This window comes from Camelus dromedarius, chromosome 12 (genome assembly GCF_036321535.1).
Source record: "Camelus dromedarius isolate mCamDro1 chromosome 12, mCamDro1.pat, whole genome shotgun sequence".
NCBI lineage: Eukaryota > Metazoa > Chordata > Mammalia > Artiodactyla > Camelidae > Camelus > Camelus dromedarius.
Window position 1 is genome coordinate 63530959 of NC_087447.1, and position 206228 is coordinate 63737186.

A 206228-nucleotide genomic window follows, 5' to 3' on the forward strand; every position below is an offset into this window, starting at 1 on the left:
TTTTCTTTGTCCTTATAGCCAAGCCATCTGGATCTGAAGCCCAAACTCCAGTACCATTCTGTAAATGTGGACCATCATTTATGGCTACAACTTAGGGAAGCGTCTGGCTCAAAGCAGATGTTCCTCCATCTCAGACTCTCAATTTTCCTATGTGGTTTTGCTTTTCTGTTTTGTTTGCTTTTAAAACACAGCAAAAAATTCAAGAGTAAAGACTCTGAAATCTAAGGGATGAAAATTTATTATAGCCAGTAACTGGTGGGACATTAAGCACCCCAACTATAGCACATAGACCAGAAGGTACCTGCAGCAAAGGAAAAACAGACAGTAAATTATCCTGGAACAAATGAATAGATGTAACCACAGGAAAAAGTAGCTTTAGATTTGGAATTAAATCAAGCTGAGTGCTCTGGGTTTACTGCTTTCTGTACGAAGTACCATTGTTACATATTATTGGTATTTGCTTGACAAAGGCAGGAGGATACAAATCCTGAGTTCTCTGTAAAATCCATAACCCTCGAGGCTGTCATCTCAGCCCTGGCGCCTCCTCATTCCTCTTGGAGTGTCCTGAGAGGCTGGTTTTAGGTGGTAGGTTTTATCTGTCTTCCTGATGCGCTTTGTTTGTTTATTTTGGTGGGGAGGTAATTAGGTTTATTTATTTTCAGTGGAGGCACTGAGAATTGAACCCAGGACTTTGTGCATGCTAGGCACATGCTCTACCACTGAGCTATACCCTTCCCCTGATGAGTTCTGAAGTTTGCTTCCTATCTGGGCATAAAATGGTATTTTAAATACACTTCTCCCCTCAACAATCTGAGCTGATCCTGTTCCAGTTCTTGAAAAAACAAAACAAAACCCAAATGGCTACAGGATATTCAGAACTTGCTGTGCTTCATGTCTGAGCCAACCAAGTCTTCCTACCTTTGGCTTCCCCATCTCTGCTCTACCCAGAGTGTTCCTCGCACATCTCTGCCAGGGTGACTGGGGCATGGAGGGAGTGGGATCGTGGCCATGACCCCCTGGGTTGTGACACTGTGATCCATTCCATGTACTGTGGTGGTTACCAGAGTGGGATCTGACTCAGTCACACCTCCACAGAGTCTGGGCTCTGTCACTTATAGTTGGTGACCCTGGTAAATGACTTTATCTCTGAATCTTTGCTTCAGCATCTATGAAAAGGGACTAATGATCTCGAATGCTTGCTTCATGGGCTTGTGGTGAGCTTTAATTCTGTTTAATGTTTACTGAGCATTTAAATTGTGCTGGGCATATGTTAAGTGCTTCACGTGAGTTTACTCATCTCATTTTCACAACAGCTCTATGGGGTTGATACTATTATTATCATTTGCACTTTACAGATGAGGAAACTGAAGCTCCAAGGGTAATTAATCTTGTTCAAGGTCACATAGCTATTTTGTGACTAAGTGCATCAGTACCCACATCTTTCTGATTCCAGAGGTAACTTCTTAGCCAGATGATGGGATGACATGTGTAAAGCACTGAAACACAGTAGGCACTCAAAATAAGCTTCTTAATATGATAAATAGAATTTACGGAGCGTGGTGATACTTCTTTAGCTTTGGGGGATAATCTGATGCCCTGAGGATAAAAGCCAGAGACTCACCTCAATCCCTGCCACTTTTCTTTTTTTCTTTTTTTTTTTTTTTCCTGAGGGAGGTAATTAGGTTTACTCATTTACTTATTTTTTGGAGGAGGTACTGGGGATTCAACCCAGGACCTCATGCATGCTAAGCATGCCCTCTACCACTTGAGCTATGCTCTCCCCCGAGCTACACCATCCCCTACCTGCCACTTTTCTTGTTATATCTGCTCTCTTAGTGATCATCCTACCCGACTTGGAAAAGGAGAAGTCCGCCCTGCAGGAACATGGCTGCTTCCTCATAAAGATCACACTTAGCTAGCTCCCCTGAGGGCTGAATACAAGAAGTAAATGAGTAGAGCAAAATGGTTAATCAGACCCTACTGGAGAGAGCTGATGGTGTGATTGGGCTGGAAGAGATGGAGTTCAGTTTTTGGCTAGTGTTGGGTTTTCCACTCGCTGCCTCGGAATGGGGCTGGACCTAATGAATGTTTGCAGAGGTTCTTGGAAATTTCCGAGATGAAAGGCCATGCCCCATTTTCCAAGGCGCTTTGCTAGTTCTCATTGATCTGTTTGTCTGCCATTGAGGATGGAGGGCAATTAAATAATCTGTGAACATCAAAGATGTGTTACATCATACAAAGATGTGTTATCTCCTGTGCCCAGCTGGGTGTCCCATGTGTACAGTGGGGGCTGTAGAAATGTGTGCTTTCATTAATGACAAAGGGGGTCATCTGGCTTTCCTCACTGGCTCTGGTTTTCATCGTTCAGCCAATCCCCACTTCTGTTAATTGAGTACGCAGGTATGAGGTGCCATGCATGTTCATGTGGAGCGTGGTGCAGGGGTAGAGATGGTGAAAGGGAGAGGAATGGAGCGTTTTTCTTCTTCCTATTTCGCATGCCAGTCAGAGTGTATAATAGCCAGTGCATGGGAGTTCCTAGCACTGGAGGCATGTGTGTGCTGGTGTTGGGATATGTAATGAAAACCAAAGACAGGGCAACAGGAAAGTTCCCAACTCTAAAGAAATAAAAATTCAGTGCTACAGTGGACACTCTCCTGAAGGGCTTGTGAACCTGAGCTAGGCATTTGGGCCAAAGCTGAAATCTCAAGAAACACATCTGGGAATGAGTCTGCACTTCTGAGGCACCTCTCAGAAGCCATGGCACTCACTTACCCAAGGTAGACCTCGGGTTAGATTAAGTACAGTTTTTTGTTTGTTTGTTTATTTGTTTTTTACTGTTTTCCACTGGCTGAGCAATGTCAGTGTTGATAGAAAGAACCCTGGGTGTTCCAGGCCTTCGTTTCTGGCAGTTGTCAGATTTTCTTCATCACGGACATTGGTGAGGCTGTCCGTTGTCCTTAGTGTGCCTTTTGAATTGCCAGGCCGCCCAGTATTTCCTCTTGCAAGATTTCAAATGAGGTGCTACCTGTGTTCAGTCCAGTGAGGTGGCTGGGCTGGTGGGGTGTGATGATGCGGGGCTCCGGTGCTCTGGGCCTGCTTGGGGAGGGTATGGAAGACTTTCTCAATTTTCCCCAGAAAGCTGACACCATCAGCCAACCTGATACACTCATTTGTGCACAGGACATCTGGTGTGGTGGGCAGAGCCCTGATTTCTAAGTCAGAAAACTTGGGTGTAGATGATGGTTTAGCTTCTCGCACAGCTGCATGTGAACTGGCCGTGTCTCAGAACCTTGCTTTCTTCACTCAGTGACATGGGTGCCTTTATCTCTCTCTCTAGCGCAGGCTGTCTTGCAGATCAGTGGGGTAATGAATGCGAATAGAAGGGGCTGTCTGGAGGAAGGGGTTTGTGAATAGTTTTGGGAGAGAGTTAGAGGACTAACCAACATGTCAGTGCAAGTTGATACTTTAATTATGTTTTCTGGAGAAAATACGCTTTCCTTCATCATCCAACTCAGAGGAACTCCACTTCATGTGACTCTCAAATCACATAGCCAAGAATCAGGTGCCTAGAATAACAGGTGACATATGAAAAGCACTCAAACAGGTGACCAGGTGACAGAATAATTGAGTGTATAATGAAATGTCATAAGTAGATATGTTCTGGGTAATTTGGTGAGCATTTATTTACTGGACTTAAAAGCATACTTTTGGGGGATGGTAATTAGGCTTATTCATTTCTTAAAAAAAATTTTTTTAATGGAGGTACTGGGGATTGAACCCAGGACCTTGTGCATGCTAAGCATTAGCTCTACCACTGAACTATACCCTCCCCACCTCTTATTAAAATAAAAAAAAATTTAATGGAGGTATTGGGGAATGAATCCAGGACCTCTTGCATGCTAAGCACACATGCTACCACTGAGTTATACCATCCCCACTAAAAGCATAATTTTAAGTATAGGAACTCAGATCCATTAAAGGCAAAGGAAGCTCTAGGTTGCTCAATAGATAATTTTTTTTAAATGCTACATTATGTATTACAGATCACAAACCCAGTATTGTTTGAGTGTGTCAATTATTAAACTACTGTCTCCTACCTTCAAATCCTCTCTTTTATACTTGGCTCTGGCTCTGGGGCTCTGCAATCTTTGTAGTGCCAGTAGGGGGCGCTAGAGGGGGGCTGGAAGAGGAAAAAGGGACGTGGACATGGCCCTGTCTGCTTCCGGGGCCTCTCAGCATCACCTCAGCAATACTTCTTCATCTTGGCAGGGCCAGTTTGTTCCAGGAGCAACACGTGAATCCAGTTTGCAGAATCAAACTGCAACATCTGCAGAATCAGCCTCAGGTCAACACTCCTCCCCGTCTGACCTGGGCCATCAGCTCTGGTTGGTCATTGCCCCCTCCTCAGAGGTTTGGATCCCAACCCCATGGCACTTCTTCTCCAAGCTCCCAGGTTTTAATCATTCCATCCTCTTCTGTTTCCCCACCCTGGGGGTTGAAACTGCATCCTGCACTTGTTACCTCTGTGATACTTTAGAATTCTCTTTTTGCCTTTTCAATCTTTCAAACCCAGCTAACCGTTATGTTAGATTATCTCTGTCCAATTAACTGGTATGGTAGTTGATGTGGTGTGGACTGCACTCTGACAGATACCGAGTCCTAGAAAACCCTGAGAGGTCTAATAAGAAGCCTCTTCCTTTGTAGGGGTTAGTGGGTAGCCATCTTTCTGGAAGGGAGGCACAGGGTGCAAGGAGCAGTTAGATACATGAAGAGGCGCTGCTTGTTCTTGAAGATTTGGAGAGAATATTTTGCAGATCTTTCAGTGGGGGATGTAATTATAAATATCTCTCTCCTTGTCTTTAGAAATTTTTGTCTAGGATTTTTAAAATAAAAAGCTGGAAGAGTCTTGAAGGACCACTTAGTTCAATCTATTCACTTTATAGGTAAGAGAGTTTGGTATGTGCTTGAGTTCAGTTATTTAAAGCCATGTCCTGGACTGGTACTCATGTCTCTTGATGCTTATTCCTGTGTATTTGCCACCATAGCATGCTGTCCTTTAGTTATAAACTTATGTTGGCCCAGCGTGGGCTGATTCCAAAATAGATCTCAGACACATGTGGGTCATAGTGGCTAGTTGTACCTTCGGGGGTCGTTAAGCAAAAGATATGACTCTTTAGGGCTGCATTGTGATATGTGTCTTGCATTTTTTTCTGGAAAACTCACATCTTAGATACCACTGGGAAATAATGTTGTGACTATATGGAGGATGTGCAAGTTTGCTTTGCTGGCTTCTAAATATTGAAGCCCCCCAAGCCTCAGGCTTTGAACCTGTTCTTTAGCTAAATTCAGTTTCTAGGTGAGCTCATCTAGTTCTGAATTTAAGTTCATTCTTCACCCTGTAATCCAGATTTATGTCTTCAATCTTGACCTTTCTCTTACCTTCCAGACACATATAATCAACTGCCTATATGTCATCTCACCAGGAATCCCAACAGGAAACTCAGACTTGACATGCCTGAAACCAAACTATTCATCTTTCCCTAATTCTTAAGCCTGCTTCTCCCTCAGTGTTCTCTATCTCTATAAATGATGCCACAATTCACCTAGCTGCTCATGTCCAAAACTTTTTAATCATCCTTGAATTTTTCTCTTTCCTTCACCTCTACATGTAATTTATCTGCAAACCCTGTAGATTCTACCTTCAAAATATATTCAGAATCTAACTTCTCACTTTCTCCATCGCTCCACCCTACTCTTACCCAGACCACTTCAGTAATCTCCTACTTGATCTCATGTTTCCACTCTTGCTATCTTTCCTTCTATTCGCATAACAGCCAGGTTGAACTTTTAAAAATGCAAATCAGGAAACTAGAAACAAACATAATAAGCCTCATAATCACTCCAGCTTGCTGCTTGGAAGTACTTTACAGACTAAAGATATCAAAAGGCTAATACTGTATCTATAGAACTAAGCTAGCCCTAGAGTAAAGACTACTTTAGACCTGTACTAACAAAACTTAAAAACAAGGCTCAAAAGGATCAAGTTGAAATTTAAGTAACTTGCTTACACGGCCAGGAAAAAAGTCAACATTTTTTAATGGAACAAAGTTCAGCGCTCAATAATGTAAAATTCATAATGTCTAGCTTCCAAACAAAAATGGCTAGACATGCCAAGAAATAGAAAAATGTTACCTACAGCTCCTACTGTTTTAGGACTTTCACATTTGCTGTTCTCTCAGCTTAGAACTCTCTTTCCCCGGATATCAGCTTAACATCTCAATTCATTTGTGTCTGTTCAAATATTATCTCCTTGGAGAAGCCTTCCCTGATATACAAAATTGTCCTCATCAATCAATCTCATCCTTTCACTTTTTCTTATTCATAGCATTTTGTCATTAGATTGTCTTTTTGATGTGTATTTGTCTTGATATGTCCTATACAAAGTGTATACTCAATAGATACAATGAACAATTGAATAAATGAATATGATAAAATATTTTAGTTTTCTCTAGGTAAGGCTAAACATGATTACTTAAATTTCCAGTAAATTCCACCAGGATTTTTCCATGTGTAGACTACCCTGGCTTTACCTAGTTATCTCACAAATGTATACAACTTTAAGAACCTGGTGTTATTATATTCATTTATAGATGCCATTGACTTATTTATCCAACAAATACTTATTGAGTTCCCATATATAATACATATATGTGTATATCTATGTGTCTAAATAGATATAGTTTCTATCAGCAGAGTATTATAGTATGACAAGCCATTTACTTAAACAAAACTTAAACACAAGGTTTGTTTAAGTAAATGGCTTGTGTAACTGTGGGGCAGCAAGATATTGGGAGCCCAATATTCAGACATTAGGACCAGTAATGGGATGTTATATGGCTCTTATCTTGCCCTTAAAATTATATAAAAGGCAGCAAACCCTCACTTCTGGGCTTCCTTGACCTAACAAATTCTTCCCTCCCCACAATCTGCTGAGAATCTTTGCGCATCCTCGGTGAATCAAGGAATGTCACTGTCCGCTTGCATCATTATGTACCGTTGATTTTGTGTGTATTCTTTTTTTTTTAACTGAATTTATCCCCTTCTTACAGACTTCTGCTTTCTGGATGGCTTCAATTAATTGTATCTTCAGTCAACTCCTCCCTCACTCTTGCTTCCAGTCAGTCATCATGTTCTTCTTAAGGTCTTTGAAATCTCTCCATTCCTCTCCAGCCCGTTGCCACAGCCCTAGTTTAGGTTGTTAACTTCTCCTGTCTGGGGACTCACAATCTCTTATTCCTCTAACTCATCTCCTGACTCTGGTCTTGCTCCTTTCAGTCAGTTCTCCACTCTCTAGCGAGGTGTGCAAAACTAATCACTTCACTCCTTGTTTCAACTCTCTTCAGAATAAAATCTAAAGTCCTAAGCATCACAGAGCAGAGGATAGCATTGTGCTGTGTGTATTCTCCGCAGTGTTTGCTAGCTGAAGTGCCGGAAAACCATAAAAAAGCATCCCTCTAGAGTCTGGGTTGCCATTCTCTGAAGTCCTTACACCCGGCCTTACTCCTGTGGTCTGGCTGAACTGTTGGAGGGGAAGAATAGCAGGCAAACAGTGACAGCACAATGCAGAAAGTACCATCATCAACGCTAACACTGAATGTTCTGAAGGAAGCAAAGAAAAAGATCCTTGACGATGCTTGGAGTGGCAGGAGGAGGTCGGAGGAAATGATACTTAAGTTGAATCTTAACGGATAAGTAGGAGTTTTGCAGGAGATCAAGATGAGAAAGGGCGTTCTAGGCTGAGCACACAGCGTGGTGCAGGTGCCAAGGTGGCAGAAGATAAAAGATTTGATAGGTCACGCACGTGAGTCTGATATATCCTGGCAGAGGAATCACTGGGGAGTTTTAGAATCAGATTTGTGTGTTGAAAGGTGACTTTGGCCACAATACGTGGGGCGGGTTTAGGTGGGGGTTGGAGGCAGGAAGCCAGTTAAGAGGCCACTGCAATAGTCCAGGCAAGAGCTGATGAGGGCAGAAATAACACCACTAGCTAACATCAGTTCAGATCTTACTATGTTCCTGACACCTAGTAGGTTCCCATTTTATCTCATCTTATCCTAACATTCCTATGAGTTGGGGAAATTGAGCCACTTTGCTCAGGGGTGGAGATGAGACAGAATCCCAGGTAGTGGCCCAGAGCTTATGTCTCCCAACAGAGGGGATGGATTCTAGAGTCTTTCAGGATATTAAGTAATTAAGGGATAAGTTCCCAGTTTCCTCTAAAAACAGTCCAGCTCAGAGTGCTTGATCTGGCTTATGGGAGGGTCACCAGAGGCCAAACCAACTTCCCCTGGGCATGAGGGACATGCCCTGGCAGCTGGGCCGGTTTCCTCTGAGCTTTGCCTGTTTTGCTGCTGCCTCGTCACCCAGTGCCACTGGATTTGAGCGAAGATGCTTACTGTAGCAGGCTGGTGTCAGCATGATGCAGATAAACACATTCTCCAAATTAGAAGGAACGTTCCCTGTGGGCTAAGTTTAGGGCACACATGGCTCAGCAGAACCTCCAGAAAATGCCAGTATTAGAGATTTATCAGCAGCCTCTGCAAGGCAAAGCAGACGCCTCTGTTTTCTGTGAAGGACTAAATGAGGAGAGGAATCGTCACCGTTTAGCACTCATCAACGAGGTGGATTTTGAAGACCAGAGTGATAAAAAGTGTTTAGGGTTGCATTTCGCAGATTATTTCTACCTAATAGAAATGTGAGTTAATTTTAAGCTTTAAAATCAGACACGCTCGTCGTCTGTTAGTGATGGCTGTATTACCATGCTTCTTTTGCCCAAATCGACCTGATTCTGCTCCACTGGCAGTGGGTTGAGGCAGAGGCAAAGCAAGTAGGAAACGTTGCTCCTAGAGAATCTCTGTAAGTGTGAGAAAACTTCAGAGGATGCCATATGGCTGCTTACAGGTCTTCTTTATTTTGTTTTTTTCATTGAAGGATAGTTGATTTACAATATGATGTCAGTTTCAAGTGTACAGAATGGTGATTCAGTATTTTTTTCATTTTTATTAAGTAGAACTGTTACAATTTGACTGCACGTGTGCAATGTGTTGCATGTAAATACATGTACACAATATACTGCACATATTTTTTAAATTCACATTTATGTACTGATCATTGTTTCTAAGAACGTTTAGAGCTTTAGCTTTTTAAACTTACATAGTTATCAAAGGAATAAAGCCAACCACAAAACAGAATTAATTCAAAAAGATACATACATCCTGCTATTAACAGCAACATTATTTATAATTGCCAATATATGGAAGCATCCTAAGTGCACATCAATAGATGAATTGATAAAGAAGATGCAACATATATATGTAATGAAATACAACTCACCCATAAGAGAGAAGAATATTTTGCCATTTGTAGCCCTTCATTCACTTTTTCTTTTTCACTTCAAAGTCCAGAATTTTATAACTGGCATAAACATTTCCATTGCATCAAAAACAACAACATACCTAGAAATAAACTTCACAAAGGAAGTTACCTACACTCTGAAAACTGTAAAACATTGATGAAGGAAATTGAAGATGGTACAAAGAAATGGAAAGATATCTTGTGCTCTTGGATTGGAAGAATCAGCATTATCAAAATGGCTATACTACCCAAAGCAACCTACAGATCCAGTGCAACCCCTGTCAAAATAGGGTGATTCAGTATTTTTATAAATTGTACTCCATTAAAAGTCATTACAAGATATAATTCCCTGTGCTGTATGATATATTCTTGTTGCTTATCTATTTTACATATAGTAGTTTGTATCTCTTAATCCCACCCTCCTAATTTGCCCCTCCTTCCTTCTGTCTTTCCTTTGGTAACCACTCATTTGTTTTCTAGGTGAGTTTGTTTCTGTTTAACTTATATATTCATTATATTATTTCTTATAGTCCACATGTGAGTGATACAGTATTTGTCTTTCTCTGATTTATTTCGCTAAGCACAATGTATTCCCTAGGTCCATCCTTGTTGCTGCTTACAGATCTTTTTGATGTGAAACATTCCTGGGGGCTCTGCACCTACTGGACTTCTGTGTTCCGCTGCACAAGTCCACTGCCCACCCCCCAACATTAAATTAACAAAAGCTTCAAAAAACTTAAACAAAAATTAAATAGTTGAAATTTCAAATTTCAAAAAGTTTTATTGGCAGCATTTTCGTTGTATTTAAAACTGGATCTCAGAGAATCATTTCTTCAATTTCTTTAGGTCTCTGTTCAAAGCTACCTGTCTCAGAGGCCTTGCTGACCACTGAATGCAAGTACCAGCGGTCCTTTGCTCTGCCCACACCATTACTCCTCGTTATTTTTCACCCAATAAACATTTGTCGTGCTTTTCTCCTTGCTAACAATAAGCTCCATGAGGGCAGGGAGACCTCGTTTGTTCACTGCTCTATCCCAGCATCTAGAACAGTTCTTGGCACATTGTGGAGGCTTAACAGATATTTACAGAATGACTGAATACATAACTCCTAGCCTGCTTCTAATTGTATTAGTCTAATGCGTATTCAGAATTCAAGCTGATCTTTGAGCTTCATGTTGAGAAGTTGTCCATTTCGTTCATCTCTTTTTCCTCATGTCTTGCTGATTACCATACATTTGCAAAGTTATAGCAATCCTCATATGTGGCAGAATTTTCTTTGATTTTGAGAATTATTCTTATTGTCAAAGGCCTCAGCCACTAGAACCTGCAACACTACCCTTTTCATACCATTTTTAACCTCCTTTTCTCTCTCTATTTTTGTTTCCATTGTAGAGATGATCTTCTTAATAATCTTAGTAAATTCGTTAAACTATCCAAGGCCCCAAAATAGGTCAGAGGGCAGAACCACTGCCGAGACCTCATGCTGGTCAAAGGCACTTTGGCTCTGGAGCTCAGCTTTGCTTTTGTGTGAAAGTTCGAACATCCCAAGTTCACAAATAGAAGAGCTTCTCCACTCCGGGGATGCACAGTGGTATGCTACTGTCCCTGTCACCTGGCCTCCTTCACGCGCCTCTTGGAGGCCCTGACAAGTCCTGCTTCCTCCCTTGCTGCTGCTGTTCCCTCTGCCTGGAATGGCCTCACCTTTCCCCTGGTCCAGCTCAGGCTCCTCTCCTCTCAAGGGCCCCTGTCTGCTCCAGCCCACAGCACTGTGCCCTCTGGATCTTATCTCTTCATCCAGACTATGATTCCATGGTAGGAGCTGTGGACTTGGAGTCAGAAGTTCAGCTCTGAGCCTCGTGTCTGCTTCATCTTGGGCAGCCACCTCTGAGCCTCGGTTTCCTCCTGGGTAAAATGGTGAAAGCCATTCATGCCTGGACAGTGTGATGCCACTGCTTTAGAGTCAGATGCAATCATGTAGGAGAAGAGCTTTGGAAATGATTCAGCCTATGCGAAGGTCCCAGGTATTATCATTATAGGATTTTTGTGTGTTGTGCTTGTAGAGGAAAAAAACACTTCTTGTTTTCCTTCACACGACTACACATGATAGTCTGTTTTTGTACTCTGGTCACCAAATGTGTGGTAGTTTTTCCCACACCAAGCAATTTTGTGACACTAGGTGGATGTCCTACAATTTAACTTAATTCTGACACTACCTGGAGACAGCATGAGGTCCCACAGGTTAATGGCTCAGTCCCACGAGACATCCTCTCACCTTGTTACCTGTGCTTCCGACTACTGGCTGTAAATCAGAGGTTCCTGTGGTCCCCTCTTGGGTTTGATTAATTTTTAGATTGGCTTACAGAACTCAGGAAATCAGTTTGCCTGTTTATTATAAAAGGATACAACCCAGGAATACTCAGATGGACAAGATACACCAGGCAAGGTACCTGGAAAATATTATGGAAATTCCATGCTCTCTCTTGGCTGGGCGCACCACCCTCCTGTTGCCCAAAGATCAGCCCCATCTCTGACCAGCCAGATAACCCAGAGACAAGGTCTTGGAGCTTAAAAGAAAAGAGGCAGCTTTATTACTTTGCTGGGCAAAGGGGACCCACAGCAGGCTGGTGCCTTCAAAACTGTGACCCCACCTCGGGGATGGGGTGGGGTGGTTATACAGCCATAGCTCAAACAATAAAGCATCGATAACCATCAACAGAATCATTTTCCAATCAGAAGACTTAGAATGGCGACATGATGCGTCTGGGCGACCAGTTCTATAGAGGCCAGCGGTAAGCACTCAAGGTGTGGTCTTCTTGGTAATTCAGGCTATTTTGTAAGGTTACAGTCCTGTGACCTTCTCCTTGGAGAAGGACTCAGAGACCAAGCATGATTGTTACTTTCGATGACTGGAATGAAGTAGAAACAGTAAGATCAATAGCTTTAGTTTTAACAATGGGCCTGGAACTGTGAGTAGCAACCGGTCAGTCAGGTCAGTTGACTGTTTTAAGGGCAAGCATAAGAATAAGCAATGTTAGCCTAAGTGTGGCTATTTTATTAATCCTTCTTCACTCCCAGCACCTCCGGTTCATCAGCCCAGAAGTGCTCTGAATCCTCTTTTGCTTTTTATATAGATGGTGCATTGCATAGGCACGACTGATTAAATCATCAGCCAGTGGTTACTGGACTCAGTCTCTAGCCGCTCTCTCCTTCCTGGAGGTCAGGGGTTAGGGGTGTGTCTGAGAGTTCCAACCCTGTAATCCTGGTTGGTTCCCCTGGCAACCAGTCCCCCATCCTGAGGGGCTTTCCCAAACTCTCCTCATTAACACAAACACAGCTGTGGTTTGAAAGAGGCTTTTGATGAATAACAAAAGGCATATTTCTCTCTCTTGTCACTTAGGAAATTCCAAGGATTTTGGAAGCTCTGTGCAGGAACAGAGAAAGACCAAAATATATTTTTCTTATTATAAAGCACAGTATCACAGTGCTGCACCCAGAACAGCATGGCCCATACTAAGCACCTCATACAAGTCCCAGCTGATGATGGTGGCTGAGCGACAGAGTGTATTTTAACTACAGCTGCAAAATAAAACTCTGCTCAGAATTAGCTTTACTTCCTTTTAGGACTGTCTGCACCTGGGCCGGGGTGATGAAAGAGGAATAGAAGAAGGAAGGAAGCTGAGTTTTTAAAGAGCTGTGCATTCTGTCTGTATAAACTACTTGGTATAATTACATTTCCTCAACCCCTTCCCTTTGCAGGCTTGTAACATTTACTCATTCATTCTTTTGCTTATTCATTCACTAAACATTAATTGAGAGCCTATTATGATGCATAAGGTACATCCTGCATCACAGGTGGGTTGAGGGATCCTGCATGTGACCCACAAGATGGGTGCAGTGATGGAGATATACATGTCCCAGGGATGGAGGGGGCACCTAGTTCAGAGTTGGCCCCTACGTCCCCTTGGCTTGTTTGTCTTTTTTTTCATGTCCCACTTTTTGTTTTTTAGCACTTCCTTGCTTCCTGGCACCACAGCATCCTTCAGGGGCATCTTTATTCTTCATCCTCATCCCTCAAATCAGTCATTTCTTCAAGGAGCCCTAGTTGCTTTTAGCAGAGAACGGCATTAGAAACCAAGATCTTGGTACTCGGTGTGCTTGTAGCTACTGAGGTGTCACTGCTTTTAGCTCTCTTGGCAGACAGGGCTAGGAAATGTATGTCTGTGTAATAACCCATACATGCACACATATCTATATTTTTGTATCTATCATCTGAACCTATGTTAAGCCAAAATGAGTTTATATTGATTCCTTGACTCTAATCTGGTACTAAGATGGATTATTCCAGCCTTCCCTCTTTGCTTATCTGTGAGAATTATTCCTCCACAGTGAGAAACTTGGCCCCCACCATCCACCGTTCAACCCCATCACAGATGCGTAGCAGTTTCATAATTGTTAACCTATACCCCTGTGAGAAGCTACTTACAGTACGGTGTTTATGTATGACTCGCTTTGTCTTTAACATGATAGTTTCTAGTCAAGATAATGTTTTCCAAATCTTCCAGAGCTATTTCGATTAACTTCATTTTCTTCTGCCCACTTCCTAAAGTGCATCTCCCTTCTTTAAAATTATTTTCTTCCAATTTCACTTAAGAGAAATACTGGATGTTGGTTTGCCAATGGGACTTTGAGCCATGAAGTTTCTCCCAAGTCAGTGTCAGGTCTGTAAGAGCATTTCATCAGACATGGCAAGCAGATGAGTGTCCTAGACGGTTTTCTTAAAATGCTGAAATCAGCTTTTTCATGTATTTTATAAATATAAAAGTCAAAGTGCTTATTCTGGAAAATGTGAAAATTGTTATACTACAGCAAAGTGTATAGAGTGAAATGGAAAGAATCTCTAAACTCATGATGAAGAGCTATTTCTTCATATTTCCAATAACAGGTGTATCATATTATATAAACACTGTAGACATCCAGAATATGTCAGTCAACTCTGATCTGGAAAACATACGGTTTCTCTTGAGAGAGTAAGGAGTTTTAAAAGATGAGATGTGCTTGAAGACACAGAGATTCGAGTGAAATGACCACCTCCCCTGTTTCTGCCTTATGTCTGGGTGTTATGCGCTGAAAATTTCCCCTTCTGCTTAAACCCTTTCTTCCAGAGCTGAGCGCCCGTCCATCCCTCCTTTCTCCAGGCACTTGCTTTGCCCATTGTGGTAACTCAGGAAATAATTGTCCTGTGGCTGGAGTAGACCTAAGTCAGCCTCAAGAATCGACTGTTTCTACTTAATTTCAGAGAGCTCTTTTCCATTTGGCAATAAACATTTTTTTTGTGGATTAATCATAAATCATTTTACGGCTGGCCCAACGTTTAAAATGTTGGTGGTGCTCTTCCCGTCCTCCAAAGCCCTTGATGGAGAGCATTAGCTGAGCTCTGCTGCCTTTACAAGCTGGGGCCACGCCCCAGGGCAGCTCAGTGCCTCCTCCGCCCACTTTATTGGCCACAAAATGTTTGTAGTTCAGTGTCTTTAACTGCAAGTTCCTTTTACTCATCAAAGGAAGAACCACAAGAAGGACTTTTGCCGGAGGCAGAAAACCTTTCTCCTGCCTTGCTTCAAGTCCATCACTTTACACAGAGGGTGTTTTAATGGGGAAAAGCTAATAAAATTTTTTACTTTGGATTTCGTTCTCCCTCCCAGGGAGGTAGTATTTGGGCCATATGGAGCCATTCAATCTGATGCACTGACTGTTCTAAAGACTTCCCCTTCCCCTTGGATTCTCATGGGTTGAGTGAGATAGATTCCAACTCATTTTTGAGTCATGTAGTCTTTTTCAAAGTGGGCACCATGGAATATTAGCCCCATAAAAATTGTTTCAGGAGAAGAGGGTTTTGTGGCCAAATAAGACTCCTGGGGAATTGTGCATTTGCTGTTGTCTTCCTGGAGATTAGCCATGCACACTGGCTTTGTAAAGGTTCTGACAAGTCCTGTAGCAGAGAAGCCTATCACACTTTGTTTAATCCAGTGTATCCAAAATTAAATTGACCTCAGAGTCTCCCCCACCCCTTTTTTGGTAAATGAATAACACCTATTACAATCCATGGAACAAGTCCAGTGGTTTGAGTACCACTGGTGAGTGGTCAAGAATATAAATATTAGAATCAGGCTCAAGTTCAAAACTTCAGTTTATTGACTTTGGACAAGTAACTGAACCTGTCTGAGCCAGAGTTTCCTCACCTGTAAGATGGCATTATAATGCAACTTGTTTTGTAGGATTAACTGAAATGATGCAGACAAAGTGCTTAGCACCAGGCCTGAGATATAGTAACAGCTGAATACATTTAAGTGTCTATTATTGTATTATTATTAAATTTTTTTTTATTATTTACAGTCCTGTGATTTCTTATATGATTCTTACAGATCATCTGGGGGAAACAACAATCTTGATTCTAGGAAAGAAGATTGAAACTGTTGACTTTTATAAAAATTGGGGGCTTTTCCTCAGCTTCTCTGAATGGTGGGGATTGACATTCACCATATCCAGTCCTTCTCAACCTAGGGGACTCTGCCAGTCAGTTGTGACTTCTTGGGCTGGTCACAAGCCAGTTATGGTCACCTGAAAGAAAATTAAGTCCTACATTTCAGAAGGTGTTTTCTGATTACTGGATTACCTCTTGGAGTGTGGGGTCAGGGCAGGAGGGAGATGTGCGGAATAGGTCAGGGGGAATGACTTGAAAACGCCAGGGTTCTGGAAGCACCGACCTGTCCTTTTCGGATGCATGTGCCACAGAAGATGTCACAGAGTCCGCTGACAGCTTGGCTGAGGCAAAGGGCAGCTTCCACTGCGCCGATCCCCAGGAGGATGGAGAACAAGACCACGTGCCAGAGGACGATGTGCTCAGGCTCTTGGCAGGTGGTCCAGCTGGGACGGTTGAATAAGTAGCTGTTCCTGTCAGGACAAGGGAGACAGTTAGCCTGGCTTGGAGGGACAGGAAAGGGAGAGAGCCGCTGCTTAGAAGCATGTGAGAAGCACCAGTCTAATACATTGCTCTCATCTTCATTCTTCCCATTGGTGGGGGGGTGGGTAGAACACACGTCTCTCCGTCTCACAGCAGGGCATCTCAGCAAAGCATTGTGGGTGCAGACATGGCCGCGCCAGAGAACACAGGAGTAAGCGGGAAATCATGTGATTCAAGGTTGGAACTGCTCTAAGGCTCTCTGAGGCAGTAAGGAGTGACTCAGAGCTTGGACTGTGAAGTCCCACAGATCCAGGGCCAAATCCCTGCTCCCTCACTAAGAAGTTTTAGATAAGCTGCGTCGGGGACAGGCAAATTTCCCCCTCTACCCCTCTCGAGCTCTTGTGGCTGGGCTAATAATAAAACTGACACATGCAAATAAACCAGAGAAAAAGAAACAAATTTTAATTCATGCCCAGGGAGGTCTCATAGAAATGGGACCTAAGAAGTGGCCACGCAGGCAGCTTTCATACTTTTTAGACAAACAATACATTTGTGAGAAATTGACAGGACAAAGAAATTTAGCGCTGGGTGCTTAATAAGTAAAGCATCAAAACAGTTTGGGATTTGTATTAAATTAAAGAAGTAGAAAGGTTTGGTTACACAGACTTCTCGGCCCCGAATGCTCTATCTCTGGTGATGAGGGTGTCCTGCCCCCAAATGCAGGGAGTGTGGCTTTCACAGGAGAGATTTATTTTCTGCTTTCAGAGAAACAAGAGAGAAGGGTCAGAGTGTCTCTCTTGTATCAGCTCTTTCTTAAGTAGCTTTAATTCAAAATAATCGACGTGCCGTTGACTGATATATGCATGCAGTCTGCCCTGGCCCCAATAGTTCCCCAAGCGTTCCTGTATGTCAGATTCCTTATATGTAAAATGGGGCTAAAATAGCATCAGTAGCATCGCGTAGTGGAGGGGATTAGCCCAGTGCCTGCCATGCAGCTGGCAGTCTCTTTATCATTATTATCATAGGATGGGGAGGTCTAGAGGTCTAGAGTAGCTGGAGAAGATTTTCTGGGGAAAGATGGAGTCACCTGGCCTTGAAGCGGGCAGCAGCCCAGAGGAGAAGTGTGCACTATAAGAGGAAGCAGCATGTAAGCCCAAACGGTAAGAGGAATTTGGAATCAGAAGGTATAGTTGGACAAACAGAAAATGGAATATGTTTTCAGGCCCCATTTAATCTATGTATTATTTGGTATCTGCCTTAATTAATCTCTGCCTTCCACCATATCCATATTGGTCTGTTGAGTTCTCAGCAAGATCACACGTTCCTTAAATGTAAAGATTTCTTGGGCTTCATCAGCACTTTTACTTTTTACAAAAATCCCTTGTGAAAAAAAGGCGAAAGGATTGAAGGGCAAAATGGAACTGCTGGAGGGCTGGTGTAGGCACGGAGGCCAAGGGGTTCAGATTTGGAATTGGGTGGTGACGGACCAGGCGAAGAGCAGCGGCCAGGCTCAAGGTGTATTGTCCAGGTAGAACTGACAGGCTTTGGTGGTGGATTGAACGTGAAACGTGAGAAGGGAGAAGAATCAATGACTCAGCAGGTTTTAGGTGCCATCTAAGGGGCTGGGGGTGGCAGAGAGATTTGCCAGGGGACGTCAAGGGCTTGGTCGTATTAATACTGAAGTGATGTGAGATTTTCAAGAGGAAATTTCAAAGAGGAAGTTACTGGTATTTGGGTCAGGGATTCAGAAGAGAGATCTGAGCTAGAGATAGACATTTGGGGATTATTTATGTAGAGATGGAGGGCTGTGAAAGCCATGGGGATGGATGAGCTTTACCAGGGAGAGAACGTGAAATGGGAGCGAAGCAGCATCTTTCTCAGTCAGTGGTGCAGGGTTTTCTTTCCTGTTCCTTTAGGAAAATCAGTGGGCATCACGGGGTCCGCCATGTCAGGGTATTTGTGCAACTCTGCAGTGTAAACCCTGACAGTTCGTTTTTCTTAAGTGCCTAACTTAAGCTTTGATTGCCTGCCAAGGCATCCACTTCAAAGAGGTCTATCTGGAGTAAACACATTTCCAGCCTCACAACTAGATAAAGAGCTGTGCCTCCTTGCCTGACTGAGGCTCCTTTGTTTTAGAGATCTTGGTTGATTTCAGTAAACGACCTTCTGGGCCACTTGCTTTTTCTATTCCTGTGCTTAAATTTCCTGCTCTTATGTTTTAAATTCATCAATAGTGAGCCCACAAAACCCTAGACCTCCACCCTCAACCCCAATAAAGGCAGAACCCCAGGCCTGCTCTCTCTCTCTGTCTCTTTCTTTTTCTCTCCTGGCAACCTCGCTGAGTGGCCGCAGGTATGCTGTGTCGTTTCCGGGTTGTATATGTAAGAAACCTTTATTTTTTTCGAAGTTTCTTGATAGTTACGCTAAAGAGCATCCCGCAATCAAAATAAGAACCACAAGGGCTGGTCTAACCACAACATTGCTTATTGATAGGCTGTCATCACAAAAAAAATCTGCAAATTTGGTTATGAAGTCTCCCCGGTTACATTGTGAATGAGCAAGTTGCAAATATACAGTTTTCCATATCCTTCCTCCGTCCTCGTTTCTCTTATCACAGTGCCTAGTCAGTACTAAGCAGGCCCTCAGCACATACCAGTTGAGTTTAAAAACTGATGCTAATGAAGTCAAGGTATTATGCTGAACTGCTTAATTCATGGGCACTCCTTGCCTTGGCCAGTCACCTCCTAGAGTTAGGTGATCTGAGAGCAGAATTGTTGGTTTGGTGCAGAGAGAGGACCAAGATACCACGTATGATTGGAAGCAACTGGCCCCATTACTGGACAGTCAGTCTGAGAGCACACGCTCTGTGATCATCACCGTATCGTCTTTAGATGCTGGACACTGATCTAAGGCTGTAAAGGCTACTCACTCCAGGGTGTCGTTCCTGAAAGGGTAGGTGTAGTTTCCACTGCCTGTGTCACAGAAGGGGCCACTGAGCAGACCCAACGAAGAAATGACCACACAATACACGGCCCCCATAGTGCCCAGTATGGCCAAGAGCACAGGAAACAGCATCTGCAATGGAACAGAACCAGAAAGTCAGAGCGGCTGAAAGGGTAAATCTTCTCTTACAGATGCCAGACCAGGTAGGCATCCTTGTTTTGCTTCCTAAATGCACAAAAAATGGGGTACTAGAGCTGAGAAGACCTCTGTCCATTTATCTGCTCCATTTGCAATTCTAAAGAATGAAATCACCCACTACAAGACTGTGAGCGGGAAATGTGACTTATTCACCGTTGGGCTCCCAGTGCCTAACCGCTGCCTGGCACGTGATGTAAGTGTGCTCCCAGCCCCCTGTCTGCACTCACAGCAGACATCAATAATTGATCTCAGCACTCTTGCCCTGAAAGAGAAAGCCTCACAGTCCTTCTCAAAACAGAGCAACCGATCAGCTGGGGTTGGCTCTGTTTGAAACCTAAATGAAACTCATTCGGCATCCTGGTGGTATTTGTTGTATGATTGGGTGAGTAAATGAATAATCATTTTTCTAATGCCTGAGTCAGTGACCAACACAGGGCCCTCCCTGTACTGTGTACAAACTTCATAAATGTGTGCACTGGATGGGTGAGTGAGCATCACAGCAAGGCAAGTGTCAGGGAAAGGTGACCTTCTGGCATATAGCATATTCAGTTGGGGCAAAGCTGAGGGACTTGTTTGCTTCAAAGCATGAGCTTTTATTCCTGACACGTCCATGTTGTGTCTTTCTTACCACAGGAAGTGAGGGAGGGGAACGGCCGGGGCTGGGTGGAATGACTCAGGGAGCTCCTTGGAGATGGTCCTCAGATGACGTTGGGGGCTAAGGTCTCCCTGGAGGGTCTGATTGGGGGCTGCAAGGGTTGGGAGAGGGGACTTTGGGAGCAGAAAAGAGAAGTGAGACGGTGATGAACTAGAAGTATAAGAGCAGTGAACAGCTTGCTGTGAGCAGGGACATTGGGAAGCAGTTGTGTATGTGGGAAAGAGCACGATCGTGGGGGTCGGGAGACCAAGACGAGCCTGGGCTCGGTCAGCCTTCATTGGGTGTCTCCTGACACCCAACTGTGTGTCAGGCATCTGGGCGGGGCATGGAGGCGGGTACATAGATGATAACATGTGAACCTCACCTTGAAGAAAGGAGCTTACACTGTATCTGGGTTGGGTAAGTAATCCCAAATGTGCTTCCCAGATCTAAAATCACAGCCATGCGAATCTGGCCAGGCCACTCAGCCTCTCTGGTCTTTTCCTTTCCCGTTGGTCAAATGGGGACACGTTTATAAAATTGTGGCGACATTTCCGCTGGCTTCAACCAGCCGTGTTGCTTCTGAGAGAGCAGCGGTGTAAGAGGGGCCATGGGTCAGGAAGCAGACGCACATAATGGATGCACTTAGAGAGGGTCAGCCTTCTGTTCTTCACGGGGCCGTTGTAAGAGAGCATCTGTGAAAGTGGGTTTTTTAATTTAAAATTTTTTAAATTAAAGTATAGGTGACTTAAAATGTTGTTTTAGTTTCAGGTGTACATCTAAGTGATTCAATTATATATATATGTGTGCATGTATGTATATATACACATATACATATATGTTCTTTTTTAATATTCTTTTCTGTTATGGTTTATTATAGGATATTGAATGTAGTTCCCTGTGCTATACAGTAGGACCTTGTTGCTTATCTATTTTATATATAGGAGTTTGTATCTGCTAATCCCAAACTCCCAATTTATCCCTCCCTCATCCACTTTTCCCTTTGGTAACCATAAGGTTGTTTTCTATGTCCATGAGTCTGGTTTTATTTCTTAAATAAGTTCATTTGTCTTACTTTTTTTTTTAGATTCCACATATAAGTGATATCATATGGTATTTTTCTTTCTCTTTCTGCCTTACTTCACTTAGAATGACCATCTCCAGGTCCATCCATGTTGCTGCAGATGGCAGGCACTATTTCATTCTTTTTTATGGCTGAGTAGAATACAATTGTGTAAATATATCACAACTTCTTTATCCAGTCATCTGTTGATGGACATTTAGGTTGTTTCCATGTCTTCACTGTTATAAATAGTGCTGCTATGAACATTGGGGTACATGTGTCTTTTCAAATTAGAATTTTTGTCTCTTCTAGATATATGTCCAGGAATAGGATTGCTAAATCATATGGTAATTTTATTTTTAGTTTTTTAAGGAACCTCCATACTGTTCTTCATAGTGGCTGCACCAATTTACATTCCCACCAACAGTGTAGGAGGGCTCCCTTTTCTGTGAAAGTGTTTTTGAGAATACAAACTCCCTTCAGTGTCCCTTCTCACTCAAATCCCAGTTCCGTGATGTGTTATTCCACGGGCTACTAGGGGAATAAGAAACTCAAAGGATGGAGGGTCCTAGACTCCCCACAGACAGACAGACAGAAATAACCAACCAAACCCCACAGGCTGGTCTACCAGAGCTCACAGGCTATGTGTATACATGGCTCCCTTCACACCCTCTCCAGGGTCAATTTTCCTGGGATCTTGTGCAACAGTCCCCATCACTGTTGACAAGAGCCCTGCATGATATTGCTGTGCTTTAGAAGGAAGGTATTAGCCACCTAGATGTGCAGTCTACAAAAATAATGCAAATGAATGTATATGCAAAACAGAAGTAGCCTCACAGATACAGAAAACAAACTTGTGGTTCTCAAATGGAAGAAGGGATGGGGAGGGACAAATTAGAGGTATGGGATTGACAGAAACAAACTGCTCTACATAAAATAGACAAACAAGAAGAGTATACTGTATAACATGGGGAATTACGCCCGTTATCTTGTCATAACCTGTAGTGGAATATAATGTGCAGAAATGCTGAATCACTGTGCTCTGACCTGAACTAGCACAGTGTTGTAAATCAACTATACTTCAATAAAAATAACTAGATAAAAGGAGGGTATTAGAAGTCCTGAACTATAGTCAGTGGGTTAACAGTCTAGCCTTTAGAAGAGAGAAAGCTCACAGCCTAGGAAATAAGCCCTTCTGGGTTGTGGGTGGAAAGCTAAACATTTCTGTAGACCCCACGGTACTTACCCCACGTCTGTGAGCCCAGCAGCCCTCTCCACCCGCTCTCAGCAGCATTACTGCCGGCACCATAACCTGTGGCAAAGGAAATGCTCTTGAAATGAAGGGAATGTTACCTTTTTGGAACAAAGTTCCAAAACTAGCTATTTTAAAATGTCTAAGGATTCCTCATTGCTTGTAGGATTCAACACAAGCCTCGGACATCATACCTGCTCCTGACCTGCCACCAGAGCCTCCTCTCTCCTCCGTCGAGACTCCTGACACACCCGCTGGTGGGCTCCCACGAGACACCGGGACTTCCCTGCCTCTGCACCTTTGAATATGCCTTTCACCCTTCGCCATCAGGTAAACTCCTATTCACCCTCAAATGGCCAGTTCAGATGTTACGTTCTGTGGGAGGCTGAACAAGAGGATCCCCAAAGATACATTCACTTCCTAATCCCAGTACTGGTTAGTATGACCTTATATGACAAAAGATGTGATTGAGTTGGAATCTTAACAGGAGGAGTTATCTTGGACTATCCAGGTGGACCCTAAAGGCAATTACATGTATCCTTGTAAGAGAGAAGCAGGAGTTCTGAGAGACACAGGGGAGAAGGCGATGTGGAGACAGAGGCAGAGATTGGAGTTATGTCTTTATAAGCCAAAGAATGCCAACAGCCACCAGAAGCTGGAAGAGGCAAGGAATGATTTTCCCCTACAGCCTAGAACAGAGAGCCCTGCCAGCACATTCAGTGAGAGCTTCTGGCCTCCAGAGCTATAAGAGAATACGTTTCTCATGTTTTAAGCCGTCAGATTTGTGGTAATTTGTTATAGCAGCTACAGGAGACCAGTACATCTCCTCTTTGTAGTGTTCAGTGACCCCTGCCCCAGCAAAACAAATGGTTCCTTCCTTCCTGCCTGCCCATCCTGCTACACCAAGCATACCCATTCTCCTCCCACTGCTGGGTTCTGAGCTCTGGGTCAGCAGCTCTTACCACAGTGTCCAATGAGGAATCAGGACCCAGGGACATGGTGGTGCAACTTGTGATGACATTTCCCCGTGCTGCTTCTGGCACTGTGGGGTGGCAGGAAGATGAGGGGCATGATAGGGCCATGGGTCAAGAACAAGAAATAAATACAGAATGGATGAACTTTATGAAAAAAAAATCATCTCACCCTGAGCAATGATTGGTAAATGTATTTGCTGATGCAAGCATCTGGGGCATCCTTGCTTCTCACCAAGGCAACCGCGACATACCCCGGGGGATGTATGGTTGGTATGTGGTTGACGTTAAAGGTGCTCGTTGCCTACCCAAATGTACTCTTCCACCTGGCTGTCTAAGGTAGGGGTGGGGATTGCCAACGTACATGCCTTTAGAGGCCAGGCAGGTAATTTTAAGTAAGAAAACGTGTCCTGGTATAACGCCACAGAGAGTGTGGTGGGACCCGGAGAACTGGAAGATGTATACCCCCCCAAAGGCATCCAATTCACTGTAAAGCAAAACAGACATGGTGCAAAGCAAACTTCAGCCAGCTCCCAGCTGGTTTGCAGACTTTACACAGCCTTGATGGGAGCTGGGGTGGTGACATGGCACCTAGTAAAAGGAGAACTCAGTTTTAGGATTTGGCGGTGGGTGTCCAGCGTGCTGGGGAAGAGTGTGCTGGGCATGCCTTATTATCAGCTCTCTCTCTTTAGCGGGAATGGGTCGATTCCATCACACTAGGTTCCAAGGTGCTTAGGCATCCCTTGCTCCAGCTCTCTTACGACCCATTGAAAGCTTCATTTGCTTCCTAGCACTTACCAGCTGACATCATGTCCCACAGTTGACTATTTACGATTTTTCTCTTCTCCACTGGAATGTAAGCCTTAGGAGAGTAGGAGCTTGGTTTGTTTTTTCACTGCTGGGTCCCTGATGATGCCCAGAACAGTGCTAGCTCATAGCAGGTGCTCACTGAGTATTTGTGGGTGAATTACTCAGGGGTGAGGAGCTGGCTCATCAGCGTGGTCCACAAGGTCCTACACAGGGTAGCCTCCATCTGCAGGTCAGCACTGTTTCCTATCATTTCTTCCCTTAAGCAGCCCTTGCTCCAGCCACACCATGCTGCAGTTTCTGGGAAGGCATCTTACTCTGTGATGTTCCTCTGCCTTTACACAAGCCGCATTCTTTGCCTGGAACAGCCTCCTCCCTTCTCTGCCTGGCAAATGTCTACTAATTCTGTACAGGACAGCTCAGATAGCTGCTTCTCTGGGATGCCTCTCTTGGTTCCCAAGGGTAGAGTTAGTTGTTTCCTCTTCTGCAGACCCTAGGCCACCCCTGCAGCGGGGACTCACTCCATTGAGCTGAATTATTTGTGTGTGTGTGTGTGTATCTCCCTTGGTCTGAAGGAGCATAGGAACTAGGAACCACTGGCTCGGGCAGATCTCTACCTAATGCAGCCCTCCAGTCAGGTCCCTGAGTGACTCCAGACCACACCTCTGACTAGTCCTAAGCTGTCCCTCCTAATGGTCTTAATAATAATACTGTAAATAATATTGCTGGAAAACAACCATTAGCTACACATGGAAAGAAACTGGGGCTCTGTCTCTCAGTCCCTAGAGTCCCCAGTTCATTTTATGTCATGCTTGTCCCAGATGCCCCATTTTAACCTCAGAAGCCTGCCAGGAGTTCTGGGGGAGCCCATGGCTCCCTGAAAATAGCCATTATTCTTGGCATTGGCTTTCCTGAGACAGCAACCTTGCTGAGGTTACGAGCTGGCTTCCAGCAAGAATGTGGGGAGGCTGCCCGGGACTGCCCTGCCTAGGAGACGGCATGCTGCTGGGACCTCACAGAGTCCTCACGCACTGTGGTCATGGCCACTGTCTGTGTGATGGCTGTCTACCTGGCAGGGAGGGTGGGGAGGTGGGGACTCGCGTGGCCCGGTTTTCTTGGCTCTTCCGAAAAGCAGCACTTTCTGGAGATGCTCCAGCCCCACTCCAGGCACCTCCGTGTCTTGTTTCATCAGGGCATGTGCAGAGCAGGGCCTCTGCTGGCGTAGCTCTGTGTCCTGTGTTGCATGTGCACGTGTGTGTCAGATGGTGGCGAAATGGAGAGAGAACAGGTTTACGGCTCAGACAGATGTTTGAGTCCCAGTTCTGCCAGGTGCCTGCTGTGTGTGGCTGCAGTCAGATGACTTAATCTGCCCGGACTCCATTTCCTTACCTATAGGATGGAGGTAACGACCGCACCTCACAGAGACATGGAAGCAAATGAAATAATATACGTGCAAGCATTTGATGCACTTGAAACCTTTGTGCAAATGCCTGTTACAATTACTATTAAAGGGCAGGAGCTGTGAATTCGGGTTTTATCCCTTGTGGATCCTTACACAGTGCTGGGCATGGAGCGGATGCTACACTGGTGGTTGTACTTGCTGTGGCCTGTGGTGTCCCTTGTGGCTTTTGAGAGCTTGTTCTGGCCTTTTGTGTGTCAGGAGGGTAGCTCTGCCATTCATCCTTCATTCAGAGCCCAGCTCCTCGCCTCCACTCCTTCCTCAGCCCTCTGCAGTCTGGGGTCCCCACCACCCCCACCCAGGCAGTGCTCCCACCAAGGTCCACCCTCACCTTCCTGGGTGTCAGATGCCCTTCAGGCCCCAGTTATATCACTGCCACTGCAGTTGACACTGAGATTCCTCTCTCCTTCTTGAGACTTTCTCCTTCTTGGCTTTTCTCACTTTCCTCTTTTCTGCTTTGCCTCAGACTTTCTAGCCATTCGTTCTCAGTCTCCTTCCCACTTTTCCCTCCCTCTGCCTACCTCTCAATTTGCAGGATCCCCTGGGGTTTTGACCTGAGCTCAATCTGTTCAAACCCACTGCCTCCGGGGTTCTCTGTCACCTCTTCCCGTTGGTCCTCAAGGTTGCCTCTCTCCTGGTCTCTGATCCCTGTCCACCCATTCTCTGCTCCCTCAGCGGGGACGTGGAACAGAGCTTAGCCTCTGCCCGCCTCCTGAGGTCCCTGCCCCAAGGAACACCACTACCATCTTCTGGTGCCTGGGTCTGAATGCTGCAGCCAACCTGATGCCTCCTCCCACCCCCACCCCCAACCCCTGAGATCAGTCTTCAGGTCCTGCCAACTCCACCTTTTAATATGAGTCAAATGCTCTGTTCTCTCTCCAACCCCATAGCCACTGCCTTAGTTTTCCTTAGCCAGGCATGAGTGAAGGCATAGAGTGAACTCTAAAGTGGACTGAACAGAGAGAGAAAGAAAAAAGGAGGAAAAAAAAAGAAAAGGAAAGATAGAAAAGGGGAAGGCCCATTGGTTTTCATTTTATCCAACTTCATGGACCGATTCTGTCCTGTTTATTTTATCCCCATTTCATTGTGAATATACAAGTGTAACCCTCCTTCTAGGAGATCCTGGGAGGTTGTGTTGGAAAGCTGGAGTGCGGGTTGGACAAGCAGTATTAAGGGATGCTATGCAGATGGGGTGTCTGGTCCCTGACTGAGCTGGGCTCCACTCTGCTTTCCCCAGGACCAGGGAATGTCTTCCCTCTGGTTCACTCTCTTTCAATGAACCTGAGATTCCGCAAATAGGAAACCTACATTTCCTTGAGCTGCTTGATGCCTTTCAATAGTTACTGTTTGCTCATCTGTATCTTGAGAGAAGTTGGGTGCTGGTGTAGCTATATATACTGCAGATGGGGAGAGTGAGGCTAAGGGGAGTTTCAAGACTTGCCTGGCGGTGGAGCTGAGAAATGCAAACCTATCCTGCAGAAATAAGGAGGGTGGGTAAGGGCAGGAGATGGCGCTTGGCTGGATCTGCAAAGAAGGTAACGGAGCTGTTAATCTGAGCCAGGAAGGAGGACAGATTGCATTTTACTGGCTGCCAGATACATGCGGGGTGCTCTATGTAGGTTATTCCATTGAATGTTCCCCACCTCCTGGTGAGATGGGTTTGATTCTCCTTTTACTGAATCTCAGGGAGGATGCCCAGCAGGTCAGGGGCAGACTCATGAGCTGAGCACAGTCTGTTAGACAACTAGGTCTGCACTGCCCCTTAGGTAGGGCTCCGAGCTGAGCCACAGTCAGCCTTTGCTGAGACATTGCTGATTTAGAGGTTCTCTTGTGCAGGAAGAGAAGGACCAGCCCTGCCAGGATGGGAGGGGGAGGTGGTCACTGGATGCAACTTGAGACATTATTATGTCTACTATGGTGCCCGGGGGAGAAACAGGAAGGGAGATGGTCACCTTTTCCTGAGAGTTCTTTATCTTTCATATATTCATTTACCTATTTGCTGGACACCTGCTCAGTGCCTGGCACTGGAGTCTCACATAAACACACGATCTTTTCATAAGAGACCCTGGTTGCCTGGGAGAGGAGAGCCAACTGAAAACAAAGGTGGAAAAGAAGGCAAAACACTCAATATCTATCTCAGGGGGCAACGAATTACAATTTGTGGGCTAAATCCAGCAGGTTGCCAGTTTTTATAAATTTTATTGGAACATAGCAATGCCCGTTTGTTTCCATACTATCAATGGCTGCTTTTTGCCCTATGATGGCAGAGTTGAGTAATTGAAGCAAGAGACCCCGTGGCCCACAAGGCTGGAAATATTCACTATCTGGCATTTTACAGAAAGAGTTTGCCAACCCCATGATTTAGCCTAGGGAAGCCTTGATGGGAGCTACTCAATTTATTTTTCGAGATGGTCATCTTGAGACCCGATGAACCTGGCAGATGCTCTGTCATTGGGCTTTTTATAAAGCGTATGGTTTCCTAACAACCACATATTAAGCTCTAGTCTAAGCCGGCACTTTGCTAGGTAGGAACTGTAGAGGGCCTGAGACTTGGTGAATGAGACTTGGACCGTGCTCTTAACGAGCTCACAGCCTAATGGGGGAGGCAGGTGTATAAGAGATGGTTGCAGCATGATGTGCCAGTGCGGAGAGGGTCTGTGTATCACGTGCTGTGAGTACAGAGGAGGAGCAGCTGGCCATGCTCTGGGGGCCCAGGGAAGGTGGCCCCAGATGAGATGCATTGCTCTGTGACTTGAAGGTTGTTCAGTGGCACCCTTCACTTGGAGGAGGTAAGGTAGCTCAACCTCGTTCTTACCAAGAGTCCAGCTCCAAGAAAGCCGTGGAAAAACCAGACCAAATTTGTGACCTTGGCAGGCGCCAGCACCTGCCCGTTGGGAAAGTACAGCAGGAGGTTGGCGATGATGGCTGTCGTGGCCAAGGTCAGGAGCAGCATGCCAGTGCACCTGGAGCCTGTCTCAGAGCACATGGTGAATCCGCCCTGGAAGGGAGAGAGAAACAGCTAACACCAGGAAGCTGCCTGCTCCAGCCTCCAGCCACTGCAGAATCGGGAGGAGTGCCCCAGCCTCAGAGCTCCAAGAGCAAGGTGCCAAGCCCAGCTCCTCCATTGGTAGGCAGTGTGAACTGGGCAGCCACATTACCTCTCTGGCTCTCAGTTTCCTCTGTAAAGCAGAGAAAATACTGATCTCACAGTGGTCTAAAGGAAGCAAAAAAAATGTGAAAGCATCTGGCTCATAGTAAATGTTCAATAAGCTTTCTTTAAAGTATTGGGGCAAATTGAGATAATGTTTAAGAAATCGCTGTTACCCTCTGGTTCTTTCAGCTACACCCAGAGTGATTATGATCAAATCTAGTGATTATGAACTAGATCCTGGTCCAAATCCTGACTCGGTCACTTAGCAGCTGTGTGGCTTTGGGCAAGTTCGTTTACATCTCTCATCTCAATTTCTTCATCTGTAAAATGGGGTTGACAGTAGCACTCACCTTGTGGGATTGTTGAGATAAATATAAAATCATATATTCAGAATGTTCTCAGACAAAGCTCTCAATGCGTGGTAGCTGGAGAATAAGGAACTAAGCAGGTCTGAATCATCTTGACCTCTTATTTTATTTATGTGGAAGATTTCCTTTCTCACTTTCTTTGTCAGTTGAGTTTATTGAGCCTGGAGATTTCTGAGAAGCTGGGACGGAGGCACATGGAAAGAGGGAAAGAGGGAAAGGTTTTGCATCTAATTTTTTTTTTCTCTGCAAAATGATGCATTTTTTCTCCCGAGCATAAATGGGATTGGAGTAAACGCAGCATCTTGTTTGCTGAGTGAAGTCTGCTGGAGAAGCATGGGCCCCGTGCTCTGCGACGAGACCTGGGGGCTCCAGACGTGTGTCCGCGACCCAGGGAGGGGTTCCTGTTTCACGTTAGATGGTGCTCTTCTAACACCCCTTTGTGCCTGTTCTCAACCCAGATCCATGCCGAGATTGTTAACTGGCTCGTGAATAGCAGCTCATTCACTACCAGAGGCCTGGTGCCTTGAATGGCCCTTCCCACGGAAGAGGGTGGGGGGGGACCTGGAGCAATTTGCAGAGCCAGGGACCTCTCTTTGGGGACACAAGTGAGAAATGTCCAGCCTTAGCTTTCTGTTCCCCTAGAAGAGTCGCAGTTACTGATGAACAGTGGCTTACGTGGGATGATAATGCTTGGGGTCTTATTTCTATCTGCTATTCAAGTTCAAGGCTGCAGAAAGCTGATGCCTGCCTGAACGGGGCCCCGCCTCTGGCTCTTTTGTTTGTATGAAGAAGACTGAAACTGCTGACCTCAGTCCCGTTACGGTCACCAACAGCAGTGACAATGAGAAGTTAACGCTTACAGGGAAACCATACTGTACAATGTGCAACAACATCACACAGCTGCCACCACTTGTGCAGACACATCATGAACATCCTTTCATTTAAGTCTCAGAACATCCCTGCGAGATTGAATAGCTCCATAGCTCCGAGAGGAAATGGGCGTATAGAGGTTAAACAAGGTTGCAGGGTCTCCCAGCTAGTAAACATCAAAGCTGGTACTCGTTAGGTTTGTTCTGGTTATTCCCAGTTAGGGCAGATAAATAGGAACTGGGAGCACTGGGAATTCAGGGCTGCTGAGCCTTCTTACATCCTGTAAAAGGATACACAGTCAACAGCCCCCTGAATGAAAACTATTGCCTGCCATATCAGTAAATGAAGGATGCTGTGGCCATCAAGTCATCAGCCACTGCTGCCACCCCCAACAGTGAGCTAGAGGGAAATCAGGTTGGAAACCAGCAGGCAGCCCAGCTTCTGCCACCACCCACAATGGTGCCCCCTGAGGGAACTCAGGATGAGAAAGAACAGGACACTGGCCCTAGACAGCCAGGTGCATATCAAAGAAATGATTTCAATGAGCCCAGACTTTTTTGCAATGAGCACCTTCCCATACATAGAAAAGCACTAAATTCCTTAACTTGAGCTATCTGGTTTTCTTTATCTAACAGTCATCTTTTGATGTTCCGACTACCTGGTCTTTGTTGCAAAAAGTCTTATTTATCCTGGCTCCTCCCCTACCTCTTCGGAGCAGTTTCTCAGAGCGACCTGAGAGGCCATGTCCTGGGCTTAAGTCCTCAGAGATGTCTGCTGAATAAAACATAACTCTCAGCTTTTAGGTTCTGCACTTTTCCAGTCAACACCCCATTGCTCCTTGCCAACTGGTTGTCACAGCTCTTGCAGCAATGAATACAGCTGTGCTCACTCTCCAGGAAAACTGCAGATCTGAGGGAGGAAGGGGCGGGTGGGTGGAAACTGCAGCCACATTTGGGAAGGGGGACCGTGCAGCTCCCAAGGATGGCAGTTAATCAAAACTGCGAGAAGACGATCATTCTCTTGGGCTGAGAATGTCAGTGCTGCGAAGGACTCATGGAAATTTAGTCCCTTCATTTTCTAGGGAGCACAGCCCCAGGGGGTTGAAATGACTTGTTCAAGGTTACACAGCTCGGTATTTGGAAACAACAGCAAAAATAGTCGCTGTCATGTTCACAGGCATGATCTCCCCTGATCCTTCAATAGACCAGTGACAGAGATATCACGATTACACCTATTTTATTTGTTCGCTGCTGGATATTCCGAGGCTCAGAGAAGCCAAGGAACTTGTAACAGAGCAGCTTGTCTTCTGAGTCTGTCCATTTCCCACAACTTGTGGCCTCAACAGGTGGGACAATCACAAGCCCTTGAGTTCCCTGATCAGAGACTTCACAGCAAATAACCTGCCTCCTGTTCCCCATACATATATCCATGTTTGTACTGTCAGGCAATGACACCTGACGTTTAGGTTTGGACAGCATGGTGGCTGCACTGAGGTTTTGGCCAGCTGTGTAGCTCCAGGCTGTGGGGACTGGCCTTCAACACCAATCCTGCCCGTCCCTTCAGCAGAAACACACAGACATACCCGTCCACCCAGTACCTGGTCGGCGGGGCTGGGCACAGGCACAGCGGGCAGCCTCCCCGGGGGCAAGGCACCCCGGCCCTGCCAGGCTGGCAGAATCTTCTAGCTCAGCTGCTGGAAGTTTCTGGGCGGGCTCTGGATCCTTGCACCTTCAGGAGGCACGACGTGAACACTTAGTAGATGTGGGACAGTAGGGGATCCCAGGTACCAGGACAATTTATGTATCTAATCGCAGCCGTTGTCTCCTCTTCCCTCAGGACCCGCAGTGAGGAAGTGCCTTGTCTCTGTAGAGTCTGAAGTCCGAGGCCTTTCCAGGTCCTCCTCAGGCCCCTCAGCGAAACGGCACGCTGAACTCTTGAGAGGCAGAGGGCTCTCCTCTTCCTGCCTGGCCCCACCCTTCTCCTCCTCCCCCACCCCCCCAGTCTGGACAAAGTGGCTCAAATTCCTGGCCCCCTCCCTGCCGCCCGGTAAGAGCCAGCGCTGCCTCTCCCGCCAGGCGGCCCCAGGGGAAGGGCCCAGCCACTCAGCCACAAAGGCATCTGCGCTCACTGTACTGGCTCCTCTCTCTGGGTCACTCCTGATAACCTCTGGAAAGTCTCCCTGGCAGGTGTCTTTCCACCCCACTGAGATGGAATGGGGGGGAGTGACAGCCCTGGATGTGGGCAGGCAGGGAGGGCCCGCCAGCCCCGTGTGAATGTGTGGGAAAGGCCCAGCCTACTGATTAGGGGCTTTGGAGCATCACCGCTCTGCCTCTTCATCCTGCAACTCCCTTGCTCCAAACCCCAGGCTGTTGACTAATTGCTTCTCACATAGGTGGACAATGGGGCCTCCTGGCTTCGTTTTCCAGCCAGACTTGGTCTCTCAGCCAGCCAGGCAAAGGAAATGGATTGTCAAGGGGGCCCTCTCCCCCTTCTCACCCATCCCTCTGGCCCCTGAAGCTGTGATACTGATGCAGCCAGAGATGGGTGACGTGTAACCAGTTGGGGCTCGATGCCAGGGATCTGGTTACCCAATCGCCCAGTGGGATGAGCCCCAAATGGCTTTGCCCCACGTCCATCTCGGTTTTCCCAGTCAGTGACCAGTGTGGCTGCTGGATAAAGCCCTCTTTGTCTTTGGTCTTGCTGCCACCCCTTCCTTCCCATAAGAGCACCTTTCCCTTTGGTCATCTACCAAGTTTTATTTTTCGTACACAGTGACCCCCAGTGTGCTGTGAAACCTCTGAGAAAGTGAGGACATTACTCCAAAAGAGGAAGGGAAAAGACCCCAGCTCTTGTCTTACCTAAAAGATAAGAATTCAGACAGGAGATGGTGTGTCGTATAGTGAAAGATTTTAAACGATTTGTTTAGCAAAGGGAAAGTATACCTTCAAGAACAGGAGGTGGGCTGATCCAGGGGAGGATAGCGGTGGTCTTTGTTTGCCTTCTCTTCTACCCTCGCTTAGAGGTGGTCTTTTGATTGATTGATGGCCCTTGCCCCGGAGTGCCTAGTCATGCTTGTCCTTTGTGCGCGTGTCCTTACCCATGAAGCACCCATGGTGGGGGGCCTAAACCGCAATGTTAATTATATTACAGTGGGCATTGGGCCATGTCCGGTTAGGTCCTTCTCACTACTGCACAGTTGTTGCGGTCAGGTTCTCACCGGTTTCTTGCTGGCACTCATCTAGAGGAAGAAAAGTCCCTTTATGCCGGGGGCGGGCATACCATCACCTTCCAGACCATCCTCTCTCTCCCCCACCTATCTGCCGAGTGCCTCCGCTTATCCAACTACCTAACAGAACCAAGTGATTCTCTGATCAGGTACCTGGCCTCCCAGGCCTAACTGTCTTGCAATTCATAGCCTTTCTTGGCAGCAAAGTGATTTGCTATGCTGTGCTTAGACTGCCCTCTGAGCAACCCCCAGGAGCTGTCAGGACGATATTACTTTTGCCTCATTATTCGGATGGGGAAACAGGATCCGAGAAGGTCCGACCTGCCCAAGGTCAAGAGAACCAAGAGAGAATTCATGGTTCTCATTTTTGTGCTCTTCCTGTAGTACTGAGATGAGCTTCTGATCTTGGGCTGTCCCACCAGAGTAGATTCGGGGCCTTCAGGCCTCCCCAACAATGCTTGTCACCTACAGAAGGTACTTGGACATGCTGCCCTCCACAGGGGGTAGCCCTCAAGCCTAAAGGGGCCAACTTTTGATAATGATGCAACTTACCTGGTCCCCGAGTCAGTCTGGCAGAGGTGGCATTTGGGAAATCTCCTCATCAGTTCTGCAAATGTCTATACTATTTGAAGTCTTTTCATAAGAGCACATCATCCCCAAGGATCCAAAATGATGCTAACACCCTCCAAGGCATAGCATTAACCTCATTCCTGAAGGTGTAACTGAAATTAAATGGGCAAAGCTCTTTGCTTGAATTGTATGACGTGCTCTGTCATTTCTTAGAAGAGTTTTAGCCTGTGGCAGGAACTGCTGTATGATCACCGAAATCATTCCCCCCTGGACAGAGCTAGCCTTGCAGGAAGGTGTGGCCGTGTGATTGCATTCTGGCTGGTGGAATACCGGCCACCGTGATGCATGCTGCTTCCAGGCCTGGCCCAGGAGAAGTTCTCGTGTGTGATTCTCCATCCTCTTTTTTCTTGTCTGTTGACTGGGTGCAGAGACCCAAGGGGATGCTTGAGCCACCAGAGTTTTTCAGCTTATCTTCCACCTCCACCTCCCAAACCACATAACTCTGGTTCCTGAGCCTTTCCAGACTGTAAGGCTGGATTCCCCCAGATTCGTGTCGGTGTCCTCCTCTGCAGGCATTTAGAGTTCAGTTTTCTCCCTTCCGACTAAGTTAGATACCACACTTGCATTTCCTTTCCATCTTCCCAGAATACATCAACCTTTCCTACTCTGTGGTCTCATCTCGTATCTGTTCTTTTCAGTGACTTTACTGTGTCTTGGGAGGGACTTTTCAGGAGAGGGCAGAGACAAACAGGTACAATCCTTCCTGATTCCACATCAGTCTTGTATGATCATCTTCAGAATCAACTCTAGAGATAACAATATTGAAAATAACTTCAGAAATAGGGATGTTGCTTTTGGGAGTTATTGTGTGGGATTTTTAAGCACAAACTACACATGCATTGTTCCTGTGCCTTTAATAAACTAGATAATTATTAAATAGGAAACTAAGAATATATATAATGTCTTTTCTTTTCTATTTATTTATGTTTAAAAAGAACTTCTTCTCCCATTTAGCCCCATGAGCAGCCAGCTTGTTTACCTTCATCACCGACTTGGACTGGTGCCTGAGTCAGGCCACGGAGGGTTGGCAGGCTGTCTTGGCAGGAGGTGGCAGAGGGAACTGAGATCAAGTGGGCAGTCGAACTGGAGCCATTTCAGGTTCTCCCACACCCCTGAGGGTCCATGGCTCTATCTAACGTCTGATGTCCACTTGTAATTTCGTGGCTCTTTTGATTCAGGCAGGAAATTCTCCTCCCCTCAGCCTCTCCACTGAAGTTACTGAATAGCTTTCATGTGTGTTTTAAAATTTTATTTTGCAGGGGTGGGTATAGCTCAAGTGGTAGAGCGCATGCTTAGCATGTGCAGGGTCCTGGGTTCAAGCCCCAGTACCTCCTCTAAAAATAAATAAATAAGTAACCCTAATTACCCACCTCCTAAAAAATAAAAAATTATTTAAAAAATTATTTTGGCCCTTTTTCCAAAGATCAGTTTAGAGAAATTTGAATTGAACTCCATCTTTTGGGGGCTTTAGTACTAGCAAATATCAGAAGGCACCCCCTGGCTATTATATGTCCCTGGAGAGGACAGATCAGACTAGATTCAGGATGAACTTGAAGGACTCCTCTGCAGCCACATGTGACCATTAGCGATAGCCTAGACCCCGTGAGAGCATAAAGCCCTGGCGAGGAAAGCGCTCTATGAAAAGAGCAGCAAAGCTTATATTCTCTGATTTAGTTTGTAATTTTACTAATTAAGAAACATTATGTCTGGGCAACTGCATGGCTATTCTCTGAGCGCTCATGGGCAAATCCATTAATCCTACAGGGGTTCTTGTGAAGCAAATAGTTAAATTTACTGCTATTAGTAAAGATTATAGTATAAGTATTTATGTTGATTTTGATAACATTAGTTATAATAATAAAATATTTACTGATAAGAATTAAGTTATTATTTGTAAGACTATCGGTCATCTGTTTCTGGGTGAGCAGAGAGACGCGGGTAACAGGCTGTGTCTGGGGACACGAGGAGAATTAGGATGCACTTTGCAGTGGCGGCAAGAGGTGACCCCGAGGAGTCAGCTCAGTGGGGCAGAGGGAGGGCAGGGGCTGGGCCTCAGAAGCTCAGCAAAGGCTCTGCACAGCCTGGGGATCTGCTTGTTTTCAGTTAGTCAGCCTTGCCTTGAGTGAGCAGGAGAGAATGTTCTGGAGTTTAGCTCCTTACCCTAAAATGAGCGGGCAAGACATAAGATGGGAGACGGCAGTAGAGAGAGGGCACTGAAGAGCCGGGGAAGTCGGCTGCTTTTAGGACGGGCCCAGGGCACAGACACCACGGAGTTAGGCTCTGTCATATGCCACCTACTGTTCTCATTCCAGAAAAAGAAAGAATAGGGACCAACTTCCTTTGATGTGTAGAGAAGGTGGGTTGTAGCTGATGACATGCGTTAAGTCCAGGTGACTTGCCTCCATCTGGCCCAGAGTCTCAGTCAAAGACAAGCCAGGGAGAATCACCCCCTGGTTATCAAGCTGATAAACTGAGTTGCTGTCCCAACCTTCTGACTCCTGGCCTCCTTCAGGGGCACGAAGCAGGGATGAGAATGCAGCACACTCCTTCCTTGGCCAAACCCAGCGCTGTATGGACTTTGGCTCCCCCGTGGTCACCTAGGCTGGAATTCCCCCTGGACCCCATCTGTTGACTAGCAAGTAGGTCCTTGATCAGACACTGGTGTCCCTTGTCAGATTCTGGTTGTAACTTTGTGGTGATAGAAGTGGTTTGTGGGCAGTGGGCAGTCAAGTCACACAAACATGAACATATTCTTAATAAGAAATTCCTTTTTTTTTAAACAAATACTTACTGAAAAGTGGAAAGATGAGTTGGCAGGAGATTTTTTTGGGTAATAACTACTCTCCCCATGCCATTGTTAAAGGGAGGCAAGGCAAGAGAAAGAAAGATTTGGAGATGGAGGAGGGGTATTTTCGTAAACTTAATTAGGCAAAATAATATCAGTGGAGGGAAGAGTCCTGACCTCGGAAAAGAGAGCTGAATGACTTCAGGGAAGGATATTCAAATTCGAGCCCAAGCCCTTCTCTCTCCCTCAAGTCACCTTCTTTCTTCCCCTGTCCTCCCCTGGCAGGCAGTCCCCTCCCCCTGCCCAGAGGCTCCCTCTCCACTTTGTAGGTACAACATCCAATCTTTATTTAGGTCTCAATTTTTTAATCTTATTTCCTTGGGGAGGCTTTTTTGACCACCCCTCCCCACTGCACACCTCTGCCATCCATTTCTCCACAGTCTAGCCTATGAGCCCATGAGAGCAGGGACCGTGTACTCAGCCTCTAAGACAGTGCCTGGTCTATGGTGGGTGCTCAGTAAAGAAATACAAGATGAAAAAATGACAGTTCGAGCCCTTGCTCACCTTACTTTCCCCTAAAATCTTATTTCCCTTCCTGTTCTGTTTCTACCTCCCAGTGCGCATATTTCATATGAATCCAGGTGAATTATAGACGATAGATCAATGAGCTCTAGTCTTCCTTGAATTCTCCCTGGCATCAAGCATAGAACCAAAAACCTGACAGGGGGCGCTATAAGTACTTCCTGATCTGTTTAGTGAATGGTAAGACTGCCCACAATTAACTAGACCTTTCTTTCTCCATCCTCATCCACTCTCGGTGACTTATCCCTTCTCCCAAGGGCTCCACTCTTCCTTGGCCCCAGATCACTCAGCCAAAAAAGGAAAAAGATGAAGCCCATAATTAATCCCACTTGCAAGGATCTTCAGAAAGACTTTTCCAGGACTTTAAAAAACAAAGTTAAATCTTGCAGAAACTCTTACAAGGGTCCTGAGGCTCAGCAGTTATCCCCTTAATTCTGAGTGATGGAACCAACCTAGCAGGTTGGTTATGAGAGCTCATTGCCTCAGTTTTCCCATATGTATAATGGGGTTAATAGCCCCTGCCTCCTACCTTTTCCATGGGAACATGGTGAGATAGTGTTGTAACATTCATTGCAGTCCTCAGATGAAAGGTATTGTATAAACACCAAATGCTATTAAAATCCCTTGACTTGTGGAAGATCATGGAGGCTTCATTGATTATGGTGTTCACAGCAAGATGGATGAAAAGTCAGAAAGTTGAGCACAAGGACTTCTTGGCACTGGGATCTGCCCATGAGAATTAGGATCTGTACATGAAGCAAGAGCCTAAAAGCAATTTGGCAGTGATCCCAGGGGAAGCTTTAAAATGCTTTTAAAATTTTAAAATAAATTGACAGAATAACTGATCTTTGTTACTAAATCAAATGGTATACAACTCTGATAATAAAAGCCACTGTGTCTCGTGTCATCCTTTTCTAAGTCCTGTCCTTTTCCCTAAGGCTGCCCCTTGTAATCTTTTTACTTTCTTTTGGTGTTACTTCCCATTTCTCTAAATAAAGTGTTTATAGTTCTGTTTTTTGATTGATCAGTTTTATAAATTAGTTATTGAATTTTTGCCATTGATCTATTAGGATGTTACCATCATCCATCCCCTTCCCTCAGCCTTTTCATTTAGCTATGCCATGATTCCATTTCTTTGATCAGTTTCCTTTGAAACTTCATCATAAACTTACCACTATTTCTTGTTCAGCCTTAGACATTTTTGGACTCTACATCTTATAAAATGGGACATTTTAGGGCATCTCTACCCTTCCTTTCAGCTCTCCTTCCTGCTGTCCACGCCTACCCTCAACTTCTATCATCCGAACTTCTACATTGTCAAGATTTACATTTATACTCTGTGTTGAAACCATAACTGCATTTGGGCTTAGTCTGTGGGTTTAGTTTAAGAGCTGAAGATCATTTTAACTTTTAGTGCAGAGCCCAATTTTATACTGAGATTATATTTTCTCTCTTATAGAACTTTTTAAGTTCTATCTATAGTCTTTACTTTCTTTTTCTGGCACTGTTTGCTTTTATTACACCTCAATATATTCTCAAGTACTTGATCCAAATAGGCATTCTGCAAAATACCGTCCATCCATTTGCCCCAGATGCCCCCCTCCTAGGCCCCCCATCCCTTGACTGACTGCTCTCTAAATGCTGCATGGCCATCACTCTGGGACTTCCTCACTGCTTCGGGCTTTTGGAGCCCACATTTTTCTTATTCTGGCTTTCCTCTTGTTTTGCTGAAGCCTATCCTCAATAGCTTCTTCCCCCAAAAGACATATTAAAAATAAATTCTGAGTTTTGAATACTTAGAAGTGTTTTTATTCCTGCCCTCAACGTAAGTGGTAGTTTGTCTAGGTGGAGAATTCAAGGTTGGAAATAGCTGTTTCCTAGAACTTTGAAGGCATTATTCCATTGTCTTTTAATTCCTAGTGTTGGTGAGGAGAAGACTGATGCCAGTCTCATTCTTGCTCCGTTGTGGCTGACCTGTTTTCTTCACCCTGACATCTTACAGGGTCTACTCTTTTTCATTATCATTGTGAAATTTCACCGTGGAGGGTCTAGATGAGGGTCTGTTTTCATTGTCCTGCAGACTTGGCGGGCCCTTTCAATTTAGAAATATGTATCTTTCATCTCTGGCAAGTCCTTTCATACAGTTTCTTTGATAATTTCTTCCCTTTATATTTCTGAACTTTTTTCCCTTTTTAAAAATTGAAACGTACTTGATTTACAATATTATATTAGTTTCAGGTGTACAACATAGTGATTTGATATTTTTACACATTACAAAATCATCACCACTCTGAACTCTCCTTTTGACTCTTACTGGTGCTTACAGGCAGAATTGAGTCCGGTAAAATTAATATGTTGAAGCCCTAACCCCCAAGTACCTCAGAATGTGACTTTATTAGGGGATAGTGCCTTTCAAAAGGTGATGAAGTTAAAATGAGGCCATTAGGGTGGGCCCTAATCCAGTATGACCAGTGTCCTTATAAGAAGTGGAAATTTGGATACGCAGAGAGAGATGGACACACAGAGGAAAGACTGTGTGAGGACACAGTGGCATCTGTGAGCTAAGAGGCCTCAGAAGAAACCAAACCTGCCACCACTTTGATTTTGGACTTCTGGCCTCCAGAACTGTGAGAAAATAAAAGTCTGCTGTTTAAGTCACCTGATCTGTGTGCTTGTTGCGACAGTCCCAGCAGACTAGTACGCTGGTCACGTTCAAGAGGTAAGTGTACAAATAGACAAACTTGAACTGGCTCCTTTTAAAAAAAAATTTATCAAATTAATTTTTTATTATGGATATTTTTATAGCAGAATATAAAAGCTAAATGATAAAAATTTCTTCTAAGGGTACAACTTAACGTCATCTTTTAAAACTTCATCTATTTTTTAAAAACTATACATACTCAGGTAAAAGAAGGCTCTTTGACTTAAACTTACAACTTCAGAATTAAACTCTAGAAATAAATCCTATGGCCATCTAAAAGTTTATATTGAAAAATTGCATGCATTTTCAAATTATAATGCAATATTTGTACACATAATAACTATATATACACCTCACTTACATTGCTGATATATAATAGTTACCCAAACTGTCTTGAGAAATGAGGCTTAATATAGATTCAAACTAAGTAGAAGATCAGTCTCAATTACAACATTTCTTTCTCAACTAATAAGAGATCATCCAAACATTTGCTGAATAGAAAAAAGTCCCATGCTTCGTGGTGTGTTCTGAGAATTCCAATATATTTTAGATGAGAGATGTTGACCATGAAGGAGTTCACTGCTGTGCTCACTTGTAAAGTTGGAGGAACTCTGGTCCAAAGGAGGGGATTGCCCTCCATGCACTGGCCTCAGTGCAGCTCAGGTGGAGATCTGACAGTGAGTGAATGCAGCGTGGCAGCCTGGGAGGCCTGAGTGGAGGGGAGGGAACAGCACGGCTTTTAATATGAGGGCCCACTCCTGGGAAAGGGACCATCAGGGCTTGGTGCTTGGTCCCCTGGCTGGCTTGTAAAAGTCCCCTGTGATGTGCTGATTCTCATGACCTCCTCCAGGAACTTGAGCACTTTTAGCATCTCTGCCATCTCTTCTTGTATAGACTGTAAGGATCTCTCTTTCTTCAGTTCTTGGATGAGAAAATTTTCTTCCTCGAGCTCAGGTTGACCGTCATCAACTTTCTGTAAGTGTCAGCGAGGCTGAGTATGTTTACTGGCTCCTTCTCTAGCCTGGCATTCTTTAAAGTTGTCTCCATCTTGGCACACTCCTGTTTAGCCACACAAAGCTTGTTGATGAGGTGGCACTTCTCTTTGATCTTTGCAGCCAGTGTTTTTGCCAGTTGCTTTTCATGTCTTTCATTAAGTTGACTTCTAACAGACTCAATAAGTCTGAAAGTAAATAAGACAGCCACCCATAAGGTGAGGACAGGGAGACTCAACACTGCTTCCCGGTGGAGGCTCTGGAACATGAACTGGGAACACAGGCCATTGGGCGGCAGCAACCCCAGGACCACACTCAGCTTCCTAAGGATCTGCCCAAAGCCAAGCTCCACGGAGGACAGCAGCCCCTCCATGGCACTGATCCACCCAGGGCTCTGCACGGTTACCATGGCTCCACCAGCCACAACAAGCCCCAGGGGACACCCCAGCATTCCACCTGGAACCCAACCAGGAACTGACATCCTGGATTGGCCAGTTATCTGGTCAGTGTTGGTGGGGAGGAGGAGGGGTTGAGGAGGAGGGGTTGTCAGAGGAGAGGGTTGTGACTGAATTGTCATTTTCTCCATTATTGTCTAATGGTAATTTTTTTCTTACCTCTTTCTTTTTGTGTTTATATCTGTACACAATAGAAATACAGTGAAATGTGTCAATGTAAAGTTTATGATTTCACAAATCTTTCAAATTCCTAACCCTCGACAGTATTGGAAAAGTCAGTGTATGAACCATATTTTTGTATCACATCCGTTAACACAGAATATATACATTCTGTCACATTTCAGTTGAAATACACACACTCTCACGACATGCATCCATCAGTTTGATGGTGGCTGAACTTGATAAAAATGAAAAAAATCACAGTGTGTAATTTGATGCCTGTCTCTTTTGCTCTAAGTAATGTTTTTAGAGCTATATGTTTTTATTTGAATATGCCATTCATTCTGTTTATAGGGCTGAATAATTTGACCTTGTAAGATTATATCACAAAATATTAATCCATACTCTTAATAATGGACATTTGGGTTAATGGAATACAACTCACCCATAAAAAAGGATATTTTGCCATTTGCGGCCCCTCATTCACTTTTTTTTTTTTCACTTCAAAAACTAGAATTTTATAACTGGCAGAGACATTTCCTTAACATTAAAAACAACAAAACACCTAGAAATAAACTTAACCAAGGAGGTTACCTATACTCCAAAAACTGAAATGACACAAAGAAATGGAAAGATTTCTTGTGCTCTTGGATTGGAAGAATCAACACTATCAAAATGGCCACACTACCCAAAGCAATCCACAGATCCAGCACAACCCCCATCAAAATACTCGTGACATTCCTCACAGAACTAGAACAAACAATTCCACAATTTGTAAGGAACCACAAAGACCCCAAACAGCCAAAGCAATCTTTTGTAGGTCTGTCTTTTTTTTTTTTCCCTTTCTTCTTTTTGTTTTCTTTTCTTATGGTTTGGTGACTAGAGAAGGTCCTTTAATGTTTGTTGTAAAGCTGGTTTGGTGGTGCTGAAATCTTTTGGCTTTTGTTTATCTGTGAAGCTTTTGATTTCTCCATCAAGTCTGAACAAGAGCCTTGCTGGATAGAGTATTCTTGGTTGTAAGTTTCCCCCTTGCTTCACTTTAAATATATCGTGCCACTCCCTTCTGGCCTATAGAGTTTCTGCTGAAAAATCTGCTGATAACCTTATGGGAGCTCCCTTGTAAGTTATTTGTTGCTTTTCTCTTGCTAATTTTAACATTCTCTCCTTATCCTTAATTGTTGTCAATTTGATGACTATGTGCCTTGGTGCGTTCCTCTTTGGGTTGATTCTGTGTGTACTGTCTGCACTTCCTGGACTTGGGTGACTGTTTCCTTCCCAAGTTGGGGAAGTTTTCAGTGGTTATCTCCAAAAATTTTCTCAGGTCCTTTCTCTCTCTCTTCTCCTTCTGGGACCCCTATAATGTGAATATTAGTGCACTTCATGTTGTCCCAGCGTTCTCTTAAACTCTCCTCGTTCCTTTTTATTCTTTTTTCTGTTCTGAAGTAGTGATTTCCACTAATCTGTCTTCTAGCTCATGGATCCATTCTTCTGCCTCATTTAGCCTATTCTTGGTTCCTTCTAGTGTATTGCTCATTTCAGTGATTTTGTTCTTCAACTCCATTTGGGTGTTCTTTATATTTTCCAGCTCTTTGCTAAAAACTTCACTCTGTGCATCTATATTCCTCTTGAGTTCTCTGAACATCTTGGCCATCGTGACTTTAAACTCTTTCTCAGATAAATTACCTATCTCCTCATCACTTATTTCTTCTGGGGTTTTATTTTGTGCCTTGGCCTGGGAGATATTCCTTTGCCGCCTCATATCGTCTATCTTTCTCTGTGTTTGTGGATTCCTTCCACAGGCTTTAGGATTATTGTTTTCTTATTTCTAGTATCTGCCCCTGGTGGATGAGGCTGGACTAGGGGCTTATGCAGGTTTCCTGGCAGGAGGAGCCAGTGCCTGCCCACTGCTGGGTGAGGCTTGGTCCTGGACCTCTGGTGGGTGGGGCTGTGTCTAGAGGCCTTAAAGGCTCAGGAAGTCTGCTGATGGGTGGGGCTGTGTTCCCACCCTGTATGTTGTTTGGCCTTAGGCTTCCTTACAGGCTGTTGGGTGGGGCTCGGTCTTGGTGCTGATGACCCAATCAAGATGTCAGCTTCCAGGAAAGCTCATGTAGATGAACACTCCGGGAATATCCACCACCAGCTTTTATGCCCCCTGGGTGAGCTGCAGCCATCCCTCATGACCCCAGGAGACCCTCCAAATCCAGCAGGCGGGCCTGGCCCAGGATCCTATGAAACCACTGCCTCTGCCCTTGGACCTGGTGCACGTGTTTCCATGTCCGCTTCTCAGACGAATGGAGCCTCCGTTTCCCCCAGTCCCATGAGGCTCCCAGAGTCAAGCCCCACTCACCTTCAAAATCAGATGTCCTGGGGTCTCCTTCTCTTCCCAATGCCAAGACCCGAGCTGGGGAGCCAGACGTGGGGCTTAGAGCTCTCACTCCTGTGGGAGGGCCTCTGTGATTTAACAAATCTTCAGCTTGTAAGTGGCCCACCCGGGGGGTGTGGGGCCCAATTATATCACAAGCATGCCCCTCCTACCGTCCTCTTTGTGTTTCCAGTTGCAGAAGATCTTTTTTCTAGGTTCTTCTTTTTTCGATGGTTATTTAGCACTTAGTTGTGGTTTTGTTGCAGTTGCAAGGAGGGGCAAGCTCATGGTCCTACCACTCCGCCATCTTGACTGGAAATCGAATTGGCTCCTTTTAATAAGGAGAATTTAATGGCCCACATAACTAAATATCCAAGGGTGGTATTTGAGCACTGCTGAACTCAGGGGGCCAAGCAGCCTAATTGAGAAGTGGCTTCTTTCATCTCTCAGCTGTGTTTTCTACTTTTTGCCTTTATTCACAGGCCCTGGGTGTGATTGGGTCACATGCTCCAAGGTTTAAGTCCAGTGGAAAAGAACCTCTACTTTTTTTTCTGTGGCTTCAGAAGAAGTCTCCTAACTCTTGATTGGTCCCTTTTGAGTCATGTGTTCTGAGCCAGTTACTGAGACCAGGATAACGTGATGCTCTGATGATCAAGTCCTGTGTCATATACTTCCCTTTTGAGCTAGGGGTGTGGAGTCATCCTCATTCAAACCCCATGAATGAGAATGGGAGAAGGGTGATGGTCTCATCTGAGGGAATCGATATAGGGGAGCCAAATGACAGCAAAGCTTTAGAAGTGCTCAGTTATACTTTGAATTGTGATTTTCAGTGTGTCTGGTAGCAGGAGCATAGCGGCATTCAATTAATGTAAGTCTAGGGATTTAATAGTGGCATCATGGTGAGAAGCAGTAAGGATGTGATCTAATTAGTACTTAGTGCACATTTACTGAGTATCTTTTTTTTTTCAAGGATTTGTATTTGGTATTTTCATGTATTTATTCTTTAACATTAATTTTTCAGTTTTATTAGAATTGTTACAGTTTGACTGCACATATACAATATATTGCATGTAAATACATATATACAATATACTGCACATATTTTTTTTTAGTTTACATATATGTACTGATCATTGTTTCCAAGAACAGAGTAGAGCTTTAGCTTTTTAAACTTACATAGTTATGAAAGGAATAAAGCCAACCAGAAAATAAGAATCAACAGAACGCAGTAATCCAGTCATAAAGGACAGTCAAATGTGCTTATACATATTTAAGAAATCAGTCATGCAAGTTATAGATAATAAGTAGTTCATTTGTTTCCTTTTTTTTTTAGATTCCACACATAAATGTTATCATATGGCATTTTACTTTCTTTTTCTGGCCCACTTCACTTAGAATGACGATCTCCAGTTCTAACCATGTTGCTGCAAATGGCATTATTTTTTCTTTTTTATGGCTGAGTAGTATTCCTGTGTGTGTGTGTGTGTGTGTGTGTGTGTGTGTGTGTATCCCACATCTTCTTTATCCAGTCATCTGTTGATGGACATTTGGGTTGTTTTCATGTCTTGGCTATTGTGAATAGTGCTGCTATGAACACTGGGGTTCACATGTCTTTTTGAATTATGTATCTTGTCTGGTATATGCCCAGGAGTGGGATTGCTGGATCACATGGTAAATCTATTTTTAGTTTTTTAAGGAACCTCCATACTGTCCTCCATAGTGGCTGCCCCAATCTAGTAAGGACGTGATCGAATTAGTATTTAGTGCACATTTACTGGGTATCTCGAAGGTAAGCGCAGATGAGGACAAAACACATTTTTTTAATCTTCAGTGAGTGTGTATGTGGTCAGTGGTTGATGCAGAGTTCCTATTTGTGGCCAGCTAGGTTGTCCTAGAGCACTTTCCTGTGACCTCTGTCTCTGTAGTGGGATGAAGAGTCATGGCTCATCTTATCAATATCCTGAGACTCCATGAGAGAGCTCTGAGAAGAGAAACTTATTTCAGAGAGTTTAGCATCACTAGTCCCCGTACCTTCATTTTTTTGCTTCATTCCATACCTTCTATCCTCAGTGCATGTGTGCCTGAGCCCTTCTCTGAGTGATGACCCTCAAGCTGATGTTAGGGTGGAGAAAGTGGGACACTTTTCCTGTTAGGAAGTCTCATTAAACTCAGTGAGATTTGAACATGCTTTATAACTATCCTCAGGAAACCCATTTCTGAGCTTGATGCCTGTTTCCATTACTGACTCGCTGGATAGCCTTGGTCTGCAATTCCATAGCTCATTGCCTCTTCTTACTGGAGAGCAAACCCCAGCCAAGACCTGTTTTTTCTCCAAGATACTGTGATATAATTAGAGATTTACTTTTCTTCTTCTAAATTTATCTCTTCCCACAAGGTGTCCTCACTGGCAACTAATCTCAGTTAGATGAGAGGTGGTAATAATAATAATAATAATAATAATAATAATAATAATAATAATAATAATAATAATAATAATAATAATAATAATAATAAAAAATAATAATAGTAATAATAGCAACAACAGTAGTAATAACTTACATCTAATGAGTGCTTTCTACATATCAAGAACTATGCTAAGTGACCATGTTACTTACTTTGTGTACATTGTAGTCAGTGGTCTCATCACATTGTTGCCATTTGACATATGAGGAAACTGAGGCATAGAGGGCTCATCTGGGTTTGCCTCATTCTGGAGTCATTGTTCTCAACTATTGTTGAGAGCTACCTTCCTAAACAGCATGAGGTCAGAGGGCTCATGGCCCAGGACTACTCAAACTCAGTGGCCAGAGGACTCGAACTACTTGGGAGATTCAGAAAGAAACTTTGTTTTGTTTTGTTTTTAAATTTTAACTGCAGGGTCGATTAACCACTGTGACAAAGGACTTTAAAATATAGTAACATTTTATTTTTCACTCATATCATAGTCCAGTGACAGTTGTGAAGAGAGGAACAGGATACTGCTCCCTGTAGTCATCTGGGGACCGATGCAAGCTTCCTCCAGTGAGTCCACCCTCCTGTCTGTCCTCAGAATCCTCTCATGCAGCTGGGGATGGACAATGAGCAGGAGGATTGTCCACGGAAAGTTATTATGGACCAAGCCTGAACGTGGTGCTTATCACTCAGCTCACAGCCCATTGGTGGTAACTTGGTCACCTGGCCACACCTAACTGCAAGGAGGCTAATGGTGTCCCAAGCAAGGAAAATTAGCCCTCTGCCGTGGTCACAGAACAGGAGAAAGAAGCTTTGTGATCATGGAGCCTAACATTGGTGAGGAAATTGAGGTAAAGAGATTGAGTGACTTGCTCAAGTTTATACCTAATAGGACCTCTTTGTCAACAATGATTTCAAAATACCATTTAAGTCAGTATCAGGGCTCACCCATTAATTGTTAATTAACAGAATGTTTTGCTCCTGTAACATTGGCTTTCAGTGATAAAAAGGTTGCAAGCACATCTTTGTGGTACACGTACTTTCTATTTTAAGAACCGGAACACACTCTTCACATCAGTATGTTTCACCCAACTCTTAAGCAAAACTTCTGCTAGTCTTTGGGCTTGTCATTGCTCTTCCAAAGTGTGTGCAGTTGGTGACATCTTATACCAAGAGCATCATCTAATACAGGAATTTTGTCATTAGCTCCTCTGCTTCCTCTTTAAGTATCGTGTTGTTTTTCTGAACGTTGGGGCTGGTTTTAGAAGCTTTTGAAACTGTCTGATTTATTTATTTTTGTCATGAGGACCATAATTTTTAGCCATGCCTCTGTCAATTTTTTTCACTTCTCCAATGACTAGATTAAACAATTTCTTTAGAAACAAGATCCCTAGGCTTTGTTTGCACATGGAACAAGAGCATCAAATGGCTTTGTATTTGAGAAGTTCCGTAACAGACAGTGCTCTGGGCACTACAGACGAGTGTATCGCCTCATCGTTAAATCAACTTTTCAGATATTATCTGATACGGTGCCATTTCACAGAGGTAGCTTTCTTTTTTAGCTGCTAGGGAAAATCATCACATTCAGAGATTCACTTACCCCTGTACAGACTCAGTACAGTCTATGTTTATACTGGCATCCTTTTCATTCTGTATATTTATAATTTTATTTTGAAATATAGTATTGCTGTTACTATTTTAATCATGACTCTTACACTTCAAGGAGTCATATTTGAGGGCTTATCCCATTTTCAAATTGGCAGCATAATATAATGCCAGACATAATTAAAGTAAAAATGCTAATTTAATGACCATGAACAATGACATGCAAATGATGGAAATTAAAATACTTTGTCTGGGACAAACCACTTTTTATTAATTGAGTGCAGGTCAGAATAGTTCCATCCTTGTAGAGCCAATTCCATCCTTAGAGATATAACTGTTATTGGAAATGACATGCGATTTCTGTGACAATAACAATCAATCCTTCATTTCCAAATCTGCATGATAACATAAATGAAAAATTCCACTGCTTTCCCCTGAAATTACCAAACTATCTGTAGCTACTTGACAGATCACTGGGGAGCCTCTGTGGCTGGTGGGACCCACCTAGGGTTTGTATCGATAGGATCTGTTGGTCTTCTGGGAATTCAACCATGAAAGTTAGGTTGACACACCCCAAACATTCTTGTGGTCCTTCATAAAGCCATTTAAATTTGTCTCAGAGAGGTCTTGTTCCCGGACTTAAATCTGTCTCATCAGAGGTACAGGTAGGAGGTTCAAGTAAAATCTAAACTAGCCCCTCTCTCAGCAGGACTGCCTTTGGTACCCACAGGGACATAGGAAGGAGGATTCCATGAGCCATGGGCCTGTTTGCCTTTGGTTATGGGCTGAGTTGTGTCGCTCCAAAATTCGTATGTTGAAGTTCTACCTCTGCCGAATGTATCTGGAGATAGCGGCTTTAAAGAGGAATTAAGATGAGGGCATTAGGGTGGGTCCTAATCAAATTTGATTGGCGTCCTTATAAAAAGAGGAGATTAGGACACAGACACTTTTGAAGACCACGTGAAGGAGATACAGCCAGAAGACAGCCGCCTACAAAGTAGGGAGAGAGGCCTCAGAAGAAGTCAGCCCTGCTGACATCTTGAATTCAGCTTCCAGGCTGCAGAGCTAGGGGGGAATTAATTCCTATTGTTTAAGCCGCCCAGTCTACGGTACTTTGTTACGACAGCCCTAGCAAGCGAATACACAGTAATGTACCCAAACATTTCAGCTGTCAGGGGCCCTGATGCCTGGAGGCAGGAGGCAGTGTCCGGCTGAGGGGCTCCCTGGTGAACCTGGAGGTGGTGATGAGGTACCTTCCTGCAGCTTCTGAGACACCAGGGCCTGGAGGTCAACACCACCAGAGCACAGGCCAGGGCAGAGTAATTTAAAATAGAGGATTTACGTCCTAGCTGGACAGGGTTTGTTCGTGAGTGTGGAGGAGACACAACCTGGGACCCCAGGTGCTGCGTGAGGGCTCTGTGGGAGGCTGAGGCCCTGCATTTGCACGTGAGTACAAGATCCTGTAAAACTCATTGTAAAGTCATGACTAATACGATATGGTAAGAAAAATGATCTCTCATATTTGTTAAAATTTGTGCTGATTTTATGATTGGCTCTCTGGCTTTGTTTCTCTCCAGGTTGCTTCCTAATTATGGTTTGCATTTTAGGGGGCTTTTTGAGTAAGGTAGTATACATTTTAAAAAAAATCTGCTTATCTCATTTTTTTTACCTTTATGTTTCCTGTATTCTTTCTTTAAAACTTGTGTGTATGTGCACACACACACACTTTCTGAAATATGACGAGCACTTACTAAGTTTTGAACACTGCTGAATACTCTCATATATAACATCCTAGAGACTATGCTCTCTCCACTCCTCTCCATAAAGGCAAATTGTATACTTCCTTCAAGATGCATCTCATGTGCCACGTCCTCTATCAAGTATTAGTGATGATGGTTATTTTTGAGCACTTACTGCGCTGAGTAGTTTATATCCTCAAATATAAGATACTTTCCCCCCTTTTACAGATGAGGAAACATGCAGACTGGTTGTAAATTGTTTAGGGTTACATTGCTGCAACCAACTCTCCATTGTTGTATTTTTAGATACTTATAAAATTCTTACCTAGTTACTAAGTGATGGAACTAGAATCTAAGAAAACAACTGTCACGTATGGAGCACTTACTCTGTGCCAGGGGCTGTGCTAAATGCTTTCCAGGGTTTATTTCATCTAATCTCAGAACCCGATGAGGTATTGTGTCCCTGTTACAGATGAGGAGACTAAGGGTCAGAGACCTTAAATAAATCACCTAAGATGACACTAGTGATTGGTGAAATTTAAATCGAAACTCAAGTCTGACACAAAAGCTCAAGTTCCCTAACCCTAACCCAAAATGATATTTTCTTTGCTCTGAATTCCTAAATTATGTGCCTACCTACCATTTGTTTTTGCTCTGTGTATTTTGTTTTTTTTTTTTCATTTTCTCATACAGACTGTAAACTCTTAAAGGCAGCCATTTTGTTCTGTCCCCTCTGGACTGCCTCACAAAGTGCCGGGCCCACACCCATCTCTTGATACGTGTGTGTTGGATGGATGAATGGATGGGGAAGATGCATGGAATGGTGGCTGGAGCACTTTTTGTTAGTAGATCTGGCAGTGGTTGGCAGACATCAGTGCTGACGTCTCCGATGCTCACGGTCCCTCAGATGCTAATGGTTGCTGCAGAAAATTGTGGTCATTCCCAATAGACAGAGCAAGAACCTGGGAGCCATGGGGAAGCTTTAGGCCCAGAATGTCTGTTCTGGTGAATGTTTGGTGTGCGCTTGATGAATGTAGTTGTTGGGTATAGAGTTCTGTAGCTATCAGTTAAGTTTAGTGGGTTGTAAAGTTTGCTCAGATCCTCTGTATTCTTGCTGACTCATCTCCTTGTTCTGTGGTTACCTAGAGAAGGATGAGAAGATCCCCAATTGTGATTATGAATTTGTCTATTTCCCCCTTTAGCTTTGTCAATTTTTACTTTTCTGCATTTTGAAGATTTTTCATTACATGCATATACATTTATGCAATTTGTGATTGATATGTCTTTCTGAGGAATTGACCGCTGCGTTATGAAACATCCCTCTTCATTTCTTGTGTTAATTTTTGCCTTGCAGTCTGTTTTGTCTGATAGTATCACAGCCACAATGGCTTCTTTATGTTGACTGGTTGCATGTTGTGTTTTTTCCATTCTTTTACTTTCAAACTACTTATCCCTTTATGTTTAAAATGAGTTTCTATGTTAAAGTGAGTTTCTATGCAGAATTCATATAATTCAGGTGGGTTGTGTGTGGGATTTCTTAGCCTTGTCTGGCAATCTGTCTCTTTTAATTGGAGTGTTTATTTCATATAAGTTTAATGTCGTTATTGATAGCTTATAGTTGCCCAGCTTGCTAGTTGTTTTCTGTTTGTCCCTTCTGTTTTTTTGTTCTTTTGTCACTCATTTTCTTCCTTCTTCTGGGTTACTTGAATTTTTTTTTTTAGTACAAACATCCCTTGGAGATATTGCAGGTTTGGTTCCAGACCACCGCAATAAAGTGAATGTCACACAAATATTTTGGTTTCCCAGTGCATGTAAGAAAAATACCATATGAGATCGCTTATATGTGGAATCTAAAACAAACAAACAAACAAACAAGGCAGAAATACAAAACAGAAACAGACTCATAGACATAGAATACAAACTTGTGGTTGCCAAGGGGGTGGAGGGTGGGAAGGGATAGACAGGATTTCAAAAATGTAGAATAGATAAACAAGATTATACTGTATAGCACACAGAAATATACACAAGATCTTATGGTAGCTCACAGAGAAAAAATGTGACAATGAATATATATATTTTCATGTATAACTGAAAAATTGTGCTCTACACTGGAATTTGACACAACATTGTAAAATGATTATAAATCAATAAAAATACAGACATGCCAAAAAATAAAATAAAATAAAATAGAACCCTTTATCACTCTTAAAAAAAAGTTAGTTTGCACTATTCTGTAGTCTATGAAGTGTGCAATAGCATTATGTCTAAAGAATCAATGTACATACCCGAGTTAAAAATACTTTATTGCTAAAAAATGCTAATCATCTGACAATTCAGGGTTGCCACAAGCCTTCAGTCTGTGAAAAAACGCAGTATCTGTGAAGTATGCCTGTATTCCATTTAATTTCTTCTGTTGGCTTCTTAGCTGTACTTAATTTGATTTATTTCATTTTTTTTCTGCTCTAGTCATAGCAATGTGTATCCTTAGCTTATCAAAGGCTGTTGAAGTCAATATTATAACCTTTCACATTTTCCTCCTCTCTTTACCCTTCACGTTTCAACTTTCCATTTCATACTTGACACTTTCTACTTTACAAATACAATCATTTTTACAACCATATTATTCCACTTGCCTACTCTCCCTATCCCTTGTTTTATTGTTGTCATGACTTTTAGTTGTATATATGTATATTACAAACTTTTCTTTACAGTGTTGTTATTTTCACTTTAAATAGTCAGTTGGCTTTTAGGGAAATTATAAGGAAAAATGTAATATTTACCCACAATTTCTGGTGTTTTCTTCTTTCTGTAGACTCAAGTTTCCAGCCGGTGGTATTGCCCTCAGCCCAGGAACATCCTTTAGCCTTCTTCGCAGTGTGGGTGTACTGGTGACAAATTCTAAGAGCTAACTTTGATCTTAGAATCCCTTTGTTTCATCCTCATTTTTGAAGGCTGTTTTCGCTGTGTGTGCATCAGAGTTTGGGAGAATGTTTGGAGGCTGAAATTTATAAGGAATTTATAAGGAATTTCTTCAAAGACTGTACTAGCTGAATACTTCCATCAAAAAAGCAAATTACAAGAAGTCCTGGGGATTGAGAGAGAGCCCTAAGACGACCAAGTCTGTCTGGGACAGGGTTGCTTTTGATGTGGAGAAATGCTAAGTAATCTTTTAGATAGAAGGCTAACACTCTGCTTGTACATATGTCTGCTTTAAAGCCAAGGGGCCTTTATTGTAAAACGCCTCGGGCAAATGAAGCCTTTGATGAGGGTGTGTCCCTTCCACAGATGTCATGAGAAGTGACGGGCCAGATGTGGTTTCATACCACATAAAACACATCTGTAGGAAGAAGTATCAACACATGAAAACCCTGTTCTCTGCTATGCACATCTTTCATTAGGGTTTATTATAGTATCGGCTGTTCATGCATAAGCACTTATTAAGGACTGCAGAAGGTGCTGTCGGGGGATATGAAACCGAGCAGGGCTGGCATCTGTTCTGCGGGAACTCGTGGGGAGGAGGGGCATGATCACCGGCCCGGGGCAGCTTGTACAGGAGCGACGGCCCAGCAGTCAGACATGCTGACAGGGGCACCAGGCCACAGCAGGGCGTACAGACCCTCGTCACTTGGGATGAGGAGAAGGGGACGGGGCTGATGTCACTATGGGAAATCTTTCTGGAAGACTTGGATTTTCATACCTATCTTCAGGGAGGTGGAAGCTGGGGATTAGAGAAGAGAAATGATGGAATTTGAGGAAAAGGAAAATAGGGGAAAGGAATAAAAGTATAAAAACACTAAAATAAACTTGGCATGACATTTGTTTAGCTAGAACGTAGGCAGCATGATTAACAAGTAAATATGAGATCGCAGAATTACAGGCTGTGGGGAGGTGTGGACTGTGTGGAGCTGAGATGTGACTGGGCAGACTTGACTACAAGCTGAGATGTTATAATTTGATATGATGGGTAATCAGGAGGGAGGCACTAAATGGAAAACTACAATAGTACAAAAATAGAGCTTGAGAAGGGACTTCACAGCAGGACGAAGGAGCAAAGCTTGGAGTCACTGGAGGCTGGAGATCAACTAGGAAATTGTAGTAGTTTTAGAGCAGTGCTGGCCACTAGAAATATGATGCAAGCCAAATACGGAATTATAACTTTCCTTGTGGTCACACTGGAAAAAGAAAAAAGCAAAAGGTAAAGTTAATTTAAATAAAATTCTTTATTTACCCTGATATATCAAAAATATGACATCAACATGTAATCAATATACAAAATATGAATAAACCACTTAACAGTTTTTTCATACCAAGTCTTTGAATTTCAGTGTGCATTTTTACTTATGGTGCATCTCAATTCAGTTGTTAAATTTTCATTGGAAATCTTTTTTATAAATTGAAATATAGTTGGTTTACAATGTTGTGTTAGTTTCTGGCGTACAGCATAGTGATTCAGTTATGTATTTATATATAGGTATATTCTTTTTCATTATAGGTTGTTACAAGATATTGAATGTAGTTCCCTTTGCTATACAGTAGGACCTTGTTGTTTATCTATTTTATATATAGTAGTTTGTATCAGCAAACCCCTGATTTATCCCTCCTCCCCTTTCCCCTTTGGTAACCAAGGTTGTTTCTATGTCATGAGTCTGGTTTTGTTTTGTAAATAAATTTATGTCATTTCTTTAGATCCCACATATAAGTGATATCATATGATATTTGTCTTTCTCTGTTTGACTTACTTCACATAGTATGATAATCTCGAGATCCATTCATGTCACTACAAATGGCATGATTTCATTCTTTTTTATGGCCGAGTAATATTCCTTGTGTACATATACCACATCTTTATCTAGTCATCTGTTGATGGACACTTAGGTTGCTTCCATGTCTTGGCTATTGTAAATAGTGCTGCTATGAACACTAGGGTGCATGTATCTTTTCAAGTTAGAGTTTTCTGTGGATATATGCCCAGGAGTGGGATTGTTGGATCATATGGTAACTCTATTTTTAGTTTTTTAAGGAATCTCCATACTGTCTTCCATAGTAGCTGAACCAAATTACATTTCATTGGAAATCCTTGATCTGTATTTAGAGTTTATAAAATTTGTGGTTAAACAAGTTGATTCACATAACTCAGCTTCTTCCAAATATATTTAAATGTTTCCTAATAACTGAATTGAGTAACAACTATTAAATTAAAATTAGTTAAAAGTAAGTAAAAGTAAACAATTCAGCTCCTCCATGGTCCAAGCCATATTTTAAGTGCTCAGCAGCCTCATGTGGCTAGTGACTGCCCCACAGACAGCTCAGGTGCAGAGGCTGGTCCTGGGGAGACCACTAGGAGTAGGAGCTTGAGTGGAGGGAGTTTCCATCAGAGTTGTGCTTATCTTGATGCACTAAAGAGCAGAGGGAGCAAATTAAGGAGGACCCAAGAGAGAATAAAAATGGTCTAAAAAGAAAACGACAAAGGAACTTAATTACAAAACAGAAACAGACTCACAGACATAGAAAACAAACTTATGGTTACCAGTTGGGGAAGGGATGGGAAGGGATATACTGGGAGTTCGAGATTTGCAGATACTAACTAATACATAAAAAATAGATAAACAACAAGTTCATACTGTATAGCACAGGGAGATATAATCAATATCTTGTAACTTACGGTAAAAAAGAATATGAAAACGAATATATGTATGTTCATGTATGATTGAAGGAAGCATTATGCTGTATACCAGAAATTGACACAAAATTGTAAACTGACTATACTTCAGTAAGTATGTGTGTGTGTGTGTCTGTATACACACACACACAAAAGAAAGATGGCCTCCTTTGTCTAAAAATCCCTGATGACAGGGACACACGATTCTGCTCATGTTTCTTTTCAGCTTCGCTCAGCGCCAGACCAGATAGGTGTTAAATGCTTGTTAAAGACTCTCTGACCTAAGGAAACCACTTCAGCTTAAGTCTTGAATTGCTTCCAGCCTTCTCAGAGCACAAAGGTTTGTTCACATTTGTCTGAATTTCACCTTCTAGTCATAATCAGCATCTGATCGCAGAGAAGGGACAAAGAAGCTGTTTCTGCCCGCTTCTCAGTGGCCCTGAATTAGAGGACGTTGAGCAAGAGCCAGAAAAGCAGGTAACACAGAGCTTGATCTGGTTATTTTCTCCTTTTTCCTTCTTTTCTACCCCTTCTTCCCCTTCTATCCTTGTCGCTCTTCCCTTGTATTAGGATTAATCTCTGAAGTGAACACAGAAAGGTGTTGCACTGCATTTAAAATATCTGGGGGCTTCTGATCCCCTCCAGTGATTTCTGCAGAAAACCCTGGTCCCTGCTCTGTGAGAGGACAATGGTCAGATCAAGACCCCGGCTCTCAAGTCAGTGGAGACCAGAGTGAGTGGTGGCCCTGTCGCTACCTGCCAGGCCATGCCCATCATTGTTGGGCCCAGTTAAATCACAGCCCTACCTGCAGCTTCACAAAGCAGGCTTCATGTGAGATATTTGTTTCTACACTTTTTTTAGACCTTTTTTTTTTAGTACAGTTTTGGATGTACAGAATAACTGAACAAATAGTACACATAACTCCATGTACTCTCCTCCCCTGCCCTGTCACCCATGGCACACGACTTCCCCTGTTCACATCTTGCCTTGATGTGGTTTATTTCTTAAAATTAATAAACCAATATTAATACATTATTACTCACTAAAGCTCACAGTTTAAGGTTTATTCTTTGTGTTGTACATTCTAAGGGTCTGACAAACACATAGTGACATGGAAACACCAATACTGTGTTGTACAGAACAGTTTCATCTCCCTAAAAGTCCCCTGTGCTTCACTTATTTAAGAAATCAAAAGGGTGATAATATTTCATGATGTCAAAATTACATGAAATCCAAATTGCAATGTCCTTAAATGGTTTTACTGGGAGCAGTCACGCCTGCTTGCTTATAGACTGTCTATGGCTGCTTTTGCTCCACAGACTTGAGCAGTTGCCTGCAAGGCTGAAAATATTTACTCTCTTGCCCTTTGCAGAAAAAGTCTGCTGAGCCCTAGCCTTGACCATAAATTCTAGGAAGTTTGAATTGTTGCCTCTCAGCACTCAGTGAGGGGCTGTGAACTTAGTGAGTTTCTACTCTAACCTGACTGATTTACGATACAAAATGTCCTGCCTGGAATATTAGCAATTATTTCCATAGTCAGCTTTCTCCCAGGGCCCTAGAACCCCTTCTGCCATTATACTGATGGGTCTTTATCACTAACATGTTGATTTTTTAAAAAGTGAATCTCTGGTAAGAGGTGTATGGTTGATATGTTCATAAATCATAAAATTTTGGATCAAATAATTCTTTCATTTGTTCATACAATGTCCCTCCCTCCCTCCAACAGACATTCATTAAGTACAATTGACCCTTGAACAACACGAGTGTGAACTGTGTGGATCTACTTATACACGGATTTTTTTTTTTCAATAGTCAACATTACATAATCCAAGGTTGATTGAATCCCCAGATGCAGACTTGTGGATAAAAAGGAACCACGTATAGGGAGGGCCAACTATAAATTATATATGGATTTTTGGCTGTGTGGATGGTTGGCATCCCTAACCCTTGTGTTGCTGAATGGTCAATTTTGCTTTTTGTTGTGTGCAGTCTTGGTTAGGAGAGATCAAGAAAACAGCCTCCATCTTTAGGGAGATCAGAAATGAGTGTGGATGACAGACAGACAAAATAACAACTACAACACACTGTGGTAAATGCTATAATCAGCTCTAATAATTGAATCATAGGCCCAAGCATTAAAGAGCCTCCAATCATTTATTTAACAAATGTTTACTAGGTACTAGTTAAATGCCAGGTACTATGTTAGGTGTTGGGAATATTACGGTAGGCAAGACAGATTTTAAAGAGCTTTAAGTCTAGCTTATATTTATCATAAATGTAGAAGGGATTTTTGAGGCCATGTGATGTCATCCATTATCCAATGAAAAATTCTTGCTACGGCTCTCTTGGCAAGTGCCATTTACATTAATGTGGTCTATCTCCAAGGATAAGAAACTCATGGATAACTTATATCTAATGTTGAACAATTAGAAATGTTGGTTATGCTTTATTTGAATGAAACTGTGCCTCTGAGTAAAAATTATGTATTACAGGGCTGGAAAATGCCTGCTAGGAAATCTAAATTCTTTTATGTTTTTTTCATGTGATAAAAAAGGTATTTATCGTCATTAACATGTAAGCTCAAGGAGGATAGGGATTTTGTCTTTTCTTTACCACTTTTTTCATAGAATAGAGTCTGGCACATGATAGGCTTTGTGCCTCAGGTATGTGCCTTACGTAGGTATGTATGCAAATGAGTGGATAATAGGAGTTGTCATATACCAAGCATAGAGTATGTATCAAGCACTTTACATGAATTATCTCATTTCTTTCTCACAATAAGATGGAAGTATTTACTAATTCCCATCCTACTGGTGGGTCAACTGATAAAGCGTAGGCTAAAGCTTTCTTTATACCTTCTTGTGGCCAGCTGTCATTCTTGCCTGTACTCTGGAGACTTAGGATGTGAAGGCATTCCACAGGCTTGTTTCTTGGCACAGGAGGATAATTGGACAAGGGCAGGCAAAGGTGCATTGAAGAAATAGTCAAGCAAAGGTTGAATAATCTTTGTGGCACCCCTGAGCCGAGGGGCACTCCATGGGGACCATTTGTAAGCATGCCACGTGTATTAAGGATGGTAATACACAGCTGGCCAATTCCCTAGTTGCTCTCAGATCCATCCTCTGCCTTCCCCCTACCCTTCTATGTACCATAGGGAACCATATTTCACAAACTTTCTTGTTGACTGGCTTCGGGTTGTGAGGCCAATAGGATCTGTTGGCAGAGGAGAGCAGAAGGCAAGATAATTCTGCCTCTCCTAATCTGGCAGTGACCGGCTCCTGTGAGCCCTAGCTCCTGCGAGATCGCCTCTCACTTTGTGGTCCCACCTCTGACTGACAGCTCGCACAGGAGTTCCAGCTCCAGCTAGCCAGTTCCAGCATTGAGTTCTGACAAAGTTACCTTCTCTGGTCATCCAGCTGAGTCTAGGATGGAACAGCATCCTGCTGTCACTAATCACAGGGTTGCTTCCCCATCTCATGTTTGGATTCTAACCTCTTTCATCTTTCCTGTAATCAATACCTTATATTAAATTCCTTCTATTGAAAGACTTAGAGTTGTTTCTCTTCCCTGACTGGATGGACCTGACTGACAGACACAGTCACATCTCCAAGTTTCAAAGCCTTGGAACAATACAGGTTCTTTTTTGTGTGTGTGCTTCAAGTCAAATCGGCGTTTACTGGGCAGCCTTCCATCATTCAGGACCTATGGCCCCTCTCCTTTGTGACTCTGCCGTTCTCTAGGGCCTTGGAGCCCTCTCTCGGATGCTCCCGTTGGCAGAGGGGGGAGTCAGGAATCACAAGTGGGAGGGTTTTATGGGTCAGTCTTGGAAGTGGCATTTAACACTACCACCCACAATCCACTGACCAGGACTCTGAGGGAGACTGATAAATGCATTCTTGCTGTGGGTCCAGGAGGAGAAGGAAATCAGTTGGATAACCAGCTAGTCAGCCTTTAAGTACATTGGGATGCTGAGGATCTGGCTGAGAGGGGCTGCGTGTGCACAGATTTCTCTCCGCTCCTTCTCTCTCCCATTTGCTCTTCTCATCTTGCCTTGTTCATACATAGTTCAATTGAAAGGCCCTTATGGAAACCTACTACGGGATGATGGCTACTCTTTGGGGTAGGGACAAAGTGTAATGTATATGTTCTTAACCAACCAGTTAGATCACAACATGTCCCTTCAGGTCCCAGAAATTGGAACCTGGAAGTAGCCATGGGCAGACTGGGGACAGCTGAACATTTTTTCATACACTCCACCAGTGAGGGTAAGAATTTGCTCCCCTGTGCATCGATGTGGTGTATCCTCTGCTATTCAGATTGTGGACCCCATCCATCCGCAGCAGCAGCAACATCCAGGAGTTTGTTAGAAATGTAGAATTTCAGGCTCCAGCCCAGCGCTACTGAATCAGAACTTGCCATTTAATAAGATCTAACCCCAGGTGACTTGTATGCACATTAAATCTTGGAAGCACTGGTGTAATTCATAAAGTTTATACTTTGCTCAGCTGGTATCACAGGCTTCTATGTGGGACACGCTGTGCTGTTTCCTGGCTTAGGGAGATCTTTAAGCTTTCATGGAGCAAGCTCATCCTGCTTTACTTCTCAGACAAGCTGAGAAATTGGACAGCAGGAACGTGTGGTTGGTGTTTCTAACAACAGCAGAAAGATGAAAGAAGAAAAGGAAGAAAGAAAAAGAAAAAAAGGAAGGAGGGAAGAAAGGAAGGGACTGAGAGGGAGGGGGGAAGGGAAGAAAAAGGGAAAGAAGGAAACGAAGAAAGAAAGGAGCGGCGAGGGAGGGAGGGAGGCAGGCAGGGAAGGAAGAAAGCCTGTTTACCAAGCTGGAGTGCGCTGGAGGCCAGAAGTGCCCAGATTGTCCAGGGCTGGGTCTCGCTGGTAACTCAGCACTGAGACCAACCCTTCCCCTAAAGTCAGTGTGCATCAGTAACTATGCATAACTATGAGTAAGTACTGAGAAACCACTTACTGCTGTTGGACGTTGGGGCATAGGCAATGGGCCAGCTCTTAGCAATCTCTGAACCTGTCAAACTTCGATTTTAATTTCTTCTTCCTTTCTCTGCCTACATGCAAATTCCTATTTATCCTTAAAACTGAGGTTAAACGCCAACTCTTCTGTGATTCCCTGAATCCCAAACTTACCCCAGGCCTCCAGTACCCTTCTAGACTGACCTTCCAGGCCATGAAGCTATGGGCACTATTCCACTGCCAGCCTCCTCTCAGCCTCTTATAATCCAGGCTGGCCTCTTACCCTCTCCCCTCTTCCCAAGGAGTATGGTACCAGCTGGATCTTCAGGTAAATGCATCACACGTAGGTGCTGTGGGGAGAGCATCAGAGTGGTTCAGGTGTTTTAACAGAGGCCTTCTGTAGTCCTTAATGCAGTCCCATAGGCACATGAAGGAAGGCTTCTGTCCAAGTAGAGAGAAGCAGTGAGAAGAGAAACAGAGAATTCTATTCTTGTGCGGCTGGGGCAGCCACGTTCTCTGCTTGTAGACAGGGTCTGTCCCATACAAAATGAACTTGGCAAAGATGGGCCCTTTCTTAGCCTGGGTCTCCCCCAGGCAACACGGGGCAGTAGTGCATTTCTCCTATGGCTGTGTGCATCAAGGACAAGGAGGTCTCTAAAAACTATAGCTCCTAACATAGGTGATAGGTGGCGGTGAGGCAGCTGTATGTGTGTCATGGAGGTGGAGGTGGAGGTGGTGTGTACTCAAACTGTATTCCAAACCTTCTGGGCTGAGCAGAAGGATCAATGGACTTGTATATTTTGAGAAAGTTTCTTTAGTGTCTGTAATTCATTTACCTGTTGATAACTGCCTGAAATGAACTGGTTATGAATCCTTATTAATGGATTCATTCGTTCATTTGGCAAACATGATGTGTTACACACACAGATATGAGTAAAAAATCCCCTACCCTCTAAGTGCCCACAGTCCTGCTTGCTTGGACCTCACCAACTTATGAATTCATCCAATCCTTTCCTGGTTCAACATCTAACCCCACTCCTACCCTAGGAAGACTCTGCAGCCCCCTGCCCTCTTTTTTTTTTTTTTTAATTAGTAGCCTTTATTTTTTATTTTTTGAGCAGTTTTAGGTTTACAGAAAAGTTGAGCAGAAAAGTATATTCTATTCCCCCTCACTCCCCTCCCAGTTTCTCCTATTAATATCTTGCATTAGTGTGTACATTTGTTACAAGTGATGAGCCAATATTGATACATCATTATTTGAATATATGTATGTGTATGCATGACTGGGACATTGTGCTGTACACCAGAAATTGACACATTGTAACTGCATACCAATAAAATAAAAGATACATCATTATTAACTAAAATCCACAGTTTACATTAGGATTCATTTTTGGTGGCTATGCTGTGGGTTTGGACAAATATGTAAGGATGCATATCCACCATTACAGTGTCATAAGAATAGTTTCACTGCCCTAGAAATCCCTTGTCTGTAGTCCCTTTTGCTCATCCATCTTGCTGTTCTCAGGGTCTGCCTCCATTCCTCCCCTGCCCACACCATGATAAAGGTAAGATTACTTGGATTAAGATCAAGGTTACTTTGCCCCACCCCAGGATCTGGGCTGACCACTACCACTTCTCAGTCTCCACCAAACTTGACAGGAAATTCCCCCTGCCTACCCAGGGGAAAGATCCGCAAGGAGATGAGCAGAGGTTGTGTCTCTAGGCTCAGAAAGTTGCAAAAAATCCAGCTTGGCTACCAGGGCAATTTAACTTTCTGCTGAGCAGCCTCAGGGAATTTCTCAAGAAATGCCAAGATTTTAGAAATAGCTTTTCTTTAATCTTGATGACTCAATCCTCCTGAGCCAGCCCTAGTCCTTTAATGGAGTGTTTTGCAAATGTAATTTCAGTGGTGCTACAATGTGTCTAATGAAGCAATAATTTATGGGTGTGCAGGGTATATGAGGCAGCAGGGGGGCCAGTTTAGCCAGCTCTGGCTATGAAGCAAAACCAAGCATTGACCTGATTTAGAAGCTCCCCATTTGCCAGGTCCCACTGTCTGCTGCACGTTGGGTGTTTGGAAACCTGTGGTTGACAAGGATCCTAACGATATTTTTTATATTTTGTCTTTCAAATCAGTGTTCCATGAAGGCAGCAGGGCAGACGGTAGTCATTCTAGTTTGCAAGATTATATCTGAATCTGCTGCCAACAGGTTCTGCTGAGGTTAGGAGCTGTGAAGTTCCTCCTTAGAAGGACACTGATCTTTGGGAGGGCAGTAGTGAACTAAGATTCCTCATGGTCTGCAAGGCCATCCCAGGTGACAGTCCAAGAGGCCAGGATTGTCCCCGGTTCTCTTCCGAGCACCCCTGATGCTGCTGCTCCCCCGTTTCGGATTCCAGTGAGCTGCCGTCTGACCCTGTGTCCTCTGCAACATACCCCCCCATCTTCCCCAACCTGCAGCAAGTACTCCCCCCATCACGGAACTCCTCATAACCTACTGTCACTGTCTCCTCACTTGTCTGTAGACCCCACTGGACTGGAAGCTCCCTGCTTGCTCATTGAGGTCTGGACAGCCCCTACAACAATGTTGGCAAAGTGTACAGGTTAGCTGAATAAATGAACGAGCTGAATGGTTGTGGTGGCTTTTTGCCTCCATTGGTGCCTCTTCTGTGTTATAAAACCGGAAGCCTCAGTGCTTTTCTCAAGCATTCTCTCTTCAGTGCATGCTCATTCCATTTGGTCACCAAGCCCCATAAGATTTAATCCTAAAACAACTCTTGACTCCTCTTTGTTATTTTGTTCCTACCCAAGTTATGACTCTGAGCATCTCTTGTCAGGTTTGCCAGAGAAAATGCAGGATGCCCAATTGCATTTGGATGGCAGGAAAACAACACATAATTTTTTTTTGGTATAAGTATGTCCCAAATATTCCAAGGAGCATACTTATGCTAAAAAGTATTCATAGCTTACGTGAATTTCAAATGTAACTTTGTGATCCTGTATTTTTAAAAAAAAATTTTATGATAAAATATATATAAAATTTACTCTTTTAGCCATTTTAAGGTATACAATTCAGTGGTATTAAGTATATTCACAATGTTGTGCCACCATCACCACTATGCATTTCCAGAACTTTTCCATCATCCCAAATAGAAACTGTACCCCTTATAAAATAACTCTTCACTCCCACCTCCCCATATCCCCTGGTAACATCTGTTACAGTACTTTGTCTCAATGAATTTGCCTATTCTGAGTACCTTACGTAAGTCGAGTCATACAGCGTTTGCCTTTTTGTGTGTCTGGTTTATTTCACTTAGTGTAATGTTTTCCAGGTTCACCCATGCTGTAGCATATATCAGACTTTCATTCCTTTTTAAGTCCAAATAATATTCCGTGGTACGCGTATGCCACCTTTTGTTTATCCATTCATCTGTTGATGAACATTTGGGTTGTCCCACCTTTTGGCTATTGTGTATAATGCTGTGACAAACATTGGTGTACGGGTATCTGTTTGAGTCCTTACTTTTAACTCTTTTGGATGTATGCCTAGAAGTAGAACTATCAGATCATAGGTTAATTCTGTGTTTAACTTTTTGAGGAACAAACTGCTTTTGCAGCAGCCACATCATTTTATATTCCCACCAGCAAAATACACAAGGATTCTAATCATCCCCCAATTTTTTATTTTCTGTGCTTTAAAAAATTTTTTTAAATGATGGCCAATCTAATGAGTAAAGTGATATCTCCTTGATTTTTCTGTTTTATTTTATTATTACTGTTTAAATTATAGTAAGAACATTTAACATGAGATCTACTCAGTACATTTTTAAGTGCACAACATAGTATCATTAATAGGCACAGCGTTGTACAGCAGATCTCTAGAACTTACTCATCTGTATAACTGAAACCTGTGGAACAGCAGCTCCCCATTTCCCCCACCTCCTAAGCCCTGTTCCTATGGGTGTGACTATGGCAGATACCTCATGTAAGTGGAATCATGTGGTATTCGTCCTGGAACTGGCGTATTTCACTTTATGCGATGTTCTCATGGTTCATCCATGTTGTCATACATTAGAGAATTTCCTTCCTTTTTAAAGACTGACTAATACTCCAGTGTACGTGTACTCCATGTTTTCTTTATGCATTCACCCATCGTGAGCTTTTAGGTTTTTCTACCTCTTGGCTGTTGTGAATAATGCTGTAATAAACATGAGAGTACTAATACCTCCTCAAGATCCTGATTTCAGCTCTTTTGGATAAATGCTCACAGGTGGAATTGCTGGATCACAGGGTAGTTCTGTTTGCATTTTTTAAAGAAATATTTATACTGTTTTCCATCACAGCTACACCATTTATATTCCCACCAACTGTGTGCAAGAGTTCTAATTTTTTCACATCTTTGCTAACACTTTTTTTTTTTATAGTATCCATCCTAACCGGTATGGGGTGATAATCTCATTGTGGTTTTGATTTGCATTTCCCTGATGACTAAGATGCTGAGGAGCTACTAAATATCTTACCATGTACAAGATATCCCCCAGTAACAAAAACTATCTAGTTCAAGATGTCAGTGGTGCTGAGGTTGAGAAACTTGGTACGCTGCTGGTTTATTTAGCTCATCACTTTCCAGGATACTTGAAAGTGGCAGTGGCAGCTCCAGTGATGACACTGCTCTTGGAGTTTCTCTTACGGCTCTGTGAGACTCAGTTCTGCTGCTATCAGCAGAGAAGGGGAAGCCGTGGCCACAGAAGGAACCAGATCACAGTGAGGGGTAGTTAGAAAAATACTCTGCTCACCTGTTCCACAGAAATATGATAGCTGTGAACTTACTTTCTCAACTCTCAGGAGCCAGATCAAGTCCTACTTCCAACAGGAAGCATCCCAGACAAACTAAGTATTTATTGAGCACCTACTCTATGCACTAGGTACTGTCCTAGGCACTTTGACAAACATCATCTAATTTTATTCTAACAATGGTCTTGGAAAGTACTTATCATTTCCCTTTTATACATGAATAAATAAGTTTTTTTTTTTAGCATTTTTTAAATTGAGTTATAGTCATTTTACAATGTTGTGTCAAATTCCAGTGTGGAGCACAATTTTTCAGTTATACATGAACATACATATATACATTGTCACGTTTTTTTTTGCTGTGAGCTACCCTAAGATGAATAAATAAGTTTTAGAAAGGTTATAACTTGAAGTGCATCTTAGGTTGGATTGTATTTTTTTTCACTTGTGTGTCCCCCATACCTGGCTCATACATTGAAGAATAGTAGAAACATAAAAACTATTTGTCAAACAGGTGACAATTACACAGTAACCAAGTAGAGAAGGTAGGGTTTGCCTTCCTAGTTCAGCAGTAGGGTCTCTGAGAGCCTGGACTATTTGCTGTAAATTTTAAATTGTCCCTTGAATACCTAGCATCCTGCTGAGAATATAGTGTGTTCCACAAATACTTGGTTCTTTGAACTAAAATGAGCTGAGTACCATTTTTGGAGCAAATATATGTCTTTGGAACCTGAATGTTTATCTCGTATGGGGCTTCCATGGATTTGTAGACTCTCAGAACTGGAACCTACCTTGGAAGTTACCTAGTACCACATCCAGCCCAACGGCGAGAGATCCTCTTTAACAGTGGTTCTCAGAATGTGGCCCTCAGATTAGCCACACCAGCAGCACCTGGGAATTCGTTAGAAAAGCAGATTATCTGGCCACACCCTAGGCATGCTGAATCAGAAGCTTCTGATGAAACTGAGCAATCTGTAGTTTAACAAGCTTTCCAGGTGCTTCTGATGCAGAGAGAGTTTGAGAACTGCTCTCCTGCAATCCTGATGACGTGAGCTGCTGTTTCTTGAACATGCTGACTGATGGGTTTTTACCAGATTCTCAGATGGTCCAATCTCATTTCATATCATCTTTTTTAAAATTTAATAAAGGAATGATTTTATTCCCGTGGTTAATTCTTATTTGTAAAGCCATTGTGTTCAAATTATATAGATCACAGATTAGAAAGAGAAAATATTGTATTAGGCCATGTAAACCATTAAGAAGTATTTTCAAATAATTAAAGGATAATTTAAACAAATGTTTTCAGCAAATCTAAAATCTCTTTCATAATAACAATAGCAAGTGACAACTGCAAGATTTGCTGTTATTTTGAAAGCTGCCCTTTAAATCTGAGGAGTGACGTTTAAGGTTTTAATGGAATCTGTTTTATACCAAATAAGCATTTGGGAAAAAGCCAGTAAATCTTACTTGACTCTAAAAGATGAATAGGTGTTTTGCAATGAATGTGAATTCTGCTGTTTTCATTTTGATTTGGATATTAAAACTTTGGAAGAAAATCTTAGTTGAGATGTTTTTGGCCTGCTTTATCATTTTAAAGGATGAAACATCAGAATAAAAGGTCATCATTTATATTGAAATGATTGAATATACATTGATTTTGAAACAATTTGAAGAAAAAAATTGGAAATGCCACTCTAACACTTCTACCAGCACATCATCTTCTGTGTGTGTGCACTCTGTCCTGGCGTCTTTTCTTGTCTGTCATATAATTAGGGACTAGTTGTCTATCATCTCTGATGGGCCTCTTTGAGCCTATATACTACTGTGTGACTTTGTTTTTTTAATATTTTTATTGAAGTATAGTCAATTTACAATGTTTTCTTAACGTCTGGTGTACAGCACAATGCTTCAGTTATATAGGAACATACATATATTCATTTTCATATTCCTTTTTTACCATAAGTTACTACAAGATGTTGAATATAGTTCCCTGTGCTATCAGTATGAACTTGTTATTTATCTATTTTATATATAGTAGTTAGTATCTGCAAATCTCAAACTCCCAATTAATCCTTTCCCACCTCCTTCTCCCCCTGTAACCATAAGTTTCTTTTCCGTCTGTGAGTCTGTTTCTGTTTTATAAATAAGTTTGTCTTTTTTTTTTTTTAGATTCCACATATAAGTGATATCATAATATTTTTCTTTCTCTTTCTGGCTTACTTCACTTCAAATGACATTCTCCAGGTCTATCCATGTTGCTACAAATGGCATTATTTTATTATTTTTTATGACTGAGTAGTATTCTATTGTATAAATATACCACAACTTTATCCAGTCATCTGTTGATGGACATTTAGGTTGTTTCCATGTCTTGGCTATTGTAAATAGTGCTGCTATGAGCACTGGGATGCATGTGTCTTTTTGAGTTAAGGGTCCCTCTGGATATATGCCCGGGAGTGGGATTGCTGGATCATAGGGTAAGTCTATTTTTAGCCTTTAGAGGAATCTCCAGACTGTTTTCCGTAACAGCTGCACCAAACTACATTTCCACCAACAGTGTAGGAGGGTCCCCTTTTCTTCACACCCTCTCCAGCATTTATCGTTTATGGACTTTTGAATGATGGCCATTGTGACTGATGTGAGTTGATACCTCATTGTAGTTTTGACTTACATTTCTCTGATAATTAGTGATATTGAGCATTTTTTTCATGTGCCTATTGGCCACTTGTATATCTTCATTGGAGAATTGCTTGTTTAGGTCTTCTGCCCATTTTTGGATTGGGTTTTTTCTTATTAAGTTGTATGAACTGTTTATATATTCTGGAAATTATTAAGCCCTCGTCAGTCTTATCTTTTGCAAATATTTTCTCCCATTCCATAGGTCATATCATCTTGTTAGAAAGTGTCTCCTTATTTTGAGCCAAAATCTGGAGCAGTTCCTACACATTGGCTTGCTTCTGTATTCTGGAACCACACAGAACGAGGATTAATATACTAGAATTTTCTATGTATAGAGAAAGATAGGCATTCTTTATGAAATCCAAACCTGGCATTAAAGGGATGGGGGTGTGGTGGACAGCAACAACTTAGGTTCCAGCTCTTCCTGGGTGATTTGGAAATTGGCCCAGTCCCCTGAGGATGACCTGAGACCAGATCAAGGATCTGGCACCACAGCCAGGATTAAATTTACTGGCTTCAGAGCCTTTTCCTTCTCATCTTCCTCCACTTGATTTAGGTCTCTTTCTAACAAAGCAGTTGATAGAGATCTTTCAAGAGAATTTCTCCACCACCTGCCATAAACATGATGCAACTAACACTTGGTCTCTCGTAAATGGGGGTTTCAACTTCAAGCAGCTTTCATGCTCTTCTCCTCTGGTTTTATAGAATCTTGTATTCTTGATGCTGGAAAGAATCTTAGGAGTCATCTGTTACGTCTTACCAGTATGAAAACAGACGTGGAGGGTACCAGGTAGCACTTGATTCTGTGATATCTGCCTCTAATCAATTTTATTTCCCGATGTGAAGACTGTGACTAACAAGATTTCTAAACCTAGCTTTCTTGAGGTATAATTTTCACACCAAACAACTTACTTATTTAATGTGTACTATTTAATGATTTTGACCCATTATTAACTTTTAAAAATTGTGGTAAGCATATGTAATAGAATTTTCCATTTTAGCCACTCTAAAGTGCACACTTTCATAACATTAGTGACATTTACAATGTGTGCAAACGTAACCACTGTCCGTTTCCACGTCCATTGTCATCACCCCCAACAAAAACTCTATAACCATTAAGCATTAACTACCCCCCCAGCCTTGTTAGCCTCTAATCTCACTCTTGTCTAATCTACTGACCATTTTTATAATACTTCGTAGTAGTATTGGTGATGGGTCAATTCAATTTAGTATATTATAATATAAATCTTAAAAATTCTTTCTCCATTAAGTAAAGTGCAGACTCCTCTAAATAAATACTGTTTATTTGGCCTGAAACATTTTAGAAGCATAGTCTCAAGTTATAAGGTAAAATCTTGGCATCGTTTAAAATGACTGTAGATGCGTAGAGCTTAACAACCCTATGTAATTCCAGTGACCTGACTTCACCTGTAACTTAGAGAGCAGAGCATTTTTACAACCAAGATTCTCATTTGGCAGTGAGTTCTTCTGTCTATCTGAATTGGAGAAGCAGCCACTGGAGGTCATGAGGATTAAATACAGGTGAAAATAGGCCGAGCAGCCACCACATAGTGTCTTCATTAATTAAAGCCAAGTTAAAACAGAAAGCAGTTGAGCACAGGCATTGGCATGGTTAACAGTTCAACAGACGCTGCAACTAACAGACCGATGATAAGAGACTTGTCATGGAAATGCGGCCAGGAGTTTGAGAGATGGCAAGCTGGAATGTGCCTGCTTTTAAGGTGTGGCTTGGGGTCCTTATGTCTATAGCATGGCTCCTGGGCATTTGACATATGTATACTTATATTCAATAGATTTCAACCAATATTTAGTGAATCCCTGCTGTGTGGCAGGCACTGTGCAATGGGGTAGGGAGACAAAGATCAAAAAGATCCCTCCCCTGGTCTCAGAGAGACACAAGATTGTCATCACCCCTGAAGATGGACAGAGCTAAAAAAGAGAGGGAGAGGAAGAAAAGAAAGAAAGAAAGAAAGAAAGAAAAAAGAAAGAAAGAAAGAAAGAAAGAAAGAAAGAAAGAAAGAAAGAAAGAAAGAAAGAAAGAAAGAAAGAAAGAAAGAAAGAAAGAAAGAAAGAAAGAAAAAGAAAGGAAGGAAGGAAGGAAGGAAGGAAGAAAAGAAAAGAAAAGAAAGGAAGGGAGAATTTCTGAAATAAAAGACTTGTTCTTAGCGGACAGTGGTTCCATGTCATCTCACGTAATCCTTTTAACAACCTGATGAGATAGATTATTATTTCCATGTTAGAATTATAAAATACTGAGATACGCTTTATGCCTGGTTGCAAGCTCAAAGGACTCCAGGTATCAGCAGGAGACAAAACTGAGATAACCAGACCACGTGTCAGGTGACGGAAATTGGTGGGGATTGTGAAAACTGGGGCCAGTGTGCTTTACCTGAAGACATTCAAGGCCAAGACAAACCAAAATAAAGGCAGCAGATAAGCCAAATAAAACACTGTAGGCAGGTGGGGCAGCCAATGTCTGATGTCTGCCTTGTACCATTACAGTCACCCAAATTTTGAGGATAGGGAGGAAAGCTGCGATTCCCTGACCACTCCAGTCCTCAGTGTACCCACTCTTCCACCCCTGGGAAGTGGGGGTGGGAACATCAAAGCCATTTTAGATCAGTAATAACGCTTCTCCCACTCTAATAGATTGTAAAGCTTGTTACCAGGTAACAATGATTAAAACCCCACAGCTTGGGATTTGAAAGATTCACCAGTGCAATAGAATAGAAATTTCAGAAATTCAAAATTGTACAGAACTTTCTAACATGCAAGAAACAGGATCACAATAAGGAAAAGATTCACTATTCAGTGCTTTGAAGAAACTGGATCTCAATAGCAAAGAGAGTGAACTCAGAACTATACAGTAGGATAGATTCTCATTAAGTCAAAGAATGAAAGATTTAAAACCCACTTGTCACAAAGGAGCTTGAATTAAACAAATTAACATAATCAAATACTATTGAAGACTGTCCTAAGTGAAGTAAGCCAGGAAGAGAAAGAAAAATACCATATGAGATCACTCATATGTGGAATCTAAAAAACTAATTAATTAATTAATTAAAAAGAAAAAAGAAAAAAGAAAAAAAAAGAAAGAAAGAAAAGAAGGCTGTCTTGGGACAGCTTGAATGTCAGTATTGCCTGACTCCTGGGGCACCATTCATGTACAAAATTAATTGGTAGTAGTAGTAGAAAATGCTCTAAAATGCATATCAAAAAGGAAATAAGTAGATTGGGGAAATTTATATCTGAAGACGTTTAAAGAGGATAGGAATGTATAGTGTTGTCATTTGAATTCCACTTTAAGTGCAGTAAAAAAATGAATCGATTTCTTGTTGCTGATGGAAAAAAATACAGTATCTTATCATGTTGTAAAATGTCCATCCCTGGTAGTAATTAAAAACAGGTCAATAAGAACAACTTGGAGGTGCTATTATATCCCCATTAAAATAATAAAAGCAGTGATAAAATCCAATGATGACAAGTCAGGGGGAGAAATAAGTTCATGAGAAATTGTATATTAGCCTGGTCTCTTTGGAGATCAGTGTGATGGTGTCTCTCAAGGGCTATGAAAGTATTTTTATGCTTTGATCAAACAATTCCTTGCTGCCACAATGAAATATTTCTTTTTTAATGCCAAAGATGTTTATAACAAAATCAATTATAAAAAATGTAAATGGAAATAAACAAATACATATATAGCTATTAAAAATGGCAAAAGTATGGATAATATAAAGTGAAAGATCAGAATATGGAACGTTGTTCTGTGCTGACTGCTGTGGTATAAAGCTAGGTATGTACCTTGATAGATAATAGAATTTTGAGTCGCATTAAGAATTTCTTCAGGTTATAGAATACTTGCTAATGACCAGGAGGTCTGCAAGGTTCTTGGAGACAGATCCCCAGACATGTGCACAGATACTTTCAGTGTGGTAAATGCTACCCAAATAAACACAATAGCTGGCATGTAGGGGGTGACTAATTAGAGCTCAGATCCTATTCTAAGCACTTGAAATAAATCTCATAATCATTCCACTAACCCTGTGAGGTTGAAACTACTACTGTTCTGTTTTATAGATGAGGAGACTGAGGTAAGAGGGGTCAGGTCCTGGCCCAAAGTCATACGGCTCTGACAGGTCAGCCAAAGGTTCTGTGAGAGCTTCGAGGTGGAGCAGCTGACCCGCGCTGGGGATGACCAGGCGTGTTGCCAGCGAAGGTGACATCTGCTCCGAGTCTGGCAGGACAGGAGGGGTTAGGTGGGGCCAGGGCATTCCCAGAAGACAAAGTGAGTGAGTGAAAGCAGAGGTGAGGGGCTTGGTGTATCTGGGGACCACTGGCAGGGATATTTCTGTTTACAGTTTGACAGGGCAAGTAGCGGGTTTCAGATGTGGGCTGGGGTCAGATCAGTAGGGCCTTATGTGCTGTGTTGAAAACTCCAGACTTGATTTGTTGAATTCAACTTTAAGGTTAGAAGGGAGAAGAACTAGCATCACTGCCATGTGACAAGCCCACTTTTAGGTGCTTGGCATGGAGTATTTCAACAGATTACCTTCTTTCTAGAAAGTTTCCTCTCTTCATAAGAAATAGGGATCACAGGTTATTCTAATTAGGCCAAAGTCTCCATGACAACCTATTCCATTTCATGTTGACACTTTAAGAAAGATACTACCAGAATTAATGTTATGAAGAAGTACTGTTTTTAATGAGACAGCGGTAAAAATAACATCCAAGCATTATTTATACTAGAAAAATGCTTTGTAAGTATCATATTATTAACCTGAAAGTTACAGGACCAATTAACCAGAAACCAATTTATTGGAACTACAAATTATCTTGATCTCCTCCTGTGATTCCATTTTAAGGAGAAATAAGCAAAAAACCAAGAAAACAGTTCATATTAAAGATATATGAAGAGAAAACCAACTTCTAGGTCAAGTCCTGAGGTCAATGAGCATTCATTCCATCACACAGTCTCTACCCTACAGAGTGTATGGTGAGGCTGGGGCCCCGAGCAAAGACCACTAACCCTTAATTAAGTTCAGATGGGACACTTAATAAGGCAGGAACATTTAACAGACACCATAGGGTGGTTTTTTCAAACAAAGGATTCATTCGTTTATTTTAACGAGTGCTAATTTTGTGCCTGACTTTGTCCTGGGCCTTTCCAGGAGCTGAGGTTTCCTCCAGAAGGGAGTTCTTGAGCTAAGACCTGAGGTGTGGAGTTTGTCAGGTAGACAAGAAGGAAGGAAGTGTGTTCCAGACTGGGAGGACTCCAAACCCCATGTGGAAAGGCCCTGAGGCCCCACTGTGCATCATGGGGTTGGAGACATATAAAGAGTTCCCCACGGTGGGGGATAAAGCTGTAAGACATGTGTGTGGCGGTGGGGCTGGTGGATCCTCAGGAACCTGATTACTGAGGGCCCTTTATGTCACAAAGAAGGTTGAGCAGGGTGGATCGTGATCAGATTCATGTAATAGAATGATTACTCCGTGGGCAGAGAGGAGCCACGATGATGGGGGACAATGGGGGAGTCCAGGGAAGACCTGAGGGCCATCTGCAAGCACAAGGTAAAGACTGCCCGAACTAAGGCTGTTGCAGTGAAACGGAAAGGCACGAGAGCTGTGTAAGGAGATGGCAGTGGTGAGCGTGGCAGAAAGCAAGAAGAGAGAGTGAGAAAGGAGTCCTGGTTTCTAGCGCAGGCCCCTGGGGATGGTGTTGCTAAGACTGAAGCCGGAGGCCCCGGTTTGGGGGTTGAGGTGTAAATCCGGATAACACCAGCCCTAATTTTGTGCTTTGATAACCACTCCTCCTGGATTTACTCCTCCCGCTCTTCGGTGGTTGAAGGCTCAAGTCAGAGCCTCAGCATAACTTGCAAGGTCCCATTTTCCCTCTCTAAGAAGCAGAAAGAGGTTCTCACCTACTTTTTTTCCTTTTTTTTTTTTTTTAATTTACAACTTACATATGACTATATGTTTATTGGAAAAATTCAAGTAATATAATTTAGCTTTGCTAGGTTTATCAGAATAAATCAGCATTTCTCAAACTTTTGAACTCAGGACCTATTTATACTCTTAAAAATTATTGATGATCCCAGAAAGCTATAGTTTATGTTGGTTATATCTGCTGATATGTACCACATTAGAAATTGGAAGTGAGAAATTCAAAAATGATTAATTGATTCATCTTAAAAGAATAATAATAAATGTTAACAGAAGACCCATTAAATGTTAATATAATGCTGTACACCAGAAATTGACACAGCATTGTAACTGACTATACTTCAATACAAATTTAAAATTGAAAAAGTTGATATAAATAACATATCTTTCAAAATAAAAATATATTTTCAAAAAAATATCTGGTGAGAACAGTAGCATAGTTAACCTGTTCAATGACAGGCTTGATGTTCTCATATTTACTACAGCCTTTAATTTGTTGCAAAATCATATGTCATGTACCTCCAGAAAACTTCAATATTCATGAGAGAATGAGGCTGACAAAAGCAAATAATAGTTTTGTATTATTGTGGAATAGTTTTGACCTTACAGATCCCCTGAAAGAGTCTTGGGGACCCCAGAGGCCCTCAGGCTACACTTTGAGAATCATTGAACTATGCACTGGGGAGTGTGTGGCTGTAGTGTAATTGGATTTTAGCAGTCTCAAGACACACACATCTACGGAGCAGCGTGGTGGTGTCACACATGCCATGCGGCTCCCTGGGTCTCGGTTAAATCACCTGTGAAGTGGTAAGACTAGGACATCTCCAAGGACTCCTCCTGCTCTAAAATTCTATGTGTTTATAAGCCAACCTATAGTAGGTACTTAGTACATATTTTTTGAATGAAAATATGAAAAATGAATGAACAATGAATGCATGATGTTGTCAAAGGGACTTTTGCATTGAGTGGAAAATTAGACTAGAATTCAAAGATCAAAGATGCACATACCTTTGGGCCAGGTGTCCTGAATGGAAGTAAATAGATGCGGGCCAGTGAGGAGTAGTGGTGTCTGTGATGACCTGGAGAGTCATACCTTACTTAATGGACATACAACTCAGATTTTGTATCTGACGCCACTCTAGACCAACAACACAGCCTGGATTTGGCCTGTGGGTTGTGAGTTGGGACTTCTGAACCAGGTGGTTACTTCTGACATGAGGAGCCTTATTGAACCTCTTCCTGGAAGGCCAGGTGCCTCATGCTCCCTCTCTTCCTCCTCCCAGTCTAAACCCATTCGTGGGAAATGACCCCAAAAAACTCATTCAGTAAAGACAACTTCAACTAGTGAGACCAACATCATGAGATACTTGCATTTTTGCATGATTTGCCTGAAGCCCGAATCAGGAGGCTCTGACTGTGGAATTTGGGCATTGCTCCAGATCCACACCACTTGTGCCTACGTGCCCAAACCTGGGAGCCGAAGCACCACCTATAACGACCTCCTCTAGAGAGTCATCAGGTGTCTGATGGTCAGAAGGCTTTCTCCTGGGAATCTACGTCTCAAGGAGGTCTCAGCTAAGGTAGGCCCCACCTGGAGCCAGGTTCTTCCTTTCTAACAGGAATTCACTTCCTACCGCCACCCATACCCAGAAATTTGCTACAGTTAATCACCATCTTTGATGCCACATAACAGGGCTTCTGAAGAGCTTTGCTCCTCGGGCAGGGTTTGTAAGAAGTGCTGAGGTGAGCAGCTTGGTATCTTCCCAGAAAACAGGCTGGGAAGTTGATATACCCCTTCCTGAGTGCCCTGCCCTGCTCTGCATTCTGAGGGCCCAGGTCACTGGAGCGGTACTAAGGACAGCCCTGTTGAGCCATTACTGGAAGAACCACAGAAGTGGGGGAGAAGAGAGTGGGGTCTTCCATCTCTTGACAAGTGGGGCATCTAGAGTCCAGATTAACTTTCAACCAGCCGATCCTATATAGTGTCCTGATTTGCTGAATGCCTTCACACGGACATTACTCTGAAATCCTGGGGCCTCAGACAAGAGAACGCTCCCTAAATCTCTAAGACTTCTTCTCAGGTCATTAGTAATGAAGGGACGTGGAGATTTCTTCACTAGCAAAATCAGTGCTATTACACCAAGATCATTGTAACTCAAGCTTCCAGGAGGCCCACCTATTTCAATAGAGTATTGGATACACTCAAGAAATTCTAGGTCCTGCAAAAGAATCCTTGAAAGTTCTGTTGCAATGGAATCTAACTTTTCCTGACCATCCAGAGATTTGTCAGACTGTTACCTTCTTTGTTTCTGAGCTGTGACCATATAGAGTCTTAAGAGCATTTAGTGGTGGATTTAGGAGAAGTTATGACAACATGCCATGCACTCAGGTTACAACACAGCTGGCTGTGAGGTTTGAGCTTGGACAGCCAGGCATAGTTATATGTGACAGAGATTGGGAAGGGTAATCCCTGTCCTGTGGAGGAGTGAGTGAATGCCTGACCCTTTAGAAATGGAAAGAGGCAGGGGGTGGGTCTCTGGGGACTTTCCAGTTCTTTGCTTTGGTTTTTCTCTTTCAGTGAGAAACAGGGTATGACCCTAAAGAGTCTGGAAGTGTCACCAAAGAGATACTGTAGGAAAACTACGTCTGGATCACAGTGGCCAGATTGTTCCCCTCCCCTCCAAACACACACACACACACATGCACACAAACACTCTCACACTGGAGCTGGGAGGAGAGCTGAACCCAAGGCTGTCCTTAGACCTGGGTAATGGGGCCTTGCTTTGAGCCTTGGTCCTTAGGAGGTCCTTCATTCTAGAATGCCTTTCTCAAAGATGGTTCCCTTCTGGTGTCTAGGACCTTCTGGGCTAGCAGTACCATCTGGACGGGGTGCCTTGAGCCCAGACAGGAACCTCCACGGGCCTTGCTCTCAGGTCCCATTTCTCCCCTTTAAGGCACTTTCCAGTCCTCCAGCCTGTGCACGGGGTTGACCAGATGCCTCTGGGGGCTCTAGGCCTCATGCCCACATGGTTGTCCCAGGGCCCTGTGTTCAGCTCCTGTTCTAGGAGGGTGGCCTGGTGAGCGGATTGCTTCTGTTGGCAGGCATCTTTGCTTTGTGGGGTTGTGTAAGGCTGGCTGCCAGAATGGGGCTAAGACTCCGATTGTTTCGATTGTCCTCCTCCCTACCCTGCCACACACACCCAAGGGGCAGTCCTACCTGAACCCTGAAAATCCATACCTCAGAGGGGCACTAGGGGCTTGACTCACACCCCAGCTGTGTTGATCTGTGTGGAAGGGGGGAGAGACAGAGGAGCTTGAGGAGAGAATGAAGGGGAGCCCAATCCCTCTGCTCTCCTTTTTACTACATTTGTGGTTGAAGGCTGGCTCTCTTGAGTCTCCGGCACCAGGGTTTGCCTCGGGCGTGTGGCCCGTGAGGCGTCATCAGACACCTCCCCGGTAGGGGAGCCAATGGATGCCTGAAAGTGGAAGCTCCCACTGGGTAGGGCAGGGATGTGGCCCATTAACTTTCCTCACAGAACTCAACTGCAGTGTCCCTCAGCCCTGACCTTGGGCTTTTTTTTTTTTTTTTTTTTTCATAATGGCTTTAGGGAGGGACGTCAATATGCTGTTTTCCACCCTATAAAATATCAGCGTGCTTCAGAGCAAACTGCCGGGCCACCTCCCCAAACATCTCAGACATTTCCTAGGTGTCCCCTCCCCACCTGCACTGGATTTCACTTGAATGTCACTAAATTCATCATGATATTTAGTTAACATTTTATTTTATTTAAATTTTTTAAACTGAGGTTTAGTTGATTAACAATGTTGTGTTAGTTTCTGGTGTACAGCATAGTGATTCAGTTATATATATTCTTTTTCATTATAGATTATTACAAGATATTGAATATAGTTCCCTGTGCTGTACAGTAGGACCTTGTTTATCTATTTTACATAGAGTAGTTTGCATTTGCTAATCCCAAACTCCTAATTTATCCATCCCCTCCCTTCCCCCTTTGGTAACTGTAAGCTTGTTTTCTATGTCTGTGAGTCTCTTTCTGTTTTATAAATAAGTTCATTTGTATCAACTTTTTTAGATTCCACATATAAGTGATATCATAGGATATTTGTCTTTCTCTGTCTGACTTACTTCACTTAGTATGATAATCTCTAGGTCCATCCATGTTGCTGCAAAAGGCATTATTTCATTCTTTTTTATGGCTGAGTAGTATTCCCACATCTTTTTCATGCAGTCATCTGTCAATGGATAGTGAATATTTTAAATTAATATTTTAAAACTTATTTATTGTTTACCATCTGTTTTCCTCACTAGAACATAAACTTTTTGAGGGCAGGGACCATGTCTGTCTCATTCCGAGTTGACTAGGACAGTTAACAAGGTAGATCCCCTGCAAATATTTTCAGAGTTGAATGAGTGATTTCATCACTGTACTTCCGTTTGGTGGAGTGTTTGTCCACGTGCATTCTTCTTTCTGTTCCTTTTAAAATCTTACATCATGTTTCTGTCTGAAGAAAGTTCTTACATGCTGCTAATGTTTCCTTCTTTGAAATGATCTCCTGACCTGGCCTTGGCTTTCATTTAGTCCCATCCCTACTAATATCGGTTGAGTGTGGAGGTCTGGAGTGTAGTCTTCTGTATCAGACAGACCTGGGTTTGAATCCTGGCTCTGCTATTTTCTCACTGTGTGACCCTGGGCAAGTTATTAATCTCCCCAAACCTTAGTTCTCCCACCTGCAATCCAAGAACAGAAACGTCTACCTTATAGAGTATTAAGGTGGCAAGGAGTAAGAGATGGTGTCTGTAAAACAGCCTGTGCCTTGCCTGACGTATTGTAAATGCTACAGTTGTTAATCTCATTTTCCCTCAGTGCCTACTGCTAACCACTGGTTCTGTGCTTACCACTGAGAACACAGATTAACTGGATGCCTTTCAGATCTCCCAATCCACATCTGAAGTGGCTGAGCACAGACCTGCGTATGGGGGTGAGGCAGGACTGACTCTCAGACCTCAGAGCTTGGAGCAGAGGCGGAAGGTAGGATGCGGGAAAGGAGGAAGGGAGGAGAGGGGAGGCCAAAATCCCAACCCAGGTGGGTGGATGGTCCAAAAAGGATGGGCAGGTGAGAGTCTTGGAAGAGCAAGAGCTTGGAGACAGGAGGCCCAGGGGTGGCAAGTGAAGTCTGGAATGGGCCCTGAGCCACAGGCTCCTTTAGTAAAGCCTTGGGACCTCCAGCGTAGTGGGAGGGAGGTGCTGAGGCTGGTTAGACACTGTTCTCAAGTTCAGAGTCTAGTAAGGGAGACTGATGTATAAGCAAACAAGGATAAGCATGTGTGCAAAATCCAGAGGCAGTGTAGGGGAGGGACACATTGGGGAGGGGGGGAAGCTGTGGTGGGCGTGGCAGGAACCAAGGAAGGCTTCCCAGAGGAAGAGCCTAGGAGGATGAGAAAGAATTTAGTGCAGGTGAGGGATGGGGTGGGTGGAGGATTGGGATATAAAAGGGAGAAATGAAGCAGAATGGTGTGTCTGGGTGCTCTGTAATAATCAGGGCTTTCCCTGGCTGTCAGGGGTGTGTGGCTGGGCTGCAGGGACATTTGGGGATCCTCCTCCAATGGACAGGTCCTTGAACAGTCCTGGCTCCTATTCTGTACAGGGAGTCCGTCCCACTTAGTAATATGAAGCAGGCAACCATCCTCTCTGGCACCCCTGTTCCCCTGGGTCTGGGTGGTCCCGGTAGAAATGCTGGCTTTGGAGTCTCACAGAACTCTACTGCTTACCAGTCTGGGGCACTGAGAAACTTCCGGAGCCTCTCTGAGCATCAGTTTCCTCATCTGTAAAACAGGGATAAAATGGTGCACACCTGATAGGGATGCTGTTATATTTAAATGAGATAATGCATGTAAAGGGCTTAGCAATAGAAACCACTACGTACATAGTAGTAAACATCTAATCATTCATTCTTTCATTCATTCATTTGCACATGCGTTTGTTCACCATTTAACATCAGACACTGGGAACACAGGGATGAACCAGGCTGTCCCTGCCTGTAAGAAGCCTGTGTTGAGTGTTTGTGTGGGAGGCAGACAAATAAACAGATGATTACTGTGCTGTGTGAGTGTGTTCAGTGCTATGGCAGAAGGCACGCGTCAAGTGATGATGAGAGCACAGGTGATGGGCACACTGGTTGCCAGGTTGCCACGATGCTGCTGCTGATGCTGGTGATGTTGATCAGAGCCTGGACTAAATGTGGAGGAGAGGGCTTCAGTCCCTAGAAGCCAGATCAGGATCGGTCTCAAAAGTCAAGTCAAGGCCGTTAGCCCTTATACTGAAGGCCATGGGAAGCTACTGAAAAATCTCAGGCAGCAGAGAGACCTGGTCCCATCTGCATTCAGGAAGGTCACTCTGGCCCCAGCGAGAGCAGCTAGGAAGCTCTCCGGCTCCCAGTGAGGAATAATGAGGTCCCAACAAGAAACCGAGAGTCCCAATGAGGTTGAAAGTCTATGATCCATGGTACCAGGGCAGTGAGAGGGCTGGACTGGTGAGAGTTTTTGGTCAGAGTTTGGGTTATCGAAAATCTCTTAAGGAATATTTAATGTTTCTCTTAAAACATGCAAAAAGTCTAAACAATGGGACAGCCGATTTCATCACTCATATTTATTTATTTAGTTTTGAGGGGAGATAATTAGGTTGGTTTATTTATTTATTTATTTATTTATTTATTTATTTATTTATTTATTTATTATTTTTTAATAGCGGTACTAGGGATTGAACCTAGGGCTTCGTGCATGCTAAGCATGCACTGTACCACTGACCTATACCCTACCCCCTTATTTATTATTTAAAATAATAAGGCTAAGGCTATTAGCCTCAGCTAAGTTGGTTTTTCCCACTAAACGTTTCGAATATCCCATACTGTGTTGCAGAGAAGTATGATTTGATCCAAAACTGTCTTTTCCTCTCCTGATGCATGACATCAGATTTGCCATGTCTGAAACCTGGTGGGTATTATTGAGGAAATCAAGGAGTAAATGTCTGGACGGTCCATTTTACATAGGAAGTGCTTTAGAAATGTTGGGTTTCTCTGCTTTGTCTGAACAGTGTCCAGTGGAGTTTAAAGTGTCTGTTAACTCACAGATTTGCTGATCGCATTCTCGACATTGTCCGTAATATCTTGTATTTGGTGCTGGGTTTTCAGGAATGAGTGTCATGGGAACCCTGCAGTCACTCACCACCTTTCTTTTCTGTTCCTCAGCTCTTATGTCATTCAGATGTTTCTTTATTCTCCTAAAGTAAGGAAGAATCTCAGAGAGCTTTCCAGAACTCTGTTTCATTGCTTTTAGTAGCCTTCGGCACCTCTCTCATTCCCTGGGTCTCTTCTGTGGGCCTCATCTTGTTTCTTTTCAATTAAAAAAAAAAAAAGTGGAGGTACTGGGGATTGAACCCAGTACCTTGCACACACTAAGTACACACTCTACCACTGAGCTACGCCCTCACCCCCTGCCCCCCCCAATGTGGGTCTCATTTTGAATCGGAAGTTAGGTGATGCCTTCCTCAGGGTTTTCATTATATATATTCAGTATCCTGGGTTGAAAAGTTAACTCGTGTGTATTTCTGGTCTGTGCCATGTATACCTCTGTTTCTCCTGTGTAAAAGAATTGTATGAAATATATTTTAATGAAGTTTTTTTGATACCACATCAAGCCTGTTTGACCCAAAATAGTCTGCATCTCTGGGCTATAAATAAACGGCTATTTGTTCTGGGACATCTCCAAATTCCAAGAGCTCCGAAAGCCCTGCTTCTTTTTTTTTTTAATTTTTTAAATTTATTTTTTATTGAGTTATAGTCATTTTACAATGTTGTGCAATTTCCAGTGTAGAGCACAAGTTTTCAGTTATACATGAACATACATATATTCATTGTCACTTTTCTTTCGCTGTGAGCTACCACAAGATCTTATATATGTTTCCTGTGCTATACTGTATAATCTTGTTTATCTGTTCTATATATGCCTGTCAGTATCTACAAATTTTGAAATCCCAGTCTGTCCCTCCCCAGCTCCCACCCCCTTGGCAACCACAAGTTTGTATTCTATGTCTATGAGTCTATTTCTGTTCTGTATTTATGTTCTTTTTTTTTTTTTAATTCCACATATGAGCGATCTCATATGGTATTTTTCTTTCTCTTTCTGGCTTACTTCACTTAGAATGACATTCTCCAGGGACACTCATGTTGCTGCAAATGGTGTTATATTGTCGGTTTTTATGGCTGAGTAGTATTCCATTGTATAAATATACCACCTCTTCTTTATCCAGTCATCTATTGATGGACATTTAGGCTGTTTCCATGTCTTGGCTATTGTAAATAGTACTGCTATGAATATTGGGGTGCAGGTGTCTTTTTGAAGTAGGGTTCCTTCTGGATATATGCCCAGGAGTGGGATTACTGGGCCATATGATAAGTAAAATAGACTTTACTTTCTGAGAGAAGTTTTAGGTTCATAGCAACACTGGGCAGAAGGTACAGAGTTTCCCCACAAACCCCTGCCTCTACACATGCTTAGCTGTCCCCAATATCCACATCTCCACACTTGATGGACCTACAGTGACACATCATTATCACTCAAAGTCCATAGTTCACCTTAGAATTCACTCTTGGGGTTCTGCATTCCATGGGTTTGGACAAATGTATAATGACATGTGTATCTACTATGTATTGTAGTATCATACAGAATAATTTCTCTGCCCTAAAAATCCTCTGTGCTCTGCCTAGTCATCCTTGCATCCCTGCAAATCTCTGCTAGCCCGTGATCTTTCTACAATCTCTGTAGTTTTGTCTCTGCCCACTTGTCATCTAGTTGGAATTATACAATATGTAGATTTCAGATTGGCTTCTTTCACTTAGTAATATGCATTTAAGATTCTTCCATGTCTTTTCATTGCTCAATTGCTAATTTCCTTTTAGTGCTGAGTAATATTCCATTGTCTAGTTGTACCATAGTGTATTTAATCATCGATCTACTGAAAAACATTTTGGTTGCTTCCAGGTTTTGAAAATTATGAATAAGGCTGCTATAAACATCTGAATGCAGGTTTTTGTGTGGATGTGAGTCTTCAAGTCCTTTCCGTAAATACCAAAGAGCATGATTGCTGTATCATATGGTAGTGTTAGTTTGAGTCCTTTTTTCTGTTGGTTTTATTGAGGTATGGTTGACCAAAAAAAATTGTAAGATTCTAAATGTGTACTGTACATTTAGTTTTGTAAGAAACTGCTGACCTATCTTCTAGCATGGCTGTACCATTTTGCATTCTGACCAACAGTGAGTATTCCTGCTGCTCCACATCCTCACCAGTGTTTGGAGTTGTCAGTGTCTCAGATATTGGCCATTCTGATAGGTGTGTAGTAGTATCTCACTGTTGTTTTAATTTGCGTTTCCCTGATGACCTACGGTGTGGAGCATCTTGTCACACGTTTATTTTCCATCCTGTATCTTCTTTGAGGAGGTACCTGTTGAGGTCTTTCCCCATTTTTTAATCAGGTTGTTTGTTTTCTTATTGTTGAGTTTTTAGAGTTATTTGTCTATTTTGGATAACAGTTCTCTATCAGATGTGTCTTTTGCAAGTAGTTTCCCCCATTCTGTGACTTCTCTTCTCATTCTTTGACAGTGTCTTTCACAGAGCAAAAATTTACTTCTAAAGTCCAGTTTCTCAATTGTTTCTTTCGTGGATCGTGTCTTCGGTGTTGTATCTAAAAAGTTATGAAGCCCATGCCCATCTGGATTTGCTCCTATGTCATTTAAATTTTCTTAGCAATCCCTCCCCGTCTGTTTTGCGAACCCAGGGCTTAGAGAAGTCAAGTTACTCTTCAGTGCCACTAAGTTGGTAACTGGTGGGACTAATTCAAACACAGGTCTGCCAACCTCCAAGCCCAGCCAAGAGGCTGTCTCTTTCATTCCACGGCTGCTGCGTCAAGAACGACTCTGCGTGGAGATCAGATTGGCTCTCTTCTAGAGTTGGATGAGGTCTCTTTTAACACTGAGATTCTAGGTCACAGCTTAGAGCACACAGAAGAAAGGGCACTCCCTTCACCTTTTTGACCCTAAGACCTGCTACTGAGTTTTGTCTTCATGTGCCTGAAGGATGTGCCTCCCTTTTCATTTTCATTCATTTTGAGAAAGGCAGCTCACTGTTGGGGGTCCTCTAAATTTTTAGCTGAACTAGACCATTGCCTGCCTCACTTTTTACTGGTGGAATTTGAGAGAATCTGGGGGAGACAGTGCATGAACAAATGGAGAATTAGTGAGGTTTACAATGTTGTTATAAACTTTATGATGTGAGCTGATTGTTTCATGTAGCCTCATAAAACAAACTGGAGATGGTGGACGGTGATTACATCACCCCCTCTGCCTTCTTGACAGAGATGAAGTCTTCTTTAGTGCTTGGGATTATTTCCTGATGTTCCACTCAGACCAGCCCAGTTTTCTGATTTTACTATGTTCCTTTAATGGGTATAGAGAAAAAAAGAGGAGATGGAGGCGGGGAGGAGGAGGGGGGAACTCTTCAGTCCAATGTATAGCCCTGCCATTTGTGGCAAAGATGAATGACTAATGTCAGAGCAGAGCACCAAAACTTACAGATACAAGCCTGTTTGGTTTGGGCAGTAAATAAATAAGCCAGTTACACATTTCTTGGATGGCTGGCAAAAGTTTTGTCATCAGAGCAACTACCATATAGAGCTGGCTCTGCTTATACAAGTTGTCAGCCTCTGTCCCAACCCCCAAACAACCCAAGGAGGAGGAGCTGGGCCTTGTCCATTTCGTATTTGTAACTAGCTCTGAGTGAGGGGGAGGGACAGGCAGGGTTGCCTCCTGCTCAGGCTGCTGGCCTGCGTTAATCCACAAATGCCTCGGAAGCAGCAAGCTGACTGCATCCTCCTCTTCACCTTCCTGGGTCTGTCTGGGCTGGTTGGTGCAGTTACCAGAACATACCACATCGGGATTGTGGAAGAATACTGGAACTATGTACCCCAAGGGAAGAATGTTATTACTGGCAGAAGTTTCGCAGAAGACAAGTGAGTGAAATTGGAGTTCCCGTGGACTCCGCAGCTTTGGCCCCTTTTTGACCCTGCTTGGGGAAGGTGGTGTTCCTTGGGTGGCTATCGTGGTGGTGAGTTGACCTAAACCAGCGGGAAGGGTTTGGTGTTTGCTCTGAGAGCCCCAGCATGGGCAGGTGTGAAATTTGGAAGAGATATTCTTCGCTCCATCTATTCACAGCCTTGTCTGTGAGGAGCCATGTACACAACCAGGTGTTTTGAATAATGGCCAATTTTCACTAGGCATCACTAACAACTTTCAGGGGTTCGAGGTTCGCTTTGTTCAAAAAAAAAACAGTGAACCTTTGAGAGAAAAATTTGGTAATTTCCAAGAATTCTTTATAGCACAGGGAAATATATTCAATATCTTATAATGAAAAAGAATATGAAAAAAGAATATATATGTATAACTGAATCACTATGCTGTACACCAGAAACTAACACAACATTGTAAATTAACTATACTTCCATTAAAAAAATAAAAATGAAGCCATATAACTGGTTTTACTGAAAGAAAAAAGGAATTCTTTACAGTTGACATACACAGTGTTTTCTTTGTTTTTATTTTTGGAATGAAACATCATAATTTGAGATACATATGCTATAGGTTGCTACATTTTGTTTTGTTTTGCAATGTTTAACAGAGAGGGGCAATTGTTGTGGATTTGGCTGGTACTTAGAGAGTTTCCTCGAGTCCACTTAGAAGTGGCTTCTTCGCTGGTAAAAGGTGTGTTCTGGCCCTAACTCATTCAATCTGAGGGCAGTGTTTACCACAGAGCCCATGGTATAGCTGGATGAGATGGTGCTGGAATCTTCTATGCCCCTGATCTTGTATTTTTGCAGGAAATAGCTCTTGCTCCCCCTCTTCCTCTCAAGATGTTGTGTCTTCAGTCTCTTATCTGTTCCCTGGAACCTGGAACACATAAGAGATTTAAGTCACCCTCTGGCTCCAGAAACAGTCGTGCAGATTTTCAACGTTGTAGTTCTTAGAACATCTTTTGAGGTGTTTTGGTAAAACAGTCATATATTCAGATGCTTGTTCCTTTCCTGATAGGCAGAGCCCTGTGCATTCAACATCCGAGTTCCACTCTCTAGAGATGAGATTAGTTGCTAAGATTCATGGAGTCTGCCAACAAGTCTTTAAGAGCCAGGTCGCCCTCTGGGGAAAGATCAAAGATCCAGTTGGCTTGGACACGTGGCTTCCAGGTTTCTGAACAACGCGAAAGGGGCATAGTCATGTTTTGTTTATTCAAAAAGGATGATGCTCATACCAGTCAGGCTACCAAGAAAGAGTTTTCCTTAAGCACCGTACCAGGAAATTGAATGTGCAAGGGGCTATTTCCAGAGAAAGCTCTTGGCTTCTTTCAGTCTCCCATCTGCTGACCATTGGTGGTGGTGGTCTCTGTTGTGACAAACAGATATGGGGTTGAAAGTCTCCCCTAACGACCGGTAGCCTTCCCTAAACATAGAGCTCTGCTGGCCTCAAAAAGAGCTCAATGGAAAACGATCATCGTGAGCAGCTACTGGACGCGAGACTATTCAAGACGTGTACGCTGAGTGTCATGGACATAGTCTGTAAACTCAGTGTGATACTGGATTGCCTTTCCATAAACACAGAGTTCTTTCTCCTAAAATACTCCTGTCAGCATAGCTGTTTGGTAGCACTTATTCTGACCCAGGGACTCCGCCAGAGACCATCGCTGCTCTCAGGTTTTATTAGACCCACCGCACAAACAAGGAACTGAAGCTCTGAGGTGAAGAAATTGGCCAGAGCTCACAGAGTAAAAAGCAGCACCAGACTCACTTTGCTTTGGCTTCAGAGCCAATTATTTTTTCACCACGCAACCTGTTTGTTGGCAAAGGTGATCCTTTCCCACTGAATGGAACTCAGCTTTGAGGGAAGCCAGGATTCCAGTAATAAGAACTTTCTAGAAAGACCCAATTCTGTACCAAAGGCTGGTTTAGTCTCACTTGTCACTCTTTCCAGAGAGACACTGAAAACAATCACTGATGCCAGTAACCAAACTGGTTACCTGGGTTCATTCAAAAACCCAAAGTACTTTAAATTACTGAAATACTAGAACGCCACTTCCCGCAAGGCTGGGTGTGGGAAGAGGTCAGGGGCTCTCTGCTGATGATTCAGCTAGAAGATGGTGCTTCGAAGAAAGTACAATAAAATATATGAAAAGAGTTACGGTGAGAAAGAAAAGGAGAAAAAGAAAGAAAATGGGCATGACTAAAACAGAATTTGGCGTCAGATTAGAGTGGCTCCCTGTGAGAGGACTCCTGCCCCTCAGGAGGAACTGGCACATTCGAGGGCATTCCGGGAGTGCCAAGGTCCCCACGTGTTTCCCTCCAGTGTGTAAAGGGGCAGCGTTTATGCAGGGCCGACTCCTGACTCTCGAAAGGGGAGCCTCCGTGAGGATGCGATGCGTGTTGGCTTTTATCAGCAATCACGGCAGGAAGTGCTGCTGGTGTGGCGGGCGGCTTAGGGCGAGTTCCCAAGGAGGCGTGGGTGTGGCTGGCTGCTGACTCTTGTTCGAAGACCACAGGACACAGGTCTCAGGTGCCACAATTCGCAGGTGTCCTGGGAGCCACAGGTGACACATGCAGCGATGCCACAGTTATGGGACATATATGGAGTTCACTGTGTATGCTGTGTTGTGTCAGCTCCCCAGCAGCAAGGGGGCATCTTGGGTGATGTGACTGCCTCTCACTCAGCTTCTGCAGGATGAGTGGACAGCATTTCTGAGGACACTCTGCCTTTAGGACATTCAGACCCAGACAATTTCCTGATACTTAGAAGTCCATGACCGCTGGGTGCCTCGTATCCCACCATGAGCAGAAAGAGCCTGAAATGGCAATCAGGAGACCTGACTTCTATTCCTTGCTTTGCCCCCAGCTCGCTATGTAACCTTGAAACAGGTCACATAATCTCCCTAATTTCCTTAATTTGTGGGGGAAGAAAAGGGAGTTGAAATATAATCCCTAACATCACCTGAGAAGTATCATTCCAAGGCATCAGAAATAATTTTCGAAACTGAAGAAAAAACATCCTACCTGACTTACCAGTTCTTAGAAAGATTTTTACAATGGTGAAAGAAAGGAGAGAGACGATTTGCAAGTGTTCAGCCTAGGAATCAGACATGGAGAAGGACTGAGAGAGGAGATATGTGACAATTTTTGAAGTATTCTGTATTTTTCTTTACCCATCCAGTTTTTTCCCCTGTTCTTGAACAACTATCTCCAATTCTTCGCTTCACCTGCAAAGTTTTTCCCCACAGCCCTGGCTTATTCTGATCAGTTTCCTTCCCAATCCCTCCTGGCGCTTGGTGTCCTTATCTGGCCTTGGACACAGCGTTCCCTTCTCTCTGCTTTGCTCTCTGGCAGTTTGAGGTACATCAGTCACCTCTGCAGCTGGAGGATGAGGGCCATGGTGGTGGAGGGGCAGGCCCAGCATACTCATAATAACCCCCCTCCCTGCACAGAGCTCTGTCAGTGACAATAACCCACGGACGACGGAGCAGGGCTGGTCACCTGGAATCATTAAAGTAAGAACTAAGCGCTCTGTCAATTTAGTTGTTCTGGTTGCTGTATCTCTGAATGAGCAGAATCGGCAAAAATTAGGGGAAAAGGAAGGTGAGTGCCAAAATTTCAGTGATGGAAAAAAGCTTGGAAACCAAAATTAGGCAGTGCCAAGAGCCTAATAAATCCTGATTCACGAGAAGGAGTTAGGAAAGAAATTGAAATCATTTCACCCAGATGCTGTAGCAGTCAGATGGTGCAATTTAACTTTCTGACCTGTTACCTTTGCTTGATAACAGGGTTCAAAAATACAATTAAGGAGGAAGTTATAGCTCAGTGGTAGAGTGTGCGCTTAGCACACACAGGTCGTAGGTTCAATCCCCAGTACCGCCATTAAAAAAGTAGGTAAACCTAATTATCTCCCCCTTCCAAAAAAAAAAAAAAAAAAAAAAAACAAACTCAAAAGACAAAACAAAACAAAAAACTCAAACCAAAAAATAATTTTAAAAAGGAGTCTAGAGTTGTGGCAAAGACCTCATATTAAAAAAAATAAACAACATAACAAACAACATAACATCATGGAATATGACAATAAACATAAAATAATTTCAAAATGTAATAAATAAATAAATGAATGAGTGAATAAATAAACCTAATTATCTCCCCTGGCCAAAAAAAGAAAAGAAAAGAAAAGAAAATCTATCTATCTATATATATAAAGACTGGAAGCACTAATGTTACCTAGGAAGTATTGGATTTAGGAGTTATATTGTATTTAGAAACATTTTCTCCTGATGAATATATTCCTCCTTTTCCCCTTGGACTTAATGGGGACACAGGGCTCCTTTGATTTGCTTGGGGATGGTGTCAGCATTTGATTCACTCATGCCAGTCTAGCTCATAAAGCACTTAATTAAGGTGTGACTGTGCTTCGGTGGTAAAGCCTGATGTTTAATGGAACCAGAGTGGGTCACTTTATTTAAAGCTACAGTTCTCACCCAGACCTCCTTTAGCCAGCAACACACATGAAGCCTTTTTCTTCTCAGTGAAAGGCAGGGGTTTTCATGGATATGAACTCTCAGGCAGAACTACACTTGGACATGAGTGAAATTGACCACTGCTCAAACCCTATGTTAGGGTCCACTGAGGGAGTTTACCCAGTCACATCACTATGGCAACCCAGTGGGTGGCAAAGGGTTTTGAGCACCCCCTGTGAGCAGTTAAGGACAGCCCTGTATGTTTATCTGAAAGAAGAGCCAACTGAAGGGAAGCAGGTGGGGGAAGTGAAAGGCTTTTGTAAGCTTTGAAATAAAGAGAAGGATACCACCTCATTACAGCTTGATCTTAGAGAGATGATGACTTTCAAATCTCAACTTCTATCTTATCAACAGGAAAAAAATCCTATGTTGGGCATGATGCCTTGACAATCTCTTGGGGTTGCTGTTATTCCCTGTATCAGTTAGTGATTGCTTTGGGCTGCCAGGAGAGACAAGAATCGAGTGGCTTAAACAATTTAGGGTTTTGTATACTCTTATGAAAGAAATCCAGAGGTGGCCAGTCTAAGGCTGGTGGGACAGCTGGCATGATAGAGTTTCAGAGGCTTTCTATGTTTATGACCTACCATCCTTAGCATGTGACTTCCTCCTCGGGGAACTTTATGGTCACAAAGTGGCTGCTAGAACTCCAGCCCTCACATCTCTGATCCAGGAGGGAAGAGAGGAAGGGGAAAGTTAGAAAGGGCATAATTCCTACTTCATCAGTCCTATAAAGGGTTCTCATGGAAACCCCACCCAACTAATTCTATTTACGTCTCATTGAATACTCAAATCCACAAAGGGGGCTTAGAAATACAGTTTTTTAGTTATGTGCTTTTTGGCCTGAACAAAAGCAGGATTTGATTCTGTTACTAAGAAAAAAAAAAAGGGGAGCATGAATACTGTAAGGCAGCTGGCAGTCCCTACCACCCTCCCCTACCTAATTCTCCCCTTTTCCCAACCTTCATGAACACCTTCTTAGTCTTCCTTTTCCCTTTTTACCTCCAGATAGTGGGTCCCCAAGGCCTGGTTAGTGGGCTTTGAGAGAACTCACAGACAACATAATAGCTTACTGTCATCAAGTCCTTTGTATGTTCCAGGCTTTAATTGTCATTAAAGCTTTCAGTGCAGGAGGGTGACAGATCTCCTGCCCTGGTCAGGAGGACCAGGAGGCTCAGGGAAGGTTTCCTCAGTAGTCCAAGTGGTCTAACAGAGATGCCACGGCAGCTTGGACTGCTGGTGAATGTGCTCAGGGGTTGCTCTGGGATCAGCTGAGAAGCTTCGAATTCTTGTTCCACTGACTAGGCAAGTGATTGAATCTTTCTTAGCCTCAATTTTCTCATTGGTAAAATCGGGATAATGACAGTACTTGCTTCTGAGGTGTATTAGTTTCCTGTGGTGGCCATAAGAAATGACCACAAACTGGGAGGCTTAAAACAACAGAAATGTATTCTCTTCCAGTCCTGGAGGTCAGAAGTCTGAAATGAAGGTGTTGGCAGGGCCACACTCCCTCTGCAGGCTCTAGGGGAGAATCCACTCATTGTCTGTCTCCACTTCTGGGGGCTGCTGGCAGCCCTTGGCTTGTGGTGGCCTCACTCCAGTCTCTGCCTCTGTCTTCATATCACCTTCTCCTCTGTGCATGTCTAATTTCCCTCTTAGAAGAGTGCTTTTGGTGGCATTTAGGACTCACCTGAATAATCTGGGATCATCTTATCACAAAATCCTTAATTACATCTGCAAAAACCCTTTCTCCAAATAAGGGGATTAGGATGTGGACTTACCTCTGGGAGCCGTCATCAGCCACAGTGGGTGTCAGGAGGCTCACATGACAGGAGATCTGTAAGTGCTCAGACATGATGCCTGGAACTGGGTTAGCACTCCAGAAATGTCCGTCATCATGGTAGCTCTCCTGTCTCGAGGGGTTCTCTGAAAAGCAGGAGCTCTGTGGGAAAGAGACCTCAAATGTCAGGTTTTCCTTATTTCTAATTAGAGCTTTGCCAGAAACAACCATCAACTCCCATGACCCCCACTGATTGAATGCTCACTCTCCCAGAAGCCGTGCGTAAGGCTCCACATCTCTTCTACCCCTCACAGTGGCTGCGCCATGGTCAGTGGTTGACAGCTGAGGAGACTGGGGTTCAGAGAAGTTAAGTCGCTTCCCCAAGATCTCACAGGGTCAAATTGGGGTGCTGGGATTCAAGCTCATCTCTTTTATTTCCATTTTTTTAAACTGAAGTATAGTTAGTTTGCCATGTTGTGTCAATTTCTGGTGTACGGCAGAATGCTTCAGTTATACACATGCATCCATGTATTTCTTTTCTTGTTCTTTTTCATTAGGTTACTACAAGATACTGAATATAGTTCCCTGTGCTCTACAGAAGAAACTTGTTGTATATCTATTTTATATATAGTAGTACCTGCAAGTCTTGAACTCCCAATTTATCCCTTCCCACCCACTTTGCCCTCTGGTAACCATCAGTTTGTTTTCTATGTCTGTGAGTCTGTTTCTATTTTGTAAATAAGTTAATTTGAGTCATTTTTTTTAAGATTCCACATATGAGCGATATCACATGATAGTTTTCTTTCTCTTTGTGGCTTACTTTACTTAGAATGACAATCTCCAGGTCCATCCATGTTGCTGCAGATGACATTATTTTATTCTTTTTAATGACTGAGTAATATTCCATTATGTATCTATCTATATAGGCCAATATCACTGATGAACATAGATGCAAAAATCCTTGCCAAAATATTAGCAAACAGAATCCAACAACACATAAAAAAGATTATGCATCATGTCCAGGTGGGGTTCATCCCAGGGACACAAGGGTGGTTCAACATACGCAAATCAATCAATGTAATACATCACATCAACAAGAGAAAGGACAAAAACCACATGATCATCTCAATAGATGCAGAAAAAGCATTTGATAAAATTCAACACCCATTTATATATCTATCTATATATATATCTCACAACTTCTCTATCCACTCGTTGTTGATGGACACGCAGGTTGCTCCACTTCTTGGCTATTATAAGTAGTGCTGCTGTGAGCATTGGAGTGCATGTGTCTTTTTGAATTAGAGTTCCCTCTGGATATACAAGCCCATTCTCTTTTCCCTTGACCGTGTGGATTTGTTTTTAACATGCCTGTGTGTGTTCTGGGGAGCTTCTGTGGAAATGAAGTGGGAGAAGGGAGAACTCAAGACTTAGGTGATACCAGGGGAGCACAGAGCAGTGTGTAAAGGAGCCCATCACTGGATGGGATGGCTTTAAAAATGATTATTCTAATTAAGAAGGGTGTGCAGTGTGTAATCACCATCTTCACCTTTCCTTTTGCCCAGTGGCTCTTGTCCCAGTCTAGTCCTATTTTCTCCTTGGTGAACCACATCCCATCTCAAGCTCAGACAACACCTCTGGTCCTTATTGTGACTGTATGATCTCACATGTGTGCTCTGACCACACCTTCTGCTGATATTACTTTGCAGTTCATCTTCAACCCATATGCCCCCAATGTGCATTCAGACATACAGGCTCTATACAGTGTATGTGCCCCTTCATATAGAAAACTGGGTGTTGCTGTTTATTCACCAGTGCGTATGTTCTGTCTTCCCAATCAGCTGGGAAATCTCTGGAATACAGGGACTGAGATTCATATATCTTGACCCCAGTTTCTAGTTTAATGTCCCATATCCAGTAGAGATTCAGCAACAGCTTGATGGTTGAATGAATGGGAAAATCCCACTAAATGATCCAGGTTGTGGGGGACGGTGCAGATGGTGAGGGGCACAGCCCTGTGAGCTTCAAACTGCTCAGGACCTAACCTACAGTCCACCTCTGCCCTGGTGAGATGATTCCCACAGGCAGGTCTGTTCTGACCATGGTTCATCTTGCCTGCATTTGGAAGGTGTCTCCCTTCACAGTATTGCCCCTGGTCTTGGCAAAGTGAACATTTGGTCTTCAAAGCAGTTGACAATGTGAAACTTCCCAGGCCCGTGGCATTCCTTCCCAGCAGGAAATAGACATCTCCTCAGCTTGAGTCAAAGTGTTAGAATGTAGGTTGGGGATGAATCTGAGGGGTAGTGATTACTCAGTTGCTCACAGTGGGCCATCCTGTGGCTACACGAAACAATACACAAGCCACCAGCAAGGCATTCTGATGAGTGCACTCGAGCTGAACCAGGAGCCACTTCCTGTGGATGGCTCCTTGAAGTCACCCACTTGCTTTGTTCCTTTGGGAAGATTTGCATCTTCTAAGGCACCTAGGAGCTGTGGCTTCTGTCCTACTGTTTCAAATGCATAATGTATTCTTAGGGATAATTTGCTGCTTAGACACTGAAAAGACTTTGTCTTACATCTACCACTCCCCTACCTTTGCCACTGTCAGTAGTTCCTCTGGATTTAAATAGTTCCTATGGTTTGAAATAGTTACTATAGTTTTTATGCTAAAGATTTTAGAAATGTGATCTCCAAACTTGCAGGTATATCAGAATTATATTAGTTGGAATAGGTCATGTTGTGCTACAGTAACAAACAACCCCCAAGTCTCAGGGGGATGACCCCACAGAGGTGTATTTCCCACCCTCTTGGGTTCACAGAGGGTCACTTGACTCCAAGACAGCTGTCTTCCCCAGGAAAACTTGCAGCCAGGCAGCTTGGATCTTGAGCCCTCACTATCTTCACTTGAGGCTTCCCCTGCAGCAGAGGAAGTGAGGGTCTTGTAATGGCAATGAAATGCCCTGGCCCAGAAGTGACACATATCACTTCCACTCATAGCCTATTTGTCAAAATCCCATGGCCCCACCTACCTGTAAAGCTCTTTGCTCTCCCCTTCTGCTGAGAGGAAAGAAAAATCAGAATGGGCAAGTGCCGGAAGGCTCTAGGAATTGTTTGGTTATCTGGGGGAGAAAAAAGATGCCACTGGCCCTGCCACCAGAAAGTCTGATTCAGTTGCCCTGAAGTGGAGCCTAGGGATCTAAATATTTAGCAGATGTCCCATGTGGTACACAGGTGGACATTTAGGAACAACCATGTTAGAAAACCTAATTCCCTCTTGGAGTGACCATTGGCTGTTGAGGTGGTAAGACTGACACACATCTAGGAATGTGCAAAACAAGTCGATACATAACTCGGTACTAAAATATGCAGTACATGCAATGTGTTGTAGGAGGGCAGCGAACACTTGCCCTCCCTCTGATCTGATATGCTCGCCTTTTGTTTGGATGGCTCTGCCAGACAACTCATGGTAAGGAACTTTTGCTCAGCATGCATTTGTGCGTGTGTATGTGCATGAGTGCATGCTTGTGCTGGGAGCCCAAAGTAGAGAAGTGAGGAGGGTCAGATGTCCATCTTGCCCTGCAAGGTCTGTTGGAATTATAGGCTTCTATGAATAACCTCATTATAGCTCTTTACCTGTCAGGCTGAGCCTAGAAAAGACACCAGGGATTCTGAATCGACTCCTTGCTCTGTCATTGACTTCCTTGGTGACCAGTATAAAGCCAAGCGACTCTGCTTACTCTGGGGCTAATGAGCCAGCCTGAGGCTGACTCAGTTCTTTGCTCTTCCTCCTCCTCCTTCCGAACAGCCTGTTTAGTTAGGACTTGTATTCAGCTGCTAGTTAAAGAAGCCTGAAGAACACTGGCTTAAATCTATTTATTAGCTTACACAAAAGAAATTCATAAGTTTGCAATCTCAATCTCAGGGTCCTTTCCTTTGGCTTTCCACTCGACCATCACTAGGGCGTGATTCGTCATTCTCTCAAGACGGCTGCTAAAACTCCAGTGATCATGTCTTCATTTTGCGCGTGGATAATGGGAAGGGCAAGGGACAGAGAGGGGCTCTCCCAGTGGACTCCAGAGAAGTACCGCGGACTGACAGATGCTTACCCCTCATTGGCTAGAACTGTGTCCCATGACCATCCAAGCTGCAAATGAGGCTGGAAAACACAAGAGCCTTTACCCTAAAGCCCCGGGTCAGGCGTCCAGACTTTCTATCCTATCCCCTTGCACGGGGAAATGTAGGCGTCTGCCTTGTGGAGCCGAAGAGGTGGACTCTGGCCCCTGGGCAGACACATGTTGGCTAAGTGGATACACAGAGGCAGAAGGCCGGTGTGCACAGACCAGAGTGTGCCCAAGACCTCAGTCCCGAAGCTGAGACAGAACTTGGACTTGTCAGCTTGGACTGAGCAGGGATTCTCTTCCCTCCAAGTCAGGGCACAGGCGCTCAGCACGCCAGTAGGGGACGGAACGCTTGCCCTCATGGCACGCTGTGTGTGGCAGCTGCGTTTTCAGAGGTAGATGGCATCCAGGAAGAGATGGCCCCCTCTGTAGCCAAATTGCCTGGACCCCCTTTTCTAAATAAAATGTGAGCTTGTTTTATTATGACTGTAAATATGATGTTACGGAGGAAAACACTGCCCCGGCACAGAAGAGGGTGAATGAAAGTAAACTTCTTGTCTCATGGCCCAGAGGCTATGGTTTATGGTTCCTCTGGCTGCTTTCCAAATGTTTAATCTGTATATATATACAGACACACACACACACACACAATGTGTATATATATACACATTGTTTAAAAAACACACAAATGGGATCATACTTAACATGCTGCTCTGCAGTTTGCTTTTTCCATTTAGTCTCTTGGTGACCGTGCCACATTGCCACTTGTAGGACCACCTAATTCTTTTGTTTGGCTGAGTGGTCTGAATGTGCCATTATTTTGTTTCCCCAGGCACCAGCCGAAGAATATTTCCGACTTTCCAGGTTTTCGCTACGAAAATCATTGTTGTCATTCTCCAAGCCTTTTGGCAGAATTCCTGGTCCCATGCTCGGGATTGGCAGCTGAACCTGGCATCTGGGGGAGAGAGAGCTTTGCTGCCCCTGGGAAGATGGGCCCTATGACTCTAGAGTGCTGGCCTTTCTCTGGCTCAGCCCATCCCTGGCTCCCTGTGGGCACCTGAACCCATGGCTTCCTCCTTTGTCCCAGGAGCCTGCCCCGATCCTGACTCCACACCAGGGCAAATCCGGGCAAGGCTGACATGTGTGGGTGTGGGTGCCCGGGCAGGCTAGTAATCTGGTGCTCCAGGCAGATAAATAACACGGGGCCCCTTCAACTGATATTTGCCAAAACACTTGTTCGACTCTTATCTGGAGGAGAGGCTGAGCACTGAGAAGAGGAGAAGGTGGCCTGGTGGTGGGAGTTCTCACCTTCCCCTTGGTCACAAGAAGAAAGAGCCCACCCTACCGTTCACTGGGCCAGTCCTCTGGGGAAGGGATTTCAGTGGCCGCCTGTTACTGGTTGAGCCCATCCCCGGGGGTCTCCTCCCTCCATCTCCCCAACTCCGTCTCAAGCAGCTGATTTTGTTCAAACACATTACAGTACTCTCCCCAGAGAAGTTCTGCAAGTGTTCGTTTTCTCTACCTTCCATGTCACTTCCAGTGAATTTTATCCCCACAGTGATGCCTCCAGCTCCCCAGTGATGCTGCAGTGCCCTTTAGGGCTGAGGCCCAGCTGCCCCACCTCTTAATCTGGCTCAGTTGAGGACCCCTGGAAGTTCTCCTGCCTCCAGGGCCAAGGCCAGTCTTGTTAAAAGGAGCTTTACCGCTGACGGTCTGACCGTGGCCATTGATCCTATTAGGTGGTCTGGGGCAGGCCGGATGCTTCAGCTGGTTAGAATGAGGAAGTGGTAAGGTTGCGAAGAAATGGCTTTGTAGCTTGACTTGTAAACTGTGCTGTGTTCTGTTTAAATGCTTTTCTTTTTAATTTTGTGACGCTGTAAGCTTCAGTTTATAAATTACAAAAAAGCAAAGTTGGTGTAAACCCTATTTCTCAGCATCATCCCTGGGAGAGAGAAAACACGTGAAAAGCTGCTTGTGATTCCCTGAACCGACCTCTGACCCACCCCCACTGACCTCTGACCCCTTTGCTCAAGCCATGCCTTCCACTTGGAGAGCCTGTCGTCTCTCCCTCTCTCCCAACTGCCCAGAGCATTTTGTTCTCCTCTTACAATTCTCATCCATCTCTTTTGTGTGGGCATCATTTTGTCCCTTTCTCTTGATCATAGACTGCCCTCTTCTGGGGTTGCGTCTTGTTCATGTTTTTATGCAAAGCAATACCTAGCCCTGCACCTCGCATGCTTTAGGTCCTCAACCTGTACTTGTTGGAAGTCAGCAGAATCATTTTCAAGCTCATCCCAGGACTGAAACAGAAGAGATGTATGTGGGATTCCCTGGGAGAATTCTCAAAGGGGTCACTTGTGCTGATGGGGACAGAGCCCATTGCAGCAACAAGGAGGGTCTTCTGTTTGATCCCCATCTGAGGTGGTCGTGTAAGTTGCAAAGGGCTTGATCCATCATGGGGACACAGTCACACGTGGGTATAAACTTCATACATTCTGGTCCAGGAAATATGTCTACCTCAGGAGGACCACTGTTCCTGGTTGTCTCCGGGCAGTACAAGAATGTGGCTCGGGTCCGGTTACATTCTGAACCCCAAGTATCTACGGGTTTGTAACTCTGACTACTGATGTCTGAGCCAGGGACCTGGGACAGGTCAAGGGTGCTTGAATCAGGGCATCTGCTGAGGGTTCTGACTCAGAGGAGGGAGGCAGGGTGAGGCAGAGGAAGAGTTGGTACAAGGCAGTCTGGAGGAAGCTGGGAGGCTGGAGTTGCCTCACACGACTTTGGGCTGCCATATCACTGAGCAGATCCTCCAAGGTCTTTTACATCCAACTGGTCTAACCCGAGAATAACTCTGACACCCTTTGTGGATCTAGAATGAACAGAACTGCAAGAATTGCTTATTCTGACCCGTAGTGACCTGCCTGGCTGCTCTGCTAAAGACACTGGATCACACCCTTTAGGAAAGGCCAGGATAAGTTTCTGTTGGGAAGAATTTGAAAAGAGAGAGAGAGAAAAAAAAAACAAAACAGAAAAGGGTTGGGGGCAGGGCACAGAAGAGTACAAAAGAGAAGTGCTGAATGACACCTTAATATGTAATGGTTCTTAATACTTTGTTAAAATGAGTGATTGAATTATTAGAAGTAAATGAAAGCAAATAGAAAGTATAATAAGTGGGAAAAATGAAAAGGAATATAATGATGGAACTAAGTAGGAGCTGATTAGAGGGAAGAAAAATTTAAGCAAAATTTAATAAGAGATTAGAGGAACATACAGGTCCCTGGCAGATTCTGCCCTTAGATTAGCCATATGGTTGTCAGAAGTCTAGACTCACAACACCAGTTACAAAAGCACAAGAAAGATCCTTCACCAGTCCCTAGATTCCTTTGGATTGAACCAACCAGCCACTCTGTGCTGTCCCTGAACTCATCACTGTCCAGGGTGTCTTGGTTGGGAGAAGAATTACACCAATTGGCCAGGCCTGGGTCACAGGCCCTTTCCTGGCCAATGTATGAGGGGACCTGGTGTGCTGCTAGGTTAGGCTGGGTCACTTGCTCCATTGCTGGAGCGGGGCGTGGAGCCCCACCCAAAGCATACAGAGTGCGAATGGGGAAGGCGTGCTCTTAGACCAAAGAGTGGACTGTGGGTGCCCGTGCTCTTAGACCAAAGAGTGGACTGTGGGTGCCCAGTGGACAGAACTCCAGAACGTCTGCTGTATCAGCCCTTTCCATCGTCTTTGCTTGGGTAACTCCTCTTTGGTTCTTTGAGACCATATTTAGGCATTACTTCATCTAGGAAATCTCCCCTGATCTGCCTTACACTTCAGATTAAATGCCCCAGAACGTAATCTGTGTTCTCACAATATTACCGAACCAAACTTGGGTCCACTCACTGGATGTGCAGTAAAGCCAGTCTACTGACACCGGGCTGTGGTGAAGGAGAGTACATTTATTGCAGGGCGCTCAGTATGGGGCCAAGCAAGACCGGCAGCTCATGCTCAAAAGACCCGAACTCCCTGATGGCTTTCAGGGAAGGTTTTTAAAGGCGAGGTGAGAGAGAGGGTCATGGGGTGTGTGATAAGCTCATGTACATCCTTCTGATCGGCTGGTGGTGAGGTGATAGCATGGTGTTTCAGGAGTTAATATCATCAACCTTCCGGTTCTAACTGGTCTGGGGTCTACATGCTGGTGTTCAGCACATAGTTAACTTCTTCTGTCTGGTGAGTGTTTTGATATCTGCAAAACAACTTAAGGATATCGCTCAGGATATAATCCACCGCCCTTGAGGAGGAACTCAAGGTCCCTGACCTTCTTTTATGGCCAACCAATTATTTTGTCTTTCTTGCCTTTTTCCTTCATTTCTGCATTTTCTCACTTCTCTGATTAAATTTTCTCTTTGGAGCTTGGGGAAGGCCTAGGAGGCTAAAGCTTTCCTACAAATAAGAGGCTGGGATATAGGGAGTCTGTCCCCAGGGAGGTCTCACAGAGTCCTGCTCGGTTTCAGTAACTCTCCCTTCCAGAATGAGAGCTCCTTCAAGTGTTTCCCTTTTTAACTTTGTATCCCCAGGACTGAATACAGGGCTTGAGATACTGGTTTATTGAATGACTGGGGGGAATGCATGATGCACGTGTGCAGGAGTGTGTGCCACAGTGGGACTTGCCTCTCGCCCCCAGAGAGGCCACAGACAGTGGGACTTGCCTCTCGCCCCCAGAGAGGCCACAGCTACACTGGGATGGCCACCCCCAGGAACTTTTGCTCAAGCAGAAGCCGGTACGTCCGGGTCTGGAGCTAGGGTCGGAGCCCCACACTAAGCACATAGACTGAGAGTGGGGACAGGGGTTCCACCTCTCAGGAGAAGATGGTATGACCACCTCCAAAGCGGTGTCACCAGTGTTGTCATTGTTTTAGGCTCCCAGACCCCAGAACTGAGTCCCCCTTTCACCTTGGGGCCCCAGGAACGCACCTGGTCACATTAAGTCCTAGAAGACTGTTATTTTTTTTTCGCATCCTTTTTTTTTTTTTTTTTAATATTGCACCACACCCTCCTGGTCTCCTGACAGCCTCCCTGCCCCAAAACTTTGCTCTCCCCTTTACCTGACTCCTATAAAACTTGCACATCATTGCCATAAAGCTCATCCTTAAATACCAATGATCATGTCACCTATTTAATGAAAAACCTTAGTGAGTCCTCAGTGCTTCCAAGATAAATTCAACCTGAAATTACAGTTCATTATCAGTCTTCCCCCAGATATTACTTTCATCCATATTTCTCACTCCTCGGCTTCCAGACCTGTGCCCCAGCCTGTTCCCTGCTTCCCCCATCACCTGTATCTCTTCCTCCTCAGTGCTCACACTCTGTACCTGCTTAGTGTCCTCACTCTTCCATTTTGTTATCCAACCCTACTTCTCCTTAATTTCTGCACTTCTTCATGAGCTGTTTTCTGACCTCTTTGACCCCCAGAAATCATTTCCTTCTCTGAACTGATAACATTCCTAGAAAAATAGAGCCTGTATCCATTGCCTCCACCTCTCAGTGGGCATTTACTCAGTCATATACTGCCCTATGCAGTTACATAATTTTTTCATTATTAGATCATAAACTCTTTTACTGAAAATAAAGTTAAGTGCATAGTAGCATTTGTTCAATGAAAAAGTGAAAGGGATTGCATTGAATGAAGAGGGGCAAACGGGCAACGTGACTTTAAAGTATTTTAGTTTTGTTTTGGCTCGGTTGTGAGTACTATTTGTGCTTTTTGGCTTGTCACTTAACTGTCTTAGCCTCTGTTTCCTCATAATAAATTGTGGGTAATCTTACCAACTTTCAGAGGTTACTGGGTTGTGGTGAACACCAAATGAGAAATCATCCTTGCAAGTACTTGATGAACTGTTATGGTAACCTGTGAGGATTTCTCTTTTAATTTCAATGCAAAAATATTTTCCTTCTTATTTTTAGACTTGCAACCTTATTTCTCGAAAGAGGGCCCAACAGGATAGGCGCTCTTTACAAAAAGGCCATTTACAGGCACTACACAGATGAGACCTATTCCACGGAGATCCCCAAACCCCCCTGGCTTGGATTCCTGGGCCCCATCTTGAGGGCTGAAGTGGGTGATGTGATCGTCATTCATTTAAAGAACTTTGCTTCGCGACCCTACTCTCTGCATCCACATGGCGTTTTCTACAACAAGGATTCGGAAGGTAAATATCCGTCTTCTATTCTTGGTGTCTTGTCTCTCTCTCCGAAGGAAGGCTACTGTCAGTTGCAGATAAAGGGATTCTAAGAGCACAATGATTATACACGTTCTTTCATCTGCTCCCCGCCTCCTTCTCACCCTGTCTCCATCTGTGTCTCCCTCTCTCTTCTTCCTTTTTCCTTTCTCTTATTTCCTTCCTCCCTTCTTCATCATGCTTGTTTATGTTGCTACAGAACTAGGTGCTGGGGTCCCTTGGCACGTGCTCCACCATGGCCCCAGAAGCACACGAACTTTCTTCCTTGTCCATCAGTCATGACGGGGTCCCACACTGGATAGAAGACAGCGTGGACGACGGCTCCAGGCTCCTCTCACCAGTAACAGCCTCGGCTGAGAGGAGGGTGTCTCAGTGCAGGCTGACCTCACCTTCCCTGCTTAAGGCGCCAGTCTTTGGTGCTTCCTTGCTGAAGCAGCCCTCTGTCTTCTTGTTTGTACTTCGAGAGCTTCAACAGGGCCACTTCCCGAATTCTCCCGAAAGTTTTTTTTTTAAAAATCTTAAGCAACATCCTGAGACATTTGACATGGAAATATTTCTCAGTCTTCAGAAGTATTTTTTTTGCATCCCTCATTGCGCTCTTGCCCGTGACCAGGTGGAATAGGTCAAATGGTGCTAAACCTGCGACAGCACTGGCTCTGGGGAACGTCCTGGCACAGGACCGTGAACTCTGATGTGGCTCACCTCCTCGGCAAGGAGGAGCTTCTGGGTGTTAAGGAATGTCCCAAGGCAGCCAGACTTGCTTTGGTGGTTGCCACGGCCAGGTCTGTCTAAGCAGCCAGAGGAGCCACCTCTGATGATGAAGACGAGATTGGGAGTGCCCTTCGCTCTTGGCCCTTTTCCTCCACCTGAAGTGTAGTAAAGCTGTCAGTCCCAGATTGGGTTGGTTCAGAGTAGCTGAAAGTGAGCACGTCAAATTCATTACCTTCCTGACCCTTCCGCTGAGTATCTACCAGGTGCCAGAGACTGACTCCGGGTCCTGGAAATAAAAGATAAGTGAATCCTAGGCTAGAGTTGAAAATCAACGACTATAAGTATAAGGGTTCATTTCAGGGCTCTCAGTTCTGTTCCGCTGATCTATATGCTTAACCTTGTACAATGCCAATCTGTCTTGATTACTACGGATTTATAGTAAGTTTTGACAGTGGGTACCATAAATCCTCCAACTTTGCTCTTTTCAAGTCTTTTTGGCTATTCTAGGTCCTTTGCATTTTCATATATCAGATTAGCTTGTTAATTTTTACCAAAAAAAAAAAAAAAAAGTCAGCTGGGACTTTGAGGATTGCATTGAGTTTGATCGGGGGAAGTTGCCATCTACATTTTAAAGATATATATATAAAATAGAAAAACAACAAGTTTATACTGTATAGCACAGGGAACCATATTCAATATCTTATAGTAACTCATGGTAAAAAAGAATATGAGAACGAATGTACGTATGTTCCTATTTGACTGAAGTATTGTGCTGTACACCAGAAATTGACACGACACTGTAAACTGACTGTACTTCAATAAAAATATAGTTAAAAATAAAGATGAGTTGCCATCTTGACAGTATTGAGTCTTCCGATCCATGGACCTGGAATTTAGATCTTTACTTTCTCTAAACAGTGTTTTAGTTTTTAGTGTACAAGATTTGCATTTCTTTGTTAAATTTATTCTAAAGTGTTTTATTCTTTCCAATACTATTATTAATGGAATAGTCTTCTTAATTTCATTTTTGATTGTTGCTGGTGTATAGAAATACAATTGATTTTTGTACAATAGTGCCATTTCCTGAGTTCTCCCTAAAGTTTATAAATATAAACAGATATAAAATTTTATAGATTTTAGCTTGAATATTACTATCATGTTACTTGTTTATTTGGAGATGTTTAAAGGGTTCCTTGGGGTTTTCTAAATACAGAATCATGTCACTGTGAATAAAGACAGTTTTACTTCTTCCCTATCAATCAATGTACCTTTAATTTTTTTCTTTTTCTTACTGCACTGGCTAGAACCTGCAGGACAATATTTAATAGTGGTGAGAGCAGATATTCTTTTTCTTAATTTATTATTTTTTAATTGAAATATAGTCGGTTTACAATGTTGTGTCAATTTCTGGTGTATAGCATAATGTTTCAGTCATACATATACATTCATATTCTTTTTCATTATAGGTTACTACAAGATATTGAATATAGTCCCCTATGCTATACAGAATAAACTTGTTTATATATAGTAGAGGAGACATTCTTGCCTTGTTTCCAGTCTTAGGAAGAAAGCATGCAGTCTCTCTCCCATTAATCATGATGTTAGCTGTGGATTTTTCTTAGATAGCCTTTATCAGGTTGAAGAAGTTCCCGTCTATTCCAACTTTGTTGAGAGTTTTTAATTTGATAAGTATTGAAATTTATTCATTGCTTTCTGCATCTATTGAGATGATCATGTAGTTCTGTCTTTTATTCTATTAATATGTTTCATTACATTAGTTACTTAGCTGGAGCAGGTTTGGGAGAGGACAGCTAATGTCCTTTGGGAAAGAGTGCAGTTGAGGTCTCTTTGAGATTCAAGTGGAGATGCCCCGTAGACAGTAGGATATCAGTGAAGTTCAGAGGCCAGGACCAGGCTGGAGATAGAAGCGGGAGTCATTGGCATGTAGCTCCGGGCATGGGTGCTGTCCACCTGGAAGGGAGCTCTGGTCATGGAAGGAAGGGAGCTAGCATTATACCCTGAGAATTTCTCACATTGAATGGCAGATGGAGGAGACTGAACTGGAAAATCAGACTGAAAAAAAGTTGCCAGAGAGGACAGTGTGATGTCAGAGGAGCCAAGGGAGGAGGATTTTTTAAGAGGGAGGGAAATGACAGTAACGTCGAATGCCTCTGAGAGGTTAGGGAACACAGGAATTTTTTTAAATGCCACTTGGATTTAATGGATGGTGGGTAGCAATCTGGATTTTTCCTATTTCTCTATCAGGTTAGGTCAATTATCATATTAGAAAGCAGTAAACTATATTAGTTTACCTTTGAGTGAAAATGGTTTTGTCAAATACTTTTGAATGTTACAGTTTCACCTCATATTGAGAGATAGTGTAAGAAATTACTTTTAGAAAGAGTATTTTTACGTCTTTTGGAAACCATTCTTGAAAACATCAAAAATACAATTCATCATAGTACTCAATAATTAATATATAGTGATTTTCTTGAAAATATTCTCTTAGAATTTGGTACCAACAAACAGTTCCTCTCTCTTGAGGAACTAGTAAGTTTCATTCTATCCGACAAAGAAACAGTATAACCTAATTATAATAACTAATATATATTATACCTGGATCTAACAATATAACCTAGATACAACCAGGAAATTCAGAGCTACTTTTAAGACTGAAGGGATCTAGCTAGTTAAATTAATCTCCTGCTTCCTTTATATAGGTTTTGCTTTCTGACTTTATCTTTTGAGTATTATATAGCATGTGGGTTTAATTTATAAAAAGATTCATATTTTTTCCAGAATAAAAGTAACTGAAGGTTAGTATGTAAAAAACGTTACATAAACATATACATAAAGTATGTAAAAATAAAGTGGATAAAGATGTAAAAATAGTCCATACGCTATATTCATAATGAATTTATGGGGCAGTATCACGGTGTAGTAAGAAGTCAGATACAACTAGATTCAAATCTGGCCCAGCCACATGCTAGCACTGTTAATGTGCCTTAATGTAAAAGTGGGTATTACTACCTACCATATGGGGTTGCTTTGAAGAGTGAGATGATGTACAGAAAATATCCCCTTTACCTGGCACATAAAACGGTGTAGCTGTTGTTGTTTTCTCCTGGCATCCTTCTCCAAAAATCAAATTATGTTTCATGATGGAATTTGTTCAGAAGGTAATGTTAGATTTTTTAGTTACATCTTTTCTTTGGCTTGCCTTGGATACACTGGCTTTTGCTCTCTTCTTTGAATTTGTATTTCAAATGCATAGCTCATTTGCTGGCGTGTGGTCAATATCCAGTATAAGTTTGTTGAGTGAATTAGTCAATGAATGAAAGAATGGAGTGTGTCATATCCCTCTCCCTCTCTGCCCCTCACCTTCCAGCCTTCTTCTCAGTACCATCCATTTCCTCCCAGTCCTTCAAGGCCCCTCAAATTCCACCCCCACTACAAAGCTTTTGATAATTATAACTTGCACAGATTGGTCTCCATCCCTCTGTTCAGGTGGTGTTCAAACTATTTTTATCAGTATACTTTCCTTAATTGAAAAGTCTTGTGCAATTTTAGTTTATAAAACAGAGAAAGGAAATGCTCTGCCCACTTGCCTCTACCCCCTCTGTGGCAGAACTTCCACCCTATACAGACCCAAAATTACACTGAACACATTGTCCTGGTTTATTCTCCAGGTGGCGCATGTTCATAATTCATGTCCTGGTCTGGCCAATGTGAGATCTGTGAGATCCCTAGAGGCAGGAAGAATGTCTTACTCTTCCTTCTCATCTTTCATGGTCTCATGGTCTCAAATTTAGTGCCCAAGAAGTGTTCGTAATTTCTTCTGCTGCTTCTCTTCCTTTTTCAGTTGATGTTAAATGAACTTTACTGAAGTCTTCTGGTTGGTAAAGAAGAAGGCCCATCAGAAGTGGTCTTTATGAATATTTCTTAAGCATCTGGCTCTGTGCAGGACACTTCATATACATTGCCTCATCTAGTTCTTACATCCCTATGGAGTAGACTCAAGTCCCATAGCAAGACCCATATCAAATAAACTTTAATTCATATATGTTTGATTCCAAAGCTCTAGGTTTTTCCACTATAGCATGTGACCTCTGCATTTTAACTGTGTTTTATTTTATCTTGGAAGGAGCCCTGTATCCAGATGGAACGTCTGGAAGGAACAAGGATGATGACATGGTTCCTCCTGGCAAAAACTATACCTACATCTGGCCAGTGAGAGAAGAATATGCCCCTGCCCCAGCAGATGCCAACTGCCTGACCTGGGTCTACCATTCGCACATTGATGCCCCTAAGGACATCTGCTCTGGGCTAATTGGCCCACTGCTGGTGTGCAAGGAAGGTAAGGAGTCTCTTTCTCTCCCACTCTCCCTTTCAGGAGCCTGTTCCCATGTCTGTTGAAAAATGTATAAACTTTGGGTCTTGTGTTGCCTGCTTCCCTTGCTTCACACAGAGTATGCCTCTTCTCCCAAACTTCCCACAAGATTAGAGAAATTCTTCTAACATAGAGGATCCATAGCAGGGACAATAATTCAGACTCTGCCTAAAAACCATCATAGCATTCTGAAACTTATGTGCTTTAAAAAAACACACAGAGACCACACACAGAAAAGTGTAAAATGTAGTCAAATGACCAGGGATGCTTTTGCCTCATTATTTTACCCCCATAATCACTTTGCTATTTTATTCCCTAATAATTGATTTACTGCATCTGTACTGTTAATAAAGTAGATTTCCTTTAGCCATGGCGAGGTTTCCAAGTCAGTGATTGTGAAGATTTCTGTTTTATGACTTTTCTGTGATTCTGTCATTTCCATCAAAGCCCTTCACTGCTTTTATTTTTTGGGTTTCTCTTGCAAGTATAGGTCATTGACAAACTTCAAACTTACCTGATACCATTAGCAGGAAGGAAATCCCATCTTGATTTAGTCCACTTTGACCTTTTTTCCTACTCTTTTGATTGTGCCTGATAGGTATGTTACATAAATATTCAGGGACAAGGACTGATGTGGACCGAGAGTTTGTTATAATGTTTACTCTGGTGGATGAGAATCAAAGCTGGTACCTCGATGAAAATATCAGATATTTCTGCACTGACCCTGATTCGGTTGACAAAGAAGATGCTGTTTTCCAGAGGAGTAACAAAATGCATGGTGAGTGCTCCCATGTTATCAAGTATATACTGACTGCCTTTTATGTATTTGGCACTACAGGGGATGCAAAACACACAGAAATGTCAAATCTAGTTTTCCAAGATTTATAACTTAGTGATGAGAATAGTAAGAAAATGATTAAACAATACATGTCAGAACCTGGAACAAAGAAAGAGAGCAAGAGAAGAAAGGAACAGAGAGGAACTACAAAAAGAGAAAACAGTTAACATATGGCAATAAGCACATCTTTTCAATAATTAGTTTAAATATAAATGGACTAAATTCTCCAATCAAAATACATAGAGGGACTGAATTGATGAAGAAAAAAAAACAAGACCCATTTATATGCTACCTGTAAGAGACATACTGTAAATGTCAGAAGAGATGAAAAAAATTATTCCATGCAAATGGAAACCAAAGAAAGCTGGAGTAGCTACACTTATATCAGACTTTAAATAGACTTTAAAACGACTTTAAAACAAAAACTGTAATGAGACCGAGAAGGATGTTACATAATGATAAAGCGGTCAATCCAAGAAGAAGATATAACATTTTAAATATTTATGCACCCAACATAGGAGCACCTAAATATATAAAGCAAATATTAACATACCTAAAGGGAGAAATAGATAGCAATACAAGAGTCGTAAGGGACTTTAATACCCCACTTACATCAATGGATAGGTCGTCCAGACAGAAAATAAATTAGGAAATATTGACCTTAAATGAAATGTTAGATCAGATGGACTTAACAGATATTTATGGAACATTCCATCCAAAAATAACAGAATACATATTCTTCTCAAGTGCGCATGGAACATTTTCCAAGATAGTTCATATGTTAAGCCACAAAACAGTCTTAATAAGTTTAAGAGGATTGAAATCATATCAAGCAACTTTTCCAACCACAATGGTATGAAACTAGAAATTAATTACATGAAGAAAACTGGAAAATTCACAAACATGTGGAGATTAAACAGCATGTTACTAAACAACCAACAGGTTAAAGAAGAAATAAAAAGAGAAAGAAAAAATACCTTGAAATAAACAAAAATGGAAATATAGCATACCAAAATTTGTGAGATGCAGCAAAAGTAGTTCTGAGAGGGATGTTCATAGTGATAAATGCCAACCTCAAGAAGCAAGAAAAGTTTCAAATAAGCGACCTAACTTTATACCTCAAGGAACTAGAAAAAGAAGAACAAATGAAGCCCAAAATTACTAGAAGGAAGGAGATAATAAAAATTACAGCAGAAATAAATGGAATAGATACTAAAAAGACAATAAAAAAATCAATAAAATTAAGCTGGTTCTTGAGAAGATAAAGAAAATTGACAAACCTTTAGCTAGACTCACAAAGAAAGAAAGAGAAAGGCTGCAAATAAAATCAGAAGTGAAATAAGAGATATTACAACCGATGAAACAGAAACACAAAAGGATCGTAAGGGACTACTATGAAGAATTATATGCCAACAAATTGAACAACCTGTAAGAAATGGATAAGTTCATAGAAACATACAACCTACCAAGACTGAATCACGATGAAACAGAAAATCTGAACAGACTGATTACTAGCAAGGAAGTTGAATCAGTAATCAAAACCCTTCTAACAAACAAAAGTTCAGAAACAGATGGCTTCACTGGTGAATTCCACCAAACATTCAAAGAAGAATTAATACCAATTCTTCTCAAAATCCTCCAAAAACTAGAAGAGGGGGAAACACATCCAAACATCTTTTATGAAGCAAGCATTTCCCTGATACCAAAACCAGACAAGGATACCACACAAAGAAAACAGAAAAGAAAAGAAATATACAGGCCAATGTCCCTGATGAACATAGATGCAAAAGTCCTCAACAAAAGATCAGCAAACCAAGTCAATAATATATGAAAAGGTTCATACACCATGATTAAGTGGGATTTATTCCAGGTGTGAAAGGATGGTTCAACATCCACAAATCAGTTAAAGTGATATATCACAATAACAAAATGAAGGCTAAACATTATATGATCATCACAATAGATGCAGGAAAAGCATTTGACAAAAGTCAACATCCATTTATGGTAAAAACTCTCAACAAAGAGAGTATAGAGGGAAGATACCTCAACATAATACAGCCCATATATGACAAGCCCACAGCTAACATTATACTCAATGGTGAAAATCTTAAAGCTATTCCTGTAAGATCAGGAACAAGACAAGGATGCCTACTGTTGCCACTTTTATTCAACAAACAGCATTGGAAGTCTTAGCCAGAGCAGTTAGGCAAGGAAAAGAAATAAAAGTCATCCAAATTGGAAAAGAAGTAACTGTCACTATTTGCAGATGACATACTATTATATATTAAAAAACCCTAAAACCCCTAACTCTTAGAACTAATAGGTTAAGTAAATTCGAGGGATACAAAATCAATACACATCTGTTGCATTTCTTTATGCTAATAATGAATTAACAGAAGGAGAAATTAAGAAAAATCCCATTTATGATTGCATTGAAAAGAATAAAATACCCAGGAATAAATTTAACCATGGAGGTGAAAACCCTATATATTGAAAATTAGAAGAGATTAATACAAGAAATTGAAGAAGACACAAATAAATGGAAAGATATTCTGTGTCCATAGATTGGAAGAATTGATATCATTAAAATGCCCATGCTACTCAAAGCAAACTACAGATACATTGCAATCCCTATCAAAATCCCAAAGGTATGTTTCACAGAAATAGAACAAATAATCCAAAAATTGTATGGAACCATGAAAGACCCTCAATAGCCAAAACAATCTTGAGAAAGAGGAACAAAGCTGGAGATATCATATGCCCTGATTTTAAACTATTTTACAAAACTACAGTAAATAAAACAGTATGATATTGGCATAAAAACAGACACATAGATCAATGAAACAGAATACAGAGCCCTGAAATAAACCCATGCATGCAAGGTCAATTAATTTACGACAAAGGAGCCAAGAACATACAGGAGGAAAAGGACAGTTTCTTCAATAAATGGTTTTGGGAAAATTGGACAGCCACATGCAAAAGAATAAAACTGGACCACTGTTTTACACATACACAAAAATTAGCTCAAATTGGATTAAAGACTTGAATGTAAGATCTAAAATTATAGAACTCCTAAAAGGAAACATAGGGAGTAAGTTTTTTGAATCTGACACCAAAAGCAAGAGCAACAAAAGCAAAAATAAACCAGTGGGACTACATCAAACTAAAAAGCTGCTGCACAGTAAAGGAACCATCAACAAATGAAGAGGCTACCTACTGAATGGGAGAAAATATTTGCAAATCATATGTCTGATAAGGGACTAATATCCAAAATATATGAAGAACTCATGCAACTCAATAGCAAAAACCCCCAAACAATTCTATTTAAAAATAGATAGAAGGTCTGAATAAACATTTTTTCAAAGAAGTCATTCAGATGGCCAATATGTACGTGAAAAAATGCTCAGCATCACTAATCATCAGGGAAATGCAAATCAAAACCATGAAGAGGTATCACTTCATACCTGTTAGTATGGCTGTTATCAAAAAGACAAGAAATAACAAGTGTTAGTGAGAATGTGAAGAAAAGGGAAAGCTTTTGCACTGTTGGTGGGAATGTAAATTGGTGCAAACACTATGAAAAACAGCATGGAATTTCCTCCAAAAATTTAAAATAGAACTATCATATGATCCAGCAATTTTACTTCTGGGTATTTATCTGAAGAAAATGAAAACACTAATTCAAAAAGATGTATGCACCCCCATGTTCATTGCAATATTATTTACAATAGCCAAGATATGGAAACAATCTAAGTGTTTATCAATGGATGTGGGAGTGTAGATTGGTGCAGGCACTATGGAGGACAGTATGGAGGTTCCTTAAAAAACTGAACATAGATTTGATCTATTGCATGTGATCCAGCAATCCCACCCCTGGGCATATATCTGGAGAAAAATTAAATTCAAAAAGACAAATGCACCCCAATGTTCATAGCAGCATTATTTACAATAGCCAAGACATGGAAACAACCCAAATATCCATCAACAGATGACTGGATAAAGAAGATGTGGTACATATATACAATGGAATACTACTCAGTCATAAAAAAGAATAAAATAATGCCATTTGCAGCAATATGGATGGACCTGAAGATCGTCATTCTAAGTGAAATGGGCCAGAAAGAGAGAAAAATGCCATGTGACATCATTTATATGAGGAATCTAAAAATAGTAATAATAAGGACACAAATGAACTACTTATTATGTATAACTTAGATGATTGATTTCTTGAATATGTGTAAGCACATTTGACTGTCCTTTATGATTGAATTACCACATTCTGTTGATTCTTATTTTGTAGTTGTCTTTATTCCTTTGATAACTATGTAAGTTTAAAAAGCTAAAGCTCTAATCTGTTCTTAGAAACAATGAACAGTACATATGTGTAAACTAAAAAAATGTGCAGTATACTGTATATCTGTATTTACATGCAGCATAACGTATATGTGCAGTTGAACTGTAATAATTCTACCTAATAAAACTGAAAAAGAAAAAAATAGAGTATTACTCAGCCATAAAAAAGAATAAAATCCCACCACTTGCAATAGCATGCTGGACTTTCAGGACATTATGCTAAGTGAAATAAGTCAGATGCAGAAGGCAAATACTGTATAATCTCACCTATATGTGGAATCTAAACAAACAAAAAAACCAAAACCAAAACCAAAACCAAACAGAAACCCACCAACCTCATAGTACAGAGTAGACTGGTGGTTACAAAAGGCAGGGGTTGGGGGTGGGAGAAATAGGGGGGAAAAATTAACATGTCTCATAAGTCCCTTCAAATCAGTTCTTTTCCTTTCCTTCTTGCCACACCCTTTGTCACTTTAAGTAGCTACTATGTGGCAGCTTTTCTGCTAGGTCCCGGTAGCTATAAGATGAATAAGACAGGGTTTCTAACTGCAAGGAACAGATCTGGTGGGGAAAGTAAATATGCAGATAGAGGCAGAAGATAGGAGGTGGCCAAGCCATCCTGGAAGTATGAGCAGCACACTTGTTTACTCCTGATCTCATGGTGTTCATGTGGCGGCTCCAAGGCTGTTCTCGTGTTGCTGATCACTTTTACCAAGTGCTTTTCTCTTAAAAACACCAATGCCTTTCATTCTTTTCTGGGACTACATTATGAAAGAAGCTGTGCTTTTCAGCACAAAAACATTACAACCGGTAATCTGTGCTGGTTTTTCAGCTGTGCTAGAGTATATATTACTACTGTTTCTGGTTCTGCTCCTCTCTGCAGGGGAGTCTCTTCCACCAGTGTTTTCGTTTTTCAGCGCTCAACGGATACCTCTTTGGAAACTTCCCGGAGCCTGAAATGTGCGTTGGTGAATCGGTATCCTGGCACCTGTTTGGGATGGGGAATGAGATAGACATCCATTCCATCTATTTTTATGGTAACACCTTCATCAGCAGAGGGCATCGGACAGATGTCGTCAACCTGTTCCCAGCCACCTTCCTGACCACAGAGATGATAGCTCAGAATCCTGGGAAGTGGATGATAACCTGCCAAGTCAGCGATCACCTCCAAGGTAAGTAGGGCAAAGACCAGTGTGGAGATACTTACAGTGGTACAATTAAGCCACACAGTCAACGGTGCTCATTTCGGTGCCTGCTGTTGGATACATTCTTGTACATATTGTATTTAATTAAATAGTAGACATACAGGAAAGTGTACAATGCTTATTTGGCATTTTATCAACAGATATTTATTGATTATTCCCCTGTGAACCAGGTAAGAGGGAATTGAAAGAAATAAGACCTTCTAGGAACCTGGAATCTAGTAGTTAGATATAGTTAGACATTTACAAAATGAATAAAATTTGAGGCAGAATGCTTAATGCTCTTCGAGTGCTTTGTCACTTCACTGAAGCAAACAGAGAGGCTTCCTGAGGTGGTCCCTCCTCTGAGCCTAGAAATATGGGTAGGAATTTAAAAGATGAAGGAGGGGAAAAATGGCTTTCCAGGCAGAGGAAGCAATGTGAACTGGGAAAAACACATGTTCTATATGAGCAACTGTAAATAGAATGATAAATGTTTAGTACTGGAAAGGAATTTATAGATAATCTTGACCAATCCCCCATCCAATTCTTAAATTTCCTTTTGGACCTCTGTTTTAAGTAATTTGTAGCAGCTTGTTTCACCTCTGGGCTGCTCTGTGAGGACATTCTTCCTTATATTGAGACAAAATCCAATGATAGATGCAAAGTCCTATGAAAGGGGAATGATAAACATTTGTTGACTTAAATACCTGTTGAATAACTTGGCCCAGGCTCCTTGGGACCACACTGAATAGGTCTTCAGGGTCACGCCAGAGGAGTGAAGAGAGAGAAGCCTTAGAGAGGCAGATGGGCCCCCAGCAGGAGCAGCTCTGAATGGCAAGACTAAGGACTGTGTCTGGAAGGTAATAGTGAGGCCTTCTAGAGCCTTAGGCACACTTGTGACATCTTCAGTGCAGTGACTTAGAAAGATAAATATCATGCCTGTGTGCAGAAGGGACTCAACAGAGAGATTCTGGCCACTGGCTGCCAATTAAGGAAGTATTGGTAACATTAGAGTTATGACATAGCAAAAGCCTGGCCTCACACAGTAAAAACAGGAATAGAAAGAGAAAATGTGTCATTGCGATAGACACAGATGAAATAATGGGTGATTAAATTTGGATACTGACTAACCCCACATAGTCACTGCAGGGACCGGGATGCAGCTCTGCAGTGCTGTTTCCATAACACATTCTTGTTCCCATCAACCTTAAGCAGCTAATCTTCTCATTTGTCTGCTAAGTTATTCTGGTTAAATTCAGTTCAGGAAATGTTGAGTTGCCCAATTAATATGAATCAGACACTCTCCTAAGAAAACAGAGATGAACAAGACAAAGTTACCCTCCCCTCCCAGCTTTGTTGGGGTATAATTGACAATTGGGAATTGCATATAGTTAAGGTGTACAACCTGATGTTTTGATATCTGTGTAAATTGTGAACTGATTACACATTCACGCTAATTAGTGTATCTATTACCTCATATGTTTACAACTTTTTTTGTGTGTGGTAGAACACTGGAAATCAAAGAATGCAAAGTTTCAGTTATGCAAAACGAATAAATTCTGCAGATCTAATACAGCATGGTAGCTGCAGGCAACAATACTGTATTATATACTTGATTTACCTAAAAGGGTAAATCTTAAGTGTTCTCCACACAAGATCCCTATTCTTAGAGGTTCTCACGTGGTTAAATCTGAGAAGAAACTAGTTTTCAAATCAAGGCATAAGCAGCCATTTGAATTCAGTAAGATTGCTAAGTTTGTCCGGTAGTTATGGGCATAAGCTGAGATAATATTACTGAAATACATTATTTCCTAAATTGTCCATGTCCTCAGATAAAAGTTATTGTAGAAAAATTAGAAAATACATATAATTCGATTTTAAAATCAGTAATCACAGCTAGAGATAACAGTGTTACATTTTGATGAATATGTTCCTTCACTGTTTTCTAGACCTTTATATATGAATGTGTATGTTGTATATAAAATGAAATCTATCTATTAATGCTGCCCCATAGCTTACTTTTTCCATTTATTAATATATCAGAAATATATTCACATGTGAATAGAGACCTCCTACATCATTGTTAATCCTTTCACTGTCCTTTGTAAGGAGATTACAATTTATTTAACCCGTATTCTATTGTGTAACACTTAACATTTTCCCCATTTTTGCTATTCCAAGCGATACCAGTAAACATCAATTTGTAGAAATGTTTGTACTTTTCTCTGATGTTTCCTTGGGAAAAGTCCTAGATTTAGAATTCCTGGATTGAAAAGTTCCATTTTTTTTTTTAAGCTATGGACATGCATTGCCAAATCTTCCTTTAGAAATTGTTATTCTTCACTCCTAGTGTGTGAGCATTCTCTGTTCCCCATTCATCTGCCAGCACTAAGAATTATTAACCTTTCTAACTTTACCAATCTGATAAACGAACAACAGTGTCACTTGATTACTATTAAGGTTGATTTTTTTTTTTCATGTTTATGGGCCAATAGTATTTCTTTTGTGAATAACCTACAAATGTCCCTTGCACATTTTCTATTGGGGTATTTACTTTTTTCTTTCTTGTTTGTCACAAGTATTTACATATTCACCTTTTGTCATATATGTTAAAATATCCCCTTCCCACAATATATTTTTTTACTTTTAACTTTGTTTAGTGTTTTTGTTTCCCATACAAAACTTTTAAATGTTCCTCCAAGTCCAATCTATCCGTCTTTTCCTGTGTGATTTCTCTTGCGAGCATCTATACCCTGGCTGATGGTTTTCCTCTGTTCTGTAGCTGGTATGCTGGGGCAGTACAATGTTGGTAACTGCAAAAGTGATGTTTTTCACCCCAAGATGAAGGGTCAACGGAGACGCTACTTTATAGCAGCTGAAAAAATTCTTTGGGATTACGGTCCTCAAGGCTATAACAAATTCAGTGGCCTTCCCCTCAATGCCTCTGGCAGGTAAGCTCTCTTTGCTGGTATTTCTAAGCCTCTTATAAGAAAGGTGTCTGTTAGGCTTTTTGCTGTGATTGCATTTGTATTCCAGGCACTACTCTTGTAAGCACACCCCGTATAGATGGCATAATGACATCACTGAAGGCTCTCTGAGCCCCAGAATGTATATACTACTGAGAACTGGCAGGCTATTTATTGCTTTGTGATTCACTGGCCAAATCAAAGCACTAGATTCATTCATTCATTCATTCATTCATCAAACATCTCATGAGCATCTACTGTGTGCAAGCTACCACACTATGTGAGAAATACTAAGCTGACAGAGAACAGAATAAGGCCTTTGCACATACGAAGCAGACAGTTTTGAAAAGGGAATAAGACAGGACTCTCTTTCAATGGAGATGAACTGGCCAAGGAAGTTTACCCTTTTTGGTTCAAGGATAGCCTGGTTTATGTTAAGCCCCCTCTACTCAGAATTCCTTTTCCTCCCTGTCTAGTACAATGCCATTTTTTCCCCTCAAAATCTAACTCTAATGTCACCTCTTAAGTAAAGCCTTCCGTGACACCTGAATAATATTCTCTGGGCTCCCATTGCATATCGTATTTTTCAAATGGAATCTAACAAGTCATTAGGTGGATGCAGACTCCTGTAACTTCCTATTGTGGAACCATGCAGTGGTGTCTGTGAAAGCATTACAAAAGGTACAGAGTGATACCAACAAGTGTTGCTATTATCCTTTACCCCTCTTAATGTCTGAGGGAATGTTTAGAAAAATCTCCTTGTGATCAATAAGCTACCCTTTGTTTCCTTCATGGTAAATTTCCTTCCTTCATTCATTCTTCCACCAAGCTGATGCACTTGAGCCTTGCCTAAAGAATTTGTGTGGACCATGTACGCAAAACTCTTTGATATCAACATGCTCTGTTGACCAGTATTTTTCCATAAACAGAGTAATGAGAATTAACATTGAAAATTATGTCTTAGAAGCCTTCCAGAATTCTGAAGCACCTTATAAAGTATGAAATATTAAGCTATAGTCAGTCAATATTTAATGTAATATATGAAAGCACAGTGGATTAAATGATGTGAGGGATGCAGGGACGTCCAAGACAATGTTCTTGACCTCAGGTGGAGAAACGAGCTGAGTTCACAGGAGAAGAGAACTGACTTCACAAGTTACAGATAAGATGAAGATGAGTTGTCCAGACAGGAAGTTCGCTGGGCATTCAGAGAGAGCTAAAATAGGCAAAAACACTTTGTGGAGGAAATGAACTTAAGCAGGGTTTTGATGAATGATGGAATTTATAAAAGTGAATAGTAAAGAGAGGGCTTAATGCAAAGCATCTACCATAAAGCCGAGCGTGATTAGATCAGAGAGTGAACGACTGTTGTGGGGGAATGGCATAGGGAGCCAGTATTTGCATAGAGCAGTAGGGACAGAATTGGGGTAAACTAGATATCAATTGCTGAGATCTCTAATGTGTCTGAACTTTATTTGATTGGAAATTGGAAGCAACTGAAGATTTTAGAGTAGGTAAATGACAATGAAAATGACTCTTTTGAAGACTAATGTTGTATTAGTATGTATGTTGAGAAAAAAAAAAAAGAAACCCAAGTGAGCCAACGTGAGATAGAGGATGCCAAGTGCATGGTTAGGAGGTTCATATAATGGTCCAAACACAAGATGAAGAGGGCATGCATGTAGTGGGGTTGTGGCTGTGGGGAGGAAGGAAAGGAAAAGGTGGGGGGAAAAAGGTGAAGAAAAGGAAGGGTGCAAAATAACAGGTTACAAAGGATGGACAAGAGAAGGGGATGACATAGGAAAAGACGACAAAGCCTGCGTGACTGCAAGAGTGATGGTACCACTGACAGAAATAAAGTAGGACGGAGATAGCACTAGTCAGACGTTGTATTGTTGTATTTTACAACGTTGAAAGTTGGTATTTCATGTATATAGTTTATATGATAACTCTCCATTATTTAAACTATTTGATTAACTAGACACGCCATTCCTTAATCATGCCAGACATCAAAGAGCTTACTATATGCAGAGACTATTCATACTGACACCAGCAAGAGAGAGAGGGATGCTCATTCTGCAGAGAAACCAGTTAGCTCTTTGTTACTTTGTAGGACACCATTCTGGGACTCCAATATTGGTAAGTAAGGAGTTTGCCTGTGCCTTCTTCGGTTGCTGGACCTCTGGGGAAGAAAGTCCAATGGCTAAGAGAGAAATGAACTTGAGCATCAGACAGCTTCTGAAGACTTTTAAGGCTGGTTGGCTATTCCTGGGAACTTTGTTGAAGACTGTGCTGTCTTTTCTGGAGAGATGGATGGATGAATGGGCTAAAGATAATTACAGTGGAGCTCCATGATTAAGGCACTTGGTGGACATGCAGAGACGAATTCTCAGCCAGCTTCCCTTTCTTTCCACAGTGAATCTGAGCTCTACTTCACACAAGGGGACAACAGAATAGGAGGAAAATATTGGAAGGCTAAATATGTAGAGTACATTGATGAGACTTTTACTCGAAGAAAGAGACTCTCGGAGGCAGAAGCCCACCTTGGAATTCTTGGTACAGTAAAACCATTGGTCATGTTTTGAATGGGGGAGATGTTTTAGGAGGGCACGTGCACCTACCATGGAATGACTTCTCCTGCTCCTGTTTGTGTCTCTCTGTCTTTTCATCCTCTTCTCCTTCCTTCTGTCAATATTTTACAGGCCCTGTCATCAAGGCGGAGGTTGGTGATACCCTGTTAGTGACCTTTGCCAACAAAGCTGACAAGGTCTACAGTATTTTGCCTCATGGTGTGGTCTATGACAAGGCCTCTGATGCGGCCCCCAATGTCGATGGTAAGTCTCAGCCTGGGCCTTGGGAGGAAACAGGATGAGTGAGCCAAGGACTTAGACCTGGACAGACTGATTCAAACCCAGGCCCCTTCACTTCCCAGCCCGGTGAGCTCGGGCAGTTGTTTCAACTTTTTCAGCCTTATTCTCCTCACATATCAAATGCGAATAATGACACTCACGTTGGGAAGGGAAGGAGAGAATTCAGGACAGGGTCTGGCCCGCAGTAGGTACTTAAGAAATGTTAATGCCTTCCCTTTTTCCCCTTAGTAATACAATAATGTCAAAGTGAGCTACTTTCATAGTCACCCCCACTTCTTTCTGCTGTTGGTTGCATGGGATTCTGGGTGAAAGCTGAGGGGGAGATCTGATTTCCAATGTTTTACTGAAATCAAAATCTTACACGTGGTCTTTGCTTTGTATCTATTGACAGATATTTATTTAAAACCAATATTATGTGCTCAGCATCATATATGGCCTCTCCCAATCACAGAGTGGGTAGCACAGGCCCTCTACATGTGAGAAAGACAGCTTCTGCCTGGTGGCCGCAGGAACCATCCTTGCATTCATGATACTGCTTAGGAATCTCTTGGTTGCATTGGAAGCTTTCCCAACACCGCAACAGACATCATGCCTGCCTGGGATACTTCTTCATGCCCAAGTATGAGGCTAGTCCCGGTCCAGAGTAGGCTTTGTGGTGATGGGGAGGGAACAGAGAAGGAATGGAGGAAGAATTCCTTCTCCATAGACCCACCTTCTCCTTTTCCTGCTGCAGGAACATCTCCTGTACCTGCACTTTCTTCCTTGGTCACATGCTCACAATGACTTGTGTGTGCGTATACAGAAGGAATACCAGTGACAGCTCAAATGTCTACACTTCCTATCATTTAACTCAGAAAACTTACTGGGCACCTTTTTGCAAAGCTCTGGACAAGATGCAGAAAGGCTCTGGCTTAGTCTGGTTGGAGAGATTCGGTGTGTCTGTTTGGCAGTACAATGCAAAGTCTTTGGAATCAGACAGCCCTGAGTTTGAATCCTAGGTCTGTCATTTATCAGCTTTGTTACCTTGGGTCTTCACTTTCCTCCCCTAACTTGTAGTTTTTTGGGTTATTTCCTAGTTCCGTCGTCTAGATTTCAAACTCTTTTAGAGACAGGGCTCTTGCTTAACTTTTTGGGGCATCCTCTGCAGGGTCAAGTATAATATATTCCACACAGGAGGCACTCAGTGATATTTTTATGGATTTACATTTATAGATTTATATATAAAATGGGTAATTGTCACTCTTTTAATATTTGCTAAACCCAGTATTTGAGTGAGAAGTAGTATCTGTGAAGATATCAAATGTGAAGAAGATAATCCTTTGATATAAGCTTCTATCTCATAAAACAGCAGATTGTGGCAGTGAGCTCGCTGGTAGGATACAGTGAAAACAGCTGTCCTACCAAAAGCATCACCGGAGACAGGCGCACCCAGGGCTGGAAGACCCAGGCTGACAAGTTTAGTGCTCTCGGCTGCTGCTTTCAGTAACTGTATCATTTATCTCCTCAGGATTTCTGAAGCCAGGGGCACATGTTAAGCCAGGTGAAACCTTCACATATAGATGGATGGTGCCTGAAGGCGTGAGCCCAACGGCTGATGATCCCCCGTGTCTGACCTATCTTTACTTCTCAGCAGTCGAGCCAATCAAGGACACCAGCTCTGGCCTCGTAGGGCCTCTGCTAGTCTGTAAAAAGGGCGTTCTCAGTGCTGATGGGACACAGGTAGGTCATCAGAGGTCACCAAGTTCTTCTTAGGGTTATATGTAAGCAAGATAAAAAATATGACGACAGATTAGATGCTAATAAAGAGTCAGTTAACAAAAAGCAATTTTTCCTCATTCCTAAGTACACTGAGTACTTAGTATCTGCCAGATGTTGTGTTGAGGGCTTTACCTACCATATCTAATTTAACTTTCAAAAAAAGAAAAAAACCATGAAGTGGGGACTACTCACATTCTTATTTTGCAGATGAGGGAATTAGGGCTCAGAAAAGATAAGTCATTTGCCCCAGTTTTCACAACATGTAAGCAGAATGGCATTAGAACCCAGGATCTTTTAAAATATATTTGATACCTTATTTCCCCCTCCTCAATTTTTTATATTATATTTTGAAAAATTTTAAACCTACGTTATTTCTTTCCATAGCCCACAATCTTAAATTATTGCCCTCTAAAACACCATTTGATAAAGGCAGTAAGTGTACATGAGGTGTATGAGAGCATAAAGCAAAGAGAACCCATGTCTTTGATGAAGAGTTAGGAAAACATCATGGAAGTGGGACACCTAAACGGGACGTTGAGATTGAATAGGGTGGCAGACCATCAAAGTTGAGGGGCTCTATGCATGAAGGACAGAGCCCTGCAGGACATGGCAAGTTCAGTTTGTTGCAAGGAACTTGGCCTCGCTTTGGTCCAAGTGCCAGAAGGGAAGGGCCAAGAGATGAGGCCGAACAGGTAGGCTGGGACCCGTCACTGAGAGAGGAGATTGTCCAGTTTAAGGAGAGAGGTGTGATCAGACGGCACTGCTGAGGATGCCTCTGGAGCAGGCAGGGGTGAAGGATGGGTTGGAAGGGAGTATGTCGGGATGGGAAGACGGTTGAGGGACAGAACATAGAGTTACCTCTCTGGTTCAGCTTCAAGGAAAAGCAGATTTCAGCAATGCAGGAAGTTGTGTGGTCAGACATGCTCAGATGGACGGATTAGGAATATACACAGTGGGAAGTAATCCATAGTCTCTTCAATCTCAACTCAAGTTCACATACTTTAGCAAAGTCCATGAGTTACACACATTCATTATTTCACTCAAGAACACGTATTGAGTGCCTGCCTTTCTGGGCATTGTTCTTGGAGCTGGGGATACAGAGGAACCCCAAACTTGCCTACTCTCACAAAGCCTACACTGTAGTGGGACAACAGTCAAAAAAATAAGTTTATAAATAAAATACAATTTCAGGTGGAGATAAATGCTGTAAGGAAGATTAAAGTGAGTTAAAGTAAAGTGAGTGAGTTTGCAGGCGGATGGAAGGTGAGTGATGGGGTGGCCAGGGAAGCGCGCTCTGAGGAGGTGACGTTTGTGCAGGGAACTGAACGGAGTAGAGAGTGAGCCGAGCAAGACCTGGGAGAACCTTCTAGACAATGAGAACAGCACATGAAAAGGCTCCAGGGCAGGAATGAAGCTGGTGTGTTCACAGAAGAGTCAAAGGCCAAGGTTGCTGGAGTAAGCTAGGGGGTGAATGAGGTCAGGGAGAGAGGCTAGGACCAGGACACGGAGACCACGGGAAGGAAAGAAAGACAGTAATGAGGAGCCTGACGACAGGAGTACAACAGAGCAGAAGAGCTTCTGAGCAGGGACTTACTTCCTCTGAGGAGGTCACCCAGAGAGGGAGAAAGGTATAATGAGAAAGGTGATCTTAGGGGATGTAGAGTGAATTTATCAGAATCATGTCCAAAACCCTGAGTTACAAAATGACCCAATATATCTAGGGCTACCATTGAGCATAATTTTCTTTGTGTTAACTTTGAAAGTAGGGCTAAGAATTCCTCTAAGCTGTACTTTAATACTCATTTCTGTCTTCCCCATAGAAAGGAATAGACAAGGAATTTTACCTGCTCTTCACAGTCTTTGATGAGAATCTGAGCAGGTATCTTGATGAAAATATTCAGAAGCTTACCTGGCGTCCCTTCAGTGTTGACAAGGAGGACAAGGAGTTTGTGAAGTCCAACCGAATGCACGGTATAAAAAATGTCTCTCCCTCCTGTAAAGGAAAGTCATAGTCGCATTTGAAGTGAAAATGTTTGCAATGCCTTAACTATCTTAATTTTGGTTTCTTGAGTATTGTTCTCAGTCCCGAGTGAAATATTTCATGGCTTCAGCCTCACAAGGTATGGTGAAACCTCCCTAACTCCCAGAGATGTGAAACTTAGTTAATACTTCTGAAGCACTTTATCAGCCTTAGATGAAGCAACACAAAATTTGAACTAGCAAAGATCACAGTACATCATAAATGTAGAAAGTTACTGACAAAATGCTCTCCCCTGGGTTTGCAATAACATCATGAAGTCTGATAACCTGAGTGACAGTTGGAGGTAATCATTATACAGCAAAGTCTCTCTTACCAAGTTGTATGCGTGACTGTCTAAAGTGTTCATTTGTAAAACACTAGCCATTCCTGTCCAAGATCGTCATGTAGGAGGAATTAGTGAATTATCTTTCTCTGTCTCTCTTCTGTCAGCTGTTAGCGATAGCAAACCACCTTGTAATTGGTACGATGACACAGATTCTCATTAGTCTTGGGCACGTTACCCAAGGTGGGAGAGTAACACACAAGAGTCCGAAATCAAATGGCTGCCAGAGTGTGGAGTCAACAGAAATGCTTAGAGGTAGGAGAACAAGATGGCAGAGGAGGAAGCTGCAAAAATACATCTGTATATGGAGCAATTCGCTCTGAAAGCTAACCTGAGACTGGCAGAAAGACTTCTGTACAACCAAGGCTGTAAGGAAGATCCAACGAAATCAAGCAGGAAAGGAAGAGAAGCAGTCAGGTCCAGACCTGTGCCCCTGGGAGGCAGCTCAGAAGAGGAGGAGGATTACATAGGCGGAGACCCTCCCTGGGGTTGAATGATTCAAGCCACACATTGTGCACCTCAGACCTGGCGTCTGATACTGGGAAGACTAGTCCTCTAGGCTGGTTGGAGGGCCAGTGGAACTAACAGGAGGGCCGTGGAAGCCAGGTCTCTGCTCATGAGGAGTGCACACACGCTTGCTTACTGGAAACAGGGCAGAGAGGCTGGCTTGAAACTGCATGTGCTGCTGGCCAGTTTCCCGTGACTTCCCCGGCACGCACCCCGGCCTGAGCCTAGCGATTGCTACAGGCCCGCTTGCTTCATGACACAGCTCCACACTGGGGTGAGGACGACTACGACGAAGTGGGAAGCTTGGCTGTGAGACACAAAGGAGGCTCAGACCCGAAGCAGCATCTGAGCAGGGCAGGGACAGCCGTTTCTGGTGCTTATCCAGAAAGTGCATCAGAAGTAGTTCAGGTCTCTGACTATGACCAAGGCACCACAGCCTGTGCCCAGACCCGCACCAAGTGTCCGCTCCAGCCCTTCTTGCTCCAGTGCTGCTCCCCTCTGGGGCAGGGGTGCCGGTGCTGGGAGCAGAGAGAGCACACGTTTAAAGGGAATGGAGTAAGCTCAGACCCAGCCTTCGTGGCTTCTGCTCCAGCAACTTGAGGACTTAAGCCAGGCTTATCAGAAGACAAGAGAAAGTATCCAAATTTAAAAAAAAAAAAAAGAAAAGAAATGAAAGAGGAGAAATAGCAACCAATATTGCAGAGATACAAAAAATCATAGAATACTACCAACAGTTTTACACCAACAAATTGGACAACCTAGAAGAATTAGAGAAATTACTACTAACATACACCCTCCCAAGGCTGAATCAGGAAGAAATAGACAATCTGAACAAACCAATCACTAGCAATGAAATTGAATTTGTAATTTAAAAAAAAACCTCCCAGCAGACTAAAGTCCATGTCTAGACAGCTTCACAGGGGAATTCTACCAAACTTGTAAAGAAGAGCTAATACCAATCCTTCTCAAACTGTTCCAAAAAATTGAAAAAGATGAAATGCTCCCAAATTCATCTTATGAGGCCACCATTACCCTGAATCGAAAACCAGACAAAGACACTAAAGTAAAATCTTTGATGAATATTGATGCAAAAATCTTCAACAAAATACTAGCAAACAGAATCCAATAATTTATAAAAAGGATTATACACCTGGTATTTATTCCAGAGATTTAAGGATGGTTTAATATTCACAAATCAATGTGATACAACACATTAACAAAAGGAAGAATAAAAATCACATGATCAACTCAATAAATGCAGAAAAGCATTTGACAAAATTCAGATCCATTCAGGTTAAAAATTCTCCTCAAATTGGGTATAGTGGGAACATATTTCAACAAACCCACAGTTAGTATAATACTCTATGGTGAAAAGCTGAAAGCCTTTCCTCTAAAATTAGGAACAAGACAAGGATGCCCACTCTTGCCATTTCTATGTAACATAGTATTGGAAGCCCTAACCACAGCAATCAGACAAGGAAAAGAAATAAAATACATCCAAGTTGGAAAGGAAGAAGTAATATTGTCACTATTTGCAGATGACATGATACTATATACAAAAACCCCTAAAGTCTCACCAAAAAAAAAAAACAAACCTGTTAGAACTAATAAATGAATTCAGCGAAGTTGCAGGATACAAGATTACTATACAGAAATGTGTTGTTTTTCTACACACTAATAAGGAACTATCAGAAAGAGAAAGCAAGAACACCATACTGTTAAAAGTGCATCAAAAAGAATAAAATACCTAGGAATAAACTTAAGCAAGGAGGTGAAAGACCTGTCCTCTGAAAACTGTAAAACATTGATGAAGGAAAATGAAGATGATACAAAAATATGGAAAGCTATCTCATCCTCTTGGATTGGAAGAATTAGTATTGTTAAAATGGCCATACTACCCAAAGCAATCTACAAATTTAATGCAACCCCTATCAAAATGCCCATGACATTTTTCATGGAACTGGAACAAAAATCCTGAAATTCATATGGAATCATAAAAGACCCCAAATTGCCAAAGCAGTCTTGAGGGGAAAAAGGAGAAAACTGGAGGCATAACCCTCGCAGACTTCAGACTATACTGAAAAGCTGCAGTAATCAAAATAGTACGATGCTGGCACAAAAACAGACACATAGATCAATGGAACAGAGTAGAGAGCCCAGGAATAAACCTACACACTTACGGTCAATCAATCTACAACAAAAGAGGCAAGAATATACAATGGAGAAGAGACAGTCTCTTCAATATGTGGTGCTGGGAAAACTGGACAGCTACTTGTACAAAGATGAAATTAGAACATTCTCTCACACCATATACAAAAATAAACTCATACTGGACTAAAGACTTAAATGTGAAACCTGAAACCATAAAACTCCTAGGAAAAAAAAACATAGCCAGAGCATTCTTTGACATAGATCGTAGCAATAGTTTTTTTTTATATCTGTCTCCTAAGACAAAAGAAATAAAATCAAAAATAAACAAATGGGACCTTTTGTACAGCAAAGGAAACCATCAGCAAAATGAAAAGACTACCTAGTCAATGGGAGAAAATATTTGCAAATGATATGATGGATAAGGAGTTAATATCCCAAATATATAAACAGCTTATGCAACTCAGTACCAGAGAAACAGTCTGATTTAAAAATGGATAGAAGACCTGAACAGACATTTTCCAAAGAAGATATACAAGTGTCTAACAGGTACCTGAAAAAAATGTTCAACATCTCTGATCATCAAAGGGGAAAGGTAGGAGTATGAGATTAAGAGAAATAAACTACTATGTATAAAGTAAATAAGCAACAAGGGTATATTGTACAACACAAGGAAATATAGCCATTATTTAGTAATAACTTTAAATGAAGTATAATCTATAAAAATACTGAATCACTATTTTGTACACCTAAAACTGATATAATATTATAAATCAACTATATGTCAATAAATTTTTTTCAATGCCTAAATCAAGATAACAGGTGCTGAACTGCTTGTCTTAGGACCAAGCATAACATCTGTGTGGTTGTTTTTTTGGGGGGCCTTTAAAATATTGTGGGATGGTCAACCAATCTTCGACAAAGGAGGCAAGAATATATAATGGAATAAAGACAGTCTCTTCAGCAAATGGTGTTGGGAAAACTGGACAGCAGCATGTAAATCAGTGAAGCTAGAACACTCCCTTACACCATACACAAAAATAAACTCAAAATGGATCAAAGACTTAAACATAAGACAAGATACAATAAATCTAGAAGAAAATATAGGCAAAACATTATCTGACATACATCTCAAAAATGTTCTCCTAGAACAGTCTACTCAAGCAATAGAAATAAAAGCAAGAATAAACAAACGGAACCTAATTAAACTTACAAGCTTCTGCACAGCAAAGGAAACTATAAGTAAAGAAAAACGACAAGCTACGGAATGGGAAAAAATTTTTGCAAATGAACTGACAAAGGCTTGATCTCCAGAATATATAAGCAGCTCATATGACTTAATAATAATAAAAAAAAAAACCCAATCCAAAAATGGGCAGAAGACCTAAACAAGCAATTCTCCAAGCAAGAAATACAAATGATCAATAGGCACATGAAAAAATGCTCAATATCACTAATTATCAGAGAAATGCAAATCAAAACTACAATGAGGTATCACCTCACACCAGTCAGAATGGCCATCATTCAAAAGTCCACAAATGATAAATGCTGGAGAGGCTGTGGACAAAGGGGAACCCTCCTACACGGCTGGTGGGAATGCAGTTTGGTGCAGCCGCTGTGGAAAACAGTATGGAGATCCCTCAAAAGACTAGGAATAGATTTACCATATGACCCAGGAATCCCACTCCTGGGCATATATCCAGAAGGAACCCTACTTCAGAAAGACACCTGCACCCCAGTGTTCTAGCAGCACTATTTACAAGAGCCAAGACATGGAAACAGCCTAAACGTCCATCAACAGTTGACTGGAGAAGGAAGATGTGGTATATTTATACAATGGAATACTATTCAGCCATAAAAATGACAACACAATGCCATTTGCAGCAACATGGGTGTCCCTGGAGAATGTCATTCTAAGTGAAGTAAACCAGAAAGAGAAAAATACCATGAGATCGCTCATATGTCAAATCTAAAAAAAAAAAAAAAAAAAAAAAGAACATAAATACAAAACAAAAACAGACTCACAGACATAGAATACAAACTTGTGGTTGCCAAGGGGGTGGGGGATGGGAAGGGACAGACTGGGATTTCAAAATTTGTAGATACTGACAGGCATATGCAGAATAGATAAACAAGATTATACTGTATAGCACAGGGAAATATATACAAGATCTTGTGGTAGCTCACAGCAAAAAAAACTGTGACAATGAACATATGTATGTTCATGTGTAACTGAAAAATTGTGCTCTACGCTGGAATTTGACACAACATTGTAAAATGACTATAACTCAATAAAAAAAATGTTTTTTTTTAAAAAAAACATTATGGGAAAATAATGAAATAGCCCCTAATTTTCCTCCTTCCTAAGGAAGTCCTTAAAGTCCAAGGTTCCAAGTGACCCACAGCACCAGCTCAGACTCCTGTGGTCCTGGATGCTCTGTTCCAGCAGATTCCCCTCTTGGACTATGGAAAGCAAGGAGTAATGTACTTTCAATATCATCTTCTACAAAAGTTTTGTTATAACTGCATCCAAAATTTGTTTCCAACTTTTCTAGTAGCCAATAAAAATGGTAAACTAAACTAGAGATTAGAAAATTTAGCAATCCCTTCATGGAGAAGCTAAGTTGCAAAAGAAATAATTTATCATACGGGAGGCCTGTATATAGAAAACATTAACCTAATGGGCCTTATCAAATCCAGTCCCATCCTGGTTTGGCAATTTGAAATAAATTTGTATATTTTGAACACACAGAATGTGTCATTTTTAAGGAAAACTGTGTATTTTGGTTTAAATTTTACATTAATTATACATTAAATTCCGTCTCCAGTCTTAATTTGAATGGAGTGAGAAGAAGAAAGATGGCAACAATGCCAATGAGAAAATGTCTTATACGGCACACAGTGCTTTGCGTTGTAGCCATTGTATAGTTTATCTTCAAAAAATGAATGAATGAATTTCCACAAAGAGAGGCTTAAACTAGAGTTCCAAGGCAGCAGCAGATTCTCCATCAGCCAGCCACAGACTAAATTATTAGCACCCCAATTTACAATGATATGTCTTCAATGTTCAATGGACAAGATGTAAATAATTTATCTGCAAAAGCATTATCAGAGGTTTTGTTTTGTTTTGTTTTGTTTCAGAAAATGTGATATTCTCAGCAGCCCTAGGGCTTCTTGGAATATCTACTAATGATATAAGATATTTGAGTAAAATTACCAAGCAGGTAAAGAAATTAAAAAGTAATTTTATTTGACAATGGGATTGTAACAGAAGATCATTCATATGTATGATGAAGAAGCATTAGAAGGAGGAGGGGTAGAAATAGAATCTCTCTCTCTAAGGGACATAAAAATTAGACACAATTATGTGTAGTCACCCCTCAGAGCCATTCAGTCATGGCATTCATCCCTCACAGAGGGAGAATGTGGTTTCTCAGTTCTTCTCAAGGCACTGCTCCAGGTGGCCACCAGCAATGGATTGAAGTTGATGTAAAAGAGGAAAACAATTTGCATTTCTGGAGATACAGAGGATTTTCATATCTAAGTGATCATTATTCAGAGTCCCTTCAGTTCTTTTACTGAGGTAGGGAAATCAGAGTTACCATAAGGCAAAATTATTTACTTGAAGACTAACCTCTTATAATTTAGCATCCGTTGCCCACACCAAAAAAAATCCCTCTCTACTGACCAGACATGCAAATACAATGTCAGTCAATTGCAAATCTTCCAAATGATGCAGGATCCACGGAACAGGAAAGGGATGGTAACTTCCAGAATCAAATGCAAAGCTAATGAGGATCTGAGAAAATTAACTAATGAACTAATTAGTTAAATTAAATTTTAAAATTAATTAATTAAATTAAAGTTTGAAAATGAACTAATAACTGAGGAAGAGACACTTAACAAGGGAGCTGACAGGATAAGAACCTTAAAAGAAAATGATTTCCATATCAAGACTTTTAGAGAAGACTTTGGGGAAATCGGTGAGGCCCGTAAATATTTTTACAAAGATGATGTTCTTTATAATCTATAAAACTAAAATGTGAAATGAAGGGTATCATATTACACCAATAATCAATTTTGTTAGAAAAAAATTACGCTGGAAAACAGCCCGCCTTTTTCTTTATTGATTCTTAGAATTCAGGCCCTGTGTGTACATTGTTAAATAGAACACTTACTCAGTTTTAGTGAATTTTCATTATTCATTGTTCATTTTAGTCTCCATCTTAATCTGATTCACCATGTGATTTTTCCCCAGTACTATTTATTCTCTGAGAATAAGGATTTTCTGTAAATGGTTTGAATGTGAACACCACTGCTCCCAAACACACTGATAAGCTTTCACTAAGATGATGTGTTTTCAGTAGGTCTGCAGAATTGCAGCAGGCCCTGACTATCTTTTTTCTTCCATTTAGCTATTAATGGCTATATGTATGGCAACCAGCCAGGCCTAACCATGTGCAAAAAGGATAGAGTTTCCTGGCATCTGATTGGAATGGGCACTGACACTGACATGCATGGAGTTTATTTTCAAGGGAACACCATCCACCTGCGAGGGACTCACCGCGACTCCCTGGCCCTGTTTCCCCACGTCTCCACGACGGCATTCATGCAGCCGGGCGGCGCAGGTAAACCTGACGGGCTCAGCTGGGCTGACCAAATTCCTCTCTTCAGGCGTGTACTCTTAGGGGCCTTCCTCAGAAGAAATGGGTTAAATTTTGGCACTTCAGGGTGTGTAGGAAGATATACAGTCTTGATTGTAATCAGAGAATCCTAACTATTTTACTCCCAACACATAGCATAAAGGACAGAGGAGAAGCATCTAAAATAACACTCACCAGGCAGAAATGGGAGTCCTCTAGATGACCTTGCCTCCAAATCCTGGGAGAGTGCTCTTGATTTATATCCATGAACAATTCCACCCCAAGAAAGAGGATATTTTTATGTTGTTCTCTGTAAGCGCAAATATCATTTTAGTTGCTGCTCCGAAGCATCTACGGACATGGACAGCCCAGTGGCTGCTTCTGGGTTATGGATGTGAACTCGCCCTCCTTCTCTAGAGACTGATGGTGGTCCCTTGATGAGTTATTTGGGGACTTCACTATTGTCCCTCTCTTGGGTACCCATGGGGCAAGCTGTGTTGGGTCTTAAGTCCATGGAGAGCCTATTGAAGTTCCAGTACCTGTCTTGCCTGAGAGATTCCCAAGCTAATTAGGTAAGACCGGGGCATTTTTATATAAGATATACAGCAACATATGGAAGGATGTGCTAACTGTCTTATGAAAAATAAGGATAGCAAATGCTGTGTATGGGTGTTCAACATGTTTCTCCAACCCAACTTTTCATTAGTCTTAAAAAGAAATCAGTATGCTACCCAAGATGAGCACTTGCCAGCTCTGTCTCCTTTGTGCATGGGTTTTCCCTCCTTGCTTCCCAGTAGAACTGCAGTTGAGATACTTCTCAGTGTCACTGGTTAAGAATTTGAGGTTTGGGCTTCAAAACCTTTGTCCAAGAACAGCCTGAGACGAGGAGCCCCATAATCCTTGTAAACTTCTAGTATTCAGCCTTTCTATGTTGATCAATTGATCAATGTAATTGACCAATTATGAATCATCCTAAGGGATGCCTTGGGAACAGTGACCTTTTTCAAAAGCACTCTCCAAGACCCAAGAGGGGAAAGGAGGGAACCCACCAAATTGTTTTAATCCATAGAACCAGGCATTCAAATTGCTTTGAATATGACTCGTGTGCCCTATAGTCTTCTAAAGAGCTTCATGACAATGTTTTCCAGTTGATGTTCGGTGGTGAGTATAAATCTGTGACTGCTTAAAAGCTTAGTCATTTCACCAATTCCTGTCCCATATCACTAAGCCAAAAGAAATGCCCAAAGCTTAGGGAGAGTAACCTGTTGTAACTCAAACATTTTATCTTTGTTCTTTTTTTTTTTTAAACCACTTTTTGCTGTATGACTGATATACAAAAAGCTATATATTTGATACTTGCAAATTGATGAGTTTGGAGATAAGTATGCATCTGTGAAAACATCACCACAATCAAAACATTAGGCACCCTTTGTTCTTAGAGAAGATAACTCCTCGTCTGTTGAAGAACATGATGAGCACAGAAGTGATGGGCAGCCTGGAGAACAGCCTAGGCAGAGGAAAGTCTTTCCACATTTGTCTTCTCTGTGGTTTGACAGAGACTTTTCCTCATGAAGGTCATCATCAGTACCTGGGGGTGCTAGGGTACCCCATGAACCGGCGGTTTGGGCTTATCCTGAAGGGGTAACTTGGCAATATTTAGACGTGTGTAGCATGATGAAAGCTACCTCTGTGCATCGTAGAGAGTTAATGAGAGCCACACTGATCATGCGCCTCTGAGAACAGAATCTCCTAGAGGAAGAGAAGATTTATTGATCCAGTAATTTCTCCGAGAGTTAATATCGTCCAATAATTTGGTTTTATAGATTTTATAGGGAGTTCAATTAAGATATGTATACCTGATGCCAAGGGGTCTAGAAAATTCAGCTTAAAAATTACGTAGTTCTCAGTCAGATGTGACTGCTGGTATCTCTTTCTTCTTTTCATCTGGCGTAATGTAGACCTACCACTGGAAACAAGACCGCCTCTGCTCAAGGGCTTAATGAGGAAATACCTCTGACTTTAATCATGACACCTTACTTGTGCATTGCTCTGTAAACCTTAGGAAATCCTTTAGGGCAAAAGACATGACTTCAGAAATGTAGCCTAATTGGAACTTTGTCTAGAATATTAATCTTACAGGTAATGAGTTCCTTTTAAATTGGGCTGGGTGAAGATAATCTTGCCTTTCGGTGATTTCCAGCAGTGACTATCTTCCAACAGGTGTGAATGGTAGGGAAGACCCAGAGAAATCATTCTTGGCGGCAAATTTGCCAATTTTATTTTTCCATTACAAATGAATTTCAGATGGCATTTTTCCCCATAAGTAAATACATTCAAAGTGATTTATTCCCCTCAGGGTCTGATTCTTAAATCCTATATACAGTTGATGTTTTAGGAACCCACCTTTCTGGCTATGGTTATTTATTTTGAATAAAATAATGTAGATTTGCTAGCAAACTGAAACCCAAACCATGGGTTGAGCACCGCACCCAGTGCCAAGCCGTGTCTCTTCCAGGTATCTTCAGGGTGCTCTGCTCCACCCTGCACCACTTCGAGAGAGGCATGAGTCAGATATACGAGGTCAGCAGCTGTGGCAACAGGGACCCTTCTGAGCAGCCGTACGGGATGATAAGAACCTTTTACATCGCCGCTGAAGAGGTAGAATGGGATTATGCCCCTAACAAAAACTGGGAGTTCGAAAAGCAGCCGTTGGACGCAGGAGGGGAAAGGTACCACAGGCGAAGCCGCCAAGTCTCTTGGGTGGGGTCGCACATGCTCCATGGACGTTTGTCAAACGTGGAAACCTAAAAAAAAATACCCTGGTTTTGTCTGCCCAGTTCTGGCAGGCAGAGATTTTGCTCACAAGCACAAAAGCTTAGGGAGCGGCCATCTGCATCCGGGGAAGGGGTCTGAAGTCATTTTGAGGGCACTCCCCTGGCGGGCTCAGTCCACCTCCGCTGGCTGGTTCCAATGGACGTGGCTTTGATTGTGCTCCTGGAGTGAAAGGGTTTTGGGAAAGAGGCCCAACCCACAGTGATCCTAGGAAGAAAAAAATGGTGCAGAAGCAGGTAGAGATGGGGTAAGAGTACGGGCTGCTGTAGATTGAGGGCCATGGGGAAGGGGGACTGAGGAGGAACCACTGGCTGATCGCTCCCCCAGTGAGGGACACCCAAGGAGCGAGTAGGAGGCATTTGCAGAGACCCTGAGTTGGGGCAGGCAAAGCCGGTCTCTTTGGTAGGCCAGGTACCCAGAAAGTCCTCAAGATTAACTTTCCTGTAAATGTGCTGTCAGCCAGGGCTAAACACCAGAGAATCAGCGGAGCTCAAGACCCCTGCAGGCTTGTAAGCCCTGGTCCCCTATCTGCCCGAAGTCCACCAGGGCGCACTGGGGTGTAGCCAAGGAAGAAAGGAATAGGAGCATCTCAGGTGCAGACCTGCAGTTAACACCCTCTGCTTGGGTGTCACTGCCCCGTACACAGATGAGGAGACGGCTCAGAGTGAAGTCATCCAGCTAGTCACCGGCACAGTTAGAGTTGAACGTAGAACATTTTGAAGGACACATCCATGTTCTCACCACCACATCACGTTGACTTTCACGCCCTTGTTCCTCTTTGTTCTTTATTACTGCACTCCCCTCGCCCTCCCTTCCCAGCACCATGTTAATCCTCTGTGTCTGTGCCCGCCATGCTGTGCACCTGGCTGTTCCTGATCTCAACCTGCGTTGTCTCTCTTGTTACTTGGCCTCTGTTTTGAGGATTCAGGTTCATGGAACATTGAGTATAACAGTGCCACCGTATGGACAAGTGAAGAAACAAAACGATTCTTCATTTTATTATTTTTTTTAACATTTTTTATTAAGTTATGGTCATTTTACAATGTTGTGTCAATTTCCAGTGTAGAGCACAATTTTTCAGTTATACATGAACATACATACATTCATTGTCACATTTTTTTCTCTGTAAGCTACCACAAGATCTTGTGTATATTTCCCTGTATAATCTTGTTTATCTATTCTACATATGCCTGTCAGTATCTACAAATTTTGAACTCTCAGTCTGTCCCTTCCCACCCCCTCCCCCTCGATTCTTCATTTTAAAAAGATTTGCCTCAAGGACAGGACGATTTAAAATTCATTCAGTGATTCATCAGCCCGTTTGTTAAATCAGACACCCCTCTCCTGCTAAATCTGCCAATTACAGTGCTGCCGACACAAGCTAAAGACTGACGCTGCAGTTGAAAATGAGATGAATACTAATTTGGCCTTTTCTAAAGTGATTATTTCATTAAAAAGCTGTCATCACTGAAGAAATAATTGTATAATAATTTTTTTTGCATGTCCAATCTTAGCCCACCAGTGTGTAAGAAATCTAGCCTTCATCATTTTCTTGAAACACAGTGTAGTTTCTGTTTTCAGCCCCGTCCCTCTGGGCTGACAGGAAGCTTTAGCTGTCGTCTTCTGGGGTTGTCTCCCCAGTGACATAAAGAGGCACGTTGCTGGGTGTGTCTGCGCACTGCCCCTGCCACACTGGATTTTGCCCATAAATAAACAAAAGCAAAATGAAATGAGAACGTATTCACCTATTAAAAATACAACTGACCTGTAGATAAAAATGCAGCACAGAAATGAAGTGCAAGCTCTCCCAGTGGCACGTCTGTGGGCCCTCTGTAGATAACAGCCCAGGAACAAATGTCCCATCTGCACCTCAGTTGCTATGCCTCTGCCCTTTGACAGAAGGCCATATCATAGGACACCTCTGGTTTTCAAGCCACCCCTCAATATGGGTTTTCCCTGAGACATTCATTGTCCTGGTCAGCACAGACTCTCTGCCTCACCTTGGCACCTGGAAGTCTTTTCCCAGGGCTTCCTAAGAGCAAGCACAGTGGGGAGACCTCAGGATCCCAGAAAGGTAACATATGGGACCATCAGCACAATGCCAGGGTTTGCACAGTGGGAGGGAATCTGAAACCAGAGAGTAGGTTGCCATAGACAAAGTTGTATTCCTAATATTCCTGAGCTTGTGGGCTGATAGGCATGTAATTTAACTAATCTGGAATTCAAGATAAGAATTGCCATCTCTTGAGGACCCCCCCATGAGCCAGACATTTTGCTAGGGATTTTACAAATCCTATCTGATAGGACCCTCACAACACGCTTGGCCCATTCCATCAGCTTTGGCCTGGCATCATCATGTGACATCCTAGCACGCTGATGATACAACAGGCACTTCCCTGGGGCTCAGTTTGTGTCTGACGCAGGCACAGCTTTACAGATGTTAACTCATGCGAGCCTCACGCCAGCCCTGGGAGGTAGATACGTTGTTATCACCTCCTTTTGCAGAGGAGGGAAGCTGGAAAACCAGAGGTGGCTCTGGAGCGTGTGCTTGTCACCACCACACACATTCCAAGGACTCCCGGAAAACAGAAATAGAAGAAAAATTCTCTTCCCTTGGAAAGCACGAAGTGTAGGGTAGAAAGAAGGTCTCCATGCCTTTGTTAAATACCTACTGTGTGCTAGGCTTTGTGCAAAGGGCTGAGAAGGGCAGACAAGGTCTTTTCCACACAGAATTAATGATCTGTGGGGAAGACAAAGTGTGCACAGGGAACAGCACATGGAAGGCCTGGAGGTGTGGAGGGCACGTGGAAGGCAAGAGTCGATGTTCAGAATTGTGTGAGCGTACCGCATGTGGGGGCCAGGGATAAGAAACGAGGTTGCGGAGGTTGGCAGAGGCAGATAAGGAAGAGGTATGAGGGCTCAGTTGAGGCGTTTGTGAGTGGGAAGCCATAAAAAGCTTCTTCCACAAGGACCGCCTGCTCAGATGTGTAGTTGAGGATCCCTCTGTCTGCAGTGTAAAGAACAGAGGGAAGCGAGGGGCATCGGTAGCAGGGAAAGTGATAAACAATTCTGGTTCATGCAGGTAAGTGATGTAGGTGGCTTAGGTTAGAGTGTAGGCAGTTTGATGGTGGGGAACAGAAGGACATGAGAGACGCTATATTTTGGAGATGAAATTGATAGTTTTTTTCTATCTTTTGTGATGATCTAGCTTGGTGCTTAATTAAATATACAGTTGATCCTCATTATGCACAGATTCCCTATTTGTGAATTTGCCTACTCACTGAAATTTATCTGTAACTCCCCAAATCAGTTCTTTGGGCCATTTGCAGATTTGAATAAAGCGGTGAAAAGTTGTGTCACCTGCTGAGGTCAAACAAACGAGGCATCTGTCTGCCTTCTTGTTTCAGCTCTCGGACTGAAACAAGTGTCCTTTTTGTGGTCTATTAGTGCCACTCCCCCCCACCTCAGTTTTGTGCTTTTTGTTGGTGATTTAGCTGCTTTAAATGACCCCCCAACATAGTGCTAAAGTGTCGTCCAGTGTTCCTAAGCACAGGGAGACTGTGATGTGCCTTACGGAGGAAACACAGGTGTTAGATAAGCTTCATTCAGGCACAAGTTATAGTACTATTGGCCATGAGTTCAGTGTTTATGAATCAGAAATATATATTACATTAGATGTCTTTGAACAGAAACACACATAAAACAAGGTTATATATTGATCTGTTCATGGAAATGTTGTAACCAGAGACTGGAAGGAACCTAACCTCGTATTTCCCCTGGGAACAATGGCTCGTATATGTTAATTCAGTGTTTAGGGTTACTTTCTAGCACATAACTACTGTGAATAACAATCAGCTGTATCTATATTTTTAGTTGGGCATATGCACAATACACAGCCCACAGACTCTCTTTAAAGCGGAAAATCATGAGGCGGTGCAGAATGATACATATGAAATCTGGAGGGATGCAGGATGGTAGAGTGTGTGTGTGTGTGTGTGTGTGTAAACGTGCAAGCATGCGTGTGGTTAGTTAGTCCCAAGAAGAGAAGTGCAACTTCCAAGGGCCCTTAAGAGTCTCTGACTAAGGCTGGCCCTATTCATCACCCAGTAGGGCTTCAGAGCAGTGGTCCCCAAGAGTGGGCCACAGGCTAGTGCTAGCCTGCCCACATGTGAGCCCCCTGAGGTGCTTTCAAATGCAGATTCCTGGCCCCTTTCCCAGAGAGCCTGGTGCAAAAGGCCAGCTCCCCAGGGAGATCCTGATTGCTGCCAGCTTTGGGAAGCACTGCGCGGGTGCATCCCCTGAATCACAGAGAAGCAAAGTTCTACCCTGCAACAATTTTCATTCCTGTTGCTTCCGATTTGCAGGCACGGAGATATCTTTATGAACCACACTGAGAACTGGATCGGCTCTCAATACAAGAAGGTGGTTTACAGGGAATACACCAACGGAGAATTTGTGGAGATCAAAGCCCGACCGCCGAGAGAGGAGCACTTGGCACTCCTTGGTATGGCGCAGATCGCCGCCGCGCACCGCCAGCCCCCAGTGCGCGCGCGCGCACACAGGTCCAGTTAGATTTTTGCCCCAGAGGGGATGGAAGGAACAGAGTAGCCTGACTGCATTCGTCGAAGTGCGACAACTTCCTGCTTTCTGGTTATCAGGGAGCTCTCTGTGTGCTCAGCTCATACAAACAGTAGCTGTAGTCAGTCGGCCAGACAACTCGCAAACAGACATCCCTATTATCAAGGCAGCATAACCAGTATCTATTGCTCTGAAGTTCCTTTGCCACCTCTCCACTGAGCCAGGAGATGATTTCATCTGAAACAAGTTGATGCCTCAGAACAGCAGGCAGAGTGTTTGCATAACTCCTCCAGGGTCCTCAGTCTTCCAGGCCAGTGCCTTAACAGCACACCAGGAAAATAATCCTGACCAAAGAGGAACCCCTTATGCGGAAGGGGTGCTCAGGTGAAAGGGCTGGTTTCAGTTCCAGGGGCCCCAACTTCCAGCCTTCTGAGAACTGACTCCACCTGTCTGATGCCCTGGGCCGCCTGACCTGGCAACCAGATAAGCTCTTCCTGCTAACCTTCCCCACTTTTCTTTACCTGAGCATCACCAAACCTGGCCCCATGATGAAGAGAAGATCTTAAAACAGAGGGCTAATCTAGATGATTGTTTGAAATTCGTTTCCACTTTTAAATGTACAAGGTAACTTATATAAATAGTAAGGCTTTAACAGGTGTTTCTTATTATTAAAATAAGGCACCACGACTGCTAGCTTCATAAATTATTAGAAGACCCATCCACCTTTGCCTACACTTTCACCGCCTATTAACATCAGCCGCTACCAAGTGAGTCATCTCTTGTGGGCACATTCTTTCTTTTGCGCCCTGTGTGTAGCAGACGGCTGAAGAAAGGGTGCTCGTCCTGCAGAGGGGGCTGGGCTGCCTCTCAAAGGGCCCCAGTTGGTTTGCTCAGTACATTTGACACAGACCAGTGGCTTCATCAGAGGCAAGCCCGGCAGCACTGCAGCCAGGGGAGCCGGAAGCCCATCCACTCGTTTTCTGCAACTCAGGGAGAGGCCTGCACTCCTGGAGCTGCAAAGCGCACAGGGCAGGCACACCTCTGGTCAAGACTGCTTCCTGTGATCCACCAGGTAGTAAATCAGAAGGCATTCACCCCTTCCCACCAGTACAGCAAGGCATGTGCAACTTAAGTGGTAATGAATATACAAATAGTGATTTTAATAGATGCAGCCACATGCCCTTATCTGTAACTGCCCAAAATTACTATTTGAAAATATGCCTAGGTTTTTCCTTTCTAGTTTTATCATTAAAAAAAAAAAAAAGAGTGCTGGGAGGTGAGGGTATTGCTCAGTGGTAGAGTGTGTGCTTAGCATGCGCGAGGTCCTGGGTTCAATCCCCAGTACCTCCATCAAAAAAAATTTTTTTAAGTGTGCTTTTCAGACACTCCCTGATTCATACTAAAGATTTTCTTCAGATTTTCTTCCAAAGATAAGAATAGTCCAACAAATTTTAGACTTATTTAGGCCTTTACCAGTGTAGTTTTCCCTTGGTATCTGAAAGGGAATGGTTCCAGGACCCCATGGGCACCAAGATACTCTGATGCTCAAGTCCCTTATGTTACATGGGGCAGTCCTGTTGGCCCTTCGTATCTGCAGATACAGAGCCCAGATACAGAGGGCCAACTGTATTTTTCAGAAAAGCAATTAAAACCATGGTTTGAATCAGTGAAGAATGGACGGGTGTGGTCAGACCCGTGATGGCAAGTGTATCTCCCTGTGAACCTAGAATGCAAATCCATCCTGTGAACCATTCGGGTCAGGTCTGAGGTGCTGCCAAATGAGAGCCTGTTTCCACCTTCCTCAAGTGGTGCCTCAGGAAGATGACAGTGCGGGGCAAATTGTGTTGGTGCCACATTCTGGGCACCAAGAGGCACCTGTCGTGGATGAGGGCATCCCACAGTAATGCCGGTACAGGCCTCTCCAGTGACATGTGGGCCGATTTCCCGTGGCACTCAGATGGGCTGTTTCTAACAGAAATGTGCACATGTGAGGAGGGGAAGAGCACACGTCTCATGAAGGAATTCAAATATAGAGAAACAGCATTGGACATTGGACATCATTAGTGAAGTCATCATATTGATCATAAATCAATATACATGTTTTAATTTTGGTCTTATCTTAGAAATCCCTTTCAGACACATTATTTCATTGGATCCTCGTTATTATTATATCCATCTACCAGATAAGGAGCAATTTTAGATGTACCAAAGGTTACACACAGGGGGATTATAACAAAGTTACCATATCACATGGATGTGACTTTTCCTGGAGAGTAGGTAGTAAAAATTTAAGCATTTACTGTGTTTTAATACACTGACATGAGCACTTTACTATATTATTTTATTTAGTCCTCACTGTAACCTTATGAGAAAGGTGTCATTAAACCTATTTTGCAGCTGAGGAAATTGAGACTCAGGTAGATTACCTGACATACTCAAGCCCTATCTAATAAGTGAAGGAGGCAGGATTTGAACTCAGGTTGGTCCAATTGCCAAACAAGACATGGAATTGAATGCTACACAGAACTGCCCTCTAAAGGAAGTACATTAACAAAGAAGCTAGCCTTTATTTTATTTCGCCAAACACTCCCTACGGGGACGTTAACACCAGTGTGGAAAAGACCAGCAATTATGCACACAGGCTTGTGTTTTGCCTTCAGGCCCAATGATTCATGCCGAGGTTGGCGACTCCGTCCTGATCGTGTTTATGAACAAGGCCAAGCGCCCCTACTCCATCTCAGCCCAAGGTGTGGAGGAGGCGGACAGAGGGAAGGGACTCCAAGTGCCCGTCACAAAGCCAGGTAACTTACCCCAGATGCCTGCTGCTTCCTGATGACTACTCCAGACTCAACTCTGTTCTGATCTCTGAAGGGTCTTGGAGAGCTCATTTTAACGTCAGTGTGTTCTACCCCCTACCCCAGTGAGAAATCACCATTCATCCAGTGGCCGAGTGTCTATGGACTTTCTTCAGCTCCATCAGGGATCTTAAAGCATAGTAAGGCATAGAAACAGCTAACACTTACTGAACGTTACCCTTGTGACAGGTGCTTTGCTTTATATTCTAAAAACCATTTTAAAAACTCATTTATTCCTACAATAACCCTGCAATTCAGATTTCATTGAATCTGATACCATTGATTATAATGTCAATCATTATTTTATCTGTTACTAAAACAAGAAAAAAACCCGCTGCCAATTAAATTTTGACATGCCACTGATTGAAAGATATATCCTGACATCAGAGGTGTTAAATTGTGAAAAATGTGCATCCTATAATCGGTGGAATACAGCATTTCAGTGTCCATTTAACAGGTGACTGAGGTAAAGAGGAGTAAAGAACTTAATCAGGTCAAGCGTTAGTAATAGTGGAACCTCAGCTTGGTGGACTTCAGAACCTGAGCTCTTAACCACATGTTTTTCTCAAGAGGCTTAAAATGAGTTTGGAAGAAGAAAAGACAAACAAGAGGAGTCATTTCAGTAGTACAGTAGATTATACCTGATGAAATTCTAAGTGGTAAAGAATTTCAGAAATATACCTGCAGGTACTGATAAAAGTTTCAGAGACGGAAAATCCATGAAGATTGATTGATTAACTAGGAGCAATTAGGGAGAGCTTTACGGGAGATAGAACTCCAGTTGGGTTTTAAAAGATTCATTGAAGGGAGAGAAGATCTCACAATTTAAGAAGCTTCTGTAACATTTACACAGTTGAAATGTGGTTGTAATAAATGTCAGGAGCCTCTGTGACTTTCGGGTATGAAATTGAAAGCAATCATAGGTATAATTACAGGAGTTAGATTCCACTTTACCTCTTATAATACATAATAACATTATAATTCTTAATGCTATAGTAATTACCAAAAGGTCATATAAACTTTTAAAAATTAAAGATGTATAAAAGAAGAAAAGAAAACAATCTTATGAATTACCAGAAAAATTTAGCAAGGTATCTGTTCAAGGATGGCGTTGGGGGAAGGAAAATCTTCATTAGCTACTATTCCAGCTTCTGCCACCTCACTTCTCACTATCAGAAGCCTGTGTTTTGCTGCTTCAAGAAACTTATCATGAACAGCTAAATGTCTATCTACAGAGAAATAGTTAAGTAAATTTTGGCATATCCTTTTAATGGACCATTCTGCAGCCATTAGATGACATTTAAGAAAGTTTTAATGACATGGGAAAGACTTGGTAAGCAAAATACAAATATAGAGGAAAGACCAAAAGGGAAGTAAGCCAAAACGTTTTCATTTTTATTTATTTTTAGTTTGGTGGGGATGTAATTAGGTTTATTTATTTTTACTTATTTGTTCTTTAATGGAGGTCCTGGGGACAAAATGTTAATAATGGTTTTATCTTCCTAGTGGTATTTCAAGCAGCAGAGTAATAATCTTTTCGACTTCTCATTTTCTGTACTTTCTATGTTTACTATAATAGGTATGTCTGGCTTTGATGAAGAGGGAAATGGTTTAAAATGGGTCAAAAAAAAGTCATTAAATATATTATTTCTGATGGTTGAAAGCAACTCCAAAGGGAGGGAGGAAGGAAGGTGCCAGTCAGGCATGGGGCAGGGGGTGGGTGCTGGTAGGGCTGTGGGCAAGCTGGCTTGACCCCTCCCAGGCTGTTGTGCCCTGGTGGTGAGGACTGGGAAGGGACACAGCTCCTCTGCTGACTGGCCTTCCGGGAGTCCTAGATGTGAGGGTCGTGGGGGTGGGAAGAAAAATGATTAGAACATGGCAAAGGAGCTTTTTTTTTTTTTTTTTTTTCCAATCCCCACAGGGTCTCTAATAAGGTGAAAGGTTCAGGAGAGCCCAGAGATTAAAGATAGGAGGAAGAAACTAACTTTGTGTAAGAAGTCCAGGCAAGGTGGAGAAGGAAGTTTAGTCTGGGCATGCATCAGATGAGGAGCGCAAACTAGCATTTTAAGAAAAGTAAGCGGCCCCTAACCCTATCAAATTTCTTCTTCTTTTATTAAATCACTCAACAAATATTTCCTGAGCACCCTCTTTTTGTTGAGAGCTGTGCTCCCACCTGGGGTGGCCAATAGATTGTTCCAGGTTTAGTAATACCGCCCTTGTAGTCACTTGCATTTAGAAAGCGAAATATCACCCTTTTAATCTTGTGATTCCCAAGGCATAGGGGCTATAATGAAAAATCATGGAAATTAGGCCCAAAGTTATATGGCTAACCAGCTGGTGTATGAGCAAACACGGAGCAAAGTTACAGGTAAACGTCACTTATGTTTGCTTTGTGGCTCACACTCAGCTGTAGGGTGTTTGTCACCATGGGGTGGGTAGTGGGACACAGATAGTTTAAAAGGAGATAACAATTTAAATGAGCCTTTTACAATGTGATTATCTTGCTAATTCACGAGTCTATTTATGACTCCGAGCAAGGCTCTGGGTCAGCCTCAGGGGCTGCATAGACGGGGTGGGGGCTGGCAAGGGAGGGGAGGTGCATGCATATGTTATTAGTATACATGCAATTAACAATTATTTACTGCCTTCAATGTGAGGCACTATCCGAGGTATTTTATTTCATTTAATCCTCACAAACAATTCAAAAACTGCAATGACTAACCTGCTTTACAAAGAAGGAAACTAAGGGTCAGTGAGGTTAGGGAGCTTGTCAAAGGTTGAGCAAAAACAAGTCAGTAGGGTTGAGAGCTGATAGGAGGTCTCCCTGATTCTCTCTTGTTCTAACCATATCTCACCTGCCTCACATTAGAATCACCTGAGAAGCTTAAGGACCAGCCCCCAGATACTCTAATTTCATTGGTTTGGGATGAGGCCTGAGCAGAGAGAGTTTACAAAGCTCCCTGGTGATTTGAAGAAGCCAAGGCTGAGTCCCAAGGTAATTCAAGCACAGCTCTTGGGAAGGAGGTATGAAATTTGAGAAGAAAAACTACTGAGGTATAAGATAAGTTATTTCCTGAGTAAACATCAGTTGATAACAGAAAAGGCAAACTAGGAATGGAAGGCTGAAATGAAAAATTTGCCATTTTGAAATTACAGAAAATCAAGATGTGAGTTAATAGGAACATTGCTAATGAGTAGGGGATTCCCCCCAGCAGTAAATTTCAACCAAAATACATACAGAATCTGTCTGCATTTTTTCAGGTAAATCGTCTGGAACAGAGGTAACACGGGTAAATTTTTTTCTTCTCTTTTGTTTCAGGAGAAATAAAAACTTACAGATGGAATGTCCCTAAAAGGTCTGGCCCAGGGCCATCGGACCCAAATTGTATTCCGTGGGTTTACTATTCAACAGTAAACTTTGTGAAGGTGAGAGCCACCAAAGTGCTCTAAGTAATGTGACTTAACGTTGACTGTTCAAATTATCATAATTCTGGCGGGTAAGTGTGAAGAGATGTACTGGTGTAGAGCAGGGGTCTCCGACTACGGCCATGCCCATTTGTTTGCACTGTCTATGACGGGGCTGAGTGGTTGTGATGGAAATGGTCTGGGAGACAAAGTAAAAAATACTTGCTGTCTGACGCTTTACAAAAACAACGTTTGCTGACCCTTGACCTAAAGTCTGGGGAAAAAAAGCCAAATAAAATTTCAATGTTTCAATTACCAAATTTAGAACTTAACAAGGTAGTTTGAAGCAAGAAAGAAAATGTGCATAAATAACCATAAAATAATAATTTATTATACCATGGTTTTGAACGTGTGGAATCTATCATTTTTAAAAGCATTATCACTATGATCAGGGCTCAGGAAAGAAAACAGACTTCACGCAAACTTAGTAACTGAAACTATAAGCTATTGGAATAATAAATAGGCTAACTTAGAAATTAAAGGCAAAAATTCAGTATTGAACTTGAGTCAGATGTTGTATATAAAATGACTAGTCTTGATTATATGTCATAAATCAAAGTCCAAACTAAGGTCATATCCAATATAAAACGTAAACATTGCCCATTATAAAAATTTTTATTATCTTAACCTTCCTCTTAAGTATTAGATGGCTACATTAATGTCTTTGCGTTGTATTGGACAGTGCAAGAGTTCGGGAGGAACATACAAGACACTTAAAAAAATAACGTTACATTGGAAGTTTGGCTGATACAAACTACTATGTACAGGATAGATAAACAACAAGGTCCTACTGCACAGCACGGGGAACTACATTCAATATCTTGTAATAACCTATAATGAAAAAGAATATTAGATACGTATAACTGAATCACTATGCTGTATACCAGGACCTAATACAACATTGTAAATCAAGTATACTTCAATAAAAAATGTTTATAAAAAATACATACATATTAGAATTATGGGAAACCCACATTTGTTTATTCATTTGGGCATCCCAGCAAATATTTATTGAGCCCTTGTGATGTGCAAATGACCCTACCAAGTACTATGAGGGCTGTAAATATTCCTGCCTTGGAGGAACTTACAATTATGGGTGTGCACATGCATGCATTATTTTCCCCAAAGATTATATTACGACTCTGAATCTGGTGAGTTTTATAGGAGTGCAGGTCTATATAGGAGGCATTGGGAAGAAAGAACATCCTGAGTAAAGCTGAAAACAGGGAAGTAGCAGGTGTGTTTTGGAAACGTTGAGAGTCTCACCTGGCTGCCATCTAGGGTACAAAAGGAAAGCAGCAAGGAGTGTAAGGTAGAAAAGTCTGCTGCAGGAGCACGTGGGGGCCTGCAGGTCCTGTCGGGGGTTTGTATTTTATTCGGTAGGACTGTCACTGGGAAGTCACTGAAGACATCTAGCTATGGGAGGGACGACAGTAATCTGACAGTTATCAACAGGATGGGCTGGAGGTGCGGTGAGTCAGAGACCAGAGAGGAGCCAATTTCTAGTCCAGGGTGAGGTACTGAGATCCCACAATAAGAGAGTGGAAAGGAAGTCAGGGAATGGAGAGGCACTGTGAAGAGAAAAGAAACGTAGGATTTGACAGCGGTGAGATGGGACAGAGTGAAGAGCAAGGAGGACTTAAACACTGAAACCAAGATTTCTGACCTAAATGGCAGGGAATATCATAGCACTATTAACAGAGATAGAGAATTCAGGGGAAGGAAGTGGTTTGAGGGAAATACTAAAATCCACTTTAGAAATGCTTAGCGGATTGAATTGTTGCAGGAAGCCCATCCAGGTGGAATATCTCAATAGGCACTTAGAAATGAGGGGGTTTTCCTTTAAAAGAAAGCTTCCCGTCAGTTGCTAATCAGCCAGCTCACTTTGACCCATAGAAAGTGGAATATAAGCCTCTGTATGTAGCCATGAACACAGTTTCATTTGAAAAACATACAGGAAAAATAGAAATAAGCATTCATTTATTCAACAAATATTTATTGAACACCTTCTATGTAGTGGACATTGCATAGTCTCTGCTCTGGAGACTCAGCAATGAATGAGGGACACAGTCTCGGCTCTCAAAAAGCTCACTCTTAGCACATTTTTAGAAATTCTCCTAAAATTTCACACAGATCACCCTGGTTCTTCTAGGCTTCTTGGTACTTATTTCGTGGGCAATAGTCATTTAGGCTTTTTACAGTGCCTTTCTTACAAGCACTCAGTCTGTGTCATTAAATTATCTAAAAGGCTCTTCTAATTCGGTTTATTTCTCTTTCAGGATACATATAGTGGTTTGATGGGTCCTCTGATTACCTGCAGAGAAGGAGTGTTGAATGAAAAGGGAAGACGGAGCGATGTGGATTATGAATTTGTTCTCTTGTTTTTGGTATTTAATGAGAATGAATCCTGGTATCTGGATGACAATATTAAGAAGTATCTTAATAAAGATCCACGAGATTTTAAGCCCTCTGATGATTTTGAGGAGAGCAACAAAATGCATGGTATATCAGAGGTTTAAAAAGAAGACCCTTGTTGAGATAAGCTCATAGAAATCTGCGGAGGTCCCAGCCTCCTTCTCGGAGCCCTTCCCCACCCGTTCCCAGGGGCACCTGGACTGAATAAAGTCCTCTAAAGCTTTCCTTCCCAGGGAAGCGGCCAAGCCATTGGACCAACAAAGTCCAGTGAGGTTTTTGACCAACTATCTAGGGAGCTCTATTTCTGAATGCTGGGATCCCTAAACTACAAGACTGTGAAGTAATTCCTAGGAAACGAATCATCACTTATTGGTATATTTCTCTAGGAATACGAGTCTAGTTGATCAAATTTAAGGGCTTGGTTTAACTGTCTCTGGAACATGAAACACCATCACCAAATTTCTGTTTTAGTGTGTCTATGTTATTTAATTCTATGTAATTAAAAATTTTTTTCTAACGGAGGTACTGGGGATTGAACCCAGGACCTCATACATGAGCTCTACCATCGAGCTATACCCACCCCACTAAGGTATTTTTAAGTGGAAATAATGTGTTCTAACTGACACATCCACACTCTCACCCAGATCTACTTTTGACCAAAATCCAGCTTCTCTTTCTCTACAATGTTGCCTCCCTCTCCCCAAAGTGTCTTAGTATGCTCTCTCTTCTTAATGAAGGTAACTCATTTCGTGTGTCCTGATGCACAGAATAAAAACTTAGTAGGAATCAGAGGAGTGAGTCCCCATCACGTCAAGCCAGCTTGAGTTTGCTTTGCTAATTGTTAGATCATGGGTCAGCCCACGTGAAGCTTTCTTTCTTTTGAAGATTCAACCAGGTTTCAGAACTTGCCCCAACCTAGGTCTCAGAAAGTAAAATGTTAATGAAACACCTTTTAATTGCTTCAATTTTGAGTTATACATCTTGATTTTCTGTGCTTTTGTCCACTCAACTGTAGAATGGTATAAATCTGAGGACCTCACACATGAGGCTGCAATCCACTCTTTAAGAGAATATGCCAGACAAACAACATGTACTGCTACCAAGAGGTAGCTTTAAGAAACAATACTACTATTTCTTTTTTCTGGCTCTCTTTTATAAGGATGTCTTAGTAATCTGAATTTTGGGTCCAAAGACGGTGGGAAGATTGGTAAGTGTGGGTGAGATCATGACGTTTGTCAGGCAGATGAAGATATTGGTGACCTAAAGATCTCGAACCATTTCTAAAACCAGATTAAGTAGTGATCAGTAATCAAAGGCTGTTTTCTTTTCACCTTCTCAGCTATTAATGGAAAGATTTTCGGGAATCTCCATGGCCTCATCATGAATGAAGATACAATGACAAACTGGTATTTGTTAGGAATAGGAAGTGAAGTGGACATACACACCATCCATTATCATGCCGAGAGCTTTCTTTTCAAAGTAAGTATAAGGAAAATGCTTTGGGGAAGACTTTCCGAACTAACAGATTCCACATATTTCCATTGTGACCTGAGAGTTATTTGACAATAAGGCTTGTGAGGGGTAGTGCTGAACATTACAGAACGGAACAGGAAAATAAGATTATGTCCTTCCCCATTTCTTAATATGTACATGTGTTTTACTCTGCTTGTAAAAAAAAAAAACAAAACAAAAAAACCTCTCAGCTTCAGAGGTATTTTTCTCAGCATTTATGTGGGGATAATTCTGACCACGCTGGGTTATGCTATTAATATCATATATAAAAAAAAAAAACCCATAGGATTTTGTCCCTCTTCCTTTTTTTTTTTTCTTTTCTCTTTTTTCTTTCCCTTTTCTTGTTCTTTCCTATGTGATTAGCCAACAGAATAGCCCTATCTAATAAAGGAGATAATTCAAGCTTTGGCTTGGGCCCAAAACTTTACCTTGACTTTTGCCCTAGTGGGTTGGGCGCAACCACGTGTAGCCTTCTGCCTTTTCAGCATCCAGCTGTACCTTGCGGGTGGTGCTGGCCGTGTGGAACCACCTGGACAGCTGTTTAAGAAATGGACTGCCAGGCCCCACCCTGGACCTGATGAATCAGAATCCCAGGGATAAGGTCCAAATAGTCTGTCCTCTCAAGTGCTGTGCCGTCTACAAGGAAGTAATCACATCCAACCTGCGGGGAAAACTTGCACATCTCTAGTTCTACAGGCACAGACAGTAACTTTCATAACATCTAATATCTTCTCCCCTCTGTGTATTTATTCAACATAGTTTAGGATACCAAGCATTAACCTACAGTGATTACAGTTGCACATATTAAATGGCTATGCTGCTTTTCAGAACTTGGCTTTGTCAACCCACATTTTTAAAATTATATTAAAAATTTGTAAAATCTTTAAAAATTTATAAAATCATAAAATTATTTTATATACATATGAAATTTTTATGTACATACATAAATATTTTATATTAAGGTATAATTTACATTGAGTAAAATTCACCCTATTTTAAGTATACACTTCTGTTTTGATAAGAGCATACAGTGGTATAACCAACACTAATCAAAATATAGAACACTTCCATCGACCCCCAAAATGTCCCTGTTCCACCCTCTAGAGTCAGCTGCTTCTCCATGTTTAACCCCTGGCAACCACTGATCTGTCTTTTATAGTTTTGCCTTTTCTGAAATGTTATATAAATGGAATCATACAGTCTGTAGCATTTTGACTCAGGTTTGTTTCATTTAGGATTGGCATTGGAACTGCATCTGTCTTACTGAATCAGCAGTCTGTTCCATTCAGTTGTAGAGCAGTATTCCACTGTATGGATGGATTGCAGTTTATCCATTCCCCCACTGAGGGACATTTGGGTTGTTTCCAGTTTGGGGTTATTAAAAAATAAAGTCATTATGAACATTTGTGTACATGCTTTCATGTGAACATAAGTTCTCATTTTTCTTGAGAAAATACCTAGGAGTTAGATGGCTAGGCCATGTGGTAAGTAGATGCCAGACTACTTTCCACAGGGGCAGTACCGTTTTGCACTCCCACCAGAAATGGATGACAGTAGTGCTTGTCCACATCCACATCAGCACTTGGTATCTTCTGTTCTTATTTTATTTTTTCTTAGCCATCCATTTAAGTATATCCTGGTATCTCATTGTATTTGATTTGCATTTTCTTAATGACTAATGATATTGAATATCTTTTCATGTGCTTTTCTACCATCTGCCATCTCCAAGTCCTCTTTGGTGAAATGTCTACACTTTATGCCCATTTTTTAATTGGGCCATTTGTCTCCTTGTTGAGTTTGAGGCCTTTATATATTCTGGATACAAATCCTTTCAAACTATGTGATCTGTAAATATTTGCTCTCAGTCTGTGGCTTATCTTTCTGTCCCCTTAACATTATTTGTCAAAGAGCAGAAATTCTTAATTTTGATGTAGAACAATGTATCATTTTTTTTCTATTACAGATCACGCTTTTGGTGTCAGCTAAGAAATCTTTTTTTTATATATAGCTAAGAAATCTTTGCCTAACTCAATGTCACAAAGATTTTCTTCTAGAAGTTCTATAGTTTTAGGTTTTATATTTAGGCCTCTGATCCATTTTAAGTTAATTTTCATATATGGTTCAAGGTTTGTTTTTCAAATACAGATGACCAATTATTCTATCACCTTTCATTGAAAAGACTATCCTTTCTCCCACTGTGTCAAAATCATATCAATCCTATATATGTGGGTCAATTTTGGGGCTCTGTGTTCTGTTACATTGATCTACATGTCTGTCCTTCCTTAAATGCCACACTGTCTTGATTGCTTTAGTGTTAACAGTAAGTCAAAATCAGGTGGTGGTTATTTTAGCTAGTCCAGATGTTGGCCATATAAATTTTAGAATCAGCTTTTAAAATCCTGCTATAATTTTGATTGGGGTTACATTGAATCTGTACATTGATTTGGGGAGAATTGATATCTTAGCAATATTGAGATTTCCAATCCATGAACATGACATATTTCTCTATATATTTAGATCTTTGATTTTTTTCATCAGTGTTTTGTCTTTTTCATCATATAGATCTTGCATATATTTTATTAGATTATTACCAAGAATATCATGAGTTGTCGTGATAGAATAAATGGTATTTTTAAAATTTGAATTTCTAATTGGCATTGCCAGTCTATAGAAATATAATTGATTTTTATAAAATTGAGCTTATCCTGCAACTTTGCTAAACTGATTCTAGTAGCTATTGTAGAGTTTCTTTTTATAGACTTTTTTGTGGGGGAGGGGGTTCCTACATGGACAATCATGTTGTCTGTGAATAGAGATGGTTTTATGCCTTTACTTTCAATCTGCATGCTCGCTCTTTCTTTCTTCCTTCCTTCCTTCCTTCCTTTCTTTCTTTCTTTCTTTCTTTCTTTCTTTCTTTCTTTCTTCTTTCTTTCTTTTTCTTTCTTTCTTTCTTTCTTTTTCTTTTGTCTTATTGCATTAGCTAGGACCTCCAGTATAATGTTGAATATGAGTAGTAAGTGAAGATCCCTGCCTTAATCTTAGGGGGAAAGCATTCAGTTATTCACTGTTGAATATAAAGTGAGCTGTAGGTATTTTTTGTAGATCCCATTACCAGGTTGAGGAAGTTTCCTTCTATTCTTAGTTTGCTGAGGGTTTTAATCATGAACAGATGTTAAATTTTATCAAACTCTTTTTCTGCATCTATTGTGATGATCATACTTTTAATCTGTGTAGTCTATTGATGATTTTCTTTAGCCTGTTGGTGAACTACACTGATTGATTTTCAAATGTTGCACCAGCTTTTCATTCCCAGGGTAACCTTACTTTGTCATGATGCACTGTCCCTTTTATATATTGCTGGATTCACTTTGCTAGTGTTTTGTTAAGGATTTTTGCATCTATTTTCATAAAGAATATTAGTTGTGGCTTTCTTCTCTTGTAAAGTATTTGTCTGGTTTTGGAATTGGGATAATGCTGGCCTCATAAAATGAGTGAGAATTGTTCCTTCCTCTTCTATTTTTTGGAAGTTTGTTTAGATATGATATCATTTCTTCTCTAAATGGCAAAATTTGCCAATGAAGCCATCTGGACCAGGAGTTTAATTTGTTGGAAGGTCTTAATACAATTTCAGTTTCTTTAATAGATATAATTTCAGTTTCTTTAGTAGATAACCTATTCAGTGTATCTAGTTCTTCCTGAGTGAGCTTTGGTTGTCTTCATCTTAAGCAACTTGTCCATACCATCTACATTGTAGAATGCATGGATAAACAGTTGTTAATAACTTTCCTTTATTATCTTTTTTAATGTCTATAAAGTCTTAGTGATATCCCCTCTTTCATCTCTGAAATTTGTAACTTGTGTTTTTAAATTTTTTTCTTGGTCATTTTGTCTAGAAGTTTGTATAAGTTATCTATTGCTGTGTAACAAATTACCCCAAAACATAGTGACATAAAACAACACACTCTTATTATCTCACAATCTCTCTGGGTTAGGCTGGAAATAGTTTAGTTAGTTGGTTCTGATTCAACATCTCTCATGAGGCTGCAATCAAGATGTCAGCTGGAGCTGCACTCGCCAGGTTTGACTGGGGCTGGAGGATCCCCTTCCAAGATCACTCACAAGACTGTTGACCAGAGGCTTCAGTTATTCACCATGTGGGTATGGCATGGGAGCTGGCTTTCCCCAGAGTGAGTGATCCAAGGGGAGAGAGCAAAAGAGGTCTAAGACTCTTGGAAGTAGAATGCCATCTACTTCTGCCATATGCTCTTGGTTTCAAGGACCAGCTGTCAGACAATGTAGGAGGGGACCTCAAAGGTATGAGTACTAGAGGTCAGGGATCACTGGGGGCCAGCACAGGCTGCCTTCCACAAGTTTCTCAATTTTGTCAATATGAGGCTCAAAGAACCAGCTTTTGGTTTCTTTATCTTTATTATGTTTCTAGTCTTGATTTTATTGGTTTCTGCTCTTATCTTTATTGTTCCCTTCTTTCTGCAGATAGATAAATCTTACCGAGAAGATGTCTATGACCTCTTTCCTGGGACATTCCAAACCATTGAACTGTTTGCGGATCACCCAGGGACATGGCTGTTACATTGTCACGTGTCTGACCACATCCATGCTGGCATGGAGACAACCTACACGGTCCTTCGGAACATAGGTACTGTTGTCTGTCTGTGATGCCGGCTGATGGCACAGGCTTCCTGTAGACCCTGAAACTAGGAGACATGAGAGCCTCCAAGGAGCTGAGAGTCATTAAGAGAGACATGTACCCAAAATAGGATATGATATTTGCCAAGACAGAGTGCAGAGTACGGGGTTCAGTGACAGCAGCAGGAAGCAATAATGAACAGTCTGGGGACATGAGCCAAGGTTCCACAGAGGCCGTAATGCTTCAGGTTGGATCTTAACAAGTGAGCAGAAGTTTGAAAGGTGGACAGGGTAGGAACAGCGTGTGTACCTGTATGAGGTAGCACGGTGGGCATCCAAGCAAGATTTCCAGATACTGACAGGATACAGTCCTTGTTGGGGAAATGACAAAACTCTTGAAACGATTCATGTCAGGAAAAGAATCTACTTCTGTTGTTTATAAACCATCAACCTATCTTCTCCATCCAGACAACAGGATTCCTTATTCCACCAAGTCTCCTTCTGGAGGATCGTCTCACCCAGCCACGGTGCCCTCCAACGGTAATGATACCCTCCCTGAATCCTCTGTGTGAATGGTCAGTGTTCACTCCCCAGGGAAAGGCAGAGATCTGATGCCTCCTTTTCCTTTTGCACAGAAGAACCTGGCAAGGAGCAGCTCTACTTCTTCGGCAAGAATCTGGGTCCCAGAGGAGCCAAAGCAGCCTTGGTCATCCTTTTCATCATCGGATTCCTCCTTCTGATCATCACAGTGATTCTCTCATTCAGCCTGTGCTTGGCAAAGAAGCGGGTGGCATACCAGGAAGTCCAGTCCTGCGCGCTCCCCACGGATGCACTGTGAACCAGCTGGTCTTCCTCAGTAGGGAAACTGGACCAGGGCATCGTTCGCCAAGGAAGGTTGACATGGTTTCCTGGATCAGGCGCTGATCCTCTGGAACACCATCAAAGCAATTTGCTTTTATTTATTTTTAAGTGGGCTGTGAATAATCCTCAGGTATAAAATACAGGAAAAGAAGAATGGGCGTGACTGAGAAAACAGACTCAGTCTGTTCTCTGAATTCACTGAAGTGGGAAGGCTCTCTGAAAAATACCTTTATTTTCCGTCTTTTGTAATTCTTAGATTAGTGCCTCTTTAACAAACCATCAAAGTAGATGGACAATTTGGGGAAAGCGTTAACATGGCCTCAGCCATCTAACTGGAATGGCACTGATTTTTCAGCACTGTTATGTAAGACATTTCTCTTAGTTGTTTCAGGGAAAATAACTTTCCAAGGAATTCATGATTACATCTAAATCAGTATCTGCTGATAGAATTGGACCACATGAATTTTTGGGGGGCTTTATCCAGCTCCCCTGACCTTTTCCCCTTTAATATAAATAGCCTGTGCATGGTTTGCTGCAAAAGGCAGAGTTACACACATTTTTAAAAAATTCTGTTTTTACGCAAATCTGCAGAGATACTTGAACATTTAGAACTCACTTCATGTTACACATTTTTACATGTTTCCATGGCCATGTTTTTATATTCAGAAATCAACTAGAGAACTTGTATTTCTACTTCAGCATGTGGATCTGTGAAACAGCAGGCTAGGTTCTCCCACTGTGAGTCAGAGGCTCCCTGAGAGTTTAGTGGGATCTTCTAAGGGGGAAGGAAGCTTTGCCGGTGAGTTAGGGCTTGAATCTTGAGTCTGATTTTTCATTCAGTTAGGAGGATCTTTCCCAGTTTCCATTTCTGATGAAGTAAAGACAGTTTCATCGTGTGAGAAACACCAGGAAGAATTCGTCAGTGACGCTGACTGGTTAGGAGGAGGAGGGGGTCTCACAAAATCCTGGAGTCCATGCCTCTTAAAGACATAACCTTTGATGGGACGAGAAAAGAAGAGAAAGAGAGTCCCAGTGGCAATTTTTTAAACCAATAAATTGGCTTTAAGACAGGTATTACAGTTTTCAAGGCTCAGATGCAAAATAAAATGTTGAACAACTAAACTCAACCCATTTCCAGGCAATCCATGCTCTATACATGCCTAAATGTCAGGTGTAAGATTAATAAAAGCAACATTGTTTATTGCTAGACTGAGACACTGCCCTTAGCTCAGGGCAAGATGCCCTGCGATGCTCACGCTGTTGCCGAATGAGTGATGTTAGTCCCTCTGCCTCAGCAGTGGGTCATCTGGATGTCCTGGTGGACGAGTAGGACCTAATAAATACTCTGGTGGAGGGACCTTTCATACTTTCTCATCTTCATCTTGGTGAGGGGAAATGGGTCATTTGATAGAAGCTCTAGTCTTACTTAAACAGGATTTGAATTCTAATAGTTCTGTTCGTAGTTTGCTTGAATGTCACATGAAACACAGTACCCAACATTCTGAATTCCAGCCTGCTAACCACTGATAATGTGATTTTGTAGTATGTATTCTACAGTTTTCATACATGTGTAGGCTGTATAATTTCATAATAATAATTATGATAAATGCCTTATTTATAACTTACCTAGACAACAAATTATTTAGTTGTAAGATTTTTCCTTTTCTCTTAGTTTATTTTTTTAATGACAATGGAACCACAAAATAGTTTGATTATACCATTTCTCTTTTTAATAAAATTTCACATATTATAAAGATGGCTATTTGCGTGTTGTTTTTTTCAACCCCCGACCGCAGATCTAGTGATAGGTAATTTTTTTTTTAACCTGCAGCAGGGGGTTAGTTAGATATTTAGCAACTATCCCAGAGAAATGAAACAAAGGAACAATATATCTCTATTTTTCCTTCTTAATGATACTCAGAGTTAGAATTCAAGGAGTATCTGTTTCACTGCCCATTTATTTAATGTTCGTCTCCTTTATATGGTAAGCGCCATGAGGGCAAGTCCCTCATGAAACAAAGGAACAGTATGTCTCCACAAATAATATGACTCTCCCTAAACATTGTAAATCAACTATATTTCAATAAAATTTTTAAAATTAAAGTCTATTTTTTAACAAAGCAATGTTACATATAGTCTCATGTGGCACCCTAAACTTTTGAGACTGGTAGTGACAGCCATCAAATGCTAAGTGCCCGTGACATGGCAGGCACTGTTACATATACCATTGCATGTAATCCTCAGAACAACCCAAGGAGGAGGGTAATATTACCCCTATTTGGTAAAGGAGGAACTCAAGACTTACAGATTTCCAGTGATGTATCTGTCCTTGGTCAAACAGCAAGTAAGTGGCTGATCCAGGAGTTGAACCCAGGCTCTCGCCTTCTCATTTGCTCCCAAAGAAACGTAGCACAAGTCAGATTGAGCTGATTTTTGCAATAGGAAAAATGGCCACTCTCTTCTGTACCATTCATCTCTGTCCTCAAAGGCACGACACCAGTTTGGGCTCTGGTTATTTCTTGTTTTGGTTGGGGGGGGGGTAGGTTTATTTATTTATTTTAATTTTTTTTAATGGAGGTGCTGGGGATTGAACCCAGGACCTCGTGCATGCTAAGCACACACTCTACCACTGAGCTACACCCTCCCCCGGGCTCTAGTTATTTCTTACGTGCAGAATCTCAACAGTGTCTTACCTGGCCTCTCCCCCTCCACCCTGCATTCAATCCACTCTAAGCGTGGCAAGAAGACTAATCTTTTGAAAGCACAACTCTATTTAAATTACTCCCCTCCAAAACCTCCCTAATGCCTGCTGAAAAAGTAAAAAACTCCAGACTAGCTTCTCTGTCCCCAACCCCTTCATCTTTTTCTCTCTCACCCTCATCGTCCCTGTACCAGTGTCAGGTGTCTCTACTTCCCATTTCCTAACAAGTTCTCTTTCTTGCCTGGATTGTAAATTCAACACACATGCATTGACTTCCAGCTAAATTTTAAAAACTCTGTCCGAGCAGAGGGCAACTTCAAAAACTGCTGGGATTCTGTCCGGATCCTCAGAGGAACTTGATATTGAATGAGAAAGCGGACATGCAATCAACCATCACACAAGGTAAAATGAGCTACAGGCTTGGTGGGGGGGGAGGGCGGCTAGAGAAGGGAGGGATTCATCACAACTTGGGGATCCTGGAAGGTATCCAGAAGAGGGGACACTGGAGCCTGCTGGAGATGTAGATTTTAACAAGGAGAGAAGGGTAAGGCATCCATCCTTTCACTCACTCCTGGAAAGCACCTGTCCCTGCTCTGCCTGCCACAAATGGACTCATTCTTCCAGACCCCATCTTTCTGTGCATCCCCCTTGGCACACTCCACGTTTCCCTATTCATGGAACCCAGAACTGGCCCACCACTGGCCTCTGCTATATGCCTTGAATATATGGATCAATGAGTGTAAGTTGGGCCACTTGCTTTTAACCAATTTTCAAAATGTTCAACATTTTCAGATTCTTTCAGACATTTAATAAATACTTATTAAAATACCTACAATGGCCATTTGTACTAAATACTGGAGATCAGAGTGGTATACATGGGTGTGGACTCTCCCTCATGAAGCTGACCATATAAAGGAGGAGAGGAACATTAAATAAATGAGCAGTTAAACAGATACTCTTTGAATTCTAATTCTGATTAACATTAAGAAGGAAAAATAGAGGGCACCAGTAATGGACACCATTCATATAGCTCTCATCAATTGCCATATACTGTCCTAGGCACTTTACATACATTAATTCATTTGATCTTTATCTCAAGCCAAAAAGGTGTACCCACTTTACAGACAAGAAAACTGAGAGACATGTAACTTTCCCAAGGCCCACAGTCAGTATCTGGTAGTGCCAGTATCACAAGAATATTTCACAAAGGGACCTAATCTAGTTTAGGACCATCAAGGAAGATTATCCTGGGGAAGTGACATCCAGCGGAGATCAGGAGGGTCAATATGAGTTGGCCAGGCAAAGCTTCTACGGTGGAAGAGTTTTGGGCAGGGGAAGAACTTGATAGGGAAGTAATGATGCCAGTAAGGCAGGCAGGGGCCATACTAAGAAATTGGGATCTTATGCTAAAATCAATGTACTCTTTAAGTAGGGAAGTGACATGATCAGATTTGAGTTTTAAAAGCTCCCTCTGGCAGCCATGGGGAAGAATGGCTTGCGGGCCTGCAAAGGACTTCCTTGTCTGTGGTTAGCACAGAAGATGGTGACCTGAACTGGGGTGTTGGCAGTGCAGGAGGAGAAAAATGATCAGATTTTCTATATTTCGAGAAGAAAGGAACCATAGAATTTGGAAACTGGTTATGGCAGCTGGGAGAGATGGAAGTGTTACAGAGGGCACTCCAGGTTTCTGGTTTGGGCGTATGGGTGGATGGTGGTGCATTGGGCAAGATGGGGAAGACTGGAGTTCTGGCTGAGAGGAAGATGAGGATTGTGGTCCTGGCCCATGTGAGAGTTAAGTCCTGTGAGTCATCCAGGTGCAGAGCTGCGTAGGGTGGAGATGTATACATGGGACTTGAGGGCACAGAGAGGAGGCTTGCAAGCGCGGACCTGCCCAGGTACAAAGAGCAGAGAAGGCAGTCCAGCCGCAAGGAGCCCTCGCGTTCACAAGTCCTGTCTGCTCTGAATGTTGCTGATTAGAGCAGCTCTTGACTCTTTCTCAGCATCCACTGCCTGTAAGTGGTTCAGAAGTAGTTCTACCCCCAACACCTGCTTCCTGCAGACACCCCTCTGCTGGTTCCCAGACCAATTCTCTGACGGGAAAGCAGGAGGCGAAGTGCAGACCCAGCGGCGATAATAGAGGCCTGAGACCTAGTCCTACACGGAGCTCAGCATCCCTGGTCCCAAGTCCCCCTATCATGCAGTGCTCCTGGAAGGGTTTGGCGCCCCCCTCTTCCACACATGCTCGGTCTACACCGCTCGACAGGCTTTTATGGCACCCGTTGCTCTTCGAAGCGTCTTCCCCTCCTTTTAACCTGACTCCGCCAAGCAGAAATGTTGGGGGCGAGGCGTAAAAGGGGCCCCTCAGGTCCACAGGGTAACAGGTTGCTTTCCGAAATGATTCCAAAAATCCCAGGTACCAGGAAGTGGAGAGAACAAGGATGGGAGGTGCGCAAGGATTAGCCGAGTTACGGCGCGCGGGAAGCTCCCTTTGTTGGGGGTGGATCCCAGGGTCGCGGGATGCTGCCGCGCCCACTCCGCCCGGCGCCGACGCAGCTTCCGGCAGCTTCACGCCCCTCGGTACGCGGTCTCCTCCGAGGTTCCGGAAGCGCGCGGCGGCGCGGGCGGAGAGCGCACGGGAGGGCCGCCTGGGCGCCGCGGAGGGGCCGCGGCCGACCAAACGCTTTGTTCGTGGGTTGGTTTTCGCGCCCGCGGCGCGTGGGAGAGACGCGGGGCCCGTGTGGCGCGCGCATCCTGAGGACCTGCGGGGGCGGCTCCGTCCCAGGCCCGCGGCGGGGGAGTCAGCGCTCTGTCCAGTGAGCCCGGAGCAGTCCCCGGACCGGCCTGGCCAGGCGCCCAGCAGAGACACCTGCGGGCCACAAGGCACAGAGCCTGGGGGGATGTGGAAGCAACTGGGGAGCCGGCAAAGGGAAAAGGAAAGCGAAAGCCGCGGGCCCGGCCCGTGACAGGCCGAAGGCGCCGCGCCGCCCTCCCGACGCCGGCGGTACCCAGGCCTGCTCTAGTGGGCCTGCCTGGCTGAGCTCGGCGCGCCGCAGCCATGGCCATTGCCCACCTGGCCACCGAGTACGTCTTCTCGGACTTCTTGCTGAAGGAACCCTCGGAGCCTAAGTTCAAGGGGCTGCGGCTGGAGCTAGCCGTGGACAAGATGGTCACGTGCATCGCCGTGGGGCTGCCGCTGCTGCTCATCTCGCTGGCCTTTGCGCAGGAAATCTCGATCGGTGAGACCCGGGGTGGCGAGAGGCGAGATCAGGGCGGGCTGGGTCGGCGTTATCAGCGGTGCCTGAGTCTCTGGCTTGAAGTGATTTTTCCTGCGCGCCCCTGTTGGTGCTTGCCGCCGTCATGGGCGTGAACGTTGGGAAGGACCGTGGCTCACCTGATGGTCTGGAACATTCTTCGTCCACGTGCTTCCTTTTTCCCCCTGTGGACCCTGCTCGAATTCCTACTCCCCGTATCTGTTCCCTGTTGCCCTCCGACTGTAACTCAGTATTCTAAAGCCTTTGTCACCAGATTTGCCGAGAACAACTGTCTCCTCTCTTTTTACCTCCCCCCCCCCACGTTTGTTAAGTCACTCAAGATTTTTCGTATTAGAAAAGCTCCTGAGTGACTAAATGAAGGGTGTGAAGAAAAGTACCCTATAAAAAGTGCGTTCTCCCTTCATTATCTTACGTTTAATTGACATGTACTGCGACTTTCTTTCTGCGGGCTTGTGGATGATAGGAAATTGCTCTTGGCCAGTGTTAGAGGGAGATCCAGATCCTCCACCTGGAGGACCTTATTTGGAATGTGAAATGAACGAGGCCCCTTCAGGTAAACTCTCATTTATCTTAACAGTTCTGTGAGCTTCTGAAAGTCTGGTGGTTTGGGCAAGATCACGTGGCTCATAAGTAGCTGGTCTTCCTCATCAGCTGTTCTGACTTTCAGCGCAGGAGAGAATACTTACGAGTCAACAGGAAAGCAGTGTATGATGGCTAGAGCAGTTCTGTGGGAAAAGGAGGCCGGTGGGGCTGGCGGTGGGGAAAGCTTACGTGAGAGGTGGGGCTGGCCCTGAGCCCTGGAGTGGGGGTGGGATTTGGATACGTGGAGGTGAGACCCTTGCCAAGATCCTGAGATGGCAGAGAATGGTCCGTGTTCCTTGAAGAAGAGAGACAGTGAGTGTCCTACCTGAGGCAGGAGGATTAATCAGGGTTTCTGGGATATGAAAGTGAACGTGGACCTGGCTCAGTTAGAACCGAGAAGTGCAGACTTGATGGTTTAAAAGGTGCACAGTTATTATTTGAGCAGAGGATGGACCAGATGAAAACAGCACTGAATAAATGATAGCCTGAGGGTAGCAGGTAGGGTCTGTGAAGGAGGGGAGCTGGAGCTGAGGGGGCCAGATGCCATAAGATGGGGCATCAATTGAGGTCTTGTGCATGACAGTTGGCTCCAAGACCGGAAGAGAAAGGATGGGAGATTTCCGAGAGCAGGGAGCTATCAGCAGCACTAGGGCACGAAGGGCAGAGACTGATCAGAGTTGTCAGAAAGGCTGCAGGCCTGGGAGATTGGAAAATGGCGGTGGTGTGGGTAGAAATAGCGAAGGCAAGGGAAGCATGGGCTAGACAAAGGTTTGCTAGACTAGTTTGATTTTGTGATCCACAGGACTGAGTTGTTCAACTTGGCAGGAAGTTGCCAAATTCATCGTGGAAAGAAATTAGTGTTCCATTTTCCTTGTCTTTGGGCAGGCGTGATCATGCCTCCGCCTTCTGGGAGTTGAGGCTTCCAGCAGAAAGGAAAACCACCAAGTAGCGTGGGTCCTGGAGATAATCTTTCCCTTCAGCAAATGTTTCTTTAGGACCAGCTGTGGGCTTGACCCAGTGCTGGGCACTGAGGATGCAGGCGTCAGGGAGGCCTGGTTCCTGGAGGAGCAGCCGTCTGACGCCCGGAGGGAGGAGCCAATTACCCTCTGTGATCAGACTTCACCTCTAGCGCACATACTAGAGGGACTCCCAAGGCACCTGCACCAGGAGTGCTTTAGACACGTCCAAACTGATGGGCTGTTTGAGAGGCATTTGGTTGGTGTGGGGGTGGGTTTACCCAGCAGGCGTCTGAGCTTATGCTGTGTGGGTAGCACTGCTGTGTGTTGAGGGTGCGTGGAAGGAGTTTGAGGTATGGTCCTCTCCCCGCCTTGCGGGAGTTTCCCGTCCAGCTGGGCGCTCGAACAGATGCGCTGGAGGGAATAACATCGTTCAGCTGTGTGTGATTCAGTGTCGCGCTCTGAGCATCAGGCAAGTGAAGGTGGGCAGGGACTCACATTAGATAAAGCCAGAAGCAAGACTTCAGAGAGGAGAGGAGAGGATTCAAATGAACTCATGGTATTGGTACAGTGGGGTCGTGTCACTGCAGGACAGGAGCAGAAGGGGCTCTGCCTTGCTGTCTGCCCACAGTCTGTGGGTCATCACAGAAGTGATGAGGTGCAGGAGGGCAGAGAGGAGCTGGTGGTCTTTGCAGCAGCCTGGGGCTCCGACTGCGTGTTGATCCCTACTGCCCTGAGGCAGAGGTGGGGGGAGTTACAAGCAGAAATTTTCTAGAGTGAGTTGCTAGGAGACTCTTTCAACTTCTGAGTTGTGGGCTGGAGCATTTTGTTTTTGTTTTTTTAATTGAAGTATAGTTGATTTGCAATGTGATAGTCTCTGGTGTACAGCAGAGTGACTCAGTTATACATATCTATATATTCTTTTTCATTATAGGTTGTTACAAGCTGTTGAATGTAGTTCCCTGTGCTACACAGTAGGACCTTGTTCTATTTTATGTATAGTAGTTTGTATCTGCAAATCCCCAACTCCTAATTTACCCCTCCCCCACCTTTCTTCTTTGGTAACCAAAGGTTTGTTTTCTATGTCTGTGAGTCTGTTTCTGTTTTGTAAAAGGCTTTTTTGCACAGTGAGCTACTGATTGTTGGATTGATGTAAGAATTAAAATGTGCACCTTATCTGGTTAGGCCTGATCCTTCTACTTGGCTCTTTTAAAACAGGGGAGTTCTGGCTCGCCTAGAGGGTAAGATGGAGAAGGGGAAAAACCTAATTACACGTGAACTGATGCACAGCAGGAGACAATTTAAACTTGATTGTGACTGGGCCAGACAGACTATGTGATGGGAGCTGGAGGAGGGGGAGTCGGCCCCGACCCGTTGTTACCAGGCCTCCCTTATTCTTCCCCCTTTGCCTTGTGTCCTGTCTTATATACAACAAGTGCTCAATTAAGATGTGGTGAAGGAAACGCCAGAGCGTGTTAGGGAAGTCTCCAGAGTTCTCCCTTGGAGAATGGCTGGGCTGAGGGGAGGAGGGGCCCTCCAGGGGAGGGGCAGCATAAGCAAGGGAGGCCCGGCCTCCGTCTCCAGGTCGGATGCCCGGGTCAGGACAAAGGTTGCAGTTGCCAGGTCCCAACCGGTGCCTGGAATTCACCAGCTCGAGGCGAAGGGTCCCTGGTATGGGGAGGGAGGCTTCCCTATCACTGGGGTCCGCGTGCCATTTACTAACACAAGGGCCACCTGATGAGCCAGTCATGGCTCCCTCCCCGACGTCCACCTCTGTTCATGGCATTACAAGGTGCGGTCATCGTGGAGGGACCAAGCTGCCTCACTTGACTTGTAAACATAGGTTGTACTGCAAGTACCTCAAATTCCTTTTTGCTTATGTCAAGGAAGAATCTGAGATGTTGAAGCGCTCTGTGGAAGGCGGATGAGTGTCACTCCTTGTGACTCAGAGAAGACGTGTTAGCAGTGTGGATGGTGCAGGGGGTCAGAGTTCTGTGCCACAGAAGGACTCATTTCTAACACATGTGTCACCTCTGAGGTGCAGCACCTTTCACCCTGAGGTCTGTCTTGCTCTCTGTTTATCTGTCTAGTTAGCCAGCTAGCTAGCTGTCTCTAAATCTAGAGAGAGTGTTAGTGAGTGAGTTTAGGAAATAGCTGAGTGCCAGCCCTGTAGAATACAAGCATAATTGGACTACATGGCCTTCAAGCTCTGAAGTGCAGGAGTATTGATCTAAATTATTGAAGTAACTGACTTCCTAAGTGTGCTCTGCTCCTTTTCACCAGACCAGACTCTGAATGGGATTCATATTCTTGAGGTCTTTTGATGGGTCTGTAGTGCCCGTGGCATCGGGCTCTACGGGGCCTGAGGCTGAGATGTCCTTCCCCAGGGGCTGCTTTGATTCCCTGGTACCCTGGCCTGGCATGTCAGGAGACCCTGGGAGAGCAGAGCCCCTGTCTCCCGCCAGGATGCTACATGCCAGGAGCCAGGCTGTCTGGACCAGAAGAGCCACAGGGCAGCCCATGGACCCTTGGGGAAGGGTGTCTGGTCGGCCTAGGGCTCCTCTCCCCACTGCTCTCCCAGCAGGTGGCTGTGGTTCTGGGCAGAGGGACCTGGTCCCTCTGAGTTAGCTCTGTTCTGCTGCTGTCATTCCCTGGCAGGCACTGGGCCAGCCCCCATGAGCCAGAGGACAGACAGAGCTGCAGCTGCTTCCAGTGCTGTCAGCTCGCAGTTCCCCTCTGGTGCCCTCCAACTGAGTTCCCAGTGGGGTGGCTTAAGTCATCTGCTCTGTCATAGCTAAGTTTAGGCACATCTTCGGGAATATGTTCAGACTGCCCGTCAGCATGTACCAGCTGATTGCCCAGAAGTAGCCCACTGTCCAGAGAGGCTCCTGTTGCGGGTGTGTTTTGATTGTGTTTTCATTGTACGAATGGTACCTAAATACCTTCTTGTGGTAAAGGATTCACAAACATTCACCACGTGCCAGAAGTGACCACCGTGGACACTATGCACAGCCTTAAAGTCCCCTTTCTCTGCGTGAATATACTGTGTATACATTTGTTTTTTTAAACCAAATTGAGTCACAGCCTAGCGGTTTGCATTTTCTCACTTAGTACGTGGTGGTGAGCCTTCCATGCCAGTGCAGAGGTGTCACCTCACGGTGTTTTAATAAGCAGGTAACTGTTCTATACATGTGTTCTCATCATAGTCCATCCAAGCCCTGCCCTCATGATGGACACTTAGTTTCTTTTGAAATTTCCACTATGCTACATAAAGCTTGTTTGCCCATAAATCTCTGTAACTACTCCCTTCCTCCCAACATTGAAAGGAAAAGGAGACAAGACCAGTATCAGTTTCCAGAGGATGAAGTCATTTTCCAGGACAGTTTTGCCTTGCAGGGTTCTTACTTCAAGTAAATAGAAGAAAATGCTGCCGTATGTGCCCACCACCTCCAGCTCCCTCTAAATGTGACTCTAGAGAACGGTGGAAGGGGCATGTCCGTGTGCTCCTGGTTTTAGGAAATAGCCTCTTCTAGGGGTAAGATTGCAACCCCCCGTGGGCTTCCTGGTCTGTCCTCATAGCACACTATACTGTTTTCCTTCCAAGCGTTTACCGCAAGTTGCAATTAGGAAATTACTTGCGTAATTGTTTGTTGAATACTGTCTCCCCACCAGGTGTAGGTTCACTGGGGCAGGGACCATCTGTCCTCTGTCGGGTTGACTGCTCTGTCCATAGCTTCCAGCACAAAACTTTATACACAGTAGGCATTCAATAGAGTGTGTAAATGAACAGAAGCATCAGGGATGTCAGCGGGATTTTAGCACCTGTGAATCCTGAGCATTAGTTATTTTGTTATCTATTAGGTGGCATTTTATGCGTCTTGAAAGAGTTTACGTTTAAAAAAAAATTACTGTCAAAAATATTTGAAAACTCTTCACAGTGTCATTGGAGCTGACTAGAATAACAGGAACAGAGCAACAAATGTGAACTGACAGATAATAAGCAAACATACAGTCATAATGAGACTGATTTTTTAAAAATATACCAGAGTTTACCCAAATAGCATGTGTTTGGTTTCAGCGTACACTGTTCCCTGACTTTAAAAGACCCAGTGAATTCGAAAATCCATATTTGATTATTTGCTAACCACCTTTCTTTTCCCCTAACCCCAAAGAAAAAAAGAAGAAAAGAAAGTGAAGTTGTGAGCAAAACTCTGTTATTTCAAAACAGATGAAACTCCCACCCGTAGCAAAAACTGAACATATGTCTTGAAAGCTTTGCAGATTCTAGGTTTGGATTAGCAATATCCTTTCTGAAAAACCATGCAGACACCATCCTTCCTCTGCAGGTCTCTTCCTTGGATTGCTCTCTCCTCAAACCGCGAACTGATGCAGTGAGTTTGGTCCAGAGTAGGGAAGGGGAGGCAGTTTGAGAGGATTGTGCCCTGGGGTGACTGAGGGCCGCTGGGGACATAGGTCTCCAGGGGACAAGGCACCTCGGTGAGCCTGGCTGTGTGGGGTGCAAGGCGTGTGTCAGCGAAGGGGGAATTCTCATTTATTTATTCATCCTCTCTAAAGCTTGCACTCCTTTTTCTCAAAGACTGTTTGTATATGTTTATAGTTTTCTGATTGTAAACACAGGGCTTATTGTAGAATATATGGAAAGAGAAGAGAAAAGAGCGTAATTCCAGCGCCAGAGATAACATCACTGTGAAAGCTGGGTGTGTTTCCCCCAGGCCTTCGTACTTACACAAAGCTGACGGCTTGTATCCCTAAAAAACCAAGCACCAGATCGGGTCATGTAACCATGTTCTCGTAAACTGGCTTTTCATTGGCTACAAATGCAAATTCATAGAGGTGTGTTGAAATTGAACCATTTCACTTCTCTTCTTTTTGGCTTATGTTGCATTTATATCACTCCTCAACATAAGCCTCTAAGCTATAAACATCTCAGTATTTCAACAAATTGTATCTGCCTAATTCCGAAGTCAGAACATACAAACATCTTCAGGACTGTTGATTCGCATGGGGAGGGGGGCCACTTTCTGGAAAATAGTCATGGACACGTCCACCAGCAGGAAGGAGAACGCCCTTCTCAGCACCGTCAGCAGCATTTAGTAATTATCAATGACAGTTTAATAGGTGAATAAAGATACGCCCTTGTTTGGTCACATTTATTCAATTACTACGTTGAACATTTTTCCACGTGTATTTTTTTTTTTTCATTTTTATGGAAGTATAGTCAGTTTACAATGTTGTGTCAGTTTCTGGTGTACAGCCCAATGCTTCAGTCATACATGATCCACATGTATTTTTACCATTTACGTAGCCCTGGGATTGTTCTTGTCCTTTGCTTGTCTTTCAATGAGGATGTTGATTTCTCAGTGGATTTTATTATTATTTATGTGGATAACAATAGTTTCAATATTTTTGGGCTATTCTTTATTACGGATATTTTCCTTTCCAGTTGTCAATGGCCTTTGAAGTTTTGATGAGCAAAAGTTATTTTAAGTCATCCAAACTGTCCATCTTTTAATTTTTATATTTCCTTAGTTCTGCTATTAGACTGATGTAGCACATCCTTAGAACAATGACATGTCCATCAGTTTTTTTTCTAATTGTCTTCAGTGATTTTATTTAAATATTTACCTCTTCAGTCTGCTTTGTTCTTTGGATGGTGTAAGTCAAGACTCGAGCTGATGATCCCACCATTGACATTTATGGAGGGACCCATTCCTTATCCATAGATAGAGGTGATCTCCTTATCACATGGTAGACACTTCTATGAATAAGCCTATTTTAGGGCTGTTTGTATTGTTCCACTGGTCTGTTAATTCCCATAAAACACCAGACTGCTTTCATACTGGCTTGTTTCTAGGTGCAAGGAAAGACCTGAGTCAGGATGGAACTGTGAGCAAGGGAACCGACACTCGGCAGTCGAAGTGACTGACTTGCTTAGCCCAGATTGTTATATCTTCAGTAGATAAATTCCTTAAAAATATATTAAATATTTAAAATACCATAGGATTACAGGAGGAGGATCATTATTGGGAACTTGTCAGATTATCTCAACTCTTAGACATCTTTCTTTCTTTCATTATATTTCTACATACTGGGGTGTTATTAAAGTGACAAGTAATCTCTTCACATTTTGATCACCGCTATTACTGCTGTCTTTGTGATTGCTGGAAGCTGTGACAGTTAAGGATGCGTGAAATGAAGAAGTGCTTTGAGAAAAATGTCAATTTCCAGATTGGTTTGGGAAGAGGTGACTATCCCATATGAAGGATGAATAGGCCCTCGGTGGGCTCTGTTCCAGCTGATGAGGCCGGCTGTGGGTGGGGGACTGGCCTGAGATGCTCACTGCACCCACCCCCAGTAGATACCCCACCATGCCGCTGGTGTGCCAGTGGAGGGAACTCTCCAGATGATTTTAATTTCCTAAATGTCTATATGTTGTGTTAGAGTTTAGAGAGTAAGAGGAAATTAAAATCCTGCTTTTTTTTTTTTTTACATACCCCAATCTTGGTCTCCTTCCTAGAGATAACTACTGTTACTGTTTAGTGTGTCTCCTTTTACACTGCTCCGCGTTCCTATGGAAAAACATGATTTTGTTAGAATTTTAGCACTGTAAATTTTTAACAAAATATTATGCCATGTTTTAAAATTTTGCAATTTGCTCCTTTATCTGTAATGTGTTCTGGAGATGTTTTTATGTCACTGTGTAGAGATCTTTTATCTTTTTTTTTTTTTTTAAGCTAAAAGGTTAAAAGAAAAGTTGTTTCCCTTCTGAGCCATCTGTTTCCTGTTCAAATTTAATTAAGTAGCAAAACTAGCAAACAGCGTATTAGGAAATGTAAAGAAGTCTTTTAAAAATCTTTAAAAAAAATACTTTTTTTTAATTGAAGTATAGTTGATTTTAAAAATCTTTTTTTTTTTTTTTAATGTAGACACCCACTCCACATTTGATGATCAAATGTAGGTTCTCAAAGTTTTCAAAAAACGCAGTCACTGCTTTTGAAACCCCAGTGTGGCAGGGTGACTTTTCAGAGAGAGAAGTGCATATTCAGCCGTACCCTTGCTTGACAAGTTTCCCCTCTCCTCTCTGACCAGGTTTTCTTTTGCAGGACAGATAACGATGCCTGTTAAATGAGATAATACATGTTGGCTGACTCTGAAACTAGTGACATGAAGTGTCTACAGTACTTTGCAGTGTTGTGAGCCACCGGCAAAGCCAAGACAAGGGAGGCATCACTCTTCTCTCCAGGGGTCACTCAGATTCTGGTACTAGTCAGAGGAGGCTCAGCTTGGGTGAGGAGTCCGGGTGACGGTGACTGTGACTTGCCGGCCTTCCCTCTCCTTGTGTCCCTTGGAGAGAGGAGAGTCCAGGGACCCATGGCCTTTATGGTCTCAGTTTTTCTTTTTTGCACACATTGAAGTGAATTCCAGAACTGAAAAATGATGCTCTTTGGAGAACTGAAGGAACACTCTTAAGACAATTCTCACCCGCAAGGACACCTGTGTGGAGCATGTGAGACTAGAAGGCATCTCACACTAGACTCCGGTTCATCCCTTGGAACATGAGGACCATGGACTAAAATTAGTTGTCACATGCAGTCCAGCATCCTTCTGATTCCGGCACTGTGGTTCATGTCCCGCCTTACAGCAGCTACTCTTTCTCCCCTTTTGTCTCCATTCATTCACGTGCTCATTCATTTGGCACTTACTGAGCACTGCTCTGTGAGCTAGGACCTGTCAGCCAAGAAGGCAGACCTGGTCCCAGGAGACGGGGGAGATGGCTTCCCAAGAATTACAGAATTCTGGCTGTGGTAAGTGCTTTGGAACCAGTGCCATCGCAGGAGCCTCGCCTGGTCAGGGGCATTGGGGATGGATTCCTGAGGAAGTGGCACTTGGGCTGAGTTATCCATCAGCATGTGTGAAGCCTTGGAGGGGAGAACGGACATGGCTTCTTGGAGAGAAGGGAAAGGTTGGTGTTCCCGGGGCCTGGCGAGCAGCGGGGAAGGGTGAGTGGTAGAGGTTAGAGAAGTGGGCAGGGATTTGATCATGGAGTTGCCCGTGGGGTTTGGATTTTAAAGTTTATCCAGAGCGGTCAGAGGGCTTTTAGTTATGAGTGACATAATCAGATATGCATTTTAAAAATCTCATCCCAGAGACTTTGTGGGACTGGAATGGGGATGTGGAGAGACTAGTCAGGGGCTATTGCAGTGAAGTTCAGGCTAACTCTGTGCACTTTGAGGACGGGGACCATCACAGATAGCTGGGACTCCACCATGGTGCTGTGTTTTTTTGTTTTTGTTTTTAATGGAGGTACTGGGGTTTGAACCTAGAACCTCAAGCATGCTAAGCACGTGCTCTACCACTGTTATACCCCTCCACACCCCCCAACACACACACCATGGTGCTTTATATGGGGCAGATGGTTTATAAAAGTTTATCAGGAGCCATTGGTGGGAGCTCTGCAGTCACACTGATGCCTCCCTGTTGTTCTGGGATGTCGGAGCTGATTTGGGAAGGACCCGAGATGGCACATTCAGTGGTTGTGCTCTGGGGCTCCGTGGTCGCTTTGGAAGCCTGGCCTGGCACAGTAGACAGTGAGGAAGGCCGTGCCTGGCTGGGGTGGGCCTGGCACGGTGCTGGGTCAACCCTAGCAGTCGGCTCTCATCACTCACCAGAGCAGGAAGCCCTGTCTGCTGAGGGCCTGTGAGCAGCTGCAGCTCTGGGAGGGCCTGGCCCGGGTCCTGGTGCAGAACAACAGAGGGCTTGGTGTCCGAAGGGAAAAGGTGCCTCTCACCTCTACACGTAGGCAGTTGCTCCTGAGGCCTTCCTTCCACCCTCTCCCTTGCCTGTACGTGAGGAGCAGCGGACTGAAAGCAGAGCGGGCTTGTAGCCCAGCACAGAAGTTGCGGCTTTGCACTTGGTCTCGGCCCTGCTGCCACGGATCGTCCCCCCCCCCCCCCCCCGAATCCTTTGCATTCTTGCTGGAGTTAGAGTCTGTTAGAGTCACAGCCAGCCCCACCCCCAGTTCAGCACAGCAGCCTCAGCGGGGCATCAGGACAATAGATGCAGAGATTACAGCTCCGAGGACTTTGGAACACAGCTGCCCCACCCCACCCTGCCAAACTGCCATTACCCTAGAGTCAAGTCTCGACGCGCCAGCATGTCATCCCAGAATGTCCTTTATCTGGTCCCCAGCTGGACTCTGTTCCAGGCACCATGGTCTGCTCCCCTTTGTAAAGTGCTGTGAACGCCAAATGCTCCAAGCGTTTGCTCGTGCTGTTTCCCCAGCCTGGGTTTCCCCCTCTCTTCTCTTTGAATGTGAACGTGTGCCGTGGCTCATGCCTTTTTTGATCTGTTGTCACTAGAGGTTCATCATCTTGGCCTCTTGCACTGGACTGCAAGCTCCTGGAGGGCAGGGACCATGCTCTCTTTGTCTTTGAATCCCACATGGTACCATGCCCCGTGCAGGCTCTGAGTACCTTAGGGAGAACCACTGTGCTCTGTTGCACTGTAATAGAAACAGAAAGAACCGCCCTGGGGGAGAGCGAGGGTCTTTGGCTCTTTCTGGGGTGCTGCCGGCACGAAGGCTCTGTGGCGTCAGATACCCAGCTCGGAGAAACTAGGGTATCTCTTTTCTGATGTTCCTTGAGAAAAGAGCATCTGCCCCTCCAGTGTCTGCATCTACCACGTGAAATCCTTGGTGGTCTGTTTAGAATGTCTTTGTGTCTGCCGAGAAGCCTCGTGACCGGTTGTCTAAATAACTAGAAGTTGTTGTCGGTTCTTTTCATTTTACTAGAGTCACTGATCTTTGAGTGATACCAAATGTAGGCACTCAAGGCCTTCTCCTACACAGTAGGGTTTCTTTGTTGCAGGATCTACACAAGGCATCATCGAGGGAGAGAGGATACAAAAGGACTTAACAAAGCTAGGTCTAGTTTTAGGCTGTGGCCCCAGTACATCTCAGATCCCAATTATCCAGGGGGTCCTTTCATGGTGCGTGTGTTCAGGAGTTGCAGACAGTGAGACAAACAAGCAAACCAGCAAGAACAGGTGAAAGGCAAATGATTGTACGTGCACTGGGAAATAACACAGGATGCGACAGAGGAACGCCATGTCCTTGTGTCTCCTCTCCACCATGGTGCCCATGCACAGAAGTAAAAGCAACAGCTACCACTGATGGAGTTCTTACGGTGTGCTTGCACGTGGCAGCATTTCATTTAATCCTAATAGGAATTCTAGGAGGTTTTGCAAACGAGAACAGTTAGGTTCAGAGAGGTTAAGTAACTTGCTAGCAAGTGAAAGAGAATGCTTAGTACCTATTGGATAGAATGGGAACATAAAGCAATATTCAGGGAATAAAGATTCTAGAACCTCTTTTTATAGATGTAGCTTATTTTTTCCTTTAGGCCAAAATCCCTTCCCCATACCTAACTGGACTTCCATATTGTTTCACACAAATTAGACCTCTGTGTCACTGAGGACCGGTCGGACAATAATTTTTTTCTAACCCTTTTTATACTTGAAAGTGTCTATTAACTTCCCCCTTGGCCCTAAATGAGCTGTTCCTTTCAGTGTTTTTCTTCAGCTACCCCGCCTTTAAGGACAGCATCCATTTCTCATGTTCATTTTGGAGTGGTGCCTGGTTTCTCCACTGCCCTCTTACAGTGCAGAAACCAAGAGCACATTTCCCTAGTGGAAGTGTGACCATCTAGGGTTGCTGCAAGGATTTATTTCTGGCTCTCACATGTCATTCCTGCTGTGCTGTTTCTGATCATGTTGTTTCTTGGATCTGGCCCTTCCCTTCATGGGTCCAGCCTCCATCCCTCCTGGCTCCATGCCTGAGGCCCCCTCCCATACCAACAAACTTTCTGACTCCACCCAAAATAGCATTAGGTCCTTACACATCATCCATTGAGCACAGGGCGCTGCTCTGGTTGGCTCTGAGGTTTTTGATGACACTTTTTTGGTGAACCTGGCCCTAGAGCTCAGGACCAGGCTGTCAGGGAGACTGAGGCTGGCTCTCTCCTGCTACCTGTGTTACTAGCCAGCCTTGCATTCCACAGCATCTGTCCTTCTCCATCCCACCCTGCCGTGGCCTTGGCTCCTCCCTGGTCACTCCTTCCTGGGGTGTCGTCACATTGGGGGACAAGTAGGGCCACACACTTGGGTTGTTGAACCTGTTTGCAGTAGTAGCTGCCTGACTTTGGAGGTTGCTTAAACTCTGAGCCCCTGTTTCCTCATCTGACAAAAGACAGTAAAGGATGACTGGTTCACAGGTTCTTTTTTTTAATTTTTAATTTTTAAAAATCATTATTTTTAGTGGAGGTACTGGGGATTGAACCCAGGACCTTGTGCAAGCTGAGGAAGCACTCTACCACTGAGCTGTACCACCCCTCCCCCCAGCAGGTTCTTTTATTCGATTAAATGAGAGCATCTAATTCGTATCTCATCAGTCTTTAGTGACAGCTCTTCTCCTTAGGAGGTGATTCTGTGATGAGAAGTAGCTTTAGGTGATCAGTACATGAGGGAATATTGGTATAATGCGTGAGTCCCATTGGTTCAGGTTGGCCTTCTTGCCAGTATGTGAGTGATTTGTGCCACGAAGATCTGGATGAAGCAGCCTTCAGCGGAACGCGTCCTGTTTTGAAAGTGCTGTCGCACAGTTCTCCCTGGTCTTCGAGTGTTTTGCTTTTGTACTTGGATGCATAAGTCAGCAGCCTTGCTCACACACCCCTTCATCATGTTAGTGTGTTTTTTATCAGGATTGTTGCTGTTTGGTTAGTGCTCTGGGTGTAAAATCTGCTCCATAAGTTCTGTTATCTCAGCGATTTTGCAGAACACGACTTTTTTTTAAACACAAATTGTGTTATAGCAGAGATGTTTGTATTGATTTCCCTTTCTATCTTTCATCAGCCTTTTGCACTAACACTCATTTCATGGAAGCAAAGCCTTTGGCCTAGACCAGGCTAGGACTAGAGGTGATGGAAGAGACCAGGCACACGTGTGCTGTGACTGCTTCTTCATAGTGTGTCTCACCTAGACCATTGCAGTGGATTCCTGACTGGTCTCTGCTTCTGTTCTTGACCCCAAATGGCCAGCTGTTGACATAGCGTCCAGAGTGAACCTTTTAAAATGAAAATCAGAAGGTGTCTTTGCTTTGAACATTCTGAAATCATTTTGCATGAATTTGAGGACTGAGCAGAGGAGTAACTACTGCTGATGTATTTGGGAGCTAAAGATCTCACTGCAGGAAAGAAGATAGAAACATGAAATGGGGGAAGGCAAGGAAGACCCCAAAGGTGTTGGATGGGAAGTAGAAGTCTCAGCATAAACTCACACACACACACTCTCTCTCTCTCTCTCTCTCTCTCTCTCTCTCTCTCTCTCTCTCGCAAACTGACTTCCTAACTGTGTCTGCTGAAAGAGCTTAGGAGCAGTGACATCCCAGTGGCACTGAGCACAGCTAGGATCCAAATTGTGGTTTTAAAATTTTATTACCCATTCAAAGGAACCAAGGGCTCCTTGGAGAAAAGGCCAGTTGCAGGGCTGGGGCCGGGAGAGTACACAGCAAGCCCACAACGTCTTGTGCCAGGAAGTGTGGAAGTGCTCAGAAACTGAAGGGAGCATGTTTTGACACAGGGGCTAGTTTGACTGAAATCGTTTGAGCGTCAAAATGAATAATGAGTTATGAAACGGAAGACTGTTCGTGAGTCCATGTTGATGCAAAAAAAAAAAGCAGTGAAGGGGAAGTTCCTTTTTTTGGTCAAATGCCACCTAATAAATGTACAAGGAAGGATAAAGTTGGGAAATCTGCATTTTGTAGCCACTGCTGAAGTATTTGATTCACCCCTGGGTGAAAGTTTGCTGGGGAAACTTACACAGTGTCAGAGGCAGAGACCACGTACGTCTCAGGCAAGAAGGTGCTTTTACGGTGGAACCCTGGCAGATGGCACCTTAACCAAGTGACCATCTTAGGGGACATCAGCCGTTGTGGGGAAACTGTCATCAGGCGCCTCCAGAAGTGTCCTTTGGAGGACCTACAGCCCTTCCATGGGATCACTGCCTCTAATGCAGAACCTGGATCAGAGCCCGGAGAACAACAAACACAAACGAAGGAGTGTTGCACAAACCAGAGGGTCTGTGCTGCTTGCTCGTGTTAGGGTCTTGAGTGCCAGAGAAGGCTGTGGGACCTTTCCAGGATAAAGTGTCTGGAGAGACATGATGTCTAAATGGATTGGATCCTGATTAGAGGGGGAAAATTGCTACAGCTTGGGAAATCTGAATATAGATAGCAGTATTGTATCAGGTTTTTTATTTGTTTACTTGGGTTCCTTTTTAGTAATTGCATATGTAAGAGAATATCTTGTTTTAGAAGGTACACACTTCTGAGAGAAAAGGCTCACAATCTCTGCAACTTACTCTCAAGTGTTTCAGAAAAGAAATGTGTATATTATATATACACAGATACAGAGGGAGGACATGTGGCAGAATGTCGACAATGTCATATTTCACTGTAATGTTATTTTTTGTGGTGATACTGTATTTTATACACGTTTACAGATTTGGGTTTTTTTTTCCCACTTTATTGAGCTGTAATTGACATATAACATTGTGTAAGTTGAAGGTGTACAACATAATGATTTGATATACGCCTGTATTGAGAAATAATTACCACAGTATGTTTTGCTAATATCCGTCACCTTACATAGTTAAAATTTTCTTCTCTTGTGATGAGAACTTTTGTCTATTTTTTATTTTTTTTAACAAAGGTACTGGAGATTGAACCCAAGACCTCGTGCATGCTAAGCGCACGTTTTACCATTGAGCCCTGCCTCCCTTCCCCATGATGAGAGCTTTTAAGATCTGCTTGCTTAGCTTTCAAATACACCGTACGGTGTAGTTAACTGTGGTCACTGTGCTGTGCATTACTCCTCAGAACTTATAATGGAAGCTTTTACCTTTGACCACTTACCCTCACCCTCTAAGCCCAGCCTCTGTCAATCTATTTTGTGTCTCTGTGAGTTCGGTTTTATTAGATAAAACATGTAAATAAGATCAGAAAGTATTTGTCTTTGTCTTAACTTACTTCGCTTAGCATAATGCCCTCAGAGGCCATCCATATTGACACAAATGGCAGGATTTCCTTTTGAATGGCTGAACATCATTGTACTGTTCTTGTAACTTTTCTGTAGGTCTGAAAAAATTTCCAAATAAAATCTTTAATTTAAAAAAAGAGAGGAGGTAAATAAAGCAAAAGGTCAGTGTTGCTTTAAGCTCCTAGATGTTTTATGTCATTTACTGTATTTTTCTGTATGTTTGAGCTAGTTAATCTCAGATGGTAAAAACTGAAAGAAAGAAAATAATGTTTAAATACATTGAGTCTTTTTTTTTTTTTTTTTTTTTTGCATCTTTACTAGAACACTTAAGTTTTTATATCTTTTTTCCCTGGTACCTAGGTCATTGAAATTTTATTCACTGAACATTTGTCAGGTTTTACACTGGATTGATACAAGTTTTTCTTTTGGGTGTAGACGTTCTGGGTGTGCTAAGGGACTTGATTCTCCTCTGTAGGAAAGCAACCCCTCAAACCACTACTGAGCTGTCCAGTCTGTTCTTCTGGATATAATGCTGGCTTCCTGGTTCCTTGGAGCTGTGGTCTCCATCTGGCTTCCTTTCTGCTTCTGCTCTTCCACTGAGCAGGCTATTTAATGTTGTATTTTTTATACCATCATTCTTTACCTAAATTTTATTTTTTTTATTGAACTGCCTTCAGTTACAATGTGTCAATTTCTGATGTACAGCACAGTGTCTGAGTCATGCATATACATACATACATTCGTTTTCTATTTATAGTGGCTAACATTTATAAATCTCAAATTCCCAAGTTTCTCTCTTCCCGCACCCTTTCCCTGGTAACCATAAGATTGTTTATTATGACTGCAGGTCTCTTTCTGTTTCGTAGATGAGTTCATAGTGCCCTTTTTTTTTTTTTAAAGAGTCCACATATGAGTGATACCATATGGTATTTTTCTTTCTCTTTCTGGCTCACTTCACTTAGGTCCATCCATGTTGCTGCAAATGATATTATTTTATTCTTTTTTATAGCCGAGTAGTATTCCATTGTATAAATATACCACAACTTCTTTATCCAGTCATACACCATCATTCTTGATTGCATTAAAAGAGCCCTGCAGGTCCCATTGGAGGCTCGCCAGCTTGACTGTATGTTCTCTTGGCTGTCTGCCCTGGAGTCACACATCCTGGACCCTGTTGTCACTAGGTCAGGCAGTTCTTCCCCTCGTTTAGCGAGAGTGTTGTGCACCAAGGGGCCTTTGTCTAATTTGTTAGACCCAGAAGTGGAAAACCATCAATGCTGAGATGCCAAGCACTTGTTGATTGCTCTGCACAACGTGGGGTGGGCAGTGAAGTTTCTGTGGACTTCCTGAGACTTGTTTGGAAGATAACATTTGAGTGTGCCTGTCTGATGGAGGAGCACGCATTAGTTCTGGTTGGGTTCTCTTTAAAAGCCAGACTTAGCTGTGGGGGAAAAAAGAGAACTGGTGAGTCACCTTGGTTTAAAGGAAAAGAAAACTACCATTCCAATTCAGTTTTGCTTTTTTCAGTTTGGGCTACAGAGAGCACTTCTGCTTTTGCACTGGTTTAAGACACCTTGTGTACCTTGGGGTCAGTTCCTGCAAAGCAAACCTGAAGGCAGTATGGACAGTTTGGAACTTGCAGAATTTATTTGCTTGTGTTTGAAGCTGGAGATGGACTTGGGTTGAAGTCGACTGGAGAGAGGTGAAAGGGAGGAATTTGACTCTTTTTTAGAAAGAGAAGTTATCCTGAGATTATTAGAATTTCACTCTGTTTTATCCTGGGTGCGATCTCTGAGTATCTGACAAGAAAGGATCCTTTGGGGCAGACTTCGTTTGGTCTTATGTTGGAGTCAGAGGTACTTGAAACAGATTCAGACTTGTTGCATCCTTATGAGCACTTGTTACTAGTCGGTGTTTATTTTTAAGCGCTGACTACTACCCATCTTTCTATGCCACACAATCAGGGTCCTTTTAAAGTGACTATTCTCACAGAACTTGAGAGTTTATAATAGAGTCGTTTTCAGGGGTTTGTTTTGTTTTGTTTTGGCAACCTTGAGACAGAGCCAGAACTTTTAAGTTTAGTGGCCTGTAGATTGTATTATGATCTACCTGGATCTCCCCTATGTGTGTGTATATATGTGTGCTCTGTGTGTGTGTGTGTGTGTGTAATTGACAATAAAGTGAAGTAGAACTTTTTGTTTTGAAAAATGAAAACATTTTGTGAACTTTTAAAATGCTCTATCAGTAGTAATGAGTGCGACTGATAGAGTCATTATTATACCCTGTTTTCCGTTTCTGCCTCCCAGAACAGCCACCCCCCGCAATTTTCTGAATCTTTCCTGTCTCCTTTGTTCTGTTTTGACTTTCTCTGACCCAGCTTTCTTTTATAACCTGTGCTTCTCACCTCCTCTTTCTTGTGTTTGGAAGGTAAAGATTGAGACCTGTGTTTGTGTCTCAGCTCTGTAACCCACTCACCGTGGGAGCTCAGGGCTTCACTTTCTTTGTCTTTTTAAAAAAAATTTTTTTAATTGAAGTATAGTTGATTTACAGTGTTGTGTTAGTTTCTGGTGTACAGCATAGTAATTCATTTATACAAGTTTACTCTTTTTTTTCATATTCTTTTTCCTTACAAGTTATTACAAGATATTGGATGTAGTTCCCTGTGCTGTACAGTAGGAACTTGTTTATTTTATATACAGTAGTGTGTATCTGCTAATTCCAAGGTCCTAATTGATCCCCCTGTCTTTAAAATGGGGTCAGAGTAGAGCAAGGGGTGGTTCTCTGGTCTCCTCAGTGTGCTGGTTACCAGCTTAGTCTCTTCCCTTTGAAAGTTCCTTTAAAGTTGTCGCAGGCAGTTAACTAGATCTTTCTCTTGGTGTTGTGTTGGGCTTTGATGAGTTTCATTAACTTCTCAGGAAGCCAGATTCCCGCCCTACTCACAGTTGCATTTAGCATTTAAATGCAGAAGCAATAAAAGTGGGAAAACTTCCTCCCACCCAGCCCTCAGGGAGGGAGAATGGATGATCTGTCTGTGAGGAGATGCCAGGGGGCTCTCTCAGAACTCATGGCCTTTTATTGGCGGGCCCTCCTAACCAACTGGGTGAGAGTAATGCATCGAAAAGAAAAGAAAGCTTCTCAAAAAGAGAGGGACAGCAAAAGGAGGCCAAAGCCCTTCTTGGTGAGGTGGTTTGGGGAGCAGAGAGCCTTGCACGAGCTGGAGTTGGTGGCGCTGGGCCGGCCCGCCTCCTTGCCTCCGGTGCCGCGTCACCCCCTGGCTCTCCACCAGCTGCACCGGGGGTTCCGGTGCACGTCTTCGCTGGGCTGCCGCTCCGAGCACAGGTGTGCCCCGCGGCCTGGGCTCCAGGCCAAGGTGCAGAGGGTGGGCCGGGGGATGTCTGTGATGTGGGTCACTTCTTAGCAGATGCTGCAGCTGCTTCCGCGGGGCCCAGGTCCTCCTCGTGATCTTTTGTTGTGTTGGGCCAGACCCGTAGGGACAGCCCACGGTGCTCTCTGCACTCTCAGCCAGACGGAAGTAGTGTTGTTACTCCTGGTGCAAAATCGAAACACATTTCTCAATTTCTGTGCAGTTGTGAAAGGCAGTGCAGGTCTCCCCAAAGCTGCCCCCCTAGAAATCAGAGTGCTCTCATTCAGCCAACACACAGCAGAACGGAGCGGGAAGAGCCGGGGGCCCTGGCTGGGGATCTCTGCCAGCCGCGATGGTGGTGTCTTACAGGGACACGTGACCGTTAATTGAGATGCTGTTTATCATAGTCCTTGAGGATGTTTCAAGCAGCCAGACAGGTATTATTTAGTTGATACAGGGTTACTGTGTGAAGTTGACGGGGGGGGGGTAGTGTGAGTGAGTGTCTGTGTGTCTGTTCACCCAGCCAGCCAAGAGTTGAGATATTACTAGAGGAGATAAGACATTCGCACACACGTGGTTGAAGGTAATCATCAGCATGTCTCTGGTGGCTTTAAAGGGCTCTGGGAGGCCAGTGGGTAAGAAGCTTCACGGAGAGAGTGATGTCTTGAGCTGGGCGTAGAAAGACGGCCATGGAGCTGGACGTGGAGGGGCACTGACTTCAACAAGTACTGGAGAGAGGCCCCTCCAGGCGGAGGGGGTGGTGTGAGGAGCGGCACAGACTGAGGAACAGACCGGGGCTGTGCGAGCCACAGCAGCAACGGGGATGGATTGGAGCATCAGTTTGGGTTTGTCCCCTGGGCTTTGGGGAACCAGGGAAAAACCTTTGCTTAGTGTCAAGGTCAAAACTGAGCTTGAGGATGAGTAACGTGGCAACAGTTTAAACAGGTGCAGTGGAGAGAGACTGAAAGCTCTCTTCACTGGGAGACTACTGGGAAAATGCCGAGGACATCTGTTTACCTTCCCATATTACTTTTTCTTCCTTCCAGTTTTGCTGAGATGTAGTTGGCATCCAGCACTGTCTAAGATTAAGGTGTACAGTGTAATGATTTGATTTACATCCATTGTGAAATGATGATCACAGTAAGTTTAGTGACCATCCATCATCTCTTAAAGATACAAAATAAAAGAAAAAATATTTTTTCCTTGTGATGAGAACTCTTATGATTTGCTCTGTTAACAGCTTTCCTGTGTAACACACAGCAGTGTTCATGATATTTATCATGTTCTGCGTTACATCCCTAGTACATCTTATAACAGGAAGTTTGTCCATTTGACTGCCCTTATCCAGTCTGCCCCCTACCCCCATCTCTGGTGGTGTAACCACAAATCTGATCTTTTTTCCTGTGCATTTGTTTGTTTGCTTGTTTATTTGTTTTTTAAGTATAATTGACCACCAACGCTGTATTAGTTTCTGGTGCACAACATAGTGATAAGATATTTTTATACATTAAAAAATCACCCAATATTATTTTGAAGAGTAAATGAGATAAAGGATGTGGCACTACATTTGGAGAGTCAAGATGGTCCAGGCCCTGAGCATCCTCGCCCCACGGCAGCAGCTGAGTGTCCCGACACGGGTGCCTGTAGGTTGGGCTGAGTGATGGTGTCGGGCTGCACAGCCTGGCTTGTGCGGGTTCCTGCACCTTCACCCCTGCCCTTCACTCCCCGTGTGGCTCCTGCCCTTGCCTGGCTTTCATTTCTTTTGTTTCCTGTTTCCGGCCTGGGAATACCCAGTACTTGGGGCTTGATCTGTTTCTTTCCTTGGATTTGTCCTCGACGGCCATCTGGGAGGCTCTGCCCGTCCTGGTCAGTTGGAGGAATCACCTGTTCCAACCAGCCCCCTCCGGCAGGGCTCTGGCTCCTCAGACCTCCTCCAGCACAGCCTCGCTGCAGTCGCTGGTCCAGAGGGGAGTGTTTTAAGAGACTGAGAGTTAGGTACAGATTCAAATTCTGGCACTACCATTTGCTTCCTTCGGTAGGGGATTGCTGAACTGCTTTGAGCTTCAGTTTCCTTCAGGGTACAATGAAGATAAGACCGAGCTAGCTACCCTCCTCCCTCGTCGATCTGGCTGTGAGGGCGACCTGCTGTCCTGTGACTGTTGGCTGTCTTCCCTTCTGACCTTCTATTCCAGCAGAGGAACATTTTCTTACGAGCTCAGTCCTTGGCCTCTGTCCATAGACTCAGTTATATTTCCTTTCTTCCTCTTTTACAAAAACCTTTGGTGTGAAAAGTTTGGTTATTTATGCTCCGTTTCTGCCACTCCCTTGGGGGAGGCCCTGAGGTCCCAGGACGACTTGAGACTCTTTTCCTGTGAGAAGAATGTTACTGCGTGTTAAACACATGCACGATGAAGACTGTATCTTAGGAACTTACGGGCCAGACAGATTTCCATCAAATCCTAACAGGATGGTCCATTTTCATGAGGACATGTTTGGACAGATGTTGCCAAGCAAGCAACTTGCCAGCAACCGTCCATTTATAACCCAGGGCCGGTCTGTCCCTCTCACAGTCTGTGCGGTTACGCTCAGTAGGCCTTGGTGTCTGGGACCTCATAGGAGGCATTTGACAAAGACATGCTGATGTAAGAGCAAAGTGAGGCTAGCCCGGGGTCCTGCGCTGTCCTGACTGCTCTGCTCTTTATAAAATGTAAGAACTCAAGTTTAATGGATTGAGTTGGAAGGCACCTTAAATGTCTTTCCCATCCCCAACACTTATGTAAGCCATCCCTGGTTGGCAGGAACTTACCCGATGACAGAACACTCTCTTATGGCGTGTGACTTTTCACAGTGATCTCCACGGACTGTTGCTGAGAAGCCCTTTCTTGATGTCTGTGGGCATCAAGGCACTTGATGAGGAAGAGAGGGTTCTCAGAGCCTGGCCCGTTGCACCCCCATTCACCACAAGAATCTACCCTCCAATAGCATCCTTGTCACTGCTCTCTCCTGCCACAACTGTCAGGGCCAACCCTGCCCCAGAGGAAGGCGACTCTTTAAGGCTTTTTATATCCCTCCTAAAGGGACTAGGGAAGTCCAGCTCAGTGTCTTACTGCTGTCCTGTCCTCTCTACGAGGTGGGAAGGGAGATTGGTGGGCACATCCCCATCTTTAAAGCTGTAACAGAATGTGCTGGCCACTTCGTATAGAGGAATGTAACACTTAGTGAGCACCTGCTGGGAACCACGGACTCTGCTAAGAATGTAGACATTAATGTCACCCCCATTTAGAGATCCCTGGCTTTGGGAGGTAAGTGACCTGAGGTCACCCAGCCATGAGTGGCAGAGTTACGCTTACGTACAGCTAACGTCGGAGCCCAAGCACTTAGCACTCTCTCTGTGCAGGATGGGCAGGAGAGTGTACCCACCGTCCCTCAGCAGCTGGCCCCGGTGCCCAGGACAGACACACGCTCCTGGTCGTGCTTGATGGGACAGAGGGCTGGGGCTGGGCTCCGCGCTGCCAGGAGTGGCTCAGCGCTAGACCCTCTGTCTGCTGGTGAGGGGCGGGGTACGGCTTCAGCCCTGCACTCCAAAAGTCCTGTTGGCCAGTTTCCCAGGTGTTGGCCCGTATGAGTCAGGAGCACACAGGCACTCAGGAGCAGGAAGCATCTTCCAGGGAGTAAGTCATAGTAGCATTTGCAGAGGAGAGAACCCAAGCCCAGAGCCCCTTTCCAGAAGAGCGTGTTAGTGGGACCCAGCTCTCTCGCTTCCCCGTGCAGCACCCGTCTCCCTGTCTGCAGGTTTGCGGTCTCAAGCATCTGCCTTCTGAATGTAAACCACTTGGGCTGCAGTTTGGGCCCGTGCCTTCTCTTTTCTGAGATGAGATGGAAAAACTGCTGATTTGCCATTCAGTGATGTTTACCAGATGTCATCAGCCTTCCCTTCCTCAGGCTGAATGTTCTGTTTCTTTGTTCTAAAAAGGATGCCTTTTCTGGGTCCAGTTTTCTGCATCGACCCTCCTCCTCCCGTCCCCTCCCCACCCTATAGTCCTTCTCCTCTCAGTCCTCACCCTGAACTAAACCAACTCTGCGCGTTTCCTTTGCATGTTTGGGGCTCTGGTTCCTTTCCTGCCCACTTTTCCTTTTTGTGATGGTTTCACTTCTTTCAGGAGTTTCCCCACCTCTGAGCCCAAGCTGCTGTCATGACTGGCATTGGCCAGAAAGCTCGCAGACACTCAGCTTTACTGCAGACTTGGGGGTTTGGTTTCGATGCTGGTTTCACTCCTGTCGTGGTCGCTGACTTAGCTAACGCTTGAAAGCCCAAGGCAGGGAGGGAGAGACAGGAGGAGCGGGAAGGGTCCAGAAACCTGTGCTCTCATTCACTTGGGACAATCTTTTCTTATTTCTCAGGTACCCAGATAAGCTGCTTCTCCCCCAGTTCTTTCTCGTGGCGTCAGGCTTCCTTCGTGGACTCTTATTGTTGGGCGGCCGTCCAGCAGAAGGACTCCTTGCGGGGCGACTCTGAAAACCTCCCATTGTGCCTGCATAAGGTAACTGGGGACACCAGATCTCACCTGTTCGCTTGATAGATGTGGGAACCGGGGCTCTGAGAGGCTGTGCCAGTCCACAGCCACACAGATGTGTGTGGCCAACCAGGGCTGTAGCTCAGATCATACAACTGCGGCATGTTAACATCAAAGCGAACCTCAGAATATATACGCAGTGGAATATACTCAGCCACAAAAAAATACGAAAATAATGCCATTTGCAGCTACATGCATGGACCTAGAGATTATCATACTAAGTGAAGTAAGTCAGACAGAGAAAGACAAATAATCATATAATACCACTTATATGAGGAATCTAAAGCAATGACACAAATGAACTTATTTATAAAACAGAAACAGACTCAGACATAGAAAACAAACTATGGTTACCAAAGGGGAGGGGAGGGATAAAATGGGAGTTAGAGATTTGCAGATACATACTACTATATATAACATAAAACAACAAGGTCATACTGTACAGCACAGGGAACTATATTCAATAGCTTGGAGTACCCTATAATGAAAAAGTATATATATAGATGTATAACTGATCACTATGCTGCACACCAGAAACTAACATAACATTGTAAGTCAACTGTACTTCAATTTTTTAAAAAAAACCAGGAACCTCAGAGATTACTTGGTCCAGCACCTCCCTTTAGCAGGTCGGGAAACTGAGGCACTCTTTTTTTTTTTAAACTCCATTATGGCCAGCCCCTCATGTGTGTCAGTCATGCTTGTACCTTTGATGTCCAGCAGAGTCTGAAGCATAGGAGGCTCCCAGTACATTTTGGATGTCTACATGAACTTTGCTAGAGAGTGGTAGAGCTGGGACTCAGCCAGATTCGGCCGGCTCCCTTCCCACCACACACACGGTCTGTTGGGAAAAAGTAAGGGCCAACATAGAGGTTGGTAGCATCTAGCCAATGTGTGTTACCGGGGCATCAGGAAGCCCAGGGATGAATTTGTCTGGGGTGTTGGCTGCGGCCCAGCATTTGGAATAGACCCTTTTGCTTTCTGATGAGTCCACAGGCTGTGAGGAAGGGCAGATGCTACCCAGGAGACACCAGTGTCGTTCAGAGAAGGGGAGCAGGTCAGGAGCCCCCTGATTGGGGTGGAGGGTGTTGGGGCGGGGCACACGGAGGCGGGGCAGCCTGGAACTTGGGCCAGGGTCGGCAGGTTCGTGCAGGAGAATGTTCTCTGCATCCTGAAGGGACTCTGTTTGGTCTTCTCTACACTTGGGAAAATTGAACTTTGTTTCAGCCTGTGAGTGTTTTCAACCACTGGTTCTTTCATAAAAATGAACACAGTGTTCGCATATCTTGGGGTATTTCTCACCGAGGAAAGCGTGGGATGTTAGCCTCTGAAAAGCAAAAGGCTAAAGTGTGTTTGACTCTCTTTTGCCTTGACTTGTTGAACACAGAGTCAGCATCCATCTTTTTAAAAAGAGCAATTTAAGTCCTTTGCTTTGACTCAGGCTTGTACCCCTCGTGTTTATGTATTGCCTGCCGTTCGGTGTAGTCATGTCCTACAGTGACTTCTTTCTTTCTGGGGGTCAGACCTCTCTCTGACTTTTAGCCTTAGCACTATTTAGGTCCTCATCAACTTTGCATGGCTTAGTTGCCAGGGCAGCAAATAATACGGATCTTCAGTATGAGTGGGTACAGTGCTAGAGACTGGACATCTTTGTTTGCAAATCTAAATCCATGCTGTTGTAGTTTAAGTCCATGTGTTATAATGGTCTTATGAGAATGGAAAGTTGCCATCAGTAGCTCTGCTGGGCATTGATGGATCCACAAAAGAAGAATGTATATTCTGGGATTGTCTGATATAAGAGTTGGCAGGGATGTTAGAGACTGCAAAACTCTTTGAACAGGAAGAAACTCGGAGACTTTGATCCAGATGCATTTTACGTGTAGAATAAGGGTAACTTGAGAGGTCACACCCAGGAGTCACAGGACTGTTTGCTGGCTGTAAGACAAGCATCAGGCCTCTGGGCTCCCACTGCCCCTGCTAGGTTGAAGGGGAAGTCTTTTACAACAGCCTGGGTAGCCAGGCCTTAAGTTTTCAGTCTTAGAGATTAAGGAGCTCTCTTTCTGGTGATGGGAGTCTAATTTGTTTTGATGGAAGTTTGGCTGAGGATCTGGGCAGAGCTCTTGCCAGATTCACAGGGCTGGAGACAAAAATTAAAATTGAGACTGACCAAGTTGGAAGGACCCTGGTCAACAGCCCCAGGCTTGAAAGGTCATTGCTGAGGAGAGAGGGGTGATCCAGAATTCAGCCAGCCTTCATAGGGACTAGAGTCCTGGGTCAAAGCACTTCAGTATCAGTTGAATTAAAGAGATACAGAATTGTTAGTGTCTCTCGTCCACCTGCCAGCCAGAAGCAAAAATAATCCAGTCCTCTCTGGAGGAAGTAACTTCACCCAGAGCTTCAGATTCTTCCTCCAGTTCTTCACGAGTAAATGCTCTGCACTCAGTCAAAAATGACAGTGTACGAGAAAACCCAGAACTAGAAGAGGAGATCCAGACAAGAGATTGATCAGGCACATGTTTTAAATAATCATTAATATTATGTTCAAAGAATTAATATGGAGACTTTCACAGAGAAATGGAAATTCTCAGACTAAGAACGAGTAACAGAGTTGATTTTTTGACGTTAATGGGGGCCCACCATAGACATTCTAGAATGCTTGTCAACAGAGAGCCACACAAGGACATGGCCCCCTCCTCCAGGAGCTCACTGTTCAGTGGGGAGAACACACGTGCAAAGAAGACACAGAAGGAGTAGTCCGAAAGCTGGATGGAGAAAGGAATGTGGTTGTCATAGAAACCAAGGGAAGAGCGTTTTCAGACAGTGAGCTTTGTCAAATACTGCTGCAAAGAAGACAGTGCAGTAAAGGGGAGACAAAACTTTCCGGATTTGGTGAAATCATTAGTCACCCTGGAGGAAGAATTTTTGTGGAGGAGTGGGCACCAGATGGCGGTGGGTGAAAGGGAAGTGAGGAAGGTGACTGGTCAAATGATAAATGCTGGAGAGGGTGTGGAGAACAGGGAACCCTCCTACACTGTTGGTGGGAATGTAAATTGGTGCGGACAGTATGGAGATTCCTTAAAAAACTGACAATAGACTTACCCTGTGATCCAGCAATCCCACTCCTGGGCACATATCCGGAAGAAACTCTAATTTGAAAAAATACATGCCCTATTTACAATAGCCAAGATGTGGAAGCAGCCTAACTGTCCATTGACAGATGATTGGATAAAGAAGTTGTCGTATATTTACACAATGGATTACTACTCAGCCATAAAAAAAAGAATGAAATAATGTCATTTGCAGCAACATGGATGGACCTGGAGATTGTGATACTAAATGAAGTAAGCCAGAAAGAAAAATGCCATGTGATATCACTTATATGTGGAATCTTTAAAAAAAAAAAAAAAGACACAAATGAACTTATTTACAAAACAAAGACAGATTCACAGAGAAAAGAAACTGTTATCAGAGAGGAAAGGCGGTGAGGGGATAAATTGGGAGCTCAGGATTTGTAGATACTGCCTACTATATGTGAAACAGATAAACCAGAAAGTCCTACTGTAGAGCTCAGGGAACTACATTCAATACCTCGTAATGGCCTATAATGAAAAAGAATATGAAGAGGAATATGTGTATGTGTATGTATAACTGAATCACTGCTGTACACCAGAAATTAACACAACATTGTAAACTGACTATACTTCAATTTTAAAAAAAGAAAGTGATAGTAATAGATAATTAGATAATTTCTTCAGATTTTTTTTCTTTTTCAGAAAAATCTCTCTTCCTAGAAAGGGAAGAGAGAGAAACAGACCAGATGATAACTGGAGGGAAGGTTTGGGGTCCAGGAAGATTTTGTAATATGACAGAGTTTTGAGTGTATTCAAATGCTGATGGAAATAAGGCAGAGGAGAGGCTGCCGATGCCTTTCCTGGGGAGGGTGTGAGGCACCTTCTGGGGAGGAGGAAGGGTGTTGGCTTGCCCTGCTGGGGATCCATGGGGCTTTGACTGACTGTGGAGGGTCAGGCCAGAGTTAAAGAGGATCTTTGAAAACTAAGGTGTCCAGGATAAATGCTGGAGATGGATGGGAGCCACTGCGGGTCCCTGAGCAGGTGAGCTTGGTGTTCCTGGGAGCTAATTCGCAGTGATGGTGAGCAGTGATGATGTTCAGAGGCCGGGACAGAGCCACATGGTAGGCACAGAGTGAGAGTTTTGATCAGGAAACAAAACAGAAGGGAAGCTGTTATTTCTGAGAAGTCAAAGAATGATCCAGCAGAGAGCATCGCCTGGTGCGTTTTATTGCCGACTAGACGATTACACTAAACAGTAGTCAAAGGTGATATCAAATGCTTAGACCAGGGGTGATCAGACTTTCCGTAAAGGGCCAGATAGTAAACGTCTTCGTCATCACTGGTCACTGTCACTGTTGCAGCAGTCCACCCTGCCGAGCTAGGTGACATGTACACGATTGGTTGTGGCTGGATTTGGCCCATGGCAGCAGTGTGCTGTCCCCCGGGCTCGGGTGACAGTGGTGGGGCTGGTGGGAAGGAGACAGATTCGGGCCATCATTGGAGGTGGAGCCAACATGTGCTGATCCGACATGGGAGGATGAGGGGAAGGTCAGAGTCAAGGACACGCTATCTACTAAGGTTTTCGGCACTGGGTAAAGGTGAGGCCATTTGTTACTTTGAAGAAGTCTGGGGAAGGAGGTTTTGGAAGAAAACCAAATAGTTCTGCTTGAACATGGGAAGTCAGAGAAGCCTGATGGCCCAGGGAGGTGTCGAGTAGGCAGCAGGCATCTGGAGATGTGAGGGTGGGGTGGAGGCGTAAATACAGCGGTCTGATAGAGGATGGTATTTAAAATTGTGGGGCTGGTGGGAGGGCTCCTAGGGAGTGAGTGTAGGTGGGGGCGAGGCCTGAGGGGCGCCACCACTGAGAGTTAGGGGAGTAGGAGGTGTCGGCACAGGAGACAGAGGGCTGGGGGTTGTGGGGAGAAGGATAAGGATGTTCTGTATGAATGAAGGACAGGGTATCCGATAAAGGTTTGTGTCAGTATCATAGCCTGCCTGTGTCGGATGCTGCCAGGAGAGACAGATTTAGCTGAACTCTTCATGTGAGTGGGGTCCTGGGTTCAGTTATGTCCCCTAGACAATACATGGAAGCCCTAACCCCCATACCCTAGAATCTGACTTCATTTGCATATAGGGTGGTTGCAGATGTCATTAGTTAAGAGGTCATCCTGGAGTAGGGAGGACCCTAACCTAACATGGCTGGTGCCCCTATAAGAGGGAAGTTTGGACAGACCCCCAGGGAAGCGTATAGTGGTGTAGTTTATGGCAGTAGTATAAGTCAGGCTGTCCTCCCCACCTACTTCTTCCATCTCCTTGCCTGCTACTCCATTTACTTCTGGTGGCCTCTAGTACCACTGAGGCGTCTCTGGTGGACGTGCGAGTCCATTCAAGGGGACCGGCAGGTGGCGCTTTAGGACTGTTTGGGAACTGGCCCTTTTGGGTGTTCTCTTTGTTCAAGTTCATGATGTAGGCAGGTTTCTCCTGAAACCAAAAAGCAGATTTTTGACAGAAAAACAAAACCAAACCACAATAAGAGGAAGAAAATAAAGTGATCAGAGCCATCAAATCTTTTCTATATTTCCTTTACATGGATTCATAGAAACTGCATTGGAGGGGTCCCCTGAGGCTTCCAGACCAGGGTTTTTCAAACCTTAGCATTATCTGTGTGAAAATCCAGGGTCCTGGGCCCCATCCAGACTACTCGGTTGGATCCAGTGGGGTTAAGTCCAGGAATGTGGTTTCTGTCCACTTCTGGGGAAATTCTGGCCCAGCTTGGGTTCCAGTGCGGACACCACTCATCTAGACCAGTGTTTCCCAAGCTCTGTGTGGCGGCAGATCACCTGGAGATCTTGTTGAAATGTAGACTCAGATTCTGCAGGTCTGACGGGGGCCTGTGTCCTACATTTTTGACAAGCGCCCAGGTGATACTGAGGGTGCCTGGCTGTGGACCACTCTCTGAGAAGCAGAGAGCCAGGGCAGGGGTTGGCAAACTGACATTCATGCTGCAGCCAAATAGAGCCCATCACCCATTTCTGCAAATAATTTTCTTGGAACACAGCCACACCCCTTCACATACACACTACTTGTGTCTGCCTTTATACTATGGCACCGCCGCATAGTTGTGACAGAGGCCACGTGGCTCACAAACACTGACTGGCCTTTTGCAGGAAAAAGCTTGCCCACCCCCAGTCAAGAGTCCTAAAGCCACTTGCGTTCGCTGATGATCGGTGAACAGGAGCTCCCTGCCTCACAGGGCGGTCCATTCTGTGTCCATCCAGGTCTTTAGGAAACTTGGTTGTAATTCTGTTAACAGGAGTCTTTACTCCTGTCACACACAGATGCCCTGCCTGCCGTCTTCTCCTGTCCAGGGCTCCCCTCCTGCTAGGTCCCTCCCAGAATGTCACCTGACACGAAGCCTGCTACCTTGGGTGTCTTCCCTTGAGTGCAGAATCGAATGTCTTACCATCTTTCTTCTCTGTCCTCTGTAAGCTGCTGCTGGAATGAATGCATTAGCCTGTCTGGGGAGCCCTTCACTCACTGGACTTCACGTATTCGAGGTCATCTCTCAGTATGTTACGGTCCAGCCAACATGCATCCAAGGACAAACATCTGCCGTGAATCTATCTATTGCCCCCCCAGTGGAATTTGTTCTTGGTTGACCTGCTTCCTGCTGACTAACCCTCTTTTTTGCTCGACCCTTAAATGTTAGGGTCTCACAACCTCCATGGTTCTCTTGTCTCCTTCTACACCTTCTCCTTGGATGGTCCTAACCACACTCTTAGCTTTGACTGTCTATATGCTCCAAAATCCTGAAACTGGAAGGACAGCCAAATTTTTTTCCTTTATTTTTAGTTATCTCCTACACATCTCACCAGGATGCTGTTGACTCCAGCTGTCTCGTGTTCAAACTTTCTCATCTTCTTAGGTCTGCTTCCCTCCTCACTCCCCTCTGCGCTGACTCTGCTCCTCCCCGTTTATTCATTTCAACTAATGGTACCACCACCCACGCCCCTGCATAAGCTGGAAACCCAGAATTAGCCTCAGTTCTGCCCCTTTTCCATCCATCACTTCCAAGCGGACACCGGGGGGTCTGTTACCATCTGTAGCTCTCAGAGCTGTCGTCCCCTCTCCCCACTGCTGCGGCCTTAGCTCAGTCCTCACCACTTCCCCCGTCCCTGCTGCAGTAACTCCCTGCCTTGTCCCTCCTCTCCAGGGTGCTCCTTTCTCTACTGCTGTAATAATCTTTCTAAAAGAAATTTCCATCATGTTCTCCACTGGGGGCTTCCCATTCTGTGAAAGCTGAGGGTTTCATAATCTGGTCCCTGCTTCACCTCCGTAGGAGAGTCCTAGGACTGCCGTGGCAAATCACCAGAGTCGGTAGCTTGAAACAGCAGAAATGTGTTCTCTCGTAGTTCTGGAAATCAAGGTAGCTTCCTTCTTTGGGGCTCAGAGGGAGAGTCAGTTGCAGGCCTCTCTTCTCGGTTCTGGCGGTGGTGGTGGGCAGTCCTTGGTGTTCCTTGGCTTAGAGAGACATCTCTCTAGCCTCTGCCTCCATCTTCACACGGCTCCTCCCCTGTGTGTCTCTGGGTCGTCTTATGACCCTCTTGGAGGGGTACCAGCCACTGGATTAGGGCCCACCCTAAGTTGGAATGACCTCATCTTAGCTAATTACATCTGTGAAAACTCAATTTCCAGGCAACAAACATCATGTTCCAACGTTCTGGGTGGACATGAGGTTTTCAACCTAGGACGCCCCCTTCCAGCCTCAACCCTTACTGCCTTCTCCCCTGTGGGCTTGCTTGTTTACTTTGGTGCCCCCTATGGGTGCGCATTCACCAGGCCGACAGGGAGAAGGAATCCCACGCAGAGGAAGGAGGATGTCTGAAGGGCCACAGAGAGCTGAGTCTTAACACAATAGTGCTTTAAGTTTTTTTTGGCCTCACTGTACTTTAAGGCACAGCTCAGATGTTACCTCTTTTGCAAAGCCTTCTCTGACCTCCCCGGTGGCATTTCTGTTCCCTCAGGACTTGGTACCTACATATTTTATGGCCGTCGTACTTAACGTTTTGAGTATTTGATCATTCGCTAGTATTCCCACCTGGCCCCTGTGTGGTCCCGGGGCAGACTCTGCACTTCATCTGTGGGCCAGGTTCCCAGCCCACTGCCTGGCACCTGGCAGGTGGGTAGGCTATGTTTCTGAATGAATTTGCCCATCTGCATCAAGTCCCGTAAGACGCAATCACATCCATTTCAGGAGAGGAGCAGTTCAGTCCTAGTTGGACGTATCTTTGCCTTAGTGAGGTAGAGAGGACTTGAGCAGGTTGGGCTGGATCCCGTCCAGGTTTCCTTCTGTCTGGAGGTTCTGTTGTCCTAACTACAGCCCTTGCCAGAAACAAAACAAAATTTTAAGGCAAGTAGACTGAAAACATGTCAACTTCTTGGTTCCACCTTGCTTCGAAAAGCTTTACCAGCTTTGGAAGAGCTCAGCGCTAAGTAATACAGACATCGTACAGAATTACGTGGTCACGGCTTTGGGAGACGCCAAGCATCTCAGATCTACCTGGGAGCAGACTCAGCTCAGGAGCAAAGCCGCTCCCCATCCAGCAGATGCACTCAGAAAGCTCGGCAGCTTTTCCACGTTCCTTATTTGGACAAAAGGGTTTTAAGGACTATAATTTAATACTTTTTCAGATTCCTATTTCCGTTGAATTCACTTTAATACCAGCTGGTTGCAGATTTCGCTGAAAGTCACCTTTTTCTTTGTGACGGGAAAGGAAAAAGAGGTTTAACGGTGGAAGAAAAAAAAGAAATGGGGCATGCAGCCACCTTCCACTAAAGGTGGCCAAGGTACACGAATGTTTTAGAAGAAAGCAAAAGCCCCGTGGATGATGCCTTTATACATCCATTTCCTAATTGCAGCGAGTGAGCCGTGCTGAACTGTTTATTGGTGCTAATTATCACACCGTGTTGGCATGTGAGAAGAATTGCCACAGGCTTTAAACAGTCACTTTTTAATTCAGGAGAACAGTTTGGTAAAAGGCTGTTATTCAAATAGCTTTGAAACAAAAGTGACTTAAACAAATATTCCCCAGCCCCAAGTTAGACCTAGTGTTCCCTCTGTGGTTCCCAAAGAAATGCCTGGTCCTTCTGGTTCTGGAAGCAGCACAAACTCTCCATCATGCAGGGACGTTTTTCATACTAATGGGCACCCTCAGAGGGGGCTAGGATTGAGGGAACACTGCTTCCCGCTGTAGCCAACTCTGAATTCTGTAGGCAAAATTCAGCTAATCCCAGCCTATCATGTGTGTCACTGCATCACAGCTCTTTGCCAGCTGGGTTCGTAATTTTGAGAGCCCCCCTCCCGTGCCACAACCCCGAAGGGAAGTGACTGCACTGGTGAGATGGCTTCGCAGAGTCTCAGACCCATTTGTGCAACTTCTCTTTCCCTCAGAGTGGGAATTCCTAGTGTGGGTTCCGTGAGAGCATCAGGGAGTCTCCGAACTGGGATAAGAACACCCATGGCGGCTGTGTTTGGTATGCACTTCAAGCTGAACCTTAACATTAAAAGATAGTGTATAAGGAGGCGACAGCCTACACAGTGTATCAGTGCCCCGTGCCTGTGTCACCCACAGAAGTCACAGGTATCTTTGGGAACTTTTTACTCCTCATTTCAGAGTTACTGTGTCCTTGGACCATCTGTGAGATCCCGTTAAATGTGCTGATGTCTTTTAATGTTGTGATAACTGCCTGCCAGCATCACCCCTTTCCTTCGTGAATCTGTGTGTTATTTTGTGCATTTACAAAACGTTATTCTTCACGAAAATCAAGGAGAGACTGAGGAACTGTCGCCAAACCAAGGAGTCTAGGGAGACGTGACAACAAAATGCCATGGATACCCTGGACGAGATCTTGGAACAGAAAGAAGACAGTAATGAAACACTGGGGAAGTCCAAGGCAAAGCCTGAAACGTAGTTAACAGTAACGTGCCAGCGGTGGTCGCTCCATCTGGACAAGTGTACATGGAGCTGTAAGATGCCAACAGCGGGGAAGACTGGATGAGGTTATTCGAGAACGCTCGGTACCGTCTTTGCAACTTTTCTGTACATCGAAATTTATACTGAGAAGCACAGTGTTGGGTCTGCTGCCGGCTCCCAGAGATGCTGGGGTGGGCGTTTGTGTCAACTCCAGGCCATCGTGGCCTCTTCCTGTTACTGCAACTCTAAGGAGCTGCGGAAAGGGACCAATGCAAGGGTCGGGAAAGGTCTTCCAGAGAAGTGAAATGATTTGCAGTGTCTCATGGTGGAAGAGGCGTGGTTCTGGGGTCAGAGATGAAGCTTCATATTCTCTTGCTGTCACTAGCTTTCTGCTCTGTGGCCAGAAATGGCTCTGGGCTCCCTCTTCCCCTTTGCAAAATGAAGCCATCAGTAACAGCCTCACCAGTGTTGCTCCAAGTGAAGATAACGTGTCCCTTCGGTTGCTGTTCAGTTGGTTTTAGCTGCTGTGTTTTGGTGCCTTTTCATTGCCAGGCACCATGCTAAGCATTTTTCATAAAGTATCTAGTTTAATCGTCATGCCCCCTGTACGATGTGACCATTTCATAGATAGGAAAACTGAGGTGAGAGGCTCAGCAACCTTGCTGCCAAGGCCACTAAGCTGACCTGACCTCCAGGTCTATGCTGACTGCAACTCATGGTCCCCTTAATGTCTTCTCTTGAGGCTCTGTGTTTCCCCACTGCCCTGGAGGACCTGGTTACCAGATGCTCTGTGCTCTCTCTGACTTCTGAGTCCCCACTTACTTGTTTTGCATATCCATCCAGCTCGGGATGCTCCACTTATGACTGTTGCCCACGGGGGTGGGCTTCTCTGGACTTGAGATTATTCTGGCTGTTAAGTGAGAGCTTGGGCAATCCTCACAGTCTGTCCCACCATGGGAGCTCTGCTCTGAATTCTGTGATTTTTTTTTTCAACTGACGTATAGTTGATTTACAATGTTGTGTTAGTTTCTGGTGCAAGAAAGAAGGAAACAATGCCACTTGCAGCAAGATGGATGGCCATAGAAATGATCATACAAAGTGAAGTCAGGCAGGCGCGTTCTGTGACTTTTAACTGCTCATTTCAGCTGGTTCGTGGGGTGATGACTGGATCACTGAAGCCAACATTTTTCTGATTTGTTTTGAGCAAAGTTATGCATTTCTGTGTCATTCTCCCAGATCCCAGAAAGGAAAAAAACAGAATTCTCAAAGCCTTAGCAACCTCCTAAAACCATAGCAATTAAAAAAAAAAAGAACCCAGAGGCCACTGTGACATTTACTGTTTGTTGATTAAGATTTCATTGAGGAATTATTCTAAAAGACAGGGGGATAATTTTATTTTTCCATTTCCATCAGCGATTAGAGAAGAGACATCAGGTGTCCCTATGTAGTTGCCAATTATTTCAAATTAAAGTCTCTTGAAGTGGGGAGAAAAGGTAGTTACCAGTATCAAGTACTAGCTGGACAGGTGAATTTAGCCATAAGTAGTAGTTATTGGAGGAGGAGCCTGATTTTCGTAAGCGATGTGGGCATGCACTTTTGTCTCAGAATAAGAAAGCCGTGAGCAGCAGTTACTTTGTTGGGGCTGGGGTTGGGGTCTGTTGATCCCATGAGTTGCTCTCCTGTTTTCCAGTTTTTCCCCTACATCCTGCTGCTGGTGGCAATCCTCCTGTACCTGCCCTCCCTGTTCTGGCGTTTCACAGCTGCACCTCATCTCTGCTCAGATTTGAAGTTCATCATGGAAGAACTTGACAAAGTTTACAACCGTGCAATCAAAGCTGCCAAGAGCGTCCGTGACCTTGACTTGAGAGATGGTGCCTGCCCAGCTCCAGAAAACGAGAACATGGGGCAAAGGTAACCGAGCCCCCAGCAGCTAGCCCATCCGGTTTTGCGGCATGAGTTTTCAGCCCTTCTGCCCGTCTGGGCTTCGGGTTCTCACAGCCAATACATGGGGGACTGCCCTCCACCCAGTGGCATTCAGGGAGCCAGATGTCACCCCCACCTGTCCGCCCCAGCACCTGTCCTCACATCCGGGGCCCCTCCCTTGTTGAGTGTAACAGCGCTGTCTCATGTTCTAAAATGCAGCTCTAGCTGCTTTTATGTACCCCTCGTGGAGAAGCACAGAGGACTGTGAGGCCACTGAGCTCAGGACAGACGTGAGGGAAACGGGGAAGGAGCAGACAGTGCCTCGCTTTTTTCACATTCTTCCTCTGGTTCTTGTTATTGACACTAGTAATAATACTAATAGCTCTCATTTTTAAAATACTTAACCTGATCTAATACTTAATCTAGTATTTATTTAATCAAATACTTTAATACTTAATCTCAGACACTGTGCTGAGTTTTCTCAGTCCATTATCTCATTTAATCCTCAAAACATCATTACTCCTAACTTCATTTATTTATCCCCCTTCCTTTTTTTTCCCCCAGGTAAAAACACTGCCCTGTAGCTGTTAAGTGGGAGACCTGGGACCTGGACTAGGTCTGCTGGCCCCCAGCCTCAGCCCACCCTCATCCCAGCTGCCTGCCTCCCTCCCCTCACCAAAAGGAGGCATGTATTTTCTAGCTAGGGTAGAAGATTCTTCTCCACCTTATTTGCACCCTTGAATGGGAAATTATAGTTTAAAAAAAACAGCAGCAGGACTATCAGATTTATTTAACATTTAACATTCTCTAGGTGCCAGTGCCTGGCACCTAGAGAATTTACAAACATAACATTTAACTGACTAGGTCTTCCTTAAAATATTAAGGGGCAAAGTGTTTTATTATTGCTTTTTTTTTTTTTTTCAAACCTGATTTTATTCCCTGGTGCTGTAGTGAAGTTACAGGTAGAGAAGCATGGGAAGAAAGGTGTTGGAGCTTTTCAGTGTGATACTCTTGAGTGTGTTTCTATTTGATGGTAAGTGTTTAAATTATTTCTATTTGTCTTTTTTTCTGTCTAGTTTGTGGGAGATATCGGAAAGCCACTTCAAGTATCCTATCGTGGAGCAGTACTTAAAGACAAAGAAAAACTCCAGTAATCTAATTGTCAAGTACGTTGGCTGCCGGGTGCTGTCACTGAGCATTATCCTGTTGGCCGGCGTCTACCTGGGCTATTACTTTAGCCTCTCCTCCCTCTCGGACGAGTTCGTCTGCAGCATCAAATCCGGGATCTTGAAAAACGACAGCACCGTCCCGGATCAGTTCCAGTGCAAACTCATTGCCGTCGGCATCTTCCAGTTGCTCAGTTTCATCAACCTGGTGGTGTACGTCCTGCTGGCTCCCGTGGTGGTCTACACGCTGTTTGTTCCATTCCGGCAGAAGACGGATGTCCTCAAAGTGTACGAAATCCTGCCCACTTTCGATGTTCTGCATTTCAAGTCAGAAGGGTACAACGATCTGAGCCTCTACATTCTGTTCTTGGAGGAGAACATTAGTGAACTCAAGTCCTACAAATGTCTCAAGGTCCTGGAGAACATTAAAAGCAGCGGTCAGGGCATCGACCCCATGCTCCTCCTGACCAACCTCGGTATGATCAAGATGGACGTGGTCGATGGCAAAAATCCCAAGCCCGTGGAGATGATGGGAGACGAGCAGGGGGACCAGACGACAGAGCTCACAGGTAGGCTTAGCTTTCAGGGCCAAGGCTGAGGATGCCCAGAGCCACCCCCGCAGCCGCCTTTTATGTGTAATTGACAGTCTTCGCCCCGCCCACCACTGTTAAACCATTTTCCTGGCGTGGTCTTAGGTGAGACCCCCCAGCCCTAGGGGAAGAGGGGTAGCGTTGGTGCTGCCGCAAATGTGCAGAGAAGGAAAGTGTCCTTCTTCTAGATTGTGCTCTCTTTCATCTCCTTGTTCTCTGTTTCATCCTCCATCTCTTACTTGAGGATTCCTCCGTGTTGTTATCCTTGCTAATTTTTGTCTTATTTTACTGGCTTTTCTTCCCGTATCTCTGATCATCTTGACTGTCGTTCTCTGTCTCTTACAAAAGGGACTGAGAGTTTGTTGATTTAATTGTTGCCCTGGCCCAACTTCAGTGTGCTTTGAAACGAGGCTCAGATTAGCCAGCTAAGGCCAAGAATAGGGGGTAGATTTCTAGAAGTCAGTTAGTGCCGATGGGTCTCACTGTGTGACTTCTGTCATAAATACTTGTTTTCTACGTTGACAGATTTGAATGTACACGGTGAAACGAAAATAAGTAACGGAGAGAAGAATGCTCGACAGAGACTCCTGGATTCTTCTTTGTGAGGAGTTTTTCCATGAACTTCAAGAAGCGGGGACTTCAGGGACGTGGAATTCGTTTTGGCTGAAGCACCTTGTCAGGTTCCCAGCTGGTTTCCAGTCAGTGGTTCTCGCTAGAGATACTGAGCATGTCTCACTGAGTCCCTGATGAAAAAGTGGAAAAGAGTTCAGGAACTTCCTGTGAGACAGTGTGGAGATAAGTCAGCCGCAGGGAGCACAGATGCAGAAGTCCCATCCGATGGAAGGTGGGGAGACTCATCGAAGTAAGAGTAGTAGCCCGTTCAGTGCCTCCGAGAAACACCTTTCTGTACAGATGGTGGAATGAGTCTTAGGGCTACTGGCAAGGAAGGGGTTCAGGAGGTTTTTTTGTTTTATTTCATAAAATTATAATAAACGTGTCAGGGGACAATTTAATATGAATCTCCTCTGTGCCCCGATGAATGCTGGACAAGAAAGACTGTGGACCCAAGGGTGGACTGGCTCCTGGCCGTGTCCTAAGTTGGGAGAACGGCTGGAGTCTCGGTTCTTATACACCAGGCTCTTGACCCTGCTACCTGTCAGCCTTCACCAACTGAAATCCTCTGACGACCATTTAATGCACTCTGCTGCGGAGGGCAGCGGACCCAAGCACTGAAACCTCATCAATAAGACAGCATTCAAAGGATATTTATTGGTGACGTTTACACAGGAAAGGGTGCTTCTGAAAGAGCCCACTGGGGCGAAGCTGAACATGCAAAACAGATTAATCCAGTCACTCGTCTGCAGGGCGTTCCCCTGTTGTCAGACGCATTCGAAACAGGGTGTCACTTAAACCAATTAGCAGAACACAGAAGGCTTGAATCCTACCTGTTGTGATCGGAAGGTATAAATGACATCTGGCAGACGGATGTGCTCGGAGCCAGAACCTAGCAGTTTATTTTATTTACGTTTAAGAACATCTGCTAAAAATTCATTGTAATTTAGAATTCTACGGTGTCAGAGTTGAGGCCACTTGGGAAGAACATTCTAGTATTGACGGGGAATTCTAGAATAAATGTCACAAATGGGTATATAGTATTTACAACACCCAGGCATTATTTCATAAACATTTAAGGCTGACTCAGTATCAAAAAAAGTTTTGCACTTCTGATCATGTAAATAAAGCCTAATTATGTTTACATTTTATACAAAATTCTGAAAAATGACACCTGTGGCCCTCCCTGTCTCTATTCTTAGAAAGTTAATACATTGCTAGTGAGTGGCCCTTATGAGCCTCAGTGTTCACAGCCAGCTTTTAGGGACAGTTGTTCACCTAATCTAATTACATAAGCTGCTCTCTGCCTTTTGGAATATTCACAGAAGCAGATTTCATTTGTGCTTCTGTGATGGTTTCTGAGATGGAAAGCTAATGATAAATATCAAAGATGCAATCAGTGTTTTAAATTATTCTCACTGTGTGATATTTATTACCGTTTAATTATAGTGTGACTTAGAAGTGTCAGTAACTTAAATAATCGATTTTGCTATGTTTTTATATCACTATCTGAGACGTTTCGTCACACTTCTCTACACTGGTTTCTTTTTATAATTGGAAAATTTTCTGAAATATATTTTTCTATGTTTTTTTTTTTAAACCTCAGCTTCTCTATGGACGGCCCCTAATTTGTATTTTAAGTGGTAAAAGTAGATACATTATCTTAGAAGACCAGGAACTCTCTAAGGCCTGTCACATGTAATTCTTTAATCAGAGTTAATATAATTGGAGCCCTTATCCTCTGTGCACTGCCCTGTTCCTGCTCTCTGAGCTCCGGTAGGATCTGTGAGGTCCCAAACATAGGTACCAAGAGGAAGAGTGACCACAACACAGGCCCCTCCAGAAAACTCCCAGCAAATGCTCTGTGCTCTTGGGAGAGAACCGTATTGTTGTTCTGTTTCCCATCATCTCTAGCTGATGGTTTGAGATTCTAGTTAGTTTTTCCTAGCGTTTCTTTAGCCACGTCCCCCCAGGCTGAAGCCTGAACACAACAATAACACAGACGCTGATTCTGAACGGGAAGAGTGCCGGCCACCTTTTGTTTCTTACCTTGCAGGGGCGGGCACCACAAGCACTGTCCACAAAGTCATGGCGCCCGGAGGCTGGCGTGGATGTCTGCTCGTACACTTTGGCTTGGGAAAAAGCGTATTTAGGAAAGTGAATTCATCTGCCTGCCCGTTGCTGGCTCAGAGGGAGCAGTACTTTCATGGAGGCAGATTTCTGAGGGTGAGGAGTCGCTCATTGCTTTATAAAAGGGGACAAACAGATCCTAAACAACCACCCCACCCTAGGAGTCGCCGACTTTCGTTCTGGCCTATCTTCCTAATAAGCCACCACAAGGCCTCTGAGCCAGGCTCCTACGTTACACCAGCGTTGCCGCTGGGATCCTTCTGACAGCAGTGTCCGGCTGCGCGTGGAATTTTACCAAAGGACAAGCAGAGATCCTCTATACAGAGGCTCTTAAACTTTTGGGGGTTACAAACACCCTTGTAAATACATTTTTTTAAAACTATAGACGCACCTCTCCGCCAGATAACACACACAACACTACATACCCCTTCAGGAGTCCTCGTGATCCACGCATCCAAGGTTTAGAAGCTGTGCTCTCGTGGCTGGGGACCGAGCCGCACGGTGGGGGATCCAGGCTCCCGTGGCCCATGTGGAAGGCTGCTACTTGCAACAGTGAGTCTCAACTGTACATTGACTTAGTGAAATCATGTTTGCACGCTTTTGAGCGAACTGTCCCTTTTGAGTAACTGACTTCACTTTTGAGAGACTGAAAAAGTCGAGAGAGTGAGTGGGCGGCAGTGGCTTGGAGTTGGAGTGATCAGGGGGCCGGCTTTGACTGCTGTTCTCTGGCCCCCAGGCATGATTACTCCAGACCCAAGCCACTGTCCAGGTGCGGCCTCCCTAGAATGCAGGCACACACCTGCCCTGTAAGATGGTCTGTCCTACATGTAGTCATCCAGGGAGAAGGTCAGAAGCGTCCCACGGTGTGGTGGGCTCTGATGCATGCTGGTGTTTCATTTGTGGAAGATTCCTGTTCTGAGTCCCCTCTCCCGTCCTTAGCACGGGCTCAGGTGGGATGGCAGGGGACTGCAGGCCTTGTCCCTGGAAGAACTGCTTAGTTGTTATAGGCGGATTGTTTCACAGCTTTTTAAACGCACCCATGTTCGGTTTCCTTTGCTTATTGGTCCAGGATAAATCAGAGATCTATCAGGGTAGGAGTTTTATCCACTGCTACATTGCAGGCTCCTGCAAAACAATGACTGGTGTGTACAAGCCTTTCTGTGAACATCTGTTGAACAAATGAATGCCATTATGATAAATCCTAGTTTGTTGACTACAGTGATTTGATTTTAAAAGGCAAATGGTTCTCCGCAGGACAGGGCAGGGGAGGCTCACTGAGCCTCTTGGTGGAGAGAGGAATGTTTCTGCAGATGAATAGGTTTCCACATGTACTGACAGTTCGTAGCTTTTTATTGTGAAGTAAGCTGGGGTCACTTTACAAGTTCAAGACAAGTTCAGTGTTGCCTCCCAATGATTAGGGCAATTGAAGTGATAAAGTTCCTGGTCTTGTTAATTTCCCAGAGTAACCTCTTGAAAAGGGATGTTGATTGAAATGTACAATTACCAGTAACTGAACTTTCATCTGAGGGCACTGAGATGAAATGGCTCCTTCAGGGCAGTCATTGGCATCCCCGCCCTGTTTTTCACAAGTAAAGTGAAACCTTTCAAAAAGGTTGGTAATGATGATATTGTATCATTTGTGAAATATAGTAGATGTTAATCCGTGATGGGTTTGTCCTGCTTGCTTTAGATGAAATGTATTGTGTTTCCGGGTTCTCTTTTTAGCTGTAGAAATACCTTGTCACTTAAAGCATGCGGTTTGGTCAGTAATTGTTCTTCAAGCTCCTGAGTGTTATGATAGTTTCTCATGCCTTGAGTACTTCCCTGTGCCCAGGGAAGAGGAGACACGTCCTTGTAGAATTCCACAATGTCACAACTGATTTCCACAAAAACTGAAGCCATCAGCTCCTCTTTCACGAGTGGCCTTTTTTTAAAGCATCATGATTAAAATTTTATGGTATTCTCTAAAGTGGTGCTCCAGGCATAATTTAAATTCTTTTTCATGACTAAGTTGCTTCAAAACATTTAGAGAAAAAAATGAATGTTCTAAAAGATGCTGTGTCCTTTGGTAAGAATGATTGGTTTCTATTTCGCAGAGACTGAAGGATGAGAACAAATTAGTCTCAGAAAATGACCTTTAAAAAAAAACACAAGAACCTTGAAAGCACTGCGTTTGGGTGATGATCACTGTTATAGTTCATATTTCCACTTAAGTCCTCTGTCCATGTGGGTTCTGCATTCTGACCCTGCTGACTTCTGTTTAAGGACGGTTGAAAAGCTGACTATCAAGGCTGCTGTGTCTAGAGATAAAGGTGAATCAGTGTTTTTGGGCTGCACTGTTTTGTCCACCGAAATAAAACTTCTCTGAATAATGCAAAATGTGTCTTAATATTTCTCACCTTCTCTTCGGGGAGGATGTAACAGAAGATGAGTCCTAAAATGTCTTGAGACTCATTCCTCTCTGCTGGATACAGAAAATTTAGTAGGCTCCCTGGCATCTACTAAAATCCAGCTGGCAGTAACTAAAGGAAAAAAGTCCTTGATTAAGGGCCCACGGATTCTGGAATTTCTGAAGCAGAAGTCACACGCTTTCTGATTGGGGATTGTTTGCCTGGGCGGAGAGAAAGAGGAAGAAATGGAGGCTGTCTGCTGCTAGGCATGGGTTGGCCTCCTCCCTCTCTCAAGAAGGGGGACTCCCCTGTACAATGGTCAGTTATCACAAGCGACTCCTGTGGGTAATACATAAGAGCTGCGTGAAATCTCAACACAGTGCCTGCCATGCAGGGAGTACTCTGTAATGCGAGCTCCAGCTCTCCTCACCTTCTGCTCCCCAGCTCCTGCCTAGGGTGACACCCCCAGGAACCTTGGACGTTGTATTCGTTCTCTGTTGTTCCGTAACACTTTACCACAACCATAGCAGCTTAAAGCGACACATTATCTCACAGTTTCTTGGGTTAGAAGTCTGGACATGGCTGAGCTGGGTCCCTTGCCCCAAGTCTTGACGAGGCTGCAGTCAAGGTGTGGACGGGCTGCGTTCTCATCTAGAGGTTCTTGTGGGGAAGGAGCCACTTCCAGGCTCCCACAGGTTGTCAAGCAGAATTCATCTCCTTGCGATGTCTGCTTTTTCTGACCATTGGCTGGAGGCCACCCATGAGAGCACATATAGCTGCTAGAAAATTTTAATTTGGTAAGTGGCTGTTATCTTTCTGTTGGACAGCTCTGCTCTAGTCCATACTGCAAGTACACCAAAAGGTCTTATTTTCGAGACAATTGCAGAATTCAGCGAGTATCAGGACAATTCATGCGAACAGACCAGCAGTGCTCACTCTATTGCCCCCAGACCCCCAAGCATCAGTGGTGACCAGCAAGCTATATTCAGTATATCAAATTCTGTTTATCTACAATTAGGCCAGCATGCTAACATTTAAAAAATACGCTTTGTGTGACGGGCAAAAATTTTCCAAAACACGACAGGAAAAGAAACATCAATGGATAAATAGATGAAGGATGTGGTCAAGTAATTCAAAAGAGAAAATGCAAACAGATTGCATTTTCCAAAGCAAACCTATTAATAGAGAAAACAACTTTTCAATTTATCAACACTGACAGTTCAGTAAAAGAAGAGTTTACTGAGACTCTGTGCAAAGATTCTTTTAAATTCTCAAGTTATGCACATATTAGGGTTTCACCTGAATAAAAAACATGTAGAAAAGTGACTAGAAGGAACTATGACAAAAGGTCAGGATGACTCTCTCCAGGTGATGAAGTTACGGATTTTTTTTTTACTCTTCATATTTTTCTGTTCTTTATATAATTTCTACCATGAACATATATGGCTACTCAAAAAAATTTCATTATCTAAGTAATATATGTACATTCTAGAAAAATGAGAAAATCAATATAAGCAAAAAAAATCAGCACTATCAATAATTAGAGTAAGTAAACAAAATGAAATGACAGAATTTTTTAAATGAAATGAAATAATAAAGGGCTTCTTGGCTATGAAGAGGTTCAAATTCTAAGACTTCTCACTCAGTAAAAATACCTCATTATCACATAGAGCTTTCCAGCTTATGGTATTTTCTTATAATCTCCTGACTTCAAAGCAACACAGTGAACAGGGCGTTTAACGGTGGTTGTCTCTGGATAATGGGACTACAGGTAATTTCCGTTTTCCTTCTTTTTCTTTTCTTGGCGGGTGGCAGATGTGGGAGTTATTTCTAGATTTTCTACAATGAACATGTTTCATCCATGTAAGGAACAAAATCAGCTGGTTTTCAGAAAAATCAGCTGTAACAAGTTGCAGAGAAGGAAACAGGCTCTGAGAACTTATGCAATTGGCTACAAAGTAGAAGAACCAGGACTCAAAACCCCTCAAATCTTTCCCCAAATCCACAGCCTTCCCCCCTGGACCCCTCTGGTTTGCAGAAACACAAGACTTATCAATGTTCACATTGAGACTAGACTCTTGGGTAAACTAAGATCAGAATCACTGCTGTGCAGATGGAGACGGATAATCCTCCTGCTTGGGGAAGCCACTCATCTAATGCGTTACAGCTGGAATTGTGCTAGATTCCCTGGGAAAGTAGCCTGAACTTGAGCCGAGCCTTTGAAATTCCCATACCACAGAGCTGCTTCTCACCATAAACAGGGCACTTTACTTGGCTCATCCAGCTATAATTCAGCTTAAAAACTGTAGAAACCCATGAGTTCTAATGCTGACATTCGAAACACATGTTTAGCTGGTGGAAATTAAATAGGGCTCCCTGGCCTCATTTTTGTTAAGGGCAACCCATAGTTGTTAATCCAATAGCCTTGGGTCTGGCTCACCTTTTGGCCCCACCTAGCAATTCATTTTCCTAACTGTCTACACTGCAAGTCACCGCATTGTAAACACACTCCGAAAATTCTCCTTCCTCTTCCAGCCATTTCCAGCTCAAAGAAAGATAGGGGATCACCAAACATTCTTTCTTATAGTACAGTACATTCCAAACCTCACGCCCACCCAGAAAAAGACCTGCTCCCCAGCAGGTCCCTTTAGGCTCATTCACAATGTAAACTGCACTCGGGCTGCACTGTTGCACCAACATGGGGTTCCTGGGGGGAAGGTGATTATAATGTGAAAAAATTAATTTGTATAGGAAAAAAGTGAACAGTGGTTGTATTAAGAAAGTGAAAAATTTTAAGTAATTTTTTAGCATCTTTAGTTCCCACTTTCAGAAATATGGACAGATTTCTCTGGAAGACAAACATGCCTTTGAGTAACATACTCCAAACTGCTTTGATAAAAATCAGACCATCCACCGGTATTCATTCGTGCATTCACTTCCATTAACAGTACAGTCAGTCTGACATACATCTCAAAAATGTTCTCCTAGAACAATCTACTCAAGCAATAGAAATAAAAGCAAGAATAAACAAATGGGACCTAGTGAAACTTACAAGCTTCTGCACAGCAAAGGAAATCATAAGTAAAACAAAAAGACAATCTACGGAATGGGAGAAAATTTTTGCAAATGAAACTGACAAAGGCTTGATCTCCAGAATATATAAGCAGCTCATACGACTTAATAAGAAACAAACAAACAACCCAATCCAAAAATGGGCAGAAGACCTAAACAAGCAATTCTCCAAGGAAGACATAACAAGTGATCAATAGGCACATGAAAAAATGCTCAATATCACTAATTATCAGAGAAATGCAAATCAAAACTACAATTAGGTATCCCTTCACACCAATCAGAATGGCCATTCAAAAATCCACAAATGACAAATGCTGGAGAGGCTGTGGAGAAAAGGGAACCCTCCTACACTGCTGGTGGGAATGTAGTGTGGTGCAGCCACTGTGGAAAACAGTATGGAGATGCCTCAAAAGACTAGGAATAGGCTTACCATATGACCCAGGAATCCTGCTCCTGGGCATATATCCAGAAGGAACCCTACTTCAGGATGATACCTGCGCCCCAATGTTCATAGCAGCACTATTTACAATAGCCAAGACACGGAAACAGCCTAAATGTCCATCAACAGATGACTGGATAAAGAAGAAGTGGTATATTTATACAATGGAATACTACTCAGCCATAAAAACCGACAACATAACGCCATTTGCAGCAACATGAGTGTCCCTGGAGAATGTCATTCTAAGTGAAGTAAGCCAGAAAGAGAAAGAAAAATACCATATGAGATCGCTCATATGTGTAATCTAAAAAAACAAAACAAACAAAGCATAAATACAAAACAGAAACAGACTCATAGACATAGAATACAAACTTGTGGTTGCCAAGGGGGTAGGGGGTAGGAAGGGATAGACGGGATTTCAAAACTGTAGAAAAGATAAACAAGATTATACCGTATAGCACACGGAAATATATACAAGATCTTACGGTAGCTCACAGAGAAAAAAATGTGACAATGAATATATATATGTTCATGTATAACTGAAAAATTGTACTCTACGCTGGAATTTGACACAACATTGTAAAATGATTATAAATCAATAAAAAATGTTAAAAAAAAAAAAAAAAAACAGTACAGTCAGTCTGTGCCAAGTCAGTACTTCTGGACCTGGTCTGTTTCCACAAAGTGTGTCAGAGTTAATATCCAAATGCTTCCTTTTATTCTTTTTAAGCCTAATTCACCACAGAACGACCTGTCCAGTTCTCACCT

At 43.3% G+C, this 206228-nt stretch overlaps 3 protein-coding genes across 4 annotated transcripts; 2 read left to right on the plus strand and 1 right to left on the minus strand.

Annotated features, from left to right (window-relative positions):
* Window positions 1–16130: 16130 nt before the first annotated feature.
* Window positions 16131–28763, minus strand: LOC105096547 (transmembrane 4 L6 family member 1). Its single transcript, XM_010988904.3, has 4 exons — window positions 28515–28763; window positions 22457–22522; window positions 19302–19447; window positions 16131–16362 (listed from the first exon to the last, which is right to left on the minus strand). Exons 1-4 carry the CDS (start codon window positions 28683–28685, stop codon window positions 16131–16133), a joined length of 615 nt encoding a protein of 204 aa, XP_010987206.2. The 5' UTR covers window positions 28686–28763.
* Window positions 28764–84761: 55998 nt separating this feature from the next.
* Window positions 84762–155246, plus strand: HEPHL1 (hephaestin like 1). Of its 2 annotated transcripts, none has more exons than XM_010988902.3 (20): window positions 84762–84931; window positions 101363–101607; window positions 106493–106705; window positions 107337–107516; window positions 112847–113101; window positions 115896–116064; window positions 118496–118635; window positions 118782–118913; window positions 120457–120668; window positions 122528–122678; window positions 130141–130353; window positions 132884–133097; window positions 137565–137704; window positions 140439–140579; window positions 143953–144059; window positions 146378–146600; window positions 147853–147992; window positions 152520–152682; window positions 153141–153212; window positions 153308–155246. In XM_010988902.3, the coding sequence occupies exons 1-20, from the start codon at window positions 84762–84764 to the stop codon at window positions 153508–153510; spliced, it is 3483 nt and encodes a 1160-aa protein (XP_010987204.1). In that variant the 3' UTR covers window positions 153511–155246. The 2 variants fall into 2 exon arrangements, with proteins under 2 accessions (XP_010987204.1, XP_010987205.1); XM_010988903.3 differs by having other exon boundaries at window positions 153311–155246.
* Window positions 155247–158841: 3595 nt separating this feature from the next.
* PANX1 (pannexin 1) lies at window positions 158842–201938 on the plus strand. Its single transcript, XM_010988901.3, has 5 exons — window positions 158842–159470; window positions 182921–183060; window positions 194829–195049; window positions 196138–196796; window positions 197343–201938. Exons 1-5 carry the CDS (start codon window positions 159290–159292, stop codon window positions 197420–197422), a joined length of 1281 nt encoding a protein of 426 aa, XP_010987203.1. The 5' UTR covers window positions 158842–159289; the 3' UTR covers window positions 197423–201938.
* Window positions 201939–206228: the final 4290 nt, after the last annotated feature.

What these genes read in the sequence shown, in the direction of transcription:
- LOC105096547 (XM_010988904.3), bottom strand. Translation starts at nt 28,685, where the DNA reads ATGTGCTCTGAGACAGGCTCCAGGTGCACTGGCATGCTGCTCCTGACC. An exon ending in GCTGGGCTCACAGACGTGGG is followed by an intron (nt 19,448 to 22,456) that starts GTAAGTACCGTG and finishes GTTCCATTGCAG; the next exon opens with ATGCTGTTTCCTGTGCTCTT. An exon ending in TTCAGGAACGACACCCTGGA is followed by an intron (nt 16,363 to 19,301) that starts GTGAGTAGCCTT and finishes TTGTCCTGACAG; the next exon opens with GAACAGCTACTTATTCAACC.
- HEPHL1 (XM_010988902.3), top strand. Translation starts at nt 84,762, where the DNA reads ATGCCTCGGAAGCAGCAAGCTGACTGCATCCTCCTCTTCACCTTCCTG. An exon ending in ACTGCTGGTGTGCAAGGAAG is followed by an intron (nt 106,706 to 107,336) that starts GTAAGGAGTCTC and finishes TGTGCCTGATAG; the next exon opens with GTATGTTACATAAATATTCA. An exon ending in CACGGTCCTTCGGAACATAG is followed by an intron (nt 152,683 to 153,140) that starts GTACTGTTGTCT and finishes TTCTCCATCCAG; the next exon opens with ACAACAGGATTCCTTATTCC.
- PANX1 (XM_010988901.3), top strand. Translation starts at nt 159,290, where the DNA reads ATGGCCATTGCCCACCTGGCCACCGAGTACGTCTTCTCGGACTTCTTG. An exon ending in AACGAGAACATGGGGCAAAG is followed by an intron (nt 195,050 to 196,137) that starts GTAACCGAGCCC and finishes TTTTCTGTCTAG; the next exon opens with TTTGTGGGAGATATCGGAAA. An exon ending in CCAGACGACAGAGCTCACAG is followed by an intron (nt 196,797 to 197,342) that starts GTAGGCTTAGCT and finishes CTACGTTGACAG; the next exon opens with ATTTGAATGTACACGGTGAA.